The sequence below is a fragment of the Cetorhinus maximus genome, chromosome 24, assembly GCF_964194155.1.
Source record: "Cetorhinus maximus chromosome 24, sCetMax3.hap1.1, whole genome shotgun sequence".
Lineage (NCBI taxonomy): Eukaryota > Metazoa > Chordata > Chondrichthyes > Lamniformes > Cetorhinidae > Cetorhinus > Cetorhinus maximus.
This window is the reverse complement of record NC_135902.1, coordinates 24,138,905-24,402,696: the sequence shown is the minus strand read 5'-3', so window position 1 is coordinate 24,402,696 and position 263,792 is coordinate 24,138,905. Positions and strand designations below refer to the sequence as shown.

Here is a 263,792-nt window from a genome sequence, read left to right as displayed (position 1 = left end):
CCCGACCTCTGATCCCTCCACCCCTGACCTCAGACACCCTGATCCCCCGATCCCACACCCCCCCAACCTCCAAACACCACTCCCCTGACCTCCAAAAACCCACTCCCCAACCTTCGACCGACCTCCACCCCCGAACTCAGATCCTCCCCACAACTCCCCACTGACTTCCAACTTCCACCCCCAACCTTGAACCACCCAATGAACCCCCCCACCTCCCCCAGGACCTCTGACTCCCACTCACCATCCCCTGACTATGGACCACCCCCCACGACCTCAGGCTACCGCCCCCCAGCAAATCCCCCGGATATTGGACACCCCCCCACAACCCCCCCTGGATCTTGGACCCTGACACCCGACGAACCCCCGGGACCTCCGATCTGACCCCACCCCACCCCCCATGACCCCTCCCAAACCATGGACCCCCCCCTCGACCTCCAACTAACCTCTGACCCCCCCCACCCCCACTCCCTGTGCCATGGACCCCTTCATGCCCCTGGACCTCCAACTGACACCCCCCCCCCCCCCCCCACCCCCCCCACCCACCCCTTAGGAACTCCAACCCACTCACCCAGACAGCCACCAGACACACCCCCACCCCCCAAATCCTATCCACTTACCTTAGACACTTATCTTCCCCTGGCCTGTCAATTTCCCTGGTCCTTTAAACTTACCTGCTTTGCGGCAGCAAGTGCTATTTAAAAAAGGTGCATGGCCTCCTTGAATTTGCTGGAGCCAGACTTCGCTGGGCCCTGCGAGGAGCCTCCTGATGCAGGCCCCAAGCAGCTCCGGTGAACGGAAGTGTCAATGTAATTTTAAAGACTAGGTAAGTAGGTATTGATTTCTTCTAATTCCTGCGGGCTTAAGCTTTCCGGCACTAGTCAGAAGTTATGGCCCAATATGTACAGGACTTCTTTGTAACCCAGGATGTGAGAAGCCTAAAAAGGCAGGATTTTCTGCACGGTCAAGTAATGGGCAATGAACCAGAATAGATAAGAGAAATAGAAGTTGAGGAACACCTATGCAATAGTGACCATAACATAATGTGCTTTAAGGTAATTACTAAAAAGAGTATAAGCATGACAAAGACTGGGTTAATAGATTGTAGAAAAGCTGATTTTTATGGGCTGAGAACAACAATGGGAAACATTTGAAACGTGTTCAGCAAAGTGCAGGAATAATACATTCAACTAAAAGGTATAACAAACCAAACAAGACACCAAGGACAAACAAAAACAAAGGAAAAACTGAGGTTAAGGAAAGGGGCATGCACTATGGACAGGATGGGAATGCATGACAAGGAGACTAGAAGAGAGTAAAGAAAGAAATTAGGAAGGAAAAGAAGAATTATGAAATTAAATTATTAATGAACAAAAAACAAAATAGTAAGATATTCTACAGGCACATAAATAAAAAAGGAAAGTCTCAATGAGAATTGGATCATCAAGGGACGGTCAGGATAAAATCACTGACAGCAACGGTGAAATGGCAGAAATATTAAATAATTGCTTTGCTTCAATATTAGGAAGACAGATCAGGTGGACATGATATCAGAAGATGAGTTTAGAAATGATATATGTTCTTCAGAAAAAAAAAGTATTTAAAAAACTAATCACACACAAAAAGGTTAGAACTCCTAGTCTGGACAAGTTGCATCCACACATTTTTAAAACAACCTAGGAGAGATAGTAAAGGTGTTATTACACACATTTATTAATTAGGTAAAGTTGTAGTACCAGAGGACTGATGTATAGATAGCATTGTACCTATATATAAGAAACGAGATAACAGAGCGAATAGATAAGGGTAATTCAGTAGATGTAACATACCTAGATCTCCAAAAGGCCTTTGGCAAGGTGCTACATAATAAGCTAATGAATAAAATTCAAGCATGGAGAGTCAGGAGGCAAGTGGCAAAATGAATATCCAGCTGGCAAATAGCATCAAATAGCAAGATAGAAAGCAGAGATTATGGGTAAAGGATAGCTAATCAGAGTGACAGAAGGTATTGGGAGTCCCACAAAAATCAATGCAGGAACATCTGTTGTTCATAATCTTTCTATGGAATCTAAAGCACAATTTCTAAATTTGCATAATACCAAATTGTGGGTGGTGGGAGTGGGGGGAACACAATCAATACTGACAGGACTGCAACAAATTACATGAAGGCATGAATAAATTTGCAGAGTAGGCTTATAATTGGAAAATGAATTTCAATACGAGTTGTGTGAGGTACTACGTTTTAGGAAAAAAGATGAGGAGGTCACATACTTGGAAAACAAGAATCTAAGTGGGCAAGGAGCACAAATACACAAATCACTAAAAGTTGTGGCACAGATTAACAAGACTATGAAAAAAGCAAGCCAAGCACTGGGGTTGATTTCTAGAGAGATAGAATTGAAGCAGAGAAGGTATATGCTAAAATTGCATCAAAGCTAGACCTCACTCCCATACTCAGCTCTGGATGCCATATTATAAGAAAGGACAGAGGGACCAGGGATGAAGCAAAAATAGATTTACAAGTGGGATCTCAGAAATACAAGGTTATACCTTTGAGGAAGGGATTGATAGGCTGGCTCTCCTTCCTTTTGAGAAGTGAAGGCTGAGAGGTGACCCAGTAAAGATCCTTAAAACTATGAAAGGTTTTGTTGAAGTAAACAGAGTGAGAGTGAGAATTCCACTTGTGGGGAATAACAAAGCTTGAGGCCACCAATACAAGATAGTTATCAAGACATCAATAACCAATTCAGAATAAACTTCTTTACAGTGGTAAGAACATGGTATTCACTACCATAGCGAATGGTTGAGGTGAATAGCTTAGATGCATCTAAGGGGAGGCTAGATCAATAAATGAAGGAGAAGGTAATGGAGGGTAATTCTGATAGCATTAGATGAAGACGAATAGGCAGCTCAAGTAGAGAATAAAGACAGGCATGAACTGGTTGGGTCGAATTGTTGTTATATTCCATGTAATTCTATAAATTGCAATATTATAAGATGTATATTCTGTTTGCAATGTCATCATATCGGTACTATGCAGAAATTGCAACCTCGAGGGAAGGAATGATAAGAAATGAGTATTATTCTTTCAATGGTATGTGAAATTGGGATGGTTGGAGAAGGAATTGAAAGATAAGACAAAACTTGAATAAAAAACTGTTGTAAACTAATTCTCCAAATAATGCATGTAAAAGAGAATCCAATATTCTAATTCAGTGTAAATAACCTGCTTGATAAGCTGTAGTAAATTTTATAACTTCCTTAATGTACAGATAAAGGAGTTGAATCAAGGTAAACAGACACCTGGTGCAGAATTCCATTGTCTTGCTTCCCAGTAAACATAATAACTGATTCAGTCATGACATTCAAACAAATAATGCTGCAGATAATTTATCTTGTGCACGCTTATAAACTCCTGGGAAAGACATTAATGGGAGTAAATTAGCAGCTTATTTCATATCTCTTCTGGCTTCCATTGAAGTCGCAGTGAAAAATTGCCCAATAAAATCATTTGATTTCAATTCAGATACAATGAACTGAGGGTTAATTAATATTGGCTGTTCTTTTCAAGATAAAAACCAACCCATTGAAATGCTGATTTGTGTTTAAACCGTTTAAGGACCTAATTAAGCATTTTACCAGGATTTAACTGTGCTGGTGTAGTAAAACAGACCAGTATTGTAAAGCTCCTTATTTCTTTGATGGTGTTTACTAGTGTCATTGTTAATGATGATGGGTCAAAATTATTTCAATTTCCTTTATTTATTTTTGGAATGCAAAAGAGGTTATGCTTTGTTAGAAATTTCAAGAAAACTGTGAATTAAGACATTGAAGAGAAATTCTTCTGTGCCAAAAAAACAAGAATACATTCTTTATATACAGAACACCAAGAGGAAAATTTCCCTCATCCTCTCTGTGACTTTGCACATTTCTTTAGTTCGAGGTTATGATTATTTGCATATTCTGGCAAATGGGCATTTTGGAAGCTACTAAGTTACCGATGTGTGCATTTTAAAAATGAAGTTTGATCCAATATTCAGTTAAAAACAATCTTCATGCTGTGTACTTTTGGCTGGAGTTTGAAGCTTGATTGAAAAGTAACCACCTTCTGAAAAATTGAAGTTATAAGTGATTGTTCTCTGTGATGTGATCAGAATGCATTCATAGTGGAAATTCCTGACTACGGTAAAGGAACCTGACTCTTTTTGAATTGACCAAACTGGCCCCTATGTTTATAAACCAAATAGTGGCAACAATTTGTCTGACTATTTGAAATTATAACTCCAGTCAGCTCAGTGAGGATGTAAAATGTGCAATAATTATATTTCTATTCTGAACTCTTCTCTTGTTTTCCTCAATGGCAGCCACAGTATACTAATAGCTTCAGAAAGTGTGCTGGGAGTATATTTCTTTCCCTCGTAGTAGGGCTGTTATATAAAACTTTCAGAGATGAATTGCACTGTCTTTAAGGTAATGGATTGCACACTAAACTGTATATATTTGTATGGTTGAGGTACACTGTAACAGTAGAATATATACCTTGATCACTGATTTAAGGATAAAGCATATTGATAGTTTAAACAGACTTGTGTGTGTTTGTGTGCCTATGTTAACACAAGATGGAAGTTCTGTCTGTTCCTGAATAAAAGAGGTTGGGCAGGATTTTGCCCTTGGCGGGGGTGCTCGGTGGGGGAGTGTGGGGGTGGTCAGGAAGCCCACGATTGGCTCCGCACCGCGATTTCATGTTGGCGGGCCAATTAAGGCCTGCCCAGCATGATACGTGAGTGGCAGTGCTCAGCACTGCCTTTGCGGGTGGGGGGGTGGAGGAGGGAGAGTGGGCCTGGCACGCAGTTCACGCAAGCGTGCGAGAGAGAGTGCTTCAATCTCCCTGAGGCACGGAGCTGTTTCAGGGAGATTGAAGCGGTGTGGAAAAAAAAGGAAGAGAATAAGAATTTAATAAAACACGCCCCTCATGTGACTCTGTCACGTGAGCTGGGACATGTTTGTAATTCAAAAATAAAGTTTCCATTTAATGTTTATTTGCTTTAGGAAACCTCATCCCGCTCGTGGATGAGGTTTCCTAAAAAATGTAAAGGCCCCTTTACATTTAGGTTAGGTTGGACGGGCAGCATAAATTTGAATTTAATTAGATTGTTAATGGCCTTAATAGGCCTTTCAATTATCGGCGGGCGTGCAGCCGACTCCAGTGCGCGCCCACCGAATGAAATATCGCGATACTGCACGATGACGTCGGGATACATGATGTCCGAGCGTAATCTCTGCTCGTTGTCTGTATGGTTATGGGAAGGAAGGGGGTGTTGGGTTTTTTAAAAACTTATTCTCGGGGTGTGGACATTGCTGGCAAAACCACCATATATTGCCCATCTCTATTTGTATCTGGTGAGCGACCTTTTTGTCAACTGAGTGACTTACTAGGCCAATGTCAATGCCAATCACATTACTGAGAGTCTGGGATCCCATTTGGCCAGACTGAGCAAGAACAGCAGGCTTCCTTCCCTAGTGAACCTGATGGGTTTTTACGATAATCGAGGCATGGTCACTATTACTGATACTAGCTTTATAATTTATAATTATAAATTAACAGAACTCAAATTTGTCAGCTGTCATGGTGTCCAGCAGCTGGTCAGGTTCAGAGTGTGGCTGCCTGTCAGGTGGAAAGACCATAGCCAGAGAACGGAGCAAGAAGGAAACAGAGAGATCATGTGAAGATGTGCTTTGGGTGGGAGGTTACAGCTTGGGGAGTGGGGGCTGGGGTTGAAAACAACACTGGAAGGTAGCTGGTGAGCTGGGCAGGGGGTGGGGGGAGGCATCCCTGCTCCTCTTGACCCACAAATTGTATTAAAATGTTCTGATTCCAGCCTTTCACACCTCCCTTCAGCTCCTGGGTTTCCTGAGGCCTGGCAAACCTGGTCCAATTGGCAAACCCTACACAAAACCATGACAAATAGCTGCTAAAATCTGAGGCATGCAGCCTCACTAACATATTTAAATGACTGACCAGTATCTGGAGGGAGGATTGAACACCAAACCTCCAGCCCACCTCCGATAAAACTGGAAGTAAATATGAATTGAGGCAGGTCTCAGATTTTAATCGTGTCCTGCTCCGTTGAAGAATATTTTTTTCTTTATTCTTTCATAGGATATGTGTGTCACTGGCAAGGCCAGCACTTATTGCCCACCCCTAATTGCTCTTGAACTGAGTGGCTTGCTATGTCATTTTAGAGGGCAGTTAAGAGTCAACCACATTGCTGTGGGTCTGGAGTACCAGGCCAGACTGAGTAAGGATGGCAGATTTCCTTCCCTACAGGCAACAATCAATAACAGTTGTCAATGTTACCTGGCACTAGCTTTATATTCCAGATTTATTAATTGAATTTAAATTCCACTAGCTACTATGGGCGGAATCGTCAGCGCCCACTGGCGTCGGGTGTGTTCAGTGGCGGGAGCAGACAATACGGTGAGGGGGCCAAAAATCGGTTTCACGAAGTCGTGAAAACAGTTTGCGATCGTCCACTCAGCCCGTCGATGGCGGGCCGCGTTTCCTGCCATCGGGTGTCGGGAACCTCATTGTAGTTCATCAACATATCATTGTAAGGCTAGCGTGCTGGACTCATCCCCCCATTGCTGGATCGCCCGCCCACATCGGTGTGATTGCACGCTGACATGTTTCACAACAACACACAAAAGGCATGCATTTGACAGGCTGCACTTTGAGGGGAACTCTGAGGTGAGTGCACAGTAACATTGCAAAGCACTGGCAAGGGTCACCTGTTGGATTTCAAGTTTGAGGCACGTTTTGGGGTGGGGGGGGCGGGGAAGACTGACACGCCTTTGGGTTGGAGGTGGGCAAAAGCTGCCCTGTGGTTGAGGCAACTTTGCGGGGGGGTGGGGGGCAAAGCCTGCCCTGCGATTGAAGGTAGTGCACAAGCATGTGTGGGGTGGGGGAATTGGTGGGTGAGAGGAAGGGGAGGTGGTGGGTGAGAGGAAGGGGAGGTGGTGGGTGAGAGGAAGGGCCATGCATTAGGAACATAGGAACAGGAGAAGACCATTCAGCCTGTCGAGCCTGCTCTCCCATTCAATACGATCATGGCTGATCGAACACTTCAATGCCTTTTACCCACACTATTCCCATAACCCTTTACATTATTATTAATCAGAAATCTATCAATCTATGCCTTTTACATTCTCAATGACTTAGCTTCCAGGGCCCTCTAGAGTAGAGAATTCCAAAGATTCACAGCCCTCTGAGGAAAGAAATTTCTCCTCATCTGGGTCCTAAGTGGCTTCCCCTTATTTTGGAATTGTGTTCCCTGCTTCTAGACTCCCCAACCAGGGGAAACATCTTACCTGCATCGACCCTATCTATTCCTTTAAGTATTTTGTAGGTTTCAATGAGATCACCTCTCATTCTTCAAAACTCTAGAGAATACAGGCCCAGTTTCCCCAATCTCTCTTCATAAGACAGCCCTGCCATCCCCAGAACAAGTCTGGTGAACCTTCGTTGCACTCCCTCTATGGCAATAACATTCTTCCTGGGGTAAGGGGACTAAAACTGCACACAGTACTCCAGGTGCAGTCTAACCAAGCTTCCATTCAATTGAAGCAAGGCTTCACTGCTCCCTTTCTCAAATCCTCTTGTGAAAAGACTAAGATACCATTAGCCTTCCTAATTGCCTGCTGCACCTGCATGTTAGCTTTCAGTGACTTATGGACAAGGGCACCCAGGTCTCTTTGTACATCTACACTTTCTAATCTCTTACCATTTAGGAAATACTCTACACATCTGTTCCTTCTACCAAAGTGGGTAAGCTCACATTTTTTCACATTATATTCCACCTGCCATGTTCTTGTCCAGTCACAAAGTGTGTCCAAATCCTCCTATAGCCGCTTTACATCTTCCTCACAACATACATTGTCGCCTAGCTTTGTATCATCCGCGAGCTTGGAAATATTGGACAGGAGTTTTACCTCATCGGATGGGCGGGCCTGGGAGTGGTCACCAAACTGACCACCCCCCACGATCGGACCCCGACCGCAATTTCATACTGGCTGGTTGGTAATTGGCCAGCCTCACTTTACGCTGAAACGCTGAGCATCACCAGGGTGGGGGTGGGATGAGGGAGAGTGCAGATGTTTGCGTATGCATGCAGGTACGCACACTAAAAGCTCCCTGAAGGCACAGAGCTGCCTCAGAGAGCTGAAGATTTTTAAAAACATAAATAAAGAATTTAAAAATGTTAAAAACATGTCCCCTCATGTGACTCTGTCACCTGAGCAGGGACATGTCATAAATGAGATTTCAATGTTTTTATTTTATTTTTAATTCCTGTTGGAAATCTCATCCCGCCCGTGGATGAGGTTTCATAAAAAATCCAAGGCCACCTGGCCAATTCACCTGCTCGCCAACCGTAAGGTTGGACAGGCAGTGAAAAATTGCATTTAATGGGAATTCCATTAATATTTTAATGGCCTTAATAGGCCTGTTAATTGTTGGCGGACACGCTGCCGACTCCTGTGCGCGCCCGCTGACCGAAATATTGGGCAAGTGCGCGATGACGTCGGGACACTTGCCTGACATCATTGTGCGTCATTTTATGCTCAAACATGTCGGGCACACACCGAGCAAAAAATTCTGGCCATTACATGTGGTCCCCACATCCAAATCACTGACATATATTGTGAACAGCTGGGGCCCACATACTGATCCTTGCGGTACCCGACTAGTCACTGCCTGCCAATGCAAGAACGACCCATTCATTCCTACTCTCTGTTTTCTGCCTGTTAGCCAATCCTTAATTCATGCCAGTAGGTTACCTCCTATCCCAAGTGCTTTGATTTTGCTAATCAATCTCCTGTGGGGGACTTTATCAAAAGCCTTGTTAAAATCCAATATTATGCCGATCAACTTTCCTTTATCAATTTTGTTAGTGACATCCCCACAAAACCCCAACAAGTTCATCAAACATGATTTCCCATTCGCAAATCCATGATGACTATGCCCAATCAGATCATGATTATCCAAGTATCCATTTATCACATCCTTTATAATAAATTCAAGCATTTTCCCTACTATTGGTGTAAGGCTAACAGGTCTGTGGTTCCCTGTTTTCTCTCTCCCTCCCTTCTTAAATAGTGGAGTGACGTTTGCTACCTTCCAATCTTCAGAAACCATTCCAGAATCTATAGAATTTTGGAAAATGATGACCAATGCATCCACTATCTCCATAGCAACCTCTTTCAACACTCTGGGATGCAGGATATCAGGTCCCGGGAACTTATTAACTTTCAATCCCATTAATTTCTCCAATACAACATTCTTACTAATACTAATTTCCTTCAACTCCTCATTCTCCTTAGTCCCTTGGATCTATAAAATCTGGGAGGTTTCCTTTATCTTCCTCAGTGAAAACAGACACATAATAATCATCTAGCTTCTCTGCCATTTCTCTATTCCCCATTATAAATTGTCCTGACTCTGCCTGTAATGGACCCACATTTGTCTTAGCCAAACACTTACTTTTTATGTACCTATAGAAGTTTTTACAGTCAATTTTTATGTTTTTGCTAGGTTGTATTCATATTCTATTCTCCCTTTCTTTAGCAATTTCTTGGTCTTCCTTTGCTGTATTTTAAAAACCTCCCAATCCTCAGGTTTACTGCTACCACTGGCAACTTTAAAAGCCTTTTCTTTTAATCTTATACAATCCTTAACTTCCTTAGTCAGCCACGGCTGACTGACCTTTTTTGGGTTTTTGCACCTTGAAGGAATGTATAGGTGCTGTAAGCTATGTAATAGTTCTTCGAAGACTATCTGTTGCCTATGTACAGTCATACCTTCTAATAATGTATTTTCCCAATCCACCTCAGCTAATTTGCTCCTCATGCCTTCATAATTTCCTTTATTCAATTTTAACATCCTTGCTTCAGAGTGAACTACCTCACTTTCAAACATAATGTAAAATTCTATCATATTGTGGTCACTGACCCCTAAAGATTCTGAAACAACAAGATTATTAATTAGCCCTTTTTCAATACATAACACTAGATCTAAAATAGCCTGTCCTCTAGTCGGCTCCTCAACACACTGCTCAGAAAATCACCCCTAACACACTTCAGAAACTCGTCTTCCACAGAATTAGTGCTCACTTAGTTTACCTAGTCTATATACAGATTGAAATCGTCCATGATTACTGTATTGCCCATGCTACATGCTTCCCCCAACTCCTTATTAATACCATGCCTCACATCACCACTACTGTTTGGTGGCCAATAAACAACTCCAACCAATGTCTGCTGCCCTTTGCTGTTTCTTAGCTCCACCCAAACAGATTCCACACATGTTCTTCCAATCTGAGATCCTCCCTGCACTAATGCACTGATCCCATCCCTTATTATCAGAGCAACTCCACCTCCTTTCCCTTCTTGTCTGCCCTTCCTAAATGTTGAATATCCTTAAATATTCAGTTCCCAGTCTTGGTCACCATGCAGCCATGTTTCCATAATAGCAATTATATCATACCCATTTACCTCTATTTGTGCCTTTAGATCATCCACCTTATTGTGAATGCTGCGCGCATTCAAATAGAGTGTCTTTAAGACCATAAGACCATAAGACATAGGAGCAGAAATTAGGCCATTCGGCCCATTGAGTCTGCTCCGCCATTCAATCATGGCTGATAAGTTTTTCAACCCCATTCTCCCGCCTTCTCCCCGTAACCTTTGATCCCCTTACCAATCAAGAACCTCTTTAACTTTGTCTTTTTGACATCATTCCGCATTCGAAGCACACGCAATGCTCTGCTTTGTTTCTCCTGCCTTCTAGTCGCACTATGCTTCCTGTTACCAACTTTACTTTCTTCCAATTTGGCGACCCCTCAGGTTCCCACCCCACCGACAAGCTAGTTTAAACAACCCCCAACAGCACTAGCAAATCTCCCTGTGAGTATATCAGTCCCAGTCCTGTTAAGATGTAACCCATCCAGCTTGTACAGGTCCCTCCTGCCCCAGAACCGGTCCCAATGTCTCAGAAATCTGATGCCCTCCTTCCTACACCAGTTCTCCAGCCACATATTTAATTGATCAATCCTCCTATTCCTATGCTCAGTAGCACGTGGCACTGGGAGTAATCCTGAGATTACTGCTCTTGGGATCTTGCTTTGTAATTTCCTTCCTAACTTCCTGAAAGCTGTTTTCAGAACCTCATCCCTCTTCCTACCTATGTCGTTGGTACCAATGTGGACCTCGATTTCTGGCTGATTCCCCTCCCCCCGAAGGATGTCCTGCAGCCACTCCGTGACATCCTTGACCCAGGCACCAGGGAGGCAACACACCATCCAGGAGTCACGTTTACCGCTGCAGAAATGCCTGTCTGATCCCATGGCTATGGAATCCCCTATCACTATTGCCCTTCCATTCTTCTTCCTCCCGGTACAGCTGACCCACCCGTGGGTGCCACAGGCTTGGCTGTGGCTGCACTCCCCTGAAGAACCATCATCCTCATCACCATCCAAAATGGAAAACCGATTAGCAAGCAGGATAGATTGGGACTCCTGCACTACCTGCCTGATTCTCTTAGGCTGCCTGGCGGTCACCCATTCCCTCCCTGGCTATATGCTTCTGACGTGTGGTGTGACCAGCTCTCTAAACGAGCTATCCACATTGTCCTCTGCCTCGCAGATGCACAACGATGACTTAAGCCGGAACTCAAGCTTGTGCAGCTGGTGACACTTCCTACAAATGTGTTTGTCAGGGACACATGGTACATCCACGACTTCACACATACCCGCAGGATGCACACTCCACTTGGCCAAGATGACCTGCCATCCCCTAACTGTAAAATCTATTTATTACACTTAGGTGAGGATGTCTCCCTCGTCAGGCGGGCTTGGCAAGGGTGGGCAGGAGCAGTTGAGAAGCCGACCGTCGCCTGCGTTCAGGGTTGGACCAAGATTTCACGCTGGCGGGCCCAGCATCAATCGCGCGCGGCTGCGCTCAGCGCTGCTTGTGTCGGGGTGTGGGGGGGAGGAGGGCGAGAGCACAAGTTCACACATGCACACTGGAGCGCACTGGAAAAACTTCTGGAGGCACAGAGCTGCCTCAGGGAGATGAAGAGTCTTGAACATCAAAAATAATGATTTTTAAAATGTTATATAACATGTCCCCTCATGTGAGTCTGTCACATGAGCAGGTACATGTTATTAATGAAATGTTAAAATTTTTATTTTATTTTTAATAGCTGTTGGAAACCTCATCCTTCCCGTGGATGAGGTCTCCTAGGAAATTCAAAGGCCGCTTGGCCTTTTCGCCTGTCAACCAACTGTAAGATTGGACGGACAGTGAAAAATTTATTTAAATTATAACTTTAATGGCCTTCATAGGCCTTTTAATTGTCGGCTGGCGCACTGCCGCGTGCGCTTACTGACCAAAATATGGCCCGAGTCCACGATGAGGTTGGGACGCTCGCTTGACATCATCACGTGTCATTTTATGCTCGGTTGGGTCAGGTGCGCACCCGCCTGACGAGCGTTATATTCTGGCCTTAGAGTAAGTAGAATGAATAGAACAAAGTACTGGTAACTTAACTTTACTACACTTATGCTAACTTTATCTTACTTTGGTTTACTTTATTACTTTATTTCACTTTGACTTGATTTAACTTTACTTCCCTATTGCTAGAGTTCCTTACTGAAATACAAATAGCTACTTCTTTATAAATGATATGTTTTTCTGGTTTATAGCCATTTAAACACACTCCCGAACAGCAGCTTCTCACCAATCAATCATCTTACAGCTTTCCTGTGATGTCACTCCTGAATTCTTTTTGCAAACTCAGCCTGCTGCCCGCGTGGAGGTGTCCCTCGCAGGTCTGGCTGTCTACGCTCCTAGAAAGTGAGTAAAGGGCCCGGGCCTCGCCCTCTATTCATCCACTGCCTGCGTAGAGGCGTCCCTTGCAGATCTGGCTGTCTCCGCTCCCGTAAGGTGATTGAAGGCCCCAAGCCTTGCCCTTTATTTATCTGCTACCCAAGAAGAGGTGTCCTTCGCAGGTCCGGCTCTCTCCGCTCCCGGAAGGGATACCTTGTATAAAGTGACCATTCCTCTGCAGCTGAGACAGTTCAGGTGCAGCCACATTGGTATGATTGGAGTTGGGCCTCTAGCTTATCTGCCCACTCAAGCAACACAGAGGCATCAAAATGCCACCAAGTGCTTGGGTACACCTCGGGCACAGACTGCAATCTAATGAGTGTTTTAGTGTATTGCAGAACAGTTGGATGACTGGGCAAGTTGTACAATCTCCTTGCTAAAGCTGGCCATAGAGCAGTCACTGGTGGAGGTGCTCACAGCCCCTTGCAATGTCAACATCCCGGTTTGGACCAGTCTCCCCCATGGTTCAAGCTAACAGTGCAGCCTTGCAGCGCAGGTTAGGAGAATGCCTGCGCCTGAGCTGAGAGCACAGCATGCAGTCCAATGGGCAAAGCTGCCACCAATCAGTCGGTTGAATTGGGGTGGAAGTTGTTGGGGTTTCAAGCAGCCATGCAACGCAATAATCTCTGGCCATCCCAGTGGTGGCCAGCACTCTCCGGGATGGGTTAAGGGGCCTTCAGACTTAACCAAGAGATGATCTTAGTACACCCATGCTAACCCGCTCGTCTCTCTCTCTTTCATCCATCAGAAGCATAGAGCCTGGTGAACTAGCTGTATGATTCATGGTGTACAGAGAGCGAAGGTGACTGAGAATCGAGTGACTGAGGCACCTGGCTGCGCGGAGGGGGGCACAGCACCCTCTGGAAGAAGGGGTGGCTGGGGCTCCTGCACACGCCACCAAAGAGCCCCAGTGAGCTGTTGCTGGTTGGCGCCAAGCATCTATAGACGCTGCCTTTCATTCCTGCAGATGACCAAGAACCAGTGTCGTTGAAGACTGCGCATGTCGAGGGAACTGGTTGGTCACATCTGCCAGTTACTGCAGGATTTGGCACCACGTAGACATGGAGGGCATCCACTGCCAATGACTGTGAAAGTGACCGTGGTGCTCAATTTTTACATTAGTGGATCCTTTCAGGGCTCCACAGGTGACCTCTGTGGGATATCACAAGCCTCCACCCACAAATGCATCCATGAGGTCACAGATGCTGTCTTCGCGAGGATACACAACACAGTGCATTTCACCCGGAACTAGGAAAATGAGGAAGTAAGAGTGCTGGGATGTGCTCAGATCTTCTCACAGGTGCAGGAGGATATCATTGGCTGCACTCATGTGGCGCTCAGATCTCCATCGACATAGAAGGTTAACTATATCAACCGCTATGGATTCCATTCACTGAATGTGCAGCTGGTGTGCGACCACCACAAACGCACCCTACAGGTCTGCACACAGTTTCCATGGAGTGTCTTCGATTCCTACATTCTCAGTCGATCACAGATCCTTGAAATCTTCCAAGGTCTACAGAAGCTGCAGGGAAAGCTTCTGAGAGACAAGGGCTACCCGCAGAGGTCGTGGTTGATGATGCCCGTGCAGCGGCCTCAGGCTGCAGCAGAGTGAAGGTATAATGAGTCTCATGCTGCAACTCGCAACTTGGTGGAGCAGACGATCGGAATGCGGAAAATGAGGTTGCAGTGCCTGGACCGGTCTGGTGGAGCCCTTCAATATAATCCACAGAGGGTGTCATGTTTCGTTGTTGCCTGCTGCACCTCTTTACAGCCTGGAGCTGCAACGGGGAGAAGAGCTGGCTGAGGAGGAGATGCAGGAGCTGGAGGTCTCCTCCAATGATGCAGATGTCAATGGTGATGTAGGTGAGGAGGTCTTTGAAAGCGATGATGACGGCAATGAGGTCCTCGCTCTGGCCAGACGAGGCAGGCACACTTGGGAGGCCCTCATAGCTGCTCGATTTGTGGAGATTTGATGGTGACGACATGCAGTGAGGAGACACCGTAGACCCTCACATTGCATCTGTGAATGTTTGACTCCAGTCTGGCTTATAGCAGCGTGAATACCCTCTGTGAGAATGCTCCTGTCATGGAGATGCAGCGGAGGCCCTAATAGTCGCTCGATTGCAGGAGGAGGATGATGACATGCAGTGAGGACAATCCGTAGGTCTTCACATAGCCTCTGAGAATCTCTGACTCCTGTCTGGCCGAGGGCAGCTCGCTTGTGCGAGTGTGAGGCTGGACCATCACTTTGGTCTGAAGGCTGCACAAAGCACAGGGAAGAGGCCCTGGACTGAGACACCTGCCTTTATCTTGTGCAGAAAGGTTTCACATCTGAGTGACACATACATTGCTCAAGGAGCCATAGGCAGGGAGTCATTCTTGGGAGTTTATTGACAATAGTGAACAGCATGTTCAAGTGATTAACACCCATGCCCAGGCTGTGCAACTAATTCTCCTTAACTTTCCTAACCCTGCCACTACATCTTGGTGCTCCCTGGACATCCACAGCGGTGAGGTGGAGGCAGCCTGCTGACTGTGGCGCCCTGTCTGTGATGACTTTGGTGGGCGTCCTCTGGAGGGCTGAGGCTTGGAGGGTCCTGGCCTGCTTTCAGGTCCTACTGTTTGGCAGTGGCACCCTCCTCGGCCTGTGAAGCTGGATCTGCTGAGGTCACAGGAAGAGGGGATTCGGATGGGCTGGAGTCACCTGGGTGATGGCCCTGGGGGGTACACCTGCTCACCCTGCTCCCTATGGGTGCCCAAGAGCTCCAGACTGACTCCTTGAGGAGTAGGGGTAGCTGGAATGAGATCGAGCTGCCCGGCACCCCTCTCACGTAATCACTGTTGGAGGCCAACTATGGCCTCAGCGATGGAGTTCAGCCTGGGCAGCAGTGCAGGAGTGACGTCCTGGACCATGGCGTCTGCCATCCTACCAATGTTGACCTTGGTGTTTTGGCATGCCAGAGCTATCACCTCATCCTGAAGGCAGACCGACTTCTCCATCATCCCTTGAAATCTGAGGAGTGCAGTGGACATCCCTTCCTGATGTTCCTGAGCTTGCCTTTGGAGCTCCAGCAATTGTGATCTGAACGAGTCCAGAGGCTCATCATCTGTTCAGACTCAGCAAATTTCTGGCCTCTAGTTGTCCTCCATGTGCCGGGGACCTGGGAAGTCCCTGCTGCTGCCTGCTATGGATCAGAAAGTACAGTGTGCTCACCAGATTGTGATCCCAAGGCTACTGTAAAGCCAGGTCCCACCATCGTGTGTGTCTCTGCGCTGGTGGAGAGTGTGGGTGAGCATTGTGATGGGACTTCAAGGAGGGGGCCTCCAGGTTCCTCTTCAGAGGTTTCTTCGGGGCTTCATGGGAGGCCCTGGGTCGTTGACTCCATTGGCTGTTTGGCAGATGTGCCGATGAAAGCGAGGAGAGATAATTAGTGTATCTCTAATAATCTCTAAGAAACAGGTCACATCACTCACAGCACGGTTACCTGATGGATGTTGCACTGCTGGACCCTCACTTGGTAGAGCAGCGCCGACCTCACTATCAGCACAGGACCGGTCCAGATCCCCACCGGCCAGCTGGATGGCTCTGTTTTCAAAGTCAGTGAGCACTTTGATTTCAGGCATTCCTCCACCAGTCTGTGACCTCTCCCTCTTGTTGTGTGCCAGCTTGTCCTGCATGAATAGAGATGGAGAGAGTGTAAGCAGGATGCCAGCCAGGCCAGATGATATGTATGCCTGGCATGTGTGGGTGGTGAGTGGTCCCATGGATGGGATGAGGACAATGAAGGTGTATGTGAGAAAGTGAATGGTGATGTCCCTTGAACCAGCAGTGAGTGAGGGCCCTGTGGATGTGTGATGGGTTTGTGAGCGTATGACTTGAGAGTGATGAGAAGAGTGATTTACCCTGGTGGAATGGAGGAGATCAATCATCTTCTTGCAGCACTGGGTGGCTGTCCTCTTTTGCAGTGCATTGGCACTGACCATCACTGCCACCGCCTCCCAAGCCCATCCTGTGGCCAAAGCTGGGATAGGGGACAACACGCGAGCCTCCACTACGTCCAAAAGGCGCACGAGGGACACGTCACTAAACCTGGGGGGTTGCAGTATATTTGCCTTTCGGGGCCATGTCTTCCATGCAGCAGTCATGGGCTGGAAGCACTGAGAGGTGTGCACACAGTTGGACTTTAAATATGGCGCCTGGCATGATGAAGCTGCGAGGTGATGGTCTGGTGGGCAAATGAGAGGGCGCCCGCCATGGAAGCGGCGTGTTTCCTGGGAATGCATAATTAATGCGGCGGGTTTGGGACAATATGGCGTGAAAAGCCACCATTGCAGCCAGCAGTTAAAACGTCATTCTTCCCACCAACTACCGCACTCAGTGCAAATCTGGAATGATTCCACCTCGTGGCGGGATTTGAACCCATATCCCCATAGCCTTAACCCAGGCCTCTGGCTTACTTGTCCAGTTACATTGCCACTATGTCATCTGCTCCTGACATGTAAATAGTAAGACTGCCCTATGGTTACTGCCAATACAAAATACAATACAAAATTGCATATCCCTAATTAGTTAATTTTTCACTTCATCCTTCTGAAGTTCAGTGATTAGTCCAAATGTACCTACTCATTTCTTTCATAGAGATTATTTCAAACTTCCATGACCCATGATCACCACCCAAAATACCCAGAAAGAGGTTCCTCCAATCAGCCTCATTTATCAACAGCAGCGAAGAATTAAAAACCAGGGTTGTCATGGGGGAAAGACAGCTGCAAAACTTTGCATCTCAACAGTGGTCCTAGTCTACTCCGCTGTAGAATACTGCTCTGCTTCTGGCCCTACAGTCGCCACATAAAGATCATGGACATGGAGCTAAACACTGCCATGAAGCTGATGTCAGGAATGCCTAAGTCCACTTCAACTGAATGGCTTCCAGTACTTCTCAAGTTGTTGTCCTGCCATTCACTGTAGTGCCATTATGCTTCTGAGGTGGATAAAGTTATGAACAACACTGACCTTCCCATTCATGAAGACTTGAAAAACCTACCAAGAAAATGTTTAAATTTGCACCTGCCAGTCTGGGAAAAAGCAACTAATATTCATGCAGCTGGTATCAGTCCAATACCAGATGGAAGGCAGCATAAAAGACCAACAACTGAAGTCCCTCGCTAAGAGCTCTCTCAAAGACAGTGGACAGCACTCCACCAAATCCACAAGGACATGGACAATGTGATCACCTGCTCCATAGATGAAAGATGAGGGACAACCAGAAGTACGATTGCGACTGTGAGTTTCAAACATATCACATCAACCTGTTCCCAAAGATCTGTTGTGGGAGGCATCTCATTTCCCCACTTGGCATGTCAGGAGGCTATTGAATGGATAGCCATTATAAAATTTTCCTGCCATATGGAAGGATTAGTATTTCAATCCGCTGTCAGTTTGGATCGTGAGGAAATCCAAGTAGGGATTACACTGGCCCGAATCTCCCATGGAAAGACAATCACCGTCGGAGCTCCACATTTCTGGCTGGGTCTTCCAATCCCTGCTTCTTCAGGAATGTGGAGCAGTCTTCCATCGAACTGCTTCTTCATAGTGCTAGATCTTCAGTGGGAAGACAAAGCCATGCCCCCTTTTTACAGCACAGCTGCTGTATTCTGGTAAGTGTTTGCTAAAACACTAAAAGGCTGGGACATTTAAACAACTTTTCGGTGTGTTAGTGTATGAGTGAGTGAGTGAATGTGTAGTTGTGTAAGTAGCTAAGGTAGATGAGGTAAGTGGGTAGGATAACAGCTGCATAGGATGCAGGTAGATGATGTTGTAGCTGGGTCGGTTGGCAGCTAGGTAGTTTGGTAGGTGGGTAAGGTGGCAGCTGGGTAGAGCCGTGGTAGGTAATGTGGCAGGTGGAGAGGGTGGCAGGTGGCTGAGGGGGGTAGGTAGGTCAGGGGGTAATTGGATCAGGTCAGGAGGAGTTGTCAGGACGGAGGTTGGTCAGGTCAGCGGAGTCAGGGCAGTCAAATGGTCAGTGGGTAGTCAGGTGATGGGGGCTAGTCAGGTTGCGTTGATGAGGAGCTGGGGTTTCAGAGGGTAGTCTGGTAGTCAGCAGGTTGGGGGGGATAGTCGAGGGTTTGAGGGAGGAGTTGCATGGGCAGGAAAGGGGTGTCAGTTGTATAGTTACCCAGGAGTTAGATGAGGAGTTTTTTCATCTAACATTCCCTGGGTAACTTTCCAGGTAAGTACCGTGGAACTGTCCCAAGTTTCCGATTCTAACTTGGATTCGGAGACATTTGCGGCGGGTCCCAGGGAGCAAGGGAATTGCCCTTCAGAAGTTCAAATTTCCCGGGCAATTCCGATGGAGCCGCTACATCGGCAGTTTCACAGAATTCCAAAGCACAGCTTAGAATCATCTCTGACTATACTGAGGCCAGAAGATCTGGGTCATTTTGTTGGATTCCAAAACCAGATATATTAGCTTGGACCCTGCCATGATCACAAAGCTCCCATTTACACATATAAATAAAAAGGTTGAAAAATCTTCGATTGACGTGCCATAGCCCCATAGTAAACCCAGTAGCGGAAAGGCTGTGACATGGACTTTCACCTGGGTGTGCTGGGTCTCAGCTTTTCATGGAATTTCCATGGGGCCTTGTATGGGATGTCAACTTCCTCTATCTCAAACAAGGCCAGCGATGTAGGAGGTGTGGCTTAGGGAAGCCAGTGAGTCCAAGGCTTGGAGATCCCATGACCTGGTCTGCTGAGTTATCAACAGACCAAAACACCAAATTGAAGCTTTGAGAAGTGTGAGTTCTGAGACTGAAATTTCATTAGCAGGTTGCTAATTATGAAGGAAAGCAGCCAACTTCATAAAGATTTGGATTAGCAGAAGAATGTCACCTATATTCCTTAAAAAGAGCAATTTTCAAAGAAAGCATGTTTTATATATTTGTCCCACAGTTGCAGAAGCAGCTGAGGAAAGGGATTTGTGAAAAACTGCCAATCATTTTGAGGAAATCATTGGACACTGGGGAGGTACTAAAACATTGAAAACTAACCAATGTGTATTCATAAAGGGAATCAAACCAGACATAGACAACAACCGATAAGCCTTGCTTTATTCTGTGTAAAATATAAATTGTCAAGAGTAAACTTGAGAAGAGCAAAGATCAAGGACCAGGAGAAAATGCTGTCTGGCCAACACTCTTGATCTTTGAGGAAGTGACAATTTGAACGGACTGTGGTAAACCTCAACTTCCAAAAGGCTTTTGAGAAAGTTTCACACAAAAAAGCTATCAGTTAAACGGAAAGCTGTGGGGATTCAGGGTAAACCCATGCAATGGAATCAGGAGCTGGTTAAAGGATAGGAAGCAAAGGTCCTGATCATGATTAGGGCAAGTTTTGTGAGATGTGGGTGTAGGGTTTGGCATACTGTGTCCTTAATTTCCCAACTGGTTCCCTGCCCAAAAGTTAGCTCATCTGTAATGTCTTGCTATCCTGTTGAGCAGGAAACTCTCTTGAGAAGCCATAAAGGTATTTGACAAACTGATGGGACTAAAGGCAGACAAGTCACCAGGACCTGATGACCTGCATCCAAGGGTCTTAAAGGAAGCGGCTGCAGAGATAGTGGAGGCATTGGTCAAAATATTTCAGAACTCACTGGATTCCGGGTGAGTTGGAAAACCGCTAATGTGACACCCCTGTTCAAGAAGGGAGGGAGACAAAAAGCAGGAAACTATAGACCAGTCAGCCCAACATCAGTCATTAGGAAAATGCTAGAGTCCATTATTAAGGAAGAAATAGCAGAACATTTAGAAAAGCTTAATGCAATCAAACAGCGTCAACACGCTTTTGTGAAAGGGAAATCATGTTTGACAAATTTGCTAGAGTTCTTTGAGGATATAACAAGCAGAGTTGATAAAGGGGGACCAGTAGATGTAGTGTATTTGGATTTCCAGAAGGCATTTGATAAGCTGCCACGTAAAAGGTTATTGCACAAGATAGAAGCTCACAGTATTGGGGGTAACGTCTTATCATGGATTGAGGATTGGTTAACACACACAAGACAGAGAGTTGTGATTAATGGGTCTTTTTCAGGTTGGAAAGGCGCAACTCGTGGAGTGCCACAAGGATCAGTCCTACGGCCTCAATTATTTACTACCTATATTAATGACTTGGAGGAGGGGACAGAGTGTAATGTATCCAAATTTGCTGATGATACAAAAATAGGTGGGAAGGCATGTTGTGATGAGGACATAAGGAATCTGCAAGGGGATATAGATAGGTTGAATGAGTGGGCAAAAACTTGGCAGATGGAGTTTAATGTAGGAAAGTGAAGTCATGAACTTTGGTAGGAAGAATCAAACGACAGACTATTATTTAAATGGAGAGAGACTCTAAAAAAATGCAGCACAGAGGGATCTCGGTGTTCTTGTGCATGAAACACAAAAAGTTATCATGCAGGTGTAGCAAGTAATTAAGAAGGCAAATAGAATTTTGGCCTGTATTGCTAGGGGGTTGGAGTTTAAAAATAGGGAAGTCTTGTTACAACTGTAACAAGTTGAGGCTGCACCTGGAGTACTGTGTATGGTTTTGGTCCCCATATTTAAGAAAGGATATTCTGGCATTGGAGGCAGCTCAAAGGAGATTCACTAGGTTGATTCCTGGGATCCAGGGGTTGACTTATCAAGAATGGCTAAACAGGTTAGGCCTTTATTCATTAGAGTTTAGAAGAATGAGGGGTGATCTTATTGAAATGTACAAGATTCTGAAGGGGCTTAACAGGGTAGATGTTGAGAAGATATTTCCACTAGTGGGGTAATCTCGAACTAGGAAACGTAGTTATAGAATAAGGGGACACTCATTTAAAACTGAGATACGAAGGAATTTCTTCTCTCAGAGGATAGTGAATGTCTGGAATTCTCTACCCCAGAGAGCTGTGGAGGCTAGATCACTGGAAGTATTTAAAGAAGAGGTAGATAGATTTTTGAAATATCGCTGAGTTGAGGGCTATTAGGGGCTGGCATGAAATAGGAGTTGAGGCCTGGGGCAGATCAGCCATGATCTTATTGAACGGCGGAGCAGGTTTAAGGGGCCGAATAGCCTACTCTTGCTCCTATTTCTTATGTTCTTGTATTGGCATGCCTCATGATTGACACGTATTGATGGTTACGGGGGAGTTAGGGACATGTCTTTATTGTGGAAAAATCAATTGTGTGTTTTTGAATGTTCAGGTTTGTGTCCAGTGTTGTACTTGCCACTCTGTGGGGCATAGTTGAACTTGCAGGCTCAGCTGGCCCTCCCTTCAATGCACTGTCCATGTTCACTCTCAGCGGGGATAACTGAAATGTCGTATGTGAACTCAAAGCCCTGTAAGCCAGCAACACTCTGAGATAAAAACACAGTTGGACAGTACTTACACCACTCTTTAGGCCCTTCATTTTCTTACCTGGATTGACTGTTCCTGCCACCATAGCCAGGACACCAGGTCCTTCCCACTTCACTCCTACATGTCTCCAGCCCCACCTCTATCCTCCTTTCGATCCCTCTTCTGCTCCTCCATGCTCCCAAACGCATTCCACAACCGCTCCCCACCATTGACTCACTCTTGCCGGTCTGGTGCCTCCGTGCAAGACGCCATTCTCCTGCTCTCCTCTCTTATGCTGTAAAGTTAAAGAAGGAAAACCATTGACCTTACAGACAACCGCACAAAGTCAACTGGTGCACACCACCTTTATACAAAGGATATGATGAGATTCTCCTTTTTCGCTGACTTTATCTAGAAGGTAGGACATATTTTTAAAAACTTATGCTAATGAGTATTCACGGCATGCAAATGTATTACAAATACGAATCCGCTACAGGTGCGTGTGAGACTCAAAGCACTACTGACTTTGAGCAGAATTCTCTGTTCCACAGACGAAGTGTGGTGATTGGGCAGGGCTGGAAGGGCGGGGTGGGTGGGGCGCGGAAAAGTCGGTGTGATTCCCGCTGGGTGGCAGAGCAGATGTACACACGTGATCTTCGCTTTTCAGCTCATTAATTATGCATCAGTGAGGCACTTGGCGAATTTCATTGTAGGGCAGGCAGGGAGTCTCCCAATCCGCCATTACCTCATAGGGTCGATGGTTCTTGTGCAATATTTAAAGGGCACCTGGAAACACATTCACTCATGGCAGGCCAGGAGTTACCTGCACTACTCCCCCAGAGTCCTTGAGGCCGGAGATCGTACTGGAGAAGCTCACAATTGTGAGCAACCACATCCCGGGACATATGAGGGCACCTCCGGCATTGATTTTTGCTCATCTCTAGATAAGAACACCGCCAGTGGTACACCTGTGGTCAGGCCAATGCTCACCATTGCAGTGGTCCATGTTTGCCAGCCTCTTGACCTTATAGAGGTTCGGCTCCCTCTTGCTGCTCAGGCCCTTGCTCCTCCTGGTCCTGTACCAAATGGCGATGGACCCTCCTTCTCCTCATCTGGGTGAGAGCCATTACCAAGGCAGGGTTGCCTGCAGCCTGCATCATCGACGCCTCAGTGGATGTGTGAACAAATTGAAGTGATACATTTAGTGAACATGTCCTTTACAGGTTTCCCTTCATCTGAAAGCCCTTCACCTGACCTCCATCTAGACATGGCATCCCCATTCCACCCCTTCCAGGTAAAGGACATCCTGGAGGGCCAGAGATGGCTGTTCCTCCCGTTCACACATGAATGCGTATGGAGACATTGCTCTTTGACCAGGTGATGGGAGCCACGTGCAAGAAGCCTCACGGGGACACTCTTCCGCTTGTCTCCACCACCCTCGAAACTTTATAGAAACTTGTCAGCCATGACCACTCACCTGGGAGGATGGAGGTTCAGAGCTTTGAGTTGGCTGCCCTCCACCAGCCGTGCTCCTTGGAGGCATCCACCTCCCTCCCTCCCTGCATCCCTGCCTCTGACTGCAGCCGATGGCAAATGGCACAGAATGAGCGGCAGCTCCACGCCTTGCATGGATTCAGGAGTCGGGAACAAACCTGCTGCAATGCGGCTTCACCATAGAGAGGAGAACACAAGTGAACATCTTTGACATCCAGTTACCTCATAATTATTAGGGTGTCCCTTTAGTCGACCATTTATGCTGACTTTGAACTCCACTCAGCCAAAAAGACCCTCCACCCAGTTTGAGGGATCTCACTGACTGACTAACCGTGTGGTCAAGAACACCCTTGAGAAAATGGTGCACATAACTTTCCAGACATGCTGCACCACCTTCAACCCTCCACCTGTCACACACCAACTTAGACCATAAGGTATTAGGGAAGGCAAATAGAATGTTGGCCTTTATTTCAAGACGTACGAGCAGAAGTAGGCCATTCGGCCCATTGAGTCTGCTCCACCATTCACTGAGATCATGGCTGATCTGATAATCCCCAGCTCCACTTTCCTGCCTTTTCTCCACAACCATTGATTCCCTTACTGATTAAAAATCTGTCCATCTCAGCCTTGAATATACTTAACGACCCAGCCTCTACAGCCCTCTGCAGTAAAGAATTCCACAGATTGACTACCCTCTGAAAGAAGAAATTACTCCTCATCTCTGTTTTAAATGGGCGCCCCCTTACTCTGAGATTATGCCCTCTGGTCCTAGACTCTCACAGTCTATCTCTCAGCATCTACCCTCTCAAGCCCCTTAAGAATCTTATATGTTTCAATAAGGTCGCCTCTCATTCTTCTAAATTCCAATGTGTACAGGCCCGACCTACTCAACCTCTCCTCATAAGAAAATCCCTCCATACCTAGAATCAACCTCATGAACCTTCTCTGGACTGCCTCCAAAGCCAGTATATCTTTCCTTAGATAAGAGGGCCAAAATTGTTCACAGTATTCTAGGTGCAGGCTAATTAGTGCCTTGTATAGTTTTAGCAAGACTTCCCTATTTTTATACTCCATTCCCTTTGACATAAAGGTCAACATTCCATTTGCCTTCCCTAATACCTGTAGAACTTGTATGTTAGCTTTTTGGGATTCATGTGCAAGGACTCCCAAATCTCTGTGCTGCAGCCTTCTGTAGTCTTTCCCCATTTAAATAATATTCAGCTCCTCTGTTCTTCTTACCAAAGTGCATAACCTCATATTTTCCCACATTATATTCCATCTGCCAAGTTTTTTGCACACTCACTTAACCTGTCTATATCCCTCTGTAGACTCCTTGTGCCATCCTCACCACTTGCCTTCCCACCTATTTTTTTGTCATCCACAAACTTGGTGATAGTACATCCACTTCCCTCATCCAAGTCATTAATATATATTGCAAATAATTGAGGCCCCAGCACTGACCCCTGTGCCACTCCACTAGTTACAGGTTGCCATCCTGAAAATGCCCCTCTTATCCCAACTCTCTGTCTTCTATTAGTTAGCCAATCCTCTATCCATGCTAATATACTAACCCCAACGCCATGGGCTCTTGTCTTATTATTATTACCGCCTTATGTGCGGTACCCGATCGAACACCTTTTGGAAATCCAAATATATTACGTCTACTGGTTCCCCTTTATCTACCCTGCTTGTTACCTCCTCAAAGAATTCTAATACATTTGTCAGGCATGATTTCCCTTCATGAAGCCATGCTGACTCTGCTTGATTGGATTGTGTAATTCTAAATGCTCTGTTATTACATCCTTTATAATCGATTCTAACATTTTCCCAATGACAGATGTTAAGCTAACTGGCCTATAGTTACTTGTTTTTTGTCTCCCTCCCTTTTCAAATAAGATTGTTACATTGGCCGTTCTCCAATCCTCTGGGACTTTTCCAGAATCTAAGGATTCTTGGAAGATTACTACCAGTGCATCCACTGTCTCTGTAGCTACTTCCTTTAATATCCTGGGATGCAACCCATCAGGTCCAGATGACTTCTCGGCCTTTAGCCCCATTAGTTTCCCTAGTACTTTTTCTTTAGTGATAGTTATTGTATTTATTTCATCCTCCTTTTTGCTTCTTGATTATTTAGTATTTTTGGAATGCTATTAGTATCTTTTACTGTGCAGACTGAAGCAAAGTATTTATTCACCCCCTCTGCCATTTCCTGCTTCTCAATTATTATTCCCCCTGCCTCATTCCCTAAAGGGCCTAAGTTCACTTTTCAATTTCCAGTCATTACCATCGACCCACCCAATATCACCCCCATTCCTCGCCCCTCTGTCACTCTTGAACATCCCCTGTTACCCTGGACCCTAGAATGATCCACGTACCTCCACATGCTTTTCCTCCTCTGACCCTGCCCCCTCCTGTTACCTGAGCTACCTGCCTTGACCCTCTCCATGACCCACCCAATGAGACCTTCACCTACCAGACTCTTACCCTGGACCTGCCACTCTACCACCTGCCACTTCCCTCTGTGACTGTGACTGTTCCCTCCTACCACCAGTACCCTGAGCTCTCCTCCCAGGATTCCACTGTCGACACCGCCAACCCTGCCCTCTAAGACACTCCCCCCCTTCCCCGGATTTTCCCCTCCCCCAACCTTCTTCAGACACCCCACCTTCCCGGGGCACGACCCCCCCTTCCCCAGGCATTCCTTCACCCTTCCTCCTTAAGCCTGCCTCGCCTGTACAGCCTTGGCGCAGCTTGTGATACAAGCACCTGAAATCTCGCAGTGACAATGTTAAACGCAGCTAAAGTGAGGTCTCAATCTTATGGCACTCCTCTGAACCTTTTCCAAGGTCTTTATATCATTCATTGGGGGGATTTTTGTAGAGCCCACAAGAGCAGGAAATGTGACGTGTGGGCTGACTTAACTAGGTGAGATACCAAATCTTGATTTCCTGATGGCAGGTTGAAATACAGAGATAAGGCACGGAATTTCCCGCTCCCACCAGCGGCAGGAATTGTAGCAGGCAGGGGCGTTAAATTTGCCATGATGGAAAAAGTAAGTTTCCCACTGGCGGGAAATTAGTTTGGAATTTTGTTCTCCCAATTTTGATGGTAAGTAAAGCGCTCGCGAAAGCAGCATCTACGCGCATCAAAGTTGCTGATAAAGTGAAGCTTGCCAGGTGCACGTCACAAGTGCTGTCGGGAAACAGACCGTTCTAGTAATTCACTGATGGGGTACTGAATTTGGAGGGGGGTTGTCATTCCAGCGAGTTGGCCTTTTAATGAGCATTCATGAGATGCAAATGAATGCAAATGTGCTTCCTGACAGCTCAGCAGGAAACTCGAGCACCTTTGAACCCGCCATCAAAGTCAGGAGAACAAAATTCCAAACTAATTTCCCGCCAGTGAGAAACTTACTTTCTCCATCGTGCCAAATTTAATGCCCCTGCCTGCTACAATTCCTGCCGCTGGTGGGAGCAGAAAATTCCACCCCTTCTCTCTGTATTTCAACCTGCCAGCAGGAAGTCAAGATTTCATATCTCACCTACTCACCCCACACATCACATTTCCTGCTCTTGTGGGCTATACAAAATTCCCCCCATTGAATGATTTAAAGACCCTGCAAAAGGTTCAGAGGAGTCCCATAAGATTGAGACCTCGTTTAAGCTAGGGTTCTTTGGTACCAGGACAGGGCTAGAGAGCTGGAGCTTTTTGCATAAAAAGTGTAAAGGATAGGGAGGTGTGAGTGAATTCTTTAAAATAGTGAAAGAATTACAACTGATCCAACTGATTAGAAATACAAGCTACAGAATTAGGAGGTGCTCCTTTTCATAGAGATACATTGACCTGAGGAGTAAGTTACGAGCACATTCAATGTAGATTCACTGCATTCAGTCAAAAGGGAACTTTCATGTTTTAGCAAACACCAACATCACCTTCTGATTACCAAGCATGGTGATTTCTTGGTCCTTTCATAGTTGCCTTTGGGGTTCAGAGGGGAATTTCCCAGACTTATGTCTCGAATTAGCCAAAGGTTGTTTTCTCCTTAACAGATTAAATTTGAGAATACAGAAAGAAACAAAGCAAAGTCAAATTGATACAGGATTTGAAATAGAAACTAAGCACCGGTAGGGTATTACTTGCTTGAGTAAGTCTCCATAGTTTCAATTGTTCCCTTTCTGAACCTTTGAGATTGAATGGCACATCAGGAACATAAATCATGTCATTAACAGTGTCTTTTACAACATGAAAAACAGCCCTAAATGGTGGTGATGAGATTGACTTGTATTTATGACAGAAATTAATAAATTTCTTGACATTCACAGCGTGGTTGACGAGAGAAATATTGCAAAGATTCATTTAGTATGAAATAACAAAAACTTATATTTATATAGCACTTTTAACATAACAAAATGTCCCAAACATAATGAAGAAATGGAGTTCCCACTTCCATATTTCCTTTTAACATTATCCCAATCCTAGACTGGCATCACATTACTCCTGCCACTCTCCTGCTGACCCAGATTGGGAGAGGTGAGTGACACGTGAGGCCACGGATAAGATGTCTGTCAGTGCCATGGCATACAAGGCTATGGGCCTAGTGCTGGAAAATGGGATTAGAATAGTTAGGTACTTGTTTGACCGGTGCAGACTCGATGGGCCGAAGAGCCTCTTTCTGTGCTGTAGATCTCTATGACTCTATGACTATGAGCGTGTTTAAGGTAGCAGACAATTTGCTATCAGAAGTCTGAACAGCTGTGGTCACAGCCTAAATCACTCATTTGAGAGCCTTGCTTAAAGCTCCATGGAGACAGACTCAGCTGTTTCCATAGCAGACATTCTTGCCACAAACCCACCAGCATTGACTTAGTCTCCTCCATCTACTCCGCTACTATGTCTGTCAGTACCTGACAGTGTTGCTCATGCTAACATTCTCCTTCTCAGCATTAGCTCCTTATGTTCAGTTGTATCAAGGTTGAGAAAAGAACTCAGGAGTGGATGAGTCCCCTTATGCAGATGCCTTATGTCTCTCGCTACCACTAATGTCTCCTCGTGCTCACTTCTGAGGTGTGAATTAACTGTCCAAGTGGACTCATCCAAGCATGAGTGTCTGTGCTAGTGCATTGCTGTAGGTCCTTTGACTGTACACACTTTAGAAGGAAAAAGGCCGTCTGAGGGGCCATCTTCATGGATGTCCTGTGACACTTGTTGGATGGATAAAGGCCCTGGAAGACACAAGAGAGAGGTATGATTTTGTGGTGGCAAATTCACAATCTTGACAATCACCATACCTGGTCTTCTCTTAATCCAGTTGTTGATGAAATGAAAGCAACATGTGTGTCAGAGATATTTGTAATTCTGTCACCAGCTATGTGTGAGCTCCATGTCTCGCCAGCTTCAATTGGAAGGAATGCAGATGTGACTGCTATTTCCAGGGAATCTTCCTCTGTGAGCTGTCCTATTTGTGATGGCTCACCTAAATCTTATGCCTCTCCTTTGTGTTTTGCACTTGTCCTATAAGGAGCACAAAGAGACTTATGAGTATCTTTACCCGATAGATGCAGTGTATTCAGTGAAGGTGACTTTGAGACACCCACATCACATAAGGATTGGGCGAGTGTCAATAGTGGATGAATAAAGAGGCGATGAGATCTTTGTTCACTGGCGCAGACATGATGGGCCGAATGGGCTCCTTCTGTACTGTAAGTGTCTATGAGAAATGCATTGAGAGTGAAGGTTCAATGTTGTTTAAAGTTAAACAGGTGTGAGGAGATGTGATAGAGAGAACTTACCAAGACAGAATATGTAGCATATTTTACTCACCAAAACAGAGCAAAAAATAAAAATAAACATTTTTCATATAGCATTTATAAGAAAAAAATGCTTAATTTGAACTATTGACTGGGATTTTCCACTCCTAATCACGGCAGGCGCAAGGACTAAATTAGAAGGCCCAAAACCAGTTTTAAATCGACGTAAAATGAGGAAGCGATTGTGCACTTCAGCTGTCAATGGTTGGCCGTGTTTCCCACCACTGAACATCGCAAACATTAGCGTAAATCAGCATCCCATTATGATGCCTGCTCACCGGAATCATCCCTCCAGGCTGGATGAAGAGCCCATGTCGCGCAATTAGAACAACACGTTTCACAACAGAATTTAAACAACTGCAGCTGGCAACCTGTACTTCACTCCTGTCTGTGAGGCGAGTTTGCATACCTTGCATTGCGCAGTGTTTACAGGGGTCAGCGCCAGGCTTCGCAGGCTGCATGCATTGATTTCAGGGCGGCGGCCGGGGGCATGGGGTGGGGGGGGGGGGGAGGTGGGGTGGGGGTCTCAATGCCAGTCTCTACAGGTACCACAGCAAGGGTTAAGGTGGGGGTGGCTTTTACTGTGCGGCAGAGCAAGGGCTGCACTGACCTGGCTCAACGAAGAGCAGAACTGGGTGTTAAATATTCCCGGGTACAAGGTGTTCAGAAAAGATAGGAAAGGAAGGAAAGGAGGAAGGGTGGCGGTAGTGGTTAAGGAGAGCATTGTAGTGCTGGAGAAAGAGGATGTCCCAGAGGGTTCAAGGGCAGAATCAATTTGGCTAGAGCTAAGGAACAAAAAGGGCGCAATAACATTGCTCGGTGTAGTATACAGACCGCCAAATAGTGAGAAGATGTAGAAGAATAAATCTGTAGGGAAATTACAGAGAGATGCAGATATTTATGCAGTAGTTATAACGGGGGACTTTAATTACCCAAATGTAGACTGGGGCAGTGGGAGTGTGAAGGGCGGAGAGAGACAAAAAATCCTAGGTTGTGTTTAGGAAAATTTTCTACAGCAGTATGTGTCCGATCCAACAAGAAAAGATGCACTGTTAGACCTGGTTCATGGAAATGAGGTTGGCCAAGTCGATCAAGTGTCAGTGGGGGAATATTTAGGAGACAGTGATCATTGTATTGTACGTTTTAGGATTATGATAGAAAAGGATGATAGGCAATCCAGAGAAATAGTAATTAACTGTATGAAAGCTGACTTTGATGGGCCAAGAACGGAGATGGGCCAGATAGACTGGATCAAAAGATTGGTGGGAAAAACTGTAGCTGAACAATGAGCTACCTTCAGAAAAGAATTGGTTCGGACACAGTCAAGGTATATACCAGAAATGTTGGGGAACACAGGGTTTAGTGTGAGGGAGGAACTGAAAGAAATCAGTATTAGTAGGGAAATGATGTTGGGGAAATTGATGGAATTGAAGGCTGATAAATCCCCAGGGCCTGATAATCTACATCCCAGAGTACTTAAGGAAGTGGCCCTAGAAATAGTGGATGCATTGGTGGTCATCTTCCGAGATTCTATAGACTCTGGAACAGTTCCTACAGATTGGAGGGTAGCTAATGTAACCCCACTATTTAAAAAAGGAGGTAGAGAGAAAACAGGGAATTATAGACCAGTCAGCCTGATGTCTATAGTGGGGAAAATTCTAGAGTCCGTTATAAAAGATTTAATAGCTGAGCACTTGGAGAACAATGGCAGAATCGGACAGAGTCAGCATAGATTTATGAAAAGGAAATCATGCTTGACAAATCTACTGGGATTTGTCGAGGATGTAACTAGTAGAGTTGATGAGGGGGAGCCAGTGGATGTGGTTTATTTGAACTTTCAGGGGGCTTTCGACTAAGTCCCACATAAGAGATTGGTGTGTAAAATTAAAGCGCATGGGATTGGGGTTAGTGTATTGAGATGGATAGAAAACTGGCTGGCAGACAGGAAACAAAGAGTAGGAATAAACGGGTCTTTTTCTGAATGGCAGGCAGTGACTAGTGGGATACCGCAGGGATCGGTGCACATGAACGGTTCAGGTCTGGAATGCACTGCCTGGAAGCATGGCGGAGGTAGGTTCAATTGAGGTATTCAAGAGGGCATTAGATGATTATTTGATTAGAAACAATGTGCAGGGGTATGGGGAAAAGGCAGGGCAATGGCACTAGGTCATGATGCTGACCTGGAGAGCTGGTGCAGACAGGATGGGCCGAATGGCCTCCTTCTGTGCCTTTAAAATTCTGTGATTCACTGGAGAAGGGGCCTGACGGGATTGAGGAAAAGGAAAGGGAAAGGGCTGCAGGGCAAGGGCTGCACTGGGGACAACGAGTGGGGAAGGTTGCACTGAGACACATGACTAAGGGTACACTAAAGGGCCTCCCAACTGAATTGATTCCAAAATGAAGACAGAGGCACAGCTGAGACAGGTTAGCAGCTGTTCAATTAACATGCAGGGAGTCAGTAAAGTGAAGCAATAAGGCCTATTCATGTAATACTGATCCCTCAAAGTGGCAATGAATGTTCCCCTAGTTTTAACCCGCCATTTGCAGCCTTCAAATTCACCAGAGTGTTATGGAACTGCAGAATTATTGGCAACTGGACAAGCTTGAGAATCCTGTTGGAAATATGGCCATGAGCCACTCACAGGAGAAGCCTGCAAACCCCCTAAATTAATCTCCTGTACTCACTGAACATTAACGCTCATGTTTAGTCCAAACAGCACAGTCTTAGAGTACAGGTCATGATGATCCACGCGCCCGGACTGAAAGCAAAACATCCAGTTGCCTGGCCAAAACTGCCGCCAGTTGGTCATGTGGGCTGGTGGGGGTTTTATGGTGAACATTCATGTGTGTCCTGCATTGGGCATCATTTCAGGGGCCAGTATTCTCTGGCATGTGTGAAAAGGCCCTGAGCCTACAATCACAGATAGAAAGTGGACCTTTGGCAACAAATGCTGACTCTTGCGTGTTTCTCAATGTTACTGCAGTGAGGAGGCCATCAGGACGATGGATCCTGTATTATTATTGCCTGCATTATTGCTTATAGGCAGCAGAGAAGAATGAGAAGAAGGTGACCTAGGCACCTGGCTTGCCAAAGGGAGGAGCAGAAACCTCAAGACCAAGGGGCAGCAGGTCCTCCTCTGGATGCAGATGATGATCCTCAGAGAGCCGTAATTCGTAGGCGCCTCGCTGGACCCAGGGTGTATAGACGTTACATGTGCTATCTGCAGATGAGCGAGAGCCAGTGTCACAGACACCTCTGCATGTCAAGGGATCTGGTGACTCACATTTACCACATTCTACAGGATTAGGCACTAAAGAGATTTGGAGGGCATTCATTGCCAGTGGCTGTTGCGCCAGTGGCTCCTTCCAGGGGTCCACTGTGGGCCTCTGCAGCATCTCCCAAGTGTTCGCCCACAAATGCATCCAGGAGGTCACAGATGCCCTTTTCGTAAAGACCCACAATTTTGTCCTCATCAGAGATCAAACAAGCCAGGGAACCAGGAGCACTGGGCTTTGCAGAGCTTTCCGGTTTCCCACAGGTACAGCGTGCCATTGACTGCACTCATGGTTATAAAATCTCCCTGGCAACAAGCAGTCCAGTACGTCAACCGGAAAGGCACCCACTCACTCAATGTGCAGCTGGTGCGTGACCATAACAAACTTTTCATGTAGGTGTGCACCAGATTCCCAGGTAGTATCCATGACTTGTACATCCTGAGTAGTTCTCAGGTCCCTGACATCTTCGAGGGACCACACAGGATGCAGGGTTGGTTCCTCGGGCACAAGGGTTACCTGCAAAGGGCGTGGCTGTTGACACTCATGCAGCAACCTCAGATTCCTGGTGAGAGAAGGTACATCGAGGCTCTTGCTGCAACCTGGATATTGGTGGAGCACACAATAGGGATCCTGAAAATGCAATTCCAATGCCTGGACAGATCTGGCAGAGCACTCCAATACAATTCCCAGAGAGTCTCGTGTCTCATTGTGTCACTGTGCACTGCACAACATGACGCTGCAAAGAGGGGAAGATTTGGCAGATGACGAGATGGAGGAGCTGCATGCCTCCTCCAATGAGGAAGACCTTGAAGGTAATGATGGTGATGAGGTCTTGGAAGCCGAGGATGCAGGTAAAGAGGCCATTCCATGGGCCAGATGAGGCAGGTGTGCTCGCGAGGTCCTCATTGCCAGCAGATTTCAGGAGGAGGATGATGAGATGCACTGAGGATCCTCCTGGACAACCTCAATCATGGGCCAGCATGACCACCAGCATAGCTACTCCTCTCATTTCCCCATGAACTTCCAGATGATAGTGCACTGTTGCACAGCATGCTCACATAGTCCTGGTGCTTTGAAGGATGAACAAGCCTCCGAGGCATACGTCCGTGCTGAGATGAGGTGCTACCTGGAGGAGGGTGTTCCAGCATCAGACATCAGAAAGTGCTGCCTCTTCACATGTCCATCCAGCATCCCAGTCGCAACAGCACCCAACAAGACGCAGAGGCACTGGCTTGATCCTCAGTGGCCTAGTGCCTGCAGCCTTCAATCTGGCAAGTCTCCTCATCCATCAGAACCAACGCAGCCACGCACGATGTGTCCCATCATTGGTGACAAAGAAACACGCCACTTGAGTGATGAAATACCACTGCTGTGACTGACCCAGCTGCCTGTGATAGACTCCCTGAAATGACAGTGACACCCAGCAGTTAAAGTTAGGAATCCTGAGCTGCATTTCACCTAAACCTACTATGGAGATGGAGCACCTGAGTACCAGCTGAGGTCAGATACTTGGCTTCCTGATCTTGAGATGCCTCCTCTTACACACAACCATGGCGAGGACCAACACAATCATAGAATACGAAGCCCTCAAGGGCACAAGGGCATGTGCTATTGCTAATGAGGAGCACCGTTCTACTTCATCACTTACTCACTCCTATCCCTTTGCTCCCCTCCACATTGTCTGAAGAAATGATGTGTGATTCCAAAGCATGCCTAGAGGCTGTTTTGGCCTCCAGGAATCACCATTTGGAAGTAGTATCAGTAACCTCTTGGAATGTCAAGGCAATGGGATGCACAGCACTGTCTACCAACTTTGTGATGAGACCCTTCTCCCCGCTTAAGGTTGGATGTCTCAACACCTGCACACAAATGTGCCATTGCTTCGTCACCTTCAGGTGTCAAGGTTGTCCAGTTTTTGCTGAGCTCAGCAGATTGACACCGGGAATGTCGGAAACCTGTTTAGCTGAGGGCAGCGCACGTAAGCTCTGTGTGTAGGCTTGTATCAGTATGACCCTGCCGAGAGACAGCGGGCACATGGAGTTCGATGGTACATGAGCTTTCTCCATGCATTGGAACATCTCTCCTTAAACACCACATGCACACCGGACAAGAATGCAGGCAAGATAGGGGCACACCCCTGCCTCAATCATTCAGAGCTAAGAATGCACATGACGGAACCCTACAAGGCATGGGAATGAGTTTCGATCCACAAGCACACTGAATATGAAGGCACAGGTATTACTGACATGGAGCATTATGTTGAAATGGGACACTCACAGTGGTGAGGTAGCAGCACACTGCACAGGATAGAGACAATTGCCATAGGTGGGTGCAGAAACCAAGGTATCATACATGATTGACAGTAACACAACTCATCATAAGGAGGAATAGGCAAGAGGAGATATGAAATGATTGCAAGTCTATTTATATTTGTGAATGTACATTGTATACGTGTGGTTAATACCTTTGCCAACGTTATGCAATTACATCTTCTTTACTTTCCTAACCCTGCTACTACATCTTGGTGCTCCCCTGACATCAACATTGTAGGTGGAGGCAGCCTGCTGACTGCAACACCCTATTATCTGTGATGACCTTGGCGCGTGTCCTCTAGAAGGCTGAGACCTGGAGGGTCCCAGCCTGCTTTGTATCTCCTGCTGTGGGGCAGGTGCACCATCCTCAGCCTTTGGAGCTGGAGCTGATGGTGTCACAGGAAGAGGGGATTTGGATCGGCTGGAGACTCCTGGAGTCTCCTGACCTTGGGGTGTCGAGCTGCTGGTCCTCCTCCCTATGGGTGGCCGAGGTACCCTGGCTGACTCCTTGAGGAGAAAGGGCAGCAGGAGTGAGATCTAGATGCCCTACAGCCCTCTCATGTTGACACTGATGGATGCCACCAATGGCTACAGCAATGAAGTATAGCTCCAGCAGCAGTGCAGGACCGATGTTCTGGACCAAGGTCTCCATGGCAGCCGCCAACCTCCCAGTGTTGACCTCGGTGCGTTAGCATGCACCGCGCTATCACCTTTGATTCAACGTGGACAGACTCCTCCATCATGCGTTGTGATCTGAGGAGTGCAGCGGACATCCCTTCCTGATGTTCCCGTGCTTGACTTTGCACCTCCAGTAGCTGATTTAGGACCGAGTTCGGAGGTTCATCATCGGACTCAGCCTTAATAGAATTGTGATGTCCAGCAGTCCTCCGAGTGCCATCGACCTCTGATGTCCCTGCCTCCACCTGCTGTGGAGTAGATGGTGTGCTATGCTCACCAGATTGTGATCCCGAGGCTATTCTAGAACTAGGTCCCACCGAGGTGTGTGTCTCTGAGTTGGTGGAGGGCATGGGTGAGTGTTGCGACAGGTCTTCAAAGGTGCTGTCCTCAGGTTCCTCATCCGAGGTGTCATCGAGGCTGGAGTTGAGGACCTGGCTCATGGATGCCCTCAGCAGCTTCCCAGAGGTGCCTATGAAAGAAAGGAGTGACAATTAGTACATGGCAAGTGGCCCTGAAACAGGAGAAATCACTCACAGTATGGTCATCTGATGGATGTTCCAGTGCAGGATCCTCACTTGGGTGTGCACTGCTGACCTCACTATCAGTGCAAGAATGGTCTACGTCCTTTGCAGCCAGCTCTATGGCTTTGTTCTTGTAGCCTGGGAGACCTTGATGTCAGGAACTCCACTCCCTGTATGGACCTTGCCTCCTTATTGTGAGCCAGCTTGTTCTGCAGGAAGACAGACGGAGAGAGTGTGAGCAAGACACATGCAGGGGCAGGTGATGAGGGGGGAGGCGATGGCACAGTGGTATTGTTGCTGCACTAGTGATCCAGAGACTCAGGGTAATGCTCTGGAGACCCAGGTTTGAATCCCGCCACAGCAGATGGTAGAATTTGAATTCAATAAAATGATGACTATGAAACCATTGTCGATAGTTGTAAAAACCCATCTGGTTCACTAATGTCCTTCAGGGAAGGAAATCTGCCATCCTTACCTGGTCTGGCCTACACTTGACCTACACGTGACTCCAGACCAAAAGCAATGTGGTTGACTCTTAAATGCCCTCTGAAATGGCCTAGCAAGACATTCAGTTGTAACAAACCGCTACAAAGTCACAAAAATCGAATGAAACCGGACGGACCACCCGCCATCGACCTAGGCATCAGAAACGACAACGATAATCTCAGCCCTGTCGCCCCTGCAAAGTCCTCCTCACTAACATCTGGGGGCTAGTGTCAAAATTGGGAGAGCTGTCTCACAGACTACTCAACCAACAGCCAACAGCCTGACATAGTCATCCTCACCGAATCAAACCTTACAGATAATGTCCCAGACACCACCATCACCATCTCTGGGTATGTCCTGTCCCACTGGTAGGACATACCCAGCAGAGGTGGCGGCACAGTGGTATACAGTCGGGAAGGAGTTGCCCTGGGAGTCCTCAACATTGACACTGGACCCCATGAAGTCTCATGGCATCAGGTCAAACATGGGCAAGGAAACCTCCAGTTGATTACCACGTACCACCCACCCTCAGCTGATGAATCAGTGCTTCTCCATGTTGAAAATCACTTGGAGGAAGCACTGAGGGTGGCAAGGGTGCAGAATGTACTCTGGGTGGTGGACTTCAACATCCACCACCAAGAGTGGCTTGGTAGCACCACTACTGACAGAGCTGGCTGAGTCCTAAAGGACATAGCTGCTCGACTGGGTCTGCAGCAGGTGGTGAGGCAACCAGCAAGAGGGAAAAATATACATGATCTCACCCTCACCAACCTGCCTGCCGCAGATTCATCTGTCCATGACAGTACTGGTAGGATTGACCACCGCACAGTCGTTGTGGAGACGAAGTCCTGCCTTCACACTGAGAGTACCCTCCATCTAAGATTGTGTGGCACTACCACAGTGCTAAATGGGATAGATTTCAAACAGATCTAGCAACCCAAGACTGAGCATCCATGAGGCGCTGTGGGCCATCAGCAGCAGCAGAATTGTACTCAATCACAATCTGTAACCTCATAGCCCGGAATATCCCCCCACTCTACCATTACCGTCAAGTCAGGGAATCAACCCTGGTTCAATGAAGAGTGCAGGAGGGCATGCCAGGAGCACCACCAGGCATACCTAAAAATGAGGTGTCAATCTGGTGAAGCTATAACACAGGACTACTTGCATGCCAAACAGCATAAGCAGCATGTGATAGATAGAGCTAAGCGATCCAACAATCAACGGATCAGATATAAGCTCTGTAATCCCGCCATCTCCACTCGTGAATGATGGTGGACAATTAAACAATTCACTGGAGGAGGAGGCTCCACAATTATCTCCATCCTCAATAATGGAAGAGCCCAGCACATCAGTGCAAAAGATAAAGCTGAAGCATTTGCTACGATCTTCAGGCAGAAGTGCTCAGTGGATGATCCATCTCAGCCTCCTCCGGAAGTCCCCAGCATCACAGATGCCAGTCTTCAGCCAATTCAATTCACTCCACGTGATATCAAGAAAGGGCTGAAGGCACTGGATACTGCCAAGGCCAAGAGCCCTGACAATATTCCGGCAATAGTAGTGGAGACTTGTGCTCCAGAACTTGCCGCGCCCCTAGACAAGCTGTTTCAGTACAGCTACAAAACTGGCATCCACCCAGCTATATAGAAAATTGCCCAGGTATGTCCTGTACACAAAAAGCAGGACAAATGCAACCCGGTCAGTCTACTCTCCATCATCAGTAAAGTGATGGAAGGGGTCATCAACAGTGCTATCAAGCGGCACTTGCTTAGCAATAACCTGCTCACTGACACCCAGTTTGGGTTTCGCCAGGGCCACTCAGCTCCTGACCTCATTACAGACTTTATTCAAACATGGACAAAATTTCTGAAATCCCAAAGTAAGGTGAGAGTGACTGCCCTTGACATCAAGGCAGCATTTGACAGTGTGTGGCATCAAGTAGTCCTAGCAAAACTGGAGTCAATGGGAATCAGTGGAAAAACTCTCCACTGGCTGGAGTCATACCTAGCACAAAGGAAGATGGTTGTGGTTGTTGGATGTCAGTCATCTCAGCTCCAGGACATCACTGCAGGAGTTCCCCAGAGTAGGTTCCTCGGCCCAACCGTCTTCAGCTGCTTCATCAATGACATTCCTTCCATCATAAGGTCAGAAGTCGGGATGTTCACTGATAATTGCACATTGTTCAGCATTTGCGACTCCTCAGATACAGAAGCAGTCCTTGTGCAAATGCAGCAAGACCTGGACAATATCCAGGCTTGGGCTGACAAGTGGCAAGTAACATTCGCACCACACAAGTGTCAGGCATTGACCATCTCCAACAAGAGAGAATCCAACCATCACCCGTTGATGTTCAATGGAATTACCATCACTGAATCCCCCACTATCAACATCCTGGGGGTTACCATTGACCCAAAACTGAACTGGACTAGCCATATAAATACTATGGCTGCAAGAACAGGTCAGAGGCTAGGGATCATGTGACAAGTAACTCACCTCCTGATTCTCCAAAGCCTGTCCACCATCTACAAGGCACAAGTCAGGAGTGTGATGGAATTTGAATCCACTTGCCTGGATGCGTGTAGCTCCCACAACACCCAAGAAGCTTGACACCATCCAGGAAAAGCAGCCCGTTTGATTGGCACCACACCCACAAACATTCACTTCCTCCACTACTGACGCATAGTAGCAGCAATGTGCACCATCTACAAGATGCACTGCAGGAATTCACCAAGGCTCCTTCGACAGCTCCTTCCAAACCCACGACCACTACAATCTAGAAGGACAAGGGCAGCAGATAGATGGGAACACCACCATCTGGATGTTCCCCTCCAAGTCACTCACCATCCTGACTTGGAAATATATCGCTGTTCCTTCACTGTCACTGGGTCAAAATCCTGGAACTCCCTTCCTAACAGCACTGTGGATGTACACACACCGCATGGACTGCAGCGATTCAAGAAGGCAGCTCACCACCACCTTCTCAAGGGCAACTAGGGATGGGCAATAAATGCTGGCCCAGCCAGTGAAGCCTACACTCCATGAATGAATAAAAATAAATAAAGATGCCTGGCATGTGTGGGTGGCGAGTGGAGCCCTGGACAGGATTAGGATGCAAACTCCAGAGAAGATGAGGCCAGATGTGGATGTCAGGATGTGTGAGAGTGAGTGGTGATGTCCCTTGAGGTGGCAGCAAGTGAGATCCTTTTGCAGAAAATAAAAGCTCATGGTGTAGAGGGTAGCATATTGGCATGGAAAGAAGATTGGCTAGCTAACAGGAAGCAGAGAGTTGGCATAAATATATCTTTTCCTGGTTGGCAGGATGTGACAAGTGGTGTGCCACAGGGATCAGTGCTGGGGCCTCAACTTTTTAAGATTTATATAAATGACTTGGATGAAGGTACTGAAGGAATGGTGGCTAAATTTGCTGATGACACAAAGATAGGTAGGAAAGTAAATTGTGAAGAGGATGTAAGGAGGCTACAAAGTGACATAGGTAGCTTAAGTGAGTGGGCAAAGATCTGGCAAATGGAATATAATGTGGGCAAATGTGAAATTGTTCATTTTGGCAGGAAGAATAGAAAAGAAGCTTATTATCTAAATAGTGAGAGAGTGCAGAGCTCTGAGATTCAGAGGGATCTGGGTGTCCTAGTGCATGAATCACAAAAGGTTAGTATGCAGGTAAAGTAGGTAAAAGCTAATAGAATGTTATCAGTTATTGTGAGGGGAATTGATTACAAAAGTAGGGAGGTTATACTTCAGTTACGCAGGGCTTTGGTGAGACTACATCTGGAGTATTGTGTGCAGTACTGGCCTCCTTAGTTAAAGAAAGATGTAAATGCATTAGAAGCAGTTCAAAGAAGGTTTACTAGACCAATACCAGGAATGGGCAGGTTGTCTTATGAGGAAAGGCTGGACAGGTTAGGCTTGCATCCATTGGAATATAGAAGAGTAAGAGGCAAATTAATTGAAACCTTTGAGATCCCTGAGGGGTCTCGACAGGGTGAATGTGGAGAGGATGTTTCCTCTTGTAGGAGAGTCTAGAATGAGGGGTCACTGTTTAAAAATAAGGGGTTGCTCATTTAAGACAGAGATAAGGAGACAATTTTTTCTCTCAGAGGGCTGAGTGTCTTTGGAAATCTTCTTCAAAAGGTGGTGGAAGCAGAGTCTTTGTATATTTCTAAGGCAGAGCTAGATAGATTCTTGATTAACAAGGGGGTGAAAGTATATCGGGAGTAGGCAGGAATGTGGGGTTGAGGTTACATTCAGATCAACCATGATCTTGTTGAATGGTGGAGCATGCTCGAGGAGCTGAGTGGCCTACTCCTGCTCCTAATTCCTATGTTTGTATGGACTTGAGAGTGTGTGAGTTGAGAGTGATGAGTTGGCTGACCTATCCTGGCAGAACGGATGAGATCGTTTATCCCCTTCCTGCACTGTGTGGCTGACCTTTCTGCAGGGCGTTGCACTGACCAGTGCTGCGACTGCCACCCAAGCCGCATTGGTCACCCTGGTGGAAGGCCTGTGGCCAGAGCGGGGTAGAGGACATCGTGGCGGGCCTCGACTGCGTTCAACAGGCGCCCCAGTGAGGCGTCACTGAATTTGGACGCAGCATGCTTTCTGCCTTTGGGAGCCATGTCTTCATTGGAGCTGCTGCAGAGAGTGTGACCCGCTGTGTTTAAATATGGCACTCAGAGTTAGGGAGCGCTAAAGTCATGGTGGGGTGGGCAAATCAGATGCTGCCTGCCAGTAGAACAGCGCGTTCCCTGTGGATGAATAATTCATCAGCTGCGATGTGGACAATTCGCCGCAGGATATTGTGGCCAGCGGACGGAACAGTTTTTCCCACCCGCTAATGGACTTTGCACATTTCAGGGACAATTCCAGCCGTTACCTCCCTTATGAGCCCGGCTTGACTGTACTTCAACATAATTGATGACAATGCAAAGTACCCGGTTTACACCAGCCAATAGCATCATATACTATTAGATATATGTGTATTGTTCCTTATACCAGCTGAATAGCATAATTTAATTTCAAAGTACAAATAGGAGTTTCTGAATGAAGAATTAGTTCAGCAATGAACAAAGTCACAAGCTAGACCTAGGTGGGGAAGATCAGTCAGCCTGTTTCAGCTCATCCATCCATCTCATCCCTACACTCCCTCTCATCATGATATCCAAATATTTCTTTAATGATTTTTGTCTCAGCTGCTCTACTCTGAAGTCCAATCCATATTTTACTCAATGTTTGTGCAAAGCTTCGTGACATTCATCCTAAATTATCCATTTTACTTGTTTGAACCTACTCTCTTGTTTATTTTACACTGCTATCGTTTATTTTCAGATTTACCTTTTCCCATCTTGTATCTGATACTCATGAGTTTTATCTCACTCGCTTTTTTGGCAAGTCCTGAAAAGGCTCAACAACTCCCCCACCCCCACTTTTGTTGCCACAGTCTCCACTAAAACCAGTACTCTCTCACTCTGGCTGTTTCCCTGATACGATCCTCATCTCTTGTCCCTTAAGTACAGGGAACACAGGCTTAAATGAATAAGATGACAACCGGTTTAGCCATTCATTGCCAGATCTGAATGGATCACATAAAGTGCTATCAGGTCCTGCTCTTGTCTGTCAAAACTGCTCACCATGTCAGATTCATTCAGAATACAAAGATAACCCCTGGCATATTTGACTCTGTTGCAAGCTGCCTTCTCCAACCCCTCTACCCTCTCTTTCACTCACACCTCCAAAAACACCTCCATGGGTCTACATATCAGGAAAAGATTGACAGTGTGAGTTTTTTTCTTTTGGAAAAAGGAGGCTGAGGGGGCGACCTAATAGAGGCCTTTAAAATTATGAAAGGTTTTGTTGGAGTGGATAGAAAGAGAATGTTTCCTCTCATGGGGAAGAACGAAACTAGAAGCTGAGATTGACACAAAGAAATCCAATAATGTTTTTTAATTCATTCATGGGATGTGGGCGTCGCTGGCTGGGCCAGCATTTATTTCCCATCTCTAATTGCCCTTGAGAAGGTGGTGGTGAGCTGCCGTCTTGAACCAATGCAGTCCAGGTGGTGTAGGTACACCCACAGTGCTGTTAGGGAGGGAGTTTCAGGATTTTGACCCAGCGAAAGTGAAGGGAATATATTTCCAAGTCCAGATGGTGAGTGACTTGAAGGGAAACTTGCAGAATTCATTAAAAACTTATTTAGTCAAAGAGTGGTAAAAATGTGGAACTTGCTACCACAGGGATTTGTTGAACCAAATAGAATAGGTGCATGTAAGAGGAAGCTAGATAAATATGTGAGAAGGAGGCCCTGAACAGAATTTCAGGGAAGTCTTAGTTATATCTTTGTTTCAAGTTGCTATGGGTTCAATAGTTTAAGAATGCAGGCAGGATTTCACAAGATGGCTTAAATTGAATTCGGTGCCACATTACTCATCTTACATATTCAGAGGCATTGACTGTGGAGCCTTGGGCAACTTCCTTTAACCAAGAACATAAAAAGAATTTCAAAATACTATGCTATAAACTATCCATTTATTTGCAATATATTTGAAATTAATTCATTTGTGTGTTTAAAAGTCACTTTATGAATTCTATATTTCTGGGAAGAGCCTGTGATGTGAATAGCTTATCAAAATCTGACAGGAAAGCTTTACAGAAACTTGATACTGTTTCCATAATTTAATTGGCAATAGAATGATTGAATTTTACAGTAACAGTCATCATTCATAAGAGATAAAAACAAAAAGCTAAAAGCTACTGCGGATGCTGGAAATCCGAAACAAAAACAGAATTACCTGGAAAAACTCAGCAGGTCTGGCAGCATTGATGCTGCCAGACCTGCTGAGTTTTTCCAGGTAATTCTGTTTTTGTTTTAGTCATCATTCATGTCCTGGCTCTCAGAAAGAGGTATCCCCTTAGTCCAAATTCCTTGCCTTTTCTCATAGCCTTTTCAATTTATCTTTTTCAAATGTTTATCCACTTTTCTTTGAAAAGTTATTACAGATTCTCTTCTGCCATTGTCTCTGGCAAGATCCAAAGAACTCCATACATTAAAAGATCTTCCTTTAGTCTTTTGGTCATGATTTTAGATTTATCCTGACGTTACTGATTCACTGACAAGTTTGAAATCGGTAGCTGCTATAAGGTTCTAGCCAAGCAGTGCCTTGTTTAGAAATTTTAACGTGCGGATTTAGTTCAGCCCAAATTGACTTAATACTGCATTATAGATACATTGTCGGAGGTGTTTATACTACAGTTTTGGTAGCATCATAATGCACCTTCTTTTTGCTGTGAGCTAAAGCTTCAGTGTAATTCCTAAATCCAACACTTAAAAGAACTCATAGAAGAAGTGGTGTCAGTCTCACACTGCAGTTTATGCCTGAGAGTGGTATATGCATTTACATAGAACTCCTGCATAAGATTCGGCTTAAAACCTATCTCTTTTAACAAGCTTTTGGTTCAACCATGTCAGCATCACACTAAGTACACCGAACTTTGTCATTTATATTCCTGACATAGTTGACAAGCTTTGGACCTGTTAATTTTTTTCAATTTATCTATCAATTTGTCCATCAATCAGTAGGTGGGCATCATTGTATATAAAAAGAAACTCTACGCATTTTGGTGACTTTGAAAACAATCTTAAGGCAGAACCCAGCTGAAATATTGGATAAAAGCCAATGAATTCCAGTGAGCTCTAATTTGGGCTTCAGTTCCACTTTCTTCATTTGACTAACAACCTCCACCAAGTGTAAGGAATCCTTCAGTGTTGATTATTCTGATATCTTGGAGAAATCATTAATTAAAAAAGAGAACATTGAGGATGCTGGAAATCTGAAATAAAAACAGAAAATGCTGGAAATACTCAACAGGTCAGGCAGCATCTGCGGCGAGAGAAACAGTTAACATTTCAGGTCGATGACATCTTTCATTGAACAATTTCTCCTTTAATTAATCTCATTTCCTCCACATAAAAGATGTTGCTATGGGTATCCATATGGGTCCTAGCTATGCCTGCCTTTTTATGGGATATATGGAACATTACTTGTTCCAGTCCTACTCGGGCCACCTCCCTCAGCTCTTTCTCTAGAACATTACCACTATTTCCTGCTCTCATCATGAATTGGAAAACTTCAACAACTTTGTTTCTAATTTACACCCTTCTCTCAGTTTCACGTGGTTTTCCTCTGACTCTTCCCTTCCCTTCCTTGACTTCTCTCTCTCAACTTCTGGCAATAGTCTATGAACTAGTACTCACAATAAGCCCAGTGACCCCCACAGCTACTTCAACTACACTTTCTCATAGCCTACACCCTGTAAGGACTCCATTCCATTGTAGTCATAGCCATAGAGTCATAGAGGTCTACAGCACAGAAAAAGGCCCTTCGGCCCATTGGGACTGCGCTGGTCAAACAAGTACCTAACTATTCTAATCCCATTTTCCAGCACTAGGCCCATAGCCTTGTATGTCATGGCATCGCAAGTGCACATCCAAATACTTCTTAAATGTTATGAGGGTTTCTGCCTCTACCACCCTTTCAGGCAGTGATAACAGATTCCCACCACCCTCTGGGTGAAAAAATTCTTCCTCACATCCCCTCTAAACCTCCTGCCCCTTACCTTAAATCTATGCTCTCTGGTTATTGATCCCTCCAACAATAATTCCATTCTCTCAGTCCCTCCATCTCCATCGCATCTGTTCTGATGATGCAACCTTCCACACCAGCATTTCTGAGATGTCTTTTTTTCTCAATCAAGGACTCCCCCACCGTGGTTGACTGGCCCTCTACTGTGTCCACCACATTTCCCACACTTCTCTTATCACCCCTTCCCCTCCCTCCCAGAACCAGGGTTGCCCTTGTCCTCATCTCTACCCCATCAGCCTCCATATTGAATGGATCTTTTTCCATCATTTCCACCACCTCCAGCATGATGCCACCACCAAACACATCTTCCCCTCTCTTCCCCAGTCAGCTATCGGAAAGGACTGTTCGCTCTGTGATATCATGGTCCACTCCTCAATCACCCACAACACACTATACCTCTGCCCACAGCACCTTTCTATACAAATATAGGAGATGTAACACCCTTCCTTTTACCTCCTCTCTCCTCACCATCCAAGGCCCTAACCGCTCCTTCCAGATAAAGCAGCGATTTATGTATACTTTTTTCAGTTTATTATGCTGTATCTGCTGCTCACAATGTGGTCGTCTCTACACTGAGCAGACCAAACGCAGATTAAGTGATCACTTTGCGGAACACATCCATTCAGTCTGCAAGCATGATGCTTTTTCATCCTCCACCTTGCTCTCACACTGACATCTCTGTCCTTGGCCTGCTACAATGTTTTCAGTGAAACTCAACGTAAACTTGAAGCACAGCACCTCATCATTCAATTAGGCACTTTACAGTCTTCTGGACTCAACATTGGGTGCAACAATTTCAGACCGTAATGTTTCTAGCTTTTCTTTGCATGTTTTGGTTTTTCTCTTAATTTTGCTTTCAGACAGCAGCTCACTTTCTCTAGACACAACTTTTGTTTCTTTGTTTCTTTCCTTGCACCATGCATCACCATTTTGGCCTTGTAAAACTAACTCTTCTGTCATTCAATCTCTCCTGCCTTCTTGTTCCACCCGCCCCTTGTGCAAATCCTATTCCACCTCCAACTTTTCGCAGTTCTGATGAAAGGTCATCGACCTGAAACGATAACTCTATTTCTCTCTCCACAGGATGCTGCCTGAGCTGCTGAGTATTTCCAGGATCATTGGCTGTTTGTTCTAAATCATTTGTTTTCTGGGTTTAACAGTACACTTGAAGCTGAACAAAGACATGAACTGAAGTTCACTCTGGTATTTTTTCTAAACGTACTTCCTGAAATGGGGTTGAATGACGCCAAATTAAACCAATGAGAAGTTTAGCTTGGATTTTTCCTCCAATCACCAGTTAGCTCAGCGTGTAGGCGGGGCTCTCTCTTGGGTTTAGGATCTGAATTCGAATCACTTCGGAGCTCGCTGTGTTAGTCCGTCACAGTCCGAGCTGGGATTGGGAACTGTAAACTGATACCGGCTGACCACTGATTCGAACGGGTGAGTCCTACACAATTTATATTCTATTTCTGTTTTTATTCAAACTTATGTTTGATGTGAAACTATTATTTCGACTTTCTCCTTTCTGCTGGTCATCTGTTTCGACTTTGCTTTAGTAATTTTTCTAAGGTTGTAATTCATTGTGAAATATTTACTTGGGAGAGATGCAAAGATGCACAAAACAGAAACACAATAAAGAAATGTACACACAATGAACCGAGGAAGAGATGGGAATATTTTCGGACATCACTGCAGATGTTTCCCGGCACTGTCCGTCGCAGCAGATGCTGGTATCGGAAATGTTATAGCAATGAAATGTTATAAGTAACCACTCAGGTCTCTCTCTCTCTCTCTCTGAGTGCTAAACCAATGCCAATTTCACACTCAGACTTGGCGTGCATTGTGTGTCGGGGATGGAAGAGCGAAAAGCAGCTAAAAATATCTGCATTTTTCAAATGGAACTGCTTGGAATTCAGACAGATGTGTTACAAATGCAGAAGCAGAAGTTTGTTTTCTTTAAAGTTATCGCCTTTTTTCATGAGGACTGTGTTTTTCTATTTGTGACTGTCCAAAAATTCGCGATGAATAGACATCTTGCAGCGATCGCAAAGCAGCAATCCTGTGGGATCTAGGTTGCACTTTGAACTTGGAGAGAATCTTGATTACTTTGCATGTTAATCTGAGATAAAGTTATATCCTTGAAATCATTACAACATCCCCGTTGCCTAGTGTGTTGGCATTGGTCTGAGATCTGGCTCCCATTCCGAGTTAGCTCAGATGGAGGAAAGTAAAGTTGCTGCACTTGGTCTCAGCATCCTTGGGCTAGGACGGGGAAACTTGACCAAGGAACAGGAGTAGACCATTTAGCCCCTCTAGCCTGCTCTGCCACTCAAGGAGATCATGACTAATCCATCTAACTCGGTATGTTCACCTTTGATATATGCCTTTGGTTAACAAAAATCGTAATTTTTAAAAATTAACAAATGATCTTGTCAATTGCCACATGCAGAAGAGACTACCAAACTTTTACCACAATTGTGTAGAAATATTTTTTGACTTCACTCCTGAAAGGTTTGGCTTCAATTTTTAGGTTGTACCCCTAGTCCTAGACTACCCAACAGTAGAAATAGTTTCTCTAACTATCCAATCTGTTCCCTTCAATATCCTGAAAACTTTCATCAAGTCACCCCTTAACCTTCTAAATTTCAAGGAATATTAACCCAGTTTGTGTAACTTCTTCTCATAGTTTAACCCTTGGTGCCAAGGTATCATTCTGGTAAACCTACACTGCACTCACTTCAAGGCCAATACATCCTTCGTAAGGTGTGGTGCCTAGAACTGCTCAGGGTACCCAGGTGCGATCAAACCAGGGCTCAGTATAGCTGCGACATGACTTCTACTTTCTTGTATTCCAATTCTCTACATATATTGGCTAGCATTGCATGAGCATTTTTTATTATTTTTTTCTACACCTCATGATGTTTTAATGATTTATATACCTGGATCCCCTACTCTCTTTGAACATTCACTGTTTCTAGCTTTTCACCATTTATAAAGCACCCAAAGTGGACACCCTCACACGTGTCTACATTAAAATTCACTTGCTACAATTTTGCCCATTCACTTAATTGATTAATATTTCTGTTTCAATGCACACTGTTTACATGTTTCAATGCACACTATTTACATTGTCGCCTAGTTTTGTATCACCATCAAGTTTAGATAGGTGGCCTTCTATCCCATCATTTGTCATTAATAAATACAGTGAATAATTGAGGACACAACACAAATTCTTGTGGGGCACCACTAGTCACACCTTGACCATTATCTCTACTCTCTGTTTCCTGTTTAGCCAGTTTCCTAATCAGGACTTAATTTGCCCTCAATTCCATCCCGTGAGCTTTAGCTAACAAGCTCTTATGGGGAATTTTATCAAATACCTTCTGGTGGTCCACATAAAAAAATCCATAAACATTCCCATGCTCACTCTAAATCAGGTTTGCATGACCTACCCTTTCTAAATCTATTCAGGTGTATTTAAAAGAGAATGGGCATGCTTGGAATTCAGGGATCTCCATTTGAGCATTGTCTGCCAACCTTCATCTCTAACTTCGATTACCAGAAAAATATGTATAGCTTCCTTGTTTTTTTTAAAGAAAGGCTTAATGTCAGCAGAAATCGTAATGCTGCTACTGGGTCAAAGCAGAATTATAATGAGATAACTTCAATACTGGCTGATATGGACAACTCTATAACAATGGCACACTGAGAATCTCAACAAAGGTGCATTATAAGGCATTATAATTAGCACTCTGGTTATCTTTGGAGGCAACTTAATTCTATTTTGGGGCTGTTACTGTTGTTTAATGGGGCTGTTAATGTTGTTTTATTGATTGGGATTTCACACAGCAGTGGTTGATATATGAGAACATCTGTACTGAAAGATTAATAATTGTAATCTGCCCACAGCGAGTTTATTGAGTGATAATATTAGCTACCCTTAAAGGTTATATATATACAGTTTTTCTTTAGCACCGCTGAAGTAAAATGATGGAAAACTCTGATGTACCAAGCCACAAAGCATGGAAATTCCCTCCCTAAACCTTTCTGTCTCTTTACCTTGCTTTCTTTTTATAAGACGCTTCCTATCTACCCCTTTGACAGAGCTTTTGGACATCTGTCCCAATATTTCCTTATGTTTTATAATCTGCCTTGGATGTTTCATTAGCTTAAAGGCACTATATAAATGCAAGTTGTTATTGTTGGTTTTGATTTTGAGATGTAAATGAGATCTGGTTCTAATTTTCAAAAGATAGTAACTCTGCTTGTTCCCCAAATAATTTCAAAGTCGAAATTTACTGAGGGGAAATAATCATTATATATTTCTCCATATACTTAGATGAAAAAGTCATTTTGGAACTTTTGATCTCATTACCACCCATTCATAATTCTGAAATATAAGACAAATTTTATAATATTGTAATAAAAGCAAAATATTGCAGGTGCTGGAAATCTGAAATAAAAACAGGAAATGCTAGAAAATCTCAGCAGGTCTGGCAACATCTGTAGTGAGAGAAACAGAGTTAATGTTTCAAGTCCGTATGATTCTTCTTCTGTTAATCTTAAATTGGTTTCCATACCGTACCTGGATCATTGCAATGGCATGTAGCGGTAACGCAGAGGAAGATAAGTTGAAAACCATGCCGATTTACTTTCAATAAAATCCTTCAAAATGTTGTAATTCCACTGCCATGACAGTTCCTCATCTGTCTCACCAGACATAGTTAAACATACACTTCAATAATATAATAAAACATTAAACAAATTAATAATTTGAAAAATAGTATAACTTGCACTGTTCGTATTGACTGCTCCAAATATTTTCCAATGTATGGAATCAAAGCACTTTGTCAGGATCGTCAGTATCTCCAGCGTTAGCCACACATAAGTCTTCACCTCCCTGGCATATTTAATGAATCTTTAATATATTAAAACACATATCTGTGCACACCTCCTATCAACATTGTAAATTCCCATGTCCACATTTCTGATGGAAACTGTTTGTATGATTTGCCATGTTGTAATTACACGCTTCTACCATGGGGAATATTATATGACTTTAAAGTGGAGAAAGAATTATGTCTGCATGTCCGGATAGAATTATCCTCTGGCCTCTAGTTTTGCTTCACCTGAATTCCAAACTTGGTTTTGACTTCCCATTTTGCAATATCATGGGGTGTTGACTGATAATATATTGAAAATTTGCCTATAGTTCACACTTAAGTCCCTGTGACATGATTATATGTCAGGACTACTTTTTATATACTTACTCCTGGCTGATTCTTCCTTTGTGGTCTCTGGTCTTCCTGTTGTTCCATCTCCCAATGTGAACTGCTTTTGTAAAATTAAATTAGTATTTCATACCTTACCTGCATAATGGCATCTGGTTAGGCCATAGGAAAGTATCCGACATACCCACAGAATGAAAAGCATGCTATCATTTGTTTTCAATAGTCAGATGGTCGGCTTGCAGCTTCCCGGTAGGGAACAGCATTTAAAATCAGTTTTTTGTTTCTCCACTGGCCTTGCTCCCGGTTCTCAGCTTTCATTGCTGTCCAGCTCAGGGTTCCTGACCATTAGCAAGTTGGGAACTCCATTTAAAATGCTTTTCATTAGCTTGCTTACCAGTTGCATACAGTGCTTCCACTTTTTTTTAAAGCCCCGAGCCAGCCTCGTATCAGGAAGAGCATTAAATTTTAAAAATTTCAGCTATTAGATACCTACAGGTTCCTGGTCTCAACAGCTTTTATATTTCATTGTTGTCTTTTTGATACCTTCTTTGAATTCTATAAACATTACAACTTTGATGAACAAAGAAAGACCTAAATCACATAGCACTCTCTTTAGTTTTGTTTTAAGTCCTACTTCTCATTCTTATGTTTGTGGTTTTTAAGCACTGTTCTGTGGTATATATTTTTTAAAGTCCAACTTCCCAATTTCCTCTTTATTTCCAAGTGCTGTCCAGCTGCTGACCATAACCACCTCCATCCCAGCACCACTATCCCTCTTTCCCCCCCATTCAGCCTCCATATATTGACTTTTCACACATATGTACTTCAAGCCAGGCACTAAATTCCATAATTACTAGCCGCAAACTATTTGTTCCTTCCAAAACGCAGCCCAGGTACCAGACTCTTTACTCCCTCCGGACTTGAACCTCAGATACTTTCTCAACTACATATGTTTTGGTGGTTGGCAGACAGCTCCTCCAAGCCCAACCCTGGTACATACTTATGATCTAGCACTTATTGGTAGCCATTTTGTTGCCTATCCTTTGGCTTTAAAAAAAAAGAGGGATAACTTGCATCAGTAATGAAACACATGAGAAAATTACAGTGAAATTTGAAGGTGCACAGAAACGAACGTGTTGTCGGAGTTAAGAATCGGGGTATAAGCACTGTTGAAGGGGGTATATTGGTTGTTGCTGAGCTTTAGGTGATGTACCATGAGTCTTTCATTTATACAATTGGAGAGTTCTGGCAGTATATCCAAGATTTCACTCCGGATGGCAAAACCAACTCAGTGGACACAAGGATCACTGTCCTTTCCCTTTCCTTTCCAGTCGAAGGTATAACCCCTACTTGTTCCTTCAGCTGCCCCTCACCAGGAAGACAGGTCACACTGAGGGCCGTGATGTCAATTTGGAGTCCTGATAGCTCTTGTGATATGATTCCAGTTCTTCTTTATGGACTGTCACTCTTGAGATTACCCATGAATGTTCAAACATTCCAAGTTGCAAAATTTAAAGTTTTCTTTCTTTGGCCACAAAGGTGGTTCCCCAGCCAGGAGAAAGCAGGCACTTTTTCTAGCCCCTTTCCTTTCTGGGGTGAGCAGAGGATATCCTGAAGAGGGGTGCTCAGTCACAGATGCTGCTGCTGCCCACACAGGTCACAACACAAGTGACCAAAGACCTTCAGGCGTCTGTTGCCTGTGTGCAGATTCTTGACTGGGGTCTCTCAGGTTCACAGCCCTGTTCCCATGGGCAATTCTCCATCACCACAGGACTCGCAAATGGACCCTGGTAGAAGTCTGCACATGACTTTGTTAAACATTGGGACCTTGTCCACATGATCTTGATGGGTTGGTGATCAGATTTTGGTGACGTGTCAAAGCACAATGACAGGAATCACCTTCGTGCTGCAGCCTTTCTCCTTCCACCTTCCCAGCTGGTGAGACGCACAGTGATCCTTTGCCTGTTCTGCCATTGAACAGCTTTTAGACGGCATTTTGTCTGGCATCTCCCCACAGCCTTGCCGCCATGGGTGGCGCTACCAGAAGCAAGGAGATGGTATCGCTCACAAGACTCTCCACCACGTCAAAGTGGGGATCCACGGAGGCAACATAAGAGAGCACAACAGGGGTGATGAGAAACTTACAGGAATAATGATAGAAAAAAACATTAGAGCACAAACTGAAATAGCAAGAAGAAAAGTACTTGATGCAAATGAACAGAGGAAGGGAAAGGCAGGCTGTCATGGGAGATGAGGACCAGGGAGAAACAGACTGGGAAGGAAGTTTGAAATCAGATGTTTTGTAGCATGAGTGCACCTTGGACAAGAAGGTGAGGAAGAAAAAGATAGGAAAAGGGAACCAACATTTGTAATTAGGAAGCAGGCAGGCAGGATAACAGCTGACAGAGGTTAAGATTACAAGATATTGCAGCCTAGTGGTTATAATACTAAGCTTGCAGTCTTGAGGGCATAAATTTCAACCCCACCACAAAAGCATTTTCAATAAATCTCTGCCCAGGTTAAATAGAGTGTTGTCACTGAACTGGTATTCCAGAAACCTACATGTGACTCCAGACCCACAGCAATGTTGTTGACTCTTAACTGTACCCTGAACATGGGCAATAAATGCTGGCCTAGCCAGGGATGCCCACATCCCATGAATGAATAAAAAAAAAACTCCAAAAAAGATACATTAAATGCTGCTGGACTCATGGGGAATCCATACCACCACTACTTAGGTGACTCCTTACTATGCAGTTGGCTCAGTGGGTAATAAATACTGCCTTACCAGCGTTACCCATTTCTCAAGAATGAATAAAAACCACTTTTAACAGGAGCTGAGAGATTTAGATATTCCAAGAAAATTGGTAGATTGTATGTGGGTTATAGCCACATGGAACAAAATGCTCTCTGGGGAGTTGCGAAGCACCAGGAGCAAATGAATGCTCGTGATGAGCAATACGTTGACTGGGGGTCAACAGATATATCTATGGACATAAGTCAGAGTCCAGAATAATAGGTGGGCTTTGTGGTGCCATAGTGATGTACCTTTTGCATTGTTTGGATGAGGAGCAATTAGTTCTTGTTATTGCACCTAGTAGTGTTAGAAAGGATTTTTTTGTAGGCACTTTATGCAGGCAATGTGTAATGTGCAATGATCGTTAAGAAGGAACCATATGTCAAGAGCTCAAGTATGATAAGTCAGACAAGCAGTGGAATACTGTGGATCTAAACAGATGGTTGGAAGAATGGTGTAGTTGGGAAGGTTTCAGGTTTGTGAGGTACTGCGAGTAGTATTGGAATTGAAAGGAAACACTCTACTCAAACTGAACCACTGCTGAGAAAACTAGGAATGGGCAATCAATGCTACACCCGTATTCAAGAACAAATTTAAAGAGAAAACAAGGAAGAACAGACTTGAGTTTATACAGTATCTTTCATGATCACAGTATGTTTCAAAGCATTTCAGAGCCAATTAATTATTTTTGAAGTGTAGTCTCCGTTATAATGTAGAGAAACATGGCCAGTATTCAAGCAGTAAATTTGCAAACAGTAAACAGTAAGATCCCACAGATAGAAGTGTAATAAATGACCAGACAATCTACATATTTGAAGGGCACTGGGGCCTGTTTCTTTGAAACGTGCCTGGGGATTATTTACTCCAACTTGAGAAAGAAGGCGTAATCTCAGTTCAATTTCTCATCTGAAACATGGCACCGCTGACAGTGCACAAATCTCTCAGTACTGCACCTGACGTGTTGGCCTAGGTTCTGTGTTCAATTTCCCCCCTGGAGTGGTGCTTGAATGCATAACCTCCTCACTCAGAGGTAGGATCGTTATCAAGGCTGTCGCACATGAGTGCGCATTTAAACTAAGAAGCCTAGATGGGTGGGTTAAAGGGTTTATGCATAAGTATAATGCAAGATTTAAAAAAGAGAGCTCAAGAAGGGATACAGAGACAAAACAGATAGGAAAGAGTGTGAAGGAAAGAAAATTGGATGTGGGTGTCACTGGCAAAATCAGCATTTGTTCCCCATCAGTAATTGCCTTGAGAAGGTGGTGGTGAGCCACCTTATTGAACTGCTGCAGTCCATGTGGTGTAGGTACACCCATTGCTGTTAGGGAGGGAGTTCCAGGATTTTGGCCCAGCGACAGTGAAGGAACGGCGATATATTTCCAAGTCAGGATGGTGTGTGGCTTGGAAGGGAACTTACAGGTGGTGGTGTTCCCATGTGTCTGCTGCTCTTGTCTTTCGAGCTCAGGAGCCTTGGCGAGTTGCTGCAGTGTATCTTGTCTATGATACACACTCCTGCCACTGTGCATTGGTGGTGGAGGGAGTGAATGTTTAAGGGGCTGGATAGGGTGAAAAGCAAGTGGGCTGCTTTGGCCTGGATGGTGCTGAGCTTCTTGCGTGTTATTGGAACTGCACTCATCCAGGCAAATAGAGTATTTCATCACACTCCTGACTTGTGCCTTGGAGTTGATGGACATGCTTTGGGAGTCGGGAGATGAGTTACTCTCTGCAGGTATTCCTAGCCTCTGACCTGCTCACTATTTATATGGCCAGTCCAGTTCAGTTTCTGGTCAATGGTAACCCCCAAGATGTTGATAGTGTTAGGAAATAGAGATAGTTAAAGTAAGTTATATTGGCATTTGTGGGTGTTAGGAATGAGTTTTAGCTTTAATGTTTAAGTTTGATTTGTATTTCTGTATCTGTGTTAAGAAAGGTCAAATTGAGCTTCAGTTTCACTTTAAAAGGTGCCTGCATTTCTAATGAGAGTTTTATGACTGTGGCAGCTAAGTTAAACAAACATGAGTAGAGAAATTGGGCTGTTGTCTAGCAACAGGGGTCCAGAGAGGCAGGTCCCTCCAACAGAAACAGCAGTTTTGAGCTCAGTTTGAAGACAGCTGCCAAACAGAAGCCACCTCGGAGGGACAGATAGCCAGGCCCAAGTTGAAGAAGAAATTCCCCAAATCCAGGAGAGTGGAACAGGAGAAAGTCCCAAAAAAGACCTTCTAGTCAAAGGAAGGACAGGAACCTGGAAAAGGTCCAATTAAGTGAAGTTAATAGTGAAGGACAGAGAGAAAGGCACCAAGCATCAGATTTAAAGAGACAAAAGCTGCAGGAAGCAGATTTAAAGTGAGAACAGCTTGCAAGAGGCAAGAAGATTCATGGAGACGGCTGCAGGTCTATAAACCTTTACTATGGATGTGTGAAGTAGCGGTGTACTGTTGACAGCTGGGTTGGTGAGAGAGAGCGTGTGGAAGACAGCTTGAATGCATGTGGTGACCCAGAGAAGAGGAACATCAGGGGAGTTCAAAACCTTGGAGGTGGACCCTTGCAGAAGGCATCTGAGAGAAAGTGTCGGTTTGGGAGAAGATTTCAAGGAGAGTTCTCGGAGGGTGGAGGTTGGAAAACCTTGTGTAAAAGATGGAGTTCAGTGAGACTGGTTGGCTAATGGTGTGACAAGCATCTGCGGGGAGTTGAGGAGACATAGCATCTGGTTGAGGTGGCATCTGTCAGTTGATTTCAGACTGTGGTGTGTCTGATCACAGGGTGCCTATTGGTTTACATGGACTGTGTATTTACTGTGAACATTACAGTATAAGATAGCTTTTGTAACTTGTTATCCTTACAAATCTGTATATATCTGTAAAGGTATAGTCGTGGGCGAAGGAGTATTGTAATATAGCTCATCTTTTCTTGTTGAATAAATGTTTTATTCTTTTGTTAAAAGTTCAACAGCTGACTCCTGTGGTTCTGTTCAGTAGCTACTCTCCACGTATCTAAACAAACAATTAAAAGTTAGGTTCTGTCCACCCTGGGATCAGGTTTGTCCAGGGGTAATCTCAACTGGGATCATAACAATAGTGGGGGATTCAGCGATGGCAATACTATTGAATGTAAAGGGGAGATGGTTGGATTTTCCCTTTTTGGAGATGATCATCGCTGACACATGTGTGGTGCAAATGTTACTTGCCACTTGTCAGCCCAAGCCTGGACATTGTCCAGGTCTTGCTGCATATGGGCACGGACTGCTTCAATAGCTGAGAAGTCGTGAATGGTGCTGAACATTGCACAATCATCAGCGAACATCCCCACTTCTGGCCTTATGTTGGAAGAAACAGATGAAGGTGGTTGGGCCTAGGATACTACCCTGAGGAACATCTTCAGCAGTGTTTTGAGACTGAGATGATTGACTTCCAACAATCACAACCAAATTTCTTTGTGCTCGGTAAGACTTCAACCTTTGGAGAGTTTTCCCCCTGTTTCCCATTGATTCCAGTTTTGCTAGGGCTCCTTGATGCCACACTCGGTCAAATGCTGCCTTGATGTCAAGGGCAGTCACTCTCACATCACCTCTGGAGTCCAGCTCTTTTGTCCATGTTTGAACCAAGGCTGTAATGAGGTGAGGAGCTGATTGGCCCTGGTCGGAACCCAAAAAGAACGTCAGTGAGCAGGTTATTGCTATGTAAGTGCCACTTGAGAGCATTCTCAATGACACCTTCCATCACTTTGCTGATGATCAAGAGTAGACTGATGGGGCGATAATTTATTGGGTTCAATTTGTCCTGCTTTTTGTGAACAGGACATATCTGGGCAATTTTCCACATTGCCAGGTAGATGCCAGTGTTGTAGCTTCACTGGAACAGCTTGGCTCGGGATGCAACTAGAGCACAAATCTTCAGGGCAACTGCCTGAATGTTGTCAGGGCCCATAGCCTTTGCAGAATACAATGCCTTCAGCCATTTCTTGGTATCACTTGGAGTGAATCAAATTGACCTGTGATGCTGGGACCAGAGGAGGTGTCCAAGATGGATCATTCACCTGACAGTTCTGGCTGAAGATGGTTGCAAATGCTTCAGCTTTGTCTTTTGTACTGATGTGCTGGGCTCCCCCATCATTGAGGTTAGAGATATTTGTGGAGCCGCCTCATCTGGTTAGTTGACTGGATGTGGTAGGACTGCAGAGCTTAGATCAGATCCATTGGTTGTGGGATCTCTTAGCTCTGTCTGTCGCAAGCTGCTTCTGCTGCTGGCACACAAGTAGTCATGTGTTGAAGCTTCAGCAGGTTGACACTTCATTTTTAGATATGCCTGGTGCTGCTCCTGGCACGCCCCCCTGAAGTTTTCATTGAACTAGAGTTTTGAGTTGCTAGATCTGTTTGAAATCTATCCCATTTAGCACGGTGGTAGCACCATGCACCACAATGGAGGGTATCCTCAATGTGAAGATGGGACTTTGTTTCCACAAGGACTGTGCGGTGGTCACTCCTACAAATATTGTCATGGAAAGACGCATCTGTGACAGGTAGATTGATGAGGATGAGATCTAATAGATTTCTCCCTCTTGTTGGTCTCTTACCATCTGCCGCAGGCCCAGTCTGGCAGCAGTGTCCTTCAGGACTCAGTCAGTAGTGGTACTACTGAGCTACTCTTGGTGATAGACATTGAAGTTCCCCTCCCAGAGTACATCCGGTACCCTTGCCACCCTCAGGGCTTCTTCCAAGTGGTATTCATGGAGGAGTACTGATTCATCAGCTGAGGGGCAGGGGTGAGGCTGCTTATTTCCAGCTCTTCAATGGAGGAGGTGTCCACTTGCCTGGAGATGAGGATGCGGATGGAGCTGAGGGACTGGCTGGCTGAAGGAGTTGGTTGCTTGGCAGAGCTCCCTGTGAACCAAAGTAGAGATAATTGCTGCATGGCAGCAGAGTCAAAAGCAGGAGAGAGACCACTCACAGCGGCATTGAGAGAGGGATGATCCAGTGCAGGATCCTCAGGTGGGTGTTCACTGCTGACCTCACCATTGCTGAAGGCAGGGTCCACATCTCCGCCAGTCAGCGTGATGACATGCTCCTCAAAGTGCGTGAGGGGTCTAATGTGGGTCACTGCACCCCTGGTCTGGGACCTCTCCCTGCTGATGTGAGCAGGCTTCACCTGCATGAAAACAGATGGAGAGAGTGTGAGCACTCAGTACATGGCACTGCGTGGAATGTTTGTGTGGTGAACAGAGCCATGGACAGGATGAGGACGCGAGTTCCAGAGGGTATGAGCCTGATGGAGATGTGAGGGTGTGTGTGAGAGTTAGTGGTGTCTATTGTGGTGTGAGATCCCTGTGGATGTGTGATGTGTTTGTGAGTGTGTGAGTTGAGAGTGATGAGAAGAGTGACTTACCCTGGCGGAACAGATGAGACTATTTATCCTCTTTCTGCACTGGGTGGCGTCCTCTTTTGCAGGACATTGGCGTCGACCACAGCTGCCAATGCCTCCCATGCTGGGTTGGTGACCTTGCTTGCTGGTTTTTGCCCACAGCGGCAGTACAAGACTTTGCGGCGGGCCTCCACTGCGCCCAGTAGGCGCTTGAGGGAGGTATCGCTAAATTTGGGAGCAGTATGTTTCCTCCCTTTGGCAACTATCAGTTCCCAGCAGCTTCCTATCCCTTGAAGAGTGCTAACTCTGAATCACAGAATCACAGAATTGTTACTGTGTAGAAGGAGGCCATTCAGCCCATCGTGTCTGCACCGGCTCTCTGCACTGAAGAATGGAGCCCAAACATGTTCAGCCACTGGGCATGAGCACGACATGGTTCAGGTGGCTAGTATAATAGTACTTTTTTTTTTCCGATCATCTGAAGAAGAGGCTGTAGGTTCGATCCCTGACCTGTGGAGGAGGGGTGTCCAAACCTGGGTGGGGTCTGATCTCAGAGCTGGGGAAGAGGTGTCTGATCCCAAGGTGGGAGGAGGTCCAATTCTCGGTCCAGGAGGTACAGGGGTTTAATCCTCAAGAGGTGGTCCGATCCTGGGCTAGGGGGTGTGTGCAATGTGTTGGGGTTATGATGGTGGTAGTGGAGGTTGCTTGATGGGCTGAAAGGAAGCACTGTTGCCCCTCCTGGCCTCATGGAGGACTCCTTGAGTCTTCTTTGTTGCATCTGTTGGATTTCCCAAGACCAGGAAACCCGACCAGCCACAGCGAAATCCGTGGCTTTTAGCCTCGTTCGCATATTTAAAATTCCAACCCGCTTCCTGGGAGTGTGTTAGTTTCCCATGTCCTGTCCTGTCTGAGTAAAAACCAAAAGTCAGTTGGTTGGAGTCAGCTTCCTGACACACTTCCAATTTTAGAGTGAATTTAACCCCCACCCACTCCCCCACCTTAAAAATTTCCCCTCTCTGTCCATCTAATGTTTGTGTAAATACATAAATAGCATACCTGAATATTTTATGATTCAGTGGGTTGTTTAGCAGGTCATGATTGATAATCACATAACTGATGACAGACCTACACAAAGGACAAAGAGGTATTCCTTGCTCCTTGTTATATCAGCAGCTGCAACGATATTTGTGTAGCCGAGTCCAACATCAAGCCAGCCATTATATTAACTCTGTTGCCGTGGCGTTACAATATTGCTTTTGCACTGATGCAAATCATTTTGGCATCCACATTATCAACATGAAAGTGGCTGCATAACCTGAGAATATCTCCCAAATACACAAAAGCATTTAAAGCACTAAAGATGTTAAACCACATAGTTATCTCCATCAGTTCATTTTTCACCGTTTTGGCTTCAAAGTGGGCTGTAGTATAACTTCAGCCCAGCGCAAAGGCACCTTTGAAAAGTGCACAGGTGGTTCAAAATATGGTTGTGCACTTTTTAAACCTATTTAATGAACAAGTTTAATGCTCAGAGACCCAACTGTCTCTCTCTCTCACCTGCACTTTTATCATATTACAAATTATCCAGCTGGGGAGCAGAGCTTAATGTAACATAAAGCCACGGTTATAACTTGGAGACTGTGCAATGCACACAATAGGCTGGGGTCCAAGGCCAGCATATGCTAAAATTGTACTCATAATTTAGGGAAGTAATGCCCTAATAATTATTTCTGTGCATCTTTCTATTAATCCTAGTCAGTGCTAATTACAAGCGCTTGGGTGCCATTTGGCTCTAGAGGAACTGTGAGAAATAGTCTTCATAATCATCGTTGTGATGACTGGAAAATATTTCCATGGCTGGCATGCACATTTTATTGTTTGATATAATTTAAAATTTAAGTTAGCTTTCCTTCTGCTCTGACCCCATTTCAGTCCTGAGTACTCAGGAGAATTGGCAGATTGTTTGCTGATAGAAACCTCTTCCAATTTGAAAAGATTTTTTTAACAAAAATAGTAGACACTTAGGATACAGAGTCTGACTTTCTTTAAACATTCTAATTGGGAAATTATAGCAGATTCTATTTGTGTTATCATTTTCCAAGAGTTTACAAGCCTGTAATACATAAGCACTGAATGTGAGTTATGATAGTTTTCCCCTGGTGTGAAATATTTTCCCTAGTGGTGCCATCATTGAGAAACATTTATAGGTGTGAAGTTCCTTAGACCATATTTGGTTTGATTTGAAATGTATTTGGCCAAAAATGTAGCATCAGGACAAACATGACATATACATTTGTGGTCTATCATTTGTTTGAGAAAAAAGTACCATCTGTCCACTTTACCTGTCTGAATAGTTGCCCCTTGTTACTTTTCCTGCCCTTATATAAAGTTGATGAATAAACAATGCATCCAGTGTACATCAGTCAATACTGGGATAATTGTTCCACACTACCAGGTGCAATTGCATTGCCCCTTTTATCCAGTGAACAGCATAATTTAGTTTTGAATCACAACAAGCTGTATCTCACTTGAGAATAATGAACAGGATCACAAGCTCGAGATGGATGGGGAAGACCATTCAGCCCATTCTAGCCCATCTGTCAAGAAGAGACATAAAGTTCCACCCATCGCATTCAAAAGTTAGTTAACTTGTTTCATAGGTCACTTGCCCAACTGTCCAGCTTGTGCTGAATTAGAATTGATGTTGGCAACAGAGCCATTCTGAAATATTGTAAATTTGCCAAGCATGTGCAAAACGAATGATTACTTCCAAAAGACTGAGAAACAGCAACAAATGTATGATGCAACCAAACATTTTCAGTTGTTCTTAAACAAAAGTTATTTGCCTTGGATTAAAATACTACTGGTTTTACCAGGATTATGGGAAACCATGTCAAACATTTGAATTTGTGTTTGAGGACGTGGGTAAAAGTTTGAGTTATGAACAATGGCTCTGGTTTTGGTTTTGCACGTACTGGAATTGTAAATATTTTAGAATTAAAAGCTAATGTTTCACTCCGCCTCAAATGACAAGGAACAAGGAACCTGTTTGAGATTTTGACCAGGATTCAGGGAAGTTTATATTTTTGTTGCAAGTTGCCTTGGGACAAGCTAATGGTTGAATAGTCTGAGTGCAGACAGGATTTCATAGGATTAAAACAAAAAACTAATGTGGATGCTGGAAATCCAAAACAAAAACAGAATTACCTGGAAAAACTCAGCAGGTCTGGCAGCATCGGCGGAGAAGAAAAGAGTTGACGTTTCGAGACCTCATGACCCTTCAACAGAAGTTCTGTTCTGTTGCAGGGGTCATGAGGACTCGAAACGTCAACTCTTTTCTTCTCCGCCGATGCTGCCAGACCTGCTGAGTTTTTCCAGGTAATTCTGCTTTTGTTTTTCATAGGATTACTTGCCTTTGAATTCATTGCCAAATATATGACTTCATTGTTTTCATTGAACACATTCAAAGATACTGGCTAACCCTTGGGCTTCATTTTACCAAGAAAAATGATATAGGGATTTCCACATTCAATTATCCTCAAAAGCCATTCTTATATATTTGAAATTCATCTTTTCATGTGTTATTTAAACCATGTTATGAATTCTGCATTCCTGACAAGGGCTTGTGAATAACCTATTAGACCCTCACAAAAAACATTTTACAGAACTTCAGTAGTGTCCTAATGCATTCCCAATAGAACCCAATAGGCTTTTATAGCATTGCCATTCATGCAGAAAGAATTATCATCATAGCTCCATTCTCTTACCTTTTGCCCATACCTTTTCTTTCAAGATTTGAAAAATATATATTTATCCACTTCACTTTAATAGCCATTATGGCTTCCACTTTCACCATTATTGCTGAAAGGGCATTATGGGTCCAAATAATACCGTATATTAAAATCTCTCCCCTCTACCTTTCCCTAACATGCAATATCTTGAGCAGGAGAGATGCACTAAAAGCAGCAAACTTGCGAATGAATTAAATAATCATATGTATGTAATCAACTTCAAGACATTTTGACATTTCCTACTACACTAATAATTATCTTAAATACCTGTCTTCCTGTACTACGGTGAATGCTATGTTTCGCAACTTGACTTTATGGTAACTATTTTACCAACATTTTGTGAGTGTAAATTAATAAATATATAACATACAACAATCCACTAAGCTGTCCCTTCCGTTATCTGACTTTTGTATGGCTGAGTGTGAATACCCAACTTTAAACTGAGTAAAATGACAACAGTAGAACATGGAGGTTCCTCAGATAAATCCTTTGAGATGTCCATAGGTGTATTCTGTTAGGTATCCTAAAATCTAGAAATCTTTTAAATGTTTGTTAAATATATATTCCTCCTTGTAATTTAACATGAATATCATAGAGAAAGGGTACAACTGGTCTCATTTAAATCTGCTTGGTCCCCTAGTGATAAAGAATTATTTTTCTGTCTGTAGTTTCTACTTATGAATGTCTGGTTAACAACTTACTATGAGATTGATTTAGAGGTTGTTAGTGTCACTGCTACATTGAGAATGACGCACTCCTACAAATGCAGGATGTTGGTTTTCGGCATACTGATGTGACCAAACCAGCACTTTTACTGGATGTAAAAGTATGCAAGAAAGTCTGACCCATGCAGTTGTGAAAAACCTGTGCCCGATATGTTACATTGTGTGTGACATGATTTCTATATTTTCATGATTTTTCTTCTGTTTTTAAAAACCAAAGTAATGGTTTCATTGCTGTAAATGTCAGCTTTGCCTAAGTAATACCACACTCATTTCTGAGTTAGAAGATTATGGGCTTAAGGCCCATTCCAAAGACTTGACGATATAATCTAGGCTGATGCTTCAGTGTAGTACAGTTGCTTTGGAAGGAGTGCTGTCTTTGGGATGAGATGTTAAACCAAGGTGTATGCCCCTCAGGCGAATGTGAAAGGTCCAATAGCAGCCTTTGAAATACATGCTGATGTTTATCCCTCAACCAAAACCATCATAAAACAGATTAACTGGTCAGTCTGATTGTTGTCTCTGAGGCCTTGCTATTTACAAATGTCATGTCTGGTAACAAAACATTGATTTAGTTCAGAAATAATTAATTGACAGTAAAGCACTTTGAGTTGTCCTGCGATCATAAAAGCTGTGATATAAATGCAAGCTCATTCTTCATTTTGTGTTACCAAGCAGGAACTTTGGGAGACAAATATAAGAACTGGAAATCCCACTGATATTTAAAATGATGATCTATTCTACAAATAGTGCTTCACAACCTTTCATAATGGTCCACAAACTTGGTGTTAAAACTGACCCTAAGTTGAACCTCAACACATATCCACACTACCGCTAAGACTGCCAATCTGCACCTCCTGTAGCACCACCTGAATGCATCCCTGCCCCAGCTCATCTGCTGAGTCCAACATCCATGAGTTGACTATTTCAATGTATGCCTCTCTGGCCTCCCACATTCTACCCTCCATAAACTTGAGGTCATCCAAAATTTTGCTGTCGATTTGCTTACTCACACCAAGTTCTGTTCACCCATCAACCTTGTGCTTTGCTGGTCAATTTGGCTCCCAGACAAGCGACGTATCAGTTTTAAAATTCACAGCCATGTTTTCAAATCTCTTAATGGCCTCAGTCCTCCCTGTCCCTGTACTCTCCTCCAGCCCCACAGCCCTCCCACACATCTGCGCTCCTCTAATCCTAGCCCCTGGACACTAAATCTGGTCTGGTTCAGCCTGAACAAGTGCTTAGTGATGAAGTCAATGATAAAACATGGAAGCTTATGGAAGGGGCATGAAGAAAGATGGTTTGAGTTTTCTTGATGTCCAGTAGAAGGAATGTTTGGCCCCAATGTTGACAGGGGCAGGTTTGGTGGCCAGAGTTTTCGCCTCCAAATCATGCTGAAATCAGCCTGATTGATAGGCTTGGCAAGAAATATTCTAGAACAGACCACGGCCCCAGGCAAGGAGCCAGCACCTACGAGTAGATCCTTGACACAGGGGGAGGGGGTGCAGGAAGAAGGGAAAGTTCCGATCTCAGGCTGGTCTTTGCATTGGAGAGAGGTCAGGTGGAGGATGTGTCCAAATCCAGGGAAGGAGGTAAGTTTACGGAGGAAGAGTCAAGGAGAAGGTCCTCTGCCCCTCCCGGCCTGCTCCTCAAATAAATCCTGGCCTTCCTTGGACTGCTAGATTTCCCAAGGGCTGGGAACCACCCCCCATAGCATTCTCACCAAACCCACCCTCCCTCCCCTACTTAAGCTTGTGCCCCAGACCCCCTGACTCTGAAACCATGGGAACCTCCGCTGGGAAGTTGAAACACCCTCGCCCACTCTCCCTTCCTTCAGCTACAATTGTACTGTGAGCCACCTGGTGCTATCTATGGACTAGCAACATCCATTTCCCCCCAGGTTGAAGTATCTGAGCTGGTGCATGAGAATGAGTAAGCGAATGATGCAAGAACTGAGACTGAGGTGGTTATGTCAGAGGAACCTGGAACAGGATATTGGTCAAGGGACTTATTGGTGGTATAAATTTGACTTCCTCTCCCTTCTTATCATTATCATCTTCCTCATTTTTTGCACCCTCACAGCTGATAGAAATATCGAAACCCACAGCATAAAATTAGACCATTCAGCCCAGACTGTTATGAGAATATGTAAGTTCTTCAGCCTCAAGTATCCCTGTCCAATGCTCTTTTAAAACTATTTTTGGGAGCAACTTCCAGCACCTTTTCAGGTAGAGCATTCCAGACCCTAGTAGCTGTCTGAGTGAAAAACACTCCCTTCATTTTCTCCCTAGACCTTTTGCCATATGTTTTTAAAATCTGACCTCTGGCCATTGCCCCACTCACCAGAGGGAATAGTGTTTCTCTGTCACGCTCTATCACCACCTCTCATCATCCTGAAAATATCTGTTTGGTCACATCTTAACATTCTCTGTTTCAAGGAGAACGTCCTAGCTTCTCCACATACTGGCTGACCTCTCCGCATACTGGCTGACCTCTCCACATACTGGCTGACCTCTCCGCATACTGGCTGACCTCTCCACATACTGGCTGACCTCTCCACATACTGGCTGACCTCTCCGCACACTGGCTGACCTCTCCGCATACTGGCTGACCTCTCCGCATACTGGCTGACCTCTCCGCATACTGGCTGACCTCTCCGCATACGGCCAACCTCTCCACATACTGGCCGACCTCTCCACATACTGGCCGACCTCTCCGCATACTGGCCGACCTCTCCGCAGACTGGCCGACCTCTCCGCATACTGGCCGACCTCTCCGCATACTGGCCGACCTCTCCGCATACTGGCTGACCTCTCCGCATACGGCTGACCTCTCCGCATACTGGCTGACCTCTCTGCATACTGGCTGACCTCTCCGCATACTGGCTGACCTCTCCACATACTGGCCGACCTCTCCACATACTGGCTGACCTCTCCGCATACTGGCTGACCTCTCTGCATACTGGCTGACCTCTCCGCATACTGGCTGACCTCTCCACATACTGGCTGACCTCTCCACATACTGGCTGACCTCTCCACATACGGCCGACCTCTCCTCATACTGGCCGACCTCTCCACATACTGGCCGACCTCTCCACATATGGCCGACCTCCCCGCATACTGGCCGACCTCTCCCTTTCGCCCCAAGAGCTATATCTAGCTCCTTCTTGAAAACAAACAATGTTTTGGTCTCAACTTCTTTCTGTGGTAGCAAAATCCACAGGCTCACCACTCCCTGGGTGAAGAAATTTCTCCTCATCTCAGTCCTAAATGGTCTACCTCGTATCCTCAGACTGTGACCCCTGGTTCTGGACTCCCCCACCATCGGGAACATCCTTCCTGCATCTACCCTGTCTAGTCCTGTTAGAATTTTATAGGTTTCTATGAGTTCTCACTAGAGCGACGGAGATTGAGGGGCGACTTGATAGAAGTTTACAAAATTATGAGTGGCATGGACAGAGTAGATAGTCAGAAGCTTTTTCCCAGGGTGGAAGAGTCAATTACTAGGGGACATAGACTTAAGGTGAGAGGAGAAAACTATAAAGGTGATGTGCGGGGCAAGTTTTTTACGCAGAGGGTAGTGAGTGTCTGGAATTCGCTGCCAGAGGAGGTGGTGGAAGCAGGTACGATAGTGGTGTTCAAGAGGCAGCTTGACAAATACATGAATAGGATGGGAATAGAGGGATACGGACCCCGGAAGTGCAAAATGTTTTAGTTTGACAGGCAATATGATCGGCGCAGGCTTGGAGGGCCGAAGGGCCTGTTCCTGTGCTGTACTTTTCTTTGTTCTTTGTTCTTGTTCTTTGAGATCCCCCCTCATTCTTCTGAACTCCAGCGAATAAAATCCTAACCGACTCAGTCTCTCCTCATATGTCCGTCCCGCTATCCCAGAAATCAGCCTGGTAAACCTTCGCTGCACTCCCTCTATAGCAAGTACATCCTTCCTCAGATAAGGAGACCAAAACTGCACACAATATTCCAGGTGTGGCCTCACCAAGGCCCTGTATAATTGCAGCAAGACATCCCTCTTCCTGTACTCGAATCCTCTGGCTATGAAGGCCAACATACCATTTACCTTCTTTACCACCTGCTGCACCTGCATGCTTACCTTCAGCGACTGGTGTACAAGGACACCCAGGTCTCGTTGCACATTCCCCTCTCTCAATTTATAGCCGTTCAGATAATGACCTGCCTTCCAGTTTTTGCTACCAAAGTGGATGGCCTCAGATTTATCCACCTTATACTGCATCTGCCATGCATTTGCCCACTCACTCAGCTTGTCCAAATCACACTGAAGCATCTCTGCATCCTCCTCACAGCTCACCCTCCTACCCAGCTTTGTGTCATCTGCAAATTTGGAGATATTACATTTAGTTCCCTCATCTAAATCATTAATATATATTGTGAATAACTGGGCTCCCAGCACCGATCCCTGCGGTATCCCATTAGTCACTGCCTGCCATTCGGAAAAAGACCCATTTATTCCTACTCTTTGTTTCCTGTCTGCCAACCAGTTTTCTATCCATCTTAATACACTACCCCCAATCCCATGCGCATTAATTTTACACGCCAATCTCTTTTTTGCGACTTTGTTGAAAGCCTTCTGAAAGTCCAAATAAACCACATCCACTGGCTCCCCCTCATCAACTCTATTAGTTACATCCTCAAAAAACTCCAGTAGATTTGTCAAGCATGATTTCCCTTTCATAAATCCATGCTGAGTTTGTCTGATTCTGCCACTGTTTTCCAAGTGCTCAGCTATTAAATCTTTTATAATGGACTCTAGAATTTTCCCCACTACCGACGTCAGGCTGACTGGTCTATAATTCCCTGTTTTCTCTCTACCTTCTTTTTTAAATAGTGAGGTTACATTAGCTACCCTCCAATCTGTAGGAATTTATCCAGAGGCTATAGAATCTCGGAAGATAACCACCAATGCATCCACTATTTCTAGGGCCACTTCTTTAAGTACTCTGGGATGTAGATTATCAGGCCCCGGGGATTTATCAGCCTTCAATCCATTCAATTTCCCCAACCCCATTTCCCTACTAATACTGATTTCTTTCAGTTCCTCCCTCTCACTAAACCCTGTGTTCCCCAACAATTCTGGTATGTTATTTGTGTCCTCCTTTGTGAAGACAGAACCAAAGAATGTATTTAGTTGGTCAGCCATTTCTTTGTTCCCCATTATAAATTCCCATGTTTCTGACTGTAAGGGACCTACATTTGTCTTCACCAATCTTTTTCTCTTCACATAACTATAGAAACTTTTACAGTCAGTTTTTATATTCCCTGCAAGCTTACTCTTGTACTCTATTTTCCCCTTCTTAATCAATCGCTTGGTCCTCCTTTGCTGAATTCTAAACTGCTCCCAATCCTCAGGTCTGTTGTTTTTTCTGGCCAATTTGTATGCCTCTTCCTTGCATCTAATACTATCTCTAATTTCCCTTGAAAGCCATGGTTTGGCCACCTTTCCTATTTTACTTTTGCGCCAGACAGGAATAAACAATTGTTGCAGTTCACCCATGCGCTTTTTGAATGTTTGCCATTGCTTATCCACTGTCATCCCTTTAAGTCATGTTTCCCAATCCATCATAGCCAACTCACGTCTCATACCATCGTAATTTCCTTTATTAAGATTCAGGACCCTAGTCTCATAATCAGCTATGTTGCTCTCCATCTTGATGAAGAATTCTATCATACTATGGTCGCTCATCCCCGAGGGGCCTCGCACAACTAGATTGCCAATTATTCCTTTCTCATTACACAATACCCAGTCTAGGATGGCCTGTTCTCTAGTTGGTTCCTCAATGTATTGGTCCAGAAAAACATCCCATATAGACTCCAGGAATTCCTCCTCTCTGGTATTGTTACTAATTTGATTTGCCCAATTTATTTAATCTGTCAGATTAAAGTCACCCATAATTACAGATGTTCCTTTATTGCTTGCGACTCTAATTTCCTGTTTAATGCCATTCCCAACATCACCACTACAGTTTGGGGGTCTATATACAACCCCCACTAACGTGTTTTGCCCCTTGCTGTTTCTCAGCGCTATCCATACAGATTCCACATCGTCGGAGCTAATATCTTTCCTCACGATTACGTTAATTTCCTCTTTAACCAGCAATGCAACTCCACCACCTTTTCCTTTTTGTCTGTCCTTCCTAAATACTGAATACCCCTGGATGTTCAATTCCCATCCCTGTTCACCCTGCAGCCATGTCTCCATAATCCTGACTATATCATACCTAAACAGTAAACACATCTAAATGTAAACACATCTATTTGCGCGGTTAATTCATCCACTTTATTGCGAATGCTCCTCGTGTTAAGGCACAAAGCCTTAAGGCTTGTCTTTTTAACATTACTTGTCCCGTTCCCACAATTTTTCACTGGGGCCCTTTTTGATTCTGGCCCTTGATTTCTCTGCCTATCACTTTTCTTATTCCCCTTTCTGTCTTTTGTTCTTGTCCTTGATTCCCCCTCCTCTGACTCCTTGCACAGGTTCCCATCCACCTGCCATTTTAGTTTAAACCCTCCCCAACCACTCTAGCAAATATTCCCCCTAGGATGTCAGTCCCTGTCCTGCCCAGCTGTAACCCGTCCAGTTTGTACTGGGCCCACCTCCCCCTGAACTGGTCCCAATGTCCCAGGAATCTGAAACCCTCCCCCACACACCATCTCTTCAGCCACGTATTCATCCGATATATCCTTCTATTTCTACTCTGACTAGCATGTGGGACTGGTAGTAATCCTGAGATCACTACCTTTGAGGTCCTACTTTTCAACTTACTTCCTAACTCCCTATATTCTGTTTTTAGGACCTCATCCCCTTTTTTACCTATGTCATTTGTACCAATGTGTACCACGACCACGGGCTGTTCACCTTCCCCCTTCAGAATGTCCTGTAGCTGCTCTGAGATATCCTTGACCCTAGCACCAGGGAGGCAACATACTATCCTGGAGTCTTGTTTGCAGCCACAGAAACGCCTATTTTTCCCCTTACAATTGAATCCTGTATAACTGTTGCATTCCCACACTTTTTACTCCGCTGTGCAGCAGAGCCAACCGTGGTGCAACGAATTTGGCTGTTGCTGCTTTCCCCTGAGAGACTATTCCGCTCAACAGCATCCAAAGCGGTATATCTGTTTTGTAGGAGAATAGCCACAGGAGATTCCTGCACTGTCTGCCTAGTACTCTTGCTCTGCCTGGTGGTCACCCATTCCCTTCCTGCTTGTGGACTCTTAGCCTGCGGTGTGACCACCTCTCTATATGTGCTATCCACGATACTCTCCGCCTCGCAGATGCTCCATAGTGTCCCCAGCCACCGCTCCAGCTCCGAAACCTGGGCTTCCAGGAGCAGCAGCTGGAGACACTTCTGGCCCCGGGATCTGGAAATGTGCCCGGCTTCCCACATAGAGCAGGAGGAGCACACTACGGCCTTGAGCTCTCCTGCCATGACTTACCCCTTTAAATTAAATTAAACCTTTTGGAAGATACTTAATGTCAAATAATATCAATTACTCTAGGGGCCTTCTTCCCTGCTCCTCGTAGTTACAGAATATAGCCCTTACAAACAATGAACCACAACATAAGACCTTAAAAGCTATAAGCGATAAAAGTAGTAAATACTTACCCAACCGTACTCACGGTGCTCAAAGGATCACCTCATTCCCTCCTCACCGAACTCCCTCAGTCACCAAACTCCAACTTTAGCACTCTACTGCAGCCCAAAGCAGCACTCCAGTGCAGACGTGAATTTTTTAAAAAAAAGTAGATGCATGATACGAATTAACTTGCTGGGTAAAAAGCCTCACAACAGTAAATTGATAATTAAAAAATGAGTAATAAATAAAGATGACTATTTGAGTATGAAAGGGTGTGTGAGAGGGTGTGTGCCCAGCTCACGCCCAGCCTCAGAGTGTTTAGTCACTCACCCACCTTGAGAGTGCCTGTTGGTATGTGGGGATGAGAGTGAATGAGAACCCTGAGACCAGGAGAAAGCCAGACACACACTCTCTCCTCCTTCTCCCTCACATACATGCATGCACAGGCACACGTGCTCACACTCTCTCTTACACACACGCGCTGCTCACGCTCTCATACATGTGCATGCTCACCCTCTCTCGCACACATGTGTGCTCACCCTCTCCCTCACACATGCGTTGCTCACCCTCTCACAGATAGGTGTGCTCACCCTCTCTCACACATGCGTTCCTCACCCTCTCACTCACAGGCACACGTGCTCACCCCCTCTCTCACACACGTTGCTCACTTTCTCACAGGCACGTGTGCTCACCCTCTCTCACACACACGTGTGTGCTCACCCTCTCTCACACTCGCGCTCTCACCCTGTCTCACACTCACGCTCTCACCCTCTCTCACACTCACGCTCTCACCCTCTCTCACACTCACGCTCTCACCCTCTCTCACACTCGCGCTCTCACCCTCTCACTCGCGCTCTCACCCTCTCTCACACTCGCACTCTCACCCTCTCTCACACTCGCGCTCTCACCCTCTCTCACACTCGCGCTCTCACCCTCTCTCACACTCGCGCTCTCACCCTCTCTCACACTCGCGCTCTCACCCTCTCTCGCACACACGTGTGCTCACCCTCTCCCTCACACATGCGTTGCTCACCCTCTCACAGGTAGGTGTGCTCACCCTCTCACACACATGCGTGTGCTCACCCTCTCTCACACACCCGTGTGCTCACCCTCTCACACATGCGTTCCTCACCCTCTCACTCACAGGCACACGTGCTCACCCCCTCTCTCACACACGCTCACTTTCTCACAGGCACGTGTGCTCACCCTCTCTCACACACACGTGTGTGCTCACCCTCTCTCACACTCACGCTCTCACCCTCTCTCACACTCGCGCTCTCACCCTCTCTCACACTCGCGCTCTCACCCTCTCTCACACTCGCGCTCTCACCCTCTCTCACACTTGCGCTCTCACCCTCTCACACTCGCGCTCTCACCCTCTCTCACACTCGCGCTCTCACCCTCTCTCACACTCGCGCTCTCACCCTCTCTCACACTCGCGCTCTCACCCTCTCTCACACTCGCGCTCTCACCCTCTCTCACACTCGCGCTCTCACCCTCTCTCACACTCGCGCTCTCACCCTCTCTCACACTCGCGCTCTCACCCTCTCACACTCGCGCTCTCACCCTCACACTCGCGCTCTCACCCTCTCTCACACTCACGCTCTCACCCTCTCTCACACTCGCGCTCTCACCCTCTCTCACACTCGCGCTCTCACCCTTTCTCACACTCGCGCTCTTACCCTCTCTCACACTCGCGCTCTCACCCTCTCTCACACTCGCGCTCTCACCCTCTCTCACACTCGCGCTCTCACCCTCTCTTACACTCGCGCTCTCACCCTCTCTCACACTCATGGTCTCACCCTCTCTCTCACACACATGCACGCTCACACTCTCACACATGTGTGTGCATACCTTCTCACACACACGTGCTGCTCATCCTCTCAATCACAGGCACGCGTGCTCACCCTCTCTTTCACACACCCGCGCCGCTCACCCTCTCTCTCACACCCGCGCCGCTCACCCTCTCACACCCGCGCCGCTCACCCTCTCTCTCACACCCGCGCCGCTCACCCTCTCACACATGCACATGCTCACCCTCCCTCTCACATCGGCAGTCCTCACCCTCTCTCTCACAGACACGCTTGCTCACCCTCTCTCTCTCACCTGCGCCGCTCATCTCTCTCACACACAAGCACGCTCACCCTCTCTCTCACACATGCTCTCTCACCCTCTCTCTCACACACAAGCACGCTCACCCTCTCTCTCACACATGCTCTCACCCTCTCTCTCACAGACGCTTCTGCTCACCCTCTCTCACACACACGTATGCTCACCCTCTCTGACACGAGCATGCACACCCTCTGTCACACTCGCGCTCTCACCCTCTCTCACACTCACGTTCTCACCCTCTCTCACACTCGCACTCTCACCCTCTCTCACACTCGCTCTCTCACCCTCTCTCACGCTCGCTCTCTCACCCTCTCTCACACTCACTCTCTCACCCTCTCTCACACTCACTCTCTCACCCTCTCTCACACTCACTCTCTCACCCTCTCACACACTCATGCTCTCACTCTCTCTCTCACACACATACACGTCCACCCTCTCACACATGCATGTGCATACCTTCTCGCACACAAGTGCTGCTCATCCTCTCAATCACAAGCACGCGTGCTCACCCTCTCTCTCACACCCGCGCCGCTCACCCTCTCTCTCACACCTGCGCTGCTCACCCTCTCTCTCACACCCGCGCCGCTCATCCTCTCTCTCACACCCGCGCCGCTCACCCTCTCTCTCACACCCGCGCCGCTCATCCTCTCTCTCACACCCGCGCCGCTCACCCTCTCACACCCGCGCCGCTCACCCTCTCACACCCGCACCGCTCACCCTTTCACACCTGCACCGCTCAGCCTCTCACACCCACGCCGCTCACCCCCTCACACCCGCGCCGCTCACCCTCTCTCTCACACCCACGCTGCTCACCTTCTCTCTCACACCTGCGCTGCTCACCCTCTCTCTCACACCTGCACCGCTCATCCTCTCTCTCACACCCGTGCCGCTCACCCTCTCTCTCACACCCGCGCCGCTCACCCTCTCACACCCGCGCCGCTCACCCTCTCACACCCGCGCCGCTCACCCTCTCACACCCGTGCCGCTCACCCTCTCACACCCGCGCCGCTCACCCTCTCTCTCACACCCGCGCCGCTCACCCTCTCACACCCGCACCGCTCACCCTCTCTCTCACACCCGCCCCGCTCACCCTCTCACACCCGCGCCGCTCACCCTCTCTCTCACACCTGCGCCGCTCACCCTCTCACACCCACACCGCTCACCCTCTCACACCCGCACCGCTCACCCTCTCACACCCGCACAGCTCACCCTCTCTCTCACACCCGCGCCGCTCACCCTCTCACACCCGCACCGCTCACCCTCTCACACCCGCACCGCTCACCCTCTCACACCCGCGCCGCTCACCATATCACACCCGTGCCGCTCACCCTCTCTCTCACACCCGCACCGCTCACCCTCTCTCTCACACCCGCGCCGCTCACCCTCTCTCTCACACCCGCGCCGCTCACCCTCTCACACATGCGCTCTCACCCTTGCTCTTACACACATGCACACTCACTCTCACACACATGCGCACGCTCATTCTCTCACATATATGCGCTCACCCTCTCACACGCATGCTCTCACCCTTTCTTTTTCACATGCGTGCGCTTGCCCTCTCTCATACACGCGTGTGCTCATCTCTCTGTTTCACATGCACATACTCACCCTCTCACACACGTGCACGCTCACCCTTTCTCTCTCACACGCGCAAGCTCACTCTCTGTCTTACATATGCGCGCACTCACCCTTGCACAGGCACGCGCTTACTCTCTCTCACACACAAGCACGCTCACACTCTCTCTCACACACGGGCGCTCACACTCTCTCTCACACACGGGCGCTCACACTCTCTCTCACACACGGGCGCTCACACTCTCTCTCACACACGGGCGCTCACACTCTCTCTCACACACGGGCGCTCACACTCTCTCTCACACACGGGCGCTCACACTCTCTCTCACACACGGGCGCTCACACTCTCTTTCACACACGGGCGCTCACACTCTCTCTCACAGACGCTTCTGCTCACCGTCTCTTACAGACATGCTTGCTCACCCTGTCTCTCACACACATGCATGCTCACCCTCTCTCACACTCGCGCTCTCACCCTCTCTGTCACACTCATGCTCTCACCCTCTCTCTCTCACACATGCATGTTCACCTTCTCACACACGCGCGCTACTCTCTCTCTCTCTCTCTCAGGCACACGTGCTCACCCTTTCTTTCACACACACACATGTGCTCACCCCATTTTACACATATGTGCTGCACACCCTCTCTCTCACAGGCACGCGTGCTCTTCCTCTCTCTCTCACAAGTGCACGCTCAGCCTCTCTCTCACACATGAGCTCTTACCCTCTCTAACAGACATGTGCGTTCTCACCCTCTCATATATGTGCCGCACACCTTCTCTCTCACACGTGTGTGTACATACTCACCCACTCTCATGCTCACCCACTCACTCAGTCACCCACCCTGGCACTCACTCAGTCACCCGCCCTGGCGCTCACTCAGTCACCCGCCCTGGCGCTCACTCAGTCACTCGCCCTGGCGCTCACTCAGTCACCCACCCTGGCGCTAACTCTGTCACCCGCCCTGGCGCTCACTCAGTCACCCGCCCTAGCGCTTACTCAGTCACCCGCCCTGGCGCTCACTCAGTCACCCGCCCTGGCGCTCACTCAGTCACCCACCCTGGCGCTCACTCAGTCACCCGCCCTGGCGCTCACTCAGTCACCCGCCCTGGCGCTCACTCAGTCACCCGCCCTGGCGCTCACTCAGTCACCCGCCCTGGCGCTCACTCAGTCACCCGCCCTGGCGCTAACTCTGTCACCCGCCCTGGCGCTCACTCAGTCACCCGCCCTGGCGCTCACTCAGTCACCCGCCCTGGCGCTCACTCAGTCACCCGCCCTGGCGTCACTCAGTCACCCGCCCTGGTGCTCACTCTGTCACCCGCCCTGGCGCTCACTCAATATCACTGACAAAATTGGCTTGGGGGTGGGGTGCGATGAGAGCTGGGCGAAACCTGAGGTCTAAGTGCGCCTGAAAGAGGGTGCCCACTGAGGGGAGGGCAAAGAGCTGGGGGTACCAGGGGAGATCCGGGGGAAAGCATCCAGGCCAGAGCACCGACAGCGGGGAAAGTGTCTGAAGCTGGAGGGGGTGGGGTGGGCAATGCCTGCAGCCCAGCCAGAACGCGGCAGCCATTGGAAAGCATGCTGAATGTGCACTCCAGAGCGTGTCTCTCTTTCTCTCTCTATCTTCAAATACTCGTGGTTGCTGGTGTGCACTACTCCTCCAATCACAGCCTGTTTCTCTCCCATGTTTGCTGCTGATAGGTTCAATACTGAGCCTATCAGCAGCAAACGTGGGAGAACACTAGGCTGTGATTGAAAGAGCAGGCCCCTGAAGAAATCTTCAAACTCACTGAACCATCTTACTAGCATTTTCAACAATTGCTCCAGGGGCCACATGGAGGGGCATTGTGTTGGACAAGCCTGAGTTAAAGATTTATAAGGTTTTTACATTGGATTTTGATTGGTCTTTAAAGCTATGAGACAAAAAATTCTACTGGGCTGGGAGAGCAGAGAGCAAGCACATCACCTGCTGAGAGGGTGGGATTTGAGGTGGGGTTTGGATATGCCGGGTTTCCACCATGTCTGAAATGCTCTGCAGGTAGTGAATGGGGGCGGGGAGCAACTCAGCAAGTCTCTGCTTGCTCTTTGGCACCTCAGCTATGGGTCTGGAGGAATTACCAGGTAACTACTGAATTCCTCCAATCACATAGGTATTAAAGCCCAGCTGAAAGAATTTCAAGAATGGTGAAGGTCCCAACGGCGAGAGGTTCATCTCCTTCTGTGGTGATTGGTTACTTCTTCCAAACTGTCAGTTGGTTCCGTTACGAACATTTTGCTGAGTTTAGTATGGTGCCATGGGCCTATTCACAGAGTGACATTGCGCCATTTTAATTTTACTCCCAGAAGAACAGGGTAAGTTTGTCTAAAATGGCATTATAAGTGTGGGTCATCCTCCCTAAGTATTTTAATGACCCAGCAACACCCACCCCCATCCATATGAAACAGGAAGGAAGGAAGAAAGAAGAACGAAAAAAGGAAAGAAAGACTTTAATGTAAAACCTTGCATGGCCACAGGAAAATGCTTTACAGCTGATGAAGTACTTTTGAAGTGTAATTGCTGTTGTAATGTGATAAACATAGAAAATAGCGTCAGCATGCATCTCCCAGGCTGTCCAGAAATTATTTTTATTCATTCATGAATGTTTGAATCACTGGCAATGTCAACATTTGTTGCCCATCCCTAGTTGCACAGAGCTAATGTTAGTCTGTTTGTCTGTAAATAAATAACTCAAAAACTAACGAACAAATTTCAGTGAAACGTGATATGCAGGTTGGGAATGGTCCAAGGAAGAACTGATTAGTTTTTGGCAAAGATGCAGATCCGGACCCTGGAATTTTTTTAAGTATCCATTAACATCGGGAGGTAGGGCAAATTGACTTTTCTTTTCGAATGTTGTTTCATTTAGAATATTTAGAATGTTTTAGAATGTTGTGGATTGTCTCAGTTACTGTGGTGGAATTTGTCACAGCTGTCAAAATATGAGCAGAGTTTTCAGTGCAGGTTGTTGGATGTGGATTAGCCCAACACCCCCTCAGTGAGATGGAAGCTCTTAATAAAAATGTGTTTTTCAGCTTTGTAGTTACAGAGCATCAACTAGGCAGGGAAAAGCCTCAAGCAAGAGCTGTGTAATTGTATTAATGTTGAATTAACACAGCCTGACAGAGGTATGCACTCTACTGAATGTACTCCTCTTCACTTGTTGCCCTTGGGAAGGTGGTGGTGAGCAATTCTTGAATTGCTGCAGTCCAAGTGACATATGTACACTCTCAGTGCTGTTCAGGATGAAGTTCTAGGAATTTGACCCAGTGACAGTGAAGGAACAGCAATATAGTTCCAAGTCAGGATGATGTCTGGTTATGAGGGGAACTTGCATATGGTGGTGTTCTCATGCATCTGATGACATTATATTTGTTGGTGGTAGAGGTCATGGGTTTGGAAGATGCTGTTGAAGGAGGCTTGGTGAGTTGCTGCAGTGCATCTTGTAGATGGTACACACTGCTGCCAGTGTGCATCAGTGGTGGAGTGAGTGAATGTTTAAGGTGATGGATAGGGTGTCAATGGGCTGCTTTCACCTAGATAGTGTCGAGCTTCTTGTGTTAGAGCTGCACTCATCTGGGTAAGCTATGGTCTATTCTGGGACTTCCTGTATTTCAAGGCAAATATTCACAAACAATTTTGATCTTTGATAATGTATGAAGCATATGAAATAATGATAAAATAAATAATATATAGCACCTTTCACATCCTTAAGAACATTGCAAAGTGCTTCACAACCAAAAAAAATACATCTGAACTGTGGTCAGGGTTATGGAGAACACAGCAGCCACTTTGCCCCAAATAATCTATAACCTCTCAAACTGGGTTTGGTTTTGGTTGAGAAATAAACATAGATCACAACACCTTCCAAACCTTGAAGATTGGAATCTTTGCTATCCACCTGAATGTACAGATGGGGCCTTGGCTTAATGCCTCATCTGAAAGATTGTGCTTTTGACAAGACACCATTGCCTCAGTACTGCATTGAAGTATCAGCCCTGATTATATTGATGATTATGTGGTGATTGAATCCATAGCCTTCTGACTTGTGAGAGTACTGCCTACTGACTCTTCACATGGTCATGGTGTAGTTCTTCAGTTTTCACTAAAGAAAATTATGAGGGGAATAGATAGAGTGGACAGGATAAAATCGTTTCCCTTGGTGGAGAATTCTAGAACCAGGGGACATAGATTCAAGATAAGTGGCAGAAGGTGTAGGGGGGACATGAGGAAGAACTTTTTTACGCAGAGGGTAGTGGGTGCCTGGAATTCGCTGCCCAAGTTGGTGGTAGAGGCAGAAACTTTAAACTCTTTTAAAAAGTACCTGGATCTGCACCTAAAGTGCTGTAAGCTGCAGGGCTATGGGCCGGGTGCAGGAAGGTGGGATCAGATAGGGCATCTGGGTGTCCTCGGGCTGGCATGGACAAGATGGGCCAAATGGCCTCCTTCTGTGCGGTAACTTTTTTATGGTTCTATGGTTCTAAGTGTTTGTTGTATAAAGTGCTTCTCCCTTCCCCCCCTCAAGATAGCTCACTTGAAAAGATGTTTCTCATTCATTTATTAAGATAAATGCAAAATACTGCGGATGCTGGAAATCTGAGATAAGAACAGAAAATGCTGGAAAAACTCAACAGGCCTGACGGCATCTGTGGAGGGAGTAACAGAGTTAACGTTCCATTTGCAACATATACATTGATGAAGGATCAGGTTGTACCTGCCCATCTGAAAGACTCATTTTATGAGGAATTAGTTTAAGTGGTCACAGAAATATATAAGCATGAAGCCACTCATCGTCACAAAACAGTTCAAGTTCAAGCAGAAGAGACAAAGTGATAATAAAAATGTGTGTCTCAGTTTATAGCAGACCTGAGTAAACTGTCTGAAACATGTAACTCTGGTGGTTTTCTCAACAATGCGTTAAACGATCACTTTGTCGACAGTTTGAAGGAAACGTCAAAACAGAGGAAACTGTTGGTTGGAAGACAAATACATATCTACTAGGGCTCTCAAAATAACATATTGGATGGAGACTGCTGCTGGATCTGACCCAGGCCACTGGGTCTGCTGTGGTCCACTACTTACCCAGCCATGCTGGAGGTGCGGTAAAAAAATAATCCTCTCGATCCATGTTTCTGTTTGAAGAATAGATGTCATAACTGCACAAATTCTGGCTACTTAGCCAAGTGTTGCTGGAAGCCATCAGTTGATGCTAGATTGGAGGCAAGGGGAAGAAAAGAAGGCCGCAAGCTAAATCATAGTGCTGTGAGGAATCAATAGGAGAAAACTCCAGAAGTGAATTTTACGTTTGTGGGGGTGTAGGGTATAGCTCCAGGGATGGTGAAAAATTGGACTCCCCAGTCTTGCCCGCCTGCCCACGCCAGCCTCATTATGGTGCAGGCAGCATAATATTCGGGTCAGTGGGCTTGTTAACAAGCTCAACTGCCTATTATTTTTTTATTAAAATGGCTGGCAGGCTACTGGTTTCGATGCCTGTTCACCTACTGTTTTATGAGAAACTGGCGTGCTGATATTAGGTTCACAACTTGATGTCATCACGTCAGAGCTAATGCATTTGCAGTCGTAAAGTCCCAGCCCCGTGTCTGTCCAACAAGGAACCTGAGTAAGAAATCAGATCACAGGGTAAAACAAATAAAGAAGAGACTCACATACCTACATATTATGTAACAGGAAAGGGGAATAAGAAATTGGGATCTTTGTATGAATTGAAGTATTAAAAGCATAATTGAATTAGATACTCACACTTCGGAATCCATTATATCATCAAAAGTATAGAAGAAAACATTTGGGAAAATTGTCCAATAAGAAAACAATATTTTCCTGAAAGGTTAATCTGGAAACCCATTGCCAATCCTTGGAAAAATCAACATCCAAATTATGGAAATCAGAGAAAACAATTGCCTGTAATTGTAATTAAGTGGAGGTCCTCATTGATAGGTTGAAATTGGTTTTGGAGCTTGGACCAGTGTTAAGAATGCTGCTCAAAGATGTAAGGATGCACTCATGAAAGAGTACTAGTCCTCATTCAATCCTGAACTTGATACAACAAAGGGAATCCAGGTACACCTTAATGAATAGGAGGGAACAAAGCCAAAATGGTATCATATGTTTTTATCCTTTTAAAAGCAGAAGGATAAAAGATTACAGTTGGATAAAAAGGAAGGCAAGAGTTGTGTCACACAGGTACTGAGTTGGCACCCATACTTACATCCTTATCTCTGACATTCTCGATGCTACAAAACTTGACAACTTAGCAGATATTATGATAATTGTAGACTTCAGGATGACATGGGAAGAAATATGGTAGATAGAAATCAAGGCAGACAAGTGTGAAGTATTGCACTTTAAAAAGTCAGAACACTATAAATGGCAGAGTTTTGAAAAGTGTACACGAGCAAAGAGAACTTGCTGCCCATATATACAAATCCTTAAAGGTGGCAGGCAAGTTGATAAAGTGGTTAAAAAAGCAAATGGGCTACTTGGGTTTATAAATAGAGACAAAACATATAAAAGCAAAGGGATCATGCTAAAACTTTATAATTCACTATTTAGGCCTCAGCTGGAGATGCATCATACCTCAGGAAAGATTCAAAGTCCTTAACAAGGGTACAGAAGAGGCTTACCAGGATGTCATGAAGGTTGCGGGTCCTCAGTATAGACGAGAGTTTGGAAATGTTAGGGCTGTTCTCCTTGGAACAGAAAAGGTTACAGAGGCTTTCAAGAGGATGAGAGATTTTAATCAAGTAGATTGAGAAAAGCTATTCCCTTGGGTGAGTGGGTCAGTAACCAAAGGTCATCGATTTAAAATAATGTAAAAGACCCAGGGGAGATGAGGAGAATTTCTTTTCACTCAGGAAGTTGCTGGGATCTTGAACACTGGGATCTTGAACCTGAAAAGGCGGTGGAAGCTGTTTCCATAAATAATTTTAAAATGGAGTTGGACAGGTACTTGAGGATGAGGAACTTGAAGGGATACGGACAAAAAGCGGGGATCTGGGTCTAAGCATAGCTGCTCTTTAAAGAGTCAGCACAGGTACAGCAGGCTGAATGGCTTCCTGTGTTGAAAGTTCCATGATACTCTGATCCCCAGTGGACCTGCTTCCCACAATTTCCAGAGCCTTTTCACGAATGGACACAGCTATTGCCAGAATGCAGGCCTGTCAAATTTTGATCAATAGTCATTTGTATGAAACACCTTGGGATGTGCTACTGTTTAAATGAACCGCATACCTGCCATAAAAGGAGTCTAACGAAGGTTCACCAGACTAATCCCTGGGATGACAGGTTGTCCCATGAGGAGAGATTGAGGAGATGGGGTCTATATTCTCTAGAGTTTGGAAGAATGAGAGGTGATCTCATTGGAATTTATAAAATTCTTACAGGGCTTGACAGGTTGCATGCCCGAAGAATGTTTCACCTGGCTGGGGGTGGGGTCTAGAACCAGGGGACACAGCCTCAGAATAAAAGTTTAGGACTGAGATAAAGAGGAATTACTTCACTCAGAGGGTAATGAATCTTTGGAATTCTCAAACTCAGAGGGCTGTGGAGGCTCAGTCATTGAGTACATTCAAGAAAGAGATTTATAGAGTTCTAGATATTAAAGATATCGAAGGATATGGGGATAATGTGGGAAAATGGCATTGAGGTAGAAATTCAGCCATGATCTAGTTGAATGGTGGAGCAGGCTCAAGGGGCGGAATAACCTACCCCTGCGCCTATGTTCATATATAAATGCAAATTATTGTTGTTGTTGTTACCTGTTCTTTTCCCATTGGTACACATTGCCCTCTCCTTCAAAAGCAGTATAAAAAGTAAGGCAGAGTTAATATTACCATGATATGCATTAATACATAACTGTCAGCCTGTAGTTTTTATAGGTGTGATGACAGGTGCATACAGCAGGGAGCTACATCACATTGGAGATTTCATGTTGTCACGAAGATGTGGCTTTACGTCAATAATTTTTAATCACTGGCTGGAAACCTGAATTGAACTTTTAAAAACAGCCTTAAACACAGAGAGTAAATTGGCTTGAACCCACAGCACAAGATGGCTAACTGCAATTTGCATGACTATATGTTCCATATTCCAAATAAGTGGAGTCACTCTGTTTGCAAAACCCATCAAAGGCAATGACTTCAGGAGAGTGTGAAGGACTTACATCTCCTGTTTCATTAGCAAGGCATCTATGGTAACCAATGAGGTCTTCAACTGCTGGAGATGTGCCATTAAGAAAATTGCTTGGAGAATGGGACCCTGGCTAAGTTATCTTCCAGACACAAGCTCATCAAGTCACCTTTGGAATATGTCTTTTTTTAATTCCCCTGGCAATTGGAAAAGAAAGGTCACATGACAAGCCAACCATCTGTATGTTTAAAGCACATGTCTTCCTCAGCAGGAATGAGGACAAACAGCTTAGGGAAAAGACCTAAGTGGGGTCCCTCCTGCTTTCTTTTTTCTCCAACCCACCTGGTAACTTTGAGGCCTATTTGCTGACTGTGATCATCCAGGGATGTCCTGCCACAGACAGAGATTTCTGAAAAGAATCCAACCCAGCGCTACCATCTCCCGAAGAGCAATCAACTCGGTCATCTACACCTTTAAATCGGAAACATTGAGACCATCGAATTCAGCCTGAAGCCAGCTGAGTCACCAAACCACAGACTGTATACTCTTATACTTTTTTAAACCTACCCTATCCTTTTTACCGAACCTATTCTTCCCCACTTTGTAATGTGTGCGTGTGTGTGTGCACATGCATGCACCAAAGTCATGCGTATTTTATTATTTTATTTAGATCAGATTAAGAATAATAAAGCTAACCTCTTTCTTTGTTAATCTCGAGAAAATATGTCCTATTGGTCATTTATTATCACAGTGCATAAACAGTTAAGTGCTCACTTTCTTTTTTGACTTCTTTCTTCCTCTATATCTAGACTGGAGAATAGAGGAATTGGTTCAAATGGCCATCTCTTGTTCTTGATTTTTTTAAGGTGTTTAGCATTTATATGACTATTAATATGATATAAATTGACTATATTTACCTACTTATTTCATTTGTTTTCAAAGCTGTGAATGTTACTCGTATTTAAATCAAAACTTAAGTCGAGTTTTTGAAGATTATTGATTAACTGTTCATGGTCCATTTACAAATTTGTGGTGAACAGAGTTCAGTCTTCCTCTTCTTAGTTCACTGGTCCAGAATGTATCACTTTGCTTTTATCTTCCAATCAGGAAAGGCATAATGGTGTAAAAGCACTTTTTGGGGACTCTCAATTAAATGCCAATATCCATCATCCATAGTGTGGGATCTTTTATTATGGTGGTTTCAGAATTGTACTTTTAAAATTGAATTTCTAATGTTTATTGTTTATTGTTCCAGGGATCTACAGGTGATTGCCACATCATCAGCTTTGATGTAGAGTTGATTAAGTCAGTTTTCAAATCTTGCTTATAATTGACTGGAATTGCCTTTAAAGCCAATATTCAAATAGATAAAAGCATTGACTAGAATTCTCCATTGCGGCAAGGCTAACACTGGCCTCTTTGATAGCACCACAATCCAACCTAGTTCCTGGTAGGGACTCATGTGCATGAGCAGGATTCCAACTGCTAAGGTAGTGTCTGGCTAGATAATCTGGCTAAAGTGAAGCTGCTGCTGCAGGACCAGGGGAGGTAGCTGAAGACACAGAAGCAGCACATAAGATCCACCCAGTGGCTTGCCCTATGACTAAGGCCAAGGTCGATACTGTTAGCTAAATGTGGATCAAAATGGAGGCCACTGCAAGGCTATGCCCCTTCATGGGGTTGGATCTCTGGGCAATAAGATTAAAATCCTTGCCAGTTTCCACATGTCATCCCTGGGAAGTTGTGGGAACACTGGCAGATAGGGTGGATAATTCAGCAGAAAACAAAGCTCCACCACTTTTAAAAAGTGGCAGTCCAGCAGGAGTACCAGTGGAGATGGGGGAGGGAAATGCAAGCTGTACAGTGACTTGGCAGCAGGCCTCACAGCCTAAATTTTCCATCATTGTCCATCATTACTTTGGCTAATTTTTGCTGGAGCCAAAGAAAAGAATCTTGCCTATTTTATCTTTGCAGAAAAAACTTAGAAAGGGAAACGTGTGTCTAAGCATAAAAGACCCAGAACAGGCGGCAAGACTAAAACTAAAATAAACATTGAGATTCAGAGAGGAAAATTGCAAATTGCAGGTAAAATATTTGGGTTTATGTAAAATTATTGTTTAATTTATAAATTTGAGTGCAAAAATAGCTATTCCTGATCACAATTGTTTAACGATTGTCAAATCCATGCTGATTTCAATCTGTTAGTGGATGTAAAGAAACAAAACGTCCAGAATGACAAGGGTTTCTCCTCGAGTATCATTTCTTCGCAATATCTAATGTTTCTCTAGAGATGCAGGTAGTATTACCATTGCACAGTGAACTTTTTCATACACCCCTGCACAAACCACATGTAATATCTGTTGCTTCCACTTCCCCACCCCCAGTTTCCTTGAAGGTTGTACAGTTTTACAAATAGTAGATTGTATCCTGGCTAAGATATTTCATTGCAAAAACATGCCATTTTAGCCGCAGTGTGGCTGTGTTTGTTATGATTTTGCATGTAAAAAATACATATTCACAGAAAAGCAAGGTATTGCGTGCTGAACCTAAACCTGTGGGGTTAACAGCTGGGGCTTCTTTACAAACACAGTTTAAATAAGCTCTGTGCTATAAAATTGTATCTTTTTTTATTTTGTAGCTGTAAATGGTGACAATAGGAAAAAATGTAGACAACATCAGGATCCACAGTCATAATCAACAGAATCAGGAAACCAGGCTTTTCTTCCGATCAGTCTCTTGCATGCTGCTATTCCATCCCATTGAAGACACTAAAGCAGCACTTTAACAATGGAGCCAAAAGGTTAGTTCTGGTTAAGTTATGTTGAAACTTCCAATACTGTTTCCTGCACTTTCTATTTGCATGAAACTAAGTTGTTTACTCTCAGAAGTGTGACTTCTTGTTAATTTTAAAGCCAGACCCTTCAAAAACTATGAACTTCTTTTATAGTTGTATCATCCCAATTTTCTCAACTGTTTTTTATTCTATCAGGGGATGTGTGGCTAGGCCAGCATTTATTGCTCAATTTGAAGAAGTTGATTAAAACTGGGGCTCCGACAGTTGATTAATGACCCCTAGCTGGATGAAAGATAACAAAAATGTTATCTTGGAGTGTAAGAGGCGTGGGTTATATCAAAATGGTGCTATTGCGGATCTGGTACATGTTCAGAGAACTGTACTGTAAGGGCTTTGTAATCTCAAATGCTATTACTGTGAGAAATGTAGAGTATCCCAGGGGATTGTTCCTGTAAAGGGTGTGAGTCTATAACACAGTTACTGTGAGGTGTATTAGTTTTATTGGGGGAATTGGGCTATATCAGGAGAGTTTTGGTGTAATGCAACACTTCTGACGTCAGGGGAAATGTTACTGTTAAGAGTGGGTTATAAGTTGAGAAGGCTGTTTAAAATCAGAAGAGATCCTTAGCTTTATAGGTAGAGACTAAGGTGCAACAAACAAGAATGTTATAAAACACTGCTTAAGCCTCAACTGGTGTATTGTGGCAATTTTGGGTATCATACTTCAGGAAGGATTTCAAGACTTTGGGAGAAGTTGCAGAGGGCATTTGTTATAATAGCGCTTTAGTTATGTGGAGAGACTAGAAAACTTTGGATTCTTCTTAGGGCAGAGAAGGACATATATTTGAAGATAACTAATTTTCAGTGTTATGGGAAAAAAACTAGGATGTGGGACTATATTGACAACTCTTATAACTGGCATGAGTTGAACATCCTCTTTCTCTGCTGTAAGATTCTATATTTCTAAAACATTTAAGGGCAAAATTCATAGTGGTGTTCAAAACCGTGAAGGGTTTTGATAGATTAAATTAAGACAAACTGTTTCCAATGGCAGAAGGGTAAGTAACAAAAGGACACAGGTTTAAGGTAATTGCAAAGGAACCAGAGATGGCATGAGGAAAAATAATTTACCTGGTGAGTCATTATGATATGGAATGCACTATTTGAACAAGTGGTGGAACCAGTATAATGGTAACTTTCAAAAGGGATTGAATAAACACTTGAAGGGGAAACATTTGCAGGACAATGGGGAAAGAACAGGGGAATGGGTCTAATCGGATAGAATCTTTAAAAGAGTCAACATGGGCAATGTGGACTGACCTCCTTCTGACTATACCATTCTATGCTGCTTATGCTTGAGAAAGGTATATCAAGAGGTTTGAAGGCTAAAAAGAGGTTAACGGTACTGCTTGGTTGTTTTCATGGGAGAAGTAGGAAATTAGTGTCCCTGAAATAGAGAACCAATGTGTGGAAAAGGAGTTCATAACATTTTTCTACTCTGGGTTTATTTATGTTATGAAATTATTTTTATTCACACTTGTTGCAGTGAAGAATCCAGGACAAGACACTGCAGCATGGGAGAAAAAAGATGCAGAAGACACAAGGTTGTCGCAGGAGTACTGCACAAGTAGCGGGGGTAGGTGACTATGAATGTAAAGTCTTAAAACCATGTTAGCAAAAGAATTCACGGCAACAGACACACTCTCACTGCCTCTACCGAAGGGCCCAGTGACAAAGGGTTTGAGGCAATTCAATCTACAGAAATCTTCCTGAGGGAGAGGGATTGAGTCCTCTGTCAGAGTATAGATAACTCTCTGAGCTGAGAGCTGGAGAGAAACCAGTCAGTGTACGGATAACTTCATAGAGGAGAGGGACTGGGAGAACCTGTCAGCGTACTGATAGCTCCATGGGGGAGAGGGACTGAGAAAAACCAGTCAGCGTACAGATAACTCCATGGGGGAGAGGGACTTAGAAACACCAATCAGTGTACAGATAACTCTTCCCCGGAGAGGGACTGAGAGACGTCAATCAGTGTACGCATAGCTCCATTAAGGAGAGGGGTTGAGAGAAACCAGTTAGTGTATGGATAGTCCCATGAAGGAAAGGGACTGAAAGAAACCAGTAAATATATGGATAGCTCCATAAAGGAGGAGAACAGAAAGAAACAAGTCAGTGTACAGGTAACTCCCTGAGAGAGGGACTGAGAGACACCAATCAGTGTACAGATAACTCTCCTGCGGAGAGGGACTGAGAGACACCAATCAGTGTACAGATAACTCCCTGAGAGAGGGACTGAGAGACACCAATCAGTGTATAGATAACTCCCTGAGAGAGGGACTGAGACACCAATCAGTGTACAGATAACTCCCTGAGAGAGGGACTGAGAGACACCAATCAGTGTATAGCTAACTCCCTGAGAGAGGGTCTGAGAGACACCAATTAGTGTACAGATAACTCCCTGAGAGAGGGACTGAGAGACACCAATCAGTGTACAGATAACTCCCTGAGAGATGGACTGAGAGACACCAATCAGTGTATAGATAACTCCCCTGTGGAGAGTGATGAGAGACATTAATCCATGTACGGATATGAAGATATGGGCCAGAATATGCAGAAACAGACTGTTTCCAATAATTGAAAGGCTTACAAATGAACTTAAATATGTTAGCTGGCACAATTTGGAAGAATGTTACAATCCCCATAGAGATGATAACTTTCTAAAAGAAAGGAATCTCCACAATATCAATGGAAATAACCGTAGGACAGGATATCACTTTTTAAAACTTTTACTGTACCAACCAAACCAAAATCAACATAACTCAAGCATCAGTTAACAGCCAAATGATATTTCAAATCCAAAGGTAAATTTCACTTTACATAGTAGATACAACACAGATACATCTTACAGGACTCCAAGCACTCCTTGTATACATGTGACAATACGCACAGTTCCTAAGTTCTCTAACTCAGCCTCCTGATGCAGGATCTCTCGCTTTTTGTACTCATTAGATTTGGCTCCTGAGTCACTTTCACCAGCTGCTGTATTCTGTCTGGGGTCCCTGAGTATGGTTAACACTGACCAGGTACGCATCTACAAACCCTGTCACACTCAGGTCATGATAGTCCTGATGGCATAGCCTTTCAGAGTTCCTTTACAACCAGGCAACCAATACACCCAGTTCATGGTCTGATCCTCTTTTACATGCCTGAGCTATTCACACCCACTTTTAGGATTCAGTCCCTTTCAGCTTGCTGGAATGTTGCTTCACCATGAACGTCTAGAGTTGCATTTTCTTTTTACTGCTAAACAGAAAACTGATCTATTCATACAGAGCTTTGCTTGCTTCCCTTTACATGACTTCTGTGTTCTGAATTGTGCCAGCTTAGACTGGAACCTGACACCACCCCAATTAGTTTTCAGCTCCATAGCAAACTCAGTCATAGTTTAACTTCTCTGAACCTAGTAACCTCACAACCAGGAATCCAATTACTAAATCTTAGTTTCACTTTGGATTTAGAGATTAATGAAGTGGTTGACAAATACGGTGAGAATGAGGGATTGAGATTATTGTTTGTGTGGAAGTTAAACACCAGCATAGACTTGTTGGATTAAATGGTCTGTTTTCATGTTGCAACCCAATGTAAAAACATACTCAACTCTGGAGCATCTGGATTATCAATGTCTTTCACTTCACTGATTTGATTACTGAAAGTCCTATCGCAAACAAATTGCAAATCCTTTCACAAAAAAAACAGAAAATGCTGGAAAAACTCAGCAGGCCTGACAGCATTGGTGGAGAGAGAAACAGAGTTAACGTTTTGAGTCTCTATGCCCCTTCTTCAGAGCTCATTTTCTGTTTTTATTTCAGATTTCCAGCATCTGCAGGATTTTGCTTTTATTTTAGCATAAATCCTTTCATTTGGCATGGTGAACTGCCCTGATGGAGAGGCCAACCCAAATGTCATACCTAATGAGCTCCTGAACTAAATTGATGAATTCCATGGATTTATAATGATAAAGGAATTCATAATCATATTGTCTACAATTAGAGAAGCAAACTGTCTCCCTGTTTCTCATTTTCACCAAAGTGGAAGACAACTCTGAACCATATTTGGCTGAATTTAACTATTCCATATTGAAAGAAATTATGCTCATTATTGTTTCACATTTTTATAAAAACATAAATTTGGCTACGGATATGAGGACTCTTCAGCTGGACGCCCTTATCCCACTCTAGTATCATCAACGATAGAGACTATCCCAGAGTGCTTCCATTGGAAACAGTGGCATTCATGACTCCAAATCAGCCTTAGAACCATTCGTGAACCATAAGTGATAATGTGAAAAAAAATCAGTGCAAACATCAGCACTCTCACATCCTCAAACGATTTCCTTTGTTGGCCTGAATTTTGTTTTGCTTATATAATGTACTATATAGAACAGTATGAATGTACTATGAATCATTTAGAAAATAACTCTATGGGCCGGAGTTTCAGCCCTGGATAAATTCCGGGTCCCAACCCTGTGCCTCAACTACATTGCTCACATGATACTATTTTGAAATGTAAATGCCCTAATTGGGCCAGAGGCGAGCTCCGCACCCAGTTATTACCAGGAGCTGCCTGCAGTGTGCGAATAGAAAATGCAGACAGCAGCATGATGGGGCTTGCCACCACCTTACTGCAGAGAACAGGCAGCACCTTGCAGGGCCAGCAGCATCAACACTTTAGAAAGTGTCTACACAGCTAAATCAGAGGTAATGCGCCCAATCTTGCACAAGATATGTCTGGGCCCGATAATTTCAATTCATAAAAAAACTTTTCCTTCACCCTATTCTGTACCTGGCAGCTGTGCACTATATATGCACCTGACTGTATTGAAAAGTGTAGTCTCAACCTCCCTCATTAACAACTCCCCAAGGAACTTAAGGTGGGGATTAATTGGAGCCCAGTGAGTACCCTGTTTCTCCCCCACCTGAAAATTGGAGTGTGCCCCAGTGTGGGACTTTGACTTTTAAATTGTGCCCAGATTATTACTAACCCCAACTGCATTTGCGAATCCAGCCTTATTTATTTCTTTATTTGTGCTCACAAAGATTTTCTTCTTCTGCTTTTAAATCTGGATTTTTTTAAATTTATTCACAGGATGTGGGTATTGCTGGCTAGCACAGCATTTATTGCCCATCCCTAATTGCCCTTGTTCAGAGGGCATTTAAGAGTCACATGTCATTACAGCAGATTTTCTTCCCTATAGGGCATTAGTGGTCATCATGAGACTTTTAGTTCCAGATTTTTATTGAATTCAAATTCTGCTGTGGGTGAGATTTGAACTTGGGTCCTGAGAGCATTACTTTGGGTTTCTGGAATACTAGTCCAGTGACAGTACCACTATGCCACCACCTCTCCCCCCGGGATTTATTCTATATATTTTTAATGTACCTCCTGCTGCCAACCTGTCTCACTTGTGGCTTTGATTTTGGTCTCTGTGTTCCTCTTCTGCTCTTTCTCTCACTATTTCTCTTGTTTCCCTTTCATTTACTTCCTTTTATCTCCAATTTTCTCAGACTCCCTACTTTCCCCTCATAATGTTTCTCTTTTTCCCCAGCTCCAGATCCCCGATGAGAAAATGTTGTAATAAATTAGCCTGTGACAAAACATTTTCCTGACACTTTTTTATGACTGCTTCCCCATTTCCATGGTGACTGGAGACTCTAGGAGTCAGTGTTTGTGATATCTCTCAGTAAAATGTGTTTTATTTTGTTTTGTTTGTTTAGCTGGAAGCCCTGGTACAGCAGGAAATGCTGAAGCTGACATTCAGCGCAGTGTAAAAGCCATTATACGGGAACTGGACCAAGGAGGCTCAGGACTCCAGTGCAGTCGAGGTAGGGGATCTATTGTGTCCGAGAAAAGATTTTCAAGGTTACTGGTTAAATAATAGTTAACCATTGTCTAAATCAAATTCCAGAGATAGCTGGTTGAAAGATTAATCAGCCATTGGTGTAATGCTGTAACTGATATTTGGTTGACAGTCTTATAATTGTGCCTTTTTATTGAAGAATAATATGCTTAATATTTAACTTAAATCATAGCTCTACCTGAAGCCACATTTATACAAAATCCCTTAAATGCCTTTTTAAGCCCATTGTGTAACTGACCTGATAAATCAGGTCTAAGGCATTGGTTTGGCCTCAACTGGATATTTGCATTTAATTTTGGGCACCACATCTTAGAAAGGATGTGAAGGCATTAGAGCGGGTGCAGAAAAGATTCATGACAATAATTCCAGGGATCAGGAAATTGATCTCTGTGGGATTGATTGGAGAAACTGGAGCTGCTCTCCTTGGAGAGATTTGATAGAGGTGTTGGGCCTGGCAGAGTGGACAGGGAAACCTGTTCTCGTCGGCAGAAGGATGGAGAACCAGAAGAGACCAACTTCAGGTGATTGGAAAAAGGAGCAACGGCAACATGATGAAAAACTTTTTTATGCAGCAAGTGGTTAGGGTCTGGAATGAACTGTCTGAGAGTGTAACGGAGGCAGATTCAATCAAGGCCTTCAAAAGAGAATTGGATAATTATCTAAGCAGAAAGAAAATGCGGGGCTACAAGGATAAGGCACAGGAGTGGGACCAGGTGAGTTGCTCTTGCAGAAAGCTGATATAGACATGATGGGTCAAATGGCCTTCTTCTATGCTGTAATCATTCTATGATTCTATGAACTGGAGATGAAGGAACACCAATCACACGCAAAGTTATGGAATGGATGGAATTCCCACAACTGAAAGTGGTTCATTTCTACAAACTATTTTAAACTCTTGAAAAAATAGAAATACATAAATAGTTCTCACTGATTACTGCGAATAAGGTACCTATGCATTTACCAATCCAATTCAGCAGCCTTGATCTTTAAACTTTGACAAAGGCACCTTTAGAATAGCCTGCTTTTAAAAAGGGTAAGCATTCTGCACAGAGTGCTAAGGACCATGTTGAGGCTTAGGCCGCAAACGTGCTTTTTTATTATTCATTCCTGGGATGTGGGCTTCACTGGCTGAGCCAGCATTTATTGCCAATCCCTAGTTGCCCTTGAGAAGATGGTGGTGAGCTGCCTTCTTGAACTGCTGCAGTCCATGTGGTGTGGGTACACCAACAGTGCTGTTAGGGAGGGAGCTCCAGGATTTTGACTCAGCAACAGTGAAGGAACAGCGATATATTTCCAAGTCAGGATGGTGAGTGACTTGGAGGGGAACTTCCAGGTGGTGGTGTTCTCATGTGCCTGCTGCCCTTGTCCTTCTAGGTGGTAGCGGTCGTGGGTTTGGAAGGTGCTATCAAAGGAGCCTTGGTGAATTAATGCAGTGGCATCTTGTAGATGGTACACACTGCTGCTACTGTGCATCGTTGGTGGAGGGAGTGAATATTTGTGGATGTGGTGCCAATCAAGCGGGCTGCTTTGTTCTGGATGATGTCAAGCTTCTTGAGTGTTGTTGGAGCTGCACTCAACCAGGCAAGTGGGGAGTATTCCATCACACTCCTGACTTGTGCCTTGTAAATGGTGGACAGGCTTTGGGAAGTCAGGAGGTGAGTTACTCATTGCACAATTCCCAGTCTCTGAGCTGCTCTTGTAGCCATAGTATTTATATGGCTAGTTCAGTTTCTGGTCAATGTTGATAGTGGGGGATTCAGTGATGGTAATGCCATTGAATGTCAAGGGGCGATGGTTGGATTCTCCCTTTTTTGAAATGGTCATTGCCTGGCACTTGTGTGGTGTGAATGTTACTTGTCACTTGTTAGCCCAAGCCTGGATATTGTCCAGGTTTTGCTGAATTTGGACATGGACTGTTTCAGTATCTGAGGAGTCGCGAATGGAGCTGAACATTGAAAAGAAATTGGGGGATTGGAGAGAGAGACACATTATCCAGTTCTTCAAAATGGTAACACACAGATAATATAAGTTTAATCAGGTTATTTAACTTGTACTGTGAACAAACTATCTTGTGTTAGTACAAACTTAATAAACCTCAAATAAGACTGCAGTTTGGAGGATATTATTTTAAAGCCCTACATTGTCTTAATGTAATTCGAGGTTTATAAAGACATGTATAGATAGAAATATATAGTGTATGTTGCTGGAACCATTTGGTACTTGCCAGACAACATAACTGCTCCGATAGCTATAATTCCTTATTGTTTAAAACATTTAAACTTTCACAGAGCATAAATAACTATTTTTTAAGCTAAAAAGGTCATGAAATTTCTTGTGTATTTACATTCAGAGATATTTTTAACTGGGCTGTAAGAGGAATACCTAGCGTAAAAGAACAAGGTAAACTCGGGAGCACCTGCGTTACACAGACAATTACACTCTCGCATAATTTCCTCTCTTACGCCCATCTAGTGATTCCTGCCCCAACGTGCATCTCAGTTCATTATGATAGATCTGCCCCAGGCTAACAAGCCGTGCATGCAACTTTCCTGCAGTGATGCTGGTTCAAAACGTGTGTAAAATTAAGCCTAGACTTTTAGGCGAAACAGAAAGTATTATCTTTCTCGTGTTTTGATGCTTTTTTTTTAACTCGTTTTGCTTTTACCTCATTGAGATCTGCACTGTGCGTTATTTCTTTAAAAACTTTTTATGGCATCAATATAAATCACATTAAAAAGCTACCATGATCACATGCCCTTAAACATACAATGCCTAATGTGCATGAATGTTGTTCAGATGGCTGGAAACTTTAATTTTCATATTTGAAAAGGGAATATATTTTCGGAGCCTCCGTGTTTTGCTCAGGGACCCTGATTGTTTACACCTAACTCTGCTTTTTTAGAACCATTTTATATTTCTGGCTTTCTGACAGACAATCAGCCCCACCTTCTCAGGCATAAATACATTTATTTGAATTATTGTCAACAATAAAACCATTGTATTTATTTTTTTCTACAGGGGTGTTTAGATGGACATTGCATAAGAAGACTGAACGAGATCCGTACAACAACATTTTTCTAGTTAAAATTCTTATTAGTGAACTGGAACTGGTGAGAAATTATTTGAAAGAATACATGTGATTTTCCGATGGTTATGAAAGACTGATAAGCCCATGGGTCAGAATATTGAGCACGGCGTGCGGGCGCATGCCCAACTCAGCTGAACGTAAAATGACACGCGATGACGTTGGGCAAGCGCCCTGACATCATCGTGTAGTCCCGCCACATTTCGTTCAGTGGGCGCGTGCCAGAGTCGGCAGCAGCCCACTGACAATTGAAAGGCCTATTAAGGCCATTAAAAAGGTAATTCAATTCAAATTTACACAGAAACGCCAAGCAGCCTTTGCACTTTTTAGGAAACCTCATCCATGGGCGGGATGATGTTTCCTAAAGCAAATGAAAACAAAATAAAAATTTTACGCTTGACTTAAAAACATGCGCCCCTGCTCATGTGACTCTGTCAGGGGACATGTTTTGTGACATTTTTATTTTCTTCATTAGTTTTTTTAAACAGAACTTCATCTCCCTGAGGCAGCTCCATGCCTCAGAGAGATTGAAGCGCTCTTTCGGGGGCATGCGTGAAGTTCACACTTGGCCCACTAGCCCGCACCCCCCCACCCACCCGCACAGGGAGCACTGAGTGCTGCCGCTTCGTGTTCCACGTTGGTCGGGCCTTAATTGGCCTGCTCTGTGTAAAGTTGCGGTGCAGTGCTGATCGCGGGCAGTGGTCGGCTTCCGGACCACCTCTGCCCGCCCCCGCCGAGCACCCCCGCCAAGGGCAAAATCCTGTGCATGGTATTCCATAGATACAGATCCTTCAACCATCTTGCATAGAAGCAAGCAACTGCAGTACCCTACCAGTTGTCATTGAACTTAGCAACAACATTTTGTGAAGATGTTGATTTTGAAGGTTTTAGTGGTTTAAAAAGGAGGGCCACTCATATCAGACATTGCCACAATGTATATCGCAAATGAGAAATTTTAATTAGAATACAAACATTCTACCACCTACCGACTTCAGAAAAACTACATCTCACTACACATTGGCTGCTGCTTGGGCATTGGATAAAAATAGTGGCTAAAAGGAAACAAGAGGTTTTAAATTAATAACAGAAGCATAGCGCATGTGCCCCAATACTAGATACACAAGGGTCAGTGATTACAATGTTAAGGCATTAGTTGTCAGAGGAGACACAAGCCAAAGGATTAGGCATGTGGAATTAAGAATGAATCCTGGTAGCCAGTATAATTACCTAAACTCTGAAGTCAGACCATTGCCTGAGGTAAGATTTGATCAATCTGGGTCTCAGTAATGTTGCTAAGTTTATGAACTTTAGCATTTGAACTTTGGTCATATTCAGTAAAATTCGCTTGACAATCCAATGTCCGAATGCAACTCCAAAAAGGGATTAAATTGCCAGTCTGCCTCCCAGGAGATGAAGTGTAAGAAATGACAAATTCAGAGTGTGGGGTAAAAGATTTTTTTCTATTTGTAGCAAGATCATTCATATTCTCTTTTATACATACGTTTACGATGTTATTATAAATAGTAAATGGAGGAAATGTCCCCTCAAACCCCACATCCCCCCCGCCAAGTTCGAGGTTAAGATATTTTTAAGGGGTAGAGTGCATTGAACTTGTGCATGTATTTGACTACTGAGGGCATATGTTGATTCTCTGTACTCTATTCCCCACACAGGCAATCCTTCCTTTTGAACACAAAACTCTACATCCCATATAAAAAACTACATAATTAATAAAATAGAAAATATGAGCTACATTTAATTTGTTAATGGCCTGATTCTAAAGAGGCGTTAAGTCTTGAATCCCAAAATAACTGGATTTTCTTTTAACAGGCGAAGAAAAACAGTAAGCACTACATTCTACCTTTACTGAACATTTTAATGTATGCCATTATTCAGGTGGGTACAGAGTGAATGCTGGTTGATATTCGATTTGCAAGATAAGTGTAAAATAAATATTTTTGACAGTGTAATTTTTAAATTGTTATTTAGCATACAAGTTTAATATGTTTAATATTTAAGCATTGGTGGTACCTCAACATTCATTGCTATATGAGCCAGATTTAATCCCAGCAGTGCGGTTTTGAAAATCTATCCACCAGGAATTGACTTAAGAAATTATGGGCAAGTGCTGCTCAAAACACCGCTTCAACAGTTTATCATTGGACCACAACAAATGACACAATTAGAAGTTCATTCGCAACTCATTAAGGTTCCAAATGATTTTTTGAGATGTGCAAAGCATGTACATGCGGCTTTTTATAAATGGCTTTCTTGACCAAATAAGAGTCTCTTCTGGAGATCACACAGTTAAACATCACGTTGAAAGATTTGCTCCAATGGAAGACCCGTACTCGAGACAAGGGAGGGAGGGACAATTGGAGGCGAGGTCATCACCAGCCTGATCTCATTAACTCCTCATAATGGCTGAAAGAAGGGTCTTAGCTGCCAGCAATTCATTACCTTTAAATAAAAGAACTGTGGAGATGTTAGTGGATGACATTGAAAACAGTGTCTTCCATATTTGCTTCCTTGATAGATATGAATCTGCTTTCCAAACTCAGTGGATAAACCCCGAAAAGATTGAGCAACATACCAGGAAGTAATTTGTCTTGTTTTTAAAACTGTCAAGCTTACTGAACAGTAATGTTATATAGTCCCTATAACTGTTATCTTTTTTAAGCTCCATTGCAAAGCATGAAGAGTTATGATGCATTAAAAGAACAGTCTGGGTTCTCCAATGTAACTTAGTCTGCTCAAGCAAGCAGAGACACGGACAGTTTTCATCACTTTTGCTTTTCTTTTGATACAACATCCAAGGATGTAAGATAAAAATGCATAAAAAGTTGTCATGTACTCAGACAAGTTGTTGTTTTCAAAAACTGTGCAACATTTTACCTGAGCAAAAAAGTGCTGTGTATAGATTCCATTCTAATGAGGTATTTGATGTAGTTGGATTGGAGTCAATTTATATTAAAAGAAATGTGCAAGTATAATTTGCACCTTCAAAATCTCTAACATTTCAAAAGTGCAAATATATTTGAATGGAGGGATACAATCTCTTTAGTTTTAGATGTAGGAGAAAATTCGACTGACGACAATCCTTCATAAAACCTTCCTGACAATCAAATGCCCCCATCCTTGTAGAAATTGTGGATGCTAATCTCCAATTGTTTTTGTTTTTGAAACAACTTTGTTAGTTTGATATGGGCAGATCCTACAACTTTCTAGATAAAAGCAAAAAACTGCGGATGCTGGAAATCCAAAACAAAAATAAAAATACCTGGAAAAACTCAGCAGGTCTGGCAGCATCTGCGGAGAGGAGCACAGTTAACGTTTCGAGCCTATATGACTCTTCAACAGAACAAAGTAAAAATAGAAAAGAGGTGAAATATAAGCTGGCTTAGGGGCGGGGGGGGCGGGGTGGGGGGAGCGTGGGTAGAGCTGGAACACAACTTTCTAGTTTGTTTGTTTGCATCCTTTGGGGATGTCTAAAGTAAGATTTTAATTAAGATATAGTACCATTCTTCGAGGAAGTATTCTTATTTTTGTTTTAGGTACTGTAGTTACATTAACATTTTAAAAAATTGCCCTTTTAGCAACTTTTGTATCCTCAGGATCACCAAAGTGTTTTACAACCAACAAGTTACTTTTGAAGTGTCACCGCTGCCCTAATATAGACCAACATGGTGGCCAATCTGCCCATGACAATAGCCAGATAACATTCAGATAGTTGACCAGTTAACCTGTTTTTGGCAATGTTGACTGAGGGGTGAATGTTAGTTGGAACCCCATAGAGGAACATGCCTAGTGCCACAAGGCCGTTTAGCAGGTAGCAAGTAGTAGATTTTATCTGACAATGCTGTGTGTCTGACAATGCATTTCTCAATCATTTGTCTTCTTGGGATAATTTCCAACATTGCAATATTATTATACTTTTGAGCTTAATGCCGAAATCCTGCTGTGGTTGGGAGTGTGAAGAATATTTTAAAACTAAATTTATGGAGGGAACAACAAAAGCAAAACCTAAGCCTTTCACCGATTGTAAATCCCAATTGTATATTTTGGTCTCTAGCACATCAAAAACCACCTTTCATTTTCATTTCATACTGCTTTATTGTCTTCTCTCAATTTCTCATTTTAAGTTTGCATGTCAAGTTTGTGTCTGCTGTGGCCGCACTTAACTGCCACCATTTTGGTTAATGAATTTGCCAAGTTACTTCTCATCGAATAAACGATTATATAATTAACACACAATTTCTGACAACTCCATTGGTCATGAACTGTTTTCCTTTCCAGGCTGTGTATATTCCTGATGATCTTCACGAAAAAGCATATAAATTTTGCAAAAAGCTGCTATCCTTCGCCAAACCCTACTGCACCCTTGCACATGAATATGCGATTATGTTAAAAGCTGAAAGAAAAGCACCAGGTATGTGAACACACTCTAAGTGATGAATGAAACCCTTTAAATACTGCAGGATACAGTTATTATAATTAATCCCTTTCATGTATTGCTTCCCTATGAGTGTAGGTATAACCACTAGCTGGTGGGGGAAAGCTGGGCTTTCCTTTCCCCTCATTCTAAATTCCAGAATTGCACTGCATGTCTCCACAAACTCTTCAAACCTCAGCTTGTGGGAAAAAGCAGCTTCCAACAGTCTCCATCAAGCGGGTTTCCTTCTGGCCATGGTAGCTCAAAGGGACTCACCAGGTGATGCAAGTTTGAAACAAGCCAATCCTTTACGACTAGCTCAGTATTCCAATATCCAAATGAGCATATACATAGTACTTCAAAGCATCATGGTTGACCAGCCAGCTTGACTCACTAATGGAGAGGCAGATGTGTGGAAGGGAATCTTCCCACTTGGCTTCAGAAAACCTGCAAGCCAGTATTCTAATAGATGGTTTGATTTTAGTTGGACAAGCTGCCGGCTGATTTTTATATATACCTACTGTTATCCTAATGAAATTTGGCAACAGAGCTAAATATCTATCTATATAAGTATAAGATGAATGAATCAGGGTAATACCAAGTGCTGGAATGTAACATGCACAATTATTTTTATTAGTTACTTATCAACAGCTGGCTTTATAATGTTAACATGCCTTACTTACAGGGTTAATTAAGAAAACTATTATAAACACTCTTTTCACAAACAGTCAGTCCCTGCACTGCCTGTTGAAGTTCTACCCACCTTATTGTGTTATACAAATACATGCCTGTAGTATTATTTTATCAAGGTAAAATTTAACATGCACCAAGATCTGGCATGTATGATTAAAGTGTCGACTCGGTCATTAGCATCTAGTTATAGGTGTAACCTACCAAATTAACATGATGAGAAGGAAAAATGTTCACCTACAGAGGCACAGAGTCATAAGATTATTTAAAATAAATAACAGGAGTTCTTACTTTTAGTGAATATTGTATTTAACAAATGATGACTTCTAATTTTTTTGCTGTACTATTATTTGGGGGTCATTATGATTTAGTTTAACCTCTTCAGTTCTGATGTAAATTGGACAGGGTACTGATCTATAGCTAGGATACCAAGTGATTTTACTGCAAAGTATGTGTGTCTCATTAAATGTCAGCCAATTATGATTACGTGGCTGATGGGACAGAGATAGTCAGGCTGAGGTTGACTAACTGATTCTATAAGATGAGACCATGGCCGGGAATTTCTGGCCCCATACGCGGTGGCCCAGCCAAACGTCCATTGAGTTTCGGTAGGACCGGCCGATCCCGGCGGTCGGCGGGGCTGGGAAACCCTGCCCCGTGAAGAAATATCTCCTCAGCTCTGTAAATATCTTTTGCAAAGAGGAACATAGGGCTGAATTTTTCACTGAGTGGGCGGGCGCGCCCTACCTGCTCAAGCGTAAAATGACGTGTGATGACATTGGGCGAGCATCCCGACATCATTGCGCACTCGCGTGATATTTCGGTTGGTAGGCGCATGCAGGAGTTGGCAATGCGCCCGCCAACAGTTAACAGTTACCTATTAAGGCCGTTAAAGTATTAATTGAATGCAATTTTTCACTCTCCGTCCAACCTACGGTCAAAAAGGTTAAGTGGATTTTTTATGAAACTTCATCCAAGGGCAGGACGAGGTTTCCAACAGGAATTAAAAATAAGATTAAAGTTTTGAAATATCATTTACAACATGCCCCTGCTCATGTGACAGAATCACATGAGGAGACAAGTTTTTAACGTCTGTATATTCTTTATTTTTGATTCTAAAAATCTTCAGCTCCCTGACGTGCGTACCATAACATGTGCATGTGCAAACGTCCATGCTCGCCCTCTTCCCACCCCCACCCCGGCAGCGCTCAGCGTTGCAGTGCGTGCTTCGCGCTGGCTGACCGTTAAGTGGCCAGCCAGCGTGAAATCGATGCCGGGGCCTGATCGCGGGCAGCGATTGGCTTCAGGACCGCTCCCGGGCTCCCTCGCCATGCCTGCCCGACAAGGTAAAAATCCTGCCTATAGTAATTAGGTTTAACTCTTGTGATTGTCGATCTCCACATGCCACAAAATATCGTGTAGTCCTGCCCACCAGGTTGGTCTTAATCCTGTTAGTTCTGAGGAAGTGAAACTTAGAATGACCAGAACAGATGAAGCCAAATAAACACAGCTGTGGAGCTTACTGACAGGCATCAGTAAGATTAAATTAACAATAGCGTCTGATGGTAATGTATCAAAAAGTTGAAATAATTCTTAGATATACTCAAGAATGGAGAAAAAAATGGGCAAAAAAAAATTATGCGAAAAGAGATTGTGTTGTCAATTTCTGGCCAGAGCTTTGTAGGGCATGTAGAAACCCCTGAAGTGAGACAAGGGGGCAGTTGGCCCCTTGGTGGGGTGGGGGGGGTGGGGGGTGTGTGGGAGGGGTGGGGGAGTGGTAGGGGGATGGGTGGTGGAAAGGCCCGTTTTGAAGTGGGGGTTAATCAGGGGGAGTCCATTGGGGGTTCGGGGATGTGGGGGATCCACTTAGAGGATTGCTGTGGGTATGTATAACAGTTACCCAGGTGATATAGATGGGCTGGTAAGATGGGCAGAGCAATGGCAAATGGAATTTAGTCCTGAGAAGTGTGGGGTGATGCATTTTGGGAGGACTAACACGGCAAGGGAATACACAATGAATACTAGGACCCGAGGAAGTACAGAGGATCAGAGGGACCTTGGTGTACATGTCCATAGATCCCTGAAGGCAGCAGCACAGGTAGATAAGGTGGCTAAGAAGGCATACAGGATACTTGCCTTTATTAGCCGAGGCATAGAATATAAGAGCAGGGAGGTTATATTGGAGCTGTATAAAACGCTAGTTAGGCCACAGCTGGAGTCCTGTGTGCAGTTCTGGTCGCCACACTATAGGAAGGATATGATTGCACTGGAGAGGGTGCAGAGGAGATTCACCAGGATGTTGCCTGGGCTGAAGTGTTTAAAGAGAGACTGGATAGGCAAGGGTTGTTTTCCTTGGAACAGAGAAGGTTGAGGGGGGACCTGATGGAGGTATATAAAATTATGAGGAGCATAGATAGGATAGATAGGAAGAAACTTTTCCCCTTAGCGGAGGTGTCAATAACCAGGGGGCATAGATTTAAGGTAAGGGGCAGGAGGTTTAGAGGGGATTTGAGGAGGGATTTTTTCACCCAGAGGGTGGTTGGAATCTGGAATACACTGCCTGAGGGAGTGGTAGAGGCAGGAGCCCTCACAACATTTAAGAAGTATTTAGATAAGCACTTGAAACGCCATAGCAAACAGGGCCAAGTGCTGGGAAATAGGGTTACAATAGATTGGTGCTTGATGGCCGGCACAGACACGATAGTCCGAAGGGCCTGTTTCTGTGCTGTATAACTCTGACTCTTAAGCTAGAAGTGGTTTTAATTCTTCTAATTGTTTCTGGCTAACTATTGATGTAAGTCAGTCAGAACCATCTGAAGTTTGCCATTTAAATTGCAATTTTCGGACGGTTGCCGGTGCAGGGCAATTCCCCATGGGAAGTTTGCACTTCACGGGCAATTGCCATGCAATTCTTTCTTGGGGGTGGGGGGGGGGTTTCCCCAACGCATCTTTGGGGTACTCCCCAGATACAACGCTCTGGAGCTTGGAAGTTACGACCCCATGTGTACTATGTCCATTCATATGATTACCTAATTTGAGCCTCCTAGCTAATAATTTTATTCTGTTAAATATGTTTTTTCATGAATAAATATGTTATAACATTGATATTTCTTGAAGTAAAGATCAGCTCTAATTGTCTGTCCTAGATAAGATATTACCAAACTTGTATTGATAGGCAATTGGATAAAATAGTTTTATTAAACTTGGAGATATGCACCATCAACTCTCATTAAAGCCTATTATTTTTACAGGTATATTATACCAGAGGTTAATTATTTCTGAACATGGTCTGAAAAATGACTCATTTCCACACTGGGAAAAGTAAGTATGATCAAATAGATGATAACTGGATAAAAGTATCTATAGAATAAATGGCAGTAGTGCAGCATATATCACATATTTTGAGCTTTGGGATCATTTATATGTAGGGGACAGACTCCACGGTCCCTTTACAGGAGAATAATGACAGCCCGGGGCTGGAGACTCAGGGCGGAATTTTCCATGCCGTTGTTTAGCATTGTGTGGGTGCATAGGGCATGTTTAGCAGTGTGAGTGGACAATATGGCGAGATGGCCAAAAATCAGTTTCACAACGTCGTGAAATCAGTTGGCAATTGTCCGCTCTGCCCATCAATGGCCGTGTTTCCTGCCGTCAGAATCTCATTGTAATACATCTGCGTATCACTATAAGCCCAGCTCACCGGAATCATTCCCCTCACACTGGATCATCCAAGCACGTCAGCGTGTTTCACAACTGTAGCTAAGCAGCATGCAACTGGCGACCTGTCCTTCTCGCTTGGGGCTTCGAGGTTTGTTTACCTACCTTGCTTCGGGCAGCACTCACAGTCATCAGCGCCAGGCTTCACAGGCAGCACCACATCACTTTTAGGGGGACTCATGGACAGGACTCTACCTACCAGACCAGCTGTAAGGTGGGAGTGGCTTTTCAATGGCTGCAGGGCTAGGGCTTACTGGGGAAGGAGGGTAACCCAGGGTGTGTGTGAGGGCACAAGTTGATCGCTCCTTCAGCTAGTCGACCAAAGATGAACCACTACCACATGTCAGGGCTGCAGGCTCCATAATTGAAACCTGAGAGCAACATTTACCTGGTTAGGAACATAAACTATGTGACTTGTCAATAAATCTCAATGACAAACAAATCACTCATAACATCATGGGTTCCCCTGCACCTGCAGAACTGATGAAGCACCCAGAGGCTTGTTGAGAACCAAAACATTTAATGATTGCCAACTTGCATACAGAAATCAAAGTACATTAAAAGGTGTTGAACAGCACACCAACTTAAAAACAACTTAAACGTGGGGCAAAAGAAAACCACCAGTGATAAGCCCGTGTTGTGATTAAGGTGATTTATGTTTTCCTTTGCGGGTGCTAAATCTAGGTGCTCCCCCCTCACTGGCACCGGCATTGGAGACAGCCTGCTCACTCTGCTGTCCTGTTGGCCTTGATGACCTTGGCTGTCTTGGAGCCTGTGCTGGCCCCGGCTGAGAGGGAGCGGCCAGGGCACAGCTGGCATCTCCCCAGTCGCTGCAGCCTCATCAGATGCCACAGTCACTGGCAGAGGGGCGGATGAGCTGTCGCCGTCATCCGGAGCGCCCTGAGAGGAGCCCGCAGAGACAACAGGCAGCTCGTGCGCCAACGTGAGGTGGCTTTGGACCTCCCTGCTCACCATTGATGGATGGGCACCTAGCTGGGATACTGGGTGCCCAATCCATCTCCCACACTGACACTGACCACCTGAGGTCATTACCGCTGTGAGGGCTTGCTGGTCTGAGCGCATCCCCAGGAATCCCTGATTGTTCTTTTGGAGGAGCCTCTCTATGAGAGTCGCCACTCTCTCCATGGAGGAGGCATTGGGCTCAGCCATGAGGGTCATTGCATTGCTCATGCTCTGCATGGACTCCTCCATCACAGAGACAATGGCACATTTTCCCTCATGTATCTCTGCCAGATCCTCCCACACACCCTGCTAGACTTCCAGCATCTGCTGCCTCAGGGACGATTCCAGAGGTACATCATCAGCCACCGACTGAGCATGTTCCTGGTCCCCAGCATTCCTCCGACTGCCGGCGCCCTGGGCACACGACTGCCTCTGCCTGCACCTCAAGCAAATATGAAGTGCCCTCACCACTGTGCACCGAGATACTAGCTGACGATCTTATTCCTACCAAGGTGCTGGTATCTGCGCTGGTGCCTGCCTGGCTGAGAGGGTGTGACGCTGGTGCGTTTATATCTCCAGTGCCCTCAGGGGTTAGCGGCGGCCCCTCTGCTTCCTGAGTCCGGGCATGCTCTGGTGAGGCTGAAAGGAAGAACAAGGACATTTGATTAGTTGAAGTTGTTACACTGTTAATGTGTATGCCTGGCACCCGGATCAGGATGCTGCATCCATTATCAATGGGCAACCCATGTTGGATGCTGAAATCAATAAATAGTCAACAGTGGGATGTTTGCATTGACAGACATTGTAACCTCAGCGCACGGCACTCTTACTTCCCAGTGGCACCCCAACCTCACCACGGCTGGTTGACCTGGGTGCATGGCGCCTCTCCAGCTCCAGTGCCTCCTGCTCATATCTGGTCATGATGAGAAGGTGGGGCTGCCCTCCGCCAGCCTGCAGCCGCTCAGCATTATTGTGTGCTGTCTTCTCCTGAAAGGAGAGAGGAGCATTGATTAGTCCACCCTGTACCTGCATTGCCATTGCAGCCTTGCCACCCCCACCTGAGGAATACCTCACAGGGCTCATCCGATTCTTAACCCTAGAGCCGCCATACACTCACTCCCAGCAGCCAGGGCTCACCCCCTTGCCTAGATGCTGCCTCCATCACATTTGCCACTTACACTGTAAGACCTTTCAAACCAAGGAGCACTACCATCTAGAAGCACAAGGGCAGCAGATAGATGGGATCACCACCACCTGGAAGTTCCCTTCCAAGTCAGTCAGCATCCTGACTTTGAAATGTTTCGGCGCTCCCCCACTGAGCCTAGGTCCAGATTCTGGATCTCACCCCCAAAACAGCACTGTGGGTGTACCTGCACCACATGCAGCAGATACAGAAGGCAGTGCAGCACCACCCTCTCAAGGGCAACTAGGCATGGGCAATAAATGCTGGCCCACCCAGCGAAAGTCACATGCCGTGAATGAATGAATGAATACAAAAACAAAATTCTGAGTTGGGGGGGCTGTGGGGCCACAGGGGCCAATCTAACTGCTGTGCTAAGTGACCCATGCCAACATATGGTACTCACCCTTCCCAATCGCAAGAGGTCATTGATTCGCTTGCGGCACTGCACCCAGGTGCGCCTCACCACATCGTGGGAACTGACCCTTCCTGCCACCTCCTCCCGTCTATGGCACTATGATGTCGTGGCATGCTGCCACCTTCTCGAAGAGGGCAGCGAGGCACTCATCTGAAGATCTCGGGGCATACTGCCCCGCCAACCTGCCCTCCTGCCTGGTCTGCTCTCCGAGAGCGCTGTCTGACATCATCCTGTGCGCTATCATTGGCAGCCTTTGTGAGGCTGCCTGCACTGTTTGTAAACAGGCTGCCGGGTCGCCATTGGACCCGGCAGTCATTGGACACCTGCCGCTGCCCGCCTCTTCCTGCTGTTCTCGGGAGCCATGATTCACGCTGGGTGGGCCTTAATTGGTCCGCTTGCTTAAAATGGCAGCATGAGCCGACTGCTGGCAGCGATCGGTTCTGCACCCACCCGCGTCAGCTCCCGAACAGCCATAGGAAAATTTCTACCCTATGTGATGGGCTTGTGATTGTGTGAGTTTAGAGTGATGAGGTGGTTGCCTTACCCTGGCGGCAAGGATGAGATCATTCATCCTCTTTCCTCATTGGATGGCAAGCCTCTCCTGTGCAGCATTGGCACTGACCACCACTGCCACTGCCTACCAAGCTGGAGTAGTGAGATTGCTGGACCTCTGTGGCCAGGGTGGGGTAGAGGACATCATGGTGAGCTTCCACAGTGTTTAAAAGGCATTCCAGGGATGCATCATTGAGCCTGGAGGCTGCAGTCTTCTTACCTTTCAGGGCAATGTTTTCTGTGCAGCAGTCCTGGGCTGGAAGCACTGAGAGGTGTGTGTGTGGCTGCACTTTAAATATGTGACTCGGCATGAGGAAGCAGCGAGGTGACGCTGTGGTGGGCAAAGGAGCCCCGGCCACCATTGAAACAGCGTGTTTCCTGGGAATGCATGATTAATGAGGCGGGTTTGGGATGATACGACGTGAAAAGCCACCACCATGGCCGGCAGGTAAAATGTTCTTTTTCTGGCCTGCTACCGCACTTACTGCAAATCTGGGATGATTCTGCCCTCAGTGTGACACGATTGTGAAGCCAAATGTGATTCCATTCCTGGATAACAATAGAGAAAAACTGCTTTTCTCACAATTTTCAGAGCAGATTCTAACATCAGCAAAAATGGCATTGTATGCTCAGGAATCTTGTAAGTGTCCTGCACAGCATCAAATTATGGCTGTATAAACCCTGTGCAGATTGTTTATCTGTGCTAATGGAAATTTTTATTGCAGTAAGCAAGCTGTTGGGAGTTCTTTTTTCTTAATAGTCAAATAGAGAATAGAAAATGGGCATTTTGGAGCGTCTAGTCAGTTCACATAGTTGATGTTTGAAACAGTTGGAGAGAAAAAGTACAGTAGCCAGATATGTGCAATAAATCGAGAAGTAATGTTCACAGCAGACATATTGTTTTTCAAAGAAATAGAGTTTATTTTGAAGATTAAAAGGATAATGAGAACAAACAAATTAAGGAAGGAACTTGAAACAGACACTGAAATTAAGCAACATCACAAAGGAGGAGAAACAGAAAGTGCCAAACACTCTTAAGAAACAGACACATGGCTCTATCAGAGTTGTCCCAGAGAGAACCATCGGGATCTTAAAGGGGCTTTGTAATTTCTCCAGATTGCATATCCTGCATTGCCCTATGTCCTGTATAATTCTGCCATTCAAAAGTAGTCTGGACATGACGATTCCTAAGGAGGTGGTCTTACCTGTTTTGGAGGTAGACAGCATGGAGTAGACCATCACTTAAAGATTCCTCTGTGATTGCTGCATTGCAGTAGGTGGTTGGCTACTCTTGTGCTACAAAATACTCACGTAACTGAGGAGGTCCTCCTCTCATGGCAGTTGGTCCTGTAGGGAGCCACCTCTGGCCTTATTTGTGGAGCGTCTGCCCAGGCAGCCTGGTGATTCCGCTCTAGCTGACACATGCTACGTTGATTCCTGCAACAAGATAAATCTTCCCTTATGTTACCACAAATAAGGGCCATAGACTTCAGTCATACATGTCAGTTGCTGGATAACCCTGGAGACTGACCTCAGAAACTCAACATAATTGTGAGATTCCTAGTTTTCAGATGATTTCATGGGTTCTATGACTTTAAGCCTTCTCTTTGACCTCCACTCCCTCTTCCTCCAAGTCTCTTGTGCTTTGCGAATCACCTGGTGTCACATCCTCACTTTCCCGATTGAAGTCCACCGTTTGAATGTGTTTAAGCTGGTGCAAGGGTATACAAGAGCAAGGGCTGTCATCATGGTGTTGGCAGAGGAACATGGGATAGGATCTTGCTGTAGGTACTCCGATATGGCCTGATCCTTCTAATCCTCTGCCTTGTTGTTGGCGTAGTCGATGAAAAGGCAATTACTTTACTTTTCCTCCACTTGATTATCCTCTGTCTCTGTTACTCTGATGAGTCTGTAAGAAAAGAAAGATAAGCTCACAGGGATTCCACGGTGAATGTCTGATTGTGCTCCAACTAACCTGTCTCGCCAATCTTGCCATCTCCTACTATTAAAGCTGTGTGCTTTACAGAATCTCAATGACCTGTTCCATATAGTGTACCTGCTCGTTAATGTCTGAGATGCTGGTTCCGGTCCTCTACCTTACTACTGTAACAAAGTTGAATGAACTTTGGTTACCAATTCAGGGATATCTCTTGAGTGACAATAAACCACTGCTGTTACATATCTGGTGATTTCATACTGTTAACTCAGGGTTTTAAGGTTCTGCATGAGAGTAATTACTATTAGGAGAATGGCAATATATGTTTAAAATCCTGAATTGGTAATTGCCCCTTAAGCAAAGTGTGGTATTAACAGTTATTTGTGCTTCTACTAATTTGAGTGTGAACAGGGTGCTGAGGCCCATGGGGAAGTGGGGGAGAGGGGGGAAGCAGAGCTTCCAATGTATTTACATTGTCTGCTTTTGTCAGGTCATTGAACTTTTACTAGCACTTATCGGCAATCCTCGGGGTGAGAGATAGCAGTGAATACCACAGCCACCTCTCTCCACGTGGCATGTAAGACACTTTTTGAACTTCCTCGTACGGGCACCTTTTCGTACGTTGCATTTGTCCAGAGTTGCAGGTTAGTTTCATTCAAATTCTGTGCTGTTTATTTTTCCCCTTTCAATGCCCTGTTCCTATCTTTGAGTATCTTTGCTAGATACTCCACTTAAAGACGTTCTTTAAAAATGCCACAAAATCACATGAGCTCTCGATGGCAGATATCTAACAGCGACCTCAGTTTTGCAATATGTTCAATAAGTATTTACTACTCCCACAGGCTAATGCTGCTATTTTCAGTTTCTTTGAAGGCTTCCTTTACAAGTTTCCACCCACTCCCTCGAGTACTATGCTATCGTGTTACACAGGAGCATTGTGTGTCTGAAACACCAGTGGGAATGTTATGGCACAGCTGATGGTAATTGCTGAGCTGCTCAAATCCCAAATGGAAACTTGAAACAACTGCCACAACTGTTTTGCAATTTGTATATTTATTTAAAGATGCGTGCCTTGAATTCAGTAGTAAGTCCACCGAGTCTTAGGGGGTTTTTACAAAACTAAATTAGACACTATTAATAAAAGAAAAAGATTTTAAGCACATACATAGGTCTACAAATTACTACTATGATAACTCCCAGCTCCCCTGATTAATCTAACTCCCAGTTACACCTCCGTTAAGGCAACAGTTAGACACATAGGGCAGAATTTAGCCCTCGATGGGCAGGTGGGCCCCACCGGCTTGGCGGCGGGCGAGCAGCCGAACCCCACTGCCGAAGCGGACCCCGCCGTCATTTTGAGTGGGCGGGCCAATTAAGACAATTAAGCGCTATGCGTTTTCTGTGCGGGGAGTGGGGGAGGGACTCCCCAACTGTCAAAGTGCGCTCTTTCATGCATGCACGCGAAAGAGTGCACAGCTCCCTGGGACTAAGTGCTGTCTCAGGGAGAGCGCTGCCAGTTTGATAAACTTGAAAAATAGAAAAATTAAAAAATTATTAACATGTCCCCCTCATGTGACAATGTCACACGCGATGGGACATGTTAATAAATATGACTAAAACTTTATTAAAGCTTTTTAAAACAGACATGAAACCTCATCCCGCTAGTGGATGAGGTTTCATGTTTTTTCAGAAACCCGCTGGGGCTCCTGGCCTGCCCGCCAACCTTAAGGTTGGACGGGCAGGGCTTGTAATTGTCTTAATTATCCTGTCAATGGCCTCAGTTGGCCATTGACAGGTCGGCGGGTGAACAGCTGATCGCGCTGCCCGTCCACCTTCCTGAATATTTAAATGGGGCGGGATGACATCAGGGGTTTCCCCCAACGTCATTTTCGCGTCAGCGAGTGGGCCCCACCCACAACTCACCGACGGAAAAATTTTGGCCATAGATTTTAAAATACCCAGGCAAAGTAACACGATTCCCTGAACAGTCGAATTCAAAGTGAGTTTTTCCCAGCTTCGGTCCCTTGGAGACAGCAGTTTGAGGCTTAGATGCTGGAGGCTTTTCACACTTGTGTTAGATATTAAAATGCCTGCCCTTACACACAGCCTTCTCTCCTTTATACATATTTTCCCCTTTGAATACAAATTCCCATCATTTCACTATTTCTTTGGACTTTACCTCTCTAATAATAAAAATCTATCAGAGTACTATTTTTACCAATTATCTTTGGGAAAAATAAACACACTGTTTCTTAACTTCTTCTGGCTAGGTGTAACACTTCACCCTCTTTTTTGAATTCAAGCTACTCTGGTGTATTTAAAAATGCAAATATTCCCTTTACACTTCACATTCTAAAACTTCACCCATGTTTACCTATTTAGCATTTCAAACCTAGCTTCTCTTACATCAAAGCCTTCAGACCAGCTGTCTTTAATTCAATTAAGTCACACACACACAATTATTATTCTACTTTACAATAAACTCCAATAACGTTATGAAAATTATTAAACCTTCCTGACAGGGGATTAATTTATCTGACTGCATAACACCAGCATAAATGACCTTGTTGATGTTCTGGGTTATTCTGTCTTGCGGACATTCTCATTCCTTGCCAATTCGCTTCCAAATCTAAGTGTTCGCACATTTGTTTTTCTGCTATTTCTCCCCCCTTTTTAAAAAATGTTTATTTTTCTCTGCCTCTGAAAGATTTGTCTTCTCCGTGTGTCTCTTAATTGTTTAGATTAGAAAATAAATGTTTTTCCCTAAGGATAATGGATTTGTAGAACAAATTTCAAGATTGAGTTGGAATGAACCTTAATTGAAAGGAAATGGATCAATGTCATTTGAGAAACATGACTGATCTTTATTGAATAAAACTGCTTTATTTTCAGGAAAAACAGAGGAAAGAAAAGGAAGTGAATGTTCTCTAAAGTAGGGATTCACAGTGTTGTGTGAGGGTTGAATACGTATTAACTCTGGGCAGTGTGGTTTTTGTGGATTTGGGTGGACTTTTTAATTCTGGATTGGTTTAAGGTTCTTTCCTGTCTTCCTTTTCTATTTCTGTTCCTGTGTTTCATTTACTGACATTCAGACAGTTACTGATGTTTACTTGTCAAATTTGTTTATTTTTGCTCTCTATAACCTTTTACTGCTAAGACTTATTTTTCTTTGCATCAGGAGAATATAAAATTGCTTCTCCTCCGAATGTGTTTCTATAATAGTAGCAGCTGTTCTTTAGTCCCAGATTACCCTTTAATATTACTGTTGTGGTCACTTTGACAAACGAACCACAGGAGACTCAGGCACAGGTTACGATCATTTATTCGAGCAAATGCAAGGAGAACACTGTCTCAATACAGCCTGAGACAGCACTCTGCTAAGCTATAAGTGTTCAACATGTTTATACATTATTGGTCATGTACAAGAACATCCTCCAGATTCCGATCTCGTCAACATATAGGTTTACGTTAAGCAGACAAATCTCTGGTCACAAAGGTTACATCATCTGTGCCTGCCTGCACCCTGGCAGAGACCCTCCCTCCTATTTCCACTAGGACCATCTGTTCTTCCCCTATCTACTATAAACAGGCCCAATCTTGGTTATTTTTCAACCTAAGACTCCAGACTAACTCCCAAAACACTCAATCTATCATATTTGCATCCAGTATGGCCTTGCTGATATTCAAGCCCTGAGAATGTGCAAGGTTTAGCATTCTCTCTGTCCCAGCCTGACCTTTAACTGTTAACTACTTAGCAATTGTGGTTTTGCATGCTGGGATATTTTAAGTCAAGTCCCTTAACCATTACTGTATTCCTTTATTTCCCCTCTAACAATTACACGTGTAATACTCCAAGGGATTACATGACTCCTTAACCAGTAAATTAAATGTGATTGTCTACAGAGATGTCATGACTGTATGTTATCAGTATTTGCCTTTAAATAAAATGTCCTATAGAGTTTAGACATTTTGTTAACTAGAATAATGGTTCCATTTTTCGCATGTCAGAGATGGAATCCCATGGTGCTTGAGTTACATTGTAAACTCCATTTAATTTTCTACATCTTTGGGCTGGATTTAACAGCTCCCTACTGGGTGTGTTTTGGCAGGAAGGCTTATAAAATACAAGGGCTGCCCAGCCCACCACTTCTTGCCCACTCCTGAGCTGCCCCCTATAATACGGTAGGCGGGTGGGCGCTGAACTTGGCAGTCTGCCCGCCATATTTAAATAAATAATTAAAGGTCAATTGAGCTTGTAACCAAGCCAATTGACCGCAATATTATACTACCCATGTAATATGGTCGGTGTTAGCAGATGGGCGGAAGTGGGCAGTCCTTTTTTTGAGGCCAGCTTGATAAAGGGCAGGAAGAAAGGAGGGCACATCATTCGGGGTATCCTGTGCTTCTCAGGGGCAACCCCTCATGATGTTTCGTACCCCCTTTCATTTCTCTCCGCCTGTCCTCCAAAACCCAGTCACCCACCCCCCTCTCCCTGGACTCTCAGATCCCTCCCTGCCCTAAAGGCCCAGAGATTCCCTGTCTCCAGCAGCCATCACTCTCTTTCCTGCTCCTCCTTATAGTGCTGGCAGTGTGCACTACTGAGCTCTAGCACTGCTAGAGCTGCTGGCCAATCAGATTACCGGCAGCTCTCGAGGGCAGGACTGCCTCCCACTAAGGGGACATCTCAGTCTCGTGTAGTTTAGCCCTCCCCCAGCGTATTATAGCTGCAGGGAGGGCTTCTTTCTGATGCGTTGGCTGCTGGCCAACTTTCCTTCTGGGGGAGCAGATAGTCTTCCACCCCCCGCCGCCCCACCCCTCCCCAGCACCTTGTCTTTTCACTTTGGGCGCTTTCTCCTTTTTAAAAAATTATTTTGACTTTCTTGCATTTCCATGATGGTCAGTTTTGTTACATCTAGATTATTGTTCTTGTGTAACCATAAAAAGGTTTCAAATATGTAACATTACCCAACTTATTTTGTTGAGAAACCAAGGTCAGAGAGTTAAAGTGCTGGATAGCAGAAACGTTGAAACAGTAAATGAGAAGATGAGGTACATTAGAAAATTATTAGCTGATACTAAGATTGTGCTTTAAAAGATTTTAGAAAGAAGGAAAAACTAAGGAATGTAAAGAGTTTCAAAGTTTTGAAATCCTAGGAAAGAACTAGTTAGACCAGGAGATTGTGTGAGTACTCTTGATCTCAACTAAGTGGGGATATTTGGCAGTGAACAGAGAATAGCTCTTTTGTTTGAATCTTATAATGAGCAAGAGGAGCATTGACTGTTGTAGGAACAACAAAATAGGACAAAACACAAAAGATTAACCAGAGGAAGAGAAGTTCAAGTTAAGCGCAATGGCACGCTCCTCAAAGTGAGAGAGGGACCTAATGTGGGCCAATCCACCCCTTGGCCTGGGATCTCTCCCTGTTGATGTGAGCCAGCTTCTCCTACATGGGAACAGATGGAGAGAGTGTGAGTAGGACACATGGCACTGCACGGAACGTTTATGTGATGAGTGGAATCATGGACAGAATGAGGATGTGAGCTCCACAGGATATGAGCCTGATGGAGATGTGAGGGTGTGTGTGAGAGTTAATGGTGTTGTTCCTTGAGGTGTGAGATCCCTGTGGGTGTATGATGGGTTTGTGAGTGTGTGAGTTGAGAGTGATGAGAAGAGTGACTTACCCTGGTGGAACGGATGAGTCCATTCATTCTGTAGTGGCACTGGTTGGCTGTCGTCTTTTGCAGGGCATTGGCGCTGACCACCGCTGCCACCACCTGCCATGCTGGATTGGTGAGGCAGCTTCCCATCCTGTGGCCAGAGCGGGGCTAGAGGACACTGTGGCGGGCCTCCACAACATCCAAATGGCATTCCAGTGACACATCGTTAAACCTGGGGGCTGCAGTCTTGTGCCTTTTGTGGACATCTTCCCTGCAGCAGTCGTGGGCTGGAAGCACTGAGATGAGTGCGCGCAGCTGGACTTTAAATATGGCACCCGGTATCATGAAGCGGCAAGGTGATGGCGTGGCGGGCAAGTAAGAGCCCACCCACCATGGAAACGGTGTTTCCCGAGAATGCATAAATAATGTGGCGGGTTTGGGATGATACGGTGTGAAAAGGCACCATTGGGTGTCGTTTTACCCACCCACTATCGTACTTAGTGTAAATCTGGAATGATTCTGCCCAGAGTGTTAAATCGAATAGTCCCAAAAATAGACAGGGGGTTTCAATGTGTTTGGCATGTTCACATCGAAATTGTGTACACTCGGCATGGATGACATTTAACGACACTTATATTGCCCAAACAACAGGTGCTAGTGAGCCCTGTAACTCACCCATTATCTATTAGGTAGCAAGCTTTTTCATCCATCTAATCTGTGAAAGCAAGGGAGTTGTTGTTCTCTCTAGAAACAAAAAAGTTTTAAATGGACTTGGATTTAACGGGAGTTCAGCCTCATTAGCTTAATTTTGGAGAAATATTTGATACCTAAAATATGATAATTCAATGCATTACTTCATTTGGAGTGAGATGTTTCTCATTGGTATACAATTTTAACAATTGAGCAAAGTTATGTGATATTGTGCTTTTAAAGGTAATTAGTGCCTGTCAAAAGAAGTTGAAGTTCTTTGACTAGATAAATCTTTCTTTTTCAGGACTTTTGTATTCGCTGATCCTGATGTTATCTCTGAAGAAGTCTGCAATGCTCTTTACAATGAGATCCATTCAATGAACCCAAATGAGATAGTCACAGTTAAAATGGGTCATGTGATAAAACATACCATCCAAGCAGCCCTGGGAGAGAACTGTCATATAAGCAGACTGGATGAAGTCTTGCAGGTCAGTATGATTGTTCAAAATGAATCTTTTCATTTATAGAGTACTGAATGTCAAAGGTAAATTTTAAAAGGCTAATTCTAATCTGCAATTGAGACTTTGGATATTAAAATCTGATTTCTTGATCTGTTGTACTATTCCAACTAATTAAACTTAAGGTAGGACCACACCGGAACCACACAAATGCAAATGTTACATATAATTAGAGTGTATCTCCATGCAGGATTCTCCCACTATTAAGATGTTATAAGAAATATGAGCAGGAGTAGACCTTACAGCCTCTTGAGCCTGCTCTGCCATTCAATACCATCATGGCTGATCTTCAACTCCACTTTCCGGCCCACTCCCCATATCCCTTGGTTCCCTGAGAGAAAATCTGTCTTTCTAAGACTTAAACATATTCAGCGATCGAGCACCCACAACCCTCTGCGGTGGAGAATTCCAAAGAGTGAAGAAGTTTCTCCTCATTTCAGTCCTAAATGATTGACCCCTTAACCTGAGTCTGTGCCCCTGTGTTCTAGATTTGACAGCCAGGAGAAACAGCCTCCCTGTCTACCATGTCAAGGCCCTTCAGAATCTCATATGTTCTAATGAGGTCACATTTCATTTTTCTAAACTCCAGAGAGTATAGGCCCAATTTAGTCAATCTTTCATTATAGGACAAAGCTCTCATCCTCGGGACCAATCTAATGAACCTTTGCTGCACTTCCTCCAATGCAAATATATCCCTCATTAAATCCAGAGTCCAAAATTGCAGGTAGTATTCCAGGTATGATCTCACCAAAGCCCTGTACAACTGTAGCACAAATTCTTTATTCTTATACTCCAGCCCCCTTGCAATGAAGGCCAACATGCCATTTGTCTTCCTAATTGCTTCCTGCACCTGCATCCTTCTGCCATAACCTGGTAGAGTAGCTGCTTGTGCCATTTTACTGAGGTTTCACAGCTCTTGTGCCAATGTTATGTCAGACAAGTGGGAGGAGTTCTGTGAAGGTTCATCTCTAATATGTATATTAGTCAATCCCCTGTGTCTTCAAGTGAAGTGGGGTTAGAGAGTGGGAAAGAAAGAAAAAAAGACTTGCATTCATATAGCACTTATGATAATGACCAGCTATTTTTTTGTGTGGTGTTGGCTGAGGGATAAATATTGCCCAGCACAGCAGGGGTAACTTCCCTGTTCTCCTTCAAAAAGTGCTATGGGATCTTTTACATTTGCCTGAACAGGCAGATGGGTCCTCGATTTAATGTCTTATCGAAAAGACTGTACTTCTAACACTCCTTCAGTAGTGCACCAGAGTGTCAGCCTGGATCGTGTGCTGAAGTCCTGAGCCCTGTGATTCAGAGGCAAGAGTGCAACCACTGAGCCAGAGGACGCAGCCTCTATTTTGAGTCTGTCCTTCCAGTTTATAAAGTTTACAGAACATAAAATAAAGGCTACAGTAGGTGTGTGATGAGCTCACATTATTTCTTCTGCCACACACATATCCATAGCCTCTTTGTTTAATAAGATTCATATGAATTTCACCCCAATAAAGCTTTTGAATTTGCTCTCTAGCTTTTCTTCAAATAATTTTGAAAATCATTTCAACAAAAAATTCTAGAAGCTATAAGAAAAAAACACCCCCAGTATAGGTGATTGAACAGATACAACCTATACTCAGCTAGTATGATGCAAATTCAGCCCACACTCTGGCTAAAAATGTTAACTCTTGTGAAAACCTGAAATCTTCAAGTGAAACAAAATAATGAAGGCATTAAGTAACATAAAGGGCTGTTTAATTGATACATGCAATCTTGTGTGAAATGTGTTATTTTTTGAATATTTTATTTAATAAATCCCTCATTTTGAAGATTAGACGTTTTTAATTATTGAGGTGAGCAGAAGGGCTGTGGGAACAAAGATTCAGAAACCATTTGGAGAGAATTGTAGATGACACATGATTTGAAATGTTGATTTAAAAATTTATAATAGATAAAACTGACACAAAATGTGTGGTGAAAAATCAGACAACAGGAGGTCAAGGGATCTGATAGGAAGTGTGAACAGATATAAGAGTTTTAGTAAATTACTGATAGAGAAATTCACACAAAGTCAGGAAAGAAATAGTCCCCAAATTTCCAGCAGTGTGAGATTGTTTCCTCCCTGATGCCTTATGGAATGAGCCAAATGTGTGAGATGGCACCAAAATAAATTTGAACAGTCAGATTAAATTTTCAAAGCATGGTCAAGTCCCCTAGACTGTTTATAAAACACAATTCCACAAATTAACTGAACTGTGATTTTCTTGATTGGATGAATTGACATCAAGAGTAAATAATTTTTATTTTATTCATTGGTTTAAAATTATATTAAACAAAATAAATCCTTAACTTTATGCATAGTGGAAAGACTGTATACCCCAAGGATTTAATTTGCCATAAGAAACTAAGTGAGAATTACCTCAGTATCTTCAAGTCCCTCATGATTCCTCACCCTGTTCTGGCTGCTGATGAGAAATTCTGCACGTTCTGTTGCATTCTATCACTGCCATTTTGGCACATGCTCTGTGGTGGTCGAGGGGAAAACATGAGTTGACAGAGTAATGGGTGTGGGAGTGATGCCCACTGCACTTTGTATTGACAGGGTATCCTTCTTCTTCCCCCACCCTGCCCCCCACCCCCACCTTTTCCAGATATATTACGATGACAATTCTGTTAATTACTTTTCATTTTAGTTAAATACTTGGAAGAATGTAGAGTGCTCAAGTGTCACTTTAATTGGATTTTTTTTTTTGCAAACCTGGCTACATTTTGTGCTTTCTGGAACTCGTGTTCACAATGATTTCTTCTCTCAGATGACCATTAAAGGTTTAAAGTGAAATAAGGCAGTTAACCTCAATCACTCATCAGGTGATCTCAAGCCAATACACAGTAGTCCACAGTGGAAAAACTGATTCAGAATTTTATTAATTGAATGTCATTGACAGAGTGGAAATGGAAAAGAAAATGAGACCGGCCCTGCTAACAATGAGAGCCCACTGCCTCCCACAGCTAGCTACCTTGACAACACTTGCTTCCTGTAGGGGCTCTATTCTGCCAGTTTCTCCATTTCTGCCTCATCTGTTCCTATGATACCACCTTCCATACCTGTGCTTCTGATACATCCTACTTTTCCCTCAACATTCTCCTTGATTGACAGGACCTCAACAATGTCCATCCAATTCCCTGCACTTCTGCTCTCACCCCATCCCCTTCCTTTGAGAACCACAATACTCAATACTTACCCTCAGCTTCCACCCCACCAGGCTCCATATTCATGGATTATCTTCTGTCATTTCCCCCACCTCCAGCGTAATGCTACCATCAAATAGATTTCCCTTCATTTTTCAACATTCCAAAGGGACTGTTCCCCCCACCATTAAAAAGTGGTCAGCAAGGACTGATGTTGTATCAAGGTGACATTATGAAAAAGCTACAAATCCCATTAATAACAATTCCTGGTATATTTTACAGATGTTTTCTAGCCCTTAGAAGAAACTGAGGAAAGGAGATAGTAATCTTTTATTTATGATTTTTTTTTTAAAGATTCTTTAACACCATCAATTCATTCTCTTCATTCTTGTTCTGCCATGCACTGAGGCAAAAATGAGAACACTTAATAACTTACAACACAAAACATCAGCAGCACCTAAAACTATTCTGTTCAAGATTCAGCTTGAAAATGGGGATGTTAATTTATTTTAAATGCTTGCCTTGGCTATGAAACATTGAGAGATGCTGCATCACTGTTGAATTGCCACCTCACAGTATAGTCACATCTTTACAGCACAGTGTGGGTTTTTGAGAAGGTCACATATTTAACCTACAACTCTGTTCATACCTTCTGCGTCTGAATACATTTTGAGCTATTTTTTCCCTGTTGCGTATATCGATTGACTAGGCAAGCGGGTGGAAGGTATGTGGGTGACCACCACAGAAGTCTACTCATCCACTAAAGTTTTCCACTACAACTAGACTAACAGTCTCAGCAGATCTGGCAGCATTTGTGGCAAGAGGAACAGAGTTAAGAGCTCAGGTCAGTGACGTTTTGTCAGCATGCCACTGATATAGCCAGACCTGTTGAGAGTTTCCAGCATTTTCTGTTTTTATTTCCGATTTCCAGCATCTTTTAGGATGCTGGTTTTGCAGCCTGGCTTTCTTTTGAACTCCGAAGTATATTGAGCAGGCTCATTCTTTTGGTGCAGTACTAAAGCTTGTTAACTGTTTGGAGTTAAATATTAATAAGCACATGATGACCAATATCAATAGCATTTTTCTTTTTACAGGATAAGCCTTACAACATGATTGAGCGCTATTTCCAGGAAGTGGTTGCTATCACAGAGCAGTCTTGTTTTTCATCAGGGGAGGTGACGACAGCCCAGAAGAAACACATTAGCAAGTTGCAACAACTTTACCAGAATATAATTAGCTCTACACACCAAGGTAGGTGAGAACCAACAGTTAATTCATTGCAAGACCATAGTTACAAATACATCTGACAAGGTACACTGAAGCATATCAAAAAATAAGGTTAAGATTAATGAACAAGTGTTCACAGAATTCATTGAAAACTTTAACAGCTTGAACACACTGGGCAGAATTTTCTGGCTGACGTGCAGGTAGCGGAGCCCACACGTCAGCGCTTAAAATGTCGTGCGCTGATGTCGGGCGAGCGTCCCGACGTCAGTGCGTGGCATCGCGAAATTGAGGTGGGCGGGCGCCATGAAGCACGACGCGCGCCCGCCATTAATTAAAGGCCTTGTTAAGGCCCTTAACTCGGCAATTGACACCGATTTTGAGGAGCCCGTGCGACCTTTGCCTCGGCGCACGGGCCCAACGGGCAGGCGGGTAACTGATTTTTTAACAAACCTCATCCATGGGCGGGATATGTGGGCTCAGAGGGGTTGTTAATGTTTTTTCTGAAATATTTAATGCAGAAAGTGTTTTAAACTTGCCCGTGTGATTGTTAGCAGCTCAGATAGATTTCCAAGAGCTTTCTCTGTACTTTGAAGCTTCAGCTCACCAGTCTGCAGACAGTAATCTTTATCGGGCCTGTAGCTTTTCGGAGGCCTACATTTAGCCTGGGCATGGGTTCTGACATCTCCACTGGAGGCAGCTTCTCTAAGGAGGAAGGGAGGGATAGAATAAGGAGGAGGCCAGGAGTGGACAAGCAGCCTCCAGGGGAGCCACCTTTGGGAGGCCAGGCGCAGGCACAAGGGGCGCAGTGTCAAGAGGTTGTCCAAGGTGGAAGGGGCCGCAGAAGACGCCACTATCCTGCTGTCAGGGCTTACAGGCGGCAAAGCAGCTACCTCGATTGACTGAGGTGCAGCGCCGAAGGAGGCTCCTTCTGTCAAGGGAGACAGTCAACTATATCTGTCAGATGATTGGCCCTGAGATCTCCCCTAACTGTGTGGGTGGACACCCTATGCCAGCGGCTCTGAAGGTCACAGTTGCCCTCCACTTCCATGCCTCTGGCTCCTTCCAGAGCTCGGTGGGTGATCTTTGCGGTGTCTCCCAATCAGCTGTCCACACTTGTGTCAAGCAGGTTACAGATGCTCTGTTCAGACGGGCATTGACCTTCATCCACTACCGCTGTGACCAGGCAAGCCAGACACAGTGAGCCAGAGGCTTCGCGACCATTGCTGGCTTCCCCCGTGTCCAGGGTGCAATAGACTGTACACATGCGGCCATCAAGGCGCCAGCAGGTGAGCCCGGTGCCTTCGTCAACAGGAAGGGCTTCCACTCCATGAACGTGCAGATAGTGTGTGACCACAGGATGCAGATCCTACAAATCTGTGTAAGGTACCCAGGCAGCTCCCACGATGCCTACATCCTCAGACACTCCCAGGTGCCGGGGCTCTTCAGTGCTCCGGCTTGGCTGGATGGTTGGCTGCTGGGTGACAAGGGTTATCCCCTGCGAAGTTGGTCGTGACGCCTCTCCGCCATCCAAGAACAGAAACTGAGGAGTGCTACAATAGGAGCCAGGGCACCACAAGGGCTGTGGTGGAGAGAGCCTTTGGTCTTCTCAAGATGCGCTTCCATTGCCTGGACTGCTCAGGGGGCGCACTCCAGTACCCCCCAGATCACGTCTCTGTGTTAGTGGTAGCATGCTGCACTCTGCACAATCTTGCGCTCGAAAGGGGGGATGCAGTTGACGATGAAGACCTTGATGCACTGGATGAGGCTGCACATGATGAATCCAGCAGTGGCTCAGAGGATGAGGAAGCACAGGGTAATGATGAGGGGCAGCACGCCGACCCGCTACTACACCAAGGGGGCAGGGACACCCGGGACACTTTAATCTAACGAACCTTCAGCTAGCTCCACACACATGGATCAGCAGGAGCAGCATTGCCTGGCGCTTCCACACGTGGCACTTAGGTGCTACATCTTCCACCTCATCAGCTGCAACTAAAGGCTTAGTACAGAAATATCAATGTCCACTCAAACACTCATGATATGTCTGTGAAAAAGACAAATGCAGCACAAAGGAAACACCCTCAGCCATGGTCAGAAAAGTGGACTTTATTCTCACCAAAATAAACAACAAACATTGCTCAGACGCACATAATGATATACTCCCTAATCTAAGGCCAACACAAAATCACCAGTGACATACCCGTGGAGTGCCTAACGTGCCTTATGCTTTCGTTTACGGGTGCTACGTCTTGGTGCCGCCCCCATCGCTCGGAGTGGCTTGTGAGACAGCCTGCTGACTCTGCTGTCCTGTTGGCGACGATGACCTTGGCGGGCGTCCTCTGGCCCGTGGAGCCTGTGATGGCCCCGCCTGGGAGGGAGTGGCCAGTTCCAGAACTGGCACCTCCCCAGTTGTCGCAGCCTCAACGGATGCAACGGTCACTGGCAGAGGGGCAGAGGAGCTGCTGCCCTCATCCGGAGCGCCCTGAGAGGAGCTCGCAGCGACGACAGGCAGCTGCTGCACCGATGTGAGGTCACATTGGACCTCCCTGCTCACCACAGATGGATGGGCACCGAGCAGCGACACTTGGTGCCCAGAACATCTCCCACATTGGGAATGACCACCCGTGGCCATTAACGCTGTGAGGGCTTGCAGGTCAGAGCGTAACCCAATCAGAAGATTCTCAATCCGATTGAAGCCCCTCTCCATGAGAGTCGCCAATCTCTCAGTGGAGGAAGCCTGAAGCTCTGTTCTGAGGTTCACGCCATCACTGACACTCTGCCTGGACTCCTCCACCATAGAGACCAAGTGAAGCACACCCTCATGCAACCCTGCCAGATGCTCCCACGCATCCTGCCGCTTGTCCTGCAGCTGCTGCATTGGTGACATCTCCAGAGGCACATCATCACTGCCGGACTCAGCATGTGCCTGGTCCTCTGCAGTCCTCTGGCTGCTGGCACCATCGGCACTCTCTGTCCGTGCCATCTCCTCCAGCGATTGTGAAGTGCCCTCTCCACTGTGCCCCAGGACACTATCCGACGTCATAATCCCCAGCGTTTGTCGCTGCGCTGGTGCCTGGCTGGCTGAAAGAATGTGATGCAAGTTGCAAGTCTCGGCCCTCACATGTGGAGGGGAGGCTCTGGACGTGTTGGGGGCGGCCATGCGATGGTGATGCTGAAATTAACAACAGGGACAGTGCATCAGTTAGCGTTCAGTCAGTTAAACCTTTCATCCCTTTCCCCCTCCAGCCTCATAAGTCACTCACCCTTCAAGAACCTAAGGAGACGAACATTGGTGGGCTGGTAAATAGTCAAGAGGAGGTCCAAACATTACACGCGCATACAGACAGGCTGGTCAGATGGCCTAAGGAATGCCACGTGGAATGTTATGTGGATAAGTGTTCGGTTAAGCACTTGGGCAAGACAAGCAAGATACGGGAATACATGAGTAATGGTAGGACCGTGGGAAGTCACGAAGATTACAGGGACCTTGCTGGGCAGACCCGTTAAGGTAGCAGAACAGGAACATAAGGCGTTTAACAAGGTCGAAGCCAGACTTGCCTTTATTAGTCGAGGAATAGAATGTAGGAAAAGGGAGGTCATGTTGCAAGTGCAGAAAACACTGTCGAGGCCACATCTACATTTCTGCAGGTCTGACAGCATCTGCGGAGAGGAGCACAGTTAACATTTCGAGTCCGAATGACCCTTCAACAGAACTAAGTAAAAATAGAAAAGAGGTGAAATATAAGCTGGTTTAAGGGGGGCGGGGGTGGGACAGGTATAGCTGGATAGAGGGCCAATGATAGGTGGAGATAACCAAAAGATGTCACAGACAAAAGGACAAAGAGGTGTTGAAGGTGGTGATATTATCTAAGGAATGTGCTAATTAAGGGTAGAAAGCAGGACGAGCAAGCTACAGATAGCCCTAGTGGGGGTGGGGTGGTCCACCGACTTCTATCCATTGTTTTATCTCTACCTTTTAGCCTTTTTTGATTCCTTCACCCCACCCCACCCCCACTAGGACTATCTGTACCTTGCTTGTCCTGCTTTCTACCCTTAATTAGCACATTCCTTAGATAATATCACCACCATCAACACCTCTTTGTCCTTTTGTCTGTGACATCTTTTGGTTATCTCCACCTATCACTCCAGTCTGTGGAGAGTTTTCCCCTGATTCCCATTGGCTTCAGTTTCACTACAACTCCTTGATGCCACACTGGGTCAAATGCTACCTGAGATGGACCATCCACTTGGCACTTTATCATTGTAGACAGTTGCAAATGCTTCAGCCTTGTCATTTGCACCGACATGCTGGGCTCCCCCATCATTCAGGGTTGGGATGTTCACGAAGTCTCCTCACCCTATGTGTTGTTTAATTGTCCACTACCATTCACAACTGGTGGGATGACTGCAGATCTTGGATTTGATTATTTTATTTACTATGCCTGCAGAGGGATATCCACTTAACCAATCATATTAAGCATTCATATACTTATATCTGCAATCATTTCCAAGATAGAACTTTTATTTATATTGTGCTATTTTATGGCACAAATGGACTCAACGTGAGAACATAGATATTGAAGTAGTTTTTTTTAATTGATGTTTTTAGTGGCTCCTCCAAATGACAGGCTGCAGAATATTCTACTCCCAAATCCAGAGATAAGTTTTTTCATGTGGAAAGAAGATGACCTACTCTGTGAGTGTATTTTGTTCGAATGCTATAATGTCTGTGATAGGATTATGAAATGTATTGTGCACATTTGATTTAAAAAATTATTTCATGCAGCATTCTGAATTGATATGAGCCTTTTCAAATGTACAGATAAGAAACTCTTTATAAAATGGTAATGAAATATATAATTATTGAAATGTAAGGATGAAGGTTTTAATTTGTTACTTTACAGGTGTAGGCCATTGCTGTTGACAGACTTGTTCTGGAAGAGAATTTGTCATACGAACATATGAATTAGGAGCAGGAGTAGGCCACTCAGCCCCTCGAGCCTGCTCTACCATTCAATAAGATCATGGCTGATGTGATTGTAACCTCAAACTCCACATTCCCACCTACCCCTGATAACCTTTCAACCCCCCTTGCCTATCAAGAATCCATCTAGCTCTGCCTTAAAAATGTTCAAAGACTCTGCTTCCACCACCTTTTGAGGGAGAGAATTGCAAAGAATTGCGATCCTCTGAGAGAAAAAAATTTCTCTTCATCTGTCTTAAATGGGTGACTCCTTATTTTTACACAGTGACCCCTAGTTCTAGATTCTCCCACAAGAAAAAACATCCTTTCCACATCCACTCCGTCAAAACTCCTCAGGATCTTATGTTTCAATCAAGTTGCCTCTTATTCTGCTCAACTCTAGTGAATGTAAGGCTAGCCTGTCCAAACATTCCTCATAAGATGACACTCCCTTTCCAGGTATTATTCTTGTAAACCTTCTCTGAACTGCTTCCAATGCATTTACATCCTTCTCTAAATAAGGAGATCAATACTGTACACAGTACTCCAGATATGGTCTCACCAATGTCCTGTATAACTGAAGCATAACCTCTACTTTTGTATTCAATTCCCCTCGCAATAAATGATACCATTCTATTAACTTTCCTAATTACTTGCTGCACCTGCATACTAACCTTTTGCAATTCATGCACGAGAACAAAGAAAGAACAAAGAAAAGTACAGCACAGGAACAGGCCCTTCGGCCCTCCAAGTCTGCACCGATCATATTGCTCGTCAACTAAAACATTTTGCACTTGCGGGGTCCGTATCCCTCTATTCCCATCCTATTCATGTGTTTGTCAAGCTGCCTCTTAAACACCACTATCGTACCTGCTTCCACCACCTCCTCTGGCAGCGAATTCCAGACACTCACTACCCTCGGCGTAAAAAACTTGCCCTGCACATCTCCTCTATAGTTTTCTCCTCTCACCTTAAATCTATGTCCCCTAGTAATTGACTCTTCCACCCTGGGAAAAAGCTTCTGACTATCTACTCTGTCCATGCACTCATAATTTTGTAAACTTCTATCAAGTCGCCCCTCAATCTCCGTCGCTCTAGTGAGAACAATCCGAGTTTCTCCAACCTCTCCTCATAGCTAATAACCTCCAGACCAGGCAACATCCTAGTAAACCTCCTCTGCACCCTCTCCAATGCCTCCATATCCTTCTGGTAATGTGGTGATCAGAACTGCACGCAATATTCCAAGTGTGGCTTAACCAAGGTTCTATACAGCTGCAGCATGACTTCCCAGCTTTTATACTCAATACCCCTGCCGATGAAGGCAAGCATGCCATATGTCTTCCTGACTACCTTATCCACCTGCGTTGCCACTTTCAGTGACCTGTGGACCTGTACACCCAGATCCCTCTGCCCGTCGATGCACTTCATTTTTTAAAAATTCTTTTCTAAAAATTCTTTGGTGGGATGTGGGCATTGCTGGTTAGGCCAGCAATTGTTGCCCATCCCTAATTGCCCTTGAACTGAATAGCTTGCTAGGCCATTTCAGATGGCAGTTAAGAGTCAACTACATCACTATGGATCTGGAGTCACATGTAGGCCACTCCAAATGAGGACAGCAGATTTCCTTCCCTGAAGGACATTGGTCAACCAGGTGGGTTTTACAACAATTCCAAATAGGTTGATAGCTCCATGGTCACCATTACTGAGACTAGCTTTAGATTCTAGATTTTATTAACTGAATTTAAATTCCATCAGCCACCAGCAGCCGTGGTGGGATTTGAACCCATGTGCCCAGAGCATTAACCTGGATTACTAGTGTCACCACTACACCACCACCTTCCCCTAGAAAGGAGCTTTGATAATTTTCAGCCTCACTTTATAAAAGACACATTACCAGACATTATCAATGTCACACTGTGCATGTAATTTAAAAGAATAACTTACATTTACATAGCATTTTATCACATCTCTTAAAATGCCTGAAAACACTTCACATGCAATTGTTGAATATGATGTGGGAAGAAATAGTCAATGGTCTGAATCCTCTATAAAAGATTCTACAATATCAGAAAAAAAACTAAACATTAGCTGAGTTAATCAATTTGGAAATGAGATGGAAATCTTATAAAGGGCTAAAAAGTCTTAAAACAAATAAATTCTCAGGAACAGGATGAAACTGAAAGAGATAAAGGAGTCTTAATGCACTTGACAAAAAATATATACAGTCGATGTCGAGCAGGAATCAAAGTGAACAGGATACTGAACTACGTAGACAGAACAATAGGATTTTGTTGGAGGAGGTGGATACATTTATGGCACTTTGATCAAAATGCACCTTGAATGCTGTACTCAGTTCTGGTCATTCCAGAAGAAACATTCAAGTAGTCATTTGGTGGTATAGAACTTTGAGTATTACTGAGAAAAAGAAACATGCTATTGAAGTTTTTCATCTTGCACTCATCAGGACAGCTACGCAAGATAAACCAACAGTAAAGGGAACAACAATTTATACAGCATGAGAAGAGAAAGCTGATTGGTTGGCAAGTGGACTCTGATTGGCAGAGGTGTTGCCTTGGCGAGTGCAGCAGAGAACAGCCAACTGCCAAGCCTTTGCTTCAAATTTAAACCAGGCAGGTCACCTCTAATTGATCAAGGCATAGCCATGGGGAATGAACCATGGAATGGTTGACCCCCAAGCTTTTGTTTAGTTGGAAGAGGTGTAATATATGAACATACTTCTTCTGTCTGCAAAGGACAGGACCCCGTGTGTGAATGTGTATGGTTTCTGGCATGCGTAAGTGAGCCGCACTCTGAGCCCACCTGATAATCTTAAATTGTACATACACAGATCCATTCCTAGACGTTCCCAAGGTCTAGTAGGGAATTGAGTGGAAATAAGGGACTCCTGTTGGTCTGGTCTGTGCACGTGCACAGCTGGCACAGAGAAATCATTTCTTCTATAGATCTCGATATTCCCGGCCACCACACAGCAGATTGGGCTCGTGCTCTGCATAAGGTGATACCCATGCAGCCCTGGTAAATTCTCTTTCTAGAATCTCTGGTCAGAGTGAGACTGGAATCCCCAGCCTCTCGTCAGACACCAGCAGATCAGTTATGGTGGTGATTTCTTTGCTCAAAGTGTGTTTTAATTACTATTCCACTGGCACACTGCTATGTTCAACCTTGCATACACAAAGGCAAATGCAGTCCTCTCTTGTTGACTAGGTTGATATCCTGTGGTGCTTGATGGACAACAATGGCCATGGACAGTGTGTCAGTTGTCGTTTATAGCTTGCCCTGGACATACACTGTTCCATAGGTGAAGAGCATTAACATCAAGCGGAATCTCTGCATTCTCGTTGGCATTCTGGCAAGCTCCTTTATGTCCAGTAATGAGACTAATGCTTTGTAGTCTGTCTGTCTCAATGACAACTTTTAGTCCGATGATATGATCGGGGAATTTCGCACAAGCCCATGTGCCTGGGAGAGCCTCTTTCTCTATAGCGTTGGATAGTGCCTGAGACGCATAATAGATTGGTCTGCAGCACCCATTTGGTTACTCTTGAAACAAGACTGCCCCCAGCCCTGTAGATGAGGCATCAGCTGCGATTGTGGTTGGTAGGGATGGGTCATAATGAGCCAAGATATCTGGTGAGAGCAGCATGTCTTTAATTTGGTGGAATGCCAGCTCTTTATGTGTGTCCCAGCACCAAGCTTAAGCCTTCAATAGGTGTCTTAAAGGCTCCATGATTTCCACTAGCTTCAGCAGAAATTTTGCCAGCTGATCTACCATACCAAGGAATAGTTGAAGATCTGGGATGGATTCAGGGATCAAATTCACTGATGGCCATTGTTTTTTTGCGGGTCTACCATTATGCCCATACTACTCACAATGTGGTCTAAAAATCAAATGGTCATTTTGGAGAATTCACACTTATCGATAATGATCAGGCCTTCTCCCTGCAGACAATTCAAAACTGCTTTAATCCTCAGTTTGTGTTCTTCAGTGGTTGTTCTGTGGACAAGGATGTCATCCATGTGACATATTATGCCATTAAGGCCCTACAAGATGTTAGACATTATTCATTGAAGAATTTTGTGCACTGAGGTTATGCCAAACAGTAAACAATTAAAGCAAAATCTACTGAATGGATTAATAAAGGTTGTTAATTTATATTTTTCATCTAATGGCACCCGTCAAAAGCTGCTTTTGGCATTCAGTTTGAGAGCATAGTACTCTCAGACAGCTTAGTTGAACTGTAGTCCACAGAGGACATCGCATGAATTTCCCTAACCACACCCTTATTAAGTTGAGTCCTCACAAATTCGAAGGGTCTCGATTGGTTTAGAAACCAGAACCATCCAGGGGCACCACTCTGCAGGCTTGATGGGAGAGATGACTCCTATCTTGGTCATCTTGTCAAGTTGCAATTGGACCTGTTTCATCAGTGGATGTGGTGCCTTCCTGGGTATGAAAGGACACAGGTTTATCATCTTTCCTCAATATTATGGTCTTCCCAGACCAGTGAATGGTTTTGGAAAGTCCTTTTTGAAGTCAGACCCAGATCCTTGCTGATTAATTTCCTCAACCTTTTGGATGAGATTGAGGTTGATGCAGGCGTTTTGACTTTGAAGAGCGAATTCCTGATTGTGAAGAACATTTACTGTTTCCTGGATCTTTGATCTTGTATTGGAGTGTTGCTTGTAACGTACCTTTGACCTGTAGCTTGAGCCCTCCTGGACTATATAACTGGGTTGGCTTCAGGTGTGCGTTAGTAAGCAAGATTCGTTGTCAGACACTTGCTCCTGTATCCAATTTGAAATTAGTGATATGTTCATTGACACAAATACCCACATTCCAGAATGTATATCTGGGTCTTTGATCTCAGCCAGGAAACACTTTTCTTTCTTGTTGATATTCCTCAATTTCACTGATGGCCCTGTGTGTGAAGATTCTCACATTATCCTCCATATATCTAGAGCTTTTAGTTTTACACATCTTCCCAAAGTATCCAAATCTTTTGCAATGAAAGAATTCTGCAGTGCTTGCTCCTGCACTTCTCACATCTGTGGGGCTTTTTGGCACCTCAGCGCTGGCTTGGTATGAAGGCGTCCTGAACTTTGCTCCATATGGTGTCTTCTTCCCTGGGGTTTTTGACAGTTTTTGCTCAAGGAGTCCTCAATATCAACTCTGGACCCCATGATGTCTCATGGCATCAGGTCAAACATGGGCAAGGAAACCCCCTGCTGATTACCATGTACCACTTCCCCTCAGCTGATGAAACAGTGTCCTCTATGTTGAACACCACTTGGAGGAAGCCCTGAGGGTGGCAAGGTTGCAGAAATACTCTGGCCGAGGGACTTCAATGTCCATCACCAGAGTGGAGTAGCACCATTACAGACCAAGCTGGCCAAGTCCTAAAGAACGTAGCTGCTAGACTTGGTCTGTGGCAGGTGATGAGGGAACCAACAAGAGGGAAAAACATACTTGACCTCATCCTCACCAACCTGCCTGCCACAGATGCATCTGTCCATGATAGTATTGGTAGGAGTGACCACCGCACAGTCCTTGTGGAGATGAAGTCCTGTCTTCACATTGAGGATACCCTCCATCATGCAGTGTGGCACTACCACCGTGCTAAATGGGATAGATCTCAAACACAGTATCTTCACAATGCAGAAGGAGGCCATTCAAACCATTGACTCTGCACTGGCTCGCTGAAAGAGCATTCTACCTAGTTCCACTCCCCTGCCTTATCCCTGTAACCGCGCACATTCTCTCTTTTCAGGTAGCAAGCCAATTCCCTTTTGAATACCTCAATCAAACCTGCCTCCACCACCTTCTCAGGAAGTTTGCTCCAGACTCCAATCACCCTCTGGATGAAAACAATTTTCCTCCCATCACTTTTACTCCTTTTGCCTATTATTTTGAATCTGTACCCTCTAGTTCTCCCTCCCACTATTTACCCTGTCCATACCCCTCAGAATCTGAATACCTTGGTCAATTTCCTCTCAGCCTTCTTTTTCCAAGGGAAACAGTCCCATCCTCTCCAATCTATCCTCATAGCTGCAGTTCCTCATCCTGGGAATCATTCTTGTGAATCTCCTCTGTGCTCTCTCCAATGCCTTCACATCCTTCAAGTATGGTGCCCAGAACTGGATGCAGTACTCCAGATGAAGCCAAACTAGTGTCTCACAAGTTCAACATGACCTCCTTACTCTTATACTCAATGCTCCTATTAATAAAGCCTAAGATACTATATGCTTTATTAACTGCTCTCTCAACATGCCCTGCCATCTTCAATGACTTATGTACAAATACACTGAGGTCCCTCTGTTCCTGTGCCTTCTTTAGAGTTTCTTCCTTTGTTTTATATGGTCTCTCCACATTCGACCTGCCAAAATGAATCACTTCACGCTTCTCTGCATTGAACTTCATCTTCGCATCATCTGGAAATTTTGAAATCATGCCCTGAACACCACAGTAATATATATCAGGAAGAGCAAGGGTCCCAACACTGATCCCTGGGGAACTCCACTACAAACCTTCCTGCAATTTGAAAAAATCCATTAACCATTGTTTCCTGTCACTCAGCCAATTTCTTATCCAAGTGCCTACTCTCCCTTTTATTCCATGAGCTAGAATTTTGCTCACAAGTCTGTCATGTGGCACTGTATCAAATGCCTTTTGAAAATCCATATACACCACATCAACAGCATTGTGCTTATCAACCTTCTCTGTTACCTCCTCAGAAAACTTCAGCAAAATATGATTTTCCCTTAATGAGTCCATGCTGGCTTTCCTGCACTTGTCTAAGTGACTATTGATTTTGTCCTGAACTATAGTTTGCACAAGTTTCCCTACCATTGAAGTCAAACTGACTGGCCTGTGGTTGCCAGCTTTATCCTTGTACACCTTTTTGAACAAGGGTGTAACGTTTGCAATTCTCCAGTCCTCTGGTAGCACCCCTGTATTTAAGGATGACTGGGAGATTATCATTAGTGCCTCTGCAATTTCCACTCTCACTTCCCTCAGGACCCTAGGATGCACCTCATCCTATCCTGGTACCTTATCAATTTTAAGTAAAAATAGCCTTTCTAAAACCTGCTCCTTCTCATTTGCAAATTCTTCTAATATACCAGTTACCTCCTATCTCACCTCAGCCTGGGTACCTGACCCCATCTAAAGACTTATTCTAATTCTATTAAACCCTCCAAGTATTCTATTTACCTTGATACTCTCTGTTATATGCTCCTTATCAGTTAACACTTCTCTACTCCCCACAGCCAGTTTTTCTCCTCTCTGAATTTCCCCTCAGGTTCACATCCCCTTGTCAATCTAGTTTAAACCCTCTCCGGCAGCACTAGCAAACCTCCCCGAGACAGGTTTGCCCTAGTCCTGTTAAGGTGTTAAACTGTCCTTGTACAAGTGCCACCTGTCCCAGAACCAGATCCAATGCCTCAGAAATCTAAAGTTCTCCCTCCTACCCCACTTCTCCAGCCAGGTGTTGAACTGCTCGATCTTCCTATTCTTATTCTCATTAGCACGTGTCACTGGAAGTAATCCTGAGATTACTGCTCTTGAGGTTCTGCTTTTTAATTCCCTCCCTAACTCCCTAAAGTCTGCATTCAGGACCTCATCCCTTTTCCTACCTATGTCATTGGTCCCAATGTGGACCATAGCCTCTGGCTGTTCATCTTCCCACACCTCTTTCCCCCATGAACCTAATTCGCTACTTACTCAGACTCCGACATAATCACCTGCCCCTTACTGATCATGAGGTTTGAAAAGCCTGTCTCCTTTTTAGACCTTCTGATGAGTCACTAGCTAGTTTAGCTTCCTGCTACAGTAATTAACACCAATTAAACCAACTGTTTTCAGTTGCTTGACAGTTAACTACCATGACCAGGTAGCTACTTGTTCAACAGGTCTACCTTCCCTGCAGGTTGTTAGTTCAATGTCAGTGCTTGATTCTTAATCTATATTTAAATCTGAAAAAGACTTACCAGAACTTACCATGTGAATCTAATTCGCTACTCACTCAGTCTCCGTCTCACTCCGGCGTAGCTGCCTGTCTCCTCGCCCGTCCTTTACTGCGTGAGGAGACAGGCGACTACGCCTGTAGAACAGATGTAGCAACTCAAGACTGGGCAACCATGAGGTGCTGTGGGCCATCAGCAGCAGCAGAATTGTATACAACCACAATCTGTAACCTCATGGCCTGGCATATCACCCACTCGACCATTACCATCAAGCCAGGAGATCAATCTTTGTTCAATGAAGAGTGCAGAAAGGCATGCCAGGAGCAGCACCAAGCATTCCTATCAACCCAGTGAAGCTACTTGCGTGCCAAACAGCATAAGCAGCAAATGATTCCAACACTATCGGATCAGGTCTAAGCTCTGCTGTCCTGTCACATCCAGTTATGAATGGTGATGCACAATTAAACAATTCACCAGAGGAGGAGGCTGCACAAATATCCCCATCCTCAATGATAGGAAGCCCGGCACATAAGTGCAAAAGATAAGGCTAAAGCATTTGCTACAATCTTCAGCCAGAAGTGCTGAATGGATGATCCATCTCATCACCTCCAGAGGTCCCCAGCATCACAGATGCCAATCTTCAGCCAATTCAATTCACTGCATATGATATCAAGAAATGGCTAAAGGCACTGGATACTGCAAGGGCTATGGGCCCTGACAATATTCCGGCAATAGTACTGAAGACTTGTGCTCCAGAACTTGCTGAGCCCCTAGCCAAGCTGTTCCAATACAACTACAACACTGGCATCTACCCAGCAATGTGAAAAATTGTCCAGGTATGTCCTGTACACAAAAAGCAGGACAAATCCAACTCGGATTACCGCCCCATCAGTCTACTCTTGAGCATCAGTAAAGTGATGGAAGGGGACATCAACAGTGCTATCAAGCAGTACTTGCTTAGCAATAACCTGCTCACTGATGCCCAGTTTGGGTTCCACCAGGGTCACTCAGGTCCTGGCCTCATTACAGCCTTGGTTCAAACATGGACAAAAGAACTCAACTCCAGAGCTGAGGTGAGGATGACTGCCCTTGACATCAAGGCAGCATTTGACTGAGTGTGGTAACAAGGAATCCTAGCAAAACTCGGGTCAATGGGAATCAGGGGAAATCTCTCCGCTGGTTGGAGTCATACCTAGCACAAAGGAAGATGATTGTGGTTGTTGGAGGTCAGTCATCTCAGCTCCAGGACACCACTGCAGGAGTTCCTCAGGATAGTGTCCTTGGCCAAACTATTTTCAGCTGCTTCATCAATGACCTTCCTTCCATCATAAGGTCAGAAGTGGGGATGTTCACTGATGATTGCACAATGTTCAGCATCATTTGCAACTCCTCAGATACTGAAGCTGTCCATGTCCAAATGCAGCAAGATCTGGACAAGATCCAGGCTTGGGCTGACAAGTGCCAAGTAACATTCACACACACAAGTGCCAGGCAATGACAATCTCCAACAAGAGAGAATCGAACCACTGCCCCTTGACATTCAATAGCATTACCATCACTGAATCCCCTACGATCAACATCCTGGGGGTTACCATTGACCAGAATCTGAACTGGACTAGCCATATAAATACTGTGGCTACAAGAGCAGGTGAGAGGCTGGGAATCCTGTGGCTAGTAACTCATAAGAACATAAGAAATAGGAACAAGAGTGGACCATTCGGCCCCTCAAGCCATTCAATAAGATCATGGCTGATCATCTTGTGTTTCAATTTCCACATTCTCATCTAACCCCGATAACCTTTGATTCCCTCGCCTATCAAGAATTTATCTACCTCTACCTTAAAGATATTCAATGACCCTGCCTCCATCACCTCCTGAGGTAAAGAATTCCAAAGTCGCACAAACCTCTGAGAGAAAGAAAATTCTCCTCATCTCTGTCCTAAAAGGGCAACCCCTAATTTTAAAACAGCGCCCTCTAGTTCTGGACTCATCCACAAGAGGAAACATCCTTTCGATGTCCATCTTGTCAAGGCTGTTCAGGATCTTGTATACTTCGATCAAATCACCCCTAAGTCTCCTAAATTCCAGTGGAAACAAGCCCAGTCTGTCCAGCCTTCCCTCATAAGACAACCCACTCATTCCAGGTATCAATCTAGTAAACCTCCTTTGAACCGCCTCCAATGCATTTACATCCTTCCTTAAATAAGGAGACTAAAACTGCACACAATATTCGAGGTACAGTCTCACCAATGCCCTGTATAACTGAAGCGTAACATCCTTACTTTTATGTTCAATCCCTCTTGTAATAAAGGATAGCATTCCATTAGCCTTCTTAATTACTTGCTGGACCTTTATGCTAACTTTTTGTGACTCATGTACTAAAATACCTAGATCCCTCTGCATCTCAGAGTTATGCAGCCGTTTTACATTTAAGTAATACTCTGCTCTTTTGTTCTTCCTGCCAAAGTGAACAACTTCACATTTTCCCACATTAAACTCCATTTGCCAGGTCTTTACCCACTCACTCAACCTATGTATATCTATTTGCAACCTCCTCATGTCCACTTCACAACATACTTTCCCACCTATCTTTGTGTCATCTGCAAATTTAGCTACCATGTCTTCACTCCCCTCATCTAAATCATTGGTGTAAATTGTAAAAAGTTGAGTCCCTAGTACATTCCGCTGTGGGATGCAACTCGTCACATCCTGCCAATCAGAAAAAGACACATTTATGCATACCCTCTGCTTTCTGCCAGCCAGCCAATCTTCTATCCATGCTAATAGGTTATCCACTACACCATGCGCTTTGATTTTCCATAAGAATCTTTGATGTGGCACCTTATCAAGTGCCTTCTGGAAATCCAAGTCCAGTACATCTACAGGCTCCCCTTTATCCACTGTGCATGTTACTCCTTCAGAAAACTCCAATAAATTGGTTAAACATGATTTTCCTTTCACAAAACCATGCTGACTCTTCCCAGCTGCCATGAGCTCCTCTGGGTGCCCAGCTATAACCTCCTCAATGATCAATTCTAATAACTTCCCCATGACAGCAACTGACCTATGGTTTCCTGTTTTCTGCCTCCCTCCCTCCTTGAATAGAGGAGTTATATTTGCAACTTTCCAATCTGATGGAACCTTTCCAGGATCTCGTAAATTTTGGAAAATTAACACCAGTGCATCGACTACCTCATTAGCCACATCGTTTTAGACCCTAGGATGACTATTAGGACCCAGAGACTTACCAGCCTACAGCTCCAGCTCTGAGTAAGAGTCATATGGACTCGAAACGTTAACTCTATCTTGTTCTCCACAGATGCTGTCAGACCTGCTGAGTTTTTCCAGCATATTTTGTTTTTGTTTCAGATTTCCAGCAACCACAGTATTTTGCTTTTATATAACTCCATCAACTTGCTCAGTACCACTTCCCTCGTGATTTCAATTTCACCAAGTTCCTTTCTCCCATTCACCTCCTGATTTACACTATTACTGGAATGTTTTTTGTATCCTCTATAGTGAATTCAGAAGCAAAATATTTGCTCATTTCTTCAGCCATTTCCTTATTATCTACTATTAACTCCCCACTGTCATTTTGTAGAGGACCAACACTCACTTTACTTACTCTTTTCCTTTTTAAGTACCTGTAGAAACGCTATCCATTTTTACATTTCTAGCTAGCTTCCTCTCATACCCTAATTTTTAACTCCTGATGAATCTTTTAGTAATTCTCTGCTGTTCTTTATATTCTGTCCCATCATCTGTCCTGCCATTCATCTTTGCGGAGTTGTATGCTTTTTCCTTAAGTTTGATACTTTCCTTAACATCTTGTTAACTCACTCCCTGACTCCCCAAATCCTGTCCACCATCTACAAGGCACAAGTCAGGAGCGTGATGGAATATCCTCCCCTTGCCTGGATGAGTGCAGCTCCAAAGACACTGAAGAAGCTTGACATCGTCCAGGACAAAGCAGCTCACTTGATTGGCACCCCATCCACAAACATTCACTCCCTCCACCACCGATGCACAGTAGCAGCAGTTTGCAACATCTACAAGATGCACTGCAGGACCTCACCAAGACTCCTTAGACAGCATCTTCCAAACGCATGACCACTACCATCTAGAAGGACAAGGACAGCAGACACATGGGAACACCACCACCTGGAAGTTTTCCTCCAAGCCGCTCACCATCCTGACTTGGAAATATATCGCTGTTCCTTCACTGTCCCCGGGCCAAAATCCTGGAACTCCCTCCCTAACAGCACTGTGGGTGTACCTACACCACATGGACTACAGCGGTTCAAGAAGGCAGCTCATCACCACCTTCTCAAGGGTAATTAAGGATGGACAATATATGCTGTCCTAGCCAGCGATGCCCACATCCCATGAATGACTAAACAAAAGAAATTATTTTACTTAATAAGTTGTACCATCATTAGAGATTCTTTGAGCCAATGATTTTTTCTTCCCTCATCTGGGTATGGTTCTATATTGTTTCCGGACCTCTGTTTGTCTCACCAATTGTATTGTCTTCTCCAAGGTTAAGTCTTCTTTGGATTGAAGTAGGTCAGATATGGTGTCATCAGTAACCACTGACTACAACGAGGTTTCGAAATAGTTCAGTTTCAAGATCACCACATTTGCAACCTTCAGCCAGTCGATACAGGCCGTTGATAAAAGCGTCTACTGGTTCACCTGGGGCAGAATGTTCCTGCTGGCGTGCGGGAGCGAACGCGTAAAATGATGCACGGTGATGTCGGGCGAGCATCTTGACATCACCGCGCACCATCGCGATATTTCATTGGGCGGGCGTGTGTTGATCTCCGATGCACCCCCACCATTAATTAACCAGCCACATAAGGCCCTTGAGGTGCCAATCGACAGCGACTTTTCGGTGTGTTCGTGCAATCTTCGGGTCGGCACAACAGGCAGGCGGGTAGGACACATATTTGTATAAACCTCATCCACGGGTGGGATAAGAGGGCTCAGTGGGGTTGCGGGCGTGCTCTGTCAAATATTGATTTTTCAAAGTTATTTATCTTTGCCTGTGTGACCTGCAATACTTCAAAACGTGTACCAGCTGCTTGGTCTGGACTCACAACCTTCGGGTCACCACTCTGCAGTGAGGAGTCTTTTTTGGGCCTGCAGGTTTCAGGAAGCCTTCCCCTAGCCTGGGAATGGGAGCTGAACTCTCCACTGGAGGCACCTCCTCTGAGGAGGAAGGGAGGGCTGGAAGGGGGAGGAGGCCAGGAGTCCACATTCAGCCTCCAGGGGAACCACCTTTGGAAGGACATGCACAGGCACAAGGGGTGCTGGGCCAAGAGGTAGTCCAAGGTGGAAGGGGCCGCAGAAGACGCCACTATCCTGCTGCCAGGGTTTACAGGCGGCGAAGCAGCTGCCTCAATATGTCTGAGGTGCAGCGCCGAAGGAGGCTCCGTCTGTCAAGGGGGACATTGAACTATATCTGTCAGATGATTGGCCCTGAGATCTCCCCTAACTGTGTGGGTGGACACCCCATGCCAGTGGCTCTAAAAATCACAGCTGCCCTCAACTTCTATGCCTCTGGCTCCTTCCAGGGGTCGATGGGTGATCTTTACGGTGCACCCCAATCAGCTGTCCACACTTGTGTCAAGCAGGTTACAGACGCTCTGCTCAGACGTGCATTGACCTTCATCCACTTCCGTTGGGACCAGGCAAGTCAGGGACAGCGAGCCAGAGGCTTCGCGGTCATTGCTGGCTTTCCCCGTGTCCAGGGTGCAATAGACTGTACACATGTGGCCATCAGGGCACCAGCAGGTGAGCCCGGTGCCTTCGTCAACAGGAAGGGCTTCCACTCCATGAACGTGCAGATAGTGTGTGATCACAGGATGCAGATTCTACAAGTCTGTGCAAGGTACCCAGGCAGCTCCCACGACGCCTACATCCTCAGACGCTCCCAGGTGCCGGGGCTCTTCAGTGCTCCGGCTCGGCTGGATGGTTGGCTGCTGAGGGACAAGGGCTATCCCCAGAGAAGGTGGCTCATGACGCCTCTCCGCCATCCAAGAACAGAAACTGAGGAGCGCTACAATAGGAGCCACGGCACCACAAGGGCTGTGGTGGAGAGAGCCATTGGTCTTCTCAAGATGTGCTTCCGGTGCCTGGACCACTCAGGGGGTGCACTCCAGTACCCCCCCAGATCGTGTCTCGGTGATAGTGGTTGCATGCTGCGCTCTCCACAATCTTGCGCTGGAAAAGGGCGACGCAGTGGACGAGGAAGACATAGACGCAGTGGCTGCGGCTGCACACGAGTCCAGCAGTGACTCCGAGGATGAGCACGCATAGGGAAATGCTGAAGGGGTAGACGCTGACCCGGGCATACTCCAGGGAGACAGGGACATCCGGGAGGCTTTAATCCAACGAACCTTCAGCTAGCACACCACAGATGGACCTCCAGGACAAGCCTGGGCTGTAGCCTCCATACTCGATACCTAAGTGTAAAATCTGCCTGGTTAGGAACATTAACTAAGGGCCTTGTTAATAAAGCTGAATGTCCCACAAAGCGCACATAGCATTATTGGAAACCATCCACCTGCAGAAGAAAAGAGGCACCCTCAGCCATGGTGACATGTCTGAATTTAACATTACACCCAAAGAAACTTAATGAAACAAAATAACAAAGGTGTTAAAAATCACACCAACTCATAAAGACCTCATTGCAGGCCAACACAAAAGCACCAGTGATAAACCCGTGGTGTGCCTAATGTGCTTTATGTTTACATTTCCGGGCGCTACGTCTTGGTGCTGACCCCTCGCTGGGAGTGGCATCTGACCAGCCTGCTGACTCTGCTGTCCTGTTGGCCTCGATGACCTTGGCAATCGCCCTCTGGCCCGTGGAGCCTATGCCAGCCCCTCCGAGAAGGGAGCTGCCAGTTCTACAGCTGGCATCTCCCCAGTCGTCGCAGTCTCACCGAATGCAAGTCACTGGCAAAGGGGCAGAGGAGCTGCCACCCTCATCTGGAGCGCCCTGAGAGGAGCCCGCGGAGACAATAGGCAGCTGCTGCGCCAACGTGAGGTCGCTTTGGACCTCCCTGCTCACTGTGGATGAATGGGCACCGAGCTGGGAAACTTGGAGCCCACACCCGCTTCCACACTGGCACTGACCAGCTGAAGTCAATGCTGATGTGAGGGCTTGCTGGTCCGAGCACGTCCCCAGCTTCTCACTAGAGCGACGGAGATTGAGGGGCGACTTGATAGAAGTTTAAAAAATTATGAATGGCATGGACAGAGTAGATAGTCAGAAGCTTTTTCCCAGGGTGGAAGAGTCAATTACTAGGGGACATAGATTTAAGGTGAGAGGAGAAAACTATAGCGGAGATGTGCGGGGCAAGTTTTTTACGCAGAGGGTAGTGAGTGTCTGGAATTCGCTGCCAGAGGAGGTGGTGGAAGCAGGTACGATATTGGTGTTTAAGAGGCAGCTTGACAAATACATGAATAGGATGGGAATAGAGGGATATGGACCTCAGAAGTGCAAAATGTTTTAGTTGTCAGGCAATATGATCGGCGCAGGCTTGGAGGGCCGAAGGGCCTGTTCCTGTGCTGTACTTTTCTTTGTTCTTTGTTCTTTGTTAAGCCCTGATGTGTCTCCTGGAGTAGCCTCTCCACAAGACTCGCCACTCTCTCCATGGAGGATGCATGGTGCTCAGACATGAGGCTCATTGCTTCGGTGATCGACCACGTAGACTCCTCCACCATGGACACCAAGCTGAGCATAGTCTCATGTATCTCCACCAGATGCTCCTGCACGCCCGACCGCATTTCCTGTGTTTGGTGCGTCACGGACGACACCAGAGGCACATCATCAGGCACCGACTGAGCATGTGCCTGGTACCCTGCAGTCCTCCGACTGCTGGCACCATGGGCACTCTCTGTCTCTGCCAGCTCCTTCAGTGACTGTGAAGTGCCTTCACCGCTGTGTCCCGGGACACTAGCCGATGTTCTAACTCCCACTGAGGTGCTAGTATCTGCGCTGGTGCCTGCCTGACAGAGATGGTGTGACGCTGGTGAGACTTCAGGGCCCTCAGGTGTGAGAGAAGGCACCTTCTGCTCCTTCTCCCGGTCCTGCTCCGCTGATGCTGAAAGGAAGAATAAGGACATTGGATCAGTTAATGTGGAGACAATGTCAATGTGCATCCCTGTCCCCCAGATCATTATGCGCTCATCCTTCCATAAGCAATGGTCAAGCCATGTTGCAAACTTCAATCACTGAACATTCAGCACTGCCACGGCTGTTGGGAGAACAATGGTGACCTCTCTGCTGGGCAAACATACCTGCCCATGGCACCCCAGCCTCACCGACACCGGTGGATCTGGGCACATGGCGCCTCTCCAAATCTAGGGCCTCCTGCTCAAAGCGGCTGAGAATTGCCAACTGGGCTGGCCCTCTGCCAGTCCTCACCCTCTCGGCTGCATTATGTGTATTCTTCTCCTGAAAAGGAGAGAAGAGCATTGATTAGTGCGACTTGTACCTGGATTCTCTTCGCGGATGGCCCACCCCAACCAGAGTGGGACATTGCAGGGCTCCAGTGCCTCCTCACCCTCCTGCTGCTGGCCACCCTCACAAAAATGCCAGGCCTGTCTCCACCCCACCCCCCAACCCCCTTGGCCAAATGCTGCCTACATCACATTAGACACCACACGGTCTAACCTTCCATAGCAAGGAAATGCAAGCATGTGGAGCGCAGGAGACAACAGATCGATCGGTGCCAATGCCACCTTGAAGCTCCCCTCCCAGCATGTCATCACCCTGACTTTGACATGTCCTGGAGTTCCAGCACTGTGCCTTGGTGCAGCTTCTCTAGGTTGCCCCCAAAACAGTAATGTGGGTCTCAGTGTACCACGTGCTGTAAGTGCGGAACCCATCTCTTCACCACCCTCTCAGGGTGACCTCAGCATGAGCAATGTCTGTTGGGCCACCCGGAGAAGGACACAAAGGTCAATGATTCAATGCAGTCACTACACTCAGGGTGATGGGGGAGGTGGGGGAGGTGACGCCAGGGGAGAAAGCCTACCTGCTGGGTAAGTGACCAATGCCAACATGATACTCACCCTTCCTGAGCGCAACAGGTCGTTGAAGCGCCTGCGACACTGGGTCCAGGTGCACCGCCGCACCACATCGCGGGTGCTCACCACCTCTGCCACCTCCTCCCAGGCACGCTTATTCATGTGGGGTGGCCTCCTCCTCCCGTCCTGGGGTACGAGGACCTCCCGCTGTGCTGCCACCTCCTCGAGGAGGGCAGCAAGGCAATCGTCTGAAAAATGAAAGGCACAGTGCCCCCCTGCCCTACCCTCCTGCCTGGCCTGCTCACCAGCAGCGCTCTGGGGAGCCCTTCCACTGGCCATGATTCACAGCCTTTGAAAGGCTGGAGCAACTTTTTAAAACAGGCCACCTGGGTTGCCATTGGACCCGATGGTCACTGCAGTCCCACTGCTGCCCGCCCACTCCCGCTGTCCTCAGGGGCCGTGATTCACACTGGGCGGGTCTTAATTGGCCCGCCCGTGTAAAGTGGCAACGCGGACCCGATTGCGAGCGGCGATCGGGCTTGCGCCTGCCCACACCTGCTCCCACTTTGTCTACCCGACAGACAGAAAATTCTGTTGAATTTGGCTTTCTAAAATCTTGTTATTCCATAGGTTAAAAATTATCAAAGAATGTTTCATTGATGTCTTGTCTTGCTATAACATCATCTGCAATTGCTCCAATAAAGCACTTTAACGAAGAGTACAGCCTCACTTATTGCCCAATCCTGAATCAGAATCTTAAAAATCTCTTCCTCCATTGTGCTTGATTTGGTCCTTCCGTATGCCCAAATCTCTCATGTAATGTGAATTTGGAACCCGTAGCTGCTTCTAGGAGTTTTGTCTTAATTTTTTAAACATCTTTTGCAGTTTTGCGGTCATCCTTTCACTAATTCCTGCTATGATCACTGACCCCGTTTGGTAACCATTCTTTAAACTTTGCAGAGTTTTTAGACTAATTGCTGGAAGTTTCTATTAAGCTCTGTTCGCTGCTACCCTTCCTCTGAGGAATCGTGTTTACGCAGCTGATTTTTAATTTTTATATTTTTCCATTGCTGCCTCGCAGTCTCCATGTGTAATAGGTGCCGACCTGGGACCTGGACTGAGATGCATCGAAACCCATGCTCACTAAAAATGGCATTTGCCCAGTGTTGCCTGCTTATTGTGCTGTTAAGTTGAAGATTTTGACCCTTTTTCAAGAGTTGCTCATCCTTCCTCAATTGTTGCTAAGTTCTCGGACTCTGGAACAGTTGATTTTTCTGCCTCTCAATCTCCATGGTTTCCATGGAGCTCTTTTGGAGATTTTCAACTGTCTTACCGAAGTCTTTGGTTTTGGCACCTGTTTTCCAGGTCAGACTTGTGAACTTCTTTAAAGTTGATTTTTGGAGATTTCAGTGTCCAGCATAGCTGTCACCATGTTGTATGTTGGTTGTGACTGCTTAAGGAACAATTGCTGAGACATAGGTATGTCTGAACTCTAACTGATTTATTTGATAAACATAACTATTTACAGAAGTAAAGACTAGGTGTTACTCAGTCTAAGCCATGAGCATTCTCCCTCTCGACTCTTGGTCATGTGTCTCTTACACCATCATGTGGGCAGCATTGTTTCTCCAGACCCACACATTAACCTTTTCAACCCTGAACACCCTAATACTACAAGAAGAACAATCACTCTGTGTGCCTTCACCTTTGTTGAGAGATTGATTCCGCTTCACTCCCAGACAGTTTTTAGTTGCTTGTCAAACGCAATGCTGGCCTTAGCTATTCTTCCATTTACTTTGTCGTCTGTGTGAAATGCTCTATATTACTGCAGTCTGGGTCTCTACTTCAACTGCTGTTGCATATTGCAGGGTTTCATAATGACATACATTAAAAGTGGACCTTGTAGGAACATTGGCAATTGCTGGTTAATATTCCACCCTGCAACCCAGTCATTTCGTGCAGTAAATTGTTTTTTGTCAGGTCTGATGGGAATGTCTGCTTTTTTTCCCCCAATTTGAAATTCATGTCCCCATTAGTAAAGAATTGTTCATTATTTCCCAAAGATTAGCTGTATAAATTCTTGTATAAAGAAGTTTTGATTAAAATGCTACCCAAAAGTTAAAACAACTATTTTTCCTCTTTTGATCTTTGCAAACCTCATACTCTTAATTACAAGTCAAATCACCACTCTTTGGTCTCTGCCATTGTAGCATAACTGCATGGTAAGAAGTTCATGAGAGTGATGTACTGTGATTCCCATGCTCTTTACTGTAGTACCCTGTCTATGCTCAATTTGCCTCCTAATTAAAATTCTATTTTTTAATTGGATTTGATATTCTAGTTAGGGAATTGCTACTGATTATGTGCACAAGGTAATGAACTACATTTTCTTGAAGTTAGATTGCTATCTTTAATACTGCTTTAAGAATAAGGCAAGTAGGCCATGTATGAAAGATTTACTCTTCTCAAATTTGATGTCGATAAATGCCTTGAGCTCTGCTATCATAGTTTACGATGTCTTAATGTCCTGCCCTTGGCTTAGGAGTTGCACCCAATCTGTGACAGCTAACATTGGCAGATGGTGCTGGAAAGGCACATCATAGCTAATCTGTCCAGGGGTATACACGTGATGGAAATGACCAGAAAATTGATGGCAGACACCATGGAAGCTTCCTGTCATTGTTGTCAACTTTGGTGTTCTGCAAAGTTTATATGACTCATACATGGGTTGCTGCACCCCAATTTGGTAGGTACTTGTGTCTTGTTCATGTACTAAATATAGTCCTAAAGCCATGCAGATGAGTGGTTTTAATGGTGGATGGCACTACACCAGAATCTGCCTTCATCAGTTTTAAAGGAATTTGTCTCAGTTGGAAGTCCTCTATAGGATTCTGACCACAACAGTACCATAAGAGTTGCAATTGTTTAATTTGGTACTACATATTTATGCCATGAACATAATGAACATGGGAACTACTACAACAGCATGTTAGCATTCAGCATCCTTCAGTCCACATACAGTAGCAGCACTGAAGTTTCACAATCATTTCTACCCATTATGGAACACTCCCACAACAAAATATGGGATTGGCTTTTGTCTGTAGAAATTCAAATACTGAGCTAAACATCCCACGCTGGGCTTGATTAAGCTGAGGGAAAATGGTTGTCTGCTGCTAACCTATTGTCTCAGTTTTTCTCTGTTACCAGCAAACAACAGAGTTAATTTTGCGAGAACTTGTAAGAATCTGCCCTTGTTGTACATGTATTTGTCTGTAACCTGTTTTGCCATTTCATATACAAAAAAAACCTGCTAGTATTTAACGTTGGTAACATATGCAAAATGTCAAGCAAAAATGCGCATTAACTTCAGTGTTTTGCCCCTGGCTCATGTTGTTGTTGTATTTTTTGCAGGGAAGGAACTGGTGCAATTTGTTAAAAATCGATTTGGCAGTGGCCAGGATTTAATTAACAGTGACTCTGACAATTCTGAAATGAGTGAGCCAATAGACAGTCATAACTTCGAGCAAACAAGATTATCAGTTCTGTCAACAGACAGTGGTATCGTCAGAGACTGTGGGGATCCACCTCTTTCAAATGATGTGTCACCTGCAGGAGCCAATGAAAAAGAACAGACCAAGTTGGTCAGAAGACCCGGCATGAAGAAGAAAAGTTATGATTCAGACAACATACCGAGCTTTTTGGAGATTTATGATAATACAGTAACAGAAGCTAATATGAAACTTCAGCGGAAATTTGGTTGCAATACGATGTTTTTTAACTTCAAACAACAAAAGCCTAACACTGCACGTGTTATGGTGATTGGGAACGATTGCATTTTGGGAAGATTAGCAAAGGCTTTTCTTTCTTTGAGGTATTTTTTTGAGCATGGTTTATATAAACAATTTACAAAATAAGAAAAGTCCCCCTTTTTAGATGGTATCCAAATCTGCTTCTGGCTTTATTCTACTCCATATTTTTATCGAGTTTCCTGTTAAATTTTACACTGGCTTACATTAAAGCAGCAGTGTGTAATTTTATAAATTAAATGATTACTGACCCTCGTTCTTTTAGGTAGGCATTTTCATCTCTTTAATTTCTTCCCTCAACAGCTGCATTGTGCTAGGTAATTTTGTTCTGTAATCTTGTGGCATTCTCTGACACCTCTTACAATTGACAATGAATGTCAGTGGGCTACTTGACTGTGGTGAGCATCACAGCCCAGTTTAGTTCTAATTTTACTGATGTCCACACATGCACACTTTTCAGTTGAAGTCAATGGAAAGTCATCAGGAGTGGAAATTCTGATTTTTGTTTTTTGTGAGCTGCACCCTCTCCCTAGCCCAGGGCCACTTAAGTTAAGCTTAGCACCCTCTACAAACATCGCCCCAGCTGAGAATTAAAAATGTTTTAAGGCTCATTTGTGTCTGCTGGGTTCACATGTCACAACAGGTACAATTAGCCCCTGTGTGAAATTACAGCATGCTCAGAGTTTCAAGATGGTTGTTTGGCAGAACCGGAAATGAAGCATTGTCGGAGCTGTGCCAGGCCTGTCATCTTAAAACCTCAAATGCGCTGTGATTCAGGAATGTTTTATTATGCTTTATTATACTTCCCATTTAGTAATGCCACTGGTATAATCATCATGTTAATGATTCCTCTCCTAAAGTCACCTTGATTAAGAATTTCAAATGAAACTTTAGGTTTTTGACTGTATTCATAATTTTTGTAGAAATGTAACCAAAATTTTGTAGTTTCATTTCCATTGGTTTCTATTTATTTCTATTTATGTTTATGGTCGAACCAAATTTTTGTTCAGTTTCATGATTTAAGGCTGCCAAATGATTGCATTAAAAATCTTCTCAAAGTAACAAAAATATAGATTTATTAAAACTAACAATAGTAATGCAGTCAAAATGATCATGAATGCTGGGCTGTTGCTTAAAATAATGACAAAAATATTTTACTTTAAATTTGTTACTTAGGAAAAGAGAAACAAGAAGATGTATTCTGACCAAAAAACTAAACTTACAGTTCTACTACATCCCTGTTACAGATGAGAAGCAGATCCCAGTGTCTGCTGGTAAGGTGTGTGTCTGAGCTGTTTTTCAATTATTATTTTCTGTAAGATTAATTCTAATCTTCATATATCAGATCTGATTGGTCCCTGCTGACTACATGACTGATAATACCATACAGCTGACCCTGAACAAACCAGGATAATTTGCAATATAGCTGTGTTGAAGCCCTTTGATGGATTTGAGGGATGTGACAATTTACTGCAAAAATACAAGTCTTCTATTGACATTAAGTCCATTATATTGTTAAAAATTCTGCTTAGCTTACTACTAGATTAGTAAGAGCTAATCTCCATGTTTGAATAAGGAATTATGCCTCTTCATATTCTAATGTTATTGAAGATATATTGCTACAGACTTAATGTCGTTAACGTGAACTGTCTTGCAAACAATTACTAAATGACCAGAGTTACTCTTACCTACTTTAAAAAAATTAGACATACTGTCAGCATCTATAAATCAATAATAGTGAAAGTTCTTTTTGATACTTTGATTTAGGTCATCCCTTTATTGCATAGCGACCTTTCTTGTGAGGTGTCCAGGTATTTGGGTAGCATAGATCCTTGGTATAACAGCAACATCAACAGCCTGCGCAATATGATACCTGAACTGGCTAGAATGGTAAGAACATTTCAGATTTCACCTTTATTGTGCCCTATTGATATGCAATATGAAGTGAAAGACTGTTGTAGAAGGAACATAGCAGGCTACCTGTTAATTGCATATTATTGGGTATTTAATTGTATTCAGAAGGTAGACATTGAAGGGGACTGTTATGCTCATGTATACAGGAGCAGGCTGAAACTGTGTTTAAGATAAAAGCAAAATACTGTGGATGCTGGAAACCTGAAACAAAAACAGAAAATGCTGGAAAAACTCAGCAGGTCTAGCAGCATATGTGGAGAGAGAAACAGAGTTAACGTTTTGAGTCTGTATGACCCTCCTTCAGGTGCTGCTAGACCTGCTGAGTTTTTCCAGCATTTTCTGTTTTTGTTTGAAACTGTGATTGTTGTTTGGAGGTGCACAATATGTAATGTGCCTCTCTGTAAATAAAAGCCTTTACTTTTATTAGATGATTTAGATTAGGCTCCAGTTCTATCCTTCACTACCTGGCTACCCAAATTCTAACACTACCTGTTTGTGAACACAACCTTTCTCCCCTTACGTGAGTAGCCTTTGAAGCAGCCTTTGAAATATCATCAGAATATGGAGTCTGCACCTGCACTAAGTCCTAAAATCAGCAGACTGTATTCTAAATCAATTATATGGAATGCAGTGAATCAAGTGAGAAAAATTCACCAGTTAATACTGTTAATACTTTTGAAACAGGTTAACAAATCTGTTAAAATAGCAAAGGAAGTGGGAAAACTATTGGCAGAAGCTTCTGGCTGGCATGTGGGCGGCGGGTCAGCGTCAGCGCTTAAAATGTCGCGCGAGCACCCCGACGTCAGCTTGCGGCATCGCGATATTTCGGTCGGGCGGGCGCGCTATGCAGCCCGCCATTAATTAAAAGCCTCGTTAAGGCCCTTAACTTGCCAATCGTCCATGATTTTGAGGGGCCTGTGCGAACTTCGGCTCAGCGCACGGGCCCAACGGGCAGGCGGGTAGGTGATTTTTTTTACAAACCTCATCCAGTGGCGGGATGAGGTTTGATAGCAGTTTTTAAAAAGTTTAATAAAGTTTTTGTTTATTTCACTAACATGTCCCATCTCGTGTGACATTTTCACATGAGGGGGGCATGTTAAAGAATTTTTTATTGTTCTATTTTTTATATTTGCCAGCCTTTCAGCAATCTCCCTGAGGCAGCACTTTGCCTCAGGGAGATGTGTGCTCTTTCACGCGCATGCACGAAACAGCGCACTCTCTCAGTTGAGGAATCCCCTCCCCGCCCGTACAGGAAGTGCATAGCGGGGCCCATTTCGGCGGCGGTGACCCGGCCATCAAGGGTAAAATTCTGCCCTTTGTAAACCATTCATTTACTATCATTGTTGAAGGTGATTTCTAGCTCATAATAATTTAAAACTGTTGCATCATTTTTATATAGTGTTGGTTCCTAACTTGATCTTAACGTAATGTAATGTAAGCTCCTGTGGGGTGAAATCACACTGCAATTTTTACATATAAGCACATTAACCTGTCATTATGATATTTCTCTTCTTCTATCTTAACATGGACGTTACAAAAATAAGTTAACATTTCCATGAAACTAGCAGACTAAAGAATTTCATATTAACTTAAATTACACAATGTGGTTTCACCAGATCTGTTCCAAGTCATTTGTTTACCAATATAGCATTTTTTATACATAGCATTCAAGATACTGTAAAAAGTCTGATCTGCTTCTATCTTCTTGATTAAAAGGCTGTTTTATAATAGCCAAAGAACCAGTTCTCTCAGGTCACAGCTGTGTTTCCCTTTTCACCTGTAATTCTGACACAAGGTCCAACCAGAGATGGACCTGTACTGGGATGTGACTGGGCTATTGTAATGGACCCACCTACCAAATTTGAATGCGTATCAGCTAGGGCATGCAAAATGCCTATTGTTACAGACAGGAGGGAGGGTTTGATTTAGAACAGCCCATCCATAAACAAAAAGGTGTTTTAGATTTTTGATTCCCCCATTATAAGTATTTTCCCCAACCTTTCGGGTTTGGAATTATCCAATCCTCTATTAATAACCTCACAGACAATTCGAGATAAGGTAAAAATAAGAGGGGTAGCTTATTTTACACATAATGCGCAGGAAGGGGTTTCACAACGTCTGCCCCTTTTTGCATTTATACAATAAATGAGGGATACAAATAGTCGTTTGGTAGTACAGAACTTGAGTATTGCTGAAAAAAGACTTTTTGTCAAAGCTTTTTGTCCTGATGAGTGCAAGACAAAAAGCTTTCACAAAATGCCTTTTTTCAGCAATACAAGAGCAGGATAAGGGAAAGAAAGGGGATCAGAGCAAAGACCACGATAAAAATAAGAATTACGGTTTCAGTTGAGTTCAGAGTGCAAAATCAAAGTTCAATGAGGGTCTTCCACACAGTTCAACTGGCCCTAGACTGGTGGTGTAAGATTCGCTTTTCCAGTGGTGTTGATGCCCCAAGATGAAGTGGCACATAGAGGCTGAATCAGTTATGTAGGCGATAGTACAAAATATTCCCAGCAGAGTCAGGTTAGATGGGGGCTAGTTGTCCAACTTGGCCAGAGCTTGCTTCTGTATGGCCTGCCTGTTAGATGTTAAATAGCAGACTGAAGATGGAATCTGAAAGTTGTATAATTAAAGCAATTCAAACAGTTCAAGTTTCGGTCATGTTACAGGGTGGTTTCAGTTCAAGATATTCAGCTAATGAGACCTCTTGTTAAAACCCATTGTGTTTTGAGCAGGTAACTGTAGAAACTTTAGCACAACATTGGAGATGGAAAGTTACAAATAACTCTGCCTTTGTCCATAGCTGGCTGGTACAGACATCTCATCTACTATCCTTTGTGTTGGTTTGGTGGAATGTTTATACAATGCAAGGAGTGTTACATTCCAGGAGTTTGATGTGTTAGCCTTTGTCCATGTTTAAACTGCTTAGAAACTTCCAGAACTACTGTCATATGGTCAGCAGCAGCTATTGTATCAGTCCAGTCATTTGTCCATTAAAAAAAAACAGAATAATAATTTTATAAAGTAGCCAGGATGATATAGACATTTTTTTCCTCCCTGTCTTCTGGACAGGACACCTATCTACCTGTCAAGCAAGGTGAGAGGGGAGCCATATCTAGACCTACAAGTCTACAGCACAACCTTGCCTATAGCTTGACACAAAATAACATTCAATTTGCAATCTCACTCAAGCTCATGCAATTGGGCGCAATTTGTTTTGAGATGGATTGATATAGCCAGAGAAAAGTAGTACTTTGGTTATTATGAAGTAGCCTCCTGATCAGACTTTTAATAGTATCTTCAATGCTCTGTATAAAAAATAAAATGCTGTCTTAACAAATGACTAGGAAAGAACAGATCTGATGAAACCACATTGTGCAATTTAAGTTAACATAAAATGATTTAGACTCATTATTCAATAGTCATAAATATGAAAATGGTTTTTGAATGTGCGCTGATTGGTCTATACATTCCCACTACTTTATGTAATCATGGTTGGGAAAAGATAGACTAGAACTGGGAATTCAATTAATATTTGTAATTAAAACTGGAACCTTAACTTCCACAGAGAAATGTGGAATGCAAAGGAAGATAATATTATAAACATACGCATAACCAAAGACAGGGGAGCAGTGCATATGTAGCTTCAAAAGCAAAGGCAACTACAGTACCATTGTGATATTGGGAGGAATTGTCTGTGCCCATTGGCGTTGGGCATGTTTGGTGGCATGAGCGGACAATATGGCGAGAAGGCCAAAAATCGGTTTCATGACATCATGAAACCAGTTTGAGATCGTCTGCTCCACCTGCAGATGGTAAGCCACATTTCCCGCCATCAGACATCGGAAACCTCATTGTAATACACCTGCATATCATTATAAGCCCAGCCCGGCCGAATCTTACCTCCACCACGCTGGATCGTCCACTCACAATCATGACGACATGTTTTACAACAGCACATAAAAGGCGTGCACTTGGCGGGCTGCACTTTGAGGGGAACTCAGAGGTGAGTACACAGTAACGTTGTGGATCGCTTGCCCGAGTCGCCTGTTGGACTTCAAGGTTGAGGCAGGTTGTGGGGGGAGAGGAGGGGTGGGTGGGGGGGAGCGATGGCATGGTGGGGAGCAAGGGGCAAAGGCTGCCCTACGATTGAGGCCTCTCAGGGGGGGCAAGAGCTGCCCTGTGGTTGAGGCTCATTGAGACGGGGCAAGAGCTGCCCTGTGATTGAGGCTCATTGAGACGGGGCAAGGGCTGCCCTGTGATTGAGGCTCATTGAGACGGGGCAAGGGCTGCCCTGTGATTGAGGCTCATTGAGACGGGGCAAGGGCTGCCCTGTGATTGAGGCTCATTGAGACGGGGCAAGGGCTGCCCTGTGGTTGAAGGTAGTGCATAAGCACATGTTGGGTGGGGGTGTTGTAGGCGAGAGAAGTGGCTATGCATTAGGGAAACCTTGTATAAAGTGACCATTCCTCTGCAGCTGAAACAGTCCAGGCACAACCACATTGAACTGCTTGGAGTTGGGCCGCCAGCTTATCTGCCCACTCAAGCAACACAGAGGCATAAAAGTGCCATCAAGTGCTCCAGAGCTTTTCACCCCTTGGGCACAGACTGCAAACTAATGAGCATTTTAGTGGACTGCAGAACAGTTGGACATCTGCGCACGTTGTACAATCTCCTTGCTAAAGCTGACCATGGAGCAGTCACTGGTGAAGGTGCTCACAGCCCCTTGCAATGTCATCATCCCGGTTTGGACCAGTCACCCCCATGGTTCAAGCTAACAGGGCAGCCTTGCAGTGCGGGTTAGGAGAATGCCTGTGCCTGAGCTGAGAGCACAGCATGGAGTCCAATGGACAAAGCTGCTGCCAATCGGTCAGGTAGAGTGGGGCGGAGGTGGGTGGGGTTTTGGGTAGCCATGCAGCGCACTAATCTCTGGCCATCCAAGTGGTGGCCAGCACTCTCTGGCATGTGTTAAGGGGCCTTCAGACTTAACCAGGAGAGGTTCTTAGTACACCCCATGCTAACCCACGCATCTCTTTCTTTCACCCTGCATCAGGATCATGGAGCCTGGTGATCTAGCTGTATGCCTCGTGTGTACAGAGAGCCAAGATGAGCGAGAAGAGAGTGACTGAGGAGCCTGGCTGTGCAGAGGGAGGAGCAGCACCCTCAGGAAGAGGCTTGGGCTCCTGCAGACACCGCCAAAGTGCCAAAGCTGGTCGGCGCCTTGTGACACCCAGGGCGTATAGATGCCACCTTTTATTCCTGCAGATGACTGAGAACCAGTGTCACCGAAGATTGCGCATGTCTAGGGAACTGGTCAGCCACATCTGCCAGCTACTGCAGGATTTGGAACCATGGGGACATGGAGGGCATCCACTGCCAGTGACTGTGAAAGTGACCACGGCGCTCAATTTTTATATCAGTGGCTCCTTTCAGGGCTCCACAGGTGACCTCAGTGGGATATCACAAGCCTCCACCCACAAATGAGGTCATGGATGCCATCTTCGCAAAGGCACACAACTTTGTGCATTTCGCCCAGGACCAAGACAGCCAGGATGCAAGGGCGATTGGATTCACCCAGACCTCGGGTTTCCCACAGGAAAGGATACCAGCGATTATATTCGTGTGGCGTTCAGATCTTCATTGCAATATGTGGTCAACTGTGTCAACCACAAGAGATTCCATTCACTGAATATGCAGCTGGTCTACGACCACCACAAACACGTCCTGCAGGTCTGCGCACAGTTTCTTGGGAATGTCCACAACTCTTATATTCTCAGTCGGTCACAGATCCCTGACGTTTTCCAGAGTCCACAGAAGCTGCAGGAATGGCTCCTAGGGGACAAAGGCTACCCGCAGAGGACGTGGCTGATGACAACCATGCGGCAGCCTCAGACTGCAGCAGAGTGAAAGTATAACGAAGGCTCATGCTGCAGCTCGAAACTTAGTGGAGCAAACCATCGGGATGCTGAAGATGAGGTTCTGGTGCCTGGACCTGTCTGGTGGAGCCCTGCAATACCGTCCACAGAGGGTGTCATGCATCGTCGTCGTCTGCTGCGCCCTTTACAACCTGGGACTGCAACAGAGAGAGGAGCTAGCTGAGGAGGAGATGGAGGAGCTGGAGGTCTCCTCCGATGAGAAGGATGGTAATGGAGATGAGGGTGAGGAGGCCCTCGAAGGTGATGACGACGGGAATGAGGCCCTCGCTCTGGCCAGATGAGGCAGGCGCGCTTGGGAGGCCATCATAGCTGCCATATTTGTGGAGGGTGATGATGATATGCAGTGAGGAAACACCATAGATCCTCAAATTGCACCTTTGAACATTTGACTCCAGTCTGACTTATGACAGTGCACATACCCTCTATGAGAATGCACCTATCATGGAGACGCAGTGGAGGCCCTAATAGTCACTCGATTGCATGAGGATGATATCGACATGCAGTGAGGAACTCCATATATCTTCACATAGCCTCTGAGAGTGTCTGACTCCTGTCTGACCGAGGGCAGATCGCTTGTGCTCTGTGATCAGGGTCATATCATAGAGACGCAGCCATGGAACTTTAAAAGCATCTGATCCTTTGTCCACCTTCAGTACCTGAGCCCTTCAGGAGCAGAGTGTCACTGGTCACAGATGCTGAAGAGATGGGGGCCAGCCCCACCTTAAAGGTGCTGAGAGCACACAGAGAGAATGATGGAACTCTGTGGCACTTGCCCACTACATTCTGGCAGCAATGGCAAGCACCATAAAGCTGCAGGCATCAGTAATGTGTCCAGGGAGTGGACTGAAGGCTGCACAAAGCGCAGGGAAGAGACCCCTGACTGAGACACCTGCCTTAATCTTGTGCGGAAAGGTTTCACATCTGAGAGACACTAACACTGCTCATCAGAACAAGGAGCCATAGGCAGGGAGACATTCTTGGGAGTTTATTGACAATAGTGAACAGTATGTACAAGTGGTTAACACCGTGCCCAGGCTGTGCAGCTACATCATCTTAATTTTCCTAATCCTGCTCCCATGTCTTAGCATTCCCCGGGCATCCACAGCGGAGGTGGAGGCAGCCTGCTGACAGCTACGCCCTGTCTGTGATGACATTGGCAGGTGTCCTCTGGAGGGCCAAGACTTGGAGGGCCCTGGCCTGCTTTCGGGGTCCTGCTGTGTGGCAGTGACACTCTCCTTGGCCTGTGGAGCTGGAGCTGCTGAGGTCACAGGAAGAGGGGATTCAGATGAGCTGAACACATCCGGAGTGACCTTGATGGATGGCCCTGGGGCTACACCTGCTGATCCTCCTCCCTATGGGTGCCCAAGGGCCCTGGCTGACTCCTTGAGGAGAAGGGGTAGCTGGAGTGAGATCGAGCTGGCCTGCACCCCATCTTGAAATGACACTGTTGGAGACCAACCATGGCATCAGCGATGGAGTTAAGCCCGCGCAGCAGCGAAGGAGTGATGTCCTGGACCAAGGTTTCCATGACGGCCGCCATCCTATCAGTGTTGACCTTGGTGCATTGGCAAACCAGAACTATCACCTCAGAGTGAAGGCGGACAGACTGCTCCATTGTGCCTTGCAATCTGAGGAGTGCAGTGGATATCCCTTCCTGATGTTCCCAAATTTGTCTTTGCAGCTCCAGCAACTGTGACATGACCGAGTCCAGAGGCTCCTCATCCGACTCGGACTCAGCAAATTCCTGGCCTCCAGCAGCCCTCCGAGTGCCGGACACTTGGCAAGTCCCTGCCGCTGCCTGCAGTGGATCAGACAGTGCGATGCGCTCACCAGATTGTGATCCCAAGGCGACTCTAAAGCTAGGTCCCACCGAGGTGTGTGTCTCTGCGCTGGTGGAGGGTGTGGGTGAGCGCTGTGATGGGACTTCAAGGAGGGTGCCTCCAGATTCTTCTTCAGAGGTTTCTCTGGGGCTTGATTGGAAGCCCTGGGTCAGCTGTTTCCCAGATGTGCCTGTGGAAGCAGTGGGAGATAATTAGTGCATTGCAGTGGCCTGTGAAACAGGACACATCACTCACAGCATGGTTGTCTGATGGATGTTGCACTGCTGGATCCTTGCTTGGTTGAGCAGCGCCGACCTCACCGTCAGCACAGGACCAGTCCAGGTTGTCGCTGGCCAGCTGGATGGCTCTGGTTTCAAAGTCTGTGAGGACCTTGATTTCAGGCATTCCTCCACCGGTCAGCGACCTCCCCCTCTTGTTGTGTGCCAGCTTGTCCTGCATGAATAGAGATGGGGAGAGTGTAAGCAGGATGTCTGCCAGGCCAGATGATAAGATGCCTGGCATGTGTGGGTGGTGAGTGGTCCCATGGACAGGTTGAGGACAATGATGGTGAGTGTGAGAGAGTGAATGGTGATGTCCCTTGAACCGGCAGTGAGTGAGGGCCCTGTGGATGTGTGATGGGTTTGGGAGTGTGAGAGTTGAGAGTGATGAGAAGAGTGACTTACCCTGGTGGAACCGAGGACATCATTCATCCTCTTGCAGCACTGGGTGGCTGTCCTCTTTTGAAGGGCGTTGGTGCTGACCACCACTGCCTCCCAAGCTGGATTGGTGATGTTGCTGCCCATCCTGCAGCCAGAGCAGGGGTAGAGGACATCACGGCGGGCCTCCACTGCGCCCAAAAGGCCCTCGAGGGACACGTCATTGAACCTGGGGGCTGCAGTATTTTTGCCATGTCTTCATTGCAGCAGTCATGGGCTGGAAGCACTGAGAGGCATGTGCCCGTTGTGCTGAAGCGGCGAGGCGATGGCGCGATGGGCGAATGAGAGCCTGCCCATCATGGAAATGGCATGTTTCCCAGGAATTCCATAATTAATGCTGCAGGTTCGGGACAGCACGGCGCGAAAAGCTGCCATTGCTGACGGTGGGTAAAATGTCGTTTTACCCACCTGCTACTGCATTTAGTGCAAACCTGGGATGATTCTGCCCATGGTGTCTAATCTTAAATGCATGTCAGAACCTTGGAGATGGGATTGACCTGAAAGAAGAGATCATTTTATATGGATGATCTCATATGGAAGTAATTGTGTGATATAGAACACAACCTATTGCAGGTAGTTATATTTGAGGGCCTTTTTTGCATGATTTGAACAATACTTTTGATTAGACCTCATAGATAAACTCGTAATGAACATGAAAATCACATCCCTGAACAGTACTAAGCAAGCGAATTGATTCCCAGGGGTTGAAATCACAATGTTGATGCTTTCTTATTAAATTCCTTTGTTCACTATCCTAACAAAGGCATTAACCAACTTAAAATAAATGGTTGATGCAATTGTTAAAATGAAACAATGACCAATAATTTAATATGAATATTTTACATTGACTCCTAATGTATAGTGTTATTTCAATCTCTTCATTATTACACAGGTCCTCTTATTTTGTGTGCCTGGCTAGGTTTAATTAGGTAGTTCAATGTGTTTTTTGTGGTATATAAAGCTACAATGTTGGGAATTGTTGTACAGCAGCAGCTGAAGAAATAGCCCGTCTTTCAGAAGAATTGGTCATTGAAACCATAAGCTTGTTAACAATGAGCAATTGCAGTCCATTTCTAAGTTATTTATTTTGTGGAGATAGAATGGAGAAATGACTGGATACAAATAATAGTCAAACTACAATGTGAAAGAAAATAACAATTTAATGCAAATGGTGTCTGAATAAATTAATCTGCAACAAAAAAATAACTCAAAACCCTTATTGTTGATCATTTAAATGTATTTTAAGTCTCGAGCTTTTTGATTTCTAACTGTTAATCTGTTGGAAAATAACAAATTAAAGAATTGTTTTTTCCATTTCTAGCCACTTTTTAAGCTAACAGATTTAAACACTTTTCACAGTCAACGTCATTTGGACAACATGATCCATTTATTGTAGATGTTACCTCATACTATTTACGAATGGGATATCAGCCTGTTTGCTTTCAAATCTACAGTGTAGTGGTGAGTACTTTCATCTCTATTTCAAGTAATATATTTTAATCAGTTCCAGAATTCTACAATCACATTTCTGTTACATTAACCAAAAATTTAAACAGTGTGAATGCGGAATGCGATTTTCAAAGTATTACAAAATGCTATATTTTCACAGACAGTTATATTTTATAGATTGGTAATCTGGATTGGTGTACAGTGCCATATTTTGCTGCAAGTTGTGATATCTGGATTGTGTGATGTGTCCACGCATCCAAGTGTCTGTTCAGCTATCTACAGGCAAAGGCCTCTTCTGAACAGGATGTCTAATTTGAGTATAAAATTATTTCAAGTGGAGAATAGGAAGCAAGTTGGCTTAGCTTTGTGAACTGTACTTTCCATTTGTAAAGTAACAGTTCAGAATAAACTTCTGAATTACACTGATGTTTACTTAGTCAAGGACCAAATTGCAAGAGCTCAGTCAAATTTTATTTGTTATAATTGAATTGGTGTCTTTCTGTGTCACAGTTTACTTTTACAGATGAAACAGTTGAATGTGTGGATGATGTTTTTCTCATTCAGCTTGATGCAGACCTTCCAAAATTGAAGTGTGCTAAAGGTAAGTTATTTATGAGAAAATATTGGGCACCTCATGGCTATAGTAAAATTATTAATGTGTTTGCACATTGTAGAGTGGTCAGATGGGGGAAGCCAGTGGTGTAGCAGTGACATGTGATTTGGACAAGCTGAGTGCAGTATAGAGTGGTTAAGTATGAGGTCATCCACTTTGGCAGCAAAAACAGGAAGACAGATTATTATCTGAATGGCTATAAATTGAGAGAGGGGAATGTGCAGCGAGACCTAGGTGTCCTTGCACACCAGTCACTGAAGGTAAGCATGCAGGTGCAGCAGGCGGTAAAGAAGGCAAATGGTATGTTGGCCTTCATAACCAGAGGATTCGAGTACAGGAACAGGGATGTCTTGCTGCAATTATACAGGGCCTTGGTGAGGTCACACCTGGAATATTGTGTGCAGTTTTGGTCTCTTTATCTGAGGAAGGATGTACTTGCTATAGAGGGAGTGCAGCGAAGGTTTACCAGACTGATTCCCGGGATGGCAGGACTGACATATGAGGAGAGATTGAGTCGATTAGGATTATATTTGCTGGAGTTCAGAAGAATGAGGGGGGATCTCATAGAAACTTATAAAATTCTAACAGGACTAGACAGGGTAGATGCAGGAAGGATGTTCCTGATGGTGAGGGAATCCAGAACCAGGGGTCACAGTCTGAGGATACGGGGTAGACCATTTAGGACTGAGATGAAGAGAAATTTCTTCACCCAGAGAGTGGTGAGCCTGTGGATTTCGCTACCACAGAAAGTAGTTGAGACAAAACATTGTATGTTTTCAAGAAGGAGTTAGATATAGCTCTTGGGGCGAAAGGGATCAAAGGATATGGGGAGAAAGCGGGAGCAGGCTATTGAGTTGGATGATCAGCCATGATCATAATGAATGGCGGAGCAGGCTTGAAGGGCCGAATGGCCTACTCCTGCTCCTAGTTTCTATGTTTCTATGACATCACTGCATTAATAATCCAGAGGCCCAGGCTAGCGCTCTGGTGACATTGGTTCAAATCCCACCACGGCAACTGATGGTTTAAATTCAATTAATAAAATCTGGAATTGAAAGCTAGTCTCAGTAATGGTGACCATGACAACTATCATCAATTGTTGTAAAAACCCATCTGATTCATAAGTGTCCTTTAGGGAAGGAAATCTACCGTGCTCACCCGCTCCAGACCCACAGCAATGTGGTTATCTCTTAACTGCCCTCTGAAATGGATTAGCGAGCTATTCAATCCAAGGGCAACAAATGCTGGACTGGTGACTCCCACGTCCTATGAAAGAACAAAGAAAAAAAGGCAGCTGGTGCATTTCACTGTTGTAGTTCTGCATTTGTATATTTTTGAACAGCAGTTTAATATAGTTAAATTGGGATACACTGTGGAAATAGCTGTAAATTGTTATGAGCAAGGCTTCCCCTTTCACAAGTTATATATTTGCTTGGTTTTAATATTATAATTCAACTTTATCTAATTTTTGAATAACACCAAGCTCCAAATCTGGCTGGGATTTTCCAGCTCCGTTGTGGGTGGGACCCCCGTGGGTGAGGTGTCCCCCCGGCCAGGAGTCCATTGACTTGTGGTGGGACCGGAAGATCCCGGCGGCGGAAGGCTGTGGAAAATTCCATCCAATCTCTAAATGCAGAGAAGACAGAAGTGAATTAATTGGGTATAGATTACAAAATAGAGAGGTTTACATCTGTACATTTTCATAGAATGTCATCAAGTTGGCAATTTTCTTTGACTAAATTTTCCACTCATTAATATGAAGTTACACTGTTACCAATGTATTTGCATTCACCACATTTGTACATTGCTGACAACTGCCATCTACTGGCAAAAAGAGAACAATGGTGATGGTAAAATAAAAACAGGAAATGCTGGAAAAGCTCAGCGGGTCTGACAGCAGGTGTGGAGAGAGAAACAGAGTTAACGTTTCGAGTCTGTATGACCCTTCTTCAGAGTCATATCACAATGGTGATGGTGCCTGACTGGTTAAGTGACCAATTAACAGCAATAACAGGAAACCATGCGACTAATTGTCAGATACCTTATGGATCAATTTTGATCCGAGAACTGATTATTTCCTGAGAACATTAGTACAAGTTATTTTCAATTTAAAATCGATTACCAGAAGGATCCTGAAGTGCCTAAGTATATGTTCTACCTATTAACCCCACAAAACATTGAAATTATCAGAAGATTGAGCTATTTCAATTAGATTTAGTGTACCAAAATGCAATGGATTCTTATTATAAATTATTACAATGAATAGGCTCCTCTTACTGCTCACAGTCTGTCAGATTCAGCTTAGTTTTGCCGCAGGTTTTAAGACTATTAATGATGTTCAGTTATTGTTCTATTATTGATTTGCCAGATTTATGTTGGCATTCTCTGCCCATCTCCCTAACCACTTTTTTTTGGGGTCATCTCACTGTTCCTCAGATGATGTGAACAAGCAATTTGCTGCCAAGCATTTTCCAAATCCTCTCTAAGTATATTCTGGTGTGCCCTAGAGTGATTAAACCATTGAAAATAATGTTTTATGCACTAATGTACCTCCTGGCAGTAAAAGAGTGTACCTCTAGGGACACAACATTATGACAGAGAGAAATTTTAATTTGGGAGAAAAATTAAGCATCACAATGATGTCCGCTAGCAAGTGATATATTTCAACACATTCTACATTAAACATAGATTTAAGTTTGGCAAATAGATTTTCATGGAAGATGTGGTGCTTAGTTATTTAAGTTCAGGTTTGTTACCTTCCCAGTGACTATTCAGTTTCATACAATGATGATAAGAACAATTTGTACAGTTTGGCAATATTCTTACAGAAGTCACATTGACACGAAAGAAGATGACATCAGAAGGACTGGGGGTACAAGTTGCAGTTGCATACAAAAAGGTAAAAGTCAAAACATCCCAACCAATCAACAGCTGTTGTTGTGTTTATATACAAAGCAGACATCAGAATACCTGCAAAATAAAATCTATAATACAACAATGAATCCTGATACGTGCAATTGGCGATATGATGATCTTACATTATGGCCAGAATATTGCCGTCGGCATGCAGGCCTGACATGCCGACGCACAAAATGACGCGCGATGACGTTGGGCATGCATCCCGACATCATCGTGTGTCATTTAGATATTTCACTCAGTGGGCGCGCGCGAAAGGCAGCTGCGCACCCGACGAACTGTCAATGGCCGATTAAGGCCATTAAAAAACCAATTAAGCATGTTAGCAACACTGCCCGTCCAACCTTAAGGTTGGTGGGCAGGCAAAGAACCCAAGCAGCTCCGTGCCTCAGGGAGATTGCTGTGCTCTTGCGCGCACATGCGCAAAAGAGCACAGACTCCGACTCTCCCTCCTTCCCCCACCTGCACAGGCAGTGCTGAGCGCTACCGGCCGGGCGTCACACCCATGTAAAATGGCAGCGCGCAGCTGATCACGGGCAATGATCGACTCCGTGCCCGCCCCCACCCGCTACCGCCCAGCGCGCCCAACATAGGTAAGATGCAGCTGCTTGCATTCCAACAGGGGTGACCCTATGTTTCCAGCACTATGTGCTCACAGGGAGCACAAGTCAAAGAAATGGGACTACTATGTGTTAACTCTGTCTTCGACCCATGCTCTATGGAAGTGGTTTCCAACTGGAAGCAGAGGATCACTCCTCATATGATTAAGTACATCAAGACCTTTAATTATGCCAGAATGAAAGGAATATTATTGACCATAAAGAAGAAAATAGCATTTCAACATACGAAATGTGAGGTGTGTAGGATTGCTCAGTCATTATCCTGATTAAAAAAAAAGGCTACTAACAGGTAATGTAATTTCCTCATCATTTAGCTAATTGCACACATTGGGACTTTATTCATATGACTGGTTTTATATTCAAGTTTTCCCATATCGACCAATTTGCAGGAGATTATACTGAAGAGATAGCTTCATATCAGTGGACGTTTTTACTGAGAAATTTTTTCTAAAATTCATTCATGGGATGTGGGCTTCACTGGCTGGGCCAGCATTTATTGCCCATCCTTAGTTACCCTTGAGAAGGTGGTGGTGAGCTGCCTTCTTGGACCGCTGCGGTCCATGTACTGTAGGTACACGCACAGTGCAGTTAGGAAGGGAGTTCCAGGATTTTGACCCAGCGACAGTGAAGGAACGACAATATATTTTCAAAACAAAAACAGAATTACCTGGAAAAATTCAGCAGGTCTGGCAGCATCGGCGGAGAAGAAATCATTTAACGTTTCGAGCCTTCATGGCCCTTCGGCAGAACTGCAGAGAGAAATGGAAAGCAATGAAGGTGAGCAGGGCAGAAGAGACAGTCGGAAATCCTGTCGGAGGACAGAACCGTACTTCTTCAAAGAGGGCATTTCTTGAAGAGGGGTGGCAGTCAATTAAACACAAAGATAAAAACAAAAAGCTAAAAGCTACTGCGGATGCTGGAAATCCAAAACAAAAACAGAATTACCTGGAAAAACTCAGCAGGTCTGGCAGCATCGGCGGAGAAGAAATCAGTTAACGTTTCGAGCCTTCAAGTCAGGGTGGTGTGTGGCTTGGAGGGGAAATTCCAGGTGGTGGTGTTCCCATCTATCTGCTGCCCTTGTCCTTCTGGTGGTAGCAGTCGTGGGTTTGGATGATACTGTCTAAGGATCCTTGGTGAGTTCCTGCAGTGCATCTTGTAGATGGTACACACTGCTGCCACTGTGCATCAGCGGTGGAGGGAGTGAATGTTTCTGGTTAGGGTACCAACAAGCGGGCTGCTTTGTCCTGGACGATGACAAGCTTCTTCAATGTTGGTGGAGCTGCACTCATCCAGACAAGTGGGGAATATTCCATCACACTCCTGACTTGTGCCTTGTAGATGGTGGACAGGCTTTGGGGAGTCAGGAGGTGAGTTACTTGCTGCACTCCTAGCCCCTGACCTGCTCTTGTAGCCACAGTATTTATATGGCTAGTCCAGTTCAGTTTCTGGTCAATGGTAACCCCAGGATGTTGACAGTGGGGGATTCAGCAATGGTAATGCCATTGAATGTCAAGGGTCATCGCCTGGCACTTGTGTGGTATGAATGTTACTTGCCACTTGTCAGCTCAAGCATGGATATTGTCCAGGTCTTGCTGCATTTGAACATTGACTGCTTCACTCTCTTAGTCATTACAAATCGTGCTGGACACTGTGCAATTGTCAGCGAACATCCTCACTTCTGACCTTATGATGGAAGGAAGGTCATTGATGAAGCATCTGAAGATGGTTCGGCCTAGGGCACTACCCTGAGGAACTGTGATATCCTGGAACTTAGATGATTAATCTCCAACAACCAGCAATAGCAGACTTGTGCTCCAGAGCTTGCTGCGTCCCTAGCCAAGCTGTTCCAGTACAGCTACAACACTGGCATCTACCTGGCTATGTGGAAAATTGCCCACCTCACCTCTGGAGTTCAGCTCTTTTGTCCATGTTTGAACCAAGGTTCTAATGAGCTGGGTGACCCTGGCGGAACCCAAACTGGGCATCAGTGAGCAAGTGCCACTTGATGGCACTGTTGATGACCCCTTCCATCACCTGATTGATGATCGAAAGTAAACTGATGGGGCAGTAATTGGCAGGGTTGGATTTGTTCTGCTTTTTGTGTACAGGATGTACATGGGCAATTTTCCACATTGCTGTGTAGATGCCAGTGTACTGGAACAGCTTGGCTAGAATCACACAGTGCCTTTTCTTGGGTGAAAATCAGCTTTGAAGTGTCCAATATGGAATGTGGCATGCCTGCACTCATTCCACACCTAGAGATGCCACATGCCAGGCTGGTTAGGCTACCCTGGAGTCACCCAGGTCACACATCTGAAACTAGATTTGGCCCAGAGATAAAAACAAAAAGCTAAAAGCTACTGCGGATGCTGGAAATCCAAAACAAAAACAGAATTACCTAGAAAAACTCAGCAGGTCTGGCAGCATCGGTGGAGAAGAAATCAGTCAACGTTTCGAGGGTCATGAAGACTCGAAACGTTGACTGATTTCTTCTCCACCGATGCTGCCAGACCTGCTGAGTTTTTCCAGGTAATTCTAGATTTGGCCCATTTGCTTTGCAAATCTACGGTATAATGCCAGTTTCTCACATTCAATCACGTCTGATCATAGATTGTGCCTTTAATGGGAGGTTGCCACAAGAAGGTAAATATAAAGAAAAATGTCTCACCTGAAACTGGGTGAGCCGCTGCCATTCATCAAGACTCGTCTCCTCCTCCTGGACTCACCATGACTCCGCTGATTGACTTTCATCCTCTCCATGGCTAGTGCACTGCCTCCTGGGGCATGACTGGCAGCCATTATAGAAATTCCACGATGTTCATTTCCATTGAAATAATTGAAATGAAAATTGTCTGTTTCTATAGCAAGCAGCCAATCTGCAATACTAGTTTTATACACAGTCGCTAATTCCACCCTAATGTAAAGGAAAAGCCATTTCATACAAATGGAACAACTGATTCATTATTGATATCACTCAAGCCGATTTCAAACCCATAGGGCAAGATTTTAACTCATTCAAAACGCATCCACTAGCAACAGTTAAAATTGTGCCCTAGTCTTTGTTGTTTATTGAATGTATCCAAATTCAAAATTGACATTGCGACCAACATTTTCTATTTATTGTCACTGCAGATTGCATTGAGCAACAGGGAAAGTATGAGACAGTTTACAAGTCGTTGCAATGGTTTAATGATGAAAGCAATTCCTTCAACTGGGGCTGAAGGTATGATAAAAATCCATTAGCAGCAGCCATGACTTGGTTTGCAGTTCAGTTTGTTGATTTTCTTTGTGCTGGTTAAATGGTAGGTATTTAAGACCCTGGTGCCTCTCATTTTTGCAGTTGCTTGATTTTAGTTTTAGCTAATTTAAATATTATGAACTCCCCTTCTAACTCCTTTCTTACAGTGTCGCATGCTGTTCAACAGCAAAATGCCTGGAATCGATCTGCTCCCAGTTCTCTCCAATTGTTTCTCTTGAACAAACATTATGTGGTGTAAAAGAGGATTGGAAGAAACTCACCAACTTATTGGCCTAGTAGTTGGTTCTTGGCACCCTACTAAGCCAATTTAAAACTGTTCACCAAAAGTATGTGACAACTATTCCGCCCAAAGAACATTCACAAAATCAATCTATCAGTTCAAAATATTAAGACTTGTGCTATTTTTGTCATTGAATCTCTAAAGTCCTTCCAATTGTGAAGGAAACCTGAAAACTGGAGGTAGCGTTGACGATCAATAGTTTGCATTCTATAATTTTAAAGTTGACCTTCGTGTCTGCAGTTTACTATTAGACTCCTGTTTTATTTAAATTTATTCTCAATGTCTCAATTACCTATGTGGGTTTTTAATCTTGCACAGTTTGACAAAACCTACTTCTTCTGTCCCAGTCTCAGTAACTTTGACTCCAATGTTTGGATAACAGACCTAATGACATAAATATTACAAATTATGCTCCTGTACTTTGTCAAAGGTCTGTATAATACTGTTTTAAAGAGACGAAAAATTATTCATTAAGATGGCAAAAACAAATGAATATATTTGTCACTCTAAATTTATAAGAATATAGGATTAGAGATGTTTCCAACGATACTGTCACATGTTAACCTGTCACGATCAATTTAAACAAATCTTCAATGTTATGCAAATCTTCAATGTTATGAAAGCTAGACTGGTGGTTCCAACTATCTCTCATTAAAGTGTGATATGATCTTCTAAATGCCAGTTATAACTGAAGTGTTGCTAACGTCTTTTATTAGTTCAGTGATGATGATGGTAGCCATTGTCTTTTGTACAAGAAACCAATATTTGACAGGTTACATTGTGAAATAAATTGGAAGTTAGTAGAAAATTGTCTAAGAACTGCAGAATGACTGGAAGATTGTATAACATGGGCCAGAATTTTGAGTTTGGCAGGTGGGTGCAGTCGGCGGGCCCGGGAGTAGCCGGGAAATGGTCCGCCACCCACGATCGGCCCCCGACCACGATTTCATGCTGGTGGGCCAATTAACGGCCAGCCAGCGTGAAACACGCGCTGATATGCTCGGCGCTGCCTGGGTTGGGGGTGGAAGGAGGGCGAGCGCTGAAGTCAGCACTGGCGCAGGGGTGGCACAGAAAGCTCCCTGAAGGCAGGGAGCTGAAGACTGAAAAATAAAGATTTTTAAATCCGGTAAAAAAAAATGTCTACGCAACACAATCAGTCACCTGAGCATAGACATTATTAAAATTCTGTGCATAGATTTTTATTTTTAAAAATTTAATGACGGAAACCTCATCCCGCCCTTGGATGAGGTCATCGCGTGCTACTTTACGCTCGAGCGCTCACACGCCAAGCAAAAGATTCTGCCCATGGTGTTATAACTGAGTTTCATTAAAGCATAGACATAAAATGTTGTATAACCATTTAATTTAATAACCTCTGGGTATAATGCACTTCTGTTTTGCAGATATTGTTTGCCTGAATGTAAATATCTCAGGGGTAACGAACAAAATGAACTTATCTGGAAAAATATCTTTGGTAAGTGTAAACTGTTGTGCAACAGTAGCTATATCAAAAAACATGTGAAAAGTTTTTCACATAATGACTGACTTTTTGGAGTGTATTGACTAGTAATGCAGGAAACCTTTGTAGGTGTTTTGTGCTATCTATATCCTGTAGATAGCAATGAGACAAATGGTTTGATGCTGCTGTCTCCACCCTGCCTCAGTTAATCTGCTGTTGCAAGTCTGACCCATCTTTTTGTTATCTCTAGACTTGACCATTCTAGTGGCCTCCTGACCAGCCTCCCACCTGGCACCCTCCATAAACTTGAGTTCATTCAAAACTCTGTTCTAACTCACACCAAATCCCATTCATCCAGCACCCCTATGCTTACTGATGTACATTGGCTCCAATTCTGGCAACGCCTTGACTACAAAGTTCTCATCCTTGTCTTCAGAAGACAAGACACTGATTGTATCATATTTATGTTACTGGGCTAGTAATCCAGCAGGCTGAGTTAATAATCTTGAGACATAAGTTCAAATCCCACTGCAGTAGGAAGAGAAGGGAGGAGTTGGAGATGAAACATGTGAAGGCGAGGGAAGGGTGGGAATTAGAAGTAAAGTTTGGGGCAAGAGCAGAACACAACACCAGTGCTGTAATCAATATCTCAGAAAAAGAGGTGAAGGAGGAGACCTAAATTGAACTAGAACAAAGACTAGTCCACAGAAATAGCTAGAACCCACGCAGCTTCCCATTAGCAACAGTTTTTAATCTGATGAAAAGCGAGGGGAATGTTGATGTTCAGCTGGGGAAGCAGGGTGATGGGGCATGGGGACTGATTCGGCCTCCATTCAAGGATGAAGCACAGAGCCCTCAGGGCACCCTGGTGGGGGATGGAGATGTAGAGTGATTGGACATCCATGGTGAAAAGGAAGAGAGGTAGCGCTAGACAACTGGAAACTGTTAAGAAGGCCAACGGTTTTGGGAGAGTCATGATGTATGTGGGAACAGACTGTTCAAAGAGGAAAAAAAGGAGAGGCAGGATAGGCTGAAATGATGGGTCAATGATTGGTAGGCTTATTGCCCTGTTAATGATGATGCTGCAGTCACCTCCATTTTGAAAGGGCCTTGCCTTGCCCAAGTCAGAGCATCCACTTATTTCAGGCTGTAGGCCTCTTTGTTATGCAAATTGGGATCCTATGACTTCACTAGGATCCTGATTACAATTTTAAGGGACACTTGGACGAATGCTCCATCTGTGTATTCTGGTGTTGAGCAACTTAAAGCTGTGGTCCTTATCTATACAGACAAATGCTGGCTGTTCCTAAAACAATCCAAAAACTTTTACAACATGAATTATTTTATGGAGCAATGGAGCAAGATTCCAGAAACATATCATGGACACCACCCATCAGCCACTCAAAAATTCAAAACAATCCATTCAGAAACTTGACAAATTTCTGAAGATTGATCCTTGTCATCTTTCGCCATTTTGATTTTGTTCAATATGCTCACATTTTAATTGAGCAACTACGAACAGTTACAGAGAATGTGAGAAAATTAAAGGATGCTAATGGAGATTAAGCTAAAGATTAGCAGAGAACTATTACATTAAATGAATACTTCATTGAAGTATTAGCTAGAGAACATACAGCAACATTTTCTTCATGTCAGAAGTTATCAATAGAGATTTGGGGACTTTATCAATGAGATGGAGATCAGGAATTAAGTGTGTTAAGCATGAACAATCATGAAAAAGTCAAATGAATGTTGGACAGTTACCATTAGGTTGGAAAACAAACTAACATAACAAATATCCAGTTAAAAAGGGTGTGACAAATTTGATCCAAGCAACTACATGTCCTTTAGTATCTGGTGAAATAATGTCATCAATCATCAAAGGTCATCAAAGGCGAATAATAGAAATTATGCAAAACAATATTGCTTTTTAGATAGATAAGATCCTGCCTGGCAAACTTCCTTAATTTTTTTGATGAAATGTCATCTCAAATGGGCAATGAAGAACCAAATGACCAACTTAGAGTGGCTCCCAAATCAGATACAAAAACCCAAGAAGAGACCTTATTTGTAGGTGGGTTGAAGTTGGATTGGGGTTGGAATTCAGATTTTTAACCTCCCACTCAACCCAAACCTGCACATTTTTGGGGAGGGTTAAAATTCCTCCCTGAAAACTTGATTTAGCAAAATTATCAATCCAGATAATGTTGGTTCATAAAACAAACTGTAGTTATTGGTTTTGGTATTGTCCTTTGATGATCTAAACAATCCTTTTAAGAATTTCTGATTTTCTAATTTGACAAGTGTTAGCTTTTCAGCAACTAAGCTAATGAGCAACTATTCCTTACAGACTGAGGACATCAAGATCAAAACATCTCACATAAAGATTGAAGTCCAGGATAGCTGCGGAAAATCCTTGGTTGTTTGCCTGGACAAGGATTCTAGGAGAATATATAAGGATGTTGTCAGGTTGGTAGTAGACATGTACAGTTTAAATATTTAAATGTGTTGACCGTTTTAAACTTGTTTCAGGCATAAAGCTGTTTACTATAGTTATGCTTGGGTGCCGTCAGTTTTAAAAATTTAAATTAATCCATTTGGATTAGTAAGAAAATATTAAATTCCTCAAAAGGAACATTTTTCTTCATTCCAGGCCTACCGACTCCAAAAGTTGGAGACAGGCCTATGTCAATGACCTGCTGATACCCTTTTTCCACCTGGAATCTGTGCAGGGTGCTGTCTGCCATAATTTTCAACCATATAAGAAGCAATGACCCAGAAACAGGGGTCTCAGAGACAATAAGATATACTAAACTGGGGCCCTGTCTGCTCTCTCAAGTAGACATAAAAATCATTTGGCACTATTTCAAAGACCAGGGGAGTTTCCTGACCAATATTTCTCCCTTAATCAACTTCACAAAAACAGATTATCTAGTTATTATCACATTGCTGTTGGTGGGAGCTTGCTGTGTGCAAATTGGCTGCCGTGTCTCTGACATACTTCACTTTACTGACATGACTATACTTTAATAGCACTTCATTGATTGTAAAGCACTTTAGAATGGCTGGTGGTCATAAAAGGCACTATATAAATGCAAGTTTTTTTCCCCTTCGCCCACTGTGAATAAATGCCTGATGCAGTGCCCTGCCCAGTGCTTGTTAAACAAAAATCTTAAATTTAGTCCCACTTCATTCTCTTCTTCAGAGAGTAAAATCCCATGGTCGATAGTTTTTCCTTTACTCAGTTCTGTATTTTGTTGGATTTAATCTTCACCCTGACTTTTTTATATTTAAGGTTCAATTTGGCATTTTAAAAAAAAAATTAAGGAAATGAATGTTTGAATTTAAGAATTTGATAAATAATGCTCATTGATTTTATTTTAAAATAATGCAGCATTGAGGTGTCGCCTTGTCTGGAACCTGGATACTGCTTCCATAAAATGAGGTCATTGAGATTCAATCAGAATGAAAATGAAAACATTGGACTAACTAAGTACATGCCAAAATGCCTGTTGTTACCAATCAACACATTTGCAGGTATCCTGTAAGCTAATTCAACCTGGGAAACAGTTCACTTTGCTTGAAAAAAACAATCTCATGGTGCTGCTAGAACAGTAGAGTACAGAGTCACAATTAAAAGTTCAATTGTTCAGGAGGGTCCTTTATTTGTTAAGCATTGTTTAAGAACAATTGAACTGAACAATATTATGGACATTTCCTTCAAGCCTGGAAGGCCAAAGGAGGGAAAATGAATCTAATGAATAATACCGACTCTGGTTGGAGAAATTCAAAGCTAATTGAAAGTTATCAGCAGCATATCGTAAAAGAGGGGCATTGCTGTTGAAGTAAACTTTTCATCTGGGAATGATTTTTGACACTATGGGAAGGATCTTGCATTTTGGTTCAAGACCCTGATGTTGGGAGTCAAATGGGGGTCCCGACCCTGTGCTGTGTTGGGAGTAGTCACCCAACAATAATTTTGTCTGAATTGGCTTATCAGTGGCCAGAAGGTGTGATTGTCGTCCAATAAGGATGGGGGAGGACTCTTGAAGCTGGATAGCCAATGGAGGCCCTTCAGCATGGAAGTTGCTGCAGCCTACATACATATGAACATACAAATTAGTAACAGGAGTAGGCCACTCGGCACCTTGAGCCTGCTCCGCCATTTAGTAAGATCATGGCTGATCTGATTGTAACCTCAACCCCACATTCTTGCCTATCCCTGATAACCTTTCACCCCCTTGTTAACCAAGAATCTAGCTCTGCCTTAAAAATGTTCAATGATTCTGCATCCACCACCTTTTGAGGAAGAGAGATCCAAAGGCTCACAACCCTCTGAGAGAAAAGATTTCTCCTCATCTCTCTCTTCAATGAGTGATCCCTTATTTTTAAACAGTGACCTCTAGTTCTAGTTTCTCCCACAAGAGGAAATATCCTCTCCACATCCACCCTGTCAAAACCCCTCAGGGTCTTAAAGGTTTCAATTAAGTCACCTCTTACTCTTCTAAATTCCAGTGGATACAAGCCTAATCTGTCCAGCCTTTCCTCATAAACCCATTCCTGGTATTAGTCTAGTAAACCTTCTCTGAACTACTCCTAATGCATTTACGTCTTTCTTTAACTAAGGAGTTACTGTAAGCACTGTACACAATACTCCAGATGTAGTCTCACCAATGCCCTGTATAATTGAAGCATAACCTCCCTGCTTATGTAATCAATTCCCTCACAATAAATGATAACATGCTATTAACTTTCCTAATTACCTGCTGTACCTGCACACTAACCTTTTGTGATTCATGCACTAGGACACCCAGATCCCTCTGAATCTCAGAGCTCTGCAATCTCTCACCATTTAGAAATTAAGCTTCTTTTTTATTCTTCCTGCCAAGATGAACAATTTCACATTTGCCCACATTTTATTCCATTTGCCAGATCTTTGCCCACTCACTTAACCTATCTATGTCACATTGTAGCCTCCTTACTTCCTCTTCACAATTTACTTTCCTACCCATCTTTGTGTCATCAGCAAATTTAGCAACAATTTCTTCGGTCCCTTCATCCAAGTCATTTATATAAATTGTAAAAAGTTGAGGCCCCAGCACTGATCCCTGTGGCACACCACTCGTCACATCCTGCCAGCCAGAAAAAGACTCATTTATGCCAACTCTCTGTTTCCTGTTAGCTAGCCAATCTTCTATCCATGCCAATATGTTGCCCCCTACACCATGAGCTTTTATTTTCTGCAATAACCTTTGATGTGGCACTTTATCAAATACCTTCTGGAAATCTAAGTACAGTACATCCACCAATTTCCTTTATCCACAGCACATGTGACTCCTTCAAGAACTCCAATAAATTGGTTAAACATGATTTACCTTTTACAAAACATGTTGACTCTGCTTGATTGCCTTGAATTTTTCTAAGTGCCCTGCTATAATATCTTTAATAATAGCTTCTAACATTTTCCCCATGACAGATGTTAGGTTAACTGGCCTACAGTTTCCTGCTTTCTGTCTCCCTCCCTTTTTGAATAAAGGAGTTACATTTGCTATTTCCAATCTAATGGAACCTTCCCCGAATCTAGGGAATTTTGGAAAATTAAAACCAGTGCATCAACTATCTCACTAGCCACTTCTTTCAGGACCTTAGGGTGAAGGCCATCCAGAGCTGGGGATTTGTCAGCCCATAGCCCCAACAATTTGCTCAATAACACTTCCCTGGTGATTGTAATTCTCCTGAGTTCCTCCCTCCCTTCCATTTCCTGATTTACAGCTATTTCCAGGATGTTACTTGTGTCCTCTATAGTGAAGACTGAAGCAAAATACCTGTTTAATTCATCCGTCATCTCCCTACTTTCCAGTATTAATTCCCCAGACGCACTTTCTTTAGGACCAACACTCACTTTATGAACTCTTATTTAAATATCTATAAAAATTCTTACTATCATCCTAGCTGGCTTTCTCTCATACTCTAATTTTTCCCTCCTTATTCATCTTTTGTCATTCTTTGCTGTTCTTTATATTCTTTCCAACCTTCTGACCTGCTACCCGTGTCGAAGGAAAGGGAGAGAAAGTGCGACTCCATCTTGAGGTGCCCTCTCAGCAAGTTTAACAAATATGAACTAAAAAATGGCCACAGCTGCTGGGTCACTATTGTGGAGAGAGAACCCTTCCACAGGACAGCCTGTGGCTACAGCTATAGCCAGGTGAGCAGGAGGACCTCAAAGTAGGGTTGCCAACCCTCCAGGATTAACCTGGAGTCTCCAGATCAATCTCCAGGGCACTGCTGTGTGCAACCCTGGAAAAAAAAATCATCAGGCATCAAAAAAGTATTTTTTTGCATTTTCTTTGAACATTTTTCTCTACCAGATATAAAAATATTGAAAATTGTGGGGGCAGGGGAGAAGGCTGTTTGGCTGATGGTCAAGCATCATCCAACTGAGTAATGAGTCCTTTTTCTTTCTAATTGGCATAAGAAGGCAATGCATTATAAGGATGGATGTGATGGCCGACTAATGGCTGGAGCGTGAGGCAAGTCATTTGATGAAACCTCCAGGAATACATTTAAGCACAGTTGGCAACCCTACCTCAAAGGCATCCTGGAGTGCTGGCCCCTGGTCTGCTGCCAGGAGGCTGCCTCCAGTCGGCTCCTGATAATTGGCCTTAAATTATCCTAACAAGCTACCTGCTGCTTTTGGGTGGGTAGCTTTTTTTTATTCATTCATGGGATGTGGGCTTCGCTGGCTGGGCCAGCATTTATTGCCCATCCCTAGTTGCTCTTGAGAAGATGGTGGTGAGCTGCCTTCCTGAACCGTTGTAGTCCATGTGGTGTAGGTACACCCACAGTGCTGTTAGGAAGAGAGTTCCAGGATTTTGACTCAGCAATAGTGAAGGAACAGCGATATATTTCCAAGTCAGAATGGTATGTGGCTTGGAGGGGAACTTCCAGGTGGTGGTGTTCCCATGTGTCTGCTGCCCTTGGCTTTCTAGATGGTAACGGCCATGAGTTTGGAAGGTACTGTCAAAGGAATTCCTGCAGTGCATCTTGTAGATGGTACACACTGTGTGTCGGTGGTGGAGGGAGTGAATGTTTGTGGATGTGGTGCCAATCAAGCGAGCTGCTTCGTCCTGGACGGTGTCAAGCTTCTTGAGAGTTGTGAGCTGTTCCACCACCAAGCCCACCTGCAGCAAAATGGCTGAAGGGCAAGACGGTGTCAGCAAAAAATTACACACCTGCTCACATCCATTCTCCCCCCACTCCACTGATAGTGGGGTGAAAATCCTTCCCTATATTTCAAGAGATATGTCAGTATTCATCTCTGCATACAAAACTTGCGATATTTCTCTGTCAAAAGTTTGTCACAAAGCTTCAATACAGACAGTTAACTTAATCCAGAATGAATTAAGACCATCACAGTGGAATCAACCATTGTAAATAGAGTAATTGTGAATTGAGTTTATAACTATCAGTAGTATTCAGCCACAGTCTGAACCAACTACTGTAATCAGTCATCATTGAACTGTTCTTTTTACACACAGACTGTGTGTAATGAAATCCTCAGAAATTCTGCTTAGTTAGATGGAGTTCCAATGGCCTTCATGGGGAGGGAAAAATTATTTGGGAAGGCTTGAATAATCCAGAAAGTGTGCTTCCCCACCCCACAGACTGAGTCATTAAATATATTCAGGGCTGAAATAGACAGATTTTTGAAATATAGTGGAGTCAAATGTTATGGGTAATAGGCAAGAAAATGAAGTTCAGGAGGAGACCAGGTCAGTTATGATCTTGGTGAATGACAGAGCATGCTTGAGGGGCCATACTCTTGCTCCTATTTCTTATGTGCTTATTAAGAAAAATACAACTTTCAACAAAAAAGATCCTCAGAACTCATATGAAGTGATTTATTTTGTCTCAATTCAACTGAAAATAAAAGGTTTCCTCCAACCCTTGTATGCTGTTGTTTGCCCTGAAAAGGCAGGTGAAGATCTACGTTAGTCACCTATAGCTAGAATACAATTGCTAATACATTAGAACTATAGACTACAAAATAATCCTGTGGGGAAAAAATGACAAGTATTCGTTAAAAAATTGCAGGAACAAAAAGCATCAAAAATATAGGTGTTATATTATTGCAGCGATTTTAGTAAAAGACAAAGCATCTCTTCAGATTCAGAATGAATAGTAATGGACCATGTGACTGGAAAGTTACTTGACTTCACTACATGAGTTTAAATGCACTTGGGGTATGGGGGGCAGAGGATGATGGTAAGGGAGAAATTATTTCCTCTGTTCACTACTTGTAGTAAAGTCTTGAACACGCTCTTTTTGCTGGGAAGTGTGATTTCACTATAAATAATGAAAAGAGTAAATTTTTCTCCATGATGTTTTACACTGTTAATTCCATTATGCTGTTTGATTTACCCCGTGGCCACATGTCTAAAAACTAAGACTATGATATGTATTTGTGTGTCCTAGATGTATAGTATTTATTAAAGTATGTTTCTGTAAATAAAAGTATTTTTACATGGTTAAAATATAACCAGATTGTTTACTACTACTGAAAACCTTTGATTTTTTTCAATAAAACTACTTCGACTTTATCTTTCTGAATGTCTAAGTTTGAATTGATCCTGTGGCTGGTGGAACTTTCTTCAGTGACTGTGTCTCCAGAAGATAAAAAAGATGTGGTGTTACTCTGAGAGTCATCTCCGTCATCTGGGCCAGTTTGTGCTGTTCTTCTGGTGCTGTGCACTGCCTCAGCATGGCCACAAATCTGTGTGAAAGCAGAACACTGAGCAGCAATGAGTTTGTTTGAACTCTGATTCCCTAACATGGTAAATCTGGATAGGAAAAATAGGTGGTTATAAATGGGCTGTAGATACCTGTGGTGCCTAAGTCACAATGTTTGTTATAGAAGCTGTAGCTGAGGTTAGGAGTGGGTGTGATGCTCTTCTGCAGAGGGCCATGAAGCAGCCATTTTTCCCATGATGGGTGACAACTCATTCACAGAAGGTTGTAGCTCAGTCAGCCAGTCATGCAGCATTGCTGAAGATTATACATTCCCTCACACACCCATGCAGGCTGCTTGGCACACTGCCAAATGGCTGTCAGAATTGCTGATAACAAACTATGAAAATGAAATTGAACGTAGACCTCGAGGTCTGAACCCCTGTATTTGAAAACTGAAGAAGTCTTCAGGCTGGTGTACCAGCTCCCCATTTTACACCGTGGGCAGAATCTCAAAATAAAATGCATTTCCATAGTCCCTTGCTTGAAAGTGTTTCAACTTCATACCATTATTAGTTTAGAGACCACTTAACACAAAAACCAATGTTCCCATTTTCAAAAAGTGAGCATTTTGTAGAAAATATGCGGAAATTGAATGAAAAACCAGTGATGACATAATTGTGAGTGCCTTATATGACTAATCATAGAATCATAGAAAGTTTGCGACAGAAAGGCCAGAACACGAGCCACCCACCCTAATCCCACTTTCCAGCATTTGGTCTGCAGTCCTGCAGGTTACAGCATTTGAGGTACATATCCAGACACCTACATCTACTCCCCTTTCAGGCAGTGAGTTCCAAAACCCTCCTCCACTCAACTCATCTGCTTTGCAAAATCAGCCAATCACAATCTCTGTACTGCAAAACAATCTCAGTAAGAGGCCAAGATGGATCAGCCACTTGGTACTTCTGGCTGAAGATTGCTGCAAATGCTTCAGCCTTGTCTTTTGCACCGATGTATTAGGCTCCCCCAACATTGAGGATGGGGATATTTGTGGAGCCTCCTGTTTATTGTTTACTTGTCCACCACCATTCACGACTGGATGTGGCAGGGCTGCAGAACTTTGAACTGACCCGTTGGTTGTGGGATAGCTTAGCTTAATCACATGTTGCTTCCGCTGTTGGGCATGAAAGTAGTCCTGTGTTGTAGCTTCACCAGGTTGAAACCTCATTTTTAGGTATGCTGGCTGCTGCTCCTGACATTCTATCTGCAGTCCTTACTGACCCAAGGTTGATCCCTTGGCTTGATAGAGTGAGGGATATGCTGGGCCATGAGGTTAAAGATTGTGGTTGAGTACAATTCTGCTGCTAATAGCCCACAGTGCTTAATGGATGCTTAGTTTTGTTCGAAATCTATCCCATTTAGCATGGTAGTAATGCCTCACAACACAATGGAGGGTATTCTCAATGTGAAGACAGGATTTGGCTCCACAAGGAGCATGTGGCGTTCACTCCTACCAATCCTGTCATGGGCAGATGCATCTGCAGCAGGTAGATTGGTGAGGATGAGGTCACGTAGGTTTGTCCTTCTTAGTTCCCTCACCTCTGCCAGTCTAGCAGTTATGTCCTTCAGGATTCAGCCAGTATTGGTACAACTGAGCCACTCTTGGTGATGGATATTGAAGTTCCCCCACCCAGAGTATAACTCTCTCCCCTTGCTACCTTCAGTGCTTCCTCTAATTCATGTTCAACATGGAGGAATACTGACTCATCAACTGACGGGTGGGGTGACGGAGGGGGTGGGGGGGGGGGGGGAGGCGGAGCTGGTGGGTTAGCGGTACGTGGTAATCAGCAAGAGGTTTCCTTGCCCATGTTTAACCTGATGCCATGAGACTTCATGGGGTTCAGAGTCAATGTTGAGGGCGCCCAGGGCTTCTCAACTAAATACTACTGTGTTGCCACCTCTGCTGGGTCTGTCCTGCTGATGATACAGGACACGGGTGGAGATGGTGGTGTCTGGGACATTGGTCTGTAAAGTATGATTCCATGAGGATAGCTATGTCAAACTGTTGCTTGACTAGATTGTGCAAGTCTCCCGATTTTGGCACAAGCCTCCATATATTAGGAAGGAGGATGTTGCAAATCAAGAGGGCTGAGTGTGCTGTTGCCATTTCCGATAGCTGGTTGATGCCAGGCAGTTGTTCTAGTTTAAAAGCAAAATACTGCGGATGCTGGAAATCTGAAACAAAAAGTGCTGGAAGAACTCAGCAGGTCTGACAGCATCTGTGGAGAGAAAGACAAAGTTAACGTTTCGAGTACGTATGACACTTCCTCAGAGCTAAAGGGAAGTAGAAACGTGGTAAAATATCTACTGTTTAAGGGGAGCAGAACAGGTGAAGCTTGATAGAAGGCAAGCGATAGGTGGAGGCAAAGGAGAGATTGGGAAAGATGTCATAAACAAAAGGTCAAAGGTTTGTTAATAGTGGTGGTTCTGGCTAAAGGAGGTGCTAATGGTGACATTAAGAGTGGAAAGCAGAATGTGATAATGGCAGGACCAGGGTCAGCACTCTGGAAAGTGACAGGTGGCCCTAGTGGGGGTGGGGTGGGGGGAGGGGACAGTGGTGAGAAAAAAGATCGAAAAGGCTAAAAGCTGGGGATAAAGCAATGAATAAAAATGGAAATAAAAAATAATAATAATGAAAATAAGTGTGGGAAAAAAATAAAAATGAAGAAAAAAGGTGGGGGCGGGGGATGGAGGCGAGAGTTCATGAACTGAAGTTGTTGAACTCAATATTAAGTCCGGAAGGCTGTAAAGTGCCTAGTCTGAAGATGAGGTGCTGTTCCTCCAGTTTGCGTTGAGCTTCACTGGAACATTGTAGCAGGCCAAGGACAGACATGTGGGCATGAGAGCAGGGTGGAGTGTTAAAATGGCAAGCGACAGGGAGGTCTGGGTCATGCTTGCTGGCAGATCGCAAAGCGGTCACCCAGTCTGCGTTTGGTCTCTCCAATGTAGAGAAGACCGCATTGGGAGCAGCGAATGCAGTAGACTAAGTTGAGGGAAGTACAAGTGAAGTGCTGCTTCACCTGAAAGGAGTGTTTGGGTCCTTGGATGGTGAGGAACAGGGGAAGTAAAGGGGCAGGTGTTGCACCTTCTGAAATTGCATGGGAAGGCGCCGTGTGATGGGGGTGATGGAGGAGTGGTGGTGTCCTGGAGGGAACGGTCCCTGCGGAATGCTGGCCGGGGGGGGGGTGGGGGTGAAGGGAAGATGTGTTTGGTGATGGCATCATGTTGGAGTTGGCAGAAATGGCAGGAGATGATCCTTTGAATGCGGAGGCTGGTGAGGTGAAAAGTTAGGACAAGGGGGACCCTATCATGGTTCTGTGGGGGAGAGGAAGGTGTGAGGGCAGAGGCACGGGAGATGGGTCAGACACGGTTGAGGGTCCTGTCAACCACAGTGGGTGTGAAGGAAGACATGTCAGAAGCTCTGTTTTGGAAAGTGGCATCATCGGAACAGGTGTGACAGAGGCGAAGTTCTAGTTTCATTGCTTTTTGACTTTGTAGCAGTTTGGTACGACGGCGTTGCTTGCCTGGCCATTTCAGAGGATGTTTAAGAGTCAATCACATTGTGGGTCTGGAGTTACACATAGATCAGACCAGGTAACAGCAGATTTTCTTTCCATAAGGACATTAGAGAACCAGATGGGTTTCTACAACAATTGACATTGGTTTCATGGTCACCATTACTGAGGCTAGCTTTAAATTCCAGATTTATTAATTGAAATTAAATTCCACTAGCTGCCGTGGTGGAGTTTGAACCCATGGCCCCAGAGCATTAATCTGGGCCCAACTTGACCCTTGACATTGCCTCTGTGCTACCACACCCTCACAGGGATGGCAGATAGGAAACTAAAATAACCAGAGAGAAGGGGAATTGAGGCTAGAAATGGTGCATAAAGTGGGTATTAGGGTTTGAACAGGCAGGGAAGTTCAGACAAAATGACCAAACATTTAAACTGAATAGTAACACAAAAAATATTTGTATTAATTTGCAAATTAGTTTAATCCATTGAAGTTTGCAGTGTTTTTGACATAAAGCCAGTAATGCTGCATTTAAACAGCGCATGTGCAGCTACTGTTTCTGTTCTACTGATACAGCCTACAGAATGCGGTACTGACAGAGACGAGATCAGGGCATTCCTATGTACATGACCGTGATGCATTATCCCTCATCCTGAACCTGTTTGCAGCATTTAACATGACATACCTCCTCCATCACCACAGCCGCCTGCCACTGAAAACCTCAACCACCTCCAGGATTGCCCAACCTCCTACCCTCCATCTGCAAAAACTTCCAAAGCTCTGTCACCTGTATCTTATTTGGCCAATTCCCACTCTCGTTTCACTCCTGGGCTCACTACTCATTGGCTTTTCATCCTCCAAGCAATTTAAAATGCTCATCCTCATGTTCAAAGTTCCCCATGTTCTCACCCCTCCCTATCCCTTCCCCTCATCCTGGCCTCTGTGCATCCCCCAGATCGTTTGGTGGCTATGCTTTCAGATACCTCGGCCCCGAGCTCTGGAATTCCCTCCAAAATCCTCTTTGCTACTCTATCTTGCTCTCCTCCAAGTTTGTCCTTAAAACCTTTGCCTTTGATCAAGCTTTTGGTTACTAATATCTCCTTGGCTCAGTGACTGTTTTCTCTCGCACTTTCTCTAACTAACTTTTCCCATGAAACCCCTCAGGATATTTTTCTCTGTTACATGTTTTTCTCTCTAAGTGCGAGATGTTGCTGTTGATCCTGATGCCTGAGGAACAAAACAAGTCAAAGGCAGCGAGCGATTGACTGACTTCTGGTAGGAAAGTTGTAGTTGGTGTAGAAGAGTGGGCAGCAGAGTGTCAAGTAATGCCAGACCTTCCCACGAACACCGCAGCCCCCTAGAGAGAAACGAGAAACAGAAATCGAGCCTGAAATTGGCAGCAGTTCACCCTACCTCAGATTAATTTCATGGCAAGTTACCATGCTCACACATAAGAGAGTCTGAAGGTACCCATACATTTCATATAGGACCCATGAGCTAGCAAACACCTCACTGAATTGGACTGGGTTTGAACCCATGCCCCAGAGGTGAAGGGCATTGCGAAGACCTTTTTTACTTAGTCCCTCGTCCCACACTGGCTATTGTTTGATGTGCTTTGTTTCAGTATGCAGACAATGGTTTTATGAATAATAAAAAAGTTCTGGAAGAACTCATTAGGTTTGGCAGCTTCTGTGGAGAGAGGAACAGAGTTAACGTTTCGATCCCAATATGACTCTTCTTTAGAACCAGTTCCAAAGAGTCATATTGGACTCAAAACATTAACTCTGTTTCTCTTTCCACAGATGCTGCCAGACCTGCTGAGTTCTTCCAGCATTTTCTCTTTTTATTCCAGATTTCCAGCATCCACAGTATTTTGATTTTATTTTAGCGGTTTTATTAAGTTGCTGTCCCTCACCCAATATTATAAATATTAACTTAATTTAGGGATGGGAAACAAATCCTGGTCTTGCCAGTGATGCCCGAGTCCCATGAAGGAATAGAAATACTACTCAACCACTTGGACTCGTTTTGTGATTTGTGACATACACAGGTTGAAATTACTCCTAAATCAAAGAGTGATGAAAATTCTAAGAGCATCCACAAGTGGGGAAACATGGCTGGTTGTCCACCTCCCCAGTTTGAGCTCACACTAACCCTGCTGCCTCTGCCCCGGCTAACAGCAGCGAATCACTGCCATAAGACCATAAGACGTAGGAGCAGAAGTAGGCCATTCGGCCCATCGAGTCTGCTCTGCCATTCAATGAGATCACGGTTGATCTGATAATACTCAGCTCCACTTTCCTGCCTTTTTCCCATAACCCTTGATTCTCTTACTGATTAAAAATCTGTCTATCTCAGCCTTGAATATACTTAATGACCCAGCCTCTCCAGCCCTCTGCAGTAAAGAATTCCACAGATTGACTCCCCTCTGAAAGAAGAAATTCCTCCTTATCTCTGTTTTAAATGGGCGCCCCCTTACTCTGAGATTATGCCCTCTGGTCCTAGACTCTCCCACAACCTCTCAGCGTCTACTCTGTCAAGCCCCCTAAGATTCTTACATGTTTCAATAAGGTCGCCTCTCATTCTTCTAAACTCGCCAAAGCCCACCAACAGATAAGAAATCTGTAGGATGTCGAAAGGTAAACCTGCAAATTCGACCACTAAACAGCATTTTTCTCTGTTCCATCCAGTAATAACCAGTGATAAAACCAAAGATCAGGCTTGTATTTCCAGGGATGTAAAGCTCCCATTTCTGTGGCTCTGTTTAGTTCTGAGCAAAAAATCCAGGTCCAAGTTTGCATGGAGCCCAGAGGAGCCCACAGACTGAAACCTGCAGCTAACCCTGCATCGAAATTCACCAGCCTTACTTGCAAAGGGCTGTTGTGCAAAATTGAACCAAGTCACACTGGTGAGGTAGGGTGCACTCGCCTGAAGTTGGAGCTGATGGGCATAGATGAGATGGACAGTGTAGAGGGAGCTTTACTCTATATCTAACCCATACTGTAACTGTCTCGGGAGTGTTTGATGGGATAGTGGAGAGGCTCCTCACTGCAATGCCTCCAGGGCTCATATCTCTGACCTAAAATGCACACAGTATTCAAGGTGCAGTCTGGCCTACATAGATTGTACAGCACAGAAACAGGCCATGTAGCCCAACTGGTCCATGCCAGTTATGCTCCAAATTAGCCTCCAGCCACCTTATGTGATGTTATCTCATCAGCATAACCTTCTACTCTTTTCTCTCTCGTGTATTTAGCCAGTTTCCTCTTAAATGCTTTTGTATTGTTTGCCTCAATTATTCATGTGGCAGTGAGTTCCACATTCAGAATGTGCGTGTCTATGTCTGTGGCTATGTGCCAACGTGAGTGAGCATCATGGATGTGTGTGCTTGGTGTATGTGATTCCATGTGCTTGTCTGGAAAGGTCCTTTCACCATGCTAAAGGATGTAGAAATGAAGAAATTCCAACGTTTGTCATTACAGCTACTTGAATCTGTTACCTTCAGGCTGAATATAAGCCCACGCACTCTTTTTAGGGATTACAAACTACCATCACTGGGTTGCAGAGACAAGTTAGTGAAGAGTCACATTTCCAACTAGCAGTATCACTGTTTAACGGGCTCTGGCACATGTGATGGCACCATTTCAGATGGTAGAGTCACTGCCTGGTGTGACAGTTGGCTTTACAGAGCAGGAAGATCTTCCCTGGTTTTTACTGAGGTAGCTGGTGTCAGGCAGAGGAGCAGTTGAGGTTGCAATTTGTCTTAGCATTCCCAGATTGTAGGAGGAAATCAGCAATGATGCTAACTGAAGATGGGTGTAAGGTGAGGACAGGATTGGACTTGCCATAGTGGATTGAAATACTGAGGGGCGACTGTGGAACAATATCCCTGTAAGGAATCATGTTCAGGAGGAAAGCAGAAAAAAGCAATGCAGAGAGACAAAGAAGTGAATTCAGGCCTTAAACTTAGTCAATGGTTACTGTCAGAACACATCTTGAACAACTTCATTTTTTGCAAGTGAGTCTCTACTTTCCCCGTCCTGAGTTGAGCGCACTGAATGTAATGTGGTGGCAATGATAGAGGTGATAAATCATAAAGAACATCAAGAAACACGAGCAGGAGTAGACCATCCATCCCTTTGAACCTACTCCGCCATTCAAGTTGATCATGATTAATCTTTGGTCCCAACTCCACTTTCCTGCTGCTCCCCATATCCTTTGAATCCCTGGTAGACCAAAAATCTGTCCATCTCAAGTTTAAGCATACTCAATGATGGAACATCCACAACCCTCTGTGGTAGAGAATTCCAAAGATTTGTAACCATCTGAGTGAAGTAATTTCTCCTCATCTCAGTGAGGCCAAGCTTCTTCAGAATCTTGTATGTTTCAATGGCTTTACCCTTCAATCTTCTAAACTCTAGAAGTTATAGGCCAAATTTACACAGGGCAACACTCATCATTGAACAACCCTTTCAGCCTACGGATGAATCCAGTAAACCTTCACTGTATTGCCTACAATGTAAATATATCCTTCCTTAAATACGGTGACCAAAACTGCACACAGTACTCCAAGTCACACCAAAACCCCATACAGTTGCAGCAAGACTTTCTTATTTTTGTACCCCAATCTCCTTGCAATAAAGGCCAACATGCCATTTGCGTTCCTTATTGCTTGCTGTATCTACAGGCTAACATTGTGTTCCTTGTATGAGTACATTCAAATCTATCTGAACATCAACATTTAGAAGTTTTACACCTTTTAAAAATATTCTGCTTTTCTATTATTACCAAAGTGAATAACCTCATGTTAATAACCACATTATACAACATCTGCCATCTGGTTGCCCATTCACTTAACCTGTCTATATCTTTTTGCAGCCTCTCTATGTCCTCCTCTCAGCCTCTCTGTGCCCTCCTCACAGCTTATATCCCCACCTAACTTAATATCGTAAGCAAACTTAGAGACATTATTCTGTTTCTTCATCTAAGTCATTAACATAGATTGTAAATAGTTAAGGCCCCAGCACTGATCTTGTGGCACTCAACTAGCAGGGGCCTGCGAACTTGAAAATGCTCCATTTATCTCTACTCTCTGCTTCCTGTCCGTTAACCAAGCCTCCATCCTTATTACCCCCAACCCCATGATCTTGCACCTTTTGTGTAGCACCTTATTGAATACCTTTTGGAAATTCAAGTAGTCCACATCTACTGGTTCCCCTGCATCCATTCAGCAGTTACATCCTCAAAAAACTCTAAAAATTTATCACACACAATTTCCCTTTCATAAAACTATGTTGACTTTGGCTAATCATGCTATGATTTTCTAAGTGCATTGTTAAAACTTCCCTAATAATAGATTCCAGTATTTTCCCTGACAAAATATGGAAGGTTAACTGGTCTGTAGTTCCTTGTTATTCTCTCCTCTTCTCTTGAATAGCAGGGTTATATTTGTTAACTTACAAAATTTTCTAGACTCTGGAACTGTCCCAGTAGATTGGAAAAATCATAACTAGTGCATCCACTATCTCTGAAGCTTGCTCTTTTAGAATCGTAGGCCATCAAATTGGATATTAGTCCCTTAAGTTTCTCCAATGATTTTTCTCTGCTGATATTAATTACCTTAAATGCCCTCCTCCTATTAACCACTTGGATGCCCTTCACTTTTGTTATGTTAATTTTCTTCTACTGTGAAGAGGGGCACAAAATATTTATTCAACGTCTCTACCATTTGCTCATTCCCATGATAATTTCTCATGTCTATTTGATAAATGAGCCATCCAAAATATATTACATAAAGAGAACAATAATTTTCCTAAGTGATATACAGTCCTTGAATTAAACAGCTCAGATAAGTGAGGAACATTCTAAAGTGACTCTCAGCCAATAATTTTCAAATGTAGTCACTGTTGCAATGCAGGGAGATGTCACAGCCAAGCCACATTCAGCAAGGTCCCACAAACAGCAATGCAACAAACAGTTAGACAATCTACCCTAGCAATATTGGTTGAGGGATTCATTTTAGCCATTTTAGCATGGGGAGAACTCCCTGTTTCTTTTTAAAATCATGCCCTGGCACCACCCAAAGGGGCAGGCAGGCTATGATGTCTCATCTGAAAGATGGAACCTCTGACAGCGTTCAAATCTCTGGATTGGCTTCTGACTTAGCACTGAGAAAGCTACCACTGAGGCAAGGCTGGTTGATACACAGGAAAATGATTCTTTTCACAGCTGACTATTTATCCAGATAATTAACTTTGACTTCAGTGCTGTCGAATTAGAGAGAAGTAGACAGCTGGAGATTATGCAGAATAGTCTGCAATATATTCCACTCAAATAACTTTCGATGGGAATTCTGGATCTGGTATCATGGTGACTAACTAAGTAAATAGCAGATATTAAACTCCAGGCCAACTGACCAAACTCAATCATTAGGTGTAGAAATATTGGTGGTAGACAACACATGGCAGTAGTTTTTAACAACACAATCTAATGCTGAAATTTTAGGAAAGCTGAATGTAAGACATAGGGAACACAACCTGCTCAAAAAGGAAAATAAAAGCCCAAATGCTGGAAATATTTAACTTGCAAATTCTCACCACATTACATTTTATTGTAATCCCCAGTAAAATAGCCAATACTGGACGAGTGGGGCTGAATCTGCTCTTGTTAAAATGTGACATTTTGCACTATAGTATAAATCTTTTAAGAGTTGCTACATGGAACAAAAGGGATTCCAAAGGAGAGGAATTAGAAGCAGTGATTGGAGAAATAGGTAGGTTTTGAGTAACTTTCCAAAAGAGACATATGGGAAGTAGAAAAGTGGAAGGAGGAAATTGAGAAAAGGATTAGGCATGCTCAAGGTTCCACCACTCATAATGGGAGACGAGACAGTGAGACGCTCAGGAAGTCAGGATCAAAAGGTTGGAGCATGTGGGAGGAAGGGCAAGTGTCATGGAGTTAATAGCGGTAGGTTGGAGCTATGGCATGGAAGCATTCAAAGACTTTAAATTTAATATGCTGAGGAACAGGACCCACATCATCACAGATCAGCAGAAATGGGGTATATTGTGGGGCAGGAGTCAAGCTTGGGGTGCGAGGTGGGGGGCAGATGGAGCCTGGCCAGAGATGGGATGGGGAGGGGGGCGCAGTACAAGAGGTGCAGTGTAAGTCACAACATTTTCCTGTATTATGTATAAGAGCAAAGTGCTGTGGATGCTGAAAATCTAAACTAAAAGCAGAAAATGCTAGAAACGTTCAGCAGTTCAGGCTTCTGGAGACAAAGCGAGAATAACTGTGTCTCTCTCCACAGATGCTGCCTAACTTCCTAAGCACTTCCAGCATTTTCTGTTTTTATTAAACATCAGAGACAAAGTTAGTCAATGATTCTGAGCTGATCACTCTCTGGTGGAAAGTGCTTTTTAATCTCTGACTTGGACATTGAGGTGGCGGGGGTGGGGTGGCGATTAGGCCTGGTGAGGCTCTGCTTCACCTGTTGAACATCTTATCAATATTCACTAGCTACACCCAATCAAGAATGACTGTTTGAGGTGAAAGATTGGAGAGCTGGACTGTCTGTGGGAATGTATCCTGAAAAAGTGACATCTCCTCCTAGAGGGGACAGGGAGCAAAACAAATTCCACAGAAAAAAAATCTTCAAGATTAGAAAATAAACCAGCAGCGTTTACCTGTCATCCAGAACAAGCAGCTGCTCCTCCAGGTACTGCTTCACTTCAGCTGTATCCCCCAGTGCCTCCTGTAGACTGAAGCCAGGTGAACACTGCAACCACAACTGGCAAACAGAAGCTTTTCAAAATGAGTCACAACTGAAGAGAGAACAGCATGCTGATATCACCCAAATCTCTTTCCATCAACCCACTGCCCCACCTTTCCTCTCGTAACCCTCATTCATCCCCATCTGCCTTCATATCTCTCAGCACCTTCTCCCCGTAACAAGTTGTATTTATGTAGCACATTTAAGGCAGTAAAATATCCCAAAACTTCACAGGAAAGTTTGCCAATAAAATTTGACACTGAATCACTTAAGGAGATGTCAGGACTGGTGATCCAAGGCTTAGCCAGAGACGTAGGCTTAAGATGGGGCTTAAAGGAGGAGAGAGGGGCAGTTAGATTAGGGAGGGAATTCTAGAGCATGGGAGCCAGGCATGGCCATCAATGCCAGAGTGATGAAACTGGGGATTAAGAGGCCAGGGCTGGAGAAGGGCAGAGGTCTTAGAAGAGATTACAGAGATAAAGAAGGTGGCTGTGGAGAGGTTTGAAAACAAAGGTGATCATTTTTAAAAGTTGAGACCTTGCCAGGCTCTCACCTATACGTATCCTTCATCCCCATCATATCCTCATATCCCTCAACCCCAAATACCCACCGTCTCCCCATATCCCTCAATCCCACCCAACCTTTCTTCTCCCCATATGCCTCACCACAATATACCCACTTTCTCCCCACATCCCTCATCCCTATGGGACTGACTTGATTACATGACAGGGGGCCAACATGGACTCGTTGGGCTGAATGACCTCCTTCTGTCCTATAATAATTCTATGACTCTATCTCATCACTTTCTCCTCAAATTCCTCAGCCTCTTTCTCCAACAATCCAATTTGCCCATGGCCCCATTGAGACTGGCTGCTTCAATAGTCTTCTCTAATAATTTATTCCACACCTGTACCCCCATGATTAACAATTCCTCCTGAATTCTCCTCTTGGTCTCAAGTTCCGTTTCCCTGGCAGTGAGCAACCTGCCCAAATTCCTGCTCTCAATTCCTGCCATAATCTTAAAAACTTCCATTAGTTCAACTGAACAACTCCTTGTTTTCAGGGAAGACAAATGCGATTGCCCTAATACTAAAATAAAATACTGCAGATGCTGGAAATCTGACATAAAAACAGAAAATGCTAGAAACACTCAGCTGGTCAGGCAACATCTGTGGTGAGAAACAGAGCTAATGTTTCATTTGATGAAGGTTCATTGATCTGAAATGGTAACTGCCTCTCTCTCTACAGATGCAGGCTGGCGTGCTGAGTATTTCCAGCATTTTCTGTTTTTATTCGAGATTTTCCTACATTTTTCCTCATAATTTAAACTCTTGAAACTCTGAGAACTTGGGGGATGTTGAGATAGATCCATCTCTCATCAGCTTTCCCTGGATATTTGCCTCATTACAAAAGTTCAACTGATGTGCGGGGGGTGGGGCACAGAGCATAGTGTAGCTGCCGGACACCCCACTCCCTTCCATTTGTCCTTGTCCCTCCACCCTCAGCCAGGCCTGGGTATCACTGAAGCATGGTGGCTGGGGAGGGCCATCATTTAGCTGAGCATTGTTAATAAGGAATAACTGAGCTGGAAAAGAAGTTTTGGCTTTTTTCCCAATTCATTAAATTTAACAGTTAAAACAGGAAAAACACTTCAGGTCCATCATCATTTAAAAAATACATTCAGGTGGAAACATCTAGCCAAACATCAGTGGAAACATTCTTACTGTCTTGTGGACAGTAAGACTATCAATTTGCAGTTTAAAACAGTGCCTCTGGTCACAAGAGTGTCTGGGAGTTCAGACATCACTCTTGTAAGAAATTGGGGTCTTGAATAAACATATTTTTTGCAAAATATAACACCCCCTGAAAAGCTTTCTAAAAAGGCAACAATTTTTAAACAGTCTGTGGAAACAGGCAAGGTCACTTAGTTCATGTTGACATTCCTAAGTTAAGATGATGTCTACTGAACCCCTCATCTATGCAATTGTTTAAAAAGGGTCAGGATATGACCCTCAGCAAGATGTAAACTAAAAAGCTGACCTCGAGCGGGGTGACTCACAAACACCCTGATGTTTGGAGTACCTGTCCTGGATCCACTGGTCAAAATAGATAGATGGTTGACTACCATCCCACCTACCAGCCCACAAAAGGGGTGTGTAGATTGGTGTCATACTGTGATAGTGGGCTGTTAGGCTGCGGGGCTGCTGAGGTGGCAGTGCTCGTTGGGCAGCTGCCTTCTTCAGATGGAAGATGGACCAGAGGAGGAGGAGGAAGTTCAAGAGGTCGAGGGAAGAGTTTGCTTTGACTAGAGAGCGGAATGCTGTTATCACAAGCTTTTAACGGTCGTATACTTGATTTCCTGTCTAATTAGTTAATGTATCATATCTAAACTGCCGTTTCTTAACAAACTCAATAAACTATCTTAAAAATACTTATGACTAGTCAACTGCCTATTTAGTTATCTGTGGTGCGAACTCTGAAATCGTACACTCTAGGTGGGGCTGTCAGACGAGGCTAAATATGAACCCTAGATTTTCACTATGAAAAACACTCTGAGGTCAGTAACACAGGGAAGGGGAGGTTATATGAAAATCAGACATTGTTGAGCACAATACCAAATAAATATACTTCTACTAATAGCACTGCACTACTGTCACTAATCAGCAGGGAGAGCACAGGAACACATTAAAGCCACCCTTCCCAAAGACTCTGGTTTTCCCACAAGTACTTCAGAGAGGCAAATTTGAGGAGTGGGGGCATTCTCTGGTTCAAGGTGACAGACATGACCCGTCCCATCTTATCTAACAGTGGATAGCTTAGGGACATAAGGTGTCAGCAGGCAGTTGGTAGCATTCTTTCCTGAGTCAGAAAGTCATGCATTCGAAACCCTCTCTAGGCCAAGACTCCCTGTGTAATACTGAAGGAGCTCTGCACTGTCAGAAGTGTTGTCTTTCAGATAAAACATTAACCCAAGGCCCTATCTGCCCTCTTAAGTGAATATAATTAACACTATTTGAAGAAGAGCAGGGGTGTTATCACAGGTATCAAGGCAAAGTTGCCAATGAAACAGTTCTTTCTAGGGCAAACCTGCAAAGCTAATCAAGCAAAGGCGGCTCCAATGGCTAGAGAATGTGCACAGGATGGAAGATGGCTGTATCCTCAAGGATATGCTTAAACAGGAAGGTAGCCCATGCAAAGAGGCCAAAGAGTCCAAAGCTCTGATTCAAAGATGCTGTCAAAAGAGAAATGAAAGCCCACAACCTCAATCATGAGAGGTGGGAAATTCTGATAACTGATTATCAGCTAAAAAGCTGATAACCAATGTAAATGGCGACACCAGCTCTGGGTAGGAGTTTGCTATCATGATGACATGTGCTTTCAGAAGCTCCAAAGAAGATGCCTGCCCTGCAAACAAGGTGTCAGCAGAGATCATCCCACACCACCGGCAAAGGACAACTTGCATACATGGTACTTGTGGAAAACTTTGCTTTTCCAGAATTAGCTTGTTCAGCCATCAAAGGAAGTGCAGCAGATGGTCTCATCTGACCTCACCAAGGTTCTGAGGCTGCATTCTAGTCATCTCTCACAGATGGAAAGATGTTAAATTCTGGCCAATATTTATCCTCAACCAACATCACTAGAAACAAATTTTCTTGTCATTAATCTCATTGCAATATGTGAAGTCTTGCTGTGTGCAAACTGGCTGCTGATATTCCTGCATTACAACAATGACTACACTTCAAAAGTACACCATTGGCTGTAAAGCACTTGGGACATCTGGAGGTTGTGTATAAATGCAGGTCTTTACTTTAAAAAGAAACAACTTGCACATCTGAAATGGTGCATCATTGTCCTGGTGTGTAAATGCAGGGTGATTGCACAAAAACAAGCAAATTATGTGAAACCTTTATAAAAGAAACGGTTAGGCCTCAGCTGGAGTAGTGTCCAATTCTGGGCACCACATCATAGAAAGGATTTGAAGGCTTTAGAGAGGGCACAGAAAAGATTTATGAGAATGGTTCCAGGGATGAGGAACTTCAATTGTATGGAGAGATAGAAAAGCTGGAATTGTTCTCGTTATAGTAGAGAGGGCTAAGGGGGGATTTAATCGTGTTATTTAAATGTATGAGGGGTTTTGATAGAGCTGTTAGGGTGAAACCGTTTCCATTAGCAGGAGGGTCAGAAACCAGAAGAGACAAATTTAAAGTAATTGGCCGAAGTACCAGAGGAAAGATGAGGAGGTTTTCTTTTTACAGTAAGTTGCGAACTGGAAGATGCTGTCTGAAAGGATGATGGAAGCAGATTCAGCAGTAATTTTCAAAAGGGAATTGGATATATACTTGAAAAGGAAACATTTTCAGGGCTATGCAGAAAGAGCAGAAAGTGGGACTAATTAGATAACTCTTTCAAATAACCTGCAGACACATGAAGAGCCTAAAGGACTCCTTCTGCGGTGTGTAATTCTTTGATTGTGCAAATGTGAAATTGGGTGTGATTGCTTCTGTGTGAACACAAGTGCACTGACTTCTTAAGCACATATAAAGATTATCAGTATCACTTGATATCACTGCCACCACACTTAGGCTCTGAACCAGTCACCTTACACTAGCTGAGGGTACATAACCCAGTGAGCATCGAACTGAATTGCTGTTGCGCAGTGTTCAGACTGTAGTTTGCTCAGTCCATAACTGGTGGAAGTCACAGCAATCAGGATTAACAGATTTAAAGATTTCTCATCCCAATTACCTGGTGTGTGATTCCCTCGTTCATTCGAAGTCCCATCACCAGTAATTCCTCCAATCTACAAGAAACACACATAAAAACTCCAAGTTCAATTTGATGAGGATGTTCATGCTGTGAATTGAATAATTTCCACTTCACGCAGCTAGTATGAACAATCACTATCTGGACAGTTATTGCACAGGTAAAATACAGAGTAAAGCACCCTCTATATTGTCCCATTAAACACTCCCAGGGCAGGTACAGCATATGTTAGATACAGAGTAAAGCTCCCACTCCATCATGTAATCAAACACTCTCAGAGTAGGTTTTGCCAGTTGTTTGTGTGACGGGCAGTTGCTTTCAAATGTGGCCAATAGTCATTCACATCCAGGAGATGTTTGAAACTGTTTTCAGGAACATTCAAGAAGCTGGAACCATTCAAAATTCAGAGCTATTCTGGAACAAAGAGATCATGACCAGACTGGAAGAACTCTCAATGGGAAAATGCACTGCAGTAACTCGCCAAGGCTTCTTCCGCAGCACCTCCCAAATTCTCAACTTAATCTACCTAGAAGGGCAAGGGCAGCAGATGCTGGGAACACCACCACCCCAAGTTGCCCTCCAAGTCTCTCACACTGTCTGAAGTTGGAATCGTATTGCCTTTCCTTCCCTGTCACTGGGTCAAAGTCTTGGAACTCCCTCCCTAACAGCACTGTGGGTGTACCTACACCACATGGACTGCAGCAGTTCAAGGCGGTATCACCACCAACTCCTCAGGGATAATTAGGGATGGGCAATAAATGACTGGGCCTCCAACCAAAGAATAACAACTTTTTTTTAAACGGCTCTTATAACAGTTATTTATAAAAGAATGGATTTGTATTGATTGCAATATTTCATTTTCCTTTCAAGAGAGGTATTTCTGTTATCATATAGGATTACATGAGATAAGAGGCATATAAACAGACCACTTGGCCCTCAGCCCATGCTGGTGTTTATGCTCCACTTCAGCCTCCTTTCCCTTCTCCTTCAGTTGTTTCTCTAGCTTCCCCTTAAATCCACCTATACTATTCACTTCAACCACTCCCTGTGGTAGCAAGTTCCACATACTCATCACCCTTTGGATAAAGAAGTTTCTTTCCTGTTCCATGTGGGAACTCTAGGATGCTTCTTGTGTACTGGATAACCATTGTGGTCAGTTGCAGCAGATTGAGCTCCAGATTTTGGAGTTTAAGCAGCAACTGGCATCACTGCAACGCATCCATGGGATTGATAGCTTTGTGGATAGCACTATTAGAGATGTAGTTACCTGCTGCTTGAGAGTATGCAGGGACAGAAGGAACAGGCAGGTAGAGCGTAAATCCCCTGAGTGCATCTCACTCTCCAACCAGTATTCAGTTCTGAATACTGATGAGAGTGATAGTACATCCGGGGAGTGCAGCCAGAGCCGAGTCCATGGCACTACACGTGGCTCAGCTATACAGGGGGGTACAAGGAAGACTGAAAGAGCAATACTGGTGAAAGATTCAATAGTTAGGGAAACAGACAAGTGTTTCTGCTGCTGCAGATGTTAATGTGTATGTTGCTTCCCTGGTGCCAGGGTCAAGGGTGTCACTGAATGGCTGTAGTGCACTCCCGGGGCAGGGGGTTGGGAGGGGAGAACATCAAAAGTAGTAATCTCTGGAGTGGTAGTGAGAATAGAAATAGAAGGATAGAGCAGATAAATGTATGGCTGGAGAGATGGTGCAGGAGGGAGGCTTTAGATTTTTGGGACACTGGGCCCAGTCCTGGGAGAGATGGAACCTATAGAGGCCAGATGGGTTGTACCTAAACAGAACTGGGACCAATTTCCTTGCTATTAAGGAGGGTTCAACCTATTTCGGCAGCGGTGTGAGAACCAGGATGTAATACTAGAGGGGGACACCGAGGTACGCAAAGAATTGGGAGATGCAGATGTAGAATAGATATAGAATAGGAAATAGTAAGAAATTACATGGGGCCAGAGTGAGAAAGTAATAAAGACTAAATTAGCATACTGTGCATGGATGTTAATGCGTGGAGTGTGGTAAATAAGGTTGGTGAGCTGCAGGCACTAGGATAGCCACATGGAAATATGATGTGTTGATAATGGAGACCTGGCTCAAAGAAGGGCAGGACTGGGTATTAAATATTTCTGGATACAACGTGCTCAGGAAAGATAGGGAAAGAAAAAAAGGGGGAGGGGGGCATGTTTGAACTGTTTAAGGAGAACATTGCCATGCTGGAGAAAGAGGATGCCCCTGAGGGGTCAAAGGCAGAAGCTATTTGGCTAGAACTAAGGAACAAAAAAGGCACAATTATACTGCTCGGTATATTCTATAGGCCACCAACTAGCGGGAAAGATTCTGAGGAACAAATTTGCAAGGAAATTAGAGAGAAGTCCAAGAATTATAGATAATGGGGGACTTTATCTGAATATAAATTGGGATAGTAGTAGTTTAAAGGGCACAGAGGGGCAAGAGTTTCTAGAGTGTGTTCAGGAAAATGTTCTACATCAGTTTGTTTCCAGTACAATGAGAAAGGAGGCACTGCTGGATCTGATTCTTGGGAATTAGTTGGGACAAGTGTATCAAGTGACAGTAGGACAACATATAGGAGACAGTGATCATTGCATAAGATTTAGATTGATTAAGGAAAAGGACAAGAAGTGATCCAGACGAAGAAAAAAACCTGCAACCTCTCCCACCAAGGGCAGCAGATACATGGGAACACCACCACCTGCAAGTTCCCTCCAAGCCACACACCATCCTGACTTGGAACTATATCGCTGTTCCTTCACTGTTGCTGGGTCAAAATTCTGGAACTCCCTCCTTAAAAGCACTGCATGTTTTTCTACAACACATGGACTGCAGTGGTTTAAGAAGGCAGCTCACCACCACCTTCTCAAGGACAATTAAGGATGGGCTAACTGGTCTAGCCAGCGATGCCTGCGTCCCATAAATGAATGGATTTTAAAAATTGGAGCAGAACCAACTTCATTAGAGTGAGAATAGATCTGACTCAGGTCAACTGGAATCAAATGTTGTCAGGCAAAACTGTACTGAACAATGGGCTGCCTTTACATTATATTAATGATTTAGATGAGGGAATTAAATGTAATATCTCCAATTTGCAGATGACACAAAGCTGGGTAGGAGAGTGAGCTGTGAGGAGGATGCAGAGATGCTTCAGTGTGATTTGGACAATGGGTAAGTGCATTGCAGGTGCAGTATGATGTGGATAAATGTGAGGTTATCCACTTTGGAAGCAAAAACAGGAAGGCAGATTATTATCTGAATGGCTATAAATTGAGAGAGGGGAATGTGCAACGAGACCTGGGTGTCCTCGTACACCAATCGCTGAAGGTAAGCATGCAGGTGCAGCAGGCGGTAAAGAAGGCAAATGGTATGTTGGCCTTCATAGCGAGAGGATTCGAGTACAGGAACAGGGATGTCTTGCTGCAATTATACAGGGCCTTGGTGAGACCACACCTGGAATATTGTGTGCAGTTTTGGTCTCCTTATCTGAGGAAGGATGTTCTTGCTATAGAGGGAGTGCAGCGAAGGTTTACCCAACTGATTCTTGGGATGGCAGGACTGACATATGAGGAGAGATTGAGTCAATTAGGATTATATTCGCTGGAGTTCAGAAGAATCAGGGGGGATCTCATAGAAAGCGATAAAACTCTAACAGGACTAGACAGGGTAGATGCAGGAAGGATGTTCCTGATGGTGGGGGAGTCCAGAACCAGGGGTCACAGTCTGAGGACATGGGGTAGACCATTTAGGACTGAGATGAGGAGAAATTTCTTCACCCAGAGAGTGATGAGCCTGTGGAATTCACTACCACAGAAAGTAGTTGAGACCAAAACATTGTTTGTTTTCAAGAAGGAATTAGATATAGCTCTTGGGGCGAAAGGGATCAAAGGGTATGGGGAGAAAGCAGGAGCAGGCTATTGAGTTGGATGATCAGCCATGGTCATAATGAATGGTGGAGCAGGCTCGAGGGGCCGAATGGCGTACTCCTGCTCCTAGTTTCTATGTTTACAGAAGAGATAGTTCAGGTACAGTCAAGGTATATTCCCACAAGGTGGAAGGTTAGGGGAAACAAATCCAGAGCTTCCTCGATGACGAAAGAGAAAGAGTGAAAGGAAGCAGAAAAAGGGTGCATATGACAATTGTCAATTTAGAATCAGGTTCAATATAGAAGGTTCACTGGGGAATTGAATGGCAAATAAGAGAAGCAAAGAGAGTGTGAGAAGAGACTGTCAGAAAACATACAAGGCAACCCAAAAATCTTCTTTCAGTGTATAATAATAAAAGGGTGGTATAAAAGGGCCAATTAAGAACCAAAAAAGGTATCTACACTTGAAGGCAACGGACATGGCTGAGGTACTAAATGCATACTTTATAACTGTCTTTACCAAGGAAGAAGGTCCTGCCCAGGTCATGGTGGAAGAGGAGCTACCTTGGATGTCAGTATAGAAGTCGGCCTTTGAAACCTTGAAAAATCCCTCCAAAAACAGGAGTTGACTTATATGCCAAATATAAAAGAGAACCGTGAAGTGTGGGTGGTCACCATTTTGAAATGTCATCAGCATCTGATGCAAAGAGTGACCATCTTAAACTCCCATTCATCTTTGCAACACAGCCCTGCTTGATCCTGTGTGCCCAGTTATAAGGTAAAGTAAAACATACATTTGTGGTAAAAATTTGAGGCTGACTACTAATTGAGTATAGCATAGTGTGGCTGAAAAGCGGGGGTCAACTTATGCAAAAAGGTGATGTTTGGGACTGGAAAAATAGTGTCATCTTATACACCAGGTTGATTATAAGCCAGGATTTACGGTAGTTCGTACACTTGATTGGTTTAAAATTGATAAGGATGTGATATTGAATAGGCTGACTGTACTTAAATTTGATAAGACATCAGGGCTAGATGAGATGCATTCAAGGGCACTGAGGAAAGTGAGGGTCCAAATTGTGGAGGCGCTGGCCATAATTTTCTAATCATCCTCAGATGCAGAATTGGTCTCAGAGGACTGGAGAATTGCAAATGTTATATCCTCGTTCAAAAAAGGGTGTAAAGGTAAGCCCAGCAACTACAGGTCAGTCAAGTTTAATCTTGCCAATGGGAAGCTTTTAGAAATGATTTGGTTCAAAATTAATAGTACAATTTTAAAAGGGGTGCAGGAGTAGAGGGACCTGAGGCATATATGTGTATAAGTTACTGAAGCTGACAGGACAGGTTGAGAGTGCAGTTAATAAAGCATACAGGATCCTGGGCTTTATAAATAGGGACATAAAATACAAAGGCATGAAATTATGATCAACTTGTATAAAACACTGGTTCGGCCTCAACTGGAACATTGTGTTTAGTTCTGGGCACCACACTTTAGGAAGGATGTGGAGACATTAGAGATCATGAAGAAAAGATTCATGGGAACAGTTCCAGGGATGAGGAGCTCCAGTTATGTAGATATATTGGAGAAGCCGGGACTGTTCTCCTTGGAGATGAGTAGATTGAGGAGGTTTGATTGTGGTATACAAAATTGTCAGGGATCTGGACATAGTAGATGGAGAGAAACTGTTCCTATTCATGAAAAGATCGAGAACCAGAGGGCATAGATTTAAGGTAATTGGCAAAAGAAGTAATAGCGACATGAGGCAAACCTTTGGTTAGGATCTGGAATGCACTGCCTGAGATTGTGGTGGAGGTAGATTCAATCAACACATTCAGCAAGGAATTGGATCATTATCTGAAAAGGAAAAATTTGCAGGGCCACAGGGAAAAGGCAGGGGAGTGATGCTCGGTGAATTGCTCTCCCACAGAGTTAGCCTGGATATGATGGGCCAAATAGCCTCTTTCAGCAGTGTTACCGTTCGATACTTCTATGAATTCCCTATTGTATTTCTTATACTGATGGCCTTTGGTTATGCTCTTTCCCACAAGTAGAAATATTCTCTCTGTAACCACTCTGTCAAAACCTTTCAGAATTTTAAAGACCTCGGTCACCCCTCAGCCTTCTTTTTTCAAGAGAGAAAAAGATCCAGCCTACTCAATATTCCTTTCCTGATATAAATACCCAACATTTCTGATATCCTTGTAAATCTCTGACCCCTCTCCAGTGCCTCTATATCCTTTTTATAAAAAGCCGACCAGAACTGCACGCAGTACTTTAAGTATGGTCTAACCAAGGTTCAATGCAGGTGTAGCATAACTCTCTGTCCCTCTAGAAATAAAATCTAGGACATGGTTTGCTTCCTTATGGCCTTGCTAACTTGAGGTGCAACGTGACCTGTTACTAAGATGCTCATTTGTTTCTTTTATTCTTTCAGGGGTGTGGGTGTTGCTGTCTAGGGCCAGCCTAATTGCCCTTGAGGTGGTGGTAATGAGCCACCTTCTTGAACAGCTGCAGTCCATGTTATGTAGGTACACCTACAGTGCTAGTAGGAAGGCAGCTCCTGGATTTTGATCCAGCAACAGTGAAGGAATGGTAAAAACAAAACAAAAACAGAATTACCTGGAAAAACTCAGCAAGTCTGGCAGCATCGGCGGAGAAGAAATCAGTCAACGTTTCGAGCCCTCATGGCCCTTCGGCAGAACTGCAGCATAGTTTCAACAAGGGAGAAATATAAATTGGTTTAAGGTGGGTGGGGGTGGAGGGGGGGGGGGAAGAGACACATTGAGGGTGTGGTGTGAGCAGATAATAATCAAAAGGTGTCACAGACAAAAGGGTCAAAGAGGTGTTGAAGGTGGTGGTCTTTGTCTGAGAAAAGTGCTAATTAAGAATGGAAAACAGGATATTCAAAGTACAGCTCTAGTGGGGGTGGGGTGGAAAGACTAAAGGTTTTAGTGTTAGATTTAAAAATATTTGTTTTGTTTTGGATTTCCAGCATCCGCAGTAGCTTTTAGCTTTTTGTTTTTATCTTAGTGAAGGAATGGTAATAGTCATGATGGCATATGGTTGCTGCCCTTGTCCTACGAGGTGTAGAAGTCACGGGCTTGAGGTGCTGTTGAAGGAACACTGGTGTGCTGCTGCAGTGTGTCTTGTAGATGGTACACACTGCTGCCATGGTGCGTCGGTGGTGGAGGGAGTGAATGTTCAAGGTGGTGGATAGGGTGCTAATCAAACAGGCTGCTTTATTCTGGATGGTGTCAATCTTCTTGAGTGTTGTTGGAGCTACACTCATCCAAGTGGAGAGTATTCCATCATTTTTTTTATTCATTCAAGGGATGTGGGCTTCGCTGGCTAGGCCAATATTTATTGCCCATCCTGAATTGCCCTTGAGAAGGTGGTGGTGAGCTGCCTTCTTGAACCACTGCAGTCCATATGGTGTAGGCACACCCACAGTGCTGTTAGGGAGGGAGTTCCAGGATTTTGACCCAGCGACAGTGAAGGAACGGTGATATATTTCCTAGTCAGGATGGTTAGTGGCTTGGAGGGGAACTTCCAGGTGGTGCTGTTCCCATGTATCTGCTACCCTTGTCCTTCTAGATGGTAGTGGTTGTGGGTTTAGAAAGTGCTGTCTAAGCAGTTTTGCTAAGTTTCTGCAGTGCATCTGTAGATGGTACATACTGCTGCCACTGTGCGTCAGTGGTGGAGGGAGTGAATATTTGTGGGTGGGGTGTCAATCAAGTGGGGCTGCTTTGTCCTGGATGGTGTCAAGTTTCTTGAGTGTTGTTGGAGCTGCACTTACCCAGGCAAGGGGAGAGTATTCCATCACATTCCTGACTTATGCCTTGTAGATTTCAGACAGACTTTGGGGAGTCAGGAGGTGAGTTACTCGCCGCAGGACGCCTAGCCTCTGACCAGCTCTTCTAGCCACAGTACTTATATGGCTAATCCAGTTCAGTTTCTGGTGACCCCAGGATGTTGATAGTGGGGGATTCATATATGGTAATGTCATTGAATGTCAAGGGGTGATAGTTAGATTCTCTCTTGCTGGAGATGGTCATTGCCTGGTACTTCTGTGCTGCGAATGTTACTTGCCGCTTGTCACCCCAGCCTGGATGTTGTCCAGGTCTTCCGCTGCATTTGGACATGGACTGCTTCAATATCTGAGGAGTCACGCATGGTGCTGAACACTGTGCAATCATCAGCGAACATCCCGCTTCTGACCTTATGACGGAGGGAAGGTCATTGATGAAACATTGGTGGTTGGGCCTAAGTATGACTCCAACCAGCAGAGTTTTCCTCCGTTTCCAATTGATCGGTTCTGAGGAAGAGTCATATTGGACTCGAAACATTGATTCTGTTTCTCCCTGCACGAATGCTGCCAGACCTGATATCACCACCTTCAACACCTCTTTGATCCTTTTGTCTGTGACATCTTTTGATTATCTGCTCCTATCACTGCTTGCTTGTCCCTACAACCACCCCACCCTCAACTTCTCTCCCCCCACCCCCCACCTTAAACCAGCTTATATTTCACCCCTCTCCTAACTATACTCAGTTTTGTTGAAGGGTCATGTGGACTCGAAACATTGACTCTTTTCTTCTCCACCGATGCTGCCAGACCAGCTGAGTTTTTCCAGGTAATTCTGTTTTTGTTTTGGATTTCCAGCATCCGCAGTAGTTTTTTGTTTTTATCTCTGATGTTTTCCAGCATTTTCTGTTTTTATTTTATTTTTTAAGTATGCCTGGTGCTACTCCTGGTGGAGCTCCTGCATTCTTCATTGGACCAGGGCTGATTCCCATGGCTTGATGATAATAGTAGAGTTGGGGCTATGCCGGGCCGTGAGGTTACAGACTGTGGTTAAGTACAATTCTGCTGCTGTTGATGTCCCACAGCGACTCATGGATGCCCAGTTTTGAGTTGCTAGAACTGTTCAAAATCTATCCTATTTAGCACGGTGGTGGTGCCACACAACTTTGGATTGGATATCCTCAATGCGAAGATGGGACTTTGTCTCCATAAGGACTGTGAAGTGGTCATTCCTGCCAATACCGTCACGGACGGATGCATCTGTGACAGGTAGATTGGTGAGGAGGAAATAAAGTAGGTTTTTCCCTCTTGCTGGTTCCCTCACCACCTGCCAAAGACCCAGTCTAGCAGCCATGTCCTTTATGATTCGGCCATCTCAGTCAGTAGTGGCGCTACTGGTGACGGACATTGGAGGCCTCCACCCACTGTACACTCTGTGCCCTTGCCACCCTAAGTGCTTCCTCCAGGTGGTGTTCAACATGGAGGCGTACTGATTCATCAACTGAGGGGAGGCAGTAGTCGGTAATTAGGTTTCCTTGCCCGTGTTTGACCCGATGCCACGAGACTTCATGAAGTCCAAGTCAATATTGAGGAATCCCAGGGCAACTCCCCCCAACTATGCAGCACTATGCCACCACCTCTAGTGGGTCTGCCCTGCCGGTGGGACAGGACATACCCAGGGATGGTATTGCTGGTGTCTGGGACATTGCCTGTGAGATGTGATTCCGTGAGTATGACTATGTCAGGCTGTTGCGTGATGTTGGTAAGGAGGGGCTTTGCAGGGTTGAATGTGCTGTTATCATTTCCAGTGTCTAGGTCAATGCCGGGTGATCTATCCGGTTTCATTATTCAATGTTTTTGTAGTGGTTTGATACAACGGAATGGCTTGCTGGGCCATTTCAGAGGACATTTAAGAAACAACCATATTGCAGTGGGTCTAGAATCACATGTAGGCCAGACCAAGTGAGGATGGCAGATTTTCTCCCTTAAAGCGAACCAGATGGGTTTTTAAGACAATTGACAACAGTTTCACAGTCACCATTACTGAGACTTATTAATTGAATTTAAATTCCACCAGCTGCCTTACTCAATTAATCAATAAGGTGAGCCTTACGTCAGTGGTAGGGAAATTATTGGAGAAGATTCTTAGTGACAGGATTTACTACCATTTGGAAGCAAATGGGCGTATTAGTGAGAGGCAGCATGGTTTTGTGAAGGGGAGGTCGTGTCTCACTAACTTGATCGAGTTTTTCGAGGAAGTGACAAAGATGATCGACGATGGAAGGGCAGTGGATGTTATATACGTGGATTTCAGTAAGGCCTTTGACAAGGTCCCTCATGGTAGACTGGTACAGAAGATAAAGTCACACGGGATCAGAGGTGAGCTGGCAGGATGGATACAGAATTGGCTTGGTCATAGAAGACAGAGGGTAGCAGTGGAAGGGTGCTTTTCTGAATGGAGAGCTGTGACTAGTGGAGTTCCGCAGGGATCAGTGCTGGGACCTTTGCTGTTTGTGGTATACATAAATGATTTGGAGGAAAATGTAACTGGGCTAATTAGCAAGTTTGCAGACGACACCAAGGTTGGAGGAGTTGCAGATAGTGAAGAGGATTGTCAAAGGATACAATGGGATATAGATCGGTTGGAGACTTGGGCGGAGAAATGGCAGATGGAGTTTAATCCGGACAAATGCGAGGTAATGCATTTTGGAAAGTCTAATACAGGCAGGAATTATACAGTAAATGGCCGAACCCTTAAGTGCACATGCTTGCCTTCACTGGCAGGGGTACTGAATATAAAAGCAGGGAAGTCATGCTGCAGCTGTATAGAATCTTGGTTAGGCCACACTTGGAATATTGCGTGCAATTCTGGTCACCACATAACCAGAAGGATATGGAGGCGTTGGAGAGGAGTTTACCAGGATGCTGCCTGGTCTGGAGGTTATTAGCTATGAGGAGAGGTTGGAGAAACTCGGATTGTTCTCACTAGAGTGACGGAGATCGAGGGGCGACTTGATAGAAGTTTACAAAATTATGAGTGGCATGGACAGAGTAGATAGTCAGAAGCTTTTTCCCAGGGTGGAAGAGTCAATTATTAGGGGACATAGATTTAAGGTGAGAGGAGAAAACTATAAAGGTGATGTGCGGGGCAAGTTTTTTACGCAGAGGGTAGTGAGTGTCTGGAATTCGCTGCCAGAGGAGGTGGTGGAAGCAGGTATGATAGTGAGGTTTAAGAGGTAGCTTGACAAATACATGAATAGGGAATAGAGGGATACGGACCCTGGAAGTGCAAAATGTTTTAGTTGACGGGCAATATGATCGACGCAGGCTTGGAGGGCCGAAGGGCCTGTTCCTGTGCTGTACTTTTCTTTGTTCTGCCATGGTGGGATTTGAACCAGTGTCCCCAGAGCATGATTTGTTACATTTAATATCATAAAACCAACACATACAGCTCGAGGAGTCTTTACTTTGATTAGGATTGGAAAGAGTACATTCAGCCCCCAGTGAAATGTGAGCACCTGTTTTAAAGAACTGATTTACAATTATTCCCATATCTATTTCATTAAATGTAAAGTATACACACTCACATATCCAGCTCGCTCTGCTGCACTCTCTTCCTGGTTCCATGACCAAACCGTCTCACCTCCCTGAGCCAGTTACTAGGTTCCAGGGTCTGTATCCTGGCTTCTCTCTGTGTTTTACCCTCACCCAAGGGTACAAACCTGCCATGAGCACCTAAGAGGAGGGACAGACAGACTGGCATTGATATAGCACCTTTCACAACCTCAGGATGTCCTGAAGCTCTTTCAGCCAATTAGGTACTTTCAAAGAGAGGGACAGGAGTGGGAGAGAGGCCCATTGTACTGTGTCACTGATACCAGGGAGGTGACGAGGGCTGTGGCCATAACGCTGCCGCCATGATCGGTTACGTGCCGGCTCAGGTACTGACCACCTCCACTGAGGAGGAGGAGTATATTCAGGCCTAAGAGGATATTTTGGTGATATACAAAGATGGGCATGACAGCGTGCAGAAAAAGACATTCACAAAATGGATCAACAAGCATCTCGTAAAGCAGACAGAGTCTAAGTTTAGAAGTTTAAGTTTAGAGGCTGGGATGGATGTAAGATGTTGGAGCATAGTGGTGACATGGGAGTTTACATTGCTTATCATTTCAGTTTACTTCCTTTAAGTTTTCATCGATTTTTAAATCAGAGTCAGATTTTTGTGATGGTGTAATTTTTATTTTTCATTGTATGTGATTTTTGGTGAACAACAGACATATCCACAATGAATTTCCAAATGGACAATAAAGTTTGAATTGAATTGAAGTGGAGTCACTGTTGTAACGTAGGAAACATGGTGGCCAATTTGAGCACAGTAAGCTCCCACAAGCAACGTACTTGGCTTCATCCTCACCAATCTGTCTGCAGATGCACCTGTCCATGATAGTATCGGTAGGAGTGATCACCACACAGTCCTTCTGATGAAGTCCCATCTTCACACTGAAGATGCTTTCCATCATGCTGTGGGGCACTACCACCGTGCTAAATGGGATAGACGCAAAACAAATCTGAAAGCTCAAAACTGGACATCCAAGAGGCGCTGTGGGCCATTCGCAGCACTAGAATTGTATTCAACCAGCCAGCATATGTCTCACTCAACCATTACAAAGGGGCCAATGAGGAATGTAGGTGATGATGCTAGGAACAGCATCAGGCATTCTAAAACTGAGGAGTTGTAGCTTCACCAGGTTGGCAGCATTCTAAAGATGGGAGCTAAGCAATCCCACAACCAATGGATCAGATCAAAGTGCTGCAGTTCTGCCACATCCAGTGGTGGTGGACAATTCAGTAACTAACTGAAGGATGCAGCTCCACAAAGATGGGGGAGCCCAGCACATCAGTACAAGAGATAAGGCTGAACCATTTACAACCATATCAGGAAATGGCTGAGTACAAATGGCTGAATACACTGGATACAACAGAGACAATGTTGTAACAACATCAAGAGGCTATGCTTGACATCAAGGTAGCATTTTACAGAGTGCATCTTCAAAGAGCCCACGCAAAATTGAAGTCTATGGGGGAACTCTCTGCTGGTTGGGGTCATACCTAGAACAAAGGAAGATGGTTGTGGTTGTTGGAAGTCAATAATCTCAGCCCCAGGACATTGCTGCAGGAGTTCCCCAGCGTAATGTCCTAGGCCCAACCATCTTCAGCTGCTTCATCGTAAGGTCAGAAATGGGGATGTTCACTTATGATTGCACAATGGTTAGCACCATTTGCGACTCCTCAGACACTGAATGAGTCCATATCCGTATGCAGGAAGACATGGACAACATTCAGGTTTGGGCTGATAAGTGGCAGGTAACATTCCTGCCACGCAAGTACCTGGCAATGACCATCCCCAACAAGAGAGAATCTAACCAGCTCTCCTTGATATTCAACTGCATTCATCACTGAACCCCCCACCATCAAAATCCTGGAGGATGTCATTGCACTGAAACTGAACTGGGCTAGCCGTATAAATTCTATGGCTACAAGAGCAGGTCAGAGGCTGAGAATTCTGCAGCAAGTAACTCAGCTTCTGGCTTCCAAAGCCAGTCCAGCATCTACAAGGCACAAGTCAGGAGTGTGCTCAAATATTCCCCATTTGCCTGGACAACAACACTCAAGAAGCTCATCACCATCCAAGACAAAGGAGCCCGCATGATCAGCACCATTCACCAGCTTAAACATTCACTCCAGCATATACTGCAGCAGTGTGCAGTATATTCCAAACCCACAACTTCCACTATCTAGAAGAACAAAAGGCAGCAGATGAGTGGGAACACCACTATCTGCAATTTTCCCTTCATATTACACACCATCCTGACTTGGAACTATAATCGCCATTCCATCAGTTACATGATCCTTCATGCAAAATCCTGGAACTCCCTTCCTAACAACACTGTGGATATATCTACACTAAATAGACTGCAGCTCCCTACCATCTTCTCAAAAGCAATCAGGGATGGGCAAAGAATGGTGGCCTTACCAGTAATGCCCTCATCCCAAGAATGAATAAAAGAAATAAATGGGATAGTGACCAGATAATCTGTTTTAGGTGCTATTTATTGGATAAACTTTGGCCTTGTATACTGGAAAGAATTCCCCTGGCTCTTCTAATAATGACCTGGGATCTTTTACATCAACCTGAGTCGGCAGGGGCCTCAGTTTAACGTATCAGCTGGAAAACAGTGCAGCACTCCCACAGTACTGCCGTGGGAGAGTCTGCCTAGATTGTGTGCTCAAGTCTCTAGAGCAGGCAACAAAAACAACCAGAACGAAAGTGAATATAAGAAGGCTTCATGTAATAGTAAAAGATTCTTCAGCTATCTAACAATTTTTAACACTTTAACACATTTCTAACACTGAGTTCAACGTTATGTGGTCTCGACTTAACTTCCATTAATCATTCTCGCAATCAAGGGATCCTTGAGCGTAAGGTCAGATGGAACATTCCTGCTCCTGCATCACACTGATATAAGTAATTTTGCCTTCTTTGTTGCTGAGGATCCCTGGAGCTGGTTTCTGATGAAGCTCACTGGTGACCTAAAGTAGGCAAACAGTCTAAGGCTGGCTTCCAGATGCCTCTAATTGTCTTTACTCAATATGGCAGGCAGTGCATTCCCAATTGGCAACGTGCCTGTGCTGTCCTGCCTGCTATTTTGGGAATTTTGCAGATCACATAGCACCTGAAATATCAGTGCTACAAGTCTCAATTTCTCAACCTTGGTGCTGACTTAAGCTAAGTTTGTGCTGGGAGTCCATGTCTGGCACAGCCTGACCACAGACTGTTCAAACCAGGTCCACTTGTGAGCCTTCCAGCTGCCGGTGGGAGGTGGGGGATTCATTCCAGCAGCCTGGGCTGGAGCTGAAGCCTGGTGCAAGAGGGTAAGGACAGGTGTGTAACATACTGCCCACTGTTCACCACGTGATCCTTGTATACACTTCAAATTCCACAAGTGATGTGCAAGGAATGTACATTGAAGTAGTGGATAACTGACCTGGACCCACACCGAGATACTGCCTTCCTCTCCAATAGCCCAGGTTATGTAGACACACAGCTCCCTGGGAAATAAACAGACCACTGGTAAGCAGTGTAACAGCACAAGAGACAGCCGCAGTTCTGTCAGGAACCCATAACTCACTGAAAGGATACCATATACAGACACATCAGAGGGTGCTGTGAGACAGAACAGATCAGAAGCCTAAAGGGCAGACACTTTATTATGGAATGCCACTTTTCAATAGGAAAGATTGTTAATAATTTTTCTTTATTCTTTCATAGGATGTATGTGTCGCTGGCAAGGCCAGCATTTGTTGCCCATCTCTAATTGCCCTTGAACTGAGTGGTTTGCTAGGCCATTGCAGAGGACACTTATGAGTCAACCACATTGCTGTGCGTCTAGAGTCATATGTAGGCCAGACCAGGTAAGAATGGAAGATTTCCTTCCCTAAAGGACATCAGTGAACCAGATGGGTTATTACAACAATTGATGATAGTTTCACAGTCACCATTACTGAGGCTAGCTTTATATTCCAGATTTATTAACGGAATTCAAATTCTACCAGCTGTTATGTGCTAGAACATTAGCCTGGGTCTCTGGATTACTAGTCCAGGAGCATTACCACTATGCCACTAACTCCCCTTAGAGATAGGTAATGGATAGATAATGAGTACTGTTCAAAGAACCAGACACAGGAGGAGGATCTTTGGCTTATCATACTTGTCCTGGCCCTTTGTTCTCCAATTAATTCCACTCTGCCCTGTAAATGTTTTGCCTTCAAGTATAAATACAATTCCTCTTTGAAAGTTCATATTGAATCTGCTTCCAATGCCCTTTCAGGCAGCACATTCCAGATCATGGCAACTTGCTGTATAAAAACGTCTCATCTCCCCTCTGGTTTCTTTGCCAATTACCTTAAATTTTTGACCTCTAATTCTGGACTATGATCTAACTGAATGGCAGAGGGGCTGAATAGCCTACCCTTTTTCCTAACCTACTCCCCTGCTCTTCTGAAGGTGCAGATACTCCCTGGAGGGCAGTCTACACAAGTATGGGCTACTCTCTGCTGCCCCACCCGCCTGTCCCTTCAGTATGCAAGAGGCAGGACTAGGGTGTGTTCAAGCATGCATTGCCTGGTGGGAATCACGGGGCAATGGTGGGGAGCAGGATTGTGGCCAATTTCTAACATTGCATTAGCCCGGGGTTACTGAGGCCAATGATGACACTCCCTTTACCCATCACTGCTCAAGCCGAAATCAGCTAACTCAGCAGCGAACACTGCCAATTTCCTGATCTGTGGGGCTCAGTACTGACCAGGCAATGCATTCACACGCTGAGTCATTGTGGAGGAAGAATAGGGAGGGGCTCGGGGGGGGGGGGAGGGGGTGGTATGTTGATGACACAGGGACAAGGAAGGTCTCTCTCCTTTTAAATGCTTTCCCTATTTTTATCTACATTACACTACCAAGGGTGCCCAGTTGCCAGGCTCACCCTACCTTGAGAAGATGACCAGTCGCCATCTTCCAGAGCTTTGTCATTGAGTGTTCAACATCTTTTCTTGTGTCACCCAACTAGACCACTCATTAAACAAGTGTCCCAGTATCTACTTCCTCTTCCAAATGAATCTTCAGGTACAGCACAGGTTAGATAGAATAAAGCTCCCTCTATACTCACAGTATCTTTACAATGCAGAAGGAAGCCATTCGGCCCATTGAGTCTGCACTGGCTCTCTGAAAGAGCATTCCACCTAGTCCCACTCCCCTGCCTCATCCCCGTAACCTGGCACATTCTCACTTTTTAGGTAGAAATCCAATTCCCTTTTGAATACCTCAATCGAACTTGCCTCCACCACCCTTTCAGGGAGTTTGTTCCAGACTCCAACCACCCTGAGTGAAAAAATGTTTTCCTCACTTCACATTTACTCCTTTTGCCAATTATTTTGAATCTGTGGCCTCTAGTTCTCGATGCTCGCGAGTGGGAATAGTTTCTCACTATTTACTCTGTCTATACCCTCAGGGTCTTGAATACCTCTATCATGTCCCCTCCCAGCTTTCTTTTCTCCAAGGAAAACAGTCCCAACCTCTCCTATCTATCCTCATAGCTACAGTTCTTTATCCCGGAATCAATCCTGTGAACCTCCAATGTACTCTCGCCAATGCCTTCACATCCTTCCTTAATTATGGTGTCAGAACTGGAGACAGAACTCCAGATGAGGCCTAACTAATGTCTTCTACAAGCTCAATATGACCTCCTTACTCTTGCACTCAATGCCCCTATTAATAAAGCCTAAGGTGCTATACGCTTTATTAACTGCTCTCTCAACATGCCCTGCCATCTTCAATGACCTGTGTACATATACACTGAGGTCCCTCTGTTCCTGCACCTCCTTTAGAGGCTCTCCCTTTATACTGTCTCACCATATCTTTCCTGCCAAAACGAATCCCCTCACATTTCTCTGCATTGAACTTCATCTGCCACTTGTCTGCCCAATCTACCAATATGTCTATGTCCTTTTGAAGTTCAAGACTATCCCCATCACAGCTGACAACATTTCCAATCTTCATATCATCTGCAAACTGTTGAACATACTGTTCTAACAATGTGCCTCCACCCCATGGAATAGAACTGTCCAGACTTTATAATCTCCTGGTGTGCAGCTGGTGCTTCAAAATGCCTCAGTGACATGCCCCCATTTAGTGGCCCCAAAGTAAGGTGGGCCCAGGGGCAATAGGAATCAACTACAGGCTGCCCAAACAGGCCGTTCCAGACAGAGAATTACATCCTGGATATGAACACAGCTCCGACAGGCGAAGGGCGAGTGTTGAGCATACTGCTCCACCCAGATGCCGCTACACAGCCATCTCTTACATTTTTAGCAAAGTTTGACACTTCGTATTGAAGGAATCCTGCCTTCCTCAGAATGCTCCTTGCTGCCTGGTACATCTGTGCCATTGCCTCTTGCTCAGGCATGCTCAGAACCTTCTCCTGGACCTGCTTGTAAAGAGCTGTCCCCCTCTCTAATGTCAGCTGATAGAGCGACACATGATGGTCACACAGTGCTAGCAGCTCCTCCAGCTCCTCCTTCCATGATTCCACATTCTGGCCTGGGCGCCCAAATATGATGTCAACAGATGTATGACCGGGAAAGAGTTTGCTGGCCTCCTCCAGGCTCCAAAGGGCTTCTTGGGCCGTGTGGTCTCTTCCCAGAATCTTCAGATCATGGTCACATAAAGCCTATAATTAAATAAGAGAACAGTGTGCACAATTAGACAGTGAGCTGGGTACTGAGTTACATACTTGCCTTTCACAGGCAGGGGCTAGCTTCAGGTCCAACCTGAGACCACCTACTGCATTAAAGGTCCTATGTGAGTGAGTTTCTGCCCAGTTCCTGGACCCCTGGTCTACATCAGTGGAATGTGATCACACTGCGCCTGTAGGGATACTCTCCGAAAATCAGGCCGGGGTTTTGTTGGGGTGGAGCAGAGGAAGAGAGTTCAATCAGGATTCACAAAGAAGCCACATTTACAGAATTGTTCTTACAATGAGTGCTAGTTAAAGTCTTGCATGTAGTTTACATTTCCTGTCGATGTCACACTGAGTTCCCATGATACTCTCCTGATCTCACATCCTTTGTAAGGCCCCTGTTATAAATCAGGGAATCCTCCCTTGACAGACAGATCTGAATCATTTTTAATGTTTACATTTACTGGCTCCAGGTTTGAGGCTCAATCACATTAAATCTGTGTCCTCTGGTTACAACCCCTCTGCCACGAGAAACACTTTCTCTTTATTTACTCTATCAAAGCCATTAATGATTTTGAACATCTCAATCTCCTCTTAACCTTCTCAGCTCTGTGGAGAACAACCCCAACATCTCTAAGATAAAAGCAAAAAACTGCGGATGCTGGAAATCCAAAACAAACATAAAAATACCTGGAAAAACTCAGCAGGTTTGGCAGCATCTGTGGAGGGGAACACAGATAACGTTTCGAGTCCGCATGACTCTTCAACAGAACTAAGCGGACTTGAAACGTTAACTGTGTTCCCCTCCGCAGATGCTGCCAGACCTGCTGAGTTTTCCCAGGTATTTTTATTTTTGTTCCCAACATCTCTAAGCCTTTCCATGTAACTGAATTCCCTCATCCCTGAAACTATTCTAGCAAATCTCCTCTCCACCTTCTCCAAAGCCTTGGCATCCTTCCTAAAATGTAGTGCCCAGAATTGAACACAATATTTCAGCTGAGACCTAACCAGTGATTTATAAAAGGTTCAGCATAACTTCCTTGTTTTTGTAGTCTGTGCCTCCAATAATGAGACAGCCAAGGGTACTATATTTTAAAATTACTTTTTTTATAAACAGCCTTCTCAACTTGTCCTACCATATTTAAAGATTTGTGTACATTTACCCCAAGGTCTCTCTGTCCCTGTACCCCCTTTAGAATTGTACTCTTTGTTTTATGTTGTCTCTCCTCATTCTTCCCACCAAAATGTATCGCTTCACACTTTTCTGCATTAAATTTCAACTAACGTGTCTATTTTGCCAGTCTCTGTCCTCCTGAAATCTGTTACTATCTCAATTTTTAAACTTTGAAATTATGCCCTGTAGACCCAAATCCAGGTCATTCATACATATCTCAAAGAGCAGTCCCTGGGGAATAGCGCTGCATACTTTCCTCCAGCCCAAAAAACAATTATACATCACTACTCTCCACTTCTTGTCTCTTAATCAATTTTATATCCATGCTGCTGCTAATGTCCCTTTAATCTGATGGATTTCAATTTTAATAACAAGTCTAATATGTGGTACTTTTTTAAATTCCTATTAACAATATCAATCGCACTACCCTCATTAACCCTCTCCGTTACTTCAAAGAACTTGATCAAGCTGTCGATATGGCTTTTACCTTTACAAATCCATGCTGGCTTTCATTTATCAGCTGACACTTTTCTAAAAGCAATTACTTTTATCCCAGATTACTGTCTTTAAAAGTTTCTCCACCACCGATGTGAGGCTGACTGGCCTGTCAGATTTATCCCTGGCTCTTATTTTTTTAACAGAGCTGTAATATTTTCAGTCATCTAGTCCTCTGGCACCAACCCAGAGGATTGGAAGATTGTAGCCAGGGACTGTCACTCTGCTTTGAGGATTGTCAACCTTTTAAGTATTTCCTCCTTATCTATTTTTATCCTATCCAATATCAGATCTGCACCCTCCTTTACTGCTATATTGCATCTATCTCCACTGGAAAAGAGAATGCTGCCAAAGAACTCATTTAGTACCTCAGCCATGCTCTCTGCCCCCATGTGAAGATTTCCTTTCTATCCTTAATTGGCCCCACTCTTTCTTTGACTATCCTTTTACTATTTCTGTATTATAAATGATGTTTGCGTTCCCTTGTATGTTAACTACAAACTATTTTTGGTTGAGTTGGTTAGCAAGGTTAGAGAAAGCTGGGTTTGTTCTCCTTGGAGCAAAAGAGATTGAGAGGAGATCTGATAGAGATGTACATGATTGTGGCAGGTTTGGATAAGGTAGGTGAAGAAAAACCATTCCCATTAGCTGATGGTACAAGGATTAGGGGACACAGATATAAGGGGGAATGTGAGGAAGAACATTATTATGCAGTTAGTAGCAAAGGCCTGGAACTTGCTACCTCCATGGATGGTGGAAGCAAAAATGATCAATGATTTCAAAAGAAAATTGAATGGGTACTTGAAGGAAACAAACATGCAGGGCTATGGGAATAAAGCAGGGGAATGGGGCTGACTGGATTGCTCCACAGACTTGATGGGCTGAATGGCCTCCTTTTGCGTTGTAAATAGTTGTATGCCTCTATTCTCACACTGTTTTTCCTGCGTATCCTTCTTATTTAGTGCATCAATATTCAGTGCAGTTCTCCACTGTATTATGAACTTTATAAATAGCATTGCTTTTCCTTTCTCATTTTAACTTCCAAATCCTTAGTCACACAGGGAGCTCTACCTTTGGATGCTCTTCTCTTCCCCTTCATAGGAATGCATCTACTCCGTACTGAACCATTTTCTCTCTGAAGGCTTCTCATTGTTCAATAACTTTGTTATGACCAATTATTGATTCCAATCCACCTGAATCAGATGCTTTTTATGTCACTGAAGTTATCATAAAAGTCAGAGTTATACAGCACAGAAACAAGCCCTTCGGCCCATCGTGTCCATGCCAGCCACCAAGCCCCAATCTATTCCAATCCCATTTTCCAGTACTTGGCCCATAGCCCTGTATGCTATGGCGTTTCAAGTGCTCATCTAAATATTTCTTAAATGTTGTGAGGGTGCCTGCCTCTACCACCCCCTCAGGCAGTGTGTTCCAGATTCCAACCACCCTCTGGGTGAAAAAATCCCACCTCAAATCCCCTCTAAACCTCCTGCCCCTTACCTTAAATCTATGTCCCCTGGTTATTGACACATCCGCTAAGGGGAAAAGTTTCTTCCAATCTACCCTATCTATACCCCTCATAAGTTTGTATACCTCCATCAGGTCCCCCCTCAGCCTTCTCTGCTCTAAGGAAAACACCCTCGCCTATCCAGTCTCTCTTCATAGCTGAAATGCTCCAACCCAGGCAACATCCTGGTGAATCTCCTCTGCACCCTCTCCAGTGCAATCACATCCTTCCTATAGTGTGGCGACCAGAACTGCACCCAGTACTCCAGCTGTGGCCTAACTAGCGTTTTATACAGCTCCAATATAACCCCCCTACTCTTATACTCTATGTGTTAGCCCCCTCCAAGGAAGTATGTTTATGCTTGATTGTACCTAGCCCTTTTCTTAATTATCCTCAATTATGATCACTTTTCCCCACATGGTCTCCCACTGAAACTAAGGATTATGAGGCTAGTATGGGAAGATGGATCGAGGTAGAAGATCAGCTATGTTCATAATGAATGGTGGAATAGGTTTGATAGGACAAATGCTCTTATGAAACATGCTTCACTTGCCCTACTTCATTCCTGAGAAATAGATGCAGCACAGTGTCCTTCCTCATCAGGCTAGAAACACACTTATCAAGGAAGTTCTCTACTTAATATTCAGGGATTCCTTCCCTTCTTTGCTCTTTACATTGTTACAGTCAGAATCTATATTAGGTTAATTAAACTTCCACATTATCACTACTCTGTAGGTATTGCATCTTGCTGTAATTTCTCTCAAATTTGCCCCTCCATTTGCTTCCACTGTTTAGTGGCCTATATTAAACATGCAGCACTGTAATACCCCTCCAGTCCGTAAATCTAAATCTGTGTTCACAGCTCTAACCCCCAACAGTGTTCACCCCCTCCCTCACCCCCCGACAGTGTTCACCCCCTCCCGCAGCCCCGAGTGTTCACCCCCTTCCTCACCCCCCGACAGTGTTCACTCCCTCCCTCACCCCCCGACAGTGTTCACCCCCTTCCTCACCCCCCGACAGTATTCACCCCCTTCCTCACCCCACGACAGTGTTCACCCCCTTCCTCACCCCCCGACAGTGTTCACCTCCCTCACCCCCGACAGTGTTCACCCGCTTCCTCACCCCGACAGTGTTCACCCCCTCCCTCACCCCCGACAGTGTTCACCCCCTTCCTCACCCCACGACAGTGTTCACCTCCCTCACCCCCGACAGTGTTCACCCCCTTCCTCAGCCCCGAGTGTTCACCCCCTTCCTTACCTCCGAGTGTTCACCCCCTTCCCCACCCCCGACAGTGTTCACCCCCTTCCTCAGCCCCGAGTGTTCACCCCCTTCCTCAGCCTCGAGTGTTCACCCCCTTCCTCACCCCCGAGTGTTCACCCCCTTCCTCACTCCCGACAGTGTTCACCCCCTTCCTCACCCCCCGACAGTGTTCACCCCCTTCCTCACCCCCCGACAGTGTTCACCCCCTTCCTCACCCCCTGACAGTGTTCACCCCCTTCCTCACCCCCGACAGTGTTCACCCCCTTCCTCACCCCCCGACAGTGTTCACCCCCTTCCTCACCCTCGACAGTGTTCACCCCCTTCCTCACCCCCGACAGTGTTCACCCCCCTCACCCCCCCCGACAGTGTTCACCCCCCTCACCCCTGACAGTGTTCACCCCCTTCCTCACCCTCGACAGTGTTCACCCCCTTCCTCACCCCCCGACAGTGTTCACCCCCTTCCTCACCCTCGACAGTGTTCACCCCCTTCCTCACCCCCGACAGTGTTCACCCCCCTCACCCCCCCCGACAGTGTTCACCCCCCTCACCCCTGACAGTGTTCACCCCCTTCCTCACCCTCGACAGTGTTCACCCCCTTCCTCACCCCGACAGTGTTCACCCCCCTCATCTTCTGACAGTGCTTATCCCCTCACCCCCGACAGTGTTCATCCCCTCACCCCCGACAGTGTTCATCCCCCTCACCCCCGACAGTGTTCACCCCCTCACCCCCGACAGTGTTCACCCCCTCACCCCCGACAGTGTTCATCCCCTCACCCCCGACAGTGTTCATCCCCTCACCCCAGAAAGTGTTCACCACACCCCTCACCCCAACAATGTTCACTACCTTCCTCATCCCCCCAACAGTGTTCACTCCCCTCACCCCCTATAGTGTTCACTCCCTTTCTCACACCCGACAGTGCCTACCCCTGTCACCCATTGACAGTCACCCATCGCCCACCCCGACAACAGTGTTCACTCATCCCTCACCCCACCCCCCCCAACCAAGTGTTTACCCCCTACCTCACCCCTCAACAGTGCTCACCCCCCCACCCCTGCCAGTGTTCACCACCTTCCTCACCCTCGCCAGTGTTAGCCTCATTCTCGGACAATGTTCACCTCTGACAATGTTCATTCCCCTCACCCCAACAGTATTCACCCCATTCCTCACACCATGACAGTGCTTACCCTTTCCTCACCTACCAACGGTGTTCACCCCCTTCCATAGCCCCCTGATAGTGTTCACCACCATCCTCACCCCTTGACAGTGTTTACCCCCTCAGCCCCTGGCAGTGTTGGCCCTCTTCCTCACCCACCGACAGTATTCACCCCCCGACGGTGTTCACCCCCCGACAGTGTTTACCCCTTTCCTCAGCCCCGACAGTGTTCACCCCTCCCTTACCCTCCATCGGTGTTCAACCTCGCACAGTGTTAAGCCTCCCTCAGCCCCAACATGCCATGAAAATACTCAACTCTCCCCCTCACTCCCCGCCAATGACGACTGTTCTGACCTTGGCAGGACAGAAACCAGGGATTCTAGGAAGTGACTCCGGAGGGAGGAGTGTGGGAGAGGCTGAGCACTGTCCGGGGTGGGAGGAGAGGGAGCACTGCCAAGATGAGGACTGTCGGTGGGAGGCGGGGCAGGGATAGTGGCCGAACAGTGCTGGCAAGTGGGTGGTGGGGGAGTGAACACTGCCAGGAGGGAAGGGGGTGGCAGTGTTCACCCCCTTCCTCACCCCCCCACAATCTACAGGAGATGGCGGAATTTGAATACAATAAAAATCTGAAATTAAACGTCTAATGATGACCATGAAACCATTGTCGATTGTTGTAAAAACCAACTGGTTCACTAATGTCCTTTAGGGAAGGAAATCTGTTGTCCTTACCTGGTCTGGTCTACACGTGACTCCAGACCCCAGCAATGTGGCTGAGTCTTAAACGCCCTCTGAAATGGCCTAGCAAACCGCTACAAAGTCACAAAAAAGGAATGAAACCGGATGGACCACCCAGCATCGACCCAGGCACTGGAAACAACAATGACAATCTCAGCCCTGTCGACCCTGCAAAACCCTCCTTACTAACATCTGGGGGCTAGTGCCAAAATTGGGACAGCTGTCTCACAGATTACTCAACCAACAGCCAACAGCCTGACATAGTCATCCTCACCGAATCATACCTTACAGATAATGTCCCAGACACCACCATCACCATCCCTGGGTATGCATGGTCGGGACAGACCCAGCTGAGGTGGCAGCACAGTGGTACACTGTGGGGAAGGGATTGCCCTGGGAGTCCTCAACACTAACTCCAGCCCCCATGAAGTCTCATGGCATCAGCCCAAACATGGACAAAGAAACCTCCTGCTGATTACCACGTATCACCCTCCCTCAGCTGATGAATCAGTGCTCCTCCACGTTGACACCACTTGGAGGAAGCATGGAGGGTGGCAAGGCGCAGAATGTACTCTGGTTGGGGGACTTCAATGTCCATCACCAGAGTGGCTCGGTAGCACCACTACTGACCGAGCTGGCCGAGTCCTAAAGGACATAGCTGCTAGACTGGGCCTGTGGCAGGTGGTGAGGGAACCAAGAAGAGGGAAAAACATACTTGACCTCATCCTCACCAACCTGCCTGCCACAGATGCATCTGCCCATGACAGTATCGGTAGGAGTGGCCACCACACAGTCGCTGTGGAGACAAAGTCCCAGCTTCACATTGAGGATACCCTCGATCATGTTGTGTGCCATTACCACTGTGCTAAATGGGATAGATTTTGAACAGATCTAGCAACTCAAGACTGGGCATCCATGAGGTGCTCTGGGCCATCAGCAGCAGCAGAATTGTACTTGAACACAATCTGTAACCTCATGGTCCGGCATATCCCCTACTCTACCATTACCATCAAGCCAGGGGATCAACCCTGGTTCAATGAAGAGTGCAGGAGGGCATGTCAGGAGCAGCACCAGGCAAACCTAAAAATGAAGTGTCAACCTGGTGAAGCTATAGCACAGGACTACCGGCATGCCAAACAGCATAAGCAGCAAGTGATAGAAAGAGCTAAGCGATCCCACAACCAACGGATCAGATCTAAGCTCTGTAATCCCGCCACCTCCAGTTGTGAATGGTGGTGGACAATTAAACAACTCACTGGAGGAGGAGGCTCCACAAATATCCCCATCCTCAATGATGGGGGAGCCCAGCACATCAGTGCAAAAGATAAAGCTGAAGAACTTGCTACAATCTTCAGCCAGAAGTGCCGAATGGATGATCCATCTCGGCCTCCTCAGGAGGTCCCCAGCAACACAGATGCCAGTCTTCAGCCAATTCAATTCACTCCACGTAATATCAAAAAACAGCTGAAGGCACTGGATAGTGCAAAGGCTCTGGGCCCTGACAATATTCCGGCAATAGTACTGAAGACTTGTGCTCCAGACCTTGCCGCGCCCCTAGCCAAGCTGTTCCAGTACAGCTACAATGCTGGCATCTACCTGGCAATGTGGAAAATTACCCAGGTATGTCCTGTACACAAAAAGCAGGACAAATCCAACCCAGCCAATTACCGCCGCATCAGTCATCAGTAAAGTAATGGAAGGAGTCATCAACAGTGCTATCAAGCGGCACTTGCTTAGCAATAACCTGCTCACTGACATCCAGTTTGGGTTCCGCCAGGGCCACTCAGCTCCTGACCTTGTTACAGCCTTGGTTCAAACATGGACAAAAGAGCTGAACTCCCGAGGTGAGGTGAGAGTGACTGCCCTTGACATCAAGGCAGCATTTGACAGAGTCAAATCAAGGAGCCCTAGCAAAACTGGAGTCAATGGGAATCAGGGGGAAAACTCTCCACTTATTGAAGTCATACCTAGCACAAAGGAAGATGGTTGTGGTCATTGGGGGTCAATCATCTCAGCTCCAGGACATCACTGCAGGAGTTCCTCAGGGTAGTGTCCTCGGCCCAACCATCTTCACTTGCTTCATCAATGACCTTCCTTCCATCATAAGGTCAGAAGTGAGGATGTTCACTGATGATTGCACAGTGTTCAGCACCACTTGCGACTACTCAGATACTGAAGCAGTTCCATGTCCAAATGCAGCAAGACCTAGACAATATCCAAGCTTGGGCTGACAAGTGGCAAGTGACATTCGCGCCACACAAGTGTCAGGCAATGACCATCTCCAACAAGAGAGAATCCAACCATTGCCCCTTGATGTTCGATGGCATTACCATCACTGAATCCCCCACTATCAACATCCTGGGGGTTACCATTGACCAGAAACTGAACTGGACTAGCCATATAAATACTGGCTACAAGAGCAGGTCAGAGACTAGGAATCGTGCGATGAGTAACTCATCTCCTGACTCGCCAAAGCCTGTCCACCATCTACAAGGCACTAGTAGGAGTGTGATGGAATACTCCCCACTTGTCTGCATGAGTGCAGCTCCCACAATACTCAAGAAGCTTGACACCATCCAGGACGAAGCAGCCCGTTTGCTTGGCACCACATCCACAAACATTCACTCCCTCCACCACTGACGCACAGTAACAGCAGTGTGTACCATCTACAAAATGCACTGCAGGAACTCACCAAGGCTCCTTAGACAGCACCTTCCAAGCCCACGACCACCACCATCTAGGAGGGCAAGGGCAGGAGATACATGGGAACACCACCAGCTAGAAGTTCCCCTCCAAGTCATTCACCATCCTGACTTGGAAATATATCAATGTTCCTTTAAGGTGGGGGTGGGGGGAGGGGGCACAATGAACACTGCCAGGAAGTGGGGGAGCACGGTGAACACTGCCGGGGACGGGGGGAGCACGGTGAACACTGCCGGGAACCAGGGGGGGGAGGTTAACACTGCCGGGAACCGGGGGAGCACGGTGAACACTGCCAGGAACGAGGGGAACACGGTGAACACTGCCGCGAACGGGGGGAGCACGGTGAACACTGCCGGGAACGGGGAGAGCACGGTGAACACTGCCAGGAACGGGGAGAGCACGGTGAACACTGCCGGGAACGGGGGGAGCACGGTGAACGCTGCCGGGAACGGGGGGAGCACGGTGAACACTGCCGGGAACGGGGGGAGCACGGTGAACACTGCCAGGAATGGGGGGAGCACGGTGAACACTGCCGGGAACGGGGGGAGCACGGTGAACACTGCCGGGAATGGGGGGAGCACGGTGAACACTGCCGGGTACGGGGGGAGCACGGTGAACACTGCCGGGAATGGGGGGGATGGTGGTGAACAGTCGGGAAGGGAGGGCGATGCTGAACGCTGCTTGGCAGGGGTGGGGGGGGGGGGCGTGGTGAACACTGCCGGGAAGGGGAGGGGCGGTGCCGGTGAACACTGCTGGGAAGGGGAGGGGCGGTGCCGGTGAACACTGCTGGGAAGGGGAGGGGCGGTGAACACTGCTGGGAAGTGGGAGGGGCAGTGAACACTGCTGGGAACCGGGGGAGCACGGTGAACACTGCCGGGAACGGGGGGAGCACGGTGAACACTGCCGGGAATGGGGGGAGCACGGTGAACACTGCCGGGAACGGGGGGAGCACGGTGAACACTGCCGGGAACCGGGGGAGCACTGTGAACACTGCCGGGAATGGGGGGAGCACGGTGAACACTGCCGGGAAGGGGAGGGGCGGTGCCGGTGAACACTGCCGGGAAGGGGAGGGGCGGTGCCGGTGAACACTGCTGGGAAGGGGAGGGGCGGTGAACACTGCTGGGAAGGGGGAGGGGCGGTGAACACTGCTGGGAACCGGGGGAGCACGGTGAACACTGCCGGGAACGGGGGGAGCACGGTGAACACTGCCGGGAACGGGGGGAGCACGGTGAACACTGCCGGGAACGGGGGGAGCACGGTGAACACTGCCGGGAACCGGGGGAGCTCTGTGAACACTGCCGGGAATGGGGGGAGCACGGTGAACACTGCCGGGAATGGGGGGAGCACGGTGGACACGGCCGGGAACGGGGGGAGCACGGTGAACACTGCCGGGAACGGGGGGAGCACGGTGAACACTGCCGGGAACGGGGGGAGCATGGTGAACACTGCCGGGAACGGGGGGAGCATGGTGAACACTGCCGGGAAGGGGAGGGGCGGTGCCGGTGAACACTGCCGGGAAGGGGAGGGGCGGTGCCGGTGAACACTGCCGGGAAGGGGAGGGGCGGTGCCGGTGAACACTGCCGGGAAGGGGAGGGGCGGTGCCGGTGAACACTGCCGGGAAGGGGAGGGGCGGTGCCGGTGAACACTGCCGGGAAGGGGAGGGGCGGTGCCGGTGAACACTGCCGGGAAGGGGAGGGGCGGTGCCGGTGAACACTGCCGGGAAGGGGAGGGGCGGTGCCGGTGAACACTGCCGGGAAGGGGAGGGGCGGTGCCGGTGAACACTGCCGGGAAGGGGAGGGGCGGTGAACACTGCCGGGAAGGGGGAGGCCGATGTTTCCGTGGTTCTCACCATCTCATCCCACTGTTGTTGGAATCACAGAGCAATCCGAGTTGGGTAAAACTGGCAATGAAAGTTTGAACTTCCCACGTAAGTACCTCGGTTGTGTGCACATTGGGACATAAGTTAAGTTGGAGACCTCTCCCCACATCTGAAGATTTGGACTGCTGTCATAGTCTATGTGGTGACTTAATGCAGCTCATCAACCTTACTTACCATGTTCCCTTGCACTTACAAACATGCCTTCCAAACCCATTCTACACTGCTTTGCATTTGCTCCCTGTCAGATCGCTCCTAATTCTGAAGTATTCTTTAGTGTTATTTGCCTCTCCCAGTCTGCTGTGCACCCTGTTTCTCCTCTCTAATGTTTCATCCTTGTGCCCTCTCCCACAGCACTTATCAGTTTTCCTGCCCATCTGGGGTGGTGCCACCTGTCCCTCTTGAACAGGCCCTTCCTGTCCCAGAATTTCTCCAAATACCCTTGAATCTGAAGTCCTCCCTCTTGCACAATTTCTCCAGCCAAGTCTTTCCCTATTTTATCCTGCTATTCCCAAATTCATTATCACAAAAGGCTGGAAGTAATCCAGATCTTTGAGTCCTGCTTTTTAATTTCCTCCCAAGCTCCTGAAACTCTGACTTCAGGGCCTCAACCCGTTTCCTTCCAGGGTCATTGCTTCCCATATGGATGACAGATTCTGCACCCTCTCAGTGAAGTCCTTCCCTCTCGCACACTCTGAAAGATTTACATCAAGGGAAAATAGAATTTAGGGGCAGGAGTAGGCCATTCAGCCTTTTGAGCCTGCTCCACCATTCAATAAGATCATTTCTGATATGAATGTAGTCTCAATTCCACTTTCCCATCTTCCCCCATAACCCTTGACTCTCTTGTCTATCAAAAATCTAACTCAGCCTTGAACATAGTCAATGAGCCAGCCTCCACTGTTTCCTGGGGAAGAGAATTCCACAGAATAATGACCCCCCAAGAAAAAAAAATTCTCCTCATCTCAGTCTTAAAATGGAAGCCTCTTATTCTTAAAATGTTTCCCCTAGTTCTAGTCTCCCCCACAAAAGGAAACATCCTCCCGGTCTCCAAGTCCCCTCAGGATCTTCTATGTTTCAATAAGATCACCTCTCATTCTTCTAAACTTCAGTGGATATAGGTGAAACATTTCTTCATAAGATGACTATGTCATCCCGGAGATGAGTCAAGTGAACTTTTTCTGAACTGCTTTCAACACAATTATATCCTTTCCAAATAAGGAGACCAAAACTGTACAGTACTCCAGATGTGGTCTCACTAATGCCCTATACAGCTGCAGTAAAACTTTTATATTCCATTCCCCTTGCAATAAACATTCCATTTGCCTTCCTTCCTCACTTGTCACACCTGCATACTCATTTTTTGTGATTCATGTACCAGGACATCCAGATCCCTCTGTACCCCCGAGTTCTGCAATCTCTCTTCATTTAAATAGTTTACTGCTTTTCTATTCTTCCTGCCAAAGTTGAAAAGTTCACATTTTCACACATTATACTCTAACTGCAAAATTTTTGCCCACTCACTTAACCTATCTATATCCCTCTGCAGACTCTCTACCTCCTCTTGACAACTTACTTACCTACCTAGGTGTCAGTGGCAAATTTAACTACCGTACGTTCCGTTCCTTCATCTAAGTCTTTGATATAGATTGTAAATAGTTGAGGCCCCAGCACTGATCCATGTGTCACCTCACTAGTTACAGCCTGCCAACCTGAAACAGTTGCAGCCACCCCACTCCCCTGACTATAAAAACCCCCTATGCCTGTTCTATCATTTGCTTGGTCCCATTGGGCAGTCCTTTGTCCCACACAGCCGTGCAGTGTTTAAGACTGCACTCCCCCCAAGATGTCAATACCTTCACCAGTATCCAGCACTGAAAGTCTGTTTAAAATGCCACACTCTCTGAGGATTCCAGCACTGCCTGTCTCTTCCTGCCCTGTCAGATTGTCATGCAACTAATATCCTGCTGAATCCTGTGTAACTGCAGAGTGACCACCTCCTGGAACCTGCAGTCCAGGAACTTCTCAGCCTCCTGTATGCCCCACAGTGACACTGACTGCTCCACAAGCTTAGAAACCCTGAGTAATTACAGGCACCTCCTAACACATGGCTATCCCAGTAAAGCATCCTGGTGTTCCCACATGGCACAGAAACTGCAAATGGTGGGCCTCAGCCTTCTCTGTCAAAACATTCAGCTGCGAGTAGAGGGCTGCAGGAAACCCTACCACAAGAGGCAGAAGCTTCAGGACAGAGTGAGAGAAAAACACAGAGATCCAATCCTGTCCCTGTCCCCTTCCAATGTTCAGACATATGGTCCAACCTCACCTGGACCCCAAGGGAAAGTCGTGTTACCCCGGCTGCCTTGAACTCAGCCAGCCTGGAAGCTGCAGCTGATGTGGGATTGGCCTCCATGCTGACCTCCAAGTTGTGAGGGAAGTGGGTCGCTCTGGCAACAGTCTCCAAGACGCTGGCGATGGTGGATGGTCGGGCTAGGCTTGGCGTCCCCCCACCAATGAATACTGAAGTGATCCTGAAAGTAAATCACAGTGAGCACAACAGCACCTCATGGGGGAACGGGCTACAGTCTTTATAGCCATTGTACTGTGTACCAACTGGCTGCTTTGTTTTTCATACCCTGCTCACTCCCTCATGGTTCAATCCCTCAGCCACCTGATCAGTCACAGCAAGGCCCAGGCAGCAGGTAAGGATTCCAGCAGTGAATGCTGACAGATGATTTGGAGCTGCCAAGCGAGTGGGTGCTCCAAACACTGGATTGTGATCAATGGTGGGAACTCTGGCTGACTCTTTACGCTCCATACTACAGGGGCATTGAGGCCAATTATGAAGCCCTACAGACCGTCTGGCTAACATCAGTGAACTCAGTGCAGCCAGGAATGAACCTGATGTGTTTAGATCAGTTTCTGCAGCGCTGGAGTGCGTCCGATGGGGGGTTAGAGACAAGAGGGTGCAGTGGGGGGCAGAAAATCAAGAGAACACTATGGATTCATGCTAGTAATAAACCTTATACAACTCAAACAGTAAGTACATCACCAAGGAGCAGGATATATCCCAATATTGAAAGAACCATCAATGGTCTGATATTGAACCACATATAGGGATAAGGAATCTCTACTCTGTATCTAACCTATGCTGTTATCTGTCCTGGGAGTGTTAGATGGGTCAATATGGAGGGAGCATTATTCTGTGTATAACCTTGTCCTGTACCTGCCCTGGGACTGTTTGATGGGGCAGTGTAGATGGAGCTTTACTCTGTATCTAACCTGTGCTGTATCTGTCCTGAGAGTGTTTGATGGGTCAATGTGGAGGGAGCATTATTCTGTGTATAACCTTGTACTGTACCAGCTCTGGGACTGTTTGATGGGACAGTGTAGAGGGAGATTGTGTATAACCTTGTACTGTACCAGCTCTGGGACTGTTTGATGGGACAGTGTAGAGGGAGATTGTGTATAACCCTCTACTGTACCTGCCCTGGGACTGTTTGATGGGACAGAGTAGAGGGAGATTGTGTATAACCCTCTACTGTACCTGCCCTGGGACTGTTTGATGGGACAGTGTAGAGGGAGCTTTACTCTGTATCTAACCCTATATTGTACCTGTCCTGGGAGTGTTTGATGGGACAGTGTAGAGGGAGCTTTACTCTGTATCTAACCCTGTATTGTACCTGCCCTGGGAGTGTTTGATGGGACAGTATAGAGGGAGCTTTACTCTGTATCTAACCCTATATTGTACCTGTCCTAGGGCTGTTTGATGGGACAGTGTAGAGGGAGCTTTACTCTGTATCTAACCCTATATTGTACCTGTCCTAGGGCTGTTTGATGGGACAGTGTAGAGGGAGCTTTATTCTGTATCTAACCCTATATTGTAGCTGTCCTGGGAGTGTTTGATGGGTCAGTGTAGAGGGAGCTTTACTCTGTATCTAACCCTATATTGTACCTGTCCTGGGAGTGTTTGATGGGACAGTGTAGAGGGAGCTTTACTCTGTATCGAACCCTATATTGTAGCTGTCCTGGGAGTGTTTGATGGGTCAGTGTAGAGGAAGCTTTATTCTGTATCTAACCCTATATTGTAGCTGTCCTGGGAGTGTTTGATGGGTCAGTGTAGAGGGAGCTTTACTCTGTATCTAACCCTATATTGTACCTGTCCTGGGAGTGTTTGATGGGACAGTGTAGAGGGAGCTTTACTCTGTATCTAACCCTATATTGTACCTGTCCTGGGAGTGTTTGATGGGTCAGTGTAGAGGGAGCTTTATTCTGTATCTAACCCTATATTGTAGCTGTCCTGGGAGTGTTTGATGGGTCAGTGTAGAGGGAGCTTTACTCTGTATCTAACCCTATATTGTACCTGTCCTGGGAGTGTTTGATGGGACAGTGTAGAGGGAGCTTTACTCTGTATCTAACCCTATATTGTACCTGTCCTGGGAGTGTTTGATGGGTCAGTGTAGAGGGAGTTTACTCTGTATCTAACCCTATATTGTACCTGTCCTAGGGCTGTTTGATGGGACAGTGTAGAGGGAGCTTTACTCTGTATCTAACCCTGTATTGTACCTGTCCTGGGAGTGTTTGATGGGACAGTGAAAAGTGCAGCACTCCCAGGCTTGAACTCAATCTCCTGACTCTGAGGTGAGAGTTGCAACCAACTGAGCCAGGGTAAATCTGTCCCACAGTCATTGACTTGCATCTAATTACCTCTTCTCAATTTCTATAAGCCTCTCCATCACTCTTTCAGCCTGGTCGTGCAGGCCTGTCCTGTGTCTCACCCCATGATCCACTAGCCCTGTCCTCATGTACAACTTACTCCTTCACTTGGCTGTTCCTGAGCAACGTTTCAGTCTCTCGTACCAGGCCATCCCTCATTGCATCATGATCGACACTGGGGGAGATGTATTTGTTAAAGTTACAGTACGTACACCTCTTTTCACAGTACGGCCACTGAAAGGCAAAACACATGTAAATTATATATCAAAACACTTCACTGCAATTGTGTCTCTGGCCCAGACTATTCCCATCAGAGAAGATGGACAGAGCTCACCCTCCCACTCTTCCATCAGCCATGGAAGGGGCTGATCTCCCCCCACAGCTCACTGGGTAAAGGCAGCACCATGTGTGGTCCCTGATTCAAACAGACCAGAGAGGTCCTGGGTCCAGCTAACTGGTCAAAGCCAGAGTGACACTCAGGCCACCAATGACCACAGTGCCCCTGGGTTAGGGACCGGGGTGAGGGGGTTGGAAATCAGGCAGGAGTCTTACTCTTGGTCATTTACTGCCTCCTGCTGCAATAGCTCAGGTGTACAGATGCGGGATATAGAGATTGAGCAAGAGCATGGGATGGGCGGGCAGATAGCACGTAGACGGGCGGGCAGAGAGCACATGGACGGGCGGACGGGAGGGTAGAGAGCGCACGAACGGGAGGGCAGAGAGCGTGTGGACGGGAGGGGAGAGAGCGCGCGGACGGGCGGACAGAGAGCGCGCAAAGGGGCGGACAGAGAGCACGCAGACGGGAGGACAGAGAGCGCGCGGACAGGAGGGCTGAGAGCGTGCGGATGGGCGGACGGGAGAGCAGAGAGCGCGTGGATGGGTGGACAGAGAGTGCGCGGACGGGAGGGCAGAGAGCGCGTGGATGGGAGGGCAGAGAGCGCGTGGACGGGAGGGCAGAGAGCGTGTGGACGGGAGGGCAGAGAGCGCGCGGACAGGCGGACAGAGAGCGCGCGGACGGGAGGGCAGAGAGCGCGTGGATGGGCGGACGGGAGGGCAGAGAGCGTGTGGACGGGAGGGAAGAGAGCGTGTGGACGGGAGGGCAGAGAGCGCGTGGACCGGAGGGCAGAGAGCGCGCGGACGGGAGGGCAGAGAGCACGTGGACGGGAGGGCAGAGAGCGTGTGGACGGGAGGGCAGAGAGCGTGTGGACGGGAGGGCAGAGAGCGCACGGATGGGAGGGCAGAGAGCGTGTGGACGGGAGGGCAGAGAGCGTGTAGACGGGAGGGCAGAGAGCGTGTGGACGTGAGGGCAGAGAGCGTGTAGACGGGAGGGCAGAGAGCGCACGGTCGGGAGGGCAGAGAGCGTGAGGACGGGAGGGCAAAGAGCGCGCGGACGGGAGGGCAGAGAGCGTGCGGACGGGAGGGCAGAGAGCGCGCGGACGGGAGGGCAGAGAGCGTGTGGACGGGAGGGCAGAGAGCGTGTGGACGGGAGGGCAGAGAGCGCGCGGGCGGGAGGGTAGAGAGCACGCGGACGGGAAGACGGAGAGTGCGTGGACGGGAGGGTAGAGAGAGTGTGGACGGGAGGGCAGAGAGCGCGCGGACGGGAGGGCAGAGAGCGTGTGGACGGGAGGGCAGAGAGTGCGCGGACGGGAGGGTAGCGAGCGTGTGGACGGGAGGGCAGAGTGCGTGCGGACGGGAGGGTAGAGAGAGCGCGGACGGGAAGACAGAGAGCGCGCGGACGGGAAGACAGAGAGTGCGCGGACTGGAAGACAGAGAGCGTGCGTACGGGAAGACAGAGAGCACGCGGACGGGAGGGCAGAGAGCGCGCGGATGGGCGGACGGGAGGGCAGAGAGCGCGCGGACGGGAGGGCAGAGAGTACGCGGACGGGAGAGCAGAGAGCGCGTGGATGGGTGGACAGAGAGCACGCGGACGGGAGGGCAGGAGCACGCGGACTGGAGGGCAGAGAGCGCGCGGACGGGCAGACAGGAGGGTAGAGAGCGCGCGGACGGGCGGACAGAGAGCGCGCGGACGGGAGAGCAGAGAGCGCGCGGACGGGAGGGCAGAGAGCGCGCGGACGGGAGGGCAGAGAGCGCGTGTACGGGAGGGCAGAGAGCGTGTGGACGGGAGGGCAGAGAGCGCGCGGACAGGAGGGCAGTGAGCGTGTGGACGGGAGGGCAGAGAGCGTGTGGACGGGAGGGCAGAGAGCGTATGGACGGGAGGGCAGAGAGCGCGTGGATGGGCGGACGGGAGGGCAGAGAGCGTGTGGACGGGAGGGAAGAGAGCGTGTGGACGGGAGGGCAGAGAGCGCGTGGACCGGAGGGCAGAGAGCGCGCGGACGGGAGGGCAGAGAGCACGTGGACGGGAGGGCAGAGAGCGTGTGGACGGGAGGGCAGAGAGCGTGTGGACGGGAGGGCAGAGAGCGCACGGACGGGAGGGCAGAGAGCGTGTGGACGGCAGGGTAGAGAGCACGTGGACGGGAAGACAGAGAGTGCGCGGGTGGGAGGGCAGAGTGAACGCGGACGGGAGGGCAGAGAGCGCGCGGACGGGAAGACAGAGAGCGCGCGGACGGGAAGACAGAGAGCGTGTGGACGGGAGGGCAGAGAGCGTGTGGACGGGAGGGCAGAGAGCACGCGGACGGAAGGGCAGAGAGCGCGCGGACGGGAGGGCAGAGAGTGCGCGGACGGGAGGGCAGAGAGTGCGCGGACGGGAGGGCAGAGAGCGCGCGGACGGGAGGGCAGAGAATGCGCGGACGGGAGGGCAGAGAGCTTTGATGAAACACAGTCTTGAGTTGAAAGAACCAAGGTCTTTATGTGTGTTTTAATTTTGATTGGATAGTATAATTATGTATACAGCCTTTAGAATAATTGGTTAGCAAAATCACATGTTTATGTACCCAATAGGATAGCGATAATGGAACTGGTGTGTCAGTTACCGATTGGATGTATTCAAATGTATTATGATAAGAAAAAGTACAAAAGTAGTGAAATGTAATCAGTCTGGGAGCTGGGTCTTCATTCTTAGGAATGATTGTGGCTCCCTTGCATATGCTTGAATAAAACCGGTTAAAGGAAGCCTGAGTGTGGTGTGGTGGTTGCGGGATCGGAGAGTGTAACATCTCCTCTTCAGTACCAGTGACATGGGGAGAATGAGGGCTGAGGTCCTGCAGGCAGAGTTTCGGGTTGTAGGAGAGATTGAGTATTGAGTACAGATTGGTGAGGCAGAAACCCTCATAACATTTTAAAAATCACTTGGCTATGCACTTGAGCTGCTGTAACCCACAAGGCTGTGGATCAAGAGCAGGAATATGGGATTAGGCTCGGTAACTGTTCAGCCAGAGACACTCGGCCTCCTTCTGTGCCATATGTTTCTATGTTTTTCAGCGTAAGCCTGGTACCGCACTCCCTCTCATTACTCACATGAATATACAATGCCGCTCGGTGTAAAGTGGTCTCGTCCAGGTGTCTCTGGCCTGGTGCCTGCTCCCCAGCTAATCCCCAGCCCGAGGTGTGGCCTGATCCCCTGACCAGTGGTGGAGACACCAGGCGATTTACAGCCCTTCGCAGAGGCTGACCCAGGGCAGCAGCTGTGCCAGGAGGCAGCATGTCTGCCCCGCTAACCACAATCACACTCAGCCCATTCTCTCCCCCATGCTCAGTGACTCTCTCACGCTCCTTCACCATGGAACTGCTGCTGAAGAGACTGTAGCTCAGAGAGGGGTCAGGCAATGAGCAAACACATCCAGTCACTCCCTACACCACCACCTACTGCCCCGGAGCAGCATAGCAACCTGAACACCCCTGGCTGCAGTTACCATCGAGCGATATATCTCCCATACTCTTTAACATCCCACCCAGTTTAATTCCACTCTGCTGCTCAGTCCCGATAACAAAGCATTTACTATTCCACCCAGGCTAATCCCACTATTCTGTTGCAAAACAGGCTGCACAGGGAGGAGTCAAGGGGCACGAGGGTCTCTTCAGGACGCTATTAATGTCAGGACTCATCTGATTCAGGCATGTTCCAACTGAGCTCCTCTAACTGAAGGCACTTTAATCTGCCTGTTTTAACACTTCCATTAAAGGCTCAGCCTGAACATGTAAATTCTTACCACCAATGAATGATCCATGTCTGTCCAGTGGTTTTAATGCTGATCCCCTTAAGACCTTTGCTTCGCCTCACCACCTCTTCCCTCTTTTTCTGTCTCACCATTAAAGAATGGAAGCTCTCATGTCTGGAGTCATGTGTCAATATTTATATTGTGTTGAAAAAAAGAAGTGCATATTTACAGGTGAGGTAAATCCCAGTGAACCACTCAGTGCTCTACCCAACACAGGGACCTCCACTCTTGGCCACTTCTATGCCGTTCTCCCCTTATGGCCTCGAATGTGTAGGAGGCAGTCTGCTCAGCTCAGCTTATGGCTGAGATGCCCATTGTCGTTGCCTCATCGTGGAGGTGCTCATGGGGACATCTCCAGAGGCTGCCGTACCAGCGTCATTGTAGGAGTGGCCTCTGTCACTGGATCCTTCACTCAGAGGGGTCAAGGAAGTCAATAATGACGAAGGAGCCCCACGAGGGGTTGCTTCATCATCCTCCTTGGTGACTGCCTGAGTTGTTGATGGGCACTCCGGATGTCTGGAGGGGAGCCCCAAGCTGGGGATGCAACTAGCATCCCCGCCATACATTTCTACACCACCAGCGACACTGGCTGGTCCATGCTAAAGACCGTGGCATTGATTCTATGCATGTTAGTGTGGCTGTTCCTGCATCACAGAATCCCAGAATTCTTATGGTGTAGAAGGAGGCCATTCTACCCATCGTGTCTGTACCAACTCAGTGAGCACTTTAACTTAGTCTCTTCAGGATGCCATTAATGTCAGGACTCATCTAACTCAGGCATATGACTCTCTACGAGGTTGGCCACTCTCCCATTGGTGGAGCTCATGTGCACATGACCTGACCCAGTTGTGGTGCACATGAGCCAGATGCACTGCCTCAGGGAACTCTGACGTGTGGGAACAAATCTGCTGCTGTTGATCTAAAGAGAAACTCCTTTCTTGTGATTCCTGCCCTACATCTGCGTCCAGCTGAGCAGGGTCGTGTCTGTTCTCTATCCTCTAAAAGAGGCTGCCTCTGTCTCTCTCACCTCCTCCTGCTCACTCATGAAGTGCTCTTCACCCTGTTGCACGGCCACCTACCAAGGTGAGTGGGTCTGAGGGTGAGATGGTAAGATGTGACAGTGCCTGCTCTAATGTTTTGAGTTCCACAGAATCAGAATCACAGAATCACACAGTGCAGAAGAGGCCCTTCGGCCCATCGAGTCTGCACCGACACATGAGAAACACCTGACCTACCTACCTAATCCCATTTACCAACACTTGGCCCATAGCCTTGAATGTTATGACGCGCCAAGTGCTCATCCAGGTAAAGGATGTGAGACAACCCGCCTCCACCACACTTTCTAAAGGATGTGAGACAACCCGCCTCCACCACCCTCCCACACAGCGCATTCCAGACCGTCACCACCCTTTTTCCTCACATCCCCCTAAACCTCCTGCCCCTCATCGTGAACTTGTGCCCCCTTGTGACTGACCCTTCAACTAAAGGGAACAGCTGCTCCCTATCCACCCTGTCCATGCCCTGATAATCTTGTACACCTCGATCAGGTCGCCCCTCAGTCTTCTCCGTTCCAACGAAAACAACCCAAGTCTATCCAACCTCTCTTCATAACTTAAATGTTTCATCCCAGGTAACATCCTGGTGAATCTCCTCTGCACCCCCTCCAGTGCATTCACATCCTTCCTGTAATGTGGCGACCAGAACTGCACACAGTACTCCAGCTGTGGCCTCACCAAGGTTCTATACAACTCCAACATGACCTCCCTACTTTTGTAATCCAGCGCTTTCCCCAGTGCAGGCACAGGATTCTGTCCTTCCCCTTCTATGTCAGAATCTGTGGGAAACACAAGAAGAGATCATGGAGAATGGAAACGTCTGAGGCTTTCCAAAGCAGCTGAGTCTTTGGGTGGAATTTTCCATGCCCGTTGGTGGCGGGCATGTTTGGCAGCATGAGCTGACAATATGGCGAGAAGGCCAAAAATCAGTTTCATGACATCATGCAGTCGTCCGCTCTGCCCATCAATGGTGGGCCACATTTCCCACCGTTGGACGTCGAGAACTTCATTGTAATACATCTGCAAATCATTATAAGCCTCAAGATGGTGAGGGCTGAGGAGGCAGTCTCCAGAGGAGATGAGTCCAGATGGAGATGTGAGGGTGTGTGTGTGAGAGAGTGAGTGATGATGTCAGTGAATGTGTGATGGGCTTGTGAGTGTGTGACTTTAGAGTGATGAGATGGTTGCCTTACCCTGGCGCCAAAGATGAGATCATTCATCCCCTTTCTGCACTGGATGGCGAACCTTTTCTGTGTGATCGCCATTGCCATTGCCAACCAAGCCAGAGTGGTGACACTGATAGGCCTCCCACGGCCAGAGCGGGGGTAGAGGACATCACAGCAAGCTCCAACAGTGTCCGGAAGGAATCCCAGGGATGCATCACTGAATTGGGGGGCTGCAGACTTCCTGCCCTTTGGAACCATGTCTTCTGTGCAGCAGTCCTAGGCTGGAAGCACTGAGAGGTGTGCGTGCGGCTACATGTTAAATATGGCGCTTGGCATGAGGAAGCTGCGAGGTGATGACATGCAGGTGAATTGAAGGGCACCCGCCAGCAAAACGGCATGTTTCCTGGGAATGCATATTAATGAGGCAGGATTGGGATGATATGGTGCAAAATCCCACCATTGCGGCTGGTGAGGAAAACATCCCTTTTCCCACCTGCGACCACACTTAGTGCAAATCTGGGATGATTCCAGTCTTTGATTACTGTCATTACTGTGCACTCTATAATATTCTTGGTCTCATTGTGCTAACACAGAATATTTACAGAGTCTGCTGAGGTAAGGAAAATGTTAACTTTATTAAGAAACATCTTACAGTGACTTCATCTTTCCATGTGGTCAACAAGAGCGAGTGATACATCATTTCCTTCATACTCATTAATAGCTGCCCTGGTGTGTTTCAATGAAAACTGCACCTTCACAGTCCCACCTCAATCTTGCCCCCATGGCTACTGCTTGCCACCCAACCCACCCTCCAGCCAATGAGCCACCTGACCCTGAAAATCTGTGGCTGTGACTACTTCCCCCAGAACTTCCTTCAGTTCTGAAGAAGAGTCATACTTGATTTGAAATGTTAACTCTTGTTTCTCTCTCCACAAATGCTGCCGGGCTTGCTGAGTATTTCCAGCACTTTCAATTTTTATTGCAGCACCTTACACTTCTCTGATCAAATTGGGCAGTGGCATAGTGTCACTGGGCTAGTAATCCAGAGGCCCAGCCTAATGTTCTAGGGACACGGGTTCAAATCCCACCACAGCAGCTGGTGGAATTTAAATTCAATTAATAAAATCTGGAATTGAAAGCTAGCCTCAGTAACAGTTACACTGAACACACTTCCTGTCACTCCCACTCCCACTTGAGCAAAAGGCCACAATTAAGTTCAGCAGCTGTTTGGAAATGGTTGATAATACCCATGATATAACTGAATGGAAGAAAAGTCTCAAGGGGCTGAATAGCCCATTCCTGCTCCAATGATTCCTGCACTTGGTGTGAGATTGAGGTACTGAGGCAGACACTGATCTGTAACAATGAGCAGAGATATTAGCCTGTCCCCTTTGCATGGTTCAACAAGTCTGAACTCATTGCTGAGGGGAAACTCTTACTCTCATTGGTAAGATGTGGCCAGTGGGCCTGAATTTTCAATCTGGGATTGGGAACCTGGCTGCCAGATCAGTTCTGGCTGACCCCACATTGTGTCAGCGTGATCTTCAAGTGGAAATTATCTAATTGACGCGCGATTAATTCCTAATCCACGGCGCTGAGAGAGGGCTGGAGGTGGGCTGTGGACCAGAAGGAGACCTAGGGTGAGCAGCAGCCATGACTGGGCCTGCTGCTTGCTGAGGACATGGCTGTGAAGGGAGAGGGCAACCCAGGGCTGGCAGGGGCAAACAACCATGACTGACCCCACAATTTTCAGGTTCCTCCTTGGAGGTCTGAGGGAGGCTGTCACTGAGAGATGGGAGATTATCTTCTGGCAGGAGAAACCCCACCCCCAGGCAAACAAAAGGGTCTGATTCGAAGTGGTAGCAGAGAAATAAGCAGTCATGTTGTGACCAGGAGAATGTGGGTCCAGTACCACAAGAGGTTCAATGACCTCATAAGGTGACTGATAAATGACACCCAGGTGACAGGCCGCTAACTCCGTGTAAAGCAGCTTGCACAAGAGCTCAGCAAACTGTGAGCCCATAGAGCTCCCTAGTGTGAGTACTCACTCAGTGTGAGTGCCCAGTTGCATCACTGAAGCTGTCAGCCACCCTGACATGCGGGGCGAGAATGAGAAGGAGCCACCACTGAGTGCAACAGCTCGTGTCAATGCCTTACAGTGAGAGTTGAGGGAGGCAGTCTATTAAAACCTCATTCTCCCCTCACCCTGAAGGAGAAGAGAGCTCACAATACCTGAGAGATGATGTGCAAAGGAGTGCCGGACTTGCACCAACTCACAGCTATGGAGGCAGCGCTGGACAATGCGTGGGTGCCATTGTGCAGGACATCAGCGATAGCAAGACTGGGAGCCAAAAATAGTAGAGTAATTTGATAGCTTTATCTTCATGTGAAGGGAATGGGAAAGACTCCTGACTACTGTAGACTGTGCCTCTCCGACTGCTGTTAGCTATGAACTTGGTTGTGCTGATGCACCTGCTGAGTTGGTGAGTTCTTATCAACACCTTCTTCTTCTTTTCTCTCCTGCAGGGCCTACAGCCTGGGTCACACAAGGGTGGCCAACGTGAACATCACTGGCCTCCTTGACATGTGAAGACTCCACAACGCCAACAACGTCACATCCTAACTCCACACCAACCAGCAGTGCAGATACAATCGAGGTTATAATGGGAGGCGCTGGGTGAGCAGCACATCACCAATGAGCAGGAGGAGGAGAGTGAGGCAGAGTCAGCTGTGGGCAGTCCCCTTCAGGAGATGGAGGATAGACACAGCCATGCTCTGCATGCTGAAGATGCTGGACCTCACATATCAAATACCTGGAGAACAGGGACAAGGAGCCATGGGCAATCAGTGGAGGAGTTCAAAATAAAAACAGGAAATTCTGGAAACACTCAGCCAGTCCATAGCATGTGTGGAGAGAAGCAGAGTTAACGTTTCAAGTCAAGGATGACTCTTCATCAGAACTGAGGATTTTGCTTTTAAGTTGAATGAAGGATATCCATGTAGCACGTGCGCTCAGGGATTTGAGCACATGAGCTCCTCCAGTGAATGAGTGGCCACCCTCATGGAGAGTCATATGCATAACCACTCAGAGTGGGTGCAGGAGCACGTACTGACATGCGCAGGAAGAGTGAGTCTTTCTGTAGCATTAATTGCTCAGCGTTGCTGGTGGGCCAGAGATGTGAGGTGTGGATGCCAGCCGCATCCAACTGGTGGCCTCATCCAACAAGGATGCCATAAAAGGGCTGAGGCAATCGAAAAGGATGATGAGGCCACGCCTCAGGCATCGTCTCTCAGTCCTGCCGACTTAGGAAACAAACCTGCTGCAGGCAATGTGACAGAGGCTGCCCCTCCAATGAGGCAGGTGCAGCAGCCTGTGGAAGATCTTCATGGCCACCTCCAAGATGAGGACAGAAGCCATGGGAACTGAGCCTGAAGTAAGTACAATGGAGCAGCCTGCCTCCTGCTCATTCTCAGCCACTGGGGAAGTAACCTGTAGGACTGGGCATGTGTGCAAGGTACCGACCTGTTAGCTACACTTGATGGATCACCTGGGTAATGTTTGCTCTATTTGTTCCTTTCTCATTTGAGTTATATTGTTATAATAATATTTTTTGATATTCTCCAAATTCTGTTGTTCACGGTTTGTGGTAGAGACTGTAAAGTAGGCTAAGGGGAGATAGGGGTGGGGAGTCCAGGGCTTGTTGCAGGTGCCAGGTCTGTGAGGTGGGGGAGCGGTGGTGGAGGAGAGCCCAGGTTCCACGTTTGTGGATGACACTGAGATTATCCATATAAGTATGCTGGCTGGAAAACCTGTCCCCGTGGTGCAAGTTGAGATTGGAAGTCATCTGCCATGGGCCAGGGAGCCCCTCAGTTAAAGGATGGATGAATCAATGTGGTCTTTGCAGCCATGCCAGCCTGCCGATTGCTGAGGGAACCGACATGGTGTTGGCACCCTCTCTCCAGAGCTTCACCCTCCTCTTCCTCCTCCCCATCCTCCCCCAAGGAAGAGTAGTGTATCATTCCCTTTTTGTCATCCAGCACCAGGCCTCTTCGAATAGACATGTTGTGCAGCACACAGCAGACAATCACAATACGACACCTTGGTTAGCTTGAACTGGAGGGCACCATGTGACTGCTCAAGGCAACAGAAACACATCATCAATATGCCGATTGTCCGCTAGGTCCAGGTACATGTTGGAGATGATTTTTATTGTAGTGCCTCTCTGGCTCCATGTTTGGGTACCGAACAGGTGTCAAGAGCCACCTCGTCAGAGCATAACACTTATCCCCCTGAAGCCACTCACAAAGTCTGGATATTAGCCTGAAGAGCTGTGGCACTTGGGACCCTCGCAGTATGAAGGAATCATGATAACTACCCGGGAACTGAGCATAGACCTGTGAGATATGTTGTGTATGGTCACAAACTAACTGGGCATTCAGTGAGCAGAAACCTTTTTGCTTCAAGAATCTGGTTGGCTGGTCCATTGGTGCCCTAATGGCTATGTGGGTACAATCAATGACCCACTGGACCTAAGGGGATCCATCGATGGCAGCAATCCTCAATGCCCTCTGTGCCTGTGCTGACCCTTCCTTGTCAAAATGGATAGAAACATAGAAACTGGGAGCAGGATTCATTACGATCATGGCTGATCATCCAACTCAGTAGCCTGGTCCCGCTTTCTCCCCATACCCTTGATCCCTTTCGCCCCAAGAGCTATATCTAACTCCTTTCTGAAAGCATACAATGTTTTGGTCTCATCTACTTTCTGTGGTAACGAATTCCACAGGCTCACCACTCTCTGGGTGAAGAAATTTCTCCTCATCTCAGTTCTGAATGGTCTACCCCATGTCCTCAGACCGTGACCCCTGGTTCTGGACTCCCCCACCATCGGGAATATCCTTCCTGCATCTACCCTGTCTAGTCCTGTTATAATTTTATAGGTTTCTATGAGATCCCCCCTCATTCTTCTGAACTCCAGCAAATATAATCCTAACCGACTCAATCTCTCCTCATATGTCAGTCCCGCCATCCCAGGAATCAGTCGGGTAAACTTCGCCGCATTCCCTCTATAGCAAGAACATCCTTCCTCAGATAAGGAGACCAAAAGTGCACACAATATTCCAGGTGTGGTCTCACCAAGGCCCCGTACAATTGCAGCAAGACATCCCTGTTCCTGTACTCGAATCCTCTGTATTCCCACTCCCTGTGGAATAGGAGCTGATGGCGTGATTAGCTGTGACCACTCAGGTCAGTTTCAGGCTGATCCCTGGATAAATAAAAACTCTGAACCAGGGTGATCTTGATAGCTTTAGGTAAGGGATGGCCCATGGGGGCTGCAAGGCATGACATCATTGTCAACCAGAGCAGAAATGTCCGAGACCAACTGCCTAGATAAGTGCACTCTCCTTCCGCACTGGTGCTCTGTCATTTTCAGGTAACTGACTCGTGGGCAGTACACCCGATGTCTTAGGTAGCATCGTCTTCAGCCTTGCAGCCCCTGTCTATGCTCCTGTGCCTCCTCCTGACCAGAAGGATGCCTTTGCTGAGGCTCCTCCTCACTGCTCTGCCCTAGGCCTGTTCCCATCTCCAGTCCCTGAGCTGCCGATGGTTTGAGCAGCAGGGGCTTCCTCTTCAAGCCTCTTCTGTGCTGGTGATTCCAGCAGCTTTACACCCCACTCAGGACTTTAACCTCTCACTGTTGAGAAATACAAGCCCCTCAGCACCAGCGGTGGTGACTCCGTGTCACTGGTTGAGCAGCTGAGCGTGATAGTCCAGTGTCTCCATTATTCCTGATGGCTCCTGGCTTTGTACATGCCAGGTTCATTCAGACATGGTTCAGAGACTGTGTGTTCCCCATGCCTGCTGATTGAAAATCCCAAACTGATTTAATTGGCTCCACAAGGAGTTTAACAGGCACTTAATTGATGCATGATGTACCCCACCATCCCTTCAAAAATTTCATTGCATTCTGGAGGCAGCAGGATCCAGTGCCACCCTCTGGGAATGTGATTTTCAAATTGCACACACACCCGTTGCCACCCCCACTGGCAGTTGAAAATTCAGCTCCTGGGGTCCCGCGAGGATCTGTGTTAGAGCCTCAACTATTTACTGTATTCATTGGAAGTGATGCCATTTAATGTGGACTCAGAGTGAAGAGCCAGTGCACATTAGGGATGGGCAATAAATGCTGGCCTAACCAACTGATGTCCACATCACATGAATTAATTTTTAAAAACATGCATGGGTAGCAGTCCTCTGCATTCGGGAACATGGCCACATTCATTCGGGAGATAATTGTGGGAAAATTCTGATACATACCACTGCCTGGTTCTTGGGGAGAAATCTCAGCACTGGAAAACCTTTTCAGGAGAAGGAACAATATCCAAGCTATGCACATCAGGAACAGTTAAATAAAATTAAAACTCACGACCGCGTCAGCAGTTATTGCCCTTATTCAGAGGGCATTTAAGAGTCAACCACATTGCTGTGGGTTTAGAATCACATGTAGGCCAGACCAGGTGAGGGTGGCAAATTTCCTTCCCTAAAGGACATTAGTGAACCAGATGGGTTTTTACAACAATCCACAATGGTTTCATAAAAACAAAAAACTGCGGATGCTGGAAATCCAAAACAAAAACAGAATTACCTGGAAAAACTCAGCAGGTCTGGCAGCATCGGCGGAGAAGAAAAGAGTTGACGTTTCGAGTCCTCATGACCCTTCAACAGAACTGAGTAATATTAGGAGAGGGGTGAAATATAAGCTGGTTTAAGGTGGAGGATGGGGGGTGCGGTTGGGGGGAGAGAAGTTGGGGGGGCGGGGTGGTTGTAGGGACAAGCAAGCAGTGATAGGAGCAGATAATCAAAAGATGTCACAGACAAAAGGATCAAAGAGGTGTTGAAGGTGGTGATATTATCTAAACGAATGTGCTAATTAAGAATGGATGGCAGGACACTCAAGGTACAGCTCTAGTGGGGGTGGGGTGGAAAGACTAACAGGGCATTACAGTTATAAATTTAAAAATAATGGAAATAGGTGGGAAAAGAAAAATCTATATAAATTATTGGAAAAAACAAAAGGAAGGGGGAAGAAACGGAAAGGGGGTGGGGATGGAGGAGGGAGTTCAAGATCTAAAGTTGTTGAATTCAATATTCAGTCCGGAAGGCTGTAAAGTGCCTAGTCGGAAGATGAGGTGCTGTTCTTCCAGTTTGCGTTGGGCTTCACTGGAACAATGCAGCAAGCCAAGGACAGACATGTGGGCAAGAGAGCAGGGTGGAGTGTTAAAGTGGCAAGCGACAGGGAGGTTTGGGTCTTTCTTGTGGACAGACTGCAGGTGTTCTGCAAAGCGGTCGCCCAGTTTACGTTTGGTCTCTCCAATGTAGAGGAGACCGCATTGGGAGCAACGAATGCAGTAGACTAAGTTAGGGGAAATGCAAGTGAAATGCTGCTTCACTTGAAAGGAGTGTTTGGGCCCTTGGACGGTGAGGAGAGAGGAAGTGAAGGGGCAGGTGTTGCATCTTTTGCGTGGACATGGGGAGGTGCCATAGGTGGGGGTTGAGGAATAGGGGGTGATGGAGGAGTGGAACACGGTGTCCCGGAGGGAACGATCCCTACGGAATGCCGCCGGTGGGGTGAAGGGAAGATGTGTTTGGTGGTGGCATCATGCTGGAGTTGGCGGAAATGGCGGAGGATGATCCTTTGAATGCGGAGGCTGCTGGGGTGATAAGTGAGGACAAGGGGGACCCTATCATGTTTCTGGGAGGGAGGAGAAGGCGTGAGGGCGGATGCGCGGGAGATGGGCCGGACATGGTTGAGGGCCCTGTCAACGACCGTGGGTGGAAAACCTCAGTTAAGGAAGAAGGAGAACTTATCAGAGGAACTGTTTTTGAAGGTAGCATCATCAGAACAGATGCAACGGAGGCAAAGGAACTGAGAGAATGGGATGGAGTCCTTACAGGAAGCGGGGTGTGAGGAGCTGTAGTCGAGGTAGCTGTGGGAGTCGGTAGGCTTGTAATGGATATTGGTGGACAGTCTATCACCAGAAATTGAGACAGAGAGGTCAAGGAAGGGAAGGGAAGTGTCAGAGATGGACCATGTGAAAATGATGGAGGTTGGAGATTGGAAGCAAAATTAATAAATTTTTCCAGGTCCAGACGAGAGCATGAAGCAGCACCGAAGTAATCATCGATGTACCGGAGAAAGAGTTGTGGGAGGGGGCCAGAGTGGGACTGGAACAAGGAATGTTCCACATACCCCATAAAGAGACAGGCATAGCTGGGGCCCATGCGGGTACCCATAGCCACACCTTTTATTTGGAGGAAGTGAGAGGAGTTAAAGGAGAAATTGTTCAGTGTGAGAACACGTTCAGCCAGACGAAGGAGAGTAGTGGTGGATGGGGATTGTTCGGGCCTCTGTTCGAGGAAGAAGCTAAGGGCCCTCAGACCATCCTGGTGGGGGATGGAGGTGTAGAGGGATTGGACGTCCATGGTGAAGAGGAAGCGGTTGGGGCCAGGGAACTGGAAATTGTTGATGTGACGTAAGGTGTCAGAGGAATCACGGATGTAGGTGGGAAGGGACTGGACAAGGGGAGAGAGAAGGGAGTCAAGATAACGAGAAATGAGTTCTGTGGGGCAGGAACAGGCTGACACGATCGGTCTGCCGGGGCAGTTCTGTTTGTGGATTTTGGGTAGGAGGTTGGGCGACTATCAGGTTGGAAGCTGTGAGAAGAAGATCTCCAGAGGAGATGAGGTCAGTGACAGTCCTGGAAACAATGGCTTGATGTTCAGTGGTGGGGTCATGGTCCAGGGAGAGGTAGGAGGAAGTGTCTGCGAGTTGACGCTCAGCCTCCACGAGGTAGAGGTCAGTGCGCCAGACAACAACAGCACCACCCTTGTCAGCGGGTTTGATGACAATGTTGGGGTTGGACCTGAGAGAACGGAGTGCAGTGAGTTCAGAGAGAGACAGATTAGAATGGGTGAGAGGAGCAGAGAAATTGAGACGGCTGATGTCACGCCGACAGTTCTCAATGAAAAGATCAAGAGAAGGTAAGAATCCAGAGGGAGGGGTCCAGTTGGAGGGAGAATATTGGAGGTGGGTAAAAGGATCCGTTGAACAGGGAGAGGACTCCTGCCCAAAGAAGTGAGCACGGAGACGAAGACGGTGGAAGAAGAGTTCAGCATCGTGCCGAGCCCGAAATTCATTGAGATGAGGGCGTAAGGGTATGAAACTAAGTCCTTTGCTGAGCACTGAACGTTCAGCGTTGGAGAGGGGAAGGTCAGGGGGTATAGTGAATACACGGCCGAGGCTGGGATTGGAAGATGGGGTGGGGACGGAGGGACAGGCAAGGTTGTTGGTGTCGATGAGTTGTTGGAGCTTGCGTTCCTTAGCACTTGAGAGAAAGAGAAAAAGTTTCTTGTTGAGGCGTCGATGAGACGAAGAATAAAATGAAACTGGGGGCACATGCAGCTTTGAAAAAGGGTGCGGCGGTGCTGCTGGAGGGAGAGGTCGAGTGTGTTCATATGGCAGCGCATAGCACTGAGTGTGGATCTCAGAATGCGATGGGAACAGCAGTCCGAGAAACGTGTTATGTCCCGGAGATACCTGTAATCCTGGGTGGGTTCAAAACAAGAGGGATGGAATTTCAGTTGAAATCCACGTGGGGTAAGTCGGAGACGGAGACAGTCACTGAGAAAGGAAATATGGCTGTGAAAGCGGGTTTTAGTAAACACCATGTCAAACACCAGGAGAGATTTATTTTTAAATCTATACCTTTTATGCCCTATTAGTCTTTCCACCCCACCCCCACTAGAGCTGTACCTTGAGTGTCCTGCCATCCATTCTTAATTAGCACATTCGTTTAGATAATATCACCACCTTCAACACCTCTTTGTTCTTTTATCTGTGACATCTTTTGATTATCTGCTCCTATCACTGCTTGCTTGTCCCAACCACCACACCCCGCACCCCCCCCCCAACTTCTCTTCTCCCCCCCACCCCTCCCCCACCTTAAACCAGCTTATATTTCACCCCTCTCCTAATATTACTCAGTTCTGTTGAAGGGTCATGAGGACTCGAAACATCAACTCTTTTCTTCTCCGCCGATGCTGCCAGACCTGCTGAGTTTTTCCAGGTAATTCTGTTTTTGTTCACAATGGTTTCATGGTCATCATCAGACTTTTAATTCCAGATTTTTTTATTGAATTCAAATTTCACCATCTGCCATGGCAGGATTTGAACCCAGGTCCCCAGAGGATTACCCTGGAATCGTTGGAATACCAGTCTATTGACTATGCCACTGCCTCCTCTCACCCATATGTGGTGTGAAAACATGTTGCCAGGTTCAGAAGAAGTTCATGGCGCAACTGGAAAAGGTGACCAAGAAGGCTGGATCCATGAGCAGAGCTGAGAACTGATCTGGAAAGTATGTCTTTTGGTGAAAATTATACCTGTACAATACAAGGGGAGTGAAGTTGTTGTCGGATTGGAATCGGTGGCTACAGCTTGGAAGGAGAGGAGCTGGAATTTTACTGGAGGAAGTTCAGAGCTTTGAAGGGCTTTGTGGCTGGAATTGGTGCCATATATGTTAAATGCACTGCTTAGTAAATCAGTGAGATCTATCTTTGTTGCATCTGTTATTAAAAGTGTAATTTATAGTTTATATTGACCACAATTTGTCTGTTACTTCATGTCTAATTTAAGTCGATTTGGATTTGATTGTTAAAATACAAGTTATAAAAAGTTCAATCTTATCCATTGGTTTTTCATTTGGGTCATTTAATAAATTCAGTTCTTTTAGTTTGTTGGTTTCCACAGGGATCATAACATCATTATTGGCAGGGAGGGTATGGGGAGTCACATATTGCCAATGACACAAAACTGTAACAAATTAATTTCAATATAGGCAAACATCAGGCCTTCAAACCCACACTCCTCAGCTGCCCCTTAATCTCGCACAAGCCCCCTCACATGACCCCCCAGTTCCATTTTTTTCTCTAAATGAAAGCTACAGACCCATTTTTCAAATTTAAAGGGAAGTGCACATTTAAATCACTTCAAATAATGACAGATAATTCCATTATGAATACATAATAGAACTTTTCCAATGGGAAAAGTACTCTAATGCATTTCAACATCTGAATACTTACACAATGATGATTAATGTAATGGTTAACTTGCCTTTGCAAGACAGAGCCTTACAATCAATCACTGCAGTAAAAGCATCTAATTTGTAATATAGCATCTAACTATTGACACTAAAAGAGAAGATTGCACTTCAGACCTAAAAACAATAGAAGACAGTACTTTCTAATTGGTGAAAATCTAGAAACAGTGGAGGTGCAAAGAAATCTTAGGGTAGTGGTTCCACATACACAGATCAGAAAAATGTAATGAATGGTACAAAAAGTTAATGGAATGCTGGCATTTGTGTCTGAAGGACTAGAATACAAGGGGGTACATATCATCCTTCACCTCTAAATGCCCTGGTTAGACCACACCTGAGGTAATGTGAACAGTTCTGGGCACCACACCACACCTTAGGAAGGATATGTTGGTCTTGGAGGGAGTGTAGCCTAGATTTACCAGACTGATCTCTGGACTTCAAAGATTAAATTACGAGGAGTGGAATTACAGAAAATAAGATAATAAGATAAAACAGAAAATGCTGGAAATACTCAGCCAGTTAGGCAGTGTCCGCGGAGAGAGAAACAGAGTTAACAGTCCAGATTTTCAAGTCGCGCTGACTTGGGAGCCCTTTAAAATTGGTGGACAGGACCCAATTCTGGGATTCCCATCCCCATTCTTGTTTCCAACAATTTTTTCTGGTGCAGGTTAAGGGTACGGGTAGCCTGTCACACATATAGCACTTCTGCTTTTGCTGGTTCCATTGCGGAGGTGTCCAGTTCAAACTCCCCAACCCACTCCCCCCCCCCCACAATTTTCATGGAGATAGGGCCCATCCGCAAGTAGACATGGGGGCACCTCAGAGGAATCATGAACTATAGGGGAACCCCTGTTACAAGTAAGGAACCAAAAAAAAAGTTACCTTCTCCTGGAATCTTTCATTCACAGGCTTTGGAATATATGAAACAATCTGCATTCTCAGTTTCAATAGTTAGATGCTGTATTATAAGTTAGATGCTTTAACTGCAGTGATTGATTGTAAGGCTCTGTCTTGCAAATGTAAGTCGACCATTACATTAATCATCATTGTGTAAGTGTTGGGATGTTGAGATGCATTAGAGTACTTTTCCCATTGGAAAAGTGCTATTATGTATTCAAAATGGAATTATCTGAAATTATTTAAATGTGCACTGCCCTTTAAATTTGAAAAATGGGTCTGTAGCTTTCATTTAGAGAAAAACTGGATGGGGGGTCATGTGAGGGGAGTTGTGGGAGGTTGATGGGCAGCTGAAGAGTGAGGGTTTGAAGGCCAGATGTTCATCATTACAACTGGACCAATGTCCCAGTAAACAGAAGTAGGTATTTTAGCCTACCGGTCTTCCAGACTCAACATTGGGAATTCAACAATTTCAGACCATAACCTCTGCCGCTATTTTGTTTCCTTTTCTTCGCAATTTTAGTCTTATTGGCACCCTGGTTGGCCTTGCACCACCAAACTTTTTTCATTTATTCGCTTCTGCCCTCCAACCTATAACAGATTTTCCCCTTTGTTCTTTATCCAACTCTCCCCCTTTTCACTTGTTAATTTTCACTTGAGGCCTCAACTGGACTATAGTGTGCAGTTCTGGTCACCACATTACAGGAAGGATGTAATAGCTCTGGAGAGAGTGCAGAGGAGGTTTACAAGAATGTAGCCAGGGTTAGAAAAGTGTAGCTACGAGGAGAGATTGGATAGGTTGGGGTTATTTTCCTTAGAACAAAGAAGGATGAGAGGTGACTTGATTGAGGTGTACAAAATTATGAGGGGAATAGATAGAGTGGACAGGATAAAATTGTTTCCCTTGGTGGAGAATTCTAGATCCAAGGGACATAGATTCAAGATAAGTGGCAGAAGGTGTAGGGGGGACATAAGAAAGAACTTTTTTACACAGAGGGTAATGGGTGTCTGGAATTCGCTGCCCAAGTTGGTGTTAGAGGCAGAAACTTTAATCTCTTTTAAAAAGTACCTGGATCTGCACCTTAAGTGCTGTAAACTGCAGGGCTATGGGCCGGGTGCAGGAAGGTGGGATTAGAAAGGGCACCTGGGTTTCCTCGGGCTGGCATGGACAAGATGGGCTGAATGGCCTCCTTCTGTGCTGTAACTTTTCTACGGTTCTATGGTTTAAAACCAATTACATTTCTAATCTTTTCCAATTCTGATGAAAGATCATCAGCCTGAAATGTTAACTCTGTTTCTCTCTCCACAGAAGCTGCCCTAGTTGTTGTATATTTCCAGCTTTATCTGTTTTTATTTCAAATATACAGCATCCACAGTACTTTGCTTTCTGAGTTACACAAACCTGGATTGTATTCCAGGAATTTAGATTGTTAATTAGAAGGGTAGTTTGATCAAAGTTTTCAAAAAATTAAGGGGAACAGTTAATACAGATAGAGAAAAACTATTCCAATCGGTTGGGGAGTCTAGGACTCGGGGCCATAGCCTAAAATTAAAACCAGATCTTTCACGAGTGAAGTTAAGAAAAGGTTCTCACAAATGGTGTTTGAAGATTAGAACAGCAATTAATGCTGGATCAATTGTTAAATTTAATTCTGAGATTGATAGGTTTTTGTTAACCAAAGCTATTGAGGGATATTAGGCAAAGGCATGCATTTGGAGTTTGGTCACAGGTCAGCAATGATCTCACTGAATAATGGAACAACCTCGAGGGCCTCCTCTTGACCTTATCTTCCGAGGCACAATGTTCAGGCACTGAACGGCACAGAGTAGTTTACAAGTTATTCTGAGTGACTGAGTGACATTTTCCTGGTAGCTGAGTGTTACGTATTTCCTTTCAGGTTTTGTGGTTTTAGTCATCATGCTTATGATGCCAGATGTTAGTATTAATAACAGCTAAAACAGGAACTGGAAGTGTAACAAAGTTCACTATGAAATTCTGGGAGCGTTTTTAAAATTTATTCATTCATGGGATGTGAGCATCACTGGCTAGGCCAGCATTTACTGCCCATTCCTAATTGTCCTTGAGAAAGTGGTGGTGAGCCACCTTCTTGAACCACTGCAGTCCCTGTGCTGTAGGAACACCCACAGTGCTGTTAGGAAGGGGGTTCCCAGATTTTGATCCAGTGACAGTGAAGGAATGGCGGTATAGTTCCAAGTCAGGATGGTGTGTGGCTTTGAGGGGACTTTGTAGGTGGTGGTGTTCCCATGTGTCTGCTGCTAGGTAGGGGAATCTTAAAGTAGGAGAGAGCAATAGAGATACAGAAAGAGTTAGGGATGGAATTCCAGAGCTTAGGCCCAAGCTGCTGAAGGCATAGCTGTCAATGGTTAGTAATGGAAATCAGAGATGGACAAGGGACCAGAATTGGAAAAGTGCAAATGTCTTGTGGGGTTGTGGAGCTGATGCAGAAGAGGAGGGGCCAGATCTTGGAGGGATTTGAAAACAGGATGAGAAGGTTACAGGAAGCTTAATTTTAGATGAGCTGAAGTTTACAGAGTGTTGAAGACGTGTGGCTGGCCAGGAGACCATCAGGATAGTCAAGTCCAGAAGTAGCAAAAGCATGGATGAGTATTTCAGTAACAGATAGGCTGAGGCAGAGGACAGGGGAGTTGGGTGGTATTACAGAGGAAGCAAAAAATGGAGCTGGGTTGACAGTGTTGATTAGGGAAGACATTATAGTGTTAGAAAGAGAGGATGTCCTTGAGGGGGCAAGGGCAGGATCCATTTGGTTAGAGTTGAGAAGTAAAAAGGGGGTGATCACGCTACGTTGGGTGTTCCGTAGATCTCCAAATAGTGAGAAAAAGAGAGACAGAGAGAGAGAGAGAAAGTGAGTGAGAGATGAAGAGAGACCCACAGACAGGGATAGAGAAATAAATTGGCAGGGAAATCACAGAGCTGTGCAAGAACTATAGAGTGGCGATACTGGGGGCTTTAATTACTCAAATATTGATTGGGATAATGTTAGAGTAAAGGGTGAAGAGGGGGAGGAATTTCTGAAATCTGTTCTGGAGGATGTCCTTGACCTGCATGTTCTCAATCAAACTAGGAAGGAAGCATTTCTGGATCTGATGCTGGGGAATGTGGACCAAGTGTCTGTGGGGGAACTCTTGGGTAAGCTAATTGTATCATAAGGTTTAGATTAGTAATGGAGAAAAGCAAGGAATAATCTAAAGTAGAAGTTCTAAATTGGAAGAGGGCTAACTTCAATGGGGTCAGAGAGGACCTAGCCCAGGTAAAATGGAACCAGACACTGACAGGAAAAACTGTAATGGAACAAAGGATGGATCTTTAAGGAAGAGTTGTTTCAGGTACAGGGTAGATACATTCCAAAAAGAGGGAAAAGCAGGAAAACCAAAAGCAGGGCTCTTTGGATGACCAGGGAGATAGAGATCCAAAAAGGGATTTACACATAGAGGCAAGAGGCATGGCTGAGGTATTAAATGAATGCTTTGCATCGGTCTTTACCTATGAGGTAGATGTTGCCCAGGCCGTGGTGACAGAGGAGGAAACTCAGTCACTAGAAGTGTTTAAAATTGATAAGGAGGAGATATTGGATGAGCTGTCGGTACTTAAAGTTAATAAGGCAGTGAGACCAGCTGAAATGCATCCAAGAATGTTGAAAAAAGTGAGAGTGGAAATTGCAGAGGTGCTGGCAATAATCTTTCAATGTTCCCTGGATTCGGGGGAAGTGCCGGAGCACTGGAGAATTGTAAACATTACGCCCTTGTTCAAAAGAGGTTGCAAAGATCTGCCCTGCAATTACAGACCAGTCAGTTTAACTTTGGTGGTGGGGAAACTTCTAGAAACAATTATTTGGGATAGAATTAATAGTCACATGGAAAAATTTGGATTGATTCAGAAGAGTCAGCATGGATTTGTTAAAGGAAAATTATGTCTAACTAACTTACTGCAGTTTTTTGAAGAGGTAACAGAGATGGTTGATGAGGGCAAGGCTGTTGATGTGGTATATATGGACTTCCAAAAGGCGTTCGATACAGTGTCACACAACAGACTTGTGAGGAAAGTTATGGGTCATGGAATAAAAGGGACAGTAGCAACGTGGATACAAAATTGGCTGAGGGACGGGAAACAGACAGTAATGGTTAATGGGTACTTTTCGGGCTGGAAGAAGGTTTGTAGTGGAGTTCCCCAGGGGTCAGTATTGGGACCCTTGCTCTTCCTGATATATATATAAATGATCTAGATCTTTGTGTGCAGGAGAAAATTTCAAAATTTGCAGACGACACAAAACTTGGGAGAATTGTAAACTGTGAGGAGGACAATGTAGAACTTCAAAATGACATTGGCACATTGGTGGAGTGGGCAGATAGGTGGCAGATGAAGCTCAATGGGGAGAAGTGTGAGGTTATACACTTCGGTACAAAGAACATGGAGACACAGTATAAAATAAAGGATACTATTATAAAGGGCATGTAGGAGTAGAGAGACCTGGGTGTATATGCACGTAAATCATTAAAGGTGACAGGACAGGTAGAGAAAGCTGTTTCTAAAGCAGTATTCTAGGCTTCATTAATAGAGGCGCAGAGTACAAGAGCAGGGAGGTTATGATGAACTTATATAAGACACTAGTTGGACCTCAGCTGGAGTATTGAGTACAGTTCTCGGTGCCACACTATAGGAAGGATGTGAACACATTGGAGAGAGTGCAGAAGAGGTTTATGAGAATGGTTCCAGGGATGAGACACTTCAGTTATGAGGAATGATTGGAGAAGTTGGGACTGTTTTCCTTGGAGAGGAGAAGGCTAAGAGGAGACTTAATGGAAGTTTTCAAAATCATAAGGGGCCTGGACAGAGTAGATAGATAAACTGTTCCTGCTCGTAAACGGATCGAGAACCAGAGGACACAGTTTTAAAGTGTTTTGCAAAAGAAGCAAATGCAGGGTAAGAAAAAACTTTTTCACACAGCGAGTAGTTAGGGTCTGGAATGCGCTGCCTGGAAGTGTGGTGGAGGCAGGTTTAATTGAGGCATTCAAGAGGGCATTAGATGATTATTTAAATAGAAACAATGCGCAGGGTTACAGGGTAAAGGCAGGAGATTGGCACTAAGTTAAAATGCTCAGAGAGCCGGTGCAGACACGATGGGCTGAATGGCCTCCTTCTACACCGTAACAATTCCGTGATTCTGAATATAATGAAACAGAAAAAAAAGGTGTATGCTACATGTCAAGTGAACTCTTGAAATGAAAGCCAGGCCAATAACAATAAGTTGAGAGGGCAAGTGTAGAGAGAATCTGAGAATAGAATGGCAGTTAACAAATAAGGGAACACAAAAATCTTCTACCAGCATGTAAATAGTAAGCAGGAAAAGGCTAGAATGTTTAATGAGAACCTTGTATCAGCTGTTTAGTAAGAGGATGCTGACAATACATCGGTAGAAGCAGAAATGGCAGTTTATGGATGGGGTGAAAATTGATAGGCAGGATGTATACAAACATGAACAAGGAGCAGGAGTAGGCCATTCAGCCCTTTGAACCTGCTCTGCCATTTAATAAGATCCTGGTTGATCTGATAGTAACCTGAAATCTGCATCCCACCTACCCCTGATAACCTACCACCCCCTTGCTTACCAAGAATCTATCCACCTCTGCCTTAAAAATATTCAAAGACTCTGCTTCCACCACCTTTTCATACTGGAAAGGCTGACTATGGTTAGAGTGGATAAGTCATCTGGTCTGGATGCCTTGCACCCAGGTTGCTAAAGGAAGTGGGGGTGGGGATAGTAGAAGGACTTGGCATAATCTTCTGTAGATGCAGGGGAGTTGCCAGAGGATTATAGAGTGGCTTATTCGAGAAAGTTTGTAAGGACATTCCTGGTTAGTGCAGGATGGTCAGTTTCATATCAATGGAAGGTTTTGGAAACAATAATCGGGGAACCAACAGACAATTGAAGAAGTTTGAGTTAATTAAAGGTTAACCCAGCATGGATTTGTAAAATGCAGATCATGTTTGCCTAATCTTTTTTTGATGAAGTAATGGATAACTGATAAAGAGAATGCAATGGATGTTGTTTAAATGGACTTTAAGAAAGCATTTCACAAAGTACCACACATAAGGTTGACTAACAAAATTGAAGCTCATGGAATAGGAAGGTCAGTATCAGCTTGGATAAAAAATTTGGCATAATGACAGAAAACAGTAAGTCGTGGTAAATGGTTATTTTTCAGACTGGAGGATGATAGTTCCTGGTGATGTCCCCAAAGGGTCAGTGCTAGGACCAATGTTAATCTTACCATGTACAAATGATTTGGATTTTGGAATGCAGAGTAAACTTTCAGATTTGCCGTTAATACCAAGTTTGGAGGAATGGTAAACAATGAGGAGGATACTAATCAACTGCAATGGAATTTCAAAAATGGCAGGGCCAATGGGAGATGGAATTAAAGGCCAAAAAATGCTATGTGAGATGCATCACCAACAAAAAGGATCCACCAACAGATAGCTTCAAACTCTGTAATCAAATTCTCCAACCATAACATAACATCCAAAGCAAACAGAGTTCTTGGATTTCTGAGGAGGAATCTTTGGTTTTGCAAAAAAAAATCAGAGTTTACCAAACATTTGTTTGCTCAATCCTGGAGTAAGCAGGCTGTGTGTGGCATTCTTATAATGCGAGAGATATAAAGTAGATTGAAGTAATTGAAAGACGTGCTGCTTGATTCTGCACTTATCAGTTTGGGAAATACACCAGTGCCACATCCTTGATCAAAGATTTAGGCAGGAATTTTCCGGCCCCATTGGAGTCAGATGTCATGTTGGGCGGAGGCGGGGACAATATGGCAAGGCAGCCAAAAATCGGTTTCACGCCGGCGTGAAAGCACAGAGGGATCATTCGATGGTGTCTGCCATGGCGGAACGCCAATCCCACTGCAGGCTGGCATGAACCCACTTTTTTCCCACAAATGAGATACAAAGTAAGGCCCGACTGGAATCATCTCCCTGCACCAGATTTACCATGACACCGGCGGGAAAACACACAGGCCCAGAACACATCTGGACAAGTGGGATATGCAGAAGTTGGGACTTACCATTAGGGGCTTGCTTAGATCATGGATGTCCAAGGAGAACAGGATACTTGAGCCCTATAGCTACTGGACCCTGGAGGAACATGAGCATCACATGTTGGGGGGATTCTCATGGACATGGCTCCGCTGCAAACAGCTCATGGAAGGTGAGAGGTCTCTGTTGATGTCTCGGGTCTGCTTCAAAACATCACGGCCTTGGCCATGGCTGCTACGGATGATCAGCAAGGGGGAGGAGAGGAAGGTGTACCAGTGGGGGTGGGGGGATGTCGATGGGAGAGGAGGGTCTAGGTTTGACTGGGAGACAAAGGTGTGGGTGGAGAGGTTGGGGATGGGGGGGTAACAAACGTGTTGGGGTGGGTGAGGTTGGGAGGGTAGGATGAAAGTGTCAGGGGGTTAAGGTTGGGAAGGGGAGGAAGGAGTACAGGGGGAGGGGGTGTAATGGGGGAGAATGCAGCACATGGGGGGAAGAAGGTGTAATGGAAGAAGGTTGGAGGGGGGAAGGTGTTTGAAGGGGGGAAGGACGTCGGGGGAATAAGGATTTTGGAGGGGGAAGGATGTTGGAAGGGGCGGAAGGACTTCAGGTTGAGTAAGGAGTTCGGAGGGGTGATGGAGTAAAGGTGGAGTGGGAAGTAAGGGCGGAGGAAGGAGTAAGGGGGGGAATGTCAAGGTGGACGTGTAAGGGAGGGGTCTGTGAAGTTGATGACTGCCACTGGGGAGTGAACTGAGGGTGGACATGGTACGAGGCAATGATGAGTATGAGAGGGGCAAAGTGAGCCGGAACAGTGAGAGGTGAGGGTACATGAGCAACCGTCAAAGGGATGGCAAGGGTGGCTGGTGGGGACTCGAAGGCAGACATGGATCCAGGGAGTGGAAGGAGAAGGCCGGGGGAGCTCAATGTGGATTGGGATGGGGTACGGAACATGCATGTTCACCTGGACATCCTGCAAAGAAAAGGGTAGGTGACGGTGGGGAGGTGGAAGGTGATGCCGGGAGGATCAACAGTGATTGGGGGAAGGGAAAGGATGGGGGAGCTGACAATATCCTTGACCACAACCATGGTTGTCAAAATCAAAAGTGAGCGGAGTGTTGTGTTTGACAGGCACAGGTGCTTCACGGGAGTGTGATCATTGGGTGGGTGGAGATGCAGGTCAGCTCAGATGGACAACTGAAAGTGAACCCCAGCAGGCAGCATTGAAAATGCTTGGGACATTGAGATGAGTGTGATTGAGGAAGGCACCATGAATGTGGGCGAATGCCTGCACGAGGCTCAGAAAGGCTCTGCCACACACACACTTCTCCCTCCAGAATCAGTCCTGGTCCAGCTGATGCAGCTGAACTGCTAGTGGGGGACTATGAAGGGGGAGGACTCGTGAAGCCTGTAAATGAAGCTGAAAGACAACATTACACATTATTCAGTGAAAGTGAATATATTTTCAGCTTATTAAGTGACAATATTTGTTCACCCGTTCAAACACTTGTGATCAGAATTCCTAAAATTTTCTAGACTTCCAATTCTTCTAGGAGCTGCCCTGACATCCACAGGAAGGGTGGAGACAGCCTGTGCAATGGTTCACCTTGCTGCCTTTGATGGCATTAGCATGCGTTCTTTGGAGAGCCGAGGCCTTGAGGCCCCAGCTTGCTTTGGCCGTGCTCCTGTGGGCCAGCGACTCCCTCCCTGTTTCAGGGAGTGTGTATATATACCCACCAGCCTCCGCATTCAAAGGATCATCCTCCGCCATTTCCGCCAACTCCAGCATGCTGCCACCAACAAACACATCTTCCCTTCACCTCCCCCTGGCGGCATTCCGCAGGGATTGTTCCCTCCGGGACACCCTGGTCCACTCCTCCATCACCCCCTACACCTCAACTCCCTCCCACCGCACCTTCCCATGCAACTGCAGGAGGTGCAACACCTGCCCCTTCACTTCCCCTCTCCTCACCGTCCAGGGGCCCAAACTTTCAATTGAAGCAGCATTTCACTTGCACTTCCCTCAACTTAGTCTACTGCATTCGTTGCTCCCAATGCGGTTTCCTCTACATTGGAGAGACCAAACGCAGACTGGGTGACCGCTTTGCAGAACAGCTTCAGTCTGTCCGCAAGTATTACCCAGACCTCCCTGTCGCTTGCCATTTCAACACTCCACCCTGCTCTCATGCCCACATGTCCGTCCTTGGCCTGCTGCATTGTTCCAGTGAAGCTCAACGCAAACTGGAGGAACAGCACCTCAGCTTCCGACTAGGCACTTTACAGCCTTCTGGACTGAATATTGAGTTCAACAATTTTAGATCATGAACTCTCTCCTCCATTCCCACCCCCTTTCTAATCCCCCCCTTTTTTTCCAATAATTTATATAGATTTTTCTTTTCCCACCTATTTCCATTATTTTAAAATGTATTTCCACCATTGTTTTATCTCTACCTTTTAGCCTTTTTTGATTCCTTCACCCCACCCCCACTAGGGCTATCTGTACCTTGTTTGTCCTGCTTTTTATCCTTAATTAACACATTCCTTAGATAATATCACCACCTTCAACACCTCTTTGTTCTTTTGTCTGTGACATATTTTGGTTATCTCCACGTATCACTGGCCCTCTATCCAGCTCTACTTGTCCCACCCCCCCTTAAACCAGCTTATATTTCACCTCTCTTCTATTTTTACTTTGTTCTGTTGAAGGGTCATTCGGACTTGAAATGTTAACTGTGCTCCTCTCCGCAGATGCTGCCAGAGTTTTTCCGGGTATTTTTGTTTTTGTTTTGGATTTCCAGCATCCACAGTTTTTTGCTATTATCTTAGTGTGTATATGGTCCTGTATCAGGGAGTGTATACATGGTCCTGTTTCAGGGAGTATGTACATGGTCCTGTTTCAGGGAGTGTATTCATGGTCCTGTTTCAGGGAGTGAATATATGGTCCTGGTTCAGGGAGTTTGTACATGGTCTTGTTTTAGGGAATGTGTACATGATCTTTTTACAGGGAGTATGTACATGGTCCTGTATCAGGGAGTGTATAAAAGGTCCAGTTTCAGGGAATTTGTACATGGTTACATTTCAAGGAGTGTGTACATGGTCCTGTTTCGGTGAGTATGTACAAGGTCCTATTCCAGGGAGTGTGAACATGGCCCCCTTTCAGGGAGTGTGTATATCGTTCTGATTCATGGTGTGTGTACATGATCCTGTTTCAAGAAGTGTGTACATGGTCCTGTTTCAGGAAACATGTACATTGTCCTGGGACAGCGAATGTGAACATGGTGCTGTTTCAGGGAGTCTGTACATGTTTCTATTTCAGGGATAGTTTACATGATCCTGTTTTAGGGAGTGTGCACATGGTTCTGTTTCAGGGAGTGACTACATGTTCCGGTTTCAGGGAGTGTATACATGGTCAACTTTTGGGGAGTGTGTACATGGTTCCTGTGTCAGAGTGAGTGTACATGGTCCTACTTCATGGAGTGAGTACATGGTCCTGTTTCATTGAGTGTGTACATGGTCCTGTTTCAGGGAGTGTGTACATGGACCAGCTTCAGGGAGAAGATACATGGTCTTGTTTCAGGCAGTGTGTACATAGTCCTGCCTCGGGGCATGTACACATGGCCCTGAATCAGAAGGTGAGTACATGGTCCTGTGTCAGGGAGTATGTACATGGTCCACTTTTGGGCAGTGTGTACATGGTCCTGTATCAGGGTGAGTGTACATGGTCCTCATTCGGGGACTGTGTACATGGTCCAGTTTCAAGGAGTGTGTACATGGTCCTGTTTTGGCGAGTATGTACAAGGTCCTATTTCAGGGAGTGTATACATGGTCCTGTTTCAGGGAGTGTATATCTGGTCCTGTTTCAGGGAGTGTGCACATGGTCCTGTTTCATGGAGTATGTACATGGTCCTATTTCAGGGAGTGTGTACATGGTCCTGTTTTAGGGAGTGTGTACATGATCCTGTTACAGGGAATTTGTACATGGTTCCATTTCAAGGAGTGTGTTCATGGTCCTGTTTCATGGAGTATGTACATGGTCATATTTCAAGGAATGTATACATGCTCCTGTTTCAGGGAGTATATATGTGGTTCTGTTTCAGGGAGTGTTTTTTTGGTCCTGTTTCAGGGAGTGTATACATGGTCCTGTTTTAGGGAGTGTGTACATTGTCCTGTGTCAGCGAGTGTGTACATGGTGCTGTTTCTGGGAGTCTGTACATGTTTCTATTTTGGGGAGAGTGTACATGATTCTGTTTCAGGGAGTGTGCACATGGTTCTGTTTCAGGGAGTGACTACATGTTCCTGTTTCAGGGACTGTATACATGGTCAACTTTTGGGGAGTGTGTACATGATTCCTGTGTCAGGGTGAGTGTACATGGTCCTCCTTCATGGAGTGAGTACATGGTCATGTTTCAGGGAGTATGTACAAGGCCCTATCTCGGAGAGTGTATACATGGTCCTGTTTCATTGAGTGTGTATATGGTCCTGTTTCAGTGAGTGTGTACATGGTCCTGTTTTAGGGAGAATATACATGGTCTTGTTTCAGGCAGTGTGTACATAGTCCAGCTTTGGGGCATGTATACATGAATCAGAAAGTGAGTGTATACATGGTCCTGTTTCATTGAGTGTGTATATGGTCCTGTGTCAGGGAGTGTGTACATGGTTCTATTTCGGGGAGAGTGTACATGATCCTGTATCAGGGAATGTATACATGGTCCACTTTTGGGCAGTGTGTACATGGTCCTGTGTCAGAGTGAGTGTACATGGTCCTCATTCGGGGAGTGTGTACATGGTCCTCATTCGGGGAGTGTGTACATGGTCCTGTTTCAGGGAGCGTGTTCATGGTCCTGTTTCATGGAGTATGTACATTGTCCTATTTCAGGGAATGTATACATGGTCCTGTTTCAGGGAGTGTATATATGGTCCTGTTTCAGGGAGTGTATATCTGGTCCTGTTTCAGGGAATGTGTACATGGTCCTGTTTCAGGGAGTGTATATATGGTCCTGTTTCAGGGAGTGTATATATGGTCCTGTTTCAGGGAATGTGTACATGGTCCTGTTTCAGGGAGTGTATATCTGGTCCTGTTTCAGGGAGTGTATATCTGGTCCTGTTTCAGAGAGTGTATATCTGGTCCTGTTTCAGGGAATGTGTACATGGTCCTGTTTCAGGGAGTGTATATCTGGTCCTGTTTCAGTGAGTGTATATCTGGTCCTGTTTCAGGGAGTGTATACATGGTCCTGTGTCAGGGAGTGTATATCTGGTCCTGTTTCAGGGAGTGTGTACATGGTCCTGTTTCAGGGAGTGTATATCTGGTCCTGTTTCAGGGAGTGTGTACATGGTCCTGTTTCGGCGAGTATGTACAAGATCCTATTTCAGGGAGTGTGTTCATGGCCCTGATCCATGATGTGTGTACATGATCCTGTTTCAGGGAGTGTGCACATGTCCCTGTTTCAGGGAATTTGTACATGGTCCTGTTTTGACGAGTGTGTACATGGTCCAGTTTCATTGAGCGTGTATATGGTCCAGTTTCAGGGAGTGTGTGCATGGTCCTGTTTCAGGGAGAATATACATGGTCCTGTTTCAGGCAGTGTGTACATAGTCCTGCTTCGGGGCGTGTATACATGGCCCTGAATCAGATAGTGAGTACATGATCCTGTTTCAGGGAATGTATACATGGTCGAGTTTTGGGCGGTGTGAACATGGTTCCTGGGTCAGGGTGAGTGTACATGCTCCTCATTCGGGGAGTGTGTACATGGTCCTGTTTCAGGGAGTGTGTTCATGGTCCTGTTTCATGGAGTATGTACATGGTCATATTTCAGGGAATGTATACATTGTCCTGCTTCAGGGAGTGTATATCTGGTCCTGTTTCAGGGAGTGTGTACATGGTCCTGTTTTAGGGAGTGTGTACATGATCCTGTTACAGGGAATTTGTACATGGTTCCGTTTCAGGGAGTTTGTACATGGACCTGTTTCGGCGAGTATGTAAAAGATCCTATTTCGGGGAGTGTGAACATGGTCCCCTTTCAGGGAGTGTGTACATGGCCCTGATTCATGGTGTGTGTACATGATCCTGTTTCAGGGAGTGTGTTCATGGTCCTGTTTCATGGAGTGTGTACATGGTCCTGTTTCAGGGAGTGTGTACATGGTGCTGTTTCATGGAGTGTGTACATGTTTCTATTTCGGGGAGAGTGTACATGATCCTGTTTCAGGGAGTGTGCACATGGTCCTGTTTCAGGGAGTGTGTACATGGTGCTGTTTCAGGGAGTGTGTACATGTTAGTATTTTGGGGAGAGTGTACATGATCCTGTTTCAGGGAGTGTGCACATGGTTCTGTTTCAGGGAGTGACTACATGTTCCTGTTTCAGGGATGTCATACATGGTCAACGTTTGGGGAGTGTGTACATGGTTCCTGTGTCAGGGTGAGTGTACACGGTTTTCCTTCATAGAGTGAGTACATGGTCATGTTTCAGGGAGTGTGTACAAGGCCCTATCTGGGAGAGTGTATAGATGGTCCTGTTTCATTGAGTGTATATATGGTCCTGTTTCAGGGGGTGTGTACATGGACCAGCTTCAATGAGTGTGTACATGGTCCTGTTTCAGGGAGAATATACATGGTCCTGTTTCCGGCAGTGTGTACATAATCCTGCTTCGGGGCATATGTACATGGTCCTGTTTCAGGGAGTGTGTACATGCTTCTATTTCAGGGAGATTGTACGTGATCCTGTTTCAGGGAGTGTGCACAAGGTTCTGTTTCAGGGAGTGTATACGTGGTCAACTTTTGGGGAGTGTGTACATGGTCTCGTATTAGGGTGAGTGTGCATGGTCCTCCTTCATGGAGTGAGTAAATGGTCATGTTTCAGGGAGTAGTACATGGTCCTGTCTCGGGGAGTGTATACATGGCCCTGTCTCATTGAGTGTGTATACGGTCCCATTTCAGGGAATGTGTACATGGACCTGCTTCAGGGAGTGTGTACATGGTCCTGTTTCAGGGAGTGTGTTCATGGTCCTGTTTCATGGAGTGTGTGCATGGTCCTGTTTCAGGGACTGTGTACATTGTCCTGTGTCAGCGAGTGTGTACATGGTGCTGTTTCATGGAGTGTGTACATGTTTCTATTTCGGGGAGAGTGTACATGATCCTGTTTCAGGGAGTGTGCACATGGTCCTGTTTCAGGGAGTGACTACATGGTGCTGTTTCAGGGAGTGTGTACATGTTAGTATTTTGGGGAGAGTGTACATGATCCTGTTTCAGGGAGTGTGCACATGGTTCTGTTTCAGGGAGTGACTACATGTTCCTGTTTCAGGGATGTCATACATGGTCAATGTTTGGGGAGTGTGTACATGGTTCCTGTGTCAGGGTGAGTGTACATGGTCTTCCTTCATGGAGTGAGTACATGGTCATGTTTCAGGGAGTGTGTACAAGGCCCTATCTGGGAGAGTGTATAGATGGTCCTGTTTCATTGAGTGTATATATGGTCCTGTTTCAGGGGGTGTGTACATGGACCAGCTTCAATGAGTGTGTACATGGTCCTGTTTCAGGGAGAATATACATGGTCCTGTTTCCGGCAATGTGTACATAATCCTGCTTCGGGGCACGTGTACATGGTCCTGTTGCAGGGAGTGTGTACATGCTTCTATTTCAGGGAGATTGTACATGATCCTGTTTCAGGGAGTGTGCACAAGGTTCTGTTTCAGGGAGTGTATACGTGGTCAACTTTTGGGGAGTGTGTACATGGTCCCCTATTAGGGTGAGTGTGCATGGTCCTCCTTCATGGAGTGAGTAAATGGTCATGTTTCAGGGAGTAATACATGGTCCTGTCTAGGGGAGTGTATACATGGCCCTGTCTCATTGAGTGTGTATATGGTCCCATTTCAGGGAATGTGTACATGGACCTGCTTCAGGGAGTGTGTATATGGTCCTGTTTCAGGGAGAATATACATAGTTCCTATTTCAGGAAGTGTGAACATGGTCCTATTTCAGAGAGTATGTATATGGTCCTGTTTCAGGGAGTGTATACAAGATTTTGTTTCAGTGAGTGTGTACATGGTCCTGTTTCAGGGAGTGTGTACATGGTCCTGTTTCAGGGCATGTATGCATGGTTCTGCTTCAGGGAGTCGAAACATGGTCCTTGAAAGTTGCATTACGCATTTGGTCACCTTCAGGTTAACATATACACATATGAGGGATTCGAGATGGAGAATGTAGGAATCCAAGGGCTCTATTTTATGGGGCACTGTGTTCCCTGTGCCCTGTGCCACTTGGTCACTGGTCAGCGATTTTAATGGTTTGGCAGTGGGCAGGCCACCCGCTGGATTTTGAGCCCCCCACCATCAAGCTCCAGTGTAATATTCAGCCCCATGTTTTAACGGCAAGCACAGTTTGGATTCTGAATATATCTTGCTGAATTTAACTGTTTCTTTCCAGGAACTGCACAATCTTGTTTCAGGAAAGTTGAACATATCTTGGTTAATTAATTTCGCAATCACCTTTGGAATCTTAAGTTTTAACGTGCCAATACTGACTAATCCATTTGAGGGAGGAACTATGTTGTTTTCCTTCTTGGAATTTCCAGCTACGTGTGAATGCTCTCTTTTAAAAGACCATCTGTGCAGTAATTCAGACTGTTCCTTCTTCACCAGTTCTGTATTTGCTGGTATCAAGGCTTCTGATAGAATCATTGCTCTACTGACTTATTGTGTGTGAATCACTGTCATTGATCATGAGTCCATTTGAGGTAAGAATGAATAGTTTTTCCTATTTGTTTGTTGAAATGTTGCTTCATGTTCTTCTTGAATGTTTGAGCGATGCTCTTAACTCTCCCACATTTCGTGTTTGGTGCTCTGGCCAGGTAGTAAGTACAATGGTTATAGGGTATTCAGACAAGATAGAGAGGGGGATAGAAGGGGAAGTTGGGTGGGGGGGGGTGGGGTTGCAATATTGATCAAGGAATCAATTATAGCAGTGATGAGGGATGATATCCTGGAAGGATCATCAAATTAAGCCATATGGGTAGAAATAAAAAACACAGAAGGCAAACATGCTGCTGGGTGTTTACTATAGGCCCCCAAACAGTCAGGGAGAGATAGAGGATCAAAGATGTAATCAAATTTCAGAGAAGTATAAGAATAATAAGACAGTAATAGTAGGGGATTTTAACTACCCAAATATCAACTGGGATAGTTTTAGTATGCAAGGTAGGGAGGGAGCAAAATTCTTAAGTTGCATCCAGGAACTTTTTTAGCCAGTGCGTAGAAAGCCAAACAAGGGAGGGGGCAGTTCTGGGCCTAATATTCAGAAATGAGCCTGGTCAGGTGTACGGCATATCAGTAGGGGAGCATTTTGGAGATAGTGACTATAACTCAGTTAGATATAGGATTGGTATGGAAAAGGATAAAGTTGGGCTGAGAATAAAAGTTCTAAACTGGGGAAAGGCTAATTTTACTAAGATGAGATGCGATTTGGCCCAAATGGACTGGAAGCAGCTATTTGCAGATAAAACAGTGTCAGAGCAGTGGGAGGCATTCAAGGAGGGGATAGTGAGAGTACAGGGCAAATATGTTCCCATAAAGTCAAAGGAGGGGATCAAGTCCAGGGAACCCTGGATGTCAAGGGACATAAAAGTTAGGATTAAGAAAAAAAGAGAAGCTTATAGCAGATACCGAGGGCTCAATACGGCAGAGTCCTTAGAGGAGTATAAAAAGTGCAGATGGGGATCTTAAAAAGGAAATTAGGAAAGCTAAGAGAGTATATGAGAATGTATTGGTGGGTAGAATAAAGGAAAAACCAAAGGGGTTTTTTAAATATATATGTGTGTGGACGCAGAAGACATGGGTGCGGTCCTCAATTAGTACTTTGCGTTAGTCTTCACAATGGTTTTAATGACTGTGAAAATGCTGAGAGATTACTGCTTTCAGTGGGAGGATGGGGCTTAACACAGAATAGACTACTGCACAGATAAACTTGGTTATTAAAGAATGGACGTCTTCAACTAGTACGGGAGATGGACAGTCTATAGAGATTAGCAACTTGGCATGTTGGGCAGACTAGAGGACCCTTCAAGGTAAAGGTGATTGTAGACTCATAGACATCTACAGCACAGAAGGAGGCCATTCAGCCCATCGTGTCTGCAGATATAGACAACAGGGTGGAGGACTGTGAAATATTAGAGGAAGTTAACATAGAGAGAAAGGGGATACTAGTGGTTTTAACGGCCTTAAAAGTACATAAATCTGCAGGCCAGGATGAGATGTATCCCAGGCTATTGGGGGAGGCAAGGGAAGAGATATCAGGGGCCCTGGCAGTAATTTTCAAATCCTCACTGGCCACAGGTGAGGTGCCAGAGGACTGGAGGACTGTTAACATTGTCTCATTATTAAAAAAGGGAGGAAGGGATAGACCAGGAAATTACAGGCCAGTCAGTCTAACCTCGATGATGGGGAAGTTACGAGAAAGAATTCTGAGGGACAGATATATCTGCACTTGGAGAGACACAGATTAATCAGGGATAGTCAGCATGGATTTATTAAGGGAAGGTCATGTTTGACAAATTTGACTGAATTTTTTGAGGAGGTAACCAGGAGTGCTGATGGGGGTAATGCTTTTGATGTGGTCTACGTGGATTTTAGTAAGGCTTTTGATAAGGTCCCTCATGGCTGACTGGTCAAGAAAGTAAGAGCCCATGGGATCCAAGCCAAAGTGGCACATTGGATGCAAAATTGGCTGAGAGGCAGGAAGCAGAGGGTGATGATAGAGGGATGTTTCTGTGACTGGAAGTCTGTCCCAGTGGGGTTCTGCAGGGCTCAGTACTGGGGCCCTTGCTGTTTGTGGTGTACATAAATGATTTGGACTTAAATGTAGGGGGTATGACCAAGATGTTCGCGGATGACATGAAAATTGGTAGGGTGGTAAACCGTGAGGAGGATAGTCGTAAACTGCAGGAGGATATCAATGGACTGGTCAGGTGGGCAGAGCAGTGGCAAATGGAATTCAACCCAGAAAAGTGTGAGGTAATGCACTTGGGGAGGGCTAACAAGGCAAGGGATTACACTATTAATGTTAGGACCCTGGAAAGTGCTGAAGATCAGAGGGACCTTGGTGTACATATCCACAGATCCCTGAAGGTAGCAGGGCAGGTAGATAAGGTGGTTAAGAAGGCATATGGGATACTTGTCTTTATTAGCTGAGGCATAGAATACAAAAGCAGGGAGGTTATGCTGCAAGTGTATAAAACGCTGGTTAGGCCACAACTGGAGTACTATGTGCAGTTCTGGTCACCACATTATAGGAAGGATGTGATTGCACTGGAGAGGGTGCAGAGGAGATTTACCAGGATGCTGCCTGGGCTGGAGGGTCTGAGCTATGAGGAAAGATTGGATAGGCTGGGGTTGTTTTCCTTGGAGCAGTGAAGGTTGAGAAGGGACCTGATAGAGGTGTATAAGATTATGAGGGGCATAGATAGGGTGGATTGGAAGGCACTTTTTCCACTAGTAGAGGGGTCAATAACCAGGGGGCATAGATTTAAGGTAAGAGGTAGAAGACTAAGAGGGGAGTTGAGGAGAATTTTTTTCAGCCAGAGGGTGGCGGGAGTCTGGAACTCACTGTCTGAAAGGGTGGTTGAGTCAGAAACTCTTGTAACATTTAAGAAGTATTTAGATATTCACTTGCGTTGCCATAGCCTCCAGGGCTATGGGCCAAGCGCTGGAAAATGGGATTAGTGTAGTCAGATCTTTGTTGATCAGTGCAGACACGATGGACTGAATGGCCTCCTCTGTGCTGTAGACGTTTAAGAGTCTACAATCACCTTTACCTTGAAGGGTCCTCTAGCCTGCCCAACATGCCAAGTTGCTAATCTCTATAGAGTGTCCACCTCCTGTACTGGTTGAAGACGTCCATTCCTTAATAACCAAGTTTATCTGTGCACTAGTTTATTCTGTGTTAAGCCCCATCCTCCCACTGAAAGCTGTAACCTCTCAGCATTCACAGTCATTAGGACCATTGTTGTTGTTCAAGTAGGTGACAGATGTGGTGTGAAGAGGAATGTAAGAGACTCCAGGAAGAAACAGATTAGGACATTGGGCAGATAGTTTCTAGAGAAATGTGAGGTGATACAATTTCTTTGCATGAGCAGAAGCAGATATTGAATGATGAAACTTTAAAAGCAGCGGAGGAGCAGAAAGACCGATTTTAACTTAGTCGAAACCTTCTCATTTGCAGAGAGTTAAAATTGGGTGTATCTTGGGTTCAGATTCACAAATGTTTACCATTGAGAGGACAAGGTTTTGAAGCTCTATAAAGAAAAGCACAATTGGGTCCTAGTTTAAAAAGAGTATTTTAGACAAAGGGAAACAGGCGATGTCAAATTATACAAGTGATTCACTAAGCTGCAGATGGAATATAGTGTCCAGTTTTGGATTTTACTTTGGACATCAGGCCATGGTGAGGGCTCAGAAGAGACTTTCTAATGTGATCCTAAGGACAAGAGGCTTTTAAACCTGAGGAGAGACTAGAGCCTTTTGGCCTCTGTTCACTGGAGTAGGCCAAGGGGAGATCAGAAGTGTTCAAAACCATGAGGGCTTGTTTGATAAGAGAAAATCTATTTATACTGGTTGGCATATGCTGGTCCGGTACTGGAGGAGTGGATAAATATGGGCAGTTAGATAGCAAGGGCATAATCGTAGTTGAGTTAGTGATTGGAACACTCATTCAAGACAAGCAGTGCAATGGTCAAAGGCAGAGAGCATCACAGTGAAACGCTGAGCCAAATAATCACTAACCTTCCTCTGATCAGATATATCAAGTACCCTGAACATTGAGAAGGGTGTGAGAGCTTTAAGGAGATTAGAGGAAGGTATAAAATGAAATGAGTGAGAGGTTTGGTGTGGAACAACCCGGATGCTGAGTCGTAAGAACATAAAAAATAGGAGCGGGAATAGGCCATTCAGCCCCTCAAGCCTGCTCCACCAGTCAATAAGATCATGACTGATCTGATGTAACCTTAACTGTACTTTCTGGTCTGTCCCCCATAACTCATTTGTCAATCAAAACGTCTGTCTACCTCAGCCTTGAATATATTCAATGATCCAGCCTGCATTGCTCGCTAGGTGAGAGAATTCCAATCACTAACAGCCCTCTGAGAGAAGAAATTTCTCCTCATCACAGAATCACAGAATCTCACAGTTCAGAAGAGGCCCTTCAGCCCATCGAGTCTGCACCAACACGTGAGAAACACCTGGCCTACCTATCTAATCCCATTTACCAGCACTTGGTCCA

The 263,792-nt window shown here is 45.3% G+C and overlaps 2 protein-coding genes and 1 long non-coding RNA gene across 4 annotated transcripts in view; 2 read left to right on the top strand and 1 right to left on the bottom strand.

The window, feature by feature from the left end:
* Window positions 1-46,898: 46,898 nt before the first annotated feature.
* pik3r6 (phosphoinositide-3-kinase regulatory subunit 6) lies at window positions 46,899-171,965 on the top strand. Its single transcript, XM_078570868.1, has 21 exons — window positions 46,899-46,969; window positions 85,540-85,701; window positions 87,242-87,331; window positions 91,470-91,577; window positions 94,631-94,722; window positions 96,528-96,593; window positions 98,994-99,126; window positions 103,071-103,140; window positions 115,238-115,421; window positions 119,723-119,879; window positions 124,465-124,551; window positions 145,252-145,711; window positions 146,823-146,925; window positions 147,414-147,536; window positions 157,392-157,493; window positions 157,992-158,082; window positions 160,923-160,993; window positions 164,763-164,853; window positions 166,573-166,643; window positions 168,979-169,097; window positions 170,023-171,965. Exons 2-21 carry the CDS (start codon window positions 85,689-85,691, stop codon window positions 170,174-170,176), a joined length of 2,385 nt encoding a protein of 794 aa, XP_078426994.1. The 5' UTR covers window positions 46,899-46,969; window positions 85,540-85,688; the 3' UTR covers window positions 170,177-171,965.
* A 7,431-nt stretch (window positions 171,966-179,396) lies between these two features.
* On the bottom strand, window positions 179,397-228,780 carry rsad1 (radical S-adenosyl methionine domain containing 1). 2 transcript variants are annotated; one of them, XM_078570863.1, is made up of 9 exons: window positions 228,484-228,780; window positions 225,170-225,303; window positions 222,680-222,884; window positions 209,075-209,440; window positions 206,204-206,267; window positions 202,742-202,889; window positions 191,452-191,506; window positions 186,620-186,723; window positions 179,397-180,291 (listed from the first exon to the last, which is right to left on the bottom strand). In XM_078570863.1, exons 1-9 carry the CDS (start codon window positions 228,745-228,747, stop codon window positions 180,129-180,131), a joined length of 1,503 nt encoding a protein of 500 aa, XP_078426989.1. In that variant the 5' UTR covers window positions 228,748-228,780; the 3' UTR covers window positions 179,397-180,128. The 2 variants fall into 2 exon arrangements, with proteins under 2 accessions (XP_078426989.1, XP_078426991.1); XM_078570865.1 differs by lacking the exon at window positions 186,620-186,723 and having other exon boundaries at window positions 179,850-180,291.
* A 30,303-nt stretch (window positions 228,781-259,083) lies between these two features.
* LOC144699714 (uncharacterized) overlaps window positions 259,084-263,792 on the top strand; it is an 18,853-nt gene continuing 14,144 nt past the window's right edge. The window contains exon 1 of the long non-coding RNA XR_013580600.1: window positions 259,084-259,257. This is a non-coding gene — a long non-coding RNA (uncharacterized LOC144699714). The remainder of the gene's footprint in view (window positions 259,258-263,792) is intronic.

Bases quoted from the DNA above. Each gene is read 5' to 3' on its own strand.
- pik3r6 (XM_078570868.1), top strand. The intron at 145,712-146,822 runs GTATTTTTTTGA...TTTGTTACTTAG, and splicing joins AAGGCTTTTCTTTCTTTGAG to GAAAAGAGAAACAAGAAGAT. The intron at 146,926-147,413 runs GTGTGTGTCTGA...ACTTTGATTTAG, and splicing joins TCCCAGTGTCTGCTGGTAAG to GTCATCCCTTTATTGCATAG.
- rsad1 (XM_078570863.1), bottom strand. From the start codon at position 228,747: ATGGTGAAGGAGCGTGAGAGAGTCACTGAGCATGGGGGAGAGAATGGG. The intron at 209,441-222,679 runs GTGAGGTTGGAC...ATTTAATTATAG, and splicing joins GACTTTCCCTTGGGGTCCAG to GCTTTATGTGACCATGATCT. The intron at 186,724-191,451 runs GTAATTGGGATG...TCTGTTTGCCAG, and splicing joins ACGAGGGAATCACACACCAG to TTGTGGTTGCAGTGTTCACC.